Raw genomic sequence first — 288,358 nt, forward strand, 5'->3', positions numbered from 1 at the left:
ATCTAGTTCACCTTTCTTTTGTCCATTTTTGCATTGCCTTGAGAAGAGAAACAAAAGCCAAACAAACTATACTTTTCCATAAATACAGAATTAAGGATAAAAAAATTTAAATTCACTAGAATATGGAATAACTTCATTAGTTCCTTTGCTTTGGGAAATACACCAGTAAAGGGCTTGTCCAACGCAGAACACCAAAAGCCAAAACATCTAAGAGAGACAGTTATCTTGAACCCAAATATTAACTTGCATAATTCTGCAAACACATGCTGAACTTTCCCTCTTGCTAATTACAACAGTAAGAGTAAGACTTCAAATAATTCAACTAAATATAAATATTTTCTAAGATCATGGAGACTGTAATACAGAAGCTATGCTTATACACTGGGAGATTTAGAGAAATTGTTCTCTGAAATTTATTTTCCATGTAATGATATGTAATGAACACTACAGACAGACATTTCTCAAGTTCAGCATATGTGAAACAACAAGGCAGGGAATCTGTTCCCTGAACACCAGCCCACAAAAGTACTTCTACCTTGTCAATTTGGCAGTTTGGTTTGCTTTTTCTTCCTCCCTCTTCCCCTGCCCATCAGATGTAGTCAGAGACAGTGGAGCTAGATCCACCTCAGACTTACTGTGGGACTGCTGGGAGGAAATTTCTTTAGCAGGGCACTCCTTGAAAGTGGAGAAAGATGTATTGCCAAGTGCTGTTCTATTCCCCTCTGAAACAATCCTAATATTTTCCCAGAGCATTCTGTTCTCAGGAAACCCCTGAGATGCCCTCATTCCTCATGAGAACCACCAAACAGTATGCTAAAAGCACTTAAGTTCTGCATGCCAGAGAGCAGGCAGTTCGGGATTTGGCCCTTGTCTTTACTGTACTGTTCATTCTCAGCAAGACTATGGGGCACAGAAGACTGACCTGCGGACCAGAAAAAAACTCGTGTAGTTACTCAGTTGTGTTAGGAAAGGGCTTGAATATGTTGTCGACAGGAGACAGCCAAATGGCTTTCTACTTTTGGGGTATGTCAGGCTCATCAAGGGGTTATGATTCATACTGAAGACAAAAGCAGGTCAGGAACCATAGCAGGTATCCTGGGGCAGCTTGACAAACCTGTTCACAAAACAAGAAGCTGTGAGACCATATCTGCAAGAAAGATGACACTACATCAGAGGGTTTATCACCTAAATCTTCAGTGATGGTCCAGGCTGACAACTCTAGCCCATCTGGGATTCCTTCAAATTTGAGAGGCAGCAGCTGAATCATTAACCTCCTCCCCAGTCACTGTCCCTGCAACATCAGGAAGAACAGAAAGGGGAAGAGGCAGGCACCCTTTGCTGGGCAGGGCATGAGTCCCGCAAGCAGCTTTCAGGACTTCTATATACGTCACGTTGACATAGATGTCATGTTGACATAGGAGAACAGGAGTCTTTAATCGCAGTTTCCTCTGCTGTATAGAGCACTGCCAGCTTGGCTTTGTGGCAACTATGGATGACATTTATAGTCACACTGGTAATTTCCTAATGAAAAATTGTCCATATAGGCATGCATATGTCCCCCCTGCCCTGATAGTTTGCTTCCCTCTGCCAAAGTAACACTGCACTTTGGGATTATGGAAAACACCTTTGCACAAATGGAAAAAAGCCACACCAATTGCAACCGGAAGGAATGCCATGTGTTTGCTCATGAGTAAAGACACAGTGAAGCAGCATTTGCAATGCCTCCTCTTCTTTTCAGCTCTGTTTTCACTAACATTTCCTGGTCATACTGGGACCTTAAGTCAGGGATATCTTTTCCCGTAGTCCTACAGTCAAGGGAAATGCCTGCCTGCGGTTCAGTCACACTGGCAAGCTCCTTGATCCAAAGGTGGGTCGTGCAGATCGTCAGAGTCCTTGTACCATTGACAGTTCAGCAGAAAAAAGGTTGAGCACTTTGTGTAGCTTCTAGCAGCTGCATGACTGGTGTTCAGTTGCTGTTTGGCGTGGCAGGGATGGCAATGTCCAGACAGCACCCTGTATAGGTTTACAGAAGGAAGGACCTCAAATGAAAGAAGGAGCAGGCCCTATGGAAGCAGATCATCTTCCTTACAGAAACGGTCCACCTCTACCAGTATGGTCACTGATGGGATGAAAATTTAAGTGTGGTGACTCATGGCAAAGATTCACAAAGAAGTCAAAGAGAAGGTGACAAGTTAAGAGATCAAGGCCATTGTGGAGGAGGTGTATGAGTTTCATGACCCTGCAGGTTAAGGCACATCAGGTTCAGTTTCCTAATCTGGTCTCATGGTAGCCTTCCTCTTGGGGTAGTCACCAACCAGATCCTTCAGGCCCTCAAGAGTCTAGAGATGGCTTTGCTACAAGATCCTATCCCCACACCAGCTGGGAAGGAGGCAGTGCCAGAGCATGACCTCCACAGCCCAAACTGAGTGAAGAACAGCTGTTTGGAAGCCACATAGGATGTAACACTTTATTAAATCCTTTTGAGAAGAAAGTTTCTGTTTTCCTTTTTCTATTCATTGGACACATAGACCTTTGTTTATTTTACTTGGCCAGTTTGGTTCCATCTCTCTTTAATTCTGCTGACTATAATACTATTTAATATGGTATTACATTCCTGACAGCACTTACTATCCACGTTTACCATGGTATTGCTATGCAAGCACCAAACATAGTAAAGTTTTCTTTTGTGACTAAGTTCTGCAGTAATATATTATATTATGGAGGATATAAGGATATTTGCTCTGCTTAGGCTTGCTCCTGCCCTAAGATTCAACTGGGCTGTCTGAAGCCAATAAGCAGCAACAGATAAAGTGCAGCAGGCAGGTATAATTTTGCTGGCATTGGACTACCAGCATCTAGTTTATCTTTTAGAGTCCTTCAACACAAAGTAAAGTGCTGGAATTAATGCTTCCTTTTGGGTCTAGAGGGAGCTGGCCATAAGCTTGCAGGTTGTCTGAATACCCCTGCTGTAGCAGGGAAACCTATACTGCAAGAAGTGTCTAGCTCATTAGATGATGATAGACCCCAGAGGGAAGAGAATGCCAGCTTCTTTGTCTCTGAAAAATTAAAAATTTCACAGAACTTGCCATCACAAGCCTATAAATGTGTCGGTTAGGTGGGGACAACATGGGAGAGAATGCAAATCCTGCTGATTCTACCACTGTGAATTTTAACAATGACTGAAAGTTGCTATGTTCTTGGGGATGCTGCCAATGCTGACCAAATGATAGGAGCTGTCCATGATGACCACACTATGTGGAAACTGGCTGGCCAGCTACAAGCATGACTGGGCAGTAGTGAAGGTCTACAAACATGGTCACCTGCTTTTCCACAGAGATAAATGATGAGAAGGGAGTACATTGGTGCTGAAGGGCAAGTAGTAACTAGAAATTTCAGATGGGAGCCTTCATATCTGTGAGTTCTTCCTCTCTGCCAGTCAGCTTGGGCTACAATGATACAGTCACATTCCTAGCTTTATAGAGACAAAATCTTTTCTGACTCTGAGGAGACCGCAGTGGACTCTAACCAAAGCCCAGACCAGGACCCAACTTTCTTCTCTTTAAGGAGTTATTTCCTCAGAAGATTCTTCCAGCTGCTTTAGCAGCAGTTTCTGCATGATGATCAAATCTGGGTAAGTGTTGACATGGTCCAACAGCATCAGGCCAGTTGCCATAGCCTGGCTGGCAAAACAGCAGTAGTGAGCAGTAGTATTTCCAAGGCAGATGGAAGGACCAGAAAGGACAAGACTCTGGAGCATTGCTCTTACATAACCTAGTGATGTATAATGTGCATGAGGCAGGTGGCTGGCAAGCCTAGACACAGAGAGGGCTGCCCTGTGTGGGCACCAAGACCATGGAATAACAGGTGAGCCAGCAGGATGTGAATGGTTCTCTTGAGACTTGTACAGAAGCAGATCAGCATTAGAGAAGTAACAGCTCCCTCAGTTCAGTGGTTCATGTTGTAGCACGCATTAAAAGTACAGTGTAGACCATATGCTTTATGTGTTGACTACAAGTTAACTGTTAGCCTCAGAGCGGACTGTTGTGTACAACCATATCTGTAGCTATCTGCAGTTAATGATACATCTCATCTCACACATATATTTTTTAGAGATTGCATCCTTTCTACTCAGATGAGGACCTTTCAGCCATAATAATTCATGCACCCTGACTGTGACCAGCAAGCAAAAGTATGTTGGAACAATACCCTGGACATTCCACTCTGGGAACAGATCACGTCAAACACTGTCTTCTCATGCATAACCCATGAAAATAATTGACAGAGATCAAGAACACGAATCTAATACTACACAGGGTGAGAAACTTTCAGCAGTTAGAGAAATGACATTTCCCGAGCCTCAGAGCTTACAGCCCAGAAACAACAGAACCAGTTCAAACTTTCTTCAGCACCCACCCCAAAATTTAATTTTTTCCCTAAAGCCAAGAAGCAGTGATGGAACCTGAAAAATGCTGACTAGATGAAAGTGAAACAAACTGAATTCAAGTATAAGGCTGGACAAATTTTGGAAAAACACATGTGAATTCGATCATAACACCCTTTCAGTCTGAACACTGAAGTTTCTCTGACCATTGCTTCATCAGCTATTTCTCAGAAACTAAATTGCTTGTCAGTGGCTTAAAAATTATCACGTAATCTAAACGTCCTTTTCACAGAAGATTAGTAAGTGAGACGTCAGTGACAGCTTTCACAGTGTCATCTTATCTCCTTAATACTATGGTAGATAAGGGGCTGAGGCAATCGCTTGAAATTCAGAAGGATTTCAAGAGGCCTGAGTCAGCCAGAACTGATTCTGGCCACTTACTGTGATGGCTGCTTGTCAGTAAGGTGGTAGGAATCACATCACTTTCAGCTGTTCCGCTTAGACAGACATTCAAAGATTTGTGTTTCACTTTAGCACCTTATTTAAAAATAAAACCAAAACAAAGCCTGATCTTAAGGTTTCCTTTTGAAGTGCAGAGAGAAACAAATTATTTATCTCAAAAATATGCTTTCAAATCGTGTGAATTTAGGTTATGAAGCAGCATTTCAGTGAAGTTTTTAGTATGTGTTTTAGGGAAGCTAATGCCTTTTTTTCTTTGGTTTTTTTTTTTGTTTGTTTGTTTGTTTCCCTACATACAACATTGAAGCTTTTCTAAAATTTGGAGAGTAATCAAAAATAATTTACTGCCATCACAAACTCATTAAATCTTAAATCTTGTAACTGAAAAGACCACATTTGCTTCACTGAATTATGATCATCACAGGTCAATGGGGATTTTCAAGAGAAACTAACTCTTCAGCATTTTAAACATGAGCTTAGCTAATTATTATACAAAGTTCATGGGATATATTTCCTCTGTTATCCACTTTTTCTTTCTTTTCTATTCTGTTTTTCCTAAACCCAAACATAACATGTCCATTTCTTTTTCTTCATGTTGGGAAAAATGCTCTAGGCAGACCATTAATACAGTCCCATAAGTTAAAAAAAATTTCTCTGTGAAAATGTTGGAAGCTGCATTGCTATCATGATTTTGTTTTTCATTGAACAATACTGCTTCAGACTGCACACAGTTGTGGTCTGCTTTGAACTCAGTAGTCTTATTTTCTTCTCCTAAGTTGTTGCTGAGCTTGTGACTGAATGTTTCAATGGAAAGGATCTGAGAAGATAAAAATGCATTCTGTTTTAATTTTTTTTAAAAAAATATCAGTTAAGGGAATATTATCTGCCTAAGATTCTAGATGAGATATTGTAGACGTAGTCAGAGTATCACAGATGCTACAATTTGCAGAATCTCTACATGACTCTTTAGGAGCTGGGATAGCTTCCTAGCACTTCCTCTCAAAGACAATTCAATTACTCACTGTCACTCATGGCTGATTCTTGATTCTAGTAAAGTCACTTGTAAAATATCCAATTCCCATTTTCAAGTGGAAGAAACATTTTTCTGCTAGATTTTAATAAAAAATAAGTTATTTAAAATTAATTATCAGAATTTCTTCTGTTTCTCTGAATAGCTGGACATTTAACTTGGGAGCAGACCTGCTCAGATATATTCGAGCATAACTAATGTATGGGGGAGGTGGGGGCCTCTTACATGTTCCCTGTTCCCCACCCCCCAGCATAGTCATCCATTAGAGCAGTGTCCTGCTGAGAAGCAGCAAAGGGCAAGATCAAGCAATTGCTTTTCACTGAACTATCTAACTGGCAAAAGAGTGTAAGGAGAAATGTCTATATATGTGGATTTGCAGAACAAGGTAAATCTCATACAAATAAAGTATTATTTATGCTACTTCAAGAGTTAAGGAACTTTGAATCATCTTGTGGCAGAGTCTTTTTCTCAACTGGCTATATTGAGAAGCACTTATTTCCATTTTTCCTCTACAAACCCTGTTGTAATAACGGGCCCATTCCTTTAAATGCTATAGGTGGTATGACATACACGAGCTCAAGTATGTCACGGCTTACATCCCAACACTGTTCTCTCCAGCTGGCTGTCCTAATATGCTTTGTCATGAAAAATGCAGCATTTTCATTCATTTTAGGCCAGTTATCATGTATCTAGCCAGATATCATGTATCATGCATCATGTATTATGTATAATATATCATGTATCATATATCATATATCATATATCATGTATCACATCAGTTTGTCTGTCTACAGAATAGGATCAACCCCATTCCAATTTCCAGAGGTCTGCTGGTGTACTTTCCTGCATATATTTGTTTTTATAACAGTGCAATAATGTTTTGTAACAAGGCAAAATTAAAGATTGCTTTGAGTAATTCTTGAAGGAAATGTTAAAAGGTCAAACCTAGCAACAGTTAGCCGAGTTAAACAATAAAGTGAAAGCTGCTCCCTGCATCCTTTACCTTGTCACATGCAGCTCCTGCTAGATTAACTGGGGGAGAAGTTTGTGTGTCCAAGTGCATTTGCTTCAAGAAACTTGCATGTTCCCTGAAAAAGTTCAAAAGTTATGAAACAAATATAAACAGACACACTGTTTCTGAATCCATGGTACTGATTATCCCGGGTGTAAACACTATCAAGACACCTATGAATTGCACATGTGCATTTGCACCTTTGGCTGCTGTTGGTAGTGGCAATAGGCAATAGGTAACAGACAAACAGGAGTTATGATGCTACAGTGTATGAATGCCTGCCGTGTCCCCTGAGTGAATGAAATTACCCCACCTCACCAGCCCCCAGCCCAACTGTTCTAGATTTATTTCCTTGAGTTTTTCATTTCCCTCTTTTACTCTTTAACTTACCTGGTTCTGTCACCATTCACTTTCAGCTGGTCCCCTTTCCTCTGTATCTTCATGGGAAGCCTGTTCATCACAGAAAAATAACTGAAAAGTAGACAACCAAAGCAAAGCAAACAACACAGCAAGTTCACTTGACTTACAGACACCAAAGCCAGATAAACACCAAGCCAGAGCATAGGCAGAGGGAGCTGCAGGGCCAAGAAAACCAAAACCAAGCTGGTGCTCTGCCTTGCCGCACTGGCAACAGTTAGTTCAGCTCAGCCATACTGTAACCCTGTTACAGCCCCATACAGTAGCGTGGCGTTGGGGCATCACTTCTCTGGGATCTTGGCACCAAAGAAAGCTCGTCTGGAAAGAAGCTGTAGCACTGCAAAGCTACAGTGCCTGCTAAGGGCACTGAATGTGGTTTTGTGTTGGAAAGAGGGTGGCTAAAAATCTTCTTCAAAAGACTTCTTGTTTTTCAGCAACATCTTTGTATTTTGGGTCTTCCTAGGGTTCTCGTGCATTGTGATATTAAAAAAGGTGAGAAGTTGGTCCATATTAGGTCATACAAGTCCTTTAACAAATTCTGCTAGGAGGTTCTGCCACTCCCATTGACATTAGTGTTCAAAGTCCTTAAATAAACAAACATGAATTTATGGGGTTTTGGTCAGTGTATTTCAAAAGGCTGTGATAGTATCCTCCACTAGCATGTTCCTGAAGAATTAATCATTTGACAAGTGGCATGAAAAACCCTGACAAAAGGAAATAAGAAATTATAACTTTGTCACGTAATGAAGGGGTTAAAACAGTAGAGCAGCACTATGAAAATGGTGGAAGAAAATAAATTTCAAACTACAAAGTGGATATGTATATAATATGTTTATAATGTATATAAATATATATTTATATTTATAATGTATCTAAAATGCATATTGTTATGATGTGTTGTAATCATTAATCCATAATTACCAGTTTGAGTCATATGATTCTTTAGTGTATTACTGGTGTAGATACATTATTTTCAAAAATGCACTAATGTATTTACTTTGCAGTAAAAACCAGTATTGTTTCCCTGTTTTCTAATATAAAAAAGTCTATTTTGCCATGGATCTTACTGGATATTTCCATTAGAAGAAGACTGATTAAAAATTTGGTTGACTTTGACATAACTTTGGTTGGTTTGTTTGTTGATTTTAGCAAAAAATGTATGGAGACCTGTATGCTGAATTGCAGGAGGAAGTGATGTTGCCCACAAACCACTTCTCGCCAACAAGGTGTTCAGAAGCATTTCCTCAGTGAGATGCCAAGCGGGTATTTTTTTCTCCATTCCTTATCCATAAATCCAGGGCTGCACTCAAACCAGTACTGTCAGCCTTTAGCCCACAGTAACACGGGCTGACCCCAACCTTCATGTCATTCCACATACCAGATTCTTCAGGTGGAGGATTCTGTCACTTTGGCTATAGTTGTCCCAGCAACAAAGCTGTTACACCACCAATTTCCAGTTGGTTTCTTCCCTACATGATAGTAATTAATATGTCTATAAAGCTGAATGACCATCTGTAGCCTACATTTTAAAATAAGTATTAATACAAGTACATACATTTATTCTTTGAGTTTGTATTATACTAAAATGCAGCCTACAGAAAACCACCTTTAAGCTAGTAAAATATAGTTGTAAAACACAAATAAATCTATAGAGCCTTCCAGGTCTAACATGATGATTCCAGGCCAGGCCAGCTAGGTCATAACATGCAAAGGTCTGAGTATTCAGGTGAGTTTATAGAATATAACAGAAATTTTTTACATATTGGAAGTGAAATGAGTGCTTTCAGGTTTTACTGGATGAGGCTGAAAGGTGACTCTACTACTTATGGATATAGGAAATAAACACACTGGTATTCTAGCCATCAGTGACTGGCCTTCTTCATGTGATGTTAGTCTAGAACTTTGTTGGCAGTTGCAGCAGATAGGTCAAAACCTATGTAGCCATGGTAGTTTAATTTTCCTGCCCCTACATCTTGGTTGAGTCAGAACAGTAGACTACAGAGTGTCATTTTTTGTGGTTACCCTCTCTGTACCTCTACTGTGGACAGAGGAATTCATCCCTGGGATTGTTAATACAGCAGTTTCCACAAGCATGAAAAGCAAATTAAAAATGTTAGTGAATTTTTAGAAGGTTGCGCTTACTGCAGCTTTCCCTGACAATCGCAGTAGGCATAACTTTTATCTAAATGCAAGTTCTCTTTAGAGCTCACTCACCCATTAATAATTTTACTAGCCCCAGGCAGGTCAAAAACTCTGACAGGCTGTTGAGCAACGGATTGCTACATGAACAGTCTCCTCTGAGCAATGTCTTACTTTTGCCAGCTATTGATGAATGTGAAGCAGAGGCTCACTTACGTCTGAAAGTCTTCTTGCTATCAACACTAGGACTTGAACTTGCCTGTAATGAATGACAAGATGTACCAGAGAAAAAGTATCTTTGGGCACTAAAAGGATAACCGTGCTTTCTTCGAACTTAACTGGCAGTAGCCAATGCCAAAATATGATAATGTATGCAGTTGAATCACATCAGCCGTAACTACAAAGGAAACATATTTCATGGTTGGTTAATTCTTAATTTATTCTGATAGCTCTGGCCTAAAATAGAGAGCAAAATATGCCACTGGTCAAGAGTCTTGTCAAGTCCACACTTTATGCGATTTATGCACCTTTATGGATGCTATTCAGTGAATTTTCAAACAGAAAATGTTATTTCCAACCCTTATTTCAGATCTGAGTGGACAGAGTGAAATGGAATGCTTAAATATTCCAAGAGAAGAATTTTCATCCAGTTGGTGGTGCCTCAGATTATGGTCATACCAGCCCTTGCTGCTCAGTAACAGCAGTGGAACTCAGAGAAAAGAGGGAAGAAACGGGCCAAAACAGAAGAAGGAGGCAGAATGGTCAAATCTGAGGATGATGTATATTCCACTCATGACCAGTACAGCTTCTGTCTCTTCTAACCAAAGTTAAAATGCACTCACATTTTTGGTAACCCTGTGTTATTTTCAGCCCATGTTTTATCTTTCACAAAACAAAGTAAGCTTGATCTGTTCTTTGCAGGCAAGAGAAGGAAATGTAGCAAGCTTCTACAGTTCTGGAGCAGAACACTCTTGCAGTGGCCTTTGTGTGGTTCAACAGGTCTCATTTGTTTCTACCCCTTGACAAGGCTAGTCCCCATTTGTGAAGAATTGCTGGAAAGTGTTCATCAACACAATTTTACAAGCCTCAAAGACTATGGCTCATCTGAAATAACGTCTTAGCAGCTCTGATCATTTGCACATTGGCATAAACACTGAAAACATTCTCTTTTTGCTCAGAATATGATAGTGAGTTGAAGATGGCTAGATACCTGTTCTTCATCTTTTGCACAGGTAAGCTGGGGAAACTGGCGCTGTGGTGTTCCTTTTTGCTCCAAGAGGTAACACATCTCTTGGACCGGGTAAAGCAAAAGACGGGACAAGGAATTTCAGGCCCAAGACTGAAAATTGCGTGTTACAAAAAATCTCCTCTTGTGCAAATCCCGGCATGCAGCAAAATCACGAATTACAGAAAAACAAGACACACAGGGCTTGAGATAAACAAAATCAGCGCCTCCGTTTCAGTAAGTGCGGCTTTTGTCTTTTATTGCACATGCTGCGCCAGGGAACAAAAAAAACCAACCCGGGGGAGGCGATCTCGGACAGAGCTGCCTTTGATGCTTCCGACGTTATCTTCGCGGAAAGGACGGGCAGAGCGAGGTGATCTCGGATGAGCCAGCAGCCGGCGGCCAAGCCACCTCCGGGCTGTGCCCCGGGTGCCCGGCGGGACCGAGCCGCCCCGAGGGCCGGGGTCCCCGCCGCGGCGGCCGGGGCCGGGGCGGGCGCGGCGCATCCCGCCGGCGGGGCAGCATGGCAGCTGCCGGGGGTGGGGCCAGCCGCCGGCCTGCCCGCTGCCCGGCGGGGGCGCGGTATCCGCTGCGATGAACGCTCCCCTCTCCCTACCTGCCTGCGCCGGAAAACGCGAGGAAAAATAAAACACAGATATAGTAATTATTTCACTTTATTTTATTTTTTAAAGCAGGGCTGGCAGGAGAAGCGAGGCGAGAGGCCAGGTGCGTTGGGCTGCCCCTCCGCCGGCGGCGGGAGGTGCCTGCGGAGCTCGGCCGGGCGCCGCCGCCATGGAGCACATCCGGATGCCCAAGGTGGGTCCCGCCGGGCGGGCGGCGGCGGCGGCGGGGAGAGGCCGCCAGGGGCCCCGGGCCGCGCAGCATCCCCGCTGCGGCGGCTGCTCCGGCCCGACGCGGGCCCCCGCCGCAGCCCTCGGGAGGGGCGGTGCGCAGCCGTCCTCTGCGAGCTGGGTAGCGGCTGCGGGGCTTTTCCCAGCCAGTTTGCTGTGAAATCTGCCCGCGCACGCCGGGAGGTGAGGCCGCTGGGTTGCCGTGGGGGCTGGGGATTTGTCGGGCATTTTATCTGCTCGTTATTCAGCCCCTCCTGTGAAGGCGGGGGCCGCTCGTGGGTTGCAGGTATCCAACATGAGAGGTGTGTTACTCGCTTTTTGGTTGCCTTTAGTTTACCCCAGTGTTTCAGACCTGGTGATGAATTTGTTCAGGGTTTGCCTGCCGACGCTTGGCCAATGTAATAATCCTTTCTAAGCATGAGGCCTGGATCTGTTAACAAAATTGCCATCTTGCTCTAAAAAAGAAGACTCAGTTTTGACACATAAAGAATTTACTCATACAAAATGAACCAAAGCAATATAAGTTGAGGTGGGATATCTTTTCGTATGTATTCATTTATTTATTAACCCAAACACCATGATTAAGAATTTACTCATGTTTGATTTGTGCCTGTTTGTTTATTTTCAGTATTTAGCATGTTGACATGAATTTGAGATCGGGGCCTCTTCTGACTTCTTGGGCCTTTAGGTGTTAAGCTGCAAATATATTACAAACCCAGGGCATTTATAACAACTGCCTTTCCTCTCACCTGGTTTCAAAATCTGTTACCTGCCTCTGTGGGAAGGAAGAATCTCAGAATTGTAAGAATGTATCCTACTGCAGGTAGGAAACTGTCAGTGAAACTTGCCTGAACAGATGCTTCTGACCATTAGCTGAAGAATGCTGAAAGCACAGAAAACAGTGAAAACAAATTTATAAGGGTAGAAAAAATCCTGAATATAAATGGTTGTAATTACTGTGAGTGGAAGGCTCATGCAAGTCCCTGTTGCAGGCAATGGAAACTTATCTGTTAGCTTTTCTATAAGCAAACCCTTAAAATATTGCTATGCATATGTAAAACCCATTTCTGTGTCTGACAGCTGTGAGAAGACACTGTTCTGATCACTGAAGATGCTGAAAATCTTACTCAGTGTGAGGTGATTCTGCAGTCTTGGTTCCAGACATTCCCTTACATTACAAATAATATAATAAAGCAGTTTAGAAGAAGATTTAAAGGTACAAATGATACAAAAATCCTTTAAAATTTCTTACATGAATGTAGAAAATCCAGGACATTCAACATGAGTCATTATTGAAATACTTCATCTCTCCAGTTACTCCTAGATACGCAGACAAGTCAGTGTATCTACAGTTACCTAACAGAATTGGTATCTTTGATTGGTTTGCTAAAAAAAACCCCAAAACCTGGCTTAAAATTAGCCACCAGTACAGTTTTGGTGGTTTTGGCGGGTTTTGTTTTTACTGAATTTGTTTTTTGTAATTTGGAGTTTAATGTTTAATGATGTCCAATGCCAGTAACGTTAAATCAAGTGAGGGAAAGCTATGTGAATATAGAGATAGTCTCACCGTATCGTGTGGTAGTCTCTGGTGTCACATTCCTGACTCCAGTTTTGTTCTGAGAGAAAATTGGCACTTTCCTTGATTTGCAAACCCAGCCAAATGGAAATTCAAGATAAATCCCATACTTAGAAAATTAATTAACTTAATGATATCTGAAATCTTTTCCTTCAAAAGGGAATAAAAAATGTCTGTATCACATGACATCCATTAGAACTTAGCAGTTGTTTTTTATTTCAATTTAAATAGAACTGTAGTGAGTGATGGTTCATAGGTATTAAAATAAATGTTATAAAACGTAACAGTCGCTAAAAAGACAGAAAGCAATTCCATACCAGTTGGACCAGTAGTTCATTCAGGTCCCTACTGTGTGTCTGAGGTGACGGAAGGAGAGCATATAAACCTGGCCACGTTCTGCAACCTCTGAGCATCCACAGTTGTATTAGGGTTCAGCCCTTCCTAGTTCAGTTCATGTCTGTTTATGAACCTCTCTCTATGAGTTTGCCAAAGCTCTTTCTAAACCTGCTGACACCGTCTGCCTCTACAGCCTGCATGGAATCAGGTTCCAGAAGATCATGGTTATACAAAAAAACAACAACTTTCTTCTATCTGTTAAGAAGTTCTTAATAGTTTCATGCAGTACTCCCTGCTTCTAGCTTCACAGGTTTGGTGAATAACAGTTCCATGTTCACCTTGTCCATGCCTTCACCGTAAGTCTTGATCACAATCCACCAGATTCTGATATTTTCAGAGAAAAGTCAACAATGATCCCAAGACCTCTTTCCTGTGTGGTAACTACCAGTTCTGAGTCTGTGGATGTGCAGATATGGTTTAGGTTGTTTTTCCTATAGGTACATTATGTCTGTGTTGAAGCTCTTCTGTTCACTTTTGCCCACACAATCTGTTTTGCAGGGCTCTTCTGGAGTTTTTGTGCAACAGATAAAGCATTTGGCTATCTAAGACAGCTTATGATCATCCAAACATTTGAAAATTTTACTTTATTCTTTTCTTCAGGTCGCTGAGAAAGCTGAATAAAACCAGTCCTAGCACTAGATTTTGTAGGACTTGACTGTTGATTCTTTTCCATCCTGACAAGAGACCATTAAGCCCTAGTCGTTGCTTCCTGTCCTTTAACCAGCTTTGTCTGTAAATGGACCTTTCCTACACTAACATGACAACTTAGTTTCTCTAATAACCTTCAATTATCAAAAGCTTATCAAAAATATGTTATGTTCTCTGGGTCACCTTTACCCACATGCTTCATGACAGTATCACAGGGCTTCAGCAGGATTTCCTGCTGCAAAAGCCATTCTGGTTCTCTCCCAACAGACTGTGTGTATCCATCTGCTTGATAATCCTGTTCTTTCACATGCTGTTGACATAACTACATAATTTTGCTAGTGACACCTTGCCTAGTCTTTCACCAAAAGGCCTGGTACTTTTACGTCTAGTTCTGAAGAAACAAACTGCTATTTCTCCTTACCAAGTAAAAGTAGCAAGCCAACAGCAGAAATAGAAACCAGATCTCTTGAGAGTTGTCTGTTAGACAAAACTGCTATTCTTCATTGTTCTTGAAATGGTATTCCTTAGACCATTTGGACCTTCCCTGGACCTTCTAGATAGATGAGTTCCTAACACACTATTTTATGTACTGAACGCTATTGTTGTATCGTTATAGTATAGATAGAATGCAGAGTGCATGCATGATGTGTGCTTATATGTGCATGCGTATGCAGTAATGGTATTTTCACAAAGTAAATGCTATCCTATGTATGAAGGCTGTAATCTGAGTACATTTAAGAGTTGCCAGCAGTCAATCATAGTTAAACAGAATTATATATAACTCCAATAATCTTTCAAAAATCAGTAAACCCACTCTGTGCTGTGAGTATGGATTGGGCAGCAAGATAGTTTAGAATAACTCTCAAAACCTGAAATCTGACAAAGTGCTCATAGCAGTCATAAAGATGAATAAGCAATACTTCCGCAGAGACTAGGAGCACATCTTGTTAACAGGTGTAGAGATATGTCTGGCCATGGACAGGCTGACACTTAAAGAGCTCTGAAGATATATTTACTTCACAGGGGCACTTCATGCACTGTTGTTGACCAGTTACTTTATTTACCACTGTCCCATATCATTTGTCTTTGTATATTGGCAGCAGACCTACTGAATGGCCTTCTTATAATAAAAAGTACATCAGATCTATCCCTGGTGTAACAGCTGTCTTCGGTGGAGTTAGCCCAGAAATTAATTTGGCTCCGTACCTCTTGTTAACGCAATAGTTGGAATGACTTGAGTTGCTTGAGTGCTTTCATTGTTGTGATGTTCTGGTAAGGCATTTCTTTTCAATGATCCCTTTCTTGGGCAGAATTTAAGATACACTGCCATTTCTCATGATAACGACAAAATCTTTCTACCAGATGTATTACTTTCCAAAACAAATTTCCAGCATGTGTAAATGAGTTGTTTCCTTTTGTTTTCAGTCTATTTTCCTTTCCATAGTTCTTGCTTTTCATTCAAAAAGTTTTATAGTATGTGTCAGTTTTCCACCAGGATACCTATATAATTAACATCCACTTTATAGATGACACATGTAAATGGCAAAGTATTTGTCCAGGTGCTCATCTAAGTCAATGGCAAAATAGAACCCAGCACGCCTGATCTTTACTCTCCATCTACATGTTCTGGGTTGCTGGATCACCGCTGTTTTTTAAGCTAAGCTGGCATTTCTACCATTGCTGCTGAGATAAGAGGCGATATTATAGTTAAGTTCTCCATATTTAGACTACAAATCCTTTGGGTTTGATTTAACTTCAGTGATGCAGAAAGGTGGCAGCAGTCCTGAGGCAGTATCAGGAGCCACCTGGGGATGTGGGCTGGTTGTTTCCCCTACAAGCCAGGGCATGGACTGCCACAGACACTTTGCTGTACTGGTCCTAGCACTTGGCTAAACTTTAGTTTGCTACTTAGGAAAGGTAGAGGAGATGAGACTGGCATGGCCCTTGCCTTTTCTTGGTGTTTTGGGTCAACAGTAGACACATTACTGCAACCTCTTAAGTGCCAAGCTGATTTTCTGCCTTTCAAGTGTTGCGTAAAGGTTGTTTCTGTTCCTTCCTCCAAGTATACACCTTAGTGCACCTTACAGCTCAGTTGGAGCTTTCTGATTCCATAACTGTTTTCTCACTTTACATCATGGTTAGGAAATGTTTAACCTATTCTGGGGTCAGTGACATTTAATGACTTCAAACATGTCCTTCTACTTGACTGCTTATACTCAAAATGATGCATTAAAACATCTTAAAACATCTACACTAATTCTGGACACTTTTGACTCTGATCTTGTGCATTGTAGATTTTTTCTTGTTAATAAATCGTCTTTATTTAGAATACAATTTAGTTTTATTTGGGTTCCATTTATTCCATCTCTGTGCTGTGGAACTTTGAGCAAAAATGATACATTTAATGCAAATGAGCTTTGTAATATACTATGCTGAAAAGTGTTCTGTGGTTTGCCATTCAAGACTGGAGGTGGATGAAATTAAAACAGGAACTGTAGACAATATCTAGATGATGTGGGACTGGATTTAAAATCTGAGTTTGGAATTTGCCCCTAAAATATATGCTTTGAATTAGAGTCATCAAGAGACATACTGATTAAAGTGAATTTAGATTTAAACAAAATCCCTTAACAGCCATTATTCTCAAAATATTTGGTCAGAAAATGGTCAAAAGGTCTTGCAAATCACAGTTATTATGCATTCATGACACCTGTTTAATTAAATTTAAACGCAAAGGTATTTTTCCCCCCTAAGCTACCTCAGAGAACTGTGGACTTTTAAACTTTAGCTGTATTTGACTGGACATCAGAACTACACCCTCATTACAGTATTGACCAGAAACTTGATCCAAACAACATTTACAACTCACTCATAGATTATATTTTCATAGCTAACCTGGCTGCCTGATGATCCAGCTGGGGATTGCCCATCTGAGCCTCAGTTTGCTCATCTTGTTTATCATTTAAGGCACTTAGTATGTCTCTTTAGGACTGGAGGAGATTCAGAGCTGACTTTGATTTGGGTGGGTTTCAAGGTAATTTTATTATTAATGAAATAAAGCTAACTCCCGCTCAAAAGAAAAAAATATTGATGTGTAATTTCAGTGAATCAAATAGCCAGAATTGCTCTTTGGGTCTTGGATTCCCTCCTCCCCCACATCATGGGTTTAGTTTGGCTCATTCCCACTGTATAAATGTGAATACTAGACTTTGTCTTGTTATATTGGAAGAGTTTGGCTGCTCTTTTATTCCCTGAGCAGTATTTCCTTTTTCTTGTTCATTGATTTGGATGCCTGATTTCTTTCTCACAGGCTTATCAGCTTGTAGAGCTACTATTTTCCTTCTTTTGGGGTGTTTCTGTTGGACTCCACCTTCCTTCCGTTCTTCAGCTCTTGTAGTTTTATTTTTCCTTACCAGGAACTTTTCAATTAAATAGTTTTAAATTGACATGTTCTTGTTTACCAGACCAAAATGATTCACAGAAGGCTATTGTTGTCATTGAAGTTCTGTGAAAGCATCAGCAGGGTTCTGATGAAAACTTGCCTGTTTTCCTGGCCGTCTACAAAGGAGATTACTGGGGGTCTGAGAACTGTCCTTCCTCCAAGTCAGCAGTGAAATTGGAGACTTGGAGATTTCTGACCTCCACAGTCCTAAGTCAGTTCTTCAATCTGGAGACTTAGCCATAGCTACCCAGAGCTCCCTCTTGGTTCCTGGGTCCACAGCCAATGTCCTGCAGCTCTCATAGCCCGCACTGAGCCAGCACATCTCAAAAGATCTGGGACACATGCATTTGGCTGTGGACTTGGGAGCTTTGGCTCACCCCATGAAACTAAGAACCTGGAAACTTAGGTAATTCAGGCTTGTTCACCCTTAGGACCCCAATATGGTCTCCATGTGTTAAGGCTCAAGCAAGTTGAAGCCCTTCCTCCCCCCACCCCCCAGAAAAAAAAAACAAAAACCAAACCCAACAACAACAAAACCCAAACCTCTCCCCTTTCTAGAGCTTGGAGTTGGAAGCCTCACTTCTGAGCTTCAGGGTGCTCAGTATTTTCGGGGTGCCAGCTCTCTGGGAGGGCTGTCAGTGAGATGGGAATCTATCAAAGTACAGGTTAAGAGATGAAATTTCAAATTGTGAAATGTTGCACCAAAGTTTTCAAAGTGAAGTGTTACTATTTTGAAACAGTCAAAAATTCTTCATTTAAAGTGAAAAACTTTGGAGGGCAAAATTTTTCATACTGAAACAGAATCATATCAATAGTTACTTCATTTTCTCTTAGTTGCACCTATCTGTTACTTCATTGGAATATGTGAATGTGAATAAATAAAATATTTCATGTATTGTGATTGCCCTGGAAATGCCTCCCACATAGATAGATTTTGGAATTAACATGCCAGGTTGAACCTCATCTTGCACCAACAGGGACATTCTGGAGGGGTAAGAAAAAACTAAGCCAGGGTGATCCAAGGCACTGGCTATTTCTACTTGCCCCACAAGCGTTAGATGTACATTGCTTAGGGCAAGGAGCTGAACCAACCTTGACAGATTCAGCGCAGGGACACACCACAGTCATGATGTCTTCTGTGCCCTTCTCTTTCCCTAATTTTATTTTGTATGCAAAATTTCTTTGTATTAAAAATGTGTTTGGCCCAACAGTGTTACTCTAGTGAAGCAGTAGACACCCCCTACATCCTTTTGGCAGAATTTCAAAATATCAGAAAATTATCACAATTTGCCCCCTTCTCTTTGAGCCTGGAATAGGTCGCACAGTAAAATCGCAACACGATCCATAAAAATCCTATTTTGTTAGAGTGGGTTGCAATTATTGTATTGGCAACATAATGAACTATTATCTAGATGATGGTATGCCACTGTGTATTTTCAAGTAGCTTGTTTGTGACAGAAGACTAGAACTAAAACCTTGGAGTGCAGTTTCCGTTTTCTGTTTATTTGGGTGAAGTTTGCATTGTTTGTTTTCTCCTGTTTGTTTTTTCCTTTTGGGCATCACTACTTACGGGATGAGATTTTTACTATTTAGTACTATCTAGCCACCATGGACATAGTCAAAGGAATTTCCCAGAACCCCATTAGACTAGATCCACAGTCTTCATTCACCATTTATTCTTCATGTGCATAAGCTTCTAACTTAGTTACCTAACTAATGTACTGAAACTTGGATAACATTAATGCCTTCTTAATTTTGTGTTATAGTAACCACTTTCATCTGTTTGCTACTCAGATCTGTTGTCTCAATTCTGTAATGTGAGTCATAGTTCTCATACTGATATATTAATGTACATTCTCTTGAAAAAACAGAAAATTGCTTTTGGTCCTCATCCATCTCTCTGTTCTTAATCCTTGGTCATCCCATTGGAAGTGTCATTTGAACCAAGTGAAGCTGTTAAAACATGTCATATATTTATCATCTCAAAACGCTATGCCTGTGTGGTAGTAAGCATCTGTAGGATAGCTGACCATTTAAACAATAGCTAATTCAATGTTTGCTGGTTCTATCTAATCTACAGTGAGCCCAGGAGCATAATGACCCTTCTGAGGTGAATGACTACCATGTAAGCACAAGATCTGTTTTAGTAGATCAAACTGGTGGTGCTTCTCATTTTGTAACCAAAACATCTGATTCAGAATACTAACAGGCAACGTAAAGGGAAGTGAAGGAAAGCGTGATCCATCTGGGGAGATGCTTCCAAATTCGTGACATAAAGCATGAACACTGATGGAGCCAATGGTCATAATCCAAAGGTCGTTTAAGGAAATGAAAGAACTCCTCTGGCCTCTGACTCAGGATTTAGTATTTTGTCTTTTATGGTTTTGATCCTATTTTCTTTATTTTATATATCCCTTAGCATTAGGGCCCTTCTATTTTGAATGCTTTTTAACTTTTGAAACTTGATTTTCATGCATATGCCTGTTTTCAATATATGCTTTACTTCTGTTTTGGTTGTAGTGGGTTTTCAAAATTATTTTTATTTGGGTTTGGTTTTGTTTTGTTTTAAATCAAGTTATCTTTCTCTGTGTACCTTGTTTTTCCCACATCATGTGAGTGGGAATGCACTTTTTCCCTTGTGAGATCTGTATACTGACTCATTGTATTAATTGGAAAGGTAATTTGTCTTTTAGACTTCTAGTCTTGTGTCTGTTCCTTTTAGAATTAGACTGCTCTGTTAAGTCCATAATAATATAAATATTTTCTTAATCCTGGAATTGGCAGGCCTCCTTTGGATCTTCTATCCCAGACTTTCATATTTTCAATAACGTGACCATCAATAAAGAGGCAGCTGGATAAAGACATAAAAGAAGCTTTAAAAACCATGGATCACTACATTAGTTTGCTGTCTTGGTATCCACATCTAAACCAGTAACTCTAAAACTTATTGCACTTTAAAAATGGTACTGAAAATCATTAAGACAGCATGTCTGCGGGCTACTCTTTGATTTCTGTTCATGCATAGTAGGAGGCTGGAGCTGGAGCGGAGGATTTGGGAAGCTTGGCTTTGGAGTGGTCAAGGCTGGAATCTCTAAGCCTGCTGTTAATGGACTATAGTGGGTGGTGTTTGATCTATCAGTGTCTGTAAGCTAAAGGAATAATCTATTTGCAACAAAAAACACACACTGACATCTCCTGTTGTGCAGGTGTACTAAACTGAGAAAGACAGATCTTTACCATGAGAAAAGGGAGTCCTACAAATCCATCTTTAATACAAATCTTCCGTGGCCTGCACAGCTGAAATGGCCTGGTACTGCTGCTCTAAAACAGTCTGCTGAATCTGGCATAATTTTGAACGTGCAGAAAAGCCTGTATTAAATGGAGGAATTTAAACATACATTTCTTTTCAGTGTCCCTCAGCTGCATGCAGAATTCTTTCCCCCTACTTCAGCTTACTGCTGTAAGCAATGCAATGATTTTCTGTATATTTTTTCAGAACTAAATCTAAACAATTTTGGCGAATGTAGTAACATTTACTGACTTGACAAAGCACTTTTTTGCCCCTAAATTAAAACTGTTAAATATGTTTTCTAGTGGAACGCAGAAAAAAATTGGAAATTCCTCAGCTGTTCTCCTTTTCTAGATAAATGAGATCTAATATAGATTGAAAGAGAAAACATTTTATGGATGACTTTGTGTTATGATGTTGACACCATATTGCAATGCTATACACACTTATAATAACTTACTGTTGACTGCACCTATTATACAACTACTACTTGGCTACATCTGATAATGTGGTACTGACCTCCCGCTTTTTATAGATCTTAGCAGACAATAGGGTTTTTTCAAGCCAAATTGTTAGGTAATTTGTTCACTGTCTTGCTAACATTAAGAGTAATTCCTCAATTTTTTTTTCAGCTCTTTTCCAGTATTCCCATTTCACTTTAGCCCTTTAGTAAATTAGACTTGCTTAGATTTTTCTTGAATATTTTCTACCATCTTGTCAGGTTTGCCCTGAGGAAACTTTTTACAATGCCACGCGTAAGGTGTCTTTAAATTTAATGATTTTGGTATTTTTGGCCTAGTTTGATTCTTTTGACATATGCAGCCATCCGACTTGGTGTTACAGATTGATTTTGCGTTATTTTACTGCACTTGGGAAATCTTTTTAGAGAAGAAAATACAAAAAAGTTACATGGACCTACTACAGTTTTCATGATTCTTATGAAACAGAATAGAAACCACATTAAATGGAAGCATCAACTGGCAATTCAGTTTTGCTTTATTCTTATTCCAAGATTATGCAAAAAGATCACATATTGTATATTTTGGGTAATGGGTACGACACTATACTATCTTTGTGTGAAAAAAATTGTCCTAGTATTTGTTCTTTTGCATGTTGTAGTTTTTCACCCTCAGGAATTATGCTAAACACATGGATAGCTGGGGTCAACCAGGGTGAAGAAAGCTCAAATATTCCACTTGGCTTCAAACCATACCAGCTGTGCTCCTTTTTTCTCATTAGGCTCAGGCTTTTGGCTTGCACAAGCTCTTCCTTTAGCTTTTGCATGCCTGCAGTGCTGAAGCTGGTCAGAATCCTGTCACTAATTCCCAGGGTTCAGTTTCTTCTTGCTTTTACTCACGTGTCTAACATCGCAAGGTGAGTAGGGAAGGTGGTTGAAATCCCCAGGTGGTCAAGGAGCCCAAGGGAAAACCAAGTCCTGGATGGACAAGGAGAAGACTTTCTAGGGCAAAGCATGTGCCAGGAGCCTAGTCCCGCTCCTTGGCTTTGGGTCAGCCTTTTCAGCAGCACAGACCATCATGAAAGCGGTCTTTCTTTACATTTGGAGAATGATTGAAACTCCGCTATGCAGTCAAATGTTAAGGTACTTGATCAGCTTTTATCTGGAACTTGCTGCAGTGGGCCTTTGTTGTAGAACAATGAATTTTAACTGCTGACCAACAGAGAAGCTCCTGAGACTGTAACCTGAGCTAGGACATTCCCTGCTTTTGCCTTTAATTAGCGGCTTTCTCCGGCCCAGGAGGGTTTTCTGGACTTTCTTCCTTTTTTTGTGATAAGGAATTAGAGGAATTGGTAACTGTTCCTCCTAAAGGCATGGGGAGCACTTGATGATACATGAGAGGAAAGCTGCTTTGTTCTTGGCTGCCCGATAGGTTTTTCCGCTGGTGTTCTCCTTCCGGATGCACAGCGATGATTGTGACGGGCAGCTCGGTGATTACCATGGCAGGACGTTCAAGCGTCTTCTACGTCAGGTCACCTAATACATGGGAAGCAAACACAGAGCCTGAAAACCTATGTAGTGTAAATAAAACTCTTTGAGATGTTTTTTCTGAATTCAGAATTTCATGTTATTTGAAAATCCTACAGTAGAGACCGTTTTGTGTCGGACAGCACCTCCCTGTTGTACACGCAGAGTGATGTGGAGAGGTGTGGGACTGAGTTTTGGCTTGAAGGCAGGGTTCTTCCCAGTCTGACCGATTCTCTCTCCTTTCCCTACTCGAGTCTGAGTCCATAGTCAGAACTGATCCTGCATTTATCTGAAAGAGCTTTCCCATGTGGAGTTATGGACAGCATGAAAAGCAGCAGTCACTTCTGCATTTTTTTATGATGTTGCCGTGTGTGGAGATAGTGAAACATCTTAAAAAATGAGAGCGAAGGTAGCATATTCAAGAAGCATTTAAAAATAGGCCATGCAGTCAGAGCTTGTTCGAGAAGTAATCTATACTAAAAATGAAAACAAATTAGGGTACATGGATATTTTTAGGAATAATATTTTAGCACGACAACTCTTCTGAACGCTTTCAGGGTCATATCTTTGCCATTCTTCCTTAGGTGGGAGTCCTGTTGAAACTGGTAGGAGTTGTGCCGGAATGAAGCTTTGACCCGTGCTTTTCCCTAATATGCCATTTTTTTCTTGAATGACCTCCTGGCAACCTTGTTCATAAGTCATTTGTCATGTTCATTCTCTGAGTAAGAAGTGCCTTCCATCTGTTCTTAATCTGCATTCCCTTTAACTTCTATTTTTGCTTCCTTTTTTCTGTCATCTGTGTTGCATTGAAAATAGAGTTTCTGTCCAACTTTATTTATCCCCATGTAAGGGGCTGTAATCATTGAAGTAAATCTCTTGGCAGTCTTTTCTTTAAGCCTAGACAACCACAGTCATCAGGCAAAAATAAATGATGGGGGCAACAGCTTCAAATAAATTATTGACGTTTATACTTAGATGCCACTCTCCAGACCAGCTTGGGTGATGCTTTCTTTTTTCGCTCCTTGAGCTCTGCCAGCTCTCAGCTTTACAGGCTGTTTTTGTTCTTTTTTTTATTCTTTACCTGATATTTTCTGATCCGGTCTCTCCCACTAGCTGTTCATTTTAGGCAAAGCACATATGCAGCATGCTTTTTCCTGACGTGTGTCAGTACATACATTATTTCTTAGGTTCTCCAGTAAAGTCTACAGTAGTTCTGGTGAAAAAATGGAGCATTTTTTGGAGAAAAAGTAGGAGACAAATTACTATGGCGTCTCTGATATTCAATTTATTTATTTATTTATTTATTTTGCTTTTAATGCTGATATCTCAGCATGCTTCTACTTTTTAGGTAGAAAACCTCAACTTCTTCCAAACCACTGTTACAATGTCTGTTCCTCTCTTGTGGAAATGAACATGCTGCCATTCCCTCTAGACCATTTAAAGACGGTGTTTGCCTTGGTTTTCTTTTCCTGACTGGGAGGGTGGAGAAGAGGAACAAGGCTCCTTCTCTGAATCCTTTGATCAGCTGAATGAAATCTTAGATTGTGGCTAGCTCTGTTTTACTTTTTTTTCCCCTCTCCTCCTGTCCATGGGTGTAATACACTGCTTTTTCAGAAAGTTTGAGTAACTGGAGACTAGGCAGAAGAAACATAGATGGATCTCAGATTAAAACCGTGTAAATACATGCAGAGAGTTTTTAGAACAAGCTTGTGAGAGCTTAGAGACCCTTACTGCTACTGAAGGCACTTCGTGCTACTTCCTCACTATAAACCAGAGCTGAGGATTCGAATTCAGGTAGAATTTAGATTTAAGCAATTCCCTTTCCCTTTGGAAATGATGGTAGATATGATAAGGTGGTTCATGGGGCAAGTTATTAGTAAATGCTATATTTTTCTCATACTACATTCACAGATTGACATATATAATGTGAGAACCAGGCAAGGTTAATCAATGAATCATGCTAAGAGATTCTCACTAATTTGAGCTCACTCTTACCGTACTCTTTGAGGCCAGCAGAAACAAGGGCTAGCTAAATATTCAGTCTGCTGCATCATCTCACAAACAGTACTTTTTCCTTGTTGAGCCTGCTAGGAGAGCTGGTTCTGAGTTGTGCTTATCCACACTGAAGTACTGAAAAACTGAGACGCTTTTGTTAGAATACAGAAAATGTATGATATTGTGGATGTTGTGCTGTGCCACACAAAAATTTGTCAGCTTAAAATATTCTATATTCTCAAATAAATAGAAGTTGCCTAGTGTTCCACTTAATCAGAGCGAAGAAACATTGACAACTGGACCAAATACTTGCGTGTTTCAGTACAGGTATTAGAAGTCTGAAAAAAAAATGTTGAAACTGAAGTTATTGATTATAAATGAGAATGTTGATGTAATAGGCATGTTAGAAACAGTGGAAGAAAAATAAACAATGACAGGCACATCAGTGACAAATTACATGAGAAAGACAGGTAAAGTCGTGCCTGTCAAAGAGCAGATTTTTTTTTTGTCTTGAAGTAAACAGAGTCAAATCTCATAGAGTAACTACATCACAAAAGCAAAGAGTCCCTACAGATTGAAATTACAAGATGAAATAGGAAAAGTAGAACCATAGCACCACAGGACTGCAGTACAGTATTAGGACTGTAGTACCGACTGTCCTTCCTAAATAGTTGCATTGCCTGTGACAACCTAAACAAGATCAAATGGGGCATGAAGACAGGAGATGCAGTAACAGTGCGAGACATCATTTAATAAATTGATACTGGGTAAATGCGCTCTGTGTGTGTGTGTGTGTGTGATTCTGAGTAAAACTTAAGGTTCTTTAAATAATTGCTTATACGGAGGCTATTTTTTTAATCTTGAAAAAAAAAAAAGGCAATTTTAAGTAATTAGAAAGAAATCTAGGACCTGGTTTTAGACAATGACAGAAAGACTTCATTCAAAACACAGCTAGAACCTCTGTGTGACAGTAACTAATGATGCAGTATTCTTGAAACAGCAAGAAAAGGGGAAAAACTCTCCCATGGCAATGTTTATCTTCAAAGAGCAAACTGCATAAAAACGTGAAAACTGTTTAAAAAGAAAAAGAGCCAAAATTCAGAATGTTTATAGGAGTCATCAAGATTGTTTAAATATGGGAGCTTACTGCAAATCAACTTCCAGAAAAAAGGCTTTAAAAGACCCCAAAAAAGGTTTGCATAGCTAAACAGAAGGGTAAAGGAGTAAGAGGATGTCTTTTATTAAAAAGACTTCTTTTATTAGAAGTAAAAGGACTTTCTTCAAGTTGAAGTTGTGCCTAAATGAGGAAAATAAAGCATAAACAAGTTAAATATATAAACACAATAAGGCAGGCCAAAAGAGATTTTGAAGAACAACTTGGCAAAAACTACTAGTAAAACCATTTTCAAGCTGGCTTTAAGTAGGTAAAATCCTGACAAAATCTACAGGATTAATAAACGATCCAAGTATGTAAGGTATTTAGAGATATGCCCATTCTGGCATATTTCTCTGTCAAGAATGTATCAGAAGATTTGTCAACAATAAAAGTGTTGTAAGAAAAGGTACCAGAAGAAACTGGCAGCAACGAGCAGTAAAAAATTACCAGGACCAGATGGTATCCATGCAAGTTAAAAGAACTAAAGTACAAAACTGTCAAGCCAGTAATGTTGGTGTAATGCTTAAAAGTTTCCTGATCTGAAAAAAATGGAGGTGATAAACATGACACCTAATCTGATAAATTTGTAGGAGCTACAATACTCTATAGGCCCCCTTCTAAGTCGTTAGATTTATGGATAAGTATGATAAAAAGGGGGAGAACTGGCATAGGTTCAATAGAGGAACCCAGAATCTCTACAGTTTCTTTGGAAAAGTAACTGAATGTATGGACAAGGGTGATTCATTTGATAGAAGCTGATTGGTCTTCCAAAACTCATTTGAGCATGTCCTTCATCAAAGGCTCTTGAAGAAGCTTAAGTATCATAGGATAAGACGTATAGGCCTCTCACTAATAACTAATTAAAAAATAAGAAACAAATAGTAAGAAAGTATTGTCCATTTTTGCCATGGAGGGAACTCGTCACTAGAGATCCAACAGATCTGTAAGAGCCCCTATGTTCAACTTCAAATGTTGTGAAAGATACAGGGAGGGGAGGAGATGCCAGAGGTGGTAAAGTTCACTGACCGTACCAACGTCTTTCAGGGTAGCAGAAATGAAAGATTGCTGCGGGGGCTTGCAGCAACGTCTCATGATACTGGTGAACAAAATTAATCGTTATTAAATATAAGATAATATACATAGAGGGTGGGTCTTAATTTATGTATGCAGACGTGACTTGGAGTTACAATTGCTAGTTCTAAAAACAAATAATTAAGTAATTATAAAACCCCCACTGTGCTCGGCAGGGGACAGAAAAGCAAGCAAGGTTTGAAAACTTAAAAACTGAATAGAGAACAAAACGGCAAACATTACCATTCTGTTATACAAAGCTATTGTACACCCAAATCTTGAATTCTGTTTGCGCTTTTGGCCTCTCTTCTCAGGGAACAGACCTCTCACAGGATAATCAGAAGCATGGAAGAGCTTGTCTGGAATAGCTTCCATAAAAGTCACAACTACATAAAGTTGTGACTCTTCAGTCTGGGAATGTGAGGATGGAAGGATCTGCAACAGCGTGTGCAGCACATAGAAAGCAAATGAGAAGCAACATTCTCTGTTTACTAAATTGTTCGCCAAATGCATGGTGCACCTGCCATAGGTGGCAGGTTCAAAACAAGCAAGAGGGAGGGATTTTTGTGTGCAATGCATAGCTGGAACGTGAAGTTCACTCACAGGGTGTTGTGGGTGCCAGTAGGTTACAAGGATTCAAAATGTTGTGTAACAAAACTCATGGAATTAAAATGCAGATAGGGATATGAAAAACTATGACCTCAGCTTAGGAAGCCCCTAGAGCTGCTGCTTTTTAGAACACATGGATAACATCCCGAGGGAGCACCAGCACACTCATGCCTGCTACTCTTTTTCCCTCAGCAGCTGCAGTTGCCTGCTCTGGGAGATGACCGGCCGGGCCAGGTGAATCTCTGATCTCACTCTGTGCAGCCGTTGTATTTCCTTTAATGAAATAGGATTTACCGTGCAGTTCTCATTGCAATTATTCCTGTTTAATTCAGATCCAACCGTTGTTTCATTTATAGCTTTGTACCAAAAAACCCCCACCAAACCCCACAACCCAAACAAGAGCTTTGTTCATTAGCATTATTCAGCCGTGGGTCTCTGAGGGATGAGTGGGGAAATGATGTGATTGGGAGGCCTGGAAATTCATCCCTCAGCCCCTGCCCCTCTGCGTAGGTTCTGCTTTGCTGGTGTCTGGTGGCCTGAGCTCCCTGGCGCGCGGTCCGTGCCTGTGCAGCAGAGTCCTTGCTGGCTGCATTGCCACCTGGGCACCTTTTTTTTTTGTCCAGACAAACCTCAATTTGATCTTACTTTTGTATCCTTCCTGCTCTTTTAAATCCCCTCTTTTGCTTACTACTGGATGCTGGCTGGGTTAATGCTGTGTTCCTTCCATCCCTCCTCCCCCCACAACGTGACCTCTGAAGTAGATGGTCCTGGGAAAAGACTTTTCCTTGCTTTCTAGCTGTTTTATTTTTGTTTAAAGCAGACAGACTATAACTGGCCTTGAGGGAGAAGACTTGGTTTTACTAACTGTTTGATTTTAAGCGTTTTGCTACCAAACTGGCTTATTTTGGTTTTAAGGATTTCTTTATTCCTATTTTTAAACTAGTGCAATATGTGTTTGGAATACACATTGTAAACATGTAATTCCTAGGTGCTGGCATCATTCTGTTTCTGGTGTTATTTCAGTGGAATTATTTCTGCAAAATTTTGAGAATACATGGCTGCATCCCATCTCTGAGGGTATTTTGGGAAGTTTCTGTCATTCTAATCTGGAATCTCTACACTATTAAAAGCAAATTGATTTTGTTGATCCTTTTTTTTTTTTCTTTGTATTTGTTGCACCCAATTCTAATTTTCAGGAAATTGGTGGGAAATTACACTGATTTCAATGCAAGAGTGGTAAGGTCTTTAACTTTGCTCTTCCCGTGCCTTCCCCCTAAGTCAGCTTCCATATTTCAAACACAAGGCTAGTCCCTTTTGATTGTAATGGGGGCATATCCCTTCAACAGTTATGAGCCCCAAGTTCTGAAAATAATTGGGTGTATAAAAGAAATCTTAAGTCTTGAGTGAAGAGTTGAAGAGAGGGTGTGGAGAAGATGAGCCACCATGTTTGTGGTGAGTTGACCTTGGCTGGACACCAGGTGCCCACCAAGCCACTCTATCACTCCCCTCCTTGGCAGAACAGGGAGGGAGGAAATAAGACGGAAAAACCCCAACTTGTGGGTCAAGATAAAGGCAGTTTAATGAAGCAATAGCAAAAGCTGCATGCGTGGAAGCAAAGGAAAAGATGTTATTCTCTACTTCCCATCAGCAGGTGATGTTCAGCCACCTCCTGGGAAGCAGGGCTTCGGTACATGTAGCGGTTGCTCCAGAAGACAAACGTTGTAAATAACAAATGCCCTCCCCTTCCTCTTCCTTTCTCTTAGCTTTTATGTCTGAGCAGATGTTATATGGCGTGGAATATCTGTTTGGTCACTTTGGGTCAGCTGTCCTGGCTGTGTCCCCTCCCACACCTGCTGAAGAAAGACACTCTACCACTATCACATTATTATTATTATTATTGTTGTTGTTGTTATTATCATCATCATCATTATCACTATTATCGTTTTTTTAATTTAGCTTCCTATGTATCACTGATAATTCTGGAATGGCTTGAATGGATGACGTGGAGCTAGAGTTTAGCTGAAGGCTGGGCCCTGCCTTGCTATCACAGGGTTTTGGTAAGGTGAGATAGGAGGAAAGAGGTCAAGTGAGAAATTATCTTTGGAAGTCTTTGCTAACGGATTTTTGGATACAGAGGTACCGCAAGAGGGGGGAAAATGAACACTAAGGTAGATCTGGAAATAGATCACATAATATAATTGCATTTTCTCATATAGTTATACTTTTCTGATAAGTCATTTCATATGGTACCGGAAAGAGCTTAACTTTGTAATGAACAAAATGTGGATGTTGAGAACTCACTATGGCAAGCTATGTCATAGCCTGATTATTTCTGTATCATTTCTTTGTATAGGTGGAAAATGTTCGGTTACTTGATCGTTTATCTTCAAGAAAAGCTGCACTGGGAACCTTGTATTTAACAGCTACCCATGTAATCTTTGTGGAGAATGGCTCTGAAACTCGTAAAGAAACCTGGGTATGATTTTTTTTTTTTTTCCAGTTAGCTGTAAGTGTGTGGCACTTCATTGATGGTAATTTGAAAATAACTTGCAAAACAGTTTAAACATTGTAAATTAGTTTGTGTGGATGCTTTTGGAACTTCAGAGTGTGTGAAATTCCAGCCTGGTAATTTTTGAAAATTGTCAGTGGATTCTGGATATCACAACACAGTAAGAGGAGTAGAAGGACCTTCACCATAAGAATACCAGATGTGAGTGATCGAGGAAGAGCTTCTGTAAACTACAGTATTGCTCCTATCATCCAGGAAGAACCGAGAATAAATGATTTGAATGTGAATTACTACCTTCGCTCACTGAGCTCTTGCCTCTCTCCCTGATCTTTTGTGCTGGATCAGTGATTTTGTTGGTTTAATTTTTTGATTTTTTTATAATGTAGTATTTTGAGTTCTCTGTTTTGATGGATTGATAACATATGGTGCATGTATATAGACAGGTACAGATAAAGCACCGGTGGCTTACCCTTTGAGAGTCTTTTATGTAGCTTAATTATGAATCCTTCGTCCATTTTTGTACTAATTATTAACTCCGTTCTCTTTTGGTCCCACTATTCCCTCCCGATTTTTATTGTAATGTTTCATCTCATCTGATGCCGTATTTAGAATTATATCAGGGCTACCATTCTGCCAGTGAGGAAGCCCAACATTTTAGCCTTATCTAACTGATGTTGGTTCATCTTTCCACTGTGCAGACAGCTGAAAAGAACTCTTTTCCTGACAGCCGCTAGCTTACACTAAAGCAAACAAACAAAAAGCTTTGGATAGCATGACCAGACTAATATTTGAGCAGCTGAAGCACTCCAGAAGCACTTCTTTGTCTGTAGGTGATGTACCAGGCACTGCTTGAGCCTGAAACTGGAGATAGGAGTAAAAACTTCAAGAGGAGGAGTGTGGGGATTTTCCCAAGCAGTAGCGGAAGCTACTGTGCCTGCCTTGGCATTCCATTATAAGTAATTATTTTTCTTCCTAAAGTTTTGAATCACTTGGCATAAATGTTTTCAATTCCCTTGCAGGTTCTTCACAGCCAAATTTCCTCTATTGAGAAGCAGGCCACCACTGCCACTGGTTGCCCATTACTGATCCGCTGCAAGAACTTCCAGGTTATCCAGCTGGTCATCCCTCAGGAACGAGACTGCCATGACATTTACATATCTCTGATACGTCTGGCACGACCAGGTATGGGAAGGAAACTGACACAAAAGTCAGTCCTCATCCTGAAGGGGGAAAACATAATGGAAGAAATGTAGCTGTGCATCTTTGTCCTTTGCAGAAAAGGCTTCATTAGAGATGTGTTACGAGACAAAAGGTCTCTGAGCAGAACATATTAGAATAATCATTTATGGAGCCATCAAGAAAGCACATTATAACAAGAAGTTCATTCCATGAAGTATGACATGAACTCTTGTTTAAAATAATACCCTAGGGTATCACGGGCCGTAAAATACATTAAAATGATACTTTATGTGTAACTGTTTACTGGATGCCTTGTGTAAGTGTGAACAAGCCTCTAAATGCAGGGAACTTTCACATTCCTGCTGTGACAAAAAGACTTATGATATGTCTAGCAGTCGTGTCATGATTTGAATTTTTCCTTTCTGTGCTGTCCATAAATTTCTTAAAATCAGTGAAAGGTTTTGCAGCAAGTAGTTGATTTATCCCACTGGACTGCCTGTGTTTCGGCCTGTTATTATCTACATTTTGAGTGTGCCCTTCTAGAATTTCTGAATTCCGATCAAGATCCTTTTGAAACCTTTTTTCTTTTCAATGAAAATCCAAATGTTGCATCAAAGTCCAAAACCCCATCCTCTGCATTGTAGCTGCTCTTCTAAGATCTAGCTGACAAGGCTTCTGGATTGTATATTTTAAATGATAACTGTAGAAATACAAAACCAACCTCTGTCCTTTACTGTTTCAACAGTTTGCGAAGAAAATGTCTACCACAGGCTGTACAAACCTGACAACGCTGGCTTTAATTTTTATCTTGCTAGGACTACACCAAATTTATCTACTGTGTAGAGGGGGAAAAAATTGCAGTGTCAGCCAGCACAGCTACTGAACTTCCTAAAGTACCTTCTATAATTAGGTTAGTAGTAATATGCAACTGCAGCAGTTCTAACTTGATATGCTAGGTTATACAAGATGAAAGTAATCAGATAAATTTAAAAACAATGAGACAAATCTAGTCAGTGGTTCTGCTGTGTACATCTGGATTAATTCCACGGACCACAGCTGCAAGTATGTGTTCGTGCATGCTGGAAGGAATGCAGTTGTGTAGTGCTGTTTCCCTGGAGCCAGGAGGAGGTGTGTGTGCTGCTCTGCACCAGAATAGGACCCTTCAATACAGGCACACAGAATGGCAAAGAGAAAAATAGCTGTGGACCCTGAATACACGTCCAGTGGCAGCCTGCAATGGTCAAGAAGGTTCAAATGAAGAAGATGCAATAAGAGCACCATGGAACTAGCTCTTTGGCTAGTTCAGCTGCACAGTAGTTTTCCTTCTCCAGCAAACTATCTGATCTTCATGCGAGGCAGGATAAAATCCTGCTTATTTAAAACTAGAAGGCTCTGATTGCAAGTTGAGCCAAATTACCCTGACAGTGCTCTGCCATGCCATTTTGTCTGGGCGCAAAGCTGTATTTTTTTTAGGTAATACAGTTACTCTAACATTAGAAGGTACTCTTTACTCTGTGAAGAGAAAATTCGACTCATTCAAGCTCTATTTTCCATTTTATGCCTGTTCTTTTCATTCATTCCACCATAGGGGAACCTGAGTGAAGCCCATGTTGTGTACTGGCTTAATATATTCTATGCTATCTGATGTCTTAGTTACACTAAAGGAGCAAATCTGTGTTTGATTTTATTCTTGCTAGCTGTTAATAGCATTTTAATAAGGTCAGGCTGTCACCTGAATTTGGCCTTTTTGTTTAATTAAGCCCCTTTGTGAAACAAGCTGACCGTAACAGTTATTACAAGTGTAATAGCAGGATTGCAGATGCTTATGTCAAAATAACGATGAAAGATTAGGGAAGGTCCAATAAGTACAGGCAAAGAGGTGATAACTGAACTTTAAGGCACTGACTATTAAGAGCTGAACATTTTTGTTACCACCTATAGATACCATCATGTAATAATGCTTGTAACGTTGAGGCAGACTTCAGTCATAAATAACCCAGATATATTCTAATAGGTGGATTTTTAAAGGCTTCCCATGTGCCTGTGAATAACAGGTTCACTTGGAAAGAAAATCCAGATGCAGAAAAACCAAGCAGTGGAAACAAAAGCTCAAATTGCTACCAAAAATAATTAATTAAAAAGAGGTCAGATTGGATTTAGGTATTAACGTTAAAACTTCATGTTAGCATGTGAGAAATAAACCAGAATGTTTGCCAAATCTGTGCCATGACAAAAGTTTGAAATCAGAGAATACAGAAGGGGTTTAAACTGTCAGATATTGTGCAAACCATTCTTTTCTTCCTCCTTACTCATGATTTAGTTGGCTTTCAGTACTTAGCTGAGAGAGTTAACATGTTTTCTTTCCTTGTGTTCGTACTCCTGTGTGTGTATACAATCAATTTAAAGAAGTTTAAAAAGCAAAATATAACTTAAATTAAACCTTTAGAAGGCATAATCAAAATAAAATCGGTGGGAGCCTTATTATTATTAATATTGTGGTTGGTTTTCTGGTTATTATTTTAATAGCTATAAAGTTCCTTACCCTAGTATTCTAAGACTCTGCTTGTTAGGTGTATATTATTAAAAAAGAAAGTGCAGTATTTAAATTTACTGACCTTTTTAATATTATATTGTGGAGCAAGTGTCTAAGACTCTGCTTGTTAGGTGTATATTATTAAAAAAGAAAGTGCAGTATTTAAATTTACTGACCTTTTTAATATTATATTGTGGAGCAAGTGTATCAATAGAGAACCATGAAATCAGAGAGGACTCAGCTTGTGATTTATTTCAGTTCTAAAGTTAAAAACCTGTTGGTCGGAAAGTTTTAAGGAACTTAGAGCAACAGGATGAAACATACCCTCAGAACATAACAATATAAGTATCAATGAGAACGTTAATTTCAAGCTATATGCTGAATAGTTATTCAAATCAGTGACAGTTGGCATGTAATGGCAATGTGTGTCTGACTACCATCGGTCACCAGGATTAAGACCCTCATTAGCATAAATACAGACATACTCCTTAAAAAGGTTAAAAATTCCAGCACCAGCAAAGCTTTTTATATGGTCCTTGACCAAGGGTGACAGGTAGCATAGCTACTTGAACAATTTCACCGTCTTGATAAAATGGTTGATGCAACATATGCTATTTCTATGCTATTACAACATCTATATCTTGAATGCCTTTGATAATAATGCAAGGACAGAATTTTGCAGTCCACAAAACTAAGATTTCACTTAATCTATTCGTAACTTCCTTATTTAGGGACAAAGACTTCTGAGTTAGTCCAATTTTTGGAAGACTGTGCTACATAGTCCATTGTTCAGATCTTCAGTCTTTGTCACAGGACAGATGTTAGGTTAATAAAGGGACTTCTAAGCTACTTCTGGCCAGCAAATTTTTTTGCAGAACAAGTGCTTACTCTGGCACTGACTTCAGTTTTCTTTGGATGAAACCATGTTATCACTGGCATTTTGTCTTTGGGCTCAGGGAGACTTTTGCAATTCATAGAGAAGAGGTGTATTTTAAGTAGCGCTACTTATAAGGCACATATATTGCAACATATACAAATAACAAAAGAGCATGTGAAGTATACTTTAAAATAGTTGTAGACCAGGATATGTGCTTTTACATAGCAAAGCATACTATTTTAAAAGAAACTGCATAAAGGGCAACGGCAAGTTCTGGTTTTGCAGTGTCATTTCAGGATGAGAAATCTGAAGTGGTTAACTGGTTTTGTTTGTTTGCTTTTTTTTTTTTTTTTTTTTTCAGTGAAATACGAAGAGCTGTATTGTTTCTCATTCAATCCAAAATTAGATAAAGAAGAACGAGAACAAGGCTGGAAGCTTATTGATCTCAATGAAGAATATAATCGGATGGGTATTCCAAACAACTATTGGCAGATTAGCGATGTAAACAGAGACTATGGAGTGAGTTGTTCTGATTTTTCTGTTAAAGAGGCTGTCTGTGAAGTAAATCAGCAGTGTGACTCCAGGCTACCACAGTGCTTAGATGCAGGGTTCCTTTGTGGTCAGTGCTGTACACATGTGTAGTAAGGTGCAGTTCTTCCACTCTTTCACATAAAAAGGCACATAGTGGGTGAAAGAGTGTGTCTTCGTTTAACACGCGTAGAAATGAAGCACAGAAAACATGCCCTCAGTGTTTTAAAAGTTACTGCTTGCCTGCCTGGGGAGAAGTTTTAATCATACTGAATGTTATGTTTCTGAATGAGCATTTTCCTGACTCGTAGGGTTATATAAAATTACTACAATTTTCAGAAAAAATTTACTTGAAATAGTGATCTTGGCAAATGTTTTTTCCTCACTGGTTATCCTCAAAATCCTTTTGAAGCCTCTGTGATTGACTGTTAAGTGTTTTTCACAGTCATCTGACATATCTTCCTAGCTGCGTGCTCTCCTGCTTAGTTCAGTCTCGTACAATTGAAGTCCCTAGAACGTTAATTAATTGTGAGAAATACTAACCAAAGTATTTTTAAAGGAAGTTTGTCCATGCACTCCGTTGGCTCTGTTGCTGGAGCATATCCATGTTAAGGCAGGCCTGTGAAGTTCTCAGAGAAGACTGAATGTGCTGTCAGGGTTTGTTTTCTTTTTGTTAAAACAAGTGGAAAAAATGTTTGACCTCTTTAAAGATAAATTGTAGGAAAAATGGCATCATGAATAAAACCCAGTTCACCACAGCAGCATCTGTAGCCACAAGCCCTTCCTTTTCTTTCTCTTTCATTACATATCTCTAACTCTCTCAGAACCTAATTTCTCCCCGAACATCCTTATACTTTTAGTCATCTCAGGAAGTCCAAGGGAGATACTGGATATTCTTTTGACCCCAGCCAGAACACCACGGGCTGTATCAGGAAAAGGAAATTAGACCAGGACCCTGTTTGTGGTCCCGCTTGTCTCCAGAGGAACTTCTGGGCCTTTTTGCAGGCTCCTTAGATTCCTTTCAGAAGTGGTAGGCATTGTCAGGGCTGCTTGCCTTTTGGCAACCTCATTTCATACGGATTAATTTCTTTTCTCCAAGCCCCTATCATGATCATCGGTTTTTTGTTACTAAATTTGCTAGAAAATTTGGGTCTATAATTCCCTCCCATTATAAGAGAGGGGTGTCTGAGCCCTTAACCCACTGCCATGCATCCTTACTTCCAAATTCTGCTACAGAGGAATCTGCAGTTGTACATACAACCTTGGTGTACGTAGCAGTGAATCTTTTCTGGTATGAATGTATGTTCTATCTGCCTGTTCTCAACACAGCATGAATTAGCATTTGGAAGTACAGCTCTTCAACCCTTCTGCTTCAGTTTTGCCATCTGTAAGTTAGAATTAATACTTTCCAGCTTCAAAAGACTGTTTTCAGAAATGTCAGTGATGTGTATATGATAATGATGGAATGTTCCCTGAGATTAGAGTTCCTTGGTATTTTGTTTTTGCTGTGGAGATGGCTAACATTACTTGTATTTTTAGGCCAAATAAGCAGAGTTTCCATTCACAGGTCTGCGACTCCTATCCAACAGAAGTGTACGTACCAAAGTCTGCAACTGCACACATCATAGTGGGGAGCTCTAAATTTCGGAGCCGAAGGCGTTTCCCAGCTCTTTCCTACTTCTGCAAAGATAACAATGTAAGTGTGAACTTGTAGCTTTGAAGTGGTTGCTTATTTTGGCCTTGCTTTCATAGTGCTTCTAGTAAGCTTTCACAAGAAAAAATCAGTGATTGTTTTATCAAATAAATAAAAGATTGTTAGTGTAGTCTGGTTAGCATGGCTTGTGCATATGGGCACACACTGGAATTACGGTTAGTTCATTAATAGACATTTAATGCAGTCATTTAAACTTAATTATCCAGCTTCATCATCCAGCTAACACAAAAAAGTGTGATCCCTGTGTCACAAGGAAGTGGATTTGTACAAAAGGTCCTGAAGCATGGGTGGCTGAATAGTGAAGGGCAGTAGCAGGCAGCTTAGCAGGCAACTGGGAGGAGAACAGAGCAGTTTAGGATCTGGTAGCCACAGCCTGAAAGCAAGGTGAGGAGGAGAAAAATTATACTTGCAGCAATTAGAGAATCAGGAGTAGCCTTTCAAGAGAAGATCTGTGACTAGACCCAAAAAGGATGGATGAAAGGGCAACCAAATTTTGGCTGAGCAGCATGTCATGGCTTTGTTGAAGAGGCTCTTGTCTGTAAGAGTGAGGAGTCCCACCTTCTGCTCTGTGACAGGTATTCTCAGGGCTAGGTGATGAACTGCCTCACTTATCTGTAACCGTTTGCAAATAACCTGTACCTAGACTATTTACATTTCTGTTTCTGGCAGCTGAGGTGAAGGAGACCCTTGCACTGAAGGATCCCATGGACTGGGTGTTTTTATGTTTGTGCCCCAGCCCCCTCGAACCTGCCTTAGCTCAGCTGTCAGTACCAGTTAGGAGAATGGTGCCCCTTTTGCACTCACAAAGGATCCGTGTGCCAAATATCTCCTCCTGTTTCAGTCCCAGACTGGCAAATGCATTGAAAGGTTTTCCCTAGTGCTGAGGGATGGCCAGGACTTCCCAAGAGACAGGGCTAGTGTGGGATTACAGGGTGTCTGCAGGGTTTGCCATGCAGGATGGGAGATATTCCCGTAGGATGTCACAAGCAGGAATCATAAGCTACAGTCTTCATGGAAATCTTATCTTTACAGTGGCCCCTGTCATAGGTTTAAGCTTCAGAAGGAAAGAATAAGACATTGTTTTGACTCCTTCTTTACCTTCTTATTTCATCAGAATCCTGCTTCCATAAAGTTCTATGAATTTGGCAACAAAACAGGAGGATAAGAAGATTTAAATAGTAAATACAGTCTCTGCATAAATCACTGTTACCTTTAATATTTCATTAGGGCCAGAATTTTCAAAGTTAATTACTTTGCATGATGGACGAAGTCCAAACATAAATATCTAGGATTCAAAACACTTGGACATTTCCAAATCTCAGTGAAGGAAAAGCTCTCATTTCCAAATCTCAGTGAAGGAAAAGCTCTCAGGGATCTGGTAGATTCCAATACACAGTGATCCAAATTGGATGAGTTTCATGGTTTCAGCCTGGATGTTTTCCCTGTTGCGGCTGGAATTCAGGTCAAGTTTCAGACCACCAGGGTCTGAAGTGTTGTGTTTACTCCTTCATGATCCTAGTTCAAAGGGCTAGGAAAAGGGTCAGGAATGTTGGAGGAACTACCGTCTTGTGAGTTTGGAGGTTGGCATGAGTTGCCAGCTAGTAGAGGGATGGGCAGGAGTGGAGTAAGGTTTGTGATGGTAGACATTGAACAGCTATGGTAACAGCAGGGTGGGAAGAGGTCTGCAGCATGCAGGGAAGATGGGTGCCACTCATCCAGTCTTTCATATCCAGAACTTTGCCATAGCTCTTTGGTACTGACAAATTCAATGACGATGTGACAGCTTACTCTGCGTCTTGCAGTATCTGTGTGAATATGATAATATAAAAGTCTGAAACTATCTGTTCAGTCTGGGCAATAGCAAAACATGACCTCATCTCTTATCCTACTCTTAAACATAGCCCAATAAATTTTATGGATGTAGCTCATCCTAAGCAATTTGTCTGGGTCAGCAGGATACCTTTTCATGGGTATCATGGGTAATGATTCCCACTTATAATACCTAACGATGACTAGGTCAGCTTATCTTCCTAGTTTTGCAGTACTGGCAGTGCAGCTGTTTCTTGAGCTGAGGCTAAACATGATCTTAACCCCAAGCCTAACTTGACAGACAAGCAATTGTCTCATACTGGTGCCAGCACATACCTTAGCCTTTTGGGCCCCCAAGATGATAGAATGTAAGGGGCTCCAGCCCATACTTCCCTGAATCCTAACCTTCATCCACAATCCTAACTTCAGCGTAATCTTGAGGTCTGTATCTGCCTTGTGACTGGTACACTACACATGAGACAGACATGTCTTCCTTCTGCTAAAGAGGAGGGTTGTGGACATATGAATACATACCTTTTGCTTCATGCAACAGAGGTGTAAGCATATATTAAATCACTGGAATGTGTGCTGATCAGCAGGCAAGACTCTAGATAACTAATAATCTGTTTGCAAAAACTTAATAATCGTATGAACAGTCTCTTACACAATTCATGGTTTCTGTATGTCCTGGTTTCAGCTGGGATAGAGTTAATTTTCTTCTTAGCAGCTGGTGCAGTGCTGTGGTTTGGATTTGGTGTGAGAACAATGTTGATGGCACATTGATGGGTTTGGTTGTTGCTGGGTGATGTTTATACTCAGTCAAGGACTGTTCAGTTTCTCAGGCCCTGCCAGCGAGAGGGCTGGGGGGCATGGGGAACTGGGAGGGGACACAGACAGGACAGCTGACCTGAACTAGCCAAAGAGGTGTTCCATACCATGGGACATCGTGCTCAGTATATAAACTGGGGGGACTGTCTGGGGCCTGGTGGATTGTTGCTCAGGGACTGGCTGGGCATCGGTCAGCGGGTGGTCAGCAGTTGTATCGTGCATCACTTGTTTTCTTTCCTCCCTTCCCTTTGGATTTCATTCCTCTCCCCCTCTCCCTCCTTTTCATTTTAACTGTTATTATTATTATTGTTCTTTCCTTTTTATTTTATTTCAACTATTGAATTGTTCTTATCTCAACCCTTGAGTTTTACGTTCCTTTCCGATTCCCCTCCCCGTCCCTCAGGGTGAGGGGGAGTGAGCGGGTGGCCGCGTGGCACTTCGTTACCGGCTGGGGTTAAACCACAACACTGTATTAAAGTTCCGTGTTTTACTGACGAACTACTGATAGCTCCAGGCCTTGGCTGAAAAAGAGCAGGTCCTTTCTCACAGTAGTAGGTGATGTGTAGGGCAGTCTGCACGGGTCACAACCTTCAGCAGGCAGATTTACTTCATGCTTATGTTCAGTGCTTAGAAAGTGCGTGTATTAGCCCCCTTGCCCTCTACAAATCTGGCTGCCCTCTGCCTAGCAGAAATAAAAACCTCCCTGCTCACCTATTTCATATGCTATTCCTTCTTTCCCAGTTTCACCTGGAGGTCTGATCCTGATGGGTCTGTAGTGAAACACTCTTGCTTTCTTCAACAGCACTGATTAATAAATGTACCCCAGGAGTCAGGCTGCCTGACCCACTTCCCATGCAGTAAGGTCTTTCTCCAAAGACAGTGCTAAAATGCTCCACTGTCAGTGATCCAGCTGCATGTTAGGCATTTTTATTTCTTGGACTCATGATTTCGGGCTGTTAAGTAAAGCATGCATTGGTGTAAGTTGGGTGTAATCAGTATCATAACTGGTAGGTGTGGATGGCAGTGCAAAAGGACCTGTTCTTTGTGTTGTATCAGTGTTTTTGTGATTACAGTGTTGTACTCACCACATCCTCTAGAGACGACCTTTCAGGTGTTATTCCACACTAGGGAAATACTATATTTAAAATATCTTTAAAGCTTGGATTCAAGACTAGACTTGGGCCAATGGGGTTGTATTGTTTTAATATTTCCTTGCCTTTTAAAAATAAGGTATTTACTAACATGTAATTCTTTTTACCACTCTGTCCTTCCCATGTAACTGTACACATATGAAAACATCTAATGAACTATTTTTGTAAATGCTTCTGGATGCTAAATAATTTCTGCTTAATAACTCTGCTGATGTTTTTCCTTTGTCCGTTTTCCTGCAGGCCTCCATATGCAGAAGCAGCCAGCCTTTGTCTGGCTTTAGCGCTCGATGCCTTGAGGATGAACAGATGCTCCAGGCCATTAGAAAAGCAAATCCAGGAGGTGATTTCATATATGTTGTTGACACTCGGCCCAAAGTAAGTACATTAAATTTCTTACACATAGCCAGACTGAGTTTGGGCTGAATACATTTGGGAAGGTGCGCAGTCTAAGTGACTGACCATACTTCTGGTCTTAGTTTCACCTGTGTAACTCCACAGGTAAATTAGGATTTATTAGGGGAGTCTTAACTAGGAGCCTTGCCCACATTTTTCTCTCTTCTAGAGTTGTTTCATTTACACTGACCTTTGATCTTTTTTGTTCTTAACAAAATGTAAAGATATAGCATAGTAAATAACTTGTAATAGTAACCGTTTCCACACACAGCAGAGCTATCACTAACTATATTACTAGCAAAAAATAATTCACATTATAAAACTGTATTTACAGTTGTTTTTAATGTTGCAAACATCTGCCTGCTTATACTAAAATTTTCCATGCAAGATTTCTCCTGCAAGTAGGAAAATCTCAACAACCTCTGCATAAGGCTAAGGAAGGACCATTTACTGAGGCTACAAGAATTGAGGAGATCTTCTCTGAATGTCTGCAGCACTTTTTTGTTTTTGAGAGAGACTCTGAAATATGGTAACTACTGATCTTAGATGCCATATCTATAATTAATATACATTATATTTTTATATACAAATTATATTAATATAATTTATATTTTTTATACAATACAATAAAAAATCCTTGGCAAAGATAAAAGCTTTAGAAAAATATAATGCTGTGCACAAACACAGAAACTCAGTAAGAATCTGGAAGAGAAGCTAAAAACCCCCTTGTGCCCAAACTGGCATGCTAGCAAACAGCTCAAGGTGATGAGGAATAGATGGGCTTCAGTGTCTGGAGGTGGGAGCAGAGATTTGTTCTTGCGCTATCAGTATCTTCCCTTGCTGAAGTTAAAGCACCTGAAGAAAAGAAACCAAAGGGGCAAATCTCCACAAAATCCCTAATAGATACAGGTTTGTTATAGCGTGGGAAAGAACAAAGGCCTGAGGAAAAGGAACAAGGAAGCTGTTTCAGTATCCTGACATCAGGAGGCAGAGGCTGAAAGGTCAATGTGGGTGAAGCTGAGAAACATGAGGGATGGAGTAAGGAAGGGCAAACCTGGCAGAGCTGGGGCAGAAACAAGGAACCTGTCTGCTTGGTGACCTTGGAGCTGGTGAGAAAGTGTTGGGCAGTCGCAGCTGTCATGGGAGGCAGTTGACAGAAAAGCGGGGCCTTGGCATGTCCCATCGCACTTTATAATTTGGTGACTTTGACCTTCAGTTCCTTCTTTTTTACTGGGAGGACAAGGATGTGTCATCGTCCTGAAGCAAGCAAATTGTGATGAGCACTAGGGAAGGACTGGTACCACTGTGTTGAGAACAGGCTTTAGATAAGAAGTGCAGACCTAGCTGCCTAAATAATGCTTGTTTAACAGTTTTCTGTGTGTAATAATAGTTACAGCATAATGTAGCATAATGTTTCCTGGCTGATGATACTGGTACTCTGCCCTAATTAAGGAGGTCACTTACTGATGGGATTTATTACAACTTACTGACTTGGCTGTTAATAATGTTTTACAAGGTGTTAACATGAAGGTCTCATCCTGTAAACTTTTCTGGTAAATGACTTTGAGACACCTCCTGTGTGCAATGAAAAAAGCTTGTACTTTAAGTGGAGAGAGTGAAATTGGCTTGTTCAGATGTGAATGTTGGCATATTTCCAGCAACGCTGACTTCTTCAGGAGCCAGTCAAGAGACACTGTTTTCGCTGGACTTTTCTAGAAAAAAAAGATTTTTATGTAAAGAAATGTGTATACACAGATTCCTACGTCTCTCTGAGCTGCAAGAACAGACTGATTTACTAAAGCTCCTGTGATCCCAGGTGCTAAATACAGCCTTGTTACAGTTTTGCACCTCTTAATGCATATATAAATCTAGAACATGTAGGAAGTGACAGGTATCAGTGCAAGCTCTTCCTGGCATTCCTCAGGGAACCTTTAACAAATGCAAATGTAAGATACCAAGCCTGATGCAAGGTTTCCCATTGCTCTAGGAGGCTAAAAAAGTAACTGCCTCTTCTCTCATCAGAACTGGTTCCTTGAGAATATTATGAATATTGATGGACCCTTCAATTCAGCATTCCAAAGTGTTCTTCCTATGCTGTCTTTTGTTGTGCTTGATAATTTTCAAAACAAAAGATCTGGCTGCAGAAGAAAGCTTTGTTTCCAGTTCATTTAAACATACCGGGATGACCATATGCAGAGTTTTACTTAGACTACTGCCTGTCTTAATTTTCTCCTTCCTCTATGTGTTTACAGAAGAAGCTGATATAAACTTACTGTTTATGAGTAAAACGAATTAGTTCTATAACTCTTTATAACAAGACGGGACTCGGTTATCCTCCATATTAAAGGAGATGCCAGGAAATCTGGCAAGTGAGGTCTTATCCCTGTAGAGGTTGTATCCTCATATTCACTGAGATTAAACGAGGACAGGCACAATTTAGAGTGCTTTACAACTGCTTTAAGAGCAACAGATGGAATTTTGGTAGGTGATGTGGAAAACATGTTAGTAAATGTTAGTGGCAGCTGCGAAGTTTGGCAACTGACAATATTTAGAATAAATGAGTGTCAGAAAGTCTTGCAAATTTAACCTGATATTTATTTACTTTTAAAGAGGGCTATTTCAGAAAGAAAGGATTTCTGTTATAAAATTGCTCTGCTGTAGAGACAGTTAACAACATTTCTTGTACTGATGACTAGGTCAGTTAGGGGCTAGATTTTTTTTTTTTTTTCATTTAGGGTTTCAGGGGGTTGTGGTGGCTTAAACTCAGGCATACAGATCTTTCTTTGTGAAGCTATATGCTGTTGCAGAGAGAGACTGCTTCATTTTGTTTATACCAGAACACAGACGTCCACTTCAAAAGAGAAATATCAGGATTCAACAGATAATTTATATCTTTCTAGCAAGTCCCACTGAGAACTCTGTCCTTAAAGGACATGCTCTTCACAGGCTGTATCTTTTTTTTTAATTGTTCATTGATAGTCAAAACATTAGCAGGCTGCTAGTTGATAGACAAGAATTCTTTTATGCCAGCATTTCTTCCTGAATAGCATACTACAAGTTAAAGGGAGTTTTCCACAGGAGTAAATGAAAAATGCTGGGTTTTTGCCTAGGTTCCTATCTTAGAGTATGGTTTCTTCTGTTTTATCATGAAATTCATGCAATGTTTCAATTCCTGATGGTGGTCCACAAATGTAACTGTGTTTTCCTATTGCCAAGTTCTCATCATGGGAATGGATGTGCTAGAAAGTGTGAATATGGGAAAAAATCTCCTATCTTCACGTATTACCTTGGACAGAATAACAGAACGGAAAAGTGGTCTCGCCTCTCTGTTTATGCATCTAAAATGAAGTTATATGGCATAAAGAGTTTTAGTCTTTAGCTGTTTCCTTTGAAAGTTAACACATTATGTTTGGTCTATGGAAACCTATCTTGACATATGACATAGACTTGTTCATCTCAGTTGGAGGTAGGTTGGCAGCAGACAGTCGGTGATGCTCACTCAATGGCAATGCGTTCAGCTCCAAATTAAAACTGAGAATCAGGAGTGTGTGTGTCTGGGGTGGAAGAGATCAGGAAGGGACACATTCTTGTGTATCTTATGGTACCACTAGATGAGTACTCAAGTATATTATTGTGAGTTTCAGAAGCAACCACAGAAGCAGCAAATAAGTAGCACTGCCTGCAATATTGGGAAATAAACTGGAAACAGTTACTTGCATAGCCTCTTGTTCCCTAGGCAATGCCTAAGACATAGTTTGTTTTGGTTTTTCATGAGCATTGGCTCTCACTGGGATGAAGATTAGTCACTTTTTTGTCCAATTGATGCCTCAGAAAGTCTCTACAAAAGCTTTGTTAGTGCCCTCCAGTCTGGATGTGCAATATCCATGGTTACTTAATTCTTATATCTTTCCTGCGCAGAAGCTGGTAAGTGTTTGGCGATACGGAGGTTCTGCCATGTGGGCCACTTTGTTCCTCCTGGAACCTTCATATTTCTTAGGAAGTTCAAAGGCTCCCCCAGCCTTACAGTGTGCATTTCATAGAAGAGCAGGGACTTCATGCAAAAAGACAATTTCTTTCTATTGGACAGTGAGATTTTGCTATAGGAAATTTAAAAACCCCAAACCTAGTAGTTAGGGTAATAAAGTAAAAATACTTAATTCACTTCTATCCACTCTATTTTTCAGCTCAGAAATCAACATTTGGCATAAGGGCCTTGACAGATAGTTTTCTTTTCCCCCAGAATCTCAAAAGGGGGGGAAATAAGCATTAAAAAATCCCATAATTTTATGCTTGGGACAACTGAAATAAAGAAGCATTTAGTGACTTTCCCATGCCAGTAAGCAAGTAACAGATTCAAAGAGAAAACTCCAGCTTCCAGCTGAATGTATTTTTTTCTGAAACACAGCAAAATATTTGATAGTGCTGCATTGCAGATGAAAAAATTTGTGGTAATTTTGTCAGTTTAAATCTTTCATGGTCTTACAGAACTAAAGCCAAGATACCATACACTTACGAAAAACTACTCCAACTCTCTCTTCATTATTCCAAGCTTCAAAGGAGTAAACTGTATTAACTTTTTGATTATTTGAGCAGTAAAACACAGTAACTTGGGCAACGTTACAGTGTACATATGCATGGCAGATAAGACACTGCCACCTCCTGGGTATACTCTGCTAGTAAGCATAATGCTGGTCAAAAATAAAATCAGCATAGCGTTTTAGAAACCAATTAAAACCTCTGCTCTTGCAGGGGAGCCCTATATAAGCTGTGTTTTTTGTGTCTAACCTCACTAACAAAGTTTCATTCGAAGTGTGTGAAATGGAGGTCAGAGCATCAGCAACCCAGTGCTCTGCAATAGGCTGTGAACAGATTTCCGATTCCTAACCTGCTGTGTTGATACTAAGATAAATGCTTCCTATTTGTGCCTGACTTAAATCACGCTGATGTATTGCAGTAGACCACAAGCTTTGTTTTGAGAAGAATCTGTTTGCTACTGGTTTTCGTCCACTTTTCCCCATTTTTTTCAGCTCAACGCAATAGCAAACAGAGCAGCAGGGAAAGGATATGAAAACGAAGACAACTACTCGAACATCAAGTTTCAGTTCATAGGCATTGAGAACATCCATGTCATGAGAAACAGTCTGCAGAAAATGCTTGAAGGTAATACTGTTTATTGAAAACTAGAGGAAAGATTCGATCCTTCTGTCGTACAAATCAGGATAACTGCTCTGAAATCAGCTGCAGTGAAAACAGCCAGGAAAAGAGATCTTTGCCTGTTGCAGCTGCCTGCAGCTGCCTGCTGGCTAATGGGGCTTGCGCAATGGAGCATCATCGCAACTAGAGATGATTTCCTAATTGTGCAAACACTTGTTTCATAGGTGAAACCCAGATATCATTTACTTTAATGACAAAATTCATTTGACTTCAATACATCTTACTGCTACTACATCTTCTATTGCAGTTTCCACTTCGATTGTTTAATGAAAAAAATTACTTACAGCTGGCTTTGATGCCAGGGAATTTTTTTTAAGCTCAGAAAATCTATGGTTTGATTCTTGTATGTGTTCAGTAAGGTAGTCATGCATTTTAGACTGTGAATTTTAATAGAAAGTTATTCATGCCCTGTACAGAGCACGTCGCATCAGGTCCATTTATTGAAACTCACAGTCAATATGTGTAACCGTTCAGCAGCTTCATAATCCCATGGAAATTAATTTCTTTATAGATACTTAGCAGTGTATAAACCAGCACATCTCTACTGCCATTTAATATTTGGAGCATAGTACTGTTTAGAGGCCTTCTGGGAGAAGGTTAAGGATAAATAAGCCATCCTTGACCCTCAAAAGCTTGTTGATTTTTAATAGGCAAATAGTAAATAGTGCTCACTCCACAGTGTCTCAGTGTTTTCTTCATGTATAGAATCACCACCTTCTGTCTTCATCTAGCTATTCCTGATTTGACGCTCTGCCCAAGCTCTTTTGTTCTTCATCTGTCTCCCATCAACTGTATGCAAATGTGAATTTTAGATTTAAGAAGGGCTTAAATTTTCCATGATGGGAGATCTGTGCTCTATTTTCCAATAAGAGCACTTTATGAAAACTAGAAGTAAAGTGTGATGCAGGTAAAACACTCCCTTCATGATGTATTTGTACTTAACTCCTTAGTCTAAGGGTCTCAGGAAGGAAAATAGAAGGAATTTTAGTTCACTGCAAAGAATTGTTTGGCTAGGAGAGAGGCTGAGTGAGTAAACCTGTCCCTTCATTTGTTCGGCTTCGGACCATCAAAGTTAAAATGTAAACAACCAGCCTGGGTGCATGGAACAGTGCTGTGTATTATTTTTGAGCCAGATTTCATGAGACAGGCCCATGGCCCAAACTGACATGTAACAAAGTGATTTCTAAAGCATTTAACACTTCAGGCTGCTTGGGAAGCGTGACTTAGCCATATGCTCAAAACATCTGCTTTTTCCATAGTTTTTGTATCTGCTTTGTTGAAATCCCGTATTTAGTGACCTGGCTGTTATGATTAGAAATTAGAGAAGTTAAATCTGTGATTTCAAGCACTTGAGGCTTTCAAGTACTTTTTCTTTTTTTAATCTTATGACTTTCAGTGTAAGAGCAGGCGTTTTCTCATGTAAGGTGCTGCATTGTTTTTCTATTTTTCCATTGGTATCAGTGTCCCTTCATCTGTTTCTTTGGTGGCCTTTAAATGGGTATTTATTACCTGATGTGCACATACAAAGGGGACCAGAACCAAAAAGGCTGTTAAGGATGTCGATAACATATTTAACATGGCTTTAATTTTTTATCAAGGAGTACTCAACCATATCTAGGTGAATAAGGTAAAGCATTGCGTTACATTACAAACATTACAAAATATGTCTGCTGCTCGTGATCTGTTGTGAGATGTTATAAGGTACATAACAACCTTTGGAAAGAAAAATGAGGCTGATGAAAACTGATTTTAATTTAATGTGTGTTGTGTTATTGCTTGAAAGCGTGCATCATGGAAAAGAGGACATCCAGACATAACAGGTTGGATGTGTTGCAGGAGTGCAAGGGCGATTTTATTTAACTTACTGGAATTAAGCAGAAGTGAAGTTTGGATAATCTTTTTCACATGAGAGACTGCAGATTATTTTCAATATATAATTGTCAATAACTTCCAGTGCTGAGGAAAGGTGAACAAAAAGTAACTATTCAGTTTTCCATTGGAAAATGCACTTATATTAGGAATGTGTTCTTTTCGATGATGTTTCTGCAGGGAAAAGCTGAAGAAATTAATTCATACTTATAATACTGTCAATAAGTTATTTGAGTAGGTAAAAAAAAATGGGTTTCAGCTTTTTTATTTTACAGTAATTCTAGCAATTTTATTTATTTTAAATTTAACATGTATTTACTCTTGTATAATATATTTTGGCAAAATATATCAGCATTATGAAGTGATTACATTTGTAGGATAGTGAGAATTTTCTCAGAATATGCAAAGAATGTTGAGATTTGACTGTACTCTGGAAGTAAAATGCATTTCAACATGCTGGAATTTCCTGCCAGGAAAAAAAAAATTGTTTTACTTTTCTCTCTGCTGCCTCATATTACTTTGGTGAAGTATTGGGGTTTGGGTTTTTGTTGGTTTTTGGTTTGGGTTTTTTTTTTTTTTTCATTTAAAGAGAGGTGTATATGAAGATCCTTGTGATATTTTTGATCCTGCACACAACCTCCTTGAAACAATTTTTAATATTAGAAGGAAATGTTGGACAAGGACTTTTCTCAGTAAAGATTCGAGGGCTGACTGAGGCTGCTGTTTGGCATTTGTGATGGGGTGAGCTTTGCCATACATCCAGGGCCAACCAAGACTTGACCCCCTTTCATTGTGCATTGAGATGACGACCCCAGGTGCTCCTGTCTGTATTTAAACAGCAAATACGAGCTTCTCCTCCTCTCATACCAGAAGCAGTAGGTGCTGATGTAAGAGCAGCCCTCTGATCCTTGGACTTCGGTGACGGATCATCCAGAAAGAGAGCATAAGGGTTGGGCCCACAGCATTTACTCCTTCCTCTACCTACGGCCATCCTGCCAGAAATAGGGAACCGGTACAGCATCCCCCTCTGGCACGTTTGCTGGTGGAAGAGGCAGTTTCCACCAGGTCTTGTTTGTTCCTCCCCTCCTGGGGAAGGGAGCACCACTGGATTGCTATGAGCTCTGCCCCAGGGCTCTTGATTTTCCTGTGCTCACCCAGCAGGTGCATCAGACCTTATTTCTCCAAGATTTTGGTACATTTTCTGCTGAGATGGAAATGCCTTTTCTCCTTAGAATAAGCCTCATGATTGAAGTAATAATTGAACTCAGTATTAAGGTCCAGATTGGTAGCCAAAATCATGTGAAATATACAGTGTATGCCTTTAGGACAGTCTGAACTTTGCTCAGTGAAGTAGTCAGTAAATATTGACTCTAATTTGGTAGTGGGAATGAGCGAAGCACTATTTCAGCCTTACCTTGGGCTTTGGTAAACAGAGACAGCAGCTTCATCTGCTAATTGGTCATGCTTCCATCTGCACAGGGGCATTAATCATGTGAAAAGCTGTTTGTTCTCAGTGCTGCTGCCTATGCATTTTTATAAATATCCTTCAAAAATTACTTTTAAAATAACCATCTGGAAGAGGCTCTATATACAAAGATTGCAAAATTTTGTATGGACGCGTTAGGCTATTATGCCTCCGAATTAAATGGAGTTAAGACAGTCAGATACGTTCAGATGCGGTATAAACTCTGATTTTGGTTTGTAAAATTAAATTCCTATTACACTGAAGGAAACTAAAGTTACACCACTGGTCATAAGGGCCATAATTAACTGAGTCTTTTAGAAGATTTCCACAGGACAAGACACCTACTAAGACATTGTTAATTCACAGATCATACATTAAGTCAGTAAAAACTGTGACATTTTTCACTGTATTCTTTGAAGGAGTTTCACTGGTTAGTATCTTTTTTACTTAAAAGATAGTATAATTCTACATAGATCAAAATATATGCATAGTCTATTTATGGGGTGAATTTAGTATCTCACTGTTGAAAACAGATTGCACCAAACGCTGTACTTTCTTTGCTGCTGAATTGAGGTATATGGTTTAGATTCTGATTGCCTTTTTTTCCCTCTGATGTCACAAACGCTGAAATAATAAAAAATAGACACTGGGGCACAAGAGGATAGAAACTTAATGTTGTAAAAACTGGGAAATTAATTTTTTTGTTTAGACATGGCACAGAGCTTGGAAAGTCTTCAGGAAAATATTTTCCTTGATGAACAATGGCTTTTCCTCACCATCAGAATACTTTCTGACTACTAGTGAAATTTTAGTAAGGTTTCATTCAGGGATGGAGAATTGTTGAGTGAATTGCTTTAACTCAAACACCATCATCGGCGGGGATGCTGAGGCTGGGGTTGGTGGGCCTGCTCTCACAGAGCGTCACCAGCGAACGCGGCTGGTGACGGGAGGCGGTGGCACCGTTCAGCGCCTGGCTGACAGCAGAAATCGTGTGCTTTCTGTTTCCAAGCCCTCGTTATCCTCTCAGGGGTTTGAAGACTTTGCTCCCAACACAATTTTGGAAAATCTGTGCTGCACAGAAGGATGTATTTGGTAAACTGATTGCAAAAGCCTTTGTAACAGCTTCTCTTTTTAACTTAAATCAACATGTTGGGTAAAATTTGACCCAGCCCCATTTCTTAAATCTATACTTTTTTTCAGTGGTAAAATTTGACTGTGAAGCAGCCATTCTTTTCAAAAGACAAATTTTTTATACAGGGGTTATCTGAAGAGATAACTCCTAGGTTCAACAGTCAGTGAAAGCTTAAGGGACTACAATTACTGTACGTTTCAGATGTAATTTATTTTACAGTTTGTGAGCTGAAATCACCTTCAATGAGTGACTTTCTGTGGGGCCTAGAAAATTCTGGCTGGCTGAAGCACATCAAAGCCATTATGGATGCTGGCATTTTCATTGCAAAGGTAAAGTGTGTAAAATGAGACCAAAACTTGGACTAACCAGATACAGAAAGTGAGGCCCAAATTCCATTTGTGGGTAACTTCTGCTATCTTCAGTTATGTTGTATCTGAAAAATCCCATCTTGCAATGCTTTCATACACGAGGAGAGATGATTCCTAGATGCTGTCATGTGGACATTTTGCTAATATGGTAAAAAAAAAAAGTTTGTTCTTTTCACCGAAGAATTCAAATGTACTAAAGCCTCTACTAGCCTGTATCTTGTTATACAAGATGTTTGATTGTCCCATCTTTACTCCCCAGCAGTGATTGTCACTGTTTCTTTCCCTATTTTCCCTGCCTCCTAAACTGGTTTCTGGACGTTTTCTTTGTTGAGGATTTCTGTTTGAGGACTACTTCTTTGCATGGTCGTTGTCATATAGGAATATTGCCTGCTGTGGTATCCCCTCTCAGTTATTCAGCGACCAGCAAAATTCACCCCCTAAACTAACTCCTGTGTATCACCACACCCAAACTCTCTAGAAGCTTCTACTCTTATATACTCAAAAACAGTTTCAGAAAACAGTTGTTGGCTTTGATGAGAAATTATTTCTCCTAATCCCACCCAGAGTAATGCAGGTATTTGTCATCTACCAACAGTAGTTTTGATTTTATTACCCCCTTCCTTGTGCTCTGCCTTTTACTATTTCAGTTTTTATTTTTGAGATTAGTATTACAATTTCTCCTAGACCATTTTATTCACATGACTGCTACGTATGACTATATGGATAAAACTTCATGGGTTTCCCTCTTCAGTAGCTGCTTCTCTTGCTTTGCTTCTTCCTGCTCAGCAGGCAACTGTAGTTTCTTACCAGAAAAGCAGCTGTAGGATGAATGCACATGTTATTATTTCTCCCAGCCCTACGAGCTTTAATTAGCTTATAGAAGTCAGGTCATTTACATTAGCTCTTGCCAACTTTTCCCCAGTGGCTAGTCTTAAAATACTGTCCAAAAAAATTTATCCTTTGTCCATGTGCTTGCTAGCCTTGTGCCTCCTTACACATGCATTTTGACCCGTTCTTATTTGTACAGTTCCCAGTTGTTGGTCTCCTGCCCACAGGGATTCTATTTTGGTAGAAATTACTTGTCTCTTGAGGTAAACAGATAATTTATTAATATTCCTTGTTCCCTATTAAGCCCAAACTTAACTTAAATGTTTGTTTTCCTAAGAAATATCTTTCCTAACCTATTTTATTTCTCTGCATTCTAAATCCAGTTCTCTTTAGAAATGACAAAGGCCAAAACCCTTAGAATTAAAAAAAAGCCCTCAAGTTCCAAAAATAATGCCACACCAGACTTTAGAGAACTTTGTATATCTCTTCTTTATGTGTTTATATATAAAATGGGAACCTTTCTCCCCAGTTATTTACATTAAAGATACTGTTATAATCTTGTTTATTAGATGTGGAAGTTTGCCACTGCCACAGGCTTCCCCACAAACCCTTACAAGTATGTCATCAGCGTGCAATGCAGCGTGCTGTAACAATATCCGTGCTACTGCTGGCATCAGAAGCAGGCATTGCTGTTACTGACACTACCATCAAGATGAGAAATTACAAGCCATATTGCAAGTATGGCTGTTCTGTTACTGCTATGTGAGTTAGAAGATTCACCGCATCTGAATCTGCTTTAGGTAGTTGTCTGCTCTGACAGATTGATGGGTGTTAATTGAAATGGATCCCACATGCTCCAGTAGCGGAGCATAAACAGGTGAGGCTGCAACCACCATATTGTATGGGATGGGATGAGATGAGATGAGATGAAATGAAATGAAATGAAGCCCTTTCAAAGGAGAGGAATACACTCAGCTTAATTCAAGAACTCTGTGGCAGAATCAAAAATGAACAAGGTTTCCCTGTTCCCAAATTAATATTCTCTATATTGCACTGTCTCACTGTCCCTCTCTTACCACTGCTTTTCTCCCTGCTTGTGAAATTTCTGACTTTTTCTGTATCCTTAGGCTGTGGCTGAGGAAGGTGTGAGTGTGCTTGTTCACTGCTCTGATGGCTGGGATAGAACAGCCCAGGTTTGCTCTGTAGCAAGCCTTCTTTTGGATCCGTATTACAGAACTGTGAAGGGATTCATGGTAAGCAGGTTCTTTTTCACAGAGTAAATAAAGTATTATGGCATTATTTAAGGTTAATATCTTTGGGTTTAATGGAAAAGAAATTTTCCTTCAATATACCTTTTTTTTTCCCCGGTCAGAAGGGGTTTTTTTCTATCCAAGTTACAGTCTCCCAGTTTCTGTATGAAATGTTATCAAAGATGGGGGTCAGTTGGGCACCCATTTTTTTTTTTTCCCTAACCTTGACCAAGAAACTTTCTTGCAGCCCAAGAAGCTTTCATGCAAGCAAGATTGTGTATTCCATTTTCAGGGTCAGTGAAGTTTTGAGTGTCAGTAGTGTGTGCTCCCTAGATATTAGATTGCGATGACCAGCTGTGTTGGAAAATCTGTTCCTTTCCCAAGCAAATCAGCATTAGTAAAGCATCTAGGAATGCTTATCTAGTTACTGGTCATGTGTTAAAGAGATGTTTGAGATGTTTTTAGGTTCTGTTTTGGAAAATGATGAATCAAGCTAATTGAAGATGTGCTGAAATAACAGCATCCTATCTGCATCCATGAAGAGTGCCACTTTCCCTTGAGCTGGTGGCAGTGCTAATCATTCATTATTTTTCTGCTTATTCTAATATTGCTTGCTTGCATCATTCCTGCTTGTCACTTTTCTGCTTATTCTGAGAATTAACTGGGATTCCAATACTGCTTGTTTACACTACTCTTCTGCCTGCTTCAACACGTGTCAGCTCTGCTCCACAGCGTTGAATGCAATATTCTCATTTTAGGTGTTGATTGAAAAAGACTGGGTTTCCTTTGGTCACAAATTTAACCACAGGTAAGGCAGTGCTACGGTTTTCCTATAGATGTTTTTATGTAGTTAGTATCTGCTGCCATTCCAGTATTATTTCCTTGTTGCTTTACAAGCGTATCAACAGAATGCCCTCAGGAAACCGCCATACCCTTTTCTCCTATTCTATAATTGAGCTGACGGGAAAAATCAAAGTGAAATATTTTTGTATCAGTTTTTTCTTATAATTCCACTCCAAGACTGGTGTTGGGAATCTTGAGTGCTGGTCTTGCAGTTGCTACGAGCATGGAGAGATCCATGTGAGAGAGAAGTAGCGTGTATGTGGCCTGCAAAATCGCTTTGGACTCCAACAGATCTTCCAGTAGTGCCAAGACTCCTCATGTAGGTCTCTGTTCAGTAAAGTCTGCAACTTCCAGGATGGTACTTAATCTTAGGCTTGTCTGTGAGTTATCTATTACATAAAATATGCCATTCCTATTTCACTCTGTTCTAAAAAAACCAGTAGAATATGTTCAGAAACATCAGGTAAAGCAAAGCAGAAAGGCGTCTATTTGGACAAGTTATTTTGTACATCCATTATATAAATGCTATAATATAATGAAAATCTTTGAAGACTTCATTTCTTTAAACATGGATAAATATCCACGCTTTCTTTCTTTGTTGTATTTCCTTCTAGTTTCTGTAAAAGTAAAAAAAAATCAGGTTTTGTATTTAATTACATCATATTGCTTGATTTGAATATAAATTTGTTCTAGTTTCAAAAAACACAACAAAACTTTCAGGAAACCTGTGCAGCTCCACACCACCTGTGAAATTCCATCAGGAATTACTACATTTAATATGATACTGTCAGATGTCTGTTATTATCAGTGGTGAAAGATATAATGCAATGTAATCACCACGGATAGCTGTGGTTTGCAGTTCCATATTGCTGTATTTTCTTTGATGCATACTCATAGTAGAATTAGAAGTTTCAATTTTAGGCGTTCCTGGGATTCCACTCTGTTGACATATATAGATAGATATATATATGCACATATATATGTACACACACACTAGACAAGCAGATTAATTCAAAAAGCTTTTTCCTGTTATGTAGACTTATAAAATATTTTTTACTTCTATGTGGTTTATATTTTCAGGCTCCTTTCTTCATTGTAAGTGGTTCCACAGGACATCTTTATAGACAGAAAGTTTGATGTTCACCTGAGTTATAGTAGCATGTAAACACTTCCCACTTTTTAAAAATTTCACGAAGAGCGGGCAGCTGAAAAAGTTTTCTGGTTATTCTGTTCCTCTCCTGCTCAGTTTTCTGGTTTGGGGAATGGTCTGCCATTAAGAAACTGTCAAAGATACATTTTTGCTATTAAGTCATTGCAGTCTTTCTTACGATAACTTCTGTTCCTGTGGTATAACTTAATAGCATTAACATATGGCTAAGCAGCAGCCAGATGTTAGTAGCTGTAAGGCAACAAGACACCAGTAAAAGGGGTTTTGTTGTTGTTTGTATTGGATAAATTCTGCCCTCATTCTACTTTATGAATCTTGCATCGTTTTTGTAAGTAAAAAATACTAGCGGTCGAGACTTTAGAAATTAATGCCTACGATATAACTTGCATGCTAAAAGCAAGGGGTTTGTTTTCATTAGTGTTAAATTCCTACAGGATTTCAGGTTATAACTGAATGTATCTTGTTTTGTTTCAGGTATGGCAATTTAGATGGAGATCCAAAGGAGATATCCCCTGTTATTGACCAGTTCATTGAGTGTGTTTGGCAATTAATGGAGCAGTTACCTTGTGCCTTTGAATTCAACGAGAGATTCCTCATCCACATACAGCATCATATCTATTCTTGCCAGTTTGGGAATTTCCTGTGTAACAGCCAAAAGGAGAGAAGAGAGCTGAAGTATGGAAGTCTTTTATTTAGTCGCATATTTATGTGTGGGATCTGTGGGTGGCGGTGTATTGAAGAGTCGAGGCATTTCCCAGTCTACACGTACGTGCCTTTTGTAAGGCGCAGGGTGCAGTGTAGGCTTCTTGGCTGTTGTCTTCTGGCCACACAGATTAATACCAAAAAAAGTTGATCCTCTGCAGTGTGGCTGTGCTGGGAGTGTAATCCACAGTGTGCATGACAGGGATTAGTGAAAACTGACAAGAGCATTAGTCCTTCAGCGCTGTGGCCCTGCTTTTATTGCAGCATTAACAGCATACGAGGCAAGCTGTCACTGTAGCTCTAATACTTACTCTAGGTAAGTTCTCAGTTTAGAGTCACTGCTGTTCTGTTTTAGCTTTGGATCTCACGCGAGGACACTGTAGCCCTGATCTCTGGGATGCTTTCTTACGAACAGCCTTTTTGTCTAGTAGCCCTCCCCAGGACTGAGTCAGCAAACTATCCCTCTGCTGTCTGGCCCCAAAGCAATTATGAATTAACCTACCTGCCCTCAGGCCCAAACGGAGACAATTAATGTAATTCCTGGCAGTGCTGATGTTCATGTCTGGTTCCTAGGGCCCTGGCTCTTCAGGTACATCACGGTACCCACCACTTTTCTGGTGCAAGCTGACCGTGTCGGCAGTAGTAACGGGAGGAAGGTGGGAGTTACTGCTTGCTGCTGACATTTGGTCCTTTTCACTGCTCAGATGCAGGGCAACCTCAGTGCCATAGTCCATTAAAAATCAAAACCTTCACAGGCCATCATATCTCAAGACCTAATTCCATGAGAAATTGCAGCTCGATGGTGTAGGAGTGCTTTCAGATGGAGGGATCCCCTTGGTGTAGAGATTGGTCTGAAAACCAGTTTTATGGAAGCGACCCTCCCCATCTCGCCAAGGAGCCTCCCCTCCACCTCCTCTCTCCAGCTGTTCTGGCGTTATGGGAAGTTGATTGGATTTTGCCTTTAAGTGACCAACAAAGGAATATGGGTCTGTGTTTTTCTACATTTATAACTTAAGGCTAATTCTGTTAAAGAATTACAAAACTGATTGTGAATGAGTAGTACAGAGCACTAGAATGTTGCGTCTAAGCTTTAGCTATACCTGAATTGTAGTAGAGAATTTATATTTCTATTATTTCCCCCCCCCCAGAATCCAAGAACGAACATATTCACTGTGGGCTCACTTGTGGAAGAACCGTGCCGATTACCTGAATCCTTTGTACAGATCAGACCACAGTCAAACCCAAGGGACCCTGCACCCACAGATGGCCCCATGCAACTTCTTGTACAAGTAGGTGGTATCACTTGCTACTGAGAATTGTAGGATGTGTTAGTACAGAACAGAATGTCTTTGTATTTAACTATTTCTCATTCCATGAAGTAGCTTACAGAGAATAAAATCAGTCTCAGATGTGTTTGTTCTTTGTGTGCTCATAGTCAGTCAACACCTCTGTGCCATTCCACAACAGCGTATTAGTCTGAAAAGAAGCTTAAGATTAAAGCTATATTGATAGTTGTGTGTCCTAATTTCATGGTTACTCATTTCTTCCACTGAGAAATGTCTCTTTCAGTTCTGTACACATCTGTGGTTTCTAAACGTAAAGTTGCTTCATCTTCCACTCCAAGATTTTGTGATATTCATTTGGATCATTTGGTGTAAAAAACAAGGGGCATGTCACGAAATCATATGGTTTCATTGCTAAAACAAGCGTTTAGTAAAAGCAAAAGCAGACTTTTCCCATGTTGTTATACCTCAAAGTATACACAGTGAATTTTACTTGGTAATTTTTTCAAAATGTTACAAAATACCGTGATTTTAGAAATGTTACTATTTTCATTCTGACTTGAGTAATTAATTGTGCCATTAATCTTAACAAACTTCAGGAGACCTTGAATAGAAACTCATGAAAACTGTGATGTAAGTAAAACTGATGAGTTTGTTTTCCAGTTGCAAGTAAAAGCACCTGTTAAAAAATCAATAAATATCCTGAATGACAGAAATAGAATCCTTTCACCTCTACTATTCCAGGTCACATTCACTTTAGAACAATTTAAAAACAGTCATTAATTGTAATCTTTAAGATAGTGGGATTTATAAAAGAAGTACTGATCCTCCATCGGATGAGTAATCCTGTTAATACTTGGGGGCACAAAGGTTTCCAAGCATGAGCTATCAAATTATAAACTTAAGAGGGAATGTGACTTAAATAGTATACTAATGGGGTAGGAATAATAAACCACCAAGGCGCATGTATGTGCTCTGAAAGTATCTGCCAGCTACTTGGCTGGACAGCTGCAGCTGGCAGCGGGTCTCTCTGTTACTTATCCTGTCTGGTCAACTCGTTACATACTCAGGGTCTGGCTGCGGCCATGTATTACCACAAAGATAGGAGACAGCAGGAGTGCTAGAGTAAGCTATGGACTTACAGTTTGAGTACTTTCCTCCTGAAAATGAAAAATCAACTCAGCTGTTTAACTAAAGGTTTGTCAAATAATTCCATAGAACAGGAAGACAACTTGCCAATGTATATGCTTTTCCCATAGGCCAGTTTAAAATGTCAGTTTAAATTTTAAGAGAACAGGACACCATACTGTTTTTTACTCCCAATTTTTAACTCTTTACAGGGGGGAAAACACCTGTTAACTAGCTGCATCTCACCCCCCAGCCCCAGACAAAAACACGCATGCAGAATTTCAAGGTTGATTTCATGGCAAGCTCAACAACAGCTGAGAACTGGGATTGCAAAAAGCTGTCTTTAACCTTGGCTGCTCTATAGGTACCGTTGCTCTAAAGCCCATAGCGTAGGACAAGAAAATAATACAGCAGAAGTTTGTGTTCAGTGGTGAACCACCCTCAGCCACATGATCTAAGTCAAAGGGGCATTCACCTTTCTTTCCATTGTGTATCAGAATTTGTTTAAGCTGTGTAAGTCTATAGAGTTGCACCTTCAGGACAGAATTACTGCAAATGAACCATAAAATCTTACCAAATATTCAATGAACTTACGTGTATGCACTCTAATGATAAATAATCCATGGATGGATCATTTAGGAAAATGTGTGTCTGAAGAGAAAATAAGTGTGTATTTCAGTCTCCTGAGGCCACCTCCCCAAATGAGAAAGCTGCTGACCTGCCTGTCAATTCCAGGTTCTGGAGCGGTATGTACAACCGCTTTGAAAAGGGGCTGCATCCTCGACAGTCAGTTACTGATTACCTGATGGCAGTGAAGGAAGAAACTCAGCAGCTGGAAGAAGAGCTGGGGATCTTACAAGAGGTAATAAACATTTGATCTCAAATGTCCCAGACTCAACTGATGGTAAATTGAAACCCAACTCTGTACTCTGTGGAGTCCCCTACACGCTACATTCTTTTCTGCCATGAGGATGTTCGGCCATCATCTTTGTTCTCACACAAATTAGTATGAACATTTTGCATTTTAGACACAACAGTGGGGTGGTTTCTTTTTTTCTTTAGAGATAAAATTTCTCCTCTGTCAGTGCACCAAGTACTGCTCCTGGAAGAAGTTTTATATCTGTCTGTAGCTCAGAGGGAACTGTGATGCTGTAATTTGGCATTAGTTTGTGACAAACTGTGCACTTCTCATACTCCATAAATGCAAACAGGCAGTTTTAAAGGCTGCTAACTGGGTTGGGCTCTGAACTCAGATTATTACTTCTTTTTTTTAAAAGGCAAAGACACATAGGAGGATTTCTGGGCCCTAAATGTATCCCTGTAATATATACACCGTTTTCTTTATTTCAGAGGTTGGCGAATCTTCAGAAATCACAATTAGACAATGATAAAGACAAGAGTAAGCAACAAGACCAAAGCAAACAGTTAGGGCTTTTTAATTCCAGCAACAGCTTAGCTAACACTCCGCAGGAGTATAGCAGCGACCTAAAATCATTCCCATCGCGGAGCCCTTCGCAAGGGGATGAAGAAGATTCAGCCCTGATTTTGACACAGGACAACCTGAAAAGCTCGGATCCTGACCTCTCGGCTAACAGTGATCAGGAGTCTGGCGTGGAGGACTTAAGTTGTAGGTCCCCAAGCGGGGGTGGCTGCTTGCCTAGTGAAGACAGTGGCAAGGATTCAGATGAGGCTGTGTTTCTGGCAGTCTGAAATACCTTCGCAACAGCAAGGATCCAGGTGAAGCCGAGTCCCTCACAGTCTGGAACAACATCTTTTCATGGGGTGAAGAATGGGAGCGGTATGTGGCCTAAAGAAATAACCCAAAGAAAGGGAACTACTGTGCAATTGTGTAAGTAAAGATCTAAGCAGAACAAGCCATTATTAGTTTTAGGGCATAATGCTAAAGGAAGGTAATAACTGCTGTTATATATAGTAGTCAAGCCAATGTAGTATTTGTTTTATCAGTGCTGTACATAATTATTCCTTTGTACATTTCCATAATTATTTATTGTACAAAATAATAGTTCTTCTCCAAAGACGTGAAATTCCAAAGTACTCTCTTATACACAGGGACGAGGTTGAAGATTCATTAGTGTTAGCCTTACTGGTGAATCAGTCAAAACTTACTTCTGTAGAGTTCTTTTGCCTTCAGACATATTGTGTATATTCCTCACCTATTTTTTTTTTTTTTGTGGGAAGTGTTACATTTTGAATTCCAACCATTATTTTGCATATTCTCCTACTAGAATCCTTTACAGCAAAGTAAAACTAACAAATGGACATGCTTTCTTAGGGGACAAATGAAGCTTTGATCCTGCAAAAATAGCCTTTAGTAAGCTGTTGCTGCTGCACATGAATGCATCCCGTGTGTACTCAACTCTCAACCTGTGCTGCAAGTTCAGTAGTTTCTGTGAGCAAAACTTCAAGGAACATAACGATACTCACAGCCTTTGTGATAAAGCATCCCTTACAATGAAAGGTGTGTTAGGCAGTATACTCTAGCCTCTTTTATGGTTTGTTCTCAAGTTTGATTGTTTGTAACTTACCCTTGTTCCAAACAGCCTACATAAGATATAAAGGTAAAATTTTAAAGTAAGAAACCCCCCAATTCTCCAGCCTATTTGATGCCTACTTAGAAATGTTTTATTTAAGTGTGACTGAGGTACATACACAGTAGAGAGAACAAGGAATCCAAAAATCACTTACAGAAATCACTTACAAAAGTGTCACTTTCAGAACGACAGAAAGGTTATGCCCATAAAGGAACTGTTCTAAACAATTATTTCTTCCAAATTTTACTGTTCAAAATAAACTAACTACAGTCAAGGGGTTTTTCTTTATCTTCACACAAGATTTCTCTTTTAGCATTTGCCAACCTGAACAGAGCATGGCAATGCTAACTTAAGAAGACTGATTCACCATAACAGAAAGGTTAATCTGGTTTGGTTTAAGAATTTTTGTATTTTTTTAAGAGTGGGAGTAATAGCTTTCATAATCATAGGTATGGAAGTAAACCGCTGAAAAATGTTTAAGATTTGGGATGTTTTGAAATTCACTAAAAAGGCTTCCATATTGGGATGTAATTATTCCAAGTGTTTGGTGGGGGTTTTTTTGTTTGTTTGTTTGTTTCTAATTAAAGCACACAGCTAAAAATATAATTCATATGGCTGCTCTTACCTGCTTGGAGACAATGTGGTATTGAATTCTAGTAAAGTAAAGCAGTAGTAATATAAGTTTAATTTGATTGCATTTCATACTAGTCCATCAAATATGGACTTACAGGCAGAACTAAATTATATAAATATACCTCAGTTCAGAAGTTCTAGATTTTATTATTCAGTCTGCTTTTATGGAATAGCTTTTCATTCTGTTCTATGAACTTGATGTTATTAAAAATGACTAGGTAAACTTCAGTATTATTAAAATCCCTCTTAAGGGAGCTGCTGCCTTTGAACAAAGAATTCAATACCTAACAACAAAATTTATCTTAGTATTATACTGGAAAGGTCAGATACTCAATTTGATGAATCACTGTAGCTTAGCTGAAATAAATACAGCTATAATTTATACTCTGTTGAGAATCTAGCCTTCTGTTTTTTAATCTTTATGAATTTTTAATAAACGAAGCCCCGATTTTAATCGTACTTTTAAAAATGTTTCGTATTTTGAACACAGCCTGTAAAATTTATCGTATTAAAGGAGATTTTAAATGGGTTTTCTCAAACTAAAGAAACATGCTGCAAAGTCAGCAACGAAAACAACCTCACAAATATTCTGCCTAAAAATGAGTTTGAAAATGGGCAATATTATTGCATATCTTCAAAATGTAAAATTCTGTATGATTGTATTATGTCCTTATTAGACATGTCCAGAAATAAATGCAGAACAGCAATATATGCAGATTCAAAGCACTGTCTTCATGTCGCTTATGCAACTCCTCGTAATTAGCTGTACAACTACAATATTAACATATTAACATTTTGTATTATGCCTTTACTTAGCAGCTCTCTGTGATGTGTCTTTCAGTCCTTGGAATTTAGCATTAGCTACTACTGTTTTCATTGTAATGTATGTATGTGTGCCATTATTAGCCTGCTGAGAAACACTTCCAAATAAACACTTGGGTCATTTAGTGTATGTTATTTCACACCAGTGAATGAAACAAAGGTTTGCTTTCCCAACTTTTGTAATACAGTTCATTTACTCCAGTGACTTTGTCACTGAGATCAAGGGATTTTTGTATCTTCCTTCCTTCAATACTTGAATCCTTTAGTTTAAGCTGTAGAGAAATCTAACTAAGAAAACTGTCAATTTAGTTAATTTTATTTTATTATTTTTTTGGGGGGGTTGTTTTTTTGTGTTTGGTTTTTTTAGGGAATGCAAAACAAGAAGCATGAGAAAACCACACTATAAACTACATTGATTTCTCATAGCCTTGTGGGGTCTCCCCTCTGCTGCAAATCCTTGCAAATTTGGCATAAGCTGACTGTAATTTGCAATAGGACACACAGGAACGTAACTGCTGGGAAGAAAGGACTAAAGAGCATTACAGATATCAATGGTGTCATTTTAGCCTCAATAGCTTCAGGCTGTTCTTTAGCATGAAAATGGGCATCTAAAGGACACTGATGGCAATGGGATAGAACAGTTGAAGTTTCCTCTACAAAAGGTCACCATCTAAAGAACATAAAAGCAGCTAGTAAAGCTTTCTTTCTAGGTAGCTCTATATAAGACATAGATGAAGCTGGTAAACTGGTAATGGATTCTGAAAAGATGAAAAATAAAGAAGTTGGAGGGCACAACCCAGACTGAAGAATATCATTAAAAGTAAGGAGAGAAAAAGAAAAAAGTAAGTAAAAGGAGAGAGGCAGGGAAGTAAAGTTCTTTGTGAACTTTAAAGTTTTTTAAGTAAAGTTTTTTAAGTAAGTAAAGAACTTTTAAGTTCTAAGTAAACTTCCTTAGCAGTAAGGCAGGGAACCACATTCTTTGAAGCCTGTGGCAAGCCAGAGCACCAGTTTGCATAGCATGCAAGACGTCTGATGATACAAGCTAGTAACAATTAAAATCCAGCAACAAGGAGGCAGCCTTTGCAATGAAGATAAGCATTTCATCACTGTTGACCAGCTAACTTGATGATTTTATGTGGACGCTGCCCTGATCTACACGCAGGAGTCCTCAAGTATATCACAAACACCACAGTCAAGGCAACAGGGTTGGGCTAAAGGTTGCATGGGCTGAAGGCTGAGTGTAGCCGTTAGGTTAGCTAGTCACCCTTACACGCTGTAGTGCAGAGACAGGGAAATGCCGCAGTGACTGAAAAATTGTCCAAGGACAGTGAAGTCACTGACAATTTATTTGGGAAGAGAGGAACGTGTAGTGGGATAAGTTAAAAGTAGGTAAACTTATCACATTACCAAAACTAGTGAAAAACCTGCCGAAGATCTCCGGCCAAGCATACAGCAGACCCCAATTTCAGAGAAGCCAGAAACGTGCCAGAGATTGGGGTGATGCGAAGGAAAGGTAAAATAAGCATTCAACTTTATTTATATTATTTATATTGCCAGTAAAGCACCTGGAGCCAGCAAATCAAATCACGTTAAATCTTAAAGTAACATTTAGTGGTCTTTCAATATAAATCATTCTGGCAAGATGCTAATGAACTCTTACAGGTCCACCAGAACTGTTGTGACTGAAATCAGGGAAGGACTCATTTTTAAGTCTGCTGGTTGCCATGGTTATTCAGATTAATTTATTCTGTTTCTGAAGACTAAAGAACACAATTCTTTATGTTAAGGTATTCCCTTATAATTGATACACAAACTTTCTTTATAGCTTATTACTACATATAAATTTGATCTCTACAGGCATCTGACCAAAACAAGGCATTTAGAAAAGCAGTAGCCAGAGATGAGTAAGAGTTTTCAAAGCCCATTTTGGTGGAGGTGGCTCCAAGAATTACTGCTTTTAGAAGAGTTAAACAGGAAAAGCTCAAATCACTACACACAAAGAGTAGAAGTTTGTCCTTGAGTAGCTTACTGCATCCATTTCCTACACAATTCTGTATCCTGCAATGACCAACTCTATCTTTAAGTTAGACAATTACAAGACATATTAAAAACCCCAAAGCCTTTATTTCTAAGTTTAACACATTACAGTATTTACTGTTCAGAATAATGTACACAGTAAGGTTGTGATAACGGACTTAACTTTTTTGCCAGCGTTTTGATTCAGTTTTACTTGAAGGTCTCTTTTTTTTTTTTTTTTTTTTTTTTTTTAAAGATTTATCTTAAGTCTTTGAAGGGAGCAGGACTAGGAACTTGGACAAAAAAACTAAAAGATTTCTAACGTCCACATCTGGTCAAGGTCCAAAGTGGCAAAACTGCAGGAGTATGTACAGAGCAAACAGAACTACAGTAGATCATTAGATACTGCTTAGAACTTTATTATAGTCTCTTGGCTTGTAGTAGTGGCTAGCATAGCTGTACGCGCCTGATAATCCCCATCTTTCAGAAAGGTTAGCATGCCATTACACTCTGAAATCCAGGAAACCTTTCTTCCGTAAGCCTCAGCAGAATGTACCATTAACACTAGTTGTATACAAGATCACCCCAAAACAAAACCTACTTGATTTCAGACTTACATTTTAAAATTTCTCTGGTCTGCAACAGCATCAGTTACACCTGTTACATGGAGAACTCAGTACTGGATTTAAGACTAAGGGAAGAAACGAGAGGCCTAAACTCAGCCACAGAAAATATTTAGCAGTAAGATCAGATATTAAAATTAGGCAAACCCCAGACTCAATTAGCAGTTACAATACAGAATGTACCCTCACCCCATCCCAAACTACTGCAACGCAAGAGACAACCCACCTCCTTACTTTTTAATTTCTCGCTCATTTATTTCACTTTTCTACTTGGCAGAACACCTCAGCCTAAGTACGACACAGTGCAAGGCTCTCGGGAAACCAGTCACTGTATGTGGCCTACCATTCCAGATTGCTTAAGAGTTCGCTTGACACATTTTAAAAGATTGTAGAATATGCATCTAGCAGCAGCTGCTGTTCTGTTACACTTCATAGGATATTGTTTATAAAGCTGGGTACACACCTACTCACCATGTTTCAGCAAAACAAGGCAAGGAATGCGCTTCACTTGCTAGAAGCCAACCCCCCCCTAAAACTTTGACAGAGCATTATCAGTGTTCTACTGAGTCTTCTGGTAAAAGCATGATGATTACCTATGAAGAAAAATGTTCCCATTGGCACAACCAGTGTAGGACTAAAAGAAAAACAAACAAACAAACCAACCAACCTCAAACCAGCAGCAGGTTGGCTTGTCCTTTAAAGGCCAGAAAACCGGCTGGCTGCTCCTGTGTGCGACAGGATAGCTGTAGCTAACCTAGCACGCCACTGAATACAGACTTCTGTGCTGCTTTTCTAGAGGATGGGTTTGTGACCGCAGAAGGGGCTAAAAAAATATGGGAAAAAAGTAATCTTATGAATGGGAACGATAGGAGAGAGAATAGAAAGGGAGAAAAGAGAAGACCTTAAACTTTCATATCCCTGAACAAGAAACACTGTACTAAGAACTTGCCCTGAATCGTGACATTTTATTCTAGACTGTCCTCCACTATCATCAGGACTGCAGGGAGAAGTTCTGTATTTGTAAACTTGCTCACAAAAGTGTAAGGAAAAGCTGAAGTGTTGAGAACTTGTACTGGTTTGGGAAGCAAATCTCCTGTAGGTGACCTGGCTGGAGAGTTCAGTCACAGTAGAGCACCATAATACACCACACAACATTCAACAGGAGGCAGCAGATGAGGACAGAAGTCTGTCATTTCATGCCATTATAGAATGTATAAAGATACTAGCCCAACTCAGGAAGAGCACCAGACGTTTGGTCACCTGTACCTTTCTCTCCTTACAGTGAAGAAACTGCAACAGAAAGCCAGCCCTGTAGAGAATTTGTATCTAGTCTTTAATAAAGACTGTTAGCTAGATACTCTGAGTAAGACCCAAACCAACTTGTACACTGCGCGCAAAGCCAGACGGAGTTTGCCAAGAAGGCAACACTGATGACTTAAATCTAACTTTCCTCCAGAGCTGCAGAAATCCCACTACTCAGAGACCCAAGTCCAGAACTGCTTGGAAACCTTAGGAATCTCATTTTTAATTAGGGCTTTAGTTAGCACATTAGCAAAAGTGCTATGTCAATATTCATGCAGTACTATGCACCGTCAGGAGAAACGTTTTTTGGAAGATAGTCTAAAATTATTGCTTAACCACGGCACATACAACCTGTTGATTTTTTCAGGCACCCAAGTATCTTCTTTGATGTGGACCACAGTTCTGTTTTCTTGGAACATCTAATCTCAGAACTTGGACCAGCTCTACAAAGAAAAATCCCATCAAGTACCAGTGAATAGTTTACTCACCCTGAAAGGCAGTAGCTTAAGACAGACAACCACAGTACTGTAGAGTATGATAAGGCTGAGAACTAAAGCCCCATTTGAAGATTCACTAGCCTGTGGAACAGACTTCTTGCACTTAAAAGTGATTTTCCCAGCTCCAAAATTTACTTGCTTTTCTCCAAGTCAGAAAAAATACCTTATTGCGTTTTGCTAGAAGAGCATCAAGTTTAGGGCTGACTGAAGATTAGTGATACAGAAAAGTGTTCGCTTGGATTGACGTGCTTTAGTTTAAGACTTGAATCCGTGATGTTCTGTGACCCTATCTAGGTAACACAGAGCCAGTGTCTTGGCTAAGAGGTTTATCTCCAGACTGCTTCCTGATCAGAAAGAAGCAGGATTCCTGATACATTACTTAATCAGTGCTTTATCTTATTTATGTCTCAGAACTGTACGACGACTTCTGTTCTTCTGGAACTTGACTATCTCCATGAAAACCTAATGCGCTGACAAGGTTAAGAGAAAGAATGAGTCTTTTTGCAACAGCAAGAGAGACCACACATGCATCTCTGTAGGGGCTGTATTTTTCTCCTATAGAATACTGCACTTGGTCCTATCCATTCTCACCAGATATACCCCCACCCTAAAAAAAGACAGCTCACCAGAAGAAAGGTTCAGTGATTAAAGGGCAGAATTAAGTCTCACTTCCAAATTTAATCACTGGCCTTAACATAACACACTATGCAACTCCAGCCAAATTAGTTTCTTTGCTGCTTAAAATTAGGAAAAAAATAACTGCTACTTCAAAGAACTTCAGAACTAGTTTTTGTAAAGTGCTTTTGAGTTCCTCACATGATGAACATACTCATATTGCATAAAACAGAAACTGTGAGGTGATCTGATTATTCTCCTATAAGCAAAAACAAATGTGAAAATGAAATTGTGAGATGAAAATTGTGTTTAATTATAGTAGGTACCAAGCCACTCCTGAAATCAAGCGCTTCAGTGCTACTGAGCAACATACCAAATCTACACAGAGATCATTTATTCTGTTTTGATTCCAATATAATTTGTTCTAACACATCCTTTGCTTAATCCAAATCTACTTATCCAAAACACAATACAGGCTATACTCAGTTCTGTAATATTACTTAAAAGTAAAAAACTTGTTCTTAAACGTTTTGGCTTCAAGAAAAGACAGCTTGTGAATCAAATCCACTAACAATCTCAAATTATGAACTTCTTCAGTTTCCAAAGCCCTATCACCACTTATCTCAAACTCTTCCACAGATCAAGCCAAATCTACGCTTAAAATTCAAAATACAAAAAAGATATGAATTATGTTTTTATAAAAATGTAAAAAGCTAGTCAAAATTACATGTTTAGATAATCAGTCTCTGAAGAATGGAGTATAGCAGCAGGAACTTAAATATAGTAGGAACTATCAACAATAAATACAAGAAATTAGTGCAAAGATTGCAATAGAAGGATTCTTGAGTACAATGAGAATATAAAGAGACATTCTAATTTGTACAAAAACCATCCCAACTCTGTATACAATCTCTTCTATAAATACAACCATATAAGATGAAATGCTTATTTGCAAATAATAGTTATTAAAAAGTGTGCTTTATTGGGTTTTTCACTTGTTCTCTTGGCAGGTGTAGTTTGCAGGAAGTCTGTAAAGACAAATTTCTATAATTAGATATTTTAATTTCTCCAGAAGTTAGTTCTATTTAAAACATAACAACAGATGCAGTACATACTTGATTTGCACAGAAAGCATTATTAGAACACTGAGCATTGCAACAAATTCATTTGCAGTTAGCAGTTTGTAGGTGTGTGACGATGAGGTGAATTATTTAAAAAACAGAAAGCTTAACGGCAAATATTAAAGCAGCAGTTTACCTATAGCGGAGCATGAAATTGGCTGTGCATTGCTATTGCCTGTTGAAGTTTTTCCTCTTTGGCTCTTCTACAGTGGCAGAGCTACAAAACAAGACATAGCAAGAGTGAATCCTGAAAGGCATATTTCTATAATGCATACTATGTTTTCTCTTTAATAATTTAGCTACCTTGCAGGCTCTTTAAAAAAAGAAAGCCCTGTGAACCCCCTCCCTTCCAAGCTTCAGGCCGAACAACGGTCTGTATTGGTAAGATAATTCCATTCACAATTGCTTACAAGAGAATAGTTTCCTATGTTATGAAATGCATTTATAGGCACCTCTAAAGAAAGGTATGCTACCCAGTAAATTGCTCTTGTCACAGCATGAGCAAGAACAGTGGGTTTTGAACCTCAGTTACTTATTTGGTGATAGCCATCAACAGAATAATTAGTTTAAGAAGTTTAATAAATTAAACATAAAGGTTGCTTAATATAATGTGTCATTCTATGTCAACTTACCAAATTTAAACTTGTCCATGTGGCTACCTTCCTTGTATCTCTATACAGGTTATAGAAGACAGTGGCACAAAAAAACCTACAACACATGACAAGGGTCTAATGCGGGAGACCTTTGCACTTCTGCCTTAAAAAATATGTGCCTTCACAACACAAATTATATTCTAAACAGACTGAAGCCACTTAGGGATATTTTCTTCTGTTGGAGCTTATTAAAGCACTGTTGTGTACCACAGAACTGCTCAAACTCTTAGGTCTTAAATTTATTCACTATGTGTTGTAGATCTCTCAGATTAGAATAATTTGTATATTACGTACTGTTCTCTTTTCCATGAAACTACTAAGGAAGTCATCTATTTCTGTTTTGCCTTCCAAGAAGTCTTCTGCAATAGTGTCAGATTCCTCTTCAGCTTCATGAGCAGCTACTTTAAGTCTGGCTTGCAAAGCACTTGGACTGCAACTCTATGAAAATAAAAACTCCTATGTAATATTAAACTGTCCATCAAAACCTACATTTCCGGTAAGAAAGATAAATGACTAAACATGAACTATGTGAAGAGCATTATTATTACATAAAAGCCTAAGTGACCAGATGGAAGCTTAATGTCCAAGAAACAGCACAGCTTGTTAAACTAGAAAGGATCCAATGTGAGAAAAGCATTGCTAGTTTAGGTCTTCATGCACAGTCATTCTAAAAGATGTATAAAGCTTTTCAACTTTTACCCTATACTGTCAGACAGCAGAGAGCTTGGAAATGTGACTTCTGAATAGAACTAGTGTTTCAAGTGACTTCAATACATAGGGTCTACTTTTGAAACTCAGTAGCGACCCTGAGAAGTATAAAAATGTAAAATAGCACTTACCGTTCAGCTTTTAAATACCCTTGAAATGACTGTGGAGAGGAAGACAGGAAAGGAAAAAGCACCTACTCAAGAAGTAGATGGCCTGCTAATCTAAACCAGTATACTCATTCTTCTGTTCCTCAAACCTTACTTGTGTTTATTGCATGTAATTTCATTATTTTTCCTCTAATATGTTTGGGCAGTTAATCAGAACATGATTCACGTCTTCAGTAGGAGTCTGTACAGAGCCAGAACTGCAAAATTAAGGTATTTATGGATTTTAGTTGCTCGGACTACCGTCCATCTACCCCATGAAAAATATTTTACTTAGGTACTATAAAACTGCAATCAGAAATTTCCTGTTAAATTAATCTTGTGCAAAATAAGGACTGTTTGCTTTAATAGAAGATGACTAAAATTCATCTACAGTACAAGTAAAAAGACTTGTCTGGAACTTTTAAGGGGAGATAACAAGAGATACCAGGTAGCGCACAGTGAACATCAATACATGAAGATACAGCACATATGTGGAAAAACAGCAGAAAAATCCATCTGCAACTCCTCAGCTCACAGTCTCCTAACAATCGTTAAATTCAACCAGCAAATCTAACTTAGACAAAAGAAAAGGTAATGTAGCAGTGGGGTAATATGTCCTGTTTTTAGGTGGCTTCTTACAGAAACAGAAAGTTTCTCAATGCCAACTACCTCCACCCACTTTAAAGCCAACTTACATCACACAGAAAGGAGGCAATAGGAGTCAGACTATTCTGATTTTCAAGTGAGGGATCATTTAATTCATTTAGATCACCTATGAAATCAGTCAGTTTGCTGTCACGTAACTTTCTGTTTGTTATTTTGCTACTTTGTGGACATTTTGATATTCAGGTACTATGCATGTTATATTTTGATGGACGGTTGTATTCTCAGGTGACAAATCTTGCAAATAAGGATGATTTCAGCACAGAAATTGTTTATGAGAAGTTACATCTTCTAAGACATATTCTGGTAAACAAGCTAAGAAATCATTCTCCTTCCCCAAATTGCTTTCTGAAGTTATGACTTTACCCTATTTGCTCTTTAGAATGTACAAAGTTTGACAGCACATATAACATGTTGCCCACAGTAAGCATACCCAGTGAATCACAGAATTTAAGTTTCTGAAGCAATCGTTTGAATCATTTTAATCTGGTACGGTTTTACAAACTCATTACGTTAAATGGTTATCATTACTTAAACAAACCTTCTTTAAAAAGCCTTCTATTCTTAAAACTGGTCTGACCCAGGATTGTACTTATGAACAGCTCTAAAAGCTCATCACACTCTTCCAACTTTGCTTGTATTGTAGCATTAAAGAAAAAACACCAAACCACAACCCAAAACCCCAGTTGTGCAACCATAACACTGTTTTGCTTTCCAACTGTTTGGTACTTCATTCCATTTCATTTCATACTTGATGTGAATCCATTTCATACAAAATTAAGGGCTTAACTAGAAGAATATTCTTTATGGTTAAAGACCCAAATCAAAACTTCAGTTTTATTGAAGTAGTCTTAAAGGATAATATGATATAGAGATCATACCTCACTAAGTTCATGCTGTCTCTGCATCTTTTTTTCAAAGGCTGCTTTCATCTGTGTCAGTTGCTCATACTGGAAGGAAGAAGAAAAAGAATGTTTTCCCCCTGAAAAAAACAGAATGTTACAGCTAGTATTTTTGAAAAAGATTTTATTGTCCACTTACTTTATCCAACACCATCTGTCTTTTTGCCTCGAGAGTAGGCTCCAGCAACAAGTTTTTTTCTGTAAAACAAAATCACTATTACTGCCTTTTTTTAGAGGATTCAATGTGCAGAACAGACACAGATGCTAATGTTTTAACATCTTACTTGCCAGCTCTTCAATGCTTTTCACTAACTCATTTCTATCAGTAATGACTTGCTTCAGTTGTGGTAAAGCTGCAAACTGTTCCAGTAGCACTTCTCCTTGCTCGTTCATACTGGTCAGCTGCGATATACTACATTCAAACAGAAAGAAAGCACATTTAAAGCTAACAGCAAATATTACGTGTAGAGTTACTAATTTCTGCCAAAAGTCAAAAGTTTGAGGCATTTATTGGGACTTACAGATATACAACATGACCAGAGCTTATTTTTCCCCTTTCTCCTGGACCGTGGGTTCTACTATCTGCAGCAGTGAGCTTTAATGTTAAAAAGTACCTCTCATTTCAAGCCTTACTTCCTATGAAGTGTTTTTTGATGCTACTGCAGTGGGTTGACCGTGGCCATTTACCAGATGTCCGCCCACCTGCTCTCTCAGTCTCCCTCCTCAACAGGATATAGAGGAAAAGCTTGTAGGTCAAGATAAAGACAGCGAGATCACTTACCAATTATACAACGACAGGCAAAACACACTCAGGTTGGGAAAAATTAATTATATTGCCATTATATTAAGATGATGAAAAAGAAAGACAAAAACTAAAACACCTCACCCCCTTTGACCCCAGGCTCAACTTCACTCTCATTCCCCATCAGTGCAGGGAGGAAGGGGAATTGCCGGTGTGGCCGTCCCCATCTGTAACGGTTTGTCTCTGCCGCTCCTGCCTCCTCGCTCTCTTCCCCTACTCCAGCACGGGTCCCTCTCCATCACAGGCTGCAGTTCCTGGCAGGACAGCCTGCTCTAGCGTGGGCTACAGGGAAACACCTGTTCTACTCTGGTCTTTTCCAAAACTTCCATGGGCTGCAGATGAGTATCTGCTCTGGCACTTGGATCACCTCCTTCCCCTTCTTCTCTGACCTTGTTGTTTGCAGGATTCTCACAATTTTCCACTCCCTCCCCTCAATCCTCACTGCCTCTGCAGGATTTGCTCTTCTTTAAATGTGTTTTCATAGGGGCACCACTCACTTCACCAACGGACTCAGCTGTCCTGCAGTGGGTCTGCTGCCAAGCTGGCTGTGCCTAGCACAGGGGCAGCCCCTAGCCCCTTCTCACAAAAGCCACCCATGCAGCACCCCCAACTACCAAAACCTTTGCCACCTAGACACAACAGAGCTATGCAGAACAGCTGCATTACCATTTGTGATTAACCACCACCAGAAGATTCATGGAATTTTAATCCAGTCGTCTTGAAAAAACCAGACTTGGTTTGAATGTTTTGTTAAAACAAATTACAGTTCCTCCCCAAACCCTTAGCTTTCTTCTACACAACAGAAATTACAGTTGATTTAGCTAAATGAAATAGGCTCTTAGGAAGGTGTCAAGGTAAACAAAAAATGCCCCAAAAAACAGAAGACCTTCTCAACAAAGGTCTTTTTCTTTTTTGAAAGGAGTTTTCAAGTGCTGAACTATGACAACACCATAAATATGTGAGATCAGAAAGCAACCAATTTCCTAAGATCCTTTCAGAATTAATAGCTAATCTGTATAATCTATTTAATCCCAGATAAATGATCCAGGAGGCTGTCTCATTAGACCTGAAAAAATTGCTGGGAACAGTAACTAATACAATTTTTTTTAATTGTGACAGGACATGCTTTTGATTAAAGTATTTGTGTAATATGTGTATGAAGTATTTAGATGTGGAAGTGATTTGCACTGGGACACCTGGCATGTTTACCACCTGGATATACCTGACCCAACCGCCCTGCACATGCTGAGCTGCTCACAAAGTCCTTGTGAATTAAGAGAATGCAATCTGTAAACCAGTCTCAAGTCCATTTCCTTGTCCCCTTTCCTCCTTCAAAAGGTATGCTTACCATATTAGCAGAAATTAAGTCACTGGAAGACAACAGAACACTAGTATGTTAGGAAATATAAAAATAAATGCTCTTTTACCTGGTGTTGAATCCTGAAGTATTGTTCCTGTTGAGAAAATCCTAAACAAGCAGCACAGTTGAATGCAGGGCTGGCTTACTTCCTAACTCTACAATTTTGGTTAAGTCGTAGTTCTCCTATTGATGTTATCTACAAAAACATTTCAGCGATGTATACAGACTTTTGACAAAAATCAGATACAGACCAGTGGTAATTGCCTTTTAATGACTACGGAATGTTTTGGCACCTTCTGAAAATTTACCTTAATTCTGAGAGTTCTGGAAATGTCTCAGGAACATCAGGCATCTTGTAAGTAAATCCATTCTGGCCAACCTAAACAGAAGTTTAGAAATGCTTAGTAGATTTTCAAAGAGCAATTTCGTGATATTTAACCTGATTAATCCAAAACTGGAGATGAGTATTTGCCAGCAACAAGAAAAGTAGGAAAAGCAGAAAGAATAGTAGCACTAGCCTCCAAAAAGATGTCTCAACTCAACCATGGCAACAAAATACTTGGGGATGTTTGAGGTGGCATGTCACAAAAGATGAGTCACTTTTGGAGGAAAATAACCTGTCTTGCTACGTCCTCCATTTGGTAACAGCTGAACGAGCCGTGAAACACATAGGAGGACTATAACTCAAGGAAGTGAGCACAGAGAAAGAGACTGACATTTTGATCTCTATCATGTGGTTTTAAAGTTATAATCCCATGGGAAAAAGTTTTCAGACAAGGAAAAGAAAGTCTGTCTTCACAGAATGTAGAAATTTTAAATTCTACAAAGCCACAAAAGCATCTTCCAAGATTAAGAAAGTTTTCGTTTCTAAAGAAAAGACTTTATAAAAACCAAACATTTAGCTGTAAAGTTTTTACAGAGGATATTCAAAAAAATCCTTCCAGAGTGCATCAGTGAAAGGGAATTTGTGAGTACACACATACAAGATCCATGAAGCAAAGCTATTTCAAGCATGAAAATGAGAAATAAATTCACATAAAGGCTTGAGACTGCACATCATTCTCACCTGATAGGTTCTGGGCAGGAAATGCCATATAGAGAAAAGAATCTCATTTTCTATGACTGAAGAAACAGTTACAGCTGCACTATGGGGGACTGCAGCTCCAAAAAAAAAGTATATTCGAAGATATTTACCATAACACGTTTCATTAAAGCTCAGAAAGACAAATCTGAGTTCAAGTTTGCCCTAAAAAACTTTTCATCAAAGCCAAAATAACAGGTTTTTTCCTAGCACCAGCAAAACAATGAAGTGCAGTCACTCTGAATGTTCCCTTGAGTTTTGCAGCAATGCCCTGTGTGCCATTATCCCCAGTGTCTGACAGCTTTAGCTTAAGCACCAAAACTCGGCATACAGACCTGAAGCACTGCTTCTGCTGTCGGAACAGGTAGCGGCAGATCAGGGATCAAGCCGTAAGAGGGAGCAGCAGGCTTGTCTGTAGTGTAGCTTGAAGAAACTGATTCAGCAACAGGCACGGCTGCCATTGTTCTGTTTGTTTCTTGAGGTGGGTATGGAGGAAGAAATGGAAACCCCTGAGGAGCGTAAGGAGGCATTCCAGCCGGTTTGTTGAAAAGGCTAAAAACAAATAAAAAACCACAACCATGAGCAACCAACTGCTTACACCACATCCTACCATTTGAATTATAATCACTACACCACATACATGACACAGGATTGAATTTTTAAACAACCATAAACTTTGCATTGTCTGTTTCCAGTTACTTCCAATGTAGTAAGTCTACTTTATGTCTTAAACTGCAACATAATACACAGCTTCATCAAACTATACTCTTATAGAGCAGCCAAATACACACTCACACTCTTAATTAAAACGAAAACTACTTCTCAAAAAATTATGAGAACTTAAATACAAAGTGTTTCCATGTAAAAGTCCTGAAAAATGCATCTGTGTCATACATTAGTTCTTATTTATGGTATAGCATTTAACAGCTTGGGCAACACACAATTACTTCTAAATAACACAAATTACTTCTTTTTTTACATTCACAACTGCAGCTGCATCTAAACCCAGTATCACTGTCAGCCATGAGAACCGTAATTCTACTGATAAAGCTGTAATGTCTCAGACCACTTTTGTGTATTTCATACAGTTCTTTAAATTGCACAATTTCTCTTGCGTAGTTGTGCAACAGAAGCTGTTAAGCCCGGGAGAATATGACCAGAGCATGAAGACACACAATGGCTCAGATCATGGTCTACAGCAAGTTCAAGATTTCATCTGATAACATATGCATTTATTCTTTTTCAAGAAAACAGAAGCACGAAGTTACATCAGCATGTTAATACAGTAACTCCAACGGAATCTAGTGTTTCTTCTCAAAGTAATCATGCCATCAAGCACGTACATGAAATGCTACAAGAGCAGGGAATCTACATCTCCCAATACATCCACTACATTATGTCTGTTCCTGCTCTCCTAATACTTGATTTCATCTCTTTTGAAAAAAAGTAAGTTAATACACATAGTTCCATTCATCGTGTTTATAGATACTTACTATGGAAATGATGTTGAACTAGAAGCCAGAACTGGAGGATTCTTCCAAAACTCGTCCAGTAAACTTTGAATAATTTTTCCAAGATCTGAGTGCATTGTAAACTGGTAAAAAAAAAAACAATGCGAAAGAAAAATTACACCTGGAATCCAATAGTTCCAAATGTGCTGAACTTGACTGTTTATTATATCCACAAGGCAGTGCTGGAAGCTATTTCAGAGACATATCAGCTAATGTAAACTGTGTATACATCAGCTCCAAATAAAACGATAAAACCCCATAGAACTGAACAGAAACTAAGAGACTTTTGTATATTCTATTACCAATCAAGAATTAATCAATTACATTTCCAATAAACAACCCAAACCCCCCACCTTACTGACCAAATTACATTTGTGAAAACAAAGGCGGAGGAGGGGAGAAATCAAGATTTGAGACAAAAAGCATTAATTGCACTCTGAAAAAATCATAACCTCACCCCACCCCACCAAACTACTACATCCTTGTTGGCAGAGAAAAGAGGAAGAAAAAAAAAAAGGAAGAACAGCACATTAAAATCCTGAGTATTAGAGCCAAAACCTTGACATCTTTCTAATAGATAGCATAGCATAGAAAGAACTACGCTATTTCTAATAGCATAGAAAGAACTAAATTACAAAACAGTCTTAAAGCATCCTTCTTCCTTATTTGGAATACACTGTACAGAAACAAGAACTGTGCTACTGGTACTAACAAGAAAAGTGATAGAAGCTTTCTAAGCCATCATAACTTAAAACAGTTTTAAATACATGGAATACTCAGTAGCAGAAGGAGATTAAATAGCAGTATACTGAACACTACTGGATTTTTGTTTTCAGACCATTCAAAATACAGTTTGAGAGGGATAAGGATCTGCACTAGTCTTTTTTTACCAGAAGTATTAGCAATACTGTAGTGTGACATGTATTAAAGTTGCTATTAACAGCAGACATATGTGAAACTACAGATTATACATACATTACTTATTAATGGACTGGTCACATACACTCCCTGCTTGTCCATTAAATGATGTCTCACAGGTGGGAAAACACTGATAACTGGTTTTTCCTGAGGAAACTGAGGTGGAAGCAAGCTGCAAATACAAGAATAATCATTACTACAGCTACATCCCATGCTGAAGTTTGCACAAGAAGGCTTCTTATGCAAAGAAAAAGTACTACTAATTACATAAAATTACTTTTCTGTGATAAGAGTTAAGGAGCAATGTCCCTGCCCATGGCAGGGGTGTTAGAACTACATGATCTTTAAGGTTCCTTCCAACCCAAACCGTTCTAGATTCTCTGAAATACAGTCAATGAAGCACACAAAAGGATTATTCAATTACAAAACTGGAAGTCAGACATATTAGAATACTGGGCTTCCATGGAACTGAAGAGAGCATTTACTACAATATTGTAGTATAACAATGAAGCAATTATGTACACAGACAAAGAAAAAGCTGTAGCATAACGAAACTATTTTCTAATACAAATGTTACTACTGCAATGACAATGCAGCATAATCTGCAAGAATATCAGGCAAGTTATCAAGCTAAAGTAACAAAAAACTTGTGACTGGAATACCATTAATATTCGCCAGAGAAAAAGCACCACCCAAAGTAAATTAATAGGAAATGTTACAGTAAATCACTTCTTACGATCCAGAAGCTTCACTGCGTTAAGAGCTAGGAGTTACAGCAGATTAGTAAATTACTAATTAAGGTTAGTTTCAGTTTTAGGGGGATTCAAAGTCATCAGAAACTCTCGAGTGTTTTTCTCCTACTTATTTTCAACTAAAACCACACAGGTATCTTAGGAGCTGAGCACAGCAAAATATAGTTTTGCTTTAAGCTGAGCATCTTCATCTTTTACAGAACTAGTTTCACCCGTATCACTACAACTATTAATGCAAATCCAGGTTACAGTTCCTGAAATTAATTATGAGATGGGAGCCACTTATGTTCTATTATTACTTATTTTTGAGAACAATTTTAATTTTCAAGATGTGCATTTCACTCTACTTACATGTTAATGTTAATTGTCAAGTTGTTTACAGTGAACGGCAGTCGATATTCCACATCTTTCTGAATTTCTGCAATGCTGTCAAAGAAGAAATTGTTAGCGTCCGATTCATGGTCAATGTAACAGCCCGAAGTCTGAAAAAGGGCATCACCTCAGACCTTCGTAGTTAGTTTAGTTTTGAAAAGCCTTGTGAGAAGAAAATTTATAAGCCTGGTTAATATGCCTCAGAATGCTACACTGAATATTGAGATTAAAACAAAAAAATAGTAGATTCAACTTTCAGACCGTATACATGATCCCAAGCAATAGAAATACAGTACGAGAAATTGTGCTACTTGCTGATCTGACAACAATCTCAACTTATATATCTCCACTTAAGTGGCTTAATTTAAGCCACCAGATCAGTGATTTTTTTTCATATACTGACTTTTTCTGATAAAACATTTACTTTGACAAGGCATTACACATGGTTCACAACTATTGTCCTGCAACACTGCCTACAGATCAGTACTTAGAACATACACCACACTAGGCCTTCTGCCTTAACAGATTAGCTTACTATTTAATAGTAGTTTTTTCCACATGCACCAAGTTCTATGCACTTGCACAGACATTTTCAAGAATAAATAATCTGGAGAAGAGCTACTTGAAAGAATGTAAAACTCTGTAATCCAGTGACACTCAAAACAAAGACCCCCCTGAAAAGCACCAAGTGAAGAAACATGTATCTTATGAAATCTGGTAAGATCAAATCCAAATTTGCTTCTCCTGGAACAAGATAGTTATTGAGAAAAATCTTATTAATGCAGCTGCATTAATAGGAAGTTGTTTTAATACTCAAAGCACTCTACAATTTGTACGCACAGCAAGACTGTTCTGAAAGATGGCATCCCAAAGAATGAAGAGGAGGAGAAGGAGGAGGAGGGGGAGGAGGAGACTTAGCTCTGAAGCAGAATTTCTGAACAATACAGACATACCTAAGCTGGGACTGGGAGAGAAAGGAGAACAGAAAATTAGCTTCATCTTACAATGCCTCAACCAAAACAAACTTAAAAAGCAGATCGATTCCCCTTCCATATATATTTCCTGCCTGTACCTGGTCAATAATATTCTCCTCCCTCACCTCTCTAAGGCCGCCTTATAAATGGAGGGAACAGAGCTCCAAAAGGCAATAATGGCAGCCTGGTGTTCCCAGAAAGCCTCTTTGCACCCAGCTTCAGAAATGCCCCTCCATACAATTACTTCTTCAAGAAACCCCAAACACGTTACCTGCAAATGTGTGTTAAGCGTAGTGCTAGTAGTATTCTGTACCCCTCCAAAGCATTATTTATGCACAGAATTTAAAACTGTGGTTTTCAGGATTTTGAGAATAAATGGAATAAGACACAAACGTAGCTATGCACCTTGCTTTCTGCAGCCTGACCTTACTCCTCTCACAGGCAACTCAGCATCTGCTCTTTCCCTGTGAAACGACTCGCTGTTTGAAGAAACTATCAGGTATCTTCAGCACAGGACCATTCAAATCGGAGTGCAGGGCTCTACTGTGATACACCACCCACTGAAATCACCACCTCCTCATTATTAACTGAAGGATTCTCCTGGAATCTCTCAAGCACATTCCTGCCCTGTAATCATCTGTTATGCATTTTAATAGCCTGCTACAAAATCCTTTAGAGAAGGGTATATAATTATGTTCCACTCATGTGCAAAACCTGTAGGAACTGGGGAGAGAACAAGGAGAGAGAAACAAGAAATCGAGAACCTCCAGAACTGTTCGAACTGTTCTAACCTCATTTAAGCAAAACCTTGAACCGATCAAGTTAGTCGTCCCTTCCCCAAGTGGGAATGGATACACTGGAAAAATCACACATTTTAACTTTGGCTAAAACAGCAGCAATCGCAAGAAAACAGTTTTTTCACAAAAACTTGGTATCAAGCTTCTAACCCATAACAGATCCTGAAAAGGAAGACTAGCTACATTAACAAAATTAAGATCACATATAACTGGGCTTTTATGACTTAAGACAACACAAAACAAACTTACCTAACTCAGGTAACACACCATGCTAAGAATTTTATTTTGAGCATTTCATGAGTAACAGCTGGCATACACATAAATGAATGACTAAATATACTTATCGGACAAAACAAACCCTAGAATGACAATTATTCAATCATTGCTTAGGAAACAACTGTATTGCAATGCTTAATGCATATTCTTATCCTATAGGTCTGTGTTGCTATGGAGTCCATAAGCAAGCACATGGGTCCCACCCCAAAAAACCTTTGCATTTCTGAAAACTTGCACAAATAGCCACACCTTTAAAAAAGCACCAGCATTTGAGGCGCTGTTACTCAGATTTATTCAGTAATAAGTTTCTCTTAAGAGAAGAGTACACTCTGCCAGAAGGTATTTCTTCCCTTGCCTAATTTTTGGGTGTTCTATACCTACTGTCAAGAAAGATCAGGTATGCTAGAAAACACAGCTGCAAAGTCACATTTGAGCAGCTACTGTCTCCCCAAGACTGCTCTCCATTCCTGGCTGCAGGGTCCATTCGCTCTCTGTCTGTGCTTGAACTGGCGCCTACACAAACAGTTAGTAACCCAGTTCAGCAAGCCGACTGACAAAAAACCAATCACCTTTTGTGAGGACTTAGCTTGAGGTGAGCTAAACTCCCTGTTAAAAAAAAAAAAAAAAAAAAAAAAAAAAAAAGAGAGAAATAAAAGGCCAAGTAAGGCCAGTACAGCAAAACTTTCTTAGTTAGGCTGCTGCATCTCCACAAAGACAGCTCCCTCAAAAAGTGAGCTGTGTTTCAAAACCATTTGTGAAACCGGCTCCAAACAGATTAAGCGAGCAACAATACTTGGCAGTAGTGCCATACTTACGTGCCCTGTGTGATAATTCAGAATATTAGGATATCTAGCCACCTGCAATTACTAACCTTGGAAATACAGTAAGTATCTCTTCCACTCCTAGTCTCAGTCTGACATACCAGAGAACATTCTCCTTCCTTTTTCTGGACCATTTTGAAGGCATCTACCATTCCACTACAACAGACATCCTAGACAGACATAAACATCACACCTCAACAGACCTCCTAGGAAGCACGATGAACGCTTACACGCTCACTGAAAATATACCTCGAAATACATGAAGGGTGGATCACCTTTTAAAATATGAACGCTTTTAAGAAGACTGAGAAGTAGGCAAAACTGGCCAGCATGCTGCCCAGCTGGGGCGTCTCGGGATAAAGGAAAGTGTTTTGCCGTAAAAAGCGTGGCTGTTGAACAGGCGTCAAAAACCCTCCGGTGAGCCTCTAAATCGCACCAGTTTCTGTGGAACAGTCAGGCACGAGCAAATTCGCACTGCACATGGAAAACCAGTTTGCAGAGCCGGCAGCGCTGCTGTGCCACTGCCGGCGAGAGCGCCGCGACACACGCCCCCCCCCCCCGCCCGGTTCATCCTTAGCCTTGGAAGAACCGCGCTCCTACCGCCAGCTCCCGCAAAGCGGGCGGTACCGCCGCACACGCGCTCCGCAGCTCTCTGCGGGCGTTAAACCCCATCAACTACCCACGCTGCCTTCCCGGAGCGGCGGCCGGCGCAGCCGAGCACGGCTCCGCCGCAGCCCCGCCGGTGAGGCCGGCCCGCCCCGCCCGCTTCCCAGCGCAGCACCCGCCCCGCCGGGCCCCTGGCCCCCGAAGCGCCGCGGGGCTCGGCCGGCCCCGGCCGCACCGGAGCGACTCCGCTTCCTGTTTACCCGGAGGCGCCGCCGCGGCCGATGGCCGGCGGGACCCAGCCGGGCCGCACCGGGAGGGGAAGGGGCGGCACCGCGCCCGGCAGTGCCTGCGGGGCACCGAGGCCCGGCGGCGCAGGGGGCGCCGGGCCCGGGTCGGGGCTCACAGGCCGCCGCCGAGTCCCGCCCTGTCCCCCCCGTCCGCGGCCGCGGCCACTCACGAGGCGTGGGCGCCGCGCAGGGACTCGATCTGCCGCTGCTTCTGCTGCTGCAGGCTGGTGCGGGCGGGCAGCGGCGCGGCGGGCGAGGAGGAGCCGCCGCCCTTAGCGAAGGGGAACAGCCAGTTCATCCTCGCCGCGGCGGCGCCCGGCGGGCGCGGGGGCACCGGCGGCACCGCGGCCCGGCCTCGCTCCGGTGCTGGCGCACGCGCGGCGGCGCCCCGCCCCGCCCCGCAGCCGAGGCAGCGGCGCCCCGCCCCCGGTGGCACGCGGGCAGCGTCAGCGCCGCGCGCCCGTGACCCGCGCCGTGGCGGGGCGGAGGAGAGGGGGCGGGGCGGAGGGAGGGCGCTGCGGCCGGTGATTGGCGCCCCCGCCGCCGGTCAGAGGTGAGGGGGGAAAGGCCGCGGCGCGGCGATGATGTAATGGCTTTGTGCGGCGGGGGCAGCGCTTCCTGCGTCTCGCGCGGCGACTGGCGGCTGTGGGGCGTCGGGGGCCGCCGCGGGGCCTCGCCAGACCCGCCGCGGCCCGGCCCGGCCCGGCCGACAGCGTGAGTGAGCGGGGGGCGGGGGTGGGCGGGGGGAGCGGCCCGAGAGCTGCCCGGTACCCCTCTCCCTTCGGCCTAGCCGTGACCCGCTCGGGCCCGAGGCAGCCCCGCGGAGGCCCTGCGGCCCGGCCGGCAGCCGCTACGGCCCGCGGGGGGATGGCTTGGCGGGCCGCGCGGCTGCCGGCGGGGGCGGGAGCGGAGCCTGTCCGCGCTGGGTCGGGGCCGGGGGGCGTGAGCCGGGCCGGCCTCGCCCCAGTTGCCCCCGTGGAGAGGCGCCGCCGTGCGGGGCGGGCTCCTCGGCGCCGCGGGCGCTCTTGAGGCCCCGTACGCGCAGGGAGGCGCCCGGGAGCCCAGGCGGGGCGCGGGTCCGAGGCGTTCGCGCTGCGGTTCGGGCCCTTGGCTCCCCTCGCCGGTTTGGTGCGGCCCGTAACGAGCTGGAAGAGCCCCTGTTGCCCGGGGAGGCGCACGCTTGGGCGGCCGTTTCTCGTCCGCAGTGCCCCCCAGCCTGGCGTGGCGCTAACAGTCGCTTTGCCGCTTCGTTTCATGTTGCGCGCAGCCGCGGGATCCGCAGGAACGTGCTGCTCTTCGAAGCCGGGGGGGAGTTAACGCTTGTGGGCTCAGGTATCGCTGTTGTCTGTTGAACTAGTGCGCCTTGCTGGTTTGCCTGGCTTTGTGCGAGAGATAAAGTTAGTAACAAAATCGTAGGGTTTTAGATCCTGATAGTAATCTGAGCTCCCCCAACTAAAGTTGACATCGTATCGGTGGTGATGTTGTGTTGCTTTTATGAAATTCTGAAGAGTAAAGCTCGATCCTGGTGTTTTAAGTATCGTTTAGGATTTATGAAGAATAAAAATTTACGCTTTGATACTTTCTTTGTGTCTTAGGTTAAAAATATAAAGTTCTCTTTATGAAACTGATCCTCGGTCAAGTGTAACTTTTGATGTATGGTCTCTAAAGCCCCCCACTATGCCAGCAGCTACCGTAGACCATAGCCAAAGAATCTGTGAAGTTTGGGCTTGTAACTTGGATGAAGAGATGAAGAAAATTCGCCAAGTTATACGGAAGTATAACTATGTAGCTATGGTAGGTGGGCACTTCATGTTTATCTGGCACGTTACTGGAAAAAAAGTGTTTACTTAATCTTATGTTAGTAAAACGAAGCTATAAACTTGTTCATCACTTTTCATTGAAAGAATAATGGATTCTTAATGTTGAACTAATGCTGTAGGAGCATGAGTAGCCTAATCGATTGCCTTTTTGAAAGCTAAATCTACACACAGTGCTCCTCAGCTATTAAACTGTTAGATGCTTAAAATATGTTTTATTAAAAATGGTCAAGGTAATTTTTTATTGAAGTTGAAGTTTTAATTCTGTTCTTACAGGATACAGAATTCCCAGGAGTAGTTGCAAGGCCTATTGGAGAATTCAGGAGCAATGCAGACTATCAGTACCAGTTACTACGCTGCAATGTAGACTTGCTAAAAATAATTCAGCTAGGACTGACATTTATGAACGAGCAAGGAGAATACCCTCCAGGAACTTCAACTTGGCAGTTTAATTTTAAATTTAATTTAACGTAAGTGTTAAATGTCTGTGCTGTTGAATGTATGTTTCTGGCTTACTGAAATGTATTACAAGTTGTGAAAGCTATAACAACTCTTTCTGTCTGATTGGAATACCATAGATTCTTTATGTGAGGAAAACTTTTGTCAGCTGAACATGTGTTTTCTTCCCTCACTTCTGTGTAGTCTCTTACTGTTGGTAATTTGGTAAAACGATGCGAAGCAATTTCAATAGAAGTTTTAAAAAGGCATTTATACTTAGCGCAAGATTTAGCTCTGTCTTCTCATATTTAATGTTTCAGAGCGCTTCTACCTTAACTTGGTTTAACTCTTACTAGTTGTTACAGAAGTCACTTGTTTCTTTGAATATTTTATAAATCGGAAATATCAACTTGTGAAGAAAAAAAAGTAAAGTTACTGAGTGTTACAAATGCTATCAGCAAGTTCCAAACTGTGCTCTGTTCTCTTTAAAATAACATTGTTCTTGTTAAAAGACTCACATCAAGTTCTAGATAATATTCTAGGTAAAATACTGCCAACCTTTTAATACTGCAGCAGCTTTTCTTGTGTTTTCAAACCAACTGATGCTATTAAGCTGCTTTATTTTAATTTTCTTCCATAATAGGTTGAAAGGGATTATTGATTCTGTAGCATAACTCCTGTGGAGACTTTTGTTCTGCATTGTGTTGGTTAATTGAAAATCAAAATTAATTAAAAGTTGATATTTCCCGTTTAAAAAAAGATTTTTGCTATCTGTGGGAATAGTATTGTGAACCTTATTTCACAATGTGGTTTTTATCAGTGATCAACTTAACTGTTCCAGCGGAATGAGACAGTTCTAATGTGGGGTGGAGTTCTAATCATATCTTTAGCAGGTAGTTGACGAGGTTAGTAGTATCTTGAATTTTTTGCCCAAAGTAAACATAATTGGTTTTCATAGGGCCTGCCTATCAGTGCAAACACTTCTCAAACCTAAATGTGTTGAAGGCTTTAGGTTTTTGGCAGTTGTGTTACAAGCTGATCACTGGACAGCTTGAGATACATGAGTTAAAACTGCAGTCTACAAAGGAGGTTTAGAGAACAGACCTTTTATTTTCTGCAGATAAAAAGACTTGTTTTCAAAGTAATCAGGGTTCTTAAAAGGAAAAAATCTGCTGCGCGCTCCCTTGATCTTTCTGCTTGTTGAAATAAGCATTCCTGTGGCTTGTCACAAATCAATTTTGTCTGAAGAATGTCATAGTCTTTTTAGTTTTGTTTGAAGCACCTCTTAAAAGGAAGTGCAAATTGGATATTTTGGTATCTCTAAACTTACCTGGCCATATAAATGCTGGGTAGACGTTATCTATTGTCTGTCTCGATAGAAGAATACACTAACTCTGCTAACTACAGAGAAGGAGGAGGAATGAATAAATTCCAGACTGTGATCTGGGAAGAAGAGCCTCTGTTATGTTTTATTTTCTGAGTGACCTTCAAAGGTCTACTTAATGTCAAGCAACTGAAAACAAAAGTCGTTTTCCATCTGTTTGTGCTAGATGCTGCATAGATAGGACAGCTCAGTAAGGCAAGATACAGGTAGTCGCCTAACTAACTTGGTACTAGTTCACTGGGGGCATTTTTTACAAAAAGGTAAACCAGGTAAGTGCTGCATGGAACATGAGGGTTTGCTTTTTTTCACGTGGGTGAAGAAATGACTTATTTTTGTCTGTTTCTAAACTTCCTTTTGGGAAGTGGCACTATGCCAAGTGTTCTGCTCCTAAAGCAAAACAGCTGTTGGCTGTTCCTAGAAGGTATTTTTTTTTGTGTGGTTCCAGCCAGATCTTGTTCAAGTGTGCTTCTTAAAGAGCATAAATATTTCTCTAAACTAACTATCCACCTGATTAGTGCAGAGCAACAAACTAGAATTAAAATTTTGTTTTGTAAAACAGGCATGTTTGTTTTGGATGAATTCTTTAATATGTTATGGAGATAGACAGGTGTTGGGAATCTAATTTCTTTAAAGCTGGAGACGGAATGAGCAGCTGTGTGGGAGGGAAGGCAAAAAATACAACACATCTTGAGAACATAGCTGTGTTCTGTTGAATGATGACTTGCTATTAGGAATAAGGAATATTAAGTTTATGACCGAATCTAATATTTGTTTGATATATTGGTTGTTTTGTCTATGTTATTTGTGTTTTGTTTTGGTTGTTTTTTTATTAGAACTGAAAGCTACACTGAAGAGACTTTGTGGAATAGTATGTTGTGAACAGTAATGCAAATAATCTTCTAAATAGACCCACTTTTGCATTTGTTTTTTCAGTTAACCATTCTGTGTATCTGTTATGATGCTATAGATAAAACCTTGGGGGGGGGGGGAAAGACCACCATCCATTTCATCACAGAATCCTTAAGACTTTTCAAAAATGTTAGTGGTAAAGGGAATAAATACAGGGATAAGAGGGGATCATACAAGGCATGGAGGAATTTTTTTCTATTCTGTTAAATTTCAGGTCCAAAACATGGCTATTAAAATTGAGGTTGGTTGTTTAGAAAGAAAACGTTAGGCTATCTGAATTTTAAGGATCGACTAAATGGAGCAGGTACTCAGTTTCCAGTTGCAGGGAGAAGGAAACTTTGATGAGCATGTGTCTAAACATTTACATTTGGTGTAGTTCAAGTAATGGATCTTATTAGCTGAAATAGCTGCATTCATATGTTCACTTTCCTCTGTGAATTTGTGAAAGGGAAATTCTAGGTAACTGGAAGAGTAGAAGGAACTAGATAATTATGAAGAGGGTGAGAATGGAGGTGCTGGGAATGGTGAAATGCTAGTTGGTTGGTTCTGCAGTTATCACAGAACAAAGTCAAATTGTTCCTGCTCTATCCTGGTGAAGTCTGTGGAATGAACAGCAAAAAAGAAATATCGCTAGGTTTGTAATCACTTGAGCTTTTTACTTTTCCTTTCTCTTTCTCTAGAGAAGATATGTATGCCCAGGACTCTATCGAACTGTTGACGACATCTGGTATTCAGTTTAAAAAGCATGAAGAAGAAGGAATTGAGACACAGTACTTTGCGGAACTGCTTATGACATCAGGAGTTGTACTGTGTGAAGGAGTCAAGTGGCTTTCCTTTCACAGGTAAATTCTGCATGTTAAGTATTTGTGTTTTCAATTTTGATTATTGAGTTCGAGAGCTTGGATTTCGCATATTGTGTTGAGTGGTATATCTTGGTTGGCAAGACTTAGAAAATATTTCTGCTGTAATACCTATAGCACCATTCTGTATCAGAAGTATAGGCCATGCAGGGTTATACTGGTGTTTTGTTTTTGGTGTTTATGCTGGAACCAGGGAACAGTAAACCAGAAAACCATGAAACTCCTAACCCAGCAGGTGGCACTGTAAGTTTTAGTATCACACGTGCAAGTAATAATAACAACGATAAAAGCAAACTATTCCTAAGTGATTCGTGAGCAAATATTGTTTGTCTCATGGGAGAGACTGCAGACTTATCAGTGAAGAGTTTTATAAAGCACTTTTAAATTTGTTTTTAATCTCCTGATAATCTGGACAGCTGAAAATTACTGTTTGGAAGGAGAGCTCTGATAAGCCTTAATTCTAGCTGCAGTAATTAATATATTTTACTATTTATTCCATCACAGGAACTCATCTTCCAAGTAGAAACAGAAATGCGAATGCTAATCTATCAAGTTGCAAAAGATCTTTGGGTGTTAGTAAGATCTAACACTTTAAAACTCAGGCAGTAGTCATTGTATAGTCAACTATATGCCAGAGGTATTTTGCACTTTTTGCAAGCAACAGTGTCTTTAAAGGCTTGTTGCTATGTAGTGACATCAAGTTGACATCTTAAATGCTGGCTGCCAAGCAAGTCAACAAAGGTAGTTGAATCTCTAGTTGAGACTAGCCGTTTCCTTACAGCCTTATTCCTATCATGCATGCTACATTGGTAGTAGGTGGTAATATGGAGATGACTAAATTAGAAAAAACACAAATTCTTCATCTTTAAGTATTAAATCTTGGAGGGGGGTTTGGAGGAGAGAAAGTCACATGGAATTAGAGAAATGTTTATGTTACTAACCAACTGAAAAATAAGGATTGCTTCAGCAAGGAATGTAAAATAGTAGTAGAAAGTGCATATAACAGCCTGTTGCAGAAGTCATCATTTTGACTTGCTCTGTAGAAAGTGTTAGACTACCTTCCCACAGGGAGGGGAGAAAAAAAGAAGAGACAGTTAAAAAAAAAAAAGAATCCTCTTTTGAGTATGCTTGTCACCTAATCTGCCTAGATCTTCCACTTGCAGCTGTTTCAACTCACAATATGACTCCAAAATAATCTTACTCTTGCTCTCTTGCTACTAGGGTAGCACCCTGGGGAAAAGTACTGGAACAAGAATGCCATGAACTGTGTCAAAAATAACTACAAAGGCTAAATTAGTGAATTAAGTTCCTTTCAACTTCTTAAACCCATTATTATAGGCTCTTACATGTGTATTTGTGATTTACACTTGACTACAGTAAAGTAACTTGGATGGTTCAGGAGAAGGGGCGCAGAGGCATGTTAGGTGTGTGACCGGTACATCAACAGACACTGCCACGTAGAAGCAGCTACAGCTACAAAGTGGTGGTTTTTGAATATTGCATGATAGCTTTAAGGGCCCAGGGTAAGCTATCCTAGCAAAAGAATACCTGAGCCATTTCTACACTAGAGATTCTTTTTAAAGCATAATTATATTGATTGTGCGTGATTCCCAACTAGTATGCTGGTTGAAGTGTAGTGTATACTATGTGCAATAATACCATTTTAGCTAGTGCAGCTTGTGGAGGGTTTTTGGGATGGCTTTATTAAAAGTCCAGTGTCGTCTGTATTAAAATGAGTTTCTGTTGTGTACTTGACTGAAAATGTCTTCAGAAATCCTCTGAAGACAGCTATTCCAGCAAGTGTTTGTCAAACATTGATTATCTGCAAGCCTGCTTCAAGTCAGAGAGTGTTTTAAAGGCTTTTGTGCTTGACAGAGCATGTTGTTACCATCTGCAGCACAAAACCCTGGGGTGGTGGGTTACGTTCTGAGGAAGCTAAGATGGCACAAAGCTATAAATGAGTTTGGGTCACATAAAATGTGCCACAAAGAACAGTAAACAGCTGTTTCTAAATGTGTCTTGGGCTGATTATGTTCTACCATTGGAAAGTTAAACAGGGGGAGAGCTCATTTGAAAATTTTTCATGTAGACTTTCCTTGCAATATTTCTTTGACTACTGGAAAAACTGTGCTTGATAGCAGCAATAGCACAGTCAGCAGCTATTTCCTTAAAATGCTTTAATCTCTACTAACCCTCAAAATTTATGAGTTTCTTAGGAAGTGGGCAGAGGGGAATTACTTCCTTCTCATTGTGAGGTTATGTTTTAGTTTCATTTCCCAGTCTTTGATTTCCTTGAACTCTTACATAGCTTGCTTCTAAGCTTTTAGGTTCTCAGATAATTTCATTTGTGCGCATTTCATCTCTGTGTTTGATGTAGCTCCCTTGGCATCCTGACCTATTGGCAAATCTGTGTGGACCTGCAGTTCTGCCAGGCATGAGCAAAGAAACATTTGCACTGTCACAGGTTGATGCAGTTGCCGTATATAACAATTTTTTTTGTGTGTGTTTAAAATGTATTTGAGTTGATGGAAGAGAAGGGAAAAGCCCAGGATTCCTGATTCTTGTCACAGTCAAGAGAGCTTCAGTGTTTTGGCAGTCTTAACGAATTATAAAACAGAACAGCTCAGATGCTGCTTTTGTGGCTGTTCAGTTGATTGGTCTGCTGAAGCTTTGAGTGTTCACCTGTGTGCAGCCTCCTCAGTCTACCTTTGGAGGCTCTGTGCAAACATGTCTCTTAACCCAGAGGGTTTTGGGAATCTGGAAAGTTCCAAGCTATTCTACTTCAATAATCATGTGTGTCTAACTGAATTCAGAAAAATTTGATCTGTTGGCTCATTTCTGTTAGCCAGTTATAAAATGAAGTAAAGCTTTCTCAGCTCTGTCAGGTTTTGATTTATGTCAGAGATGGTTGGTGCTTGAGTAGAAGTCATTGTTAATGGGCTATCTGAATTATTTCCGTATAGTAAGGGAAAGAAATACAGATATGTTTGATCTTTTCTATGGCCTTGTTGCCTACAGCGGTTCCTGTTCAGTAAAAAAAGAGTGAAACGTGGCTGTAAGGGTGTTTAAGTTGATGTATAGCTCCAGGGATTGTGGCAAGCTGCACTAAGTAACTTTAGGTGATCATAGTGGAAATGGTGAAAGCTTTTCAAGGAAAGGAAGCCTATGTGCTTCAGGGTGTAAACCAACTGCTAATTGCCTGTTCAAGGATCAGAAGAAAACTTCTTTAATGAGCAGGTAATTCCGTAATTGCTCGCTGGACTTTCTTACCCTTCTGTTAGCTTTCAGCAGTGGTCACTCAAAGATTTTTGAACTAGGTATGTATTAGTCTTGAATTGGGGTAACAGTTCTTATGTTTGTGTAAACTTGGATGACTGTAGCATACTACCCCTGAAAAGTATACTAAAAAGATTAAGCAAATGCCTTGATACTGCATTGTGATAGTAAAGTGTGGTTTGTGATGATTGTAGGGAGGAGCACAATGGAACTAAGTGTCAGCAGGTGGAACTTAAAGAATGTGAGACATCATTTGGCTGAGCTCACTAAAACTAACCCATGCTTGGGATCCAGGAACAGATACCTGACTGAATGCTGTCATGCAAGGGTAGTCATACCTGTTAAATCCACTGTTCCCTCTTTCTGCATGCAGACCCAGAATGAAAGAATCTGTTACAATCTCCAGGGGAGGGAGGGGGGAGATTATTCGTAGAAATTGCAAATTTGTGATAGCCTGCTCCCTCTCAATACAAATAGTAAATTAATCTTTTTGTGTGTGTGTTTGTTTTTTGGAAGAGGAGGGGAGTAAAAAACATAACTTTTTTAAGAAAAGGAGCACGAACACTGTTTCTTCAGTGTAAAGGTTTTAATATGGCTGTTACACTTGAGCCACAAGGATGACTGGTGTCAGGAACTCAGGGAGTTAATAAGCTCTCTAATCTCTAGAGGAGCATGTCATATGTCTCCTTAATCCTGAACAGTCTTTTTTGCTCATGTGGCACTTTTATTTTCTTTTTCTATAGAGGGCTTTATGCTGATACAGGCTTCCCTATCTCTTCCTCCCTCCCGGCCCAATAGGTGATCTAATAAAATTAACCTTCTGAACTACTGTTTTGCAAGTATACTACAGGTTTTTACTTTGTGAGACTCGGCTGAAATCCTTCTTTATCTTTGACTCCTTTGCTCCCTGGCCAGTGGCTGCTGCTGTGGAGATTGGAGTGCTGCCAGTACAGCTTCAAAGCACCAGATGCAGTGCAGAATTCATTTGACATGAAATTCCTGTTCAGAGCACTGGAAACCCCCATGGGAGAACTGCAATAGTTTGTACTTTTTGTATATTTTGCATTAATGGACTTCTAGCAAACCATTCATTCCCAGTATATTCAAGACTTCCTACCCTTTGTCTAGAAATTCTTAAGATAGAGATAACGCAGAGAATCCCATTGTATACAAAAGGTAGAAAAAACAATCCTCTTCACATTGAGTAGGCAAGCTAAAGCCTTGAGCTACATCAGAAGTCACCGTTCTTTGTGCGTGCTAAATATCCACGGTATCAGTAGTACAGGGCTCTTAACTGATTTGTGTTCTGTATTGCTGATCTCAGAGTTCTAGTTCATCGCAGTGATCTAGGTCAGTATTCACCACGTTGCTAAATTCTTGGGTTTAAGTATGATCCTCCTATAACCAAGAACAAACATGAAGTCTTAAACTGGGAATTCGGAGTCTGTGGTGACCACCAGTTCACTTGAATTCTCTCAGCTATATGCTAAACTTCAAGCAGCAAAACTGATGCAGCCTTCAGTAGAGGCAGCCACACTGCATGTCTCAATTTTTGTTAGTATGGGCATTTTTAAAATTCCATGTTAGCGAAGTCTAGGAACTGATTTGGTTCGATGCAGACCTAATAACCAAGAGAACATCAGTCCCCTGTCTATCTCTGTGCGTTTGTGCATGAGCAGTCCTGCAAGTACAAGGGATCAGAACCAGTCTGATTCACGATCAGATCGTGAATAATCTGTTGTGTAATTTCTGCCTTCCTAGGGAAAAAAGATAACTAGTTATCACTGCTTTTTGTTGGGGTGTTCAGTCCAGCTTAATATTTAGCATCTGTCTTTCCTGTGCTTTAAATCCTTTGTTTCCTCTCATAACCCTTTGTAAAAGTATATTTTCCCCTTTTACTGCCATACCTCATTCCTGTGTCCTCCTCCTTCCTCAGTCAAGCTATTGAGAAGGTCTTTCCAAACTCTTCTCTCCACCACGCACACACTCAGCTTCTTCTACCAAACTTGTAATGCTCTGTTATCTTGCTGCTTTCTGCTGACTTACGCATGCACACAAAATTTTTTCAATTTACTCTGTCCTTGCCTCCAAAAAGAGTAATCATTTACAAGCTATTAAAGGTTTCAGTTGTCTGACTGTGCTGATTTAACTGGGGAAGTTGAAAGACAGTCACCTTTTCTTAGCTGCTGAGGGTGAAACTTGCCTCCAGACATAAACATGGGTTTGCTCTGGAAACTCTTGAATCTTTCAGTTTTCAAAAACTGCAGAAGTCTCTGTCGTTGCTCAGTTTGTAGTGAGAAATTCTAGTCTGTGTCAAAGGAAACAGCTAGGAGTCTTTCTGTAAGTTTTTGTTACCAGATGAAGCCCCAGCAGCACTACCTTGTTTCAGGATTTAGAGAAACTCCTCTAGGCAGATCTGTTTGCTGTTTCACTTGGCCTCATTAAGACTAAATTAAAATGTTTTCTCTGGAATGTGCAATGGGGCCGTTTGCACTGAGGTTTAGTCTTTTGTGAGAGTCAGTCTTAATTGCATCAAAATTAAGCAAAATGGCCGGTTAATGTGTAATAAAGTCTTGTAGGAAGTGAGAAGGATGCTTCTAAGTTATGTGCTTATATTGTTTTTGATATTAATTTGCAGCGGATATGACTTCGGCTATCTAATCAAAATCCTGACAAACTCTAATTTACCTGAAGAAGAGCTGGACTTCTTTGAGATACTGCGATTGTTTTTCCCCGTCATTTACGATGTAAAATATCTCATGAAGAGCTGCAAAAATCTGAAGGTAGGTAATTTATTAATGGCTCAGAACAAATTTTGGGTTTGAAGACAGAGTACTTCGTGCTTAAAAATACTTAGGTTTTATATTTTTGTTTTCTGGTTTTGTTTTGGTAATACCTATTAACCACTGTCTGAAGCTTTGTATATTTAATATTAAAGGCTATTGATAGAAGGAGGCAGGAGCAATTTTTGTAACTTCTTACCCGTTAAAAATAACATGTTGATACTATATTTGCAGTGCCAGGTTTTTGCTGACAGATGATAAACCCATGTTTGGAATTAATCTTTCACTTCTTAAGCTATAAGAATTGATGGGTTTCATGTAATCTTATTTCCTCATTGTGCAGTCCACTAAAGGACTGCAGTCGCCTTGGCAAAGGTAATTGCAACGATGATGCTGTGGAAGTGTCTTGGGAAGAGGAATGGAGCGAAGAATGTTTCAGATGGCCCCGTAAGGAAAGATAAACAACAGCGTATGTTCAGGGACAACATGTGACTTCTAGGAGAAAAAAATGCAGTACTAGAAACCAATCTCTCGTGTCAGGCCAGCGGGGCTACTAATTGGCTTACTGTATCAGACATAAAATTTGGATGCTTTATTGGACTGGAGGAGGAATGGAAACTGGAACTTAAGGTTGTGAAGGGGAAGACAGCAAGTGAAAGAAAGATGCTGCAGGGATTGTTAACAGCTTTACTTGCCAAAGAACTTTTAACAGTCTGGACTGCTACTGGAATGAGGTGCATCGTTCATCAGAGGCAATTAATGACTTGCTGCTTTTATGGAAAGTAACTCAATTCTCTAGGCTTTCTTAATGAGAACGTGCAGGAAAAAGAGAACACTGACTGTAGTACAACCAAATCCGAACTAAGGCATCGCTTGTCACTGTGTCATGCTGAACTAGTGATCTGTGTGGGGTTTGTAGTCCTCTTTGGTTTTGAGATAAACTAATAGTGTATTACTTCTAAGTAGCAGCCTACTCGTGTGGGAAGTAAATTGTGTGGATCCTGTTGTTAATCAAATTAATGTTGAAAATTAAGACCTCCCTTCCAGTTAGTAAGAAAAATACACCTACCTGTGTTCATCTAGAGTTGTTATTGGTGTAATCAGCTGGGGAAATGGCTGAGTATTAGAGAACATGTTGTAGAAACAAGTTGTTGGGTTTTTTTGTACAGAGGCCAGAAGAAAAAATGAAATGTTCATAAACTTCAGAAGTCTTAAGGGAGGATTGGGGGGAACACCAAACAAAAAACACCTTCGCTTTCTTACTCTGAATGAAGCATCTGGTGTCTTAGTGATGGCAACACACTTAACAGGAACAGAAAGCATAATCCAACTTTAGCCATGTAGGAAAGGTGACAGAATGATGTTTTGTGTCAACATTCCAGAGTGACAGTCCCAGGGGGGTTGGGAAGGAGGAGATTGTAATTCCTGTCATTTCATTAAAACAGTTGTGTGTAGCCTGTATTGTTTAGGACACTAATGGTTTTTTTTTGGGGGGGAAAAAAAAAAAAAGCCTTCACAGGTCTTATTTCAACAAAGCTTAAGAATAAGCGTTTTGCTTTTTCAGAGCTGAAAAGGTCAGCTTTCCTGCAATAAATCTTGATCCTGTCACCTAACCTGCAGGCTGGTAATCAGCAGGGGAAGGGATGTGAATTGTCCTACCCCTCCATATTTACCAGCAAGGAAATGATGGTGGACTTGTACTGTACTGCGTAGCTGTCTGAAACAAATTGCTAAACGTTCAGTGTTGTGACTCTAAAAATGCATGCACTGTCTCCTAATGTGTGTCACTTTCAATCTCTATTAAATTGCAGTGAATTGAACTGCTGTGCAGTTGTCCTTTATTGACTTGTCTTAACTTTTCATATGGAAGTCACTGACCTGCTGTAGGTCCCCTACCTACTCCCTGCCCCCACAGACCCCAAAAAGAATTTTTGGCATTGAGAACAGAAATACCTTTCTGGATTGGGAAGCTGTTTGATGCTGTTATTGTGGAATTAGGTAGTCTGTGAATTTATAGTATGTTACTCTTTAACTTGCATGGGTGTGAATGTACTCTACTGGCATGCAGACTGGGAATCGACTTGAGATAGTAACGTAGTATAGGTTAAACTCTTGCTTTTTCTCTGAAAAGCTGCAAACTTTTTGATGGTAATGGCAACTCTAAGTAACGTAGACTTACAGACCTTGTTGGAAACTAGATTTTAATACGGGGGTTTGTACAGAACAATGAACTCTGTTACCAGTGCCATGAAGCAAGAGTTTGAACGGGTCTTGTGTTGACTGTGGTTATGTGATTGTGTAAATCATTCTGTGGCCTTTCCTTGAAAGACCGATGCTCTGAAAATTAGGAAATAGTCCTCTTCCTCCAAGAGTAAAATGTTCTATCTGGAGTGCAGAAGTCTTGTCTGAAAGAATTTCAATAGCCTACTAATTTTCAGAGGCAACCAAATTTTATTCCGTAGTTATTCCAGTTACAGACTAAGTTCCACACACAAGTGGTGTGTGATGTATTTACAAATAGATATGTACCATTAAAAGCACTATTTTCAGAGCATTTTTCTATAGGCTGCTGTTAATGTAAATTTTTAATTACTAAGTCTACATTCCAGAGCTTGCAGCTGCTGTGTAGATGCTACTGATTTTTATTCTTAAGTGCTTTTTCTTCAAAGTTATTTGAAGCTAGATGTTCTTTCAGCTAGCAGAACCTGATGGCACTGCTGCTTCATAGCTTGTGGAAGTAGATGGTTTAGGTGTAGGAAATGGTGCCTTGGAAGGGTGTGGGCCTAACTGCTGGTGCTAACCTCTAACAGCTCATTATTGAAGTTAGAAAGCAGAGAACGTACTTGTATCTGAGTTGCACCTTCCTGTGCTGCCCACCAACCTGCAGCACGTTTTGGACAATGTCAGTTAACTAACTTGAGCATGTTTGCAGTGTTGAAATGTTGTATCCAAGCTCATAAAGAAAACAAGCTAGCTTCAGTGCTTAACTATGTGGTGTATAGACTCACTCTTATTTTAAACTTCCGTAAACTATTGCTGCTGCTCAAGCTAGAATAAAACTAGCTTTACCAGTACGAGGTTTTCATGTTGGTTTGTTGACATTGCTTAGAAACATCATTGCTGAAGCTTCCCTCTTCTTAAACAAAAAAAAAACCTGGACCCAAACCTGTTGCCGTAAGATTCACAGGAATTTTAATAGCGTCTGATCTGATTTAGAGGGCAGACTTTACTTTTATTGTTCTGTAAGTTTTAACTTTGACTGTAACGCTTTTGCCTCTTACTGCTTTCCTTCCTGTACTTGAAACAGGTTAAGAGTACAAGGAAAGTTGAACTTGGATATTAGGCAGCCTGTCTTTCAAAGCATTGCCTCTGTGCAACATTTTCACGTTGCAAAGATCGTGGCAGCGCTAATGATTTTGTCTTTGGTTTTTTGATCTTCCTAGATCTTAAAGAATGTGCATGTGCTTTAGTCTTATTTCCAGTAGCTTTATGGCTTAATGATTGACAGAAAGAATTGATGTACAAAATTATGTACTTAGAGCATTAAAAGATTGCAGTTACAGTATAACATGTCTCTCCTGCAACTGATCTGTTACCTGTGTAAAACCAAATCAACTTCTGATGGGTTTGCTTCGTTACCGTTTGGGGAGCACTAAAAGAGGTGTATATAGTCGCTGCAGTTAAGGGGACATAAGCTTGTTGGGAGGAATATTTGCTTCGAAACTGGAGAAGTTTTACTTTTAAGAGCAGGTAGGTTTGCAGCTTTGGAGTGATGTCTACAGCTTCACAGCCTGTCCTTTTAAACGATGTATTAACATTCAAAGTAGGCAATGACTGTTTTAAACTGTTCCCTTTTTTTTTATGTGAGATGTTTATATACTCTTTAAGCAGTAGGTTTCATTATATGTATGACTACTAAATATACATCTCTAACAGAAAAGCTGGCTAGGCCATGGAATTTGCAGTATCTTGGAAAATAGTTGCAGGCGATGGATTCTCCCCCATGTTTTTATCCCTGTCCTCTTATGGCAGCTAATGAAACAAACTTTAAAGAGGGATAGAATGTCTTGTAGAGATGGAGTGGGCACTTTTTTCCTCTTTTGACTTAACCACTTGTTACAGAGCAGGTGTTTAGAAACCATTTTTGTGGACTCCCTGTAGTCTTCTAGATACTTTAAGATATTCTCAGTTTTTGTGAAGGGAAGTTGAAAATGCCTCAATTGTTGAAAGGTAAGTGGAAAGAAAAATGTCTGTTGCAAAGGAAACCTCGATACTAACACATGGAGGCAATATGGGTGCTTTGTTTCTAAGCACTCGAATCCTTCTGTTTGTAGAACAAGGTTTTTACCTTCTAAATTTTCATTCGAATAGAAGGAGCGCAGGAACACCATGTTTTCTTCAGTGTTGCCATTCTTTTCAGCATCTTGAAGAAATTGTTTTCTCTAAGTAATGACAACTGGTTACTGGAGAGGATGGAACATGAGAGAGTAGTGGTTCCGTTGGTCACAGATGTGGCTTTATTTAATCAATACTGATACAGAATTCTAATGCTTCTATTGATACTGAAAGTCTGATTATCCAGGTGTGTATTTATCTACTATGATGACTGTTTCAGCTACTGTGCAATTGTTATAATATACCTGAGGTTGTATGACTTGTGTAACGGATTTTTTCCCAAATATAGCTGTTCAGTTTTCTGATTTATTTTTTTTTCAGCAGTTAACAAGAACGTTTTCTTTTTCAGGGTGGATTACAAGAAGTGGCTGAGCAGTTAGAGCTGGAAAGGATAGGACCACAGCATCAGGCAGGATCTGATTCTTTACTCACAGGAATGGCCTTTTTCAAAATGAGAGAAGTAGGTGGATGTATTGGGTTTATCTCCATGATAGTAACGTGCTGTGATAGTCAGATGGAATTGCTGATTCCGATAAGTCTGCAATATTTTAGGGAGGTCTCTGAAAGGCTTCAGGGGTTCCACTTCTCTTGACAAAAATAAGACCACCTGTGCACTCCCCAGAGTAAGTGTGAACCAGCCCTGCTGATTCCCAGCTTAGCTGCTCTGAGTGAGTATTGCTTCCCGTTTCTAGACTGTGCCAGGCTGCAGGTATATTAAATACTGACTTTCAGGCTGCTGTGGAAGATGTCCATGCATTTGTTCCTTTACTATTGACTGAAGTATAATCTTTTAGAACCTCAGTTAATCTGTGCTTTGCTCAATTCAAGGTTTGCAGCAAGGGAAATCGGGTCTTGAAAGTTTCTTATTTCCTTGCTACTTGTCCGCATACAGCAGGAAGATATTCTCCTTTAGCAGAGCAAACAAATGTTGAACAGGCCTCTTCTGGAAAGCAGTTGCACTGGACAAATGCCAGTGCATCTGAACGTGGCATTCTGCCAGCATTCAGCGTCATTTACCATGTCAAAACAGATGGCAATAGCAAATGTCATCTTTTAATAAGGTTTAGTATTGTATGCTATGGTACCTACCTTCTGTATAAAGGAGAAAATGACCACAAGTTTCTGACAAATACTGGTGAGAGAACAGGTAAAAAATAAATGCTGTGACTGAAGCTGGTGTGCTCATCTTAACACGCTGTTCTGCCTCAGCTGGGACCCACAGTTACAAGCGGGCCATGGGCTGCAGATGCAATAGAGAGGACTGCGTTTCTGGTGCAGTCCAAGCCCAGCGTGGCTCGCTGCCATCTGCCTGGTATTGTTAATCTTTCACTCTTTAATTTGAAACAAAATCCAGAGCAAATAAAGGGGAAGGGGAAATGTGTGTATGATAAACATAACTAACTGGAAAGGCAGTATCTTAGGCTTGGAGAGGAAAAGGTTGAAACCTATGATTGTTTCTTTAATGAGGTGCCATTTGTGTTAGATGGCAGATTAGCTGCTTGAATTTGTTCACCAAAAGCTGTTATTGGGAAAAGTAGAAATCTGAGGGGGTTTTAGTGCAAAACACTTGTTTAAATAAGCCAACAGAGATAGATTAACGATGATGATTTTTTTCGGTACTTTCAGAGATTCTTTGCAAATACAGCATTTCTAAATAAGGGTACAGCAGTCAGCAGAGGAAATAGATTTAATGTGTATTTTTAAAGCCTCTTCAGTAGAGCTCATTGTTTAACAATAAGTTTGAGTGAAAAAGTTTCATTTCAATGCTTTTGGAAGTATAAAATGTTGTTACTACTTGCTGTGCTGGAGTTGCAACTTGCTGGGTATTGGAGGGCCAGCCAAAAAGTTACTGATTCCCCCCCCCCCCCTCAGAAATACTTAAATACTGATACTACTACAGTAGAGCTGTTGTTCTAGGGTTTTCCTACCTGTTTATTTCTTCGAGAACTGCTAGGGGCTTTAAAACTTTTGATTGAGGTCTCCAATTCCTGCAGTACAGAACCTTCCGTTCAGACCATGCTGCTAAGAGCAAAGCTTGAAGGAAGTTTTCAGCTTGTGTGGTATATGCAGTCCTCTGCATTTAGACTGTGTATTGCATTCACCCTGCTTCTGCATGATTCTGGTGATGACTCAGAATGTTAACCACTGGGATATCCAGGGTTGCTGTCAAGTTTTTAGGGTAAAAAATTTTTGCGTACATGTGTGTCTTCACACAATATCAGAATATTACGGGGTTTCATGTGTCTTCCACTGAAAGGTTCTGTTTGCAGTTAAGACTTGCGAGGTGTAAATGCAGTCTTAGTATGGCATTTACTTTAATTTTGCTGTTCCTTATTAAATAAAGTCACCCTCTGTGAGGAGCTAGCTGGAAATGCATCTTTCTGCATTTCTCTAAACTCTGTAATGGGTGTTGTGATCAAACATTGTCCCTGCCCCCAAACCTCTATAGTATACGTCAGGGCATACCTCCATTTAAAGACAGAGCATGACGAAAATCGCAGCGCTGAGGTGTAGGTAGGGTATGGGCACAGATGAGTGCCAAGCACATGCCTGTTGCAAGAAACTCCGCAGAAATCAGTTGGAGAAATATCTTTGTTGAACTTGCAGAAAAGTGATAACTGATAATACAAAATTACCAACACATTGCATTTGGCCATTTCATCAGGAAAGGTGCACAGGAGGGCTGATTGTATTCCTTGGCAGATTTACTTTAAAGAATCATGTCATGTAGCACATTTTGGTAATGTGTTGAGATTAAGTGCGTTACTGTGTTAATTATATTAACTTTTGCGCCTTGGGATTTGGTGTCTGATGTTAAAAAGAAAGTAACATTTTAAAGCTTTTCTATAGTTGTTTAAACTGAGCCTTTTCTTTGCCAATAATTTGTGTCTGTCTTAACTTTTTAGATGTTCTTTGAAGATCACATTGACGATGCCAAATATTGTGGCCACTTATATGGCCTTGGTTCGGGGTCATCTTATGTACAAAACGGCACAGGAAATGCATATGAAGAAGAAGCCAACAAACAGTCATGACATGAAATGAAAGGCCATCTTTTTGACCTCCACATGCTTGTATATAGGTTTTATCTCTGGTTGAACCCCTTGGACAATAAGGCTTTTTTTCCCCTTTTCTCAGCACACTTTCTTTTCTGCCTTTCTACATACTAAACCTGACTGTTCTTATCACAGATTTTGATCTTAATATTGATATGTAAAATTTTCTGGATTACGTTTTGGCCTCGTAACTAGCCCATTTGTAAAGAAGCATGTATAGAATCAGTGTGGCAGAGAGGAGAAAGTTAAATCATAATGAATAGTCTGGTAAACTTAACTATATTGATGATCTAGTTTTTGTCTCTTTCCCCTCCCGCCTCCAAATTAACTGGCACTGATTGTAACTAACTTCCACTTTCATGTCTGTTCCTTCCAGTATGCAGGCGTTTTAGCTATTCAAGATTGTGGACCATCAAATTTGCACTTTAGAGAGTGACTCTGACTCGGATCCTCTGTTTTATTTGAAGTTTTGTTTTGGTTTTTCTTTTGCCCTCAGCTAGAAAACAATCATCTGCCAAGTTAAACAGCTTCATGCTGTATTTCCTTGGTATCTCAACCCACAGACCACGACTTGCTGCACAACCTCCGTTTGTTGAAGCACAACAGACTACTGAAATCATAGTAACTACTGTTATTTTACTAGTGTTCAAGTCATCTTCAGACGCATCCTGCACATGTCAACTTCTGGTTGGCTTGCTGCTTTAAAACCGCTCTGTGATGGGGGAAAGAAGCTTGAAAAAACAGCTTTACACCCTTCAGGAAAAGAACAGCTATGACTTTAGCATTTTTGCCAATAAGCATCAAAGGGTATTGGAATAGTAGGAGTTTTGTAATGGCACACTTCCCTTGATTAACTTGCTAGCTTTTATTCTAGTAATGTACACCTCAGATGTTTTTTATGAAGTCATATTTATTATGTACTTGATTTCATGATTTTTGAAAGTAAGTTTAGTTGAAGATAAAACCCAAAGATCTGAAAAAATTACTATTTGATTGAATTAGAAGGACAATTAAATCATGGGGTTTTGTAGTTGCTACGAAGACAGATGTTACAGATATTTGTTGTAAAACAACAACATATAAATAACTTATAGCTAATAAAGTTACCTGAGGAGTGTAATGCTAGTTTATTTTTGAGTATATCTTAGCAATATATTTTAGATATATTGTTTTAAAGGACCCTAAAGTATGTTCTTAACTCTGCATAGCATGTGTACGGAGCAGTTGTGCAGGAAGGATTTTTGGTATTGAATAGCTAAAATACTAGCCTGAAATGATGGAATGTGCAACATTGTGTGCCTGTGTGTGCGTGCGTGTATGTGTGTGCGTGTTTGACATGGAAATCAATAGTAGACAAATCTCCCGAGTGTTCACCAAATTACTCTGTTCTACCTTGTACTTAACAACAAAAAATCAAACACCTTTTTTCATTGAGTTACAATGATGTAACCGGGTGGTCCTTTTTAAACAACAAATAATTTGCATAACAGAGGGTATTTGTTTTTAAAGCTTTTGTAAATAAAGGCCTAAGAAATGTTTTCTTACATAACAACAGACTGGTGGTTTTGTTGCAAAATTTTTCCAGGAATGTGTGTATTTAGCCAATTCAGTTCTGTATTCTGTTTTGTTTAGGCGTGGTAGTTCTCTTCCAGGTCCTTATAAAATGACTGAACTTGCTGCTCGCTGGCTGATTCCACTTCCAGAGCAGAATTCCGTACCTGTGTTTCCCATCACTTCATTCCTACTGACCTGAGTTGCAAGAGTGGTAACTATAATGTACAACTGAGGCATCCAAATCCCATTAGTAAATTGTTTTAATACCATTATCCATTAGATGATGGTGACTGGCTTTAGCTTTGGTTATCTTTGGCTTTGGTAACATTGGGACTACCTTAACTGGAAAACAGGATGGATTCTTTTTGTGGCTTATGTGGAAAACTTGCATACGCGTGGAATGAAGAACCCCTGAAGTTTCGATGCATTTGCTTTAAAGTTTAGTAGCTTTGCCTAAAACATACAGATGCAGCTGTCTGTGGGGAACTTTTGAAGGGAATGACTCTTCGAAGAACTTTGGGGTTTTGTTTTTAAGTAACTTTTTAGTTGTGGATGAAAGGAAGTGTTTAGAGGCTTCTAAATGTGTGCCTACACTAAGTTTTAGTTCAGAGTGGCATGTGCTTTTGAAGTGACTGCTGAGCATCCCATGTGCCGTGCTATGCTTCTCTGTGCTTCCAGTCATGAATATTTCAGAGCTTGGACTCCTTTGGGAGGAAGCTAAACCCAAAGATGCACAACAGGTGTGTGTCTCTTGTCCCCGCTGCTAATGAGCATGCAGTCTGCAGGATCAGGCTGAGTTTGCTTAAGCCCTAGCCTAAAATTCTCATGAGGCATTTGACTTTTATTCTACTCTTTAGTGTAATTCATGTGAGAAAAGATTTTCTCAAAAGCCACTGATCAGTGTGAAACTAAGATTATGCTTTATTCTGTGTGAGAGCTCTTAGTCTGATCAATGTAATCTGTTGAGAGTTGCTTACAGCTGGGGGGATATATGTGCATCATTCAGTTTCCGTGGCAAAATTAATTTAGTTTCCATTAGGGAGTGATTTAAATGGTAAACTGTAGAGATTATGAAAAAAGTAACTTCTTATGTGTAGGACTGTTACTTGTAAACTGCAGAGCCTGAAATCTGTTTCCAAAGTGGACAGCTTTAATTGCTTTTGCAAAAATAAATGTGCGTGCACAGTTCCAGCTGTCTAGATATGTACCTTTTTCTGTTCAGAGACAAGAATACTCTTTCCAGGCCTCTGCTCTTTCCAATCCATTTAAAATACATTGTTGTTTTGAGTAGGTTTGTCAGAAGAAAGGCAGTATCAAAACCTGTGATTTTTATTTTTTTTTTTTTAGTTATTTGTATTTTTGGCTTTTGGAGTCAGATGCGTAAGCATTTAATCCCTTTGCTCATTGAAATTAGGCAAGAAGGATCTTTTGAGATGGAAGAAAATAAGGCTGGAACATTCAGAGTATTTGAGGCTTTTCCCCGTATGAATTTGGGGATGACCTATAACCTCTGACATCCAAGAACTTTCTCTAACCAAATCTGACTGGTTGCTCCAAGCTCAAGAATGCTTAATTCCCTCACGCAGGAAATCAAACAGAAGTGGGAAGAAGGCTGCATTGATGAACAAGGAGCTTTTGACTAAAGTGAAACACAGGAAAAGTGTACGGAAGATGGAAGCACGGACAGATGACACTGTCACTGAAGGTTAAGAAAACCAGAGTCTACCTGGAGTTGAATCTGGTGAGGGAGCAATAAGAAAAGCTTCTACAGGGACACCAGGAGCAAGGAAAGATAAAATGTGAGACCACTGCTGAATGGCAGCAGGAGATGTAGTGACAAAGGACGTGAGAAAGGTCAAGGTCCTCAATGCCGCCTTTGCTTTAGTTTTTACTCTTAAGACTTGCCTTCTGGAATTCCAGGTCTGAGGACAGTCCGGAATAAGGAAGACTTATCCTTGGTAGCAGAGGTTCAGGTTAGGAACATACAAACAAATTGGGCATAAAGAACTTTGGAGGACCTGTTAAGGTGCACCCACCGGTGCTGAGGGAGCTGACTGCTGTCATCGCGAGGCTGCTCTCATTATCTTTGACTGGCCGTGGTGACAGGATAGTTTCCTGAGGAGTGGAAGATGTCACCCCTTCCTTCAAGAAGGGCAAGGAGAATGCGGGGTGCTGTAGGCCAGTCGACCTCACCTCGATCCCTGGGAAGGTGATAGAGCAGATAGCCGTTCTGTGTTTGGAAGCGGTTTCTAGGATTAAGAAGCTGGTTGGAAGCAGGCAGCCTGGATTTATGAAGGGGAAATAATTTCTGACTAGCTTGCTGTATTTTACCTTCCTTTTGAGCAGGTATATTGAACTAGATGGCCACAGGTCCCTTCCAGTGCTAACTCTTCCGTGACACTAGAGCACACTGAGTCTACACTTACGTAGCCTGCTCTGGATCCTTGTGTCTGAGGTGTAAGTGTGGGTGTTCTGCACCCCCAAGGTACGTGGGCTTATTGGTCACCCGGAGGACAGCCCACGCAATGAAGACTGGTTCCTTCATGTCGTGTAGCACGTACTGGAAGACGTAACGCATGCAGCCAGCCTGTTCTGTTTCAGGTCCATGCTTTGCCTCCTCATGTAGGCTTTTGCTTTTCAATGTTGTTTTTTGCTGAAAGAACAAGAGATGTGGTTGATTCCACTTTCAGGTAATGGGGCACGTCAAGTTCTTGAAGTAAAAGAGACGGTGTGCCTTGGGGAATCGGTTGCTGTTCCTTAATTTTTTTTCAGTTTAATGTTACTGTATCAAAGATAATTCCACTCGTAGTGCTTGAAATGTGGGAGCCTAAACAATTACAGAGAGCAAGCAGTGGGTCTGAGTAATGCCTTAAAAGGAGGGTTGGTTACGGTGGGAGAAGCTGGTTGATAACAAGAACGCTTAGCTGTACGTACATCTAGCTGAGAATTATTTCTGCTGGGTTAAAAGTTGTGTTTCTGCTAATTGCACGGCACTGGTGTATACTAATTCTTATGCTGGGTGAGTAACCTTAAACACCGCCCTAAGTAAGCGTGTACTTCAGAACCAAAGTTACAGAATCAAACCTCTCTTTTGAGGTGTCGTTGTCTCATAAACCCACATAGCAGATAATATAATTTTATAGTATTTTCATTTAATAGTTTCAAGTAACCTAGCTTATAAATATTGGCCCTTCGCAAGTCTTGCATTCAGTCATGCTGGCTGAATGTTTGTGAGTAAGAACTTTAACATACTTGTTCAGGTCTATGAAACTCTTGCATAACCCTTTTGCAGTCGCTTAGAAAAAATAGGCGATGGGCTAACTGAATCAGCTGGCAAAGTAAGTGTGTTAGTCCAGTACTCCCTGGTGAGGTGGTTTTAGATATTCCACATGAGGAAGGCTTAATGCTTCAGTACAAACGCACTTAGTTGAAGATAATTTATGTGGGATTTTGATTTAGAGAAGTGATACAGCATTATGCTGAAGAAATCACAACACAAACAACATGGCAATTGTGTATATATAGCTGAATCGCAATACGAACGTCATTCCCTTTACCGATCTCTGTGCCATGCTCACCATCAGTGTTGGATGGTCCCAGTTGCCAGGAAGGAACACACGGGGTGAAGCCAGCTCAAGCCCATTGCTCTCCTCGGAGCTGGTTTTACTGGATGTTCAGTTTTTCACTCTGTTGGGCTGGGCCACCTCCACGTACCCCCATGTTGGTGTGGCTGGCTCAGGAAGATGATACTTCCTGTTGATGATTTTGGGGAAGGCCAGCTACGTAACCAGTTGACCCACTCAACTGATACAGCTGTTTGTTTACTGCAAAGACTATCTCTGGTCCCCTTGGTGTTGAGATCAGTTTCTTTGGTGACAGCTGTGGTCACTGCCTAGGTTCTTTTCTGAGCTTCATGAGCACACCATCCTTGCCTGTATTTCTCGGAGCTGCCTTCCATTGAAGGGGTTCATTGACCAGTCACAGAATGGAAGTGGCTTCATAAGGCCAAATGTTGCTGGTTTTATTTATTTTAAATGTGCTACATACTAACAAATATGCCATTCAAAGATGGGGGGGGGGCGGGGGGGGAACCTTCAAACTTAAGCCCCTGCATCTTCACTTAAACTTCCCAATGGTGTATCCGTTTTTGTTTTGCTGATGTGTTTTTAGAGTTTTTTCCCCCATGTAATTTTTACTTGAGAACATGTGTTTGTGTCCTCTGTTTTAAACTCCCAATTGGGTTCTCAACCTTGAATTAACTAACAACTCACCTGAACTAGTTAAGTGCATTGAAAGGAAGAAGTGGATTCTGTAGCGAATCAGTTTGTAGAACTTCCCTGGGAGTTTAAGATTCACATTGTGTTAATGGATTTAGGATGGCAGGGGTTTATGCCAGTTTATTAACTTGTAATTATTCAAAGTAATGGATTTTTAAATAAAATTGGCTTCTTGAGGTTTTTATTAGACACCACCAACTCAGTGACAGCAAAGAAAGCCAAAAGCCTCCAATGGAGCTACTGGTATTTGTCTGACTACCACAAATTGTAGAGTTTGAACAAGATCTCCCAAACAAAACAACTCAATTTTTTTTTTTACAGGCATCAGTTGTCACAGCATACTTTCCTAGTCATACCATGACGTTCTCTTTCTGCTATATCTGAACTTGTGTACCTTTGTTAGTTTATAGGAGACTGTTTTGGTGTCTTCCTCCCTCTTGCCTGACTAGGTGTAGTAGAGAAATGAGGAGGATTCTCCTGGTTTTTTAGCAGTCTTGGGTTGGGAATGAGATGTGCTTATTGGTGCCAACTGTGAAGATCCAATTTCTGCAGAGGCTTGGATTGTCCTTTTTCTGCCAGCACAGATCAGGCTTCTCTCTTTTTTTTTTTTTTTTTTTTTCTTTTCTTTCTTTCCCCTTTCTTCCTGCCTCTGCTGAAGTGGGAGAATTGCCTTGCCTGAGCCTGCTCTTTCCTGCGTTCATGAGTCACTTGCCTCCATTACCTGTGTTGGAATAATGTTAGGGAAAGAGATGGAGGGAGGTGAGAGGAAGCCTTCCCTTCTCTGCATCAGATGGAAACTGGCAACAGCTGAACTTTTTGAGCTGCATTACAGAGATTATGCTTTATCTCTTACAGGGCAGCAAACTGGAGCTGTGGTTACAGTTGGCAGTATCTTTTATTTACCTTTCATCACGTAATAGCTGAGCTTTGCAGGTGCTCTGTTTTCCTTCGTTCTTGTCCCTCTGAGTCTATCCTGTAGTATCTTCAGTAGTGCTTTATGTGAAGGTTAATTGCTAGTGTGCTTATACCATCACTAAGCTACTGCTTTTCTCTAAACTACGGGTCAGTTTAATCTGGGATACAATAGAGAAAATACCTGGAAATAGGTTCCTGTCATTCAGGCTGTAACACTTGTTTGCATACAGTCTATTTTGTCTTTGCACCTCGGGCTCCTTCTTAGGTGAACTGAGAATCACCCTGTTTTCAGAAGAAAAAAAGGCAAATGACTTCATAAAATGGTGACTGTCAGGAAGTGTTGGGTCTGTTCCAGTTATGCCAATCAGTTAAACTGTGAGTGTGCAGGAGGTGGGAAAGGGGACGTGGCTCACAGCACACTATTCCAACTGCTGCAATCAAACTGTTGGGCCCATCTGCTTGAGAAGCTTACAGTGATCTAAGCTGAAGCATGTAATCATTGCCCCAAATACTGGAAACTACGCAGCCAGATTTCAGGATGACTGAGTTACTGTATTTCAGTGATGGGTGCCATTAGGAAAACTTGGAGAAATGAAGATATTACATCTCTGGAATAAACCTTGGGAGGGAAAAGAATAAAGAGGATGCGGATACCAATTGAAAAGTTCCACTTTGAAATGTACAGTCTGTGGAAGGGAAGGGGAAGAGAGAGATGAATGATGATCAAAAATTTAAAAACAGAACAAAGAAAAACTGCAAAGGGAAAGTAGGCAAGGCTTTCCTTGGTTATATCAGATGTCACCTGCTCAAAATTTCACCCCACAAGGCTGCTGCTTTTCCTGTCTTCCTACCCGGTCACAGATGAACGAGGGCTAGCTGGCTGCAAGGGAAATGGCAACAGACACCCCCACCCATACACTATAGCAGCATGTTCTTTTAGTCTTATTTTGGATGAGAATGTTTGCATATGGTTCAATACAAATATTTATGGAAGGGTTTTAAATAAAAAGTGGGAGAAACTTTGAGCATATCCTGCAGTTACACCTGAACTGGGACAAGTGAGAGGTGCTTTCACCTTTACAGCCCTGGTCCTGCATTTTAGAGGCCCCAGAGTAGACAGTTTCATTCCACTGGCACCAGGTTTGGATCCAGTGCTTTCCCAGGGGAGACTGTTAGTCAAGTGCCAGGAGGGGTAAGTCAGGCAGGTGAGAGGAGTCTGCTGGGGGAAGGATGGGAGAGCCCTCACAAAGCAAAGCTGCTGTGGGTGACAACCCTGGTAATGCACTTCCCTTCCTTGCACCTCAGTTCTATAAAGCGAGGTGGGCTTAAGAAGCCCCTATTTTTTGGGACAAAATTCCATCTTGATGGCCTTCAACAGTATCCAAAGGAGTACAGCTCTGCTCTGCCAGCATGAAGGCACGGAGCATTTCACCCATGAAAGACTGAGAAGGCTTCTGGTTCTCCCTTACCCCGTTTCACAGTGTGGGTGCTGTGTGAGGTGCTAGGGATCTAGCAACGGCACTGGGGAGGGAAAACTCACCCAGAAAAGTTGAAGGCAGCTGGTGAAGGGGTGAGAGGGCACACTCGGAGCAGCGATGCTGTTAATGAAGCCGTATTTGTGATCCTGTTCTGCTGTTCAGGCACGCCGCCAGTAAACTGAAAGCGGTGTGTCCAATGACTACTGTGTACATGAAATGCTGAACATGAAGCATTTATTTATGTGAGCAATACATTAACAAGTGGCAAAGTTATACACTAAATTTATGTAGAAATATATTCCTCCCCCATTCCAGAACACCAGTCAACTGAATCTGGGCAAGAACTCTCAGTCCAAATACTGTGTAACAGCTACAGCATACCACGCACTAAAACAAACTTGCTTCCTTGCAACCTTCCTGAACTCTTGCTTGAAGGCCCTGATTTTAAGTACATAGTTAAAAATAATTAGCAGTGTTTCATTAATTACCTGCCGCAGCTACAGGTTACTAAAGACCTTTCCATCTGCAGCTTGAAGTGGACAGTGTTTTTCTCTCAAGAATTAAAGTGCATAGTAGCAGCTGTGTCTATTTGCTCAGCGGGAGGAGCTTGCCAACATCTAGGTGTTCCATTTTCTTAATAAAAATAGTTCTCTGTGCAGACTCTACCACCAGTACATCAACTGACTTAGAACCACCACTTCTGGTGCAGACATGTATGGGACTTGTTCTAACCTACATATTAAGGAAGCTTCTTAGGCGTGTGAGGGGCTACGATTCATATGGCTGTTTACATATATACAAAATAAATTCAATTGTGTTGTCATTAGGGACTCGGGCCCGTCTGAGAGGTCTGTAGAATTTATCCAGCTTCCACTGAAGCTTGAAATGCAGTCATACTGCTGGACAATATCAGGGCTATTATTTTGTTTTTAGCAAAAAAGTAGATTAGTAACTGTACAATAGGTAAAAAGCAGTCTTTAAAAAAAATACAGAAATTACACAAAAGGCTGTAGTAAAGTGCCTAGCAAGAATATATATATAAAGAACAGGGGAATCAGTGTAAGCAGACAAACACTGCATCCTTCCTCCCCTTACCTCTTTGCAAATTCTCCTGCGTGCATTGTAACAGCGTCAATGCTCAATGACAATATGTCAAAAAGACCCATTTTCACTTTGCTATATAAAGTATTAGAGAGCTTAAAGCCAAGAACATAGTAATATCAGAAATTATACTTTGGAGCACGATTAGCTCACTTTTGTCCATGTTCTACACAGTCAGAACTGCAAGGAACCCTCAAAAGCCTGTCGACAGTGCTCTGCACAGAGGCATGGCTCGTGACCACCCAGAGCGCCGCTGCAGTTACAGCCCTCCGGCTCAGATCTGCTAACATTTACTTCAGAGCTACTGTCATTCCTCTTTCCCCTTCTCCCTTCGTCAGTGTGTTTCCCATGCCTCCGTCTTCTCCTAGAGGGACAGCCTCTGGCTGCATCGAAGCTGCAGATTATTTAGGGCTATTGTGCTTTCCAAGTGTGACTTCTGAGACATGGAGAAGCCAGGCATTTCTTGATCCTTTATCCCTGCCCTTTCCCTACGTTGATCCCTAGCCTTACCCAGAGCTCTCAGAGCCCTGGACACAGCCAGGGAGCCTGACATCTGTACTGGAGGGATCCATTTCCATTACAAGTTTTGCTGGGGAAGAAACCTGTACTTTTTCTTTACATAAAAACATGGAGCAAGTAACACTGAAGCTGAATTTCAACTTTTTACTCAGAATTTTCACATGCATGCTCCATGACAAACCACACTGACTAACTGCTTAAAAAACAAGACTCTACAGATGATAGAGAACCTGAAGTGTTAAAAAATATATTTTCCCTCTCCCCTGATTATCCCTTGACAAGTTAGCCTTTAAACAAACACTAATACCAGGTGTAGCTGACAGAACAATACTGAATAAATAGCTGCGAAAAACTTTTGGTTGCTAGATGTCTGCAGGCATCATGTAAACTGTATGCTACCTTCATGCTAGTTTAAAAAAGGTGTTCTATGTAAAGGGATCCACACTCTGGCACTTCTGGCAAGAAACACATGTTTTCAGGCTGGTAAAATTTTGAGTTGTTTTTTTTTTTAAAAAAAGTAAAATAAATACATTTTCCCTCACTAGGAAAAAAAGCCACATTTGTGCTCCAACAGCTATCACTTAAGTTGTAAACCCAGGAAAGACAAATTTTAAAGTTATCTGCCTGTAGAAGAGTTAATGGTGAGACTTTTGCTTTCTGAAATTGGTCACTTAGTCCTGCTGCCAGTTTTCTTAACAAACAATTGGCATCTTTACACTGCAAGCCAACCTGCTAAGTAACTCAGTTGATAGCAGAAGTACTTTTCTGCTCCAACTGAACTAAGCTTAGTCTGAGAGGTTTTCACTATTTTTTTTTTTGACTAGTCTCTATCTAGCCACCTAGAAAGCATAACAAAGTTCCTCCTAAAGTTGTTTCCAGAATAACAATTTGCATTTAAATGTAAACACTGATACCATAAATGTAGTGTATGCAAAAGGCACAAGACAATTAGATTTGGGTTGCTGAAAATTCCTTGACTTTTAAGGTTGGTAATGCTATTTATTATCTGGCCATTAAACTCTGATCCTAAGAAAGCTGCTACTTCCTAACTTAACTGGAGGGGGTTTCCTATGTGCAGCAGCTTGGCTTTTTGGTATTGCAATCAAACATCTGTTATCCTGTAAATGCAAATATCACAAGTTATAACAGTAAGTCTGCTTGATTTTACAGGATATTCATTAAGTTATGCAGTAAGAAAGGCAGTGTCTTAATAAGTGGAAAAAGAAATCTGAGACAACTACTGATTAATAAGAAACTAGGATTTTGAAAGACAGTGGCCCTCAGGAACATAGGTTGGTAAAAAGCCTTTTGGATCAAAGTTATGTGCCAACATTAATTTCCTGAATGTGTTAATGGCTCCAAATGAGACAAAAAAAATCCCCATTTCAGCACTTCCCTGTATAGATCCCATCAAAATCCCCAGCTCACCAGCTTCATTTATATATTCCCTATCTGAATGCAGGCTTTTTATCGCTCCACTTACCAGTGACCCACTGTAGCATTCAATTAACAAAGGAGATTTTTTCCCCTCCACAGCTTTTCAAACTATCGATAGTGCAGATTCTGAGGGAAAAATCGAGCTTTTGCAATGTTTTCCAAAAATGTTCCAAAAATAGTCAGACACTTCACTTGGGTGTTCTTATCTTCGAAAGTCACCTATCAAGCACTCCAAAGAAAATACAGTCCACTAAACCACTAAATTATTTCTGATCGACACTGGCGTTCTCCCAGTTCATAAAGCCAGTAGTGCAAAAATTTGATTTTAAAGTAAACTACTTACAGCAATTTGAATTATCAGGTGAATTTTCAAAACCAAGGCAAGAACATGGACTGATACATAAGAAGGTCACATCTTGTGCTGAATGCTGAAGTAAAACCAGCCATTGAATTTTTACAACTGTAAACTCAGACTCCGTTTCTTTGTTTTCATTTCCTAATACTCAGTCACCCTTCACCATTCAAAGTCAGTAACTTTAAGCTGAAACATTTTATATGGTTCAGAAATAGTATGTTTAGTTTCATGTTTCAAGCAGTGACATGGAGACAGCTAATCATCTGTCAGTTTGTTTTCTGAGCACATCCACACAGGAGCAGACAGGAGCAGCTGGCCAACAGGGCTGATATTTGGAAGAATCTGTCTTCCTCCAGCGACAGCTTTTTCTTGAACTGGAACAGAAAGTTCATCACAAAATAAGTTGTTAGAATTGAAGAACACTTGAAAATTAAGTTATTGTAATGAGTCTTATCAGCTCGAAGGGGAAAGTGAACAACAGCTGAATGAAGAGAAACACAGACTGTTCACAGTTAGGTTATTAATTCACCTCAGGATGACAGTGATTAAAAACCGACTACATAGCAAGCAGGCCACCAGTTTATAATATGAAGTGAGCTATTTTTACAGTGCTTCCAGGTACCAATATCATTAAAATTAATTCTCAATTACATTAATGTAAACCACATCTGGCAATCTCAGTAATTAGTCCCCTGATTAACTATAAAGGATCGCAGGTTACAGAATATTGAACATACCCTTAGCTGGGACAGAAATTCAAATTTCTAATACACTGGCAGGGGCTGTGGCCTGTGTTTTTCATGTCAAAGATTAAATTTGTTTGTTTTGTTGTTGTGACTTCAGCGTCTTTATTAAAGTATTCTATTCACTCCCTAGGAACAAATATAACTCAAATACTGACAATAAAGTAATGAAGTTAAATGCAAAGTAGTTTAAAAAAAAAAGTAAACCAGTTTTTATATAAGGGCTCTTATTCCAGCGACTGTATGTCAGATATATATAGATATAGATATAGATATGTATACATACAGTAATATAGGTTTTTTGTTACATCTCCAGAGTCTTTTAAGTGCCATATAGACAGAGCTAAGGGTACAACCAATCTCAAAGTTTCATTCGCTCGTCTCCTTAACTCTGTTCATTTGACTCCCACGTTTTCAACACTTTAACACTTCACACCATCAGCAAGTTTGTAGATGTACCTATATCTGGAACCATCTGTGTCTTCATCCACCACTTAGCACAAAGCCAGAAAGTAAGGCTCAAGAATTTTCTCTGATGAATCCAACTGAACTTTTGGGACCTTTTTGGTCCAAGCTACAGGCCACCTGTTAGTATCTGCACACCTACCATTTTCATGATCTGCCTTGACAGTGCAATACCATGCCTGATGGGTCTAGTAATGATCACTGCAGTTCTCTGATGGCTTTCCACGCCCCCTAATTCCTCCAGGAGTGATCGAGAGCAACCTGACAGCCATGACAGCATGTCCAGGAGGCAAGTCACACACAAATGAAGGACATCCACTTGAGACACTTTTTCAGGCTGACTGATAAGCGTGCTTCCAATAGCAAAGATGGAAATGACCTCGCTGGAGTAACTCCTCCAATGTTGTTGGAAAACAGTAAATTACTTGGTATGCTGAAACTCTTAGGGTTGGAGTAAAAGCTTTTATCCAGCTTTAAATATGAAATAATTGATTTCCATAAGCTTTGGAGGTGTTAGAAATCTTCAAATACTAAAGTGACTATGATGATCAATTGTGTTCATTGCCTGCAACGGAGTTAAGGTCTCCTCTTAGGTATGTTAACAGGATTTACTAGCTGCTTGTCAAACCTGCCTTCTATGAACTCTGTGCTGCAAAATATCAATGCAAGAAATCAAATCTCAGCTGGTTTTGACAATAGGTGACTAAATGCTCAGCAAGTCATATGGACACATTTTGTCTTCAGTAGGCAACACTTTGTGATTATTAAATAGGATGGAGCCGAGTACCTGGCATAGAAGAACAAGCTTCTAATAGCTTATATATTAGAATAAATCTTTTTTCTTTTTTCCTTCATCGTCTGGTAGACCTTTACCTGCTTTAGAAGGCTGAGTTATGACTGTTGTGTTAAGAACTAACATAATTTTCAGACTTTGCTTTAGAAATATTTGCTGGACAGCTTGAATAGTCACAAATTCATTATTGTAAGGAAAGGAATAATAGTAATATTTTTGAATATTACCTAAAAGCAATGGGTATAAAGGTCAAACTATCTTGCAAGCATGACACATCAAGAAACAGGAGGTTTAGTTTAAAACTATGAATTCATCTGCTACTACTCATGGTAAAAAGAATTAAATAATAAAAAAGAAAACAGACAGGAAGTGCTTTAGTAATTTTCTTTTGTGCATTCTTCAAGTGGTAAGAAATCATGGAATAACATATTAGGTACAGAGAATATTAACATACCTTTCCTTACATATTCACATATTTCTTTTAAGGGAAATTAGGTTTCATTTTCCATGGTTAATGCAGGATTGCTCATACCTGTAAAGACAAACAACGATATTTCCACAGGAAAAGGTTCATGCCTATTTCAGCAAATAATGCACCCTAATTTAATTGACAATCCATCTTAATTTCATTCCACTATTACCAAGTCTATTCCTATCCTGTGTTCATTACACAGCTTTTCACTGTCACAACAAGGTGTCATCATATCCTGGTATATGCAGTTTGTCACCAAAAGAACTATCAGACTCAGCCTAAAACGTAATCAGCGTCTACTGGTGTTAGTGTTCTCAGTATCTCTTGGTCAGGTTTAACTGGGAAGGGCACAGCAGCATGGTAACATGGAACTTCCTACAAACATGTGCTTAAAATAAGCTCCTATGAATTTTGGTTCATGAATGCAAGCCAAGTGACCTTGGTTGTTTTTATACTATATCCTCCAAAACTAGTTCATTACAAAAGTAATTATTGCAACATAAATCAATTCCTTACCAACTTTGCCCTTTTCAGCCTTCACACCAGTTTCTGACCAAGACGGTGTATCTGTAAGCAGGTGGCTCTGGGAATCACGCAATGGCTTTGCAGGGAACAGGTGGTTCTCACTGTAACGCCAATAAAAAGAACATCAGTAAACTACAGAAATTTTTCATTATCTTACCACACATTACAGTTTGTTGTACACAGCATTTTCCCTATCTTACCTTGCTTCTCTTCTGATGAATCACTACACTTTTATCATTACATACATCATTACACTGTAGTTGTCACAGATGCAAGCGCAATCTAAAAGCAACTCCCTAGCTCAGAACCAGAAAACATTCTGATTTTTTTTTGGACAGCTATTATATAGTAATACATGTACTTCAGTTTGAAACGCACTCTATCCATATTCTCTCCCATTACAACAAACCTGACATAATAAATAGTGGAGAGAACATCTCCAAAATCTCTTGCCTAATATAAGTTATGGATGACTGAAGTGAGATTTAAAACATCGATAAAAAGCTAGCTGAAACATCATGTAAATCTCTTATGAAAAAAAGACTGTCAGCATGAGCCCATTATGATTTCTTAGTCACATATTCAAGTCTACTATACTTATCACACGTCATCACATAAATGTGGCAAAGTTGTTACAATATGAAATATTAAACTACTATATTTATTTATTTAACGATATCTGCATACTTTTTACACTAAAAATATCATGTCCATAAAGAATAAGGATTAAGAAAATATGTCCTATCATCAGCAGAAACAACACACATGTATTTAACATGCAGCTTCCTGTGCTTTGGCACAAGTGCTGAGGCCTGGGATTCCCTCATGCAAAGCATCTTTCACCAGATATGACAAAGCCAGGCCTCCCCCAAAAGCCTTGCCAGGTGACACATGCATATCACAGACACACTGACTAACTGCCTCTGATGCAGAACAGAATGTTGCTGATACTGAATGTTAGGCAGGTGTGGAAAATTCAGGTCCTGGGATGCCACTAAACTGAGGCAAAGCACATGGGGGGGATGGGGTGTGTGTGTGCGTGTGCGCGTGTGTGTAAAACCCCCACCTTATTTCCATAACTTTAAATAGAAATCTGAGCATTAGCTGAATTACAGTCTAGCAGTTTAAAATCCGACAAATCTGACTTGTATTTATTAATAGTACACTCTTCGTTTGCTTACCACTTTTAAGTAGCTTACACATAGTTCTATTTATATGTGCACAGGAAAAACCAGAGTATCGACTATTTAAAATGAGTAACAGAGAGCAGATTACTTTTTGGATGTTGAATTAAGACCAACAGGTGTGGAAGCTTGCTCAGGATCCTGATTAACAAGGCAAGTTGGGAAGGAGCAGCCATCCCCTAGACTGAAAAATCCAGAATTAGTGTCATAATTAAAAAAAAAATAAATTCGAAGAACTTTTTTCTAAAGTGAATATTACTGTATTTCAAAAAACTAACACCCGCCCTCCCCCAAACCCTGCGGATCCTGATTGTTCAACAGTTTCAACAAATGAAGCATTAAAAACTGAGCATACCTTGAAAACACAGGTAGCAACCAGTATTTCTTCTCATCACCAAACACCTGCCTTAGGTTTTTGCTGAAGCCCAAGCTAAAGCCATTCTTGTCTGTTCTGTGACGAAATATGGGAGCTCTGAATACCTCTTAAAAGAAAAAAAAAAAAGATTAGAGCTCTTCGCAAGATGGCATGTTTAATTTTCACACTGATGTTTAGGCAATTGCACTGATGATACATACCATCATCCAAGAAAAAAGGCTGTACTGCCCAAATTACAGAATGCTAGTCTACTCATGAAAGCCAGTCAGTGCTCACAGTTACTGTGCGTGCAGAGGAGGTGCTAAGGCTGAGGAAGGATGGAAGCCTTCTTCAGCCTCCTCCCTAATCAAGGCAAGGAAAAGTGAGGAACTCAATTTTTGAGAAGGTTTGACATGTTGTATGAAGATTTCAGCATGTGACTATACCACAGTGTTCAAGAAAGAAAAATCTACACAAAGGGTTTACTACAGAAAGAGTCGTGGAAAAGAAGAAAAGCTTAACCTACTTTAGTAGTAGGACTAGCTTATAACACCCTGGGGTATGAAAACATTGTGTGTTTTTACAGCTGCATAAAGAAAGCACTTTACTCGTAGACCCAGATTATTCCCCATGGACGCCCAACCTAAATTTCCGGAGAAGAGAGCTAAATATAGCTTCAAGTGTTGCAAAGTGCCTGAAGCAGAAAACTCATTCACTTTCCACCAAGTGGCTGATTTAATTCCCTTAACTGGATATATATAGTAGGCAAACCATGTCCTGATGTCCTGATAGTACAGCTCACACAAACCATGCTGGAACCATGCAGAAACTGTCCTTCTGAACTGCTAGAAATTACCTTTAACATGTATTATGCTTTATTTAGAAGGTGTTTTAAAGAAGGGGGAAGGGAAAATAGCAATACCCTTTCAGATGCCCATGTTAGGCTGGGAAAACAGGTCCCAGGATGATTTAAGCAGTCCCACTTAAAGCTGTCATGGCTTCGTTACTAAACTACTGCATGTGCAATAGTTTAGAAGAAGAGAGGGTCAGGGGTGGGAAAGTAGTGCTGGAGGCACTGCCCTGATTGAGACACTGCATTAAGAGGACTCTGACCTGGGAGCTGAGAATGCCAAACAAGAAGCACTTGTGTGAGCATGCGTTAATGTGTCTAACACTTATTACAAAGTGTCCTCAATTATTTTTTTTTCCTGTTTATTCAGTTTCTGTTAACAAGCTGTGAATGGGAGGAAATGGAAGGAAGAGGCTAAGTTCATTAACAGCTCGGCCCCTTGGGGCAAGAGGAAAAGAGTCCAAATTTCCAGGGAGCAGCAGAACTAGGGAGTCAGTACTGGATATCGCCAGATCTGGGCACTTCTAACCAGGATCCAAGGAACCTATCTCTATAGGATTGCCTGCTTTTTCCATTACCCCCATACATATAATATACCTTTATTATTTACTTTTTGCTGTCAAACACAGAAGCATCAAATCTATTTACCTAATGTAGACTTATTCTTGCTGACAAGCCAACAGTGATAGCCAAAGAGAGAGGACAGACTGACAGAAAACATTGCTGCAGCAAAGAATAAAAACATGATGTGGAACTTGGCTTGAGTATCAGGAAGACCATTCTAAAAATAAAATGAAAAAAAATCATGCCATTAGAATTGGGGAAATAGCTGTTTAGTTTCATTATTAATAACCCTGTATTCAGCCATATCAAATCAGTGGAGACACAAATGTACTACACGGCAAGAGTCTGAATAAATGATTTACACACCTTCTATGTACCTACGGCCACGCAATTAGGTTGGTGATAGCATCTATTGATTAAGTATAAATACTGGCAATAAGAATCTGAAATTTGGATCTGGTTTGAAGTGTCTTTTAGTGAAGAATAATTTACCTTTAAAAAACTGCCTTGTTTAATTAGCCTTTTCAGAATATTCATAGCAAAAATACTGCAAATCTCAGAAGGTAATATCCTAATGTGTAAACCCAGATAATCATAATTAAAATACTAGAAAATTTCTCTGAAGCTTTTTCATAGCATAGCATTAAACAAAGTTAAAAAAACCTATCTATAATAAACATTCCCTTGTAAAATAATTGCATACTTGTTCTATGCAGCTTCAGAATAATGAAGAATTAAGTGAAATTTCATAAACCATGATAAATAAAAAAAATAGACAGCTATGGTTATTAGATAAAATTTTGTACCTCATATTAGGAGATACTACATTACAATGTATCAGGTTGTAGAATTCTTGCACTTTGGTAACTTCACACACTTAAAGACAGTATATAGATTAGGGTACTTACTGTCCAAAACTTGATAAAATACTGTAAATCTGTTGCAGCAATGAAAAGGCAATACAGTAGCGAATAAGCCAAGAAAAGAAGAAAAAATTTGTAATTGGAGAATCCTACACAGTTGTTCACCCTGATAACAAAAAAAAAAAAAAGAAAAGTAAAAATGGAATGTAATGGAAGTTATTTGCTTTGCTTTCACTCAATGTAAAATTAAACTTAGTTACTCTAAAAAAGTTAGTATCAGCATGTAAATCAATTTTTGCTTCCTATCTCTGGTGCCTCAAGCTACTGAAATGTATTTAGCTCCAACTCCCAAATTAGTAATTTTAGCCAAAACAAAAAAAACCCAACAAAACCACCAAACCACCACCACCACCACAAAAACTCAGAGAACCCAGAGAACTCTATCAGGTAATATCACTTTCAACAGCTTACTGAAATTCAGTTTTCACTTATGGTATGAAATCTGTTCCCAGTACATCAGATGTAACCAGATTGCAGTTACAGTTCCTTGTTTAGTTTGTAGGTAAGTTTAAGTATCCATGTTTTACCATTCAGCACACTGCATATAACTGGACAGGTACAAGCCAAGAATTTGAATCTCAACTGAATTTGGTGAAAATAAAAGCAGTCTTATTTAATCCACATAATCCTTCATTAAGCGTACTACATACTAAAACTTCTCAGTAAGATTTTGAAGAGTATTCATAGGAGATTCCTTAAAATACTTACATTTACACAAAATAATGAGAGAAATACTACTGCTGAATAAACAGAACATATTCCATATCAATGGCAACATGACAGCAAATAAAAGAGATTAGCAACATGCAAATACACATCCAAATGTTAAAATAATTGTCATTTTATCATTTCTACTTATGGGCTTCAGGTTCACTTGTTTCCAATTTTTTAAATATTTATACATGATAATGAGCAACTAGTATACACTGATCAGAAAGACGCGATTAAGGTATATTTAGTACCATAGCATCTTCCCATTAGAGACAATATATTACGTATTGTGAACTTCAGAGCTCTATTAAACATGTAATTATATTACATCCACCAAATTAAAAATACTGGAGAACCACCCACAGTTTATTGGTAAACAGCTTCCTCTTCCTTTTATTTGGTTGCATTAAGAAGCTAACCACAGTTATCACCACACGGCTAACTTTGACATAACTCTACATACGAATTAAAGAAAAATAATACTGTGAGCCCACAGCAGCCCTCCCAGCGCTGTGCTGGTGTTGGTAGCTGGAAAGGTGGTGATAACACACCGGTGGTTTGGCCGCTGCTGAGCAGCGCTCACACAGCATCAGGGCTGGCTCTCCAGCCTCCCCACCAACACCACCAGTAGGCTGGGGGTGGGCAAGACCTTGGGAGGGGACACAGCCAGGACAGCTGACCCAAAGTGACCAAAGGGATATTCCACACCATGTGACACCTGCCCAGATATAAAAGCTAAGAGAAAGGAGGAGGAAGGGGGGGCATTTGTTATTTATGAAGTTTGTCTTCCCGAGCAACCACTATGCGTACCGAAGCCCTGCTTCCCGGGAGGTGGCCTAACATCACCTGCTGATGGGAAGCAGAGAATAACATCTTTTGTTTTCCTTCACTTCCACACATGCAACTTTTGCTATTGCTTCATTAAACTGCCTTTATCTTGACCTGCAAGGGTTTTTTTCCATCTTGTTTTCTCCCCCCTGTTCTGCTGAGAAGGGGAGGGATAGAGCGGCTTGGGGGGCACCTGGCGTTCAGCCAAGGTCAATCCACCATATCCATATACCTTTAACTAACTGATAATTGCTGTCAGAAAGATCAGCTAATTAAGAGAAGACTACATCCATGAAAGCACTTGTATGTGAAAAATAATTCTCAAAAAATAATAATACGTGGTAAGTCTCAACTTCAGCTTCTAGAAGTACAGGAGAAGTTATTGCAACTATTCTCTTCTTTAGGGAGACAGTGATGGTAATGGCAGGATACATGGTAAAGTCTTACAATACCAAATAAACTTTCACTGTACACTACTGTTACCCATCATCAAGGTGAATAGAGGATTTGTTTTTACAAAACATGCTACCTTGGCTAAACACGACGTTTAGCATCAGCATTTAAAAATGCAGCAATAGCTAAGCATCTGTATTAACTACAGTTAAGAAGGACTCACAACAGGCTGTTCCAATTAAAATCCCCAGAAGATAAATTTCTAAGCTCATCATGATTCTTACTGGAAAGTACATTCACAACTTTCCACAGTGAAGTGTTCTTTTTCATTAAGTATGTCAAAGCAAGCAAAGCCATGATAAGCTGCAAGCAATTCAGATTCAAAGTTTCTATGATAACCCTATTTTCCTTTCATGGTATTTATTTTAGGACAGTTTTTACTTTATGACACTGTTTAGTATGAGAAGGATGAAGTGAAATGTTATTCTCCAAAGATGAAGCTTCTTGAATCAAAGACAGATTTCTTTCTCATTGTTCTTTCACACTACTGCATAGAGTACACATATTAAAATAAACTTTCATAAATTATTCTGCTCCCTTCAATTTTGAAAAAGCCCCAGACTGAGGAGTTGTTACTGGAAGAGAAGAGTTCATAGGTAATTGTAATTGCACTATTTGAACATACAGTATCAAATCATAAAACCCAAGAACGGTGGTTAGATTTGAAGTCTAACATTTCTGATGAAGAGTAAAATGGATAAATGTACTGAAAACTGACTAAATAATGGTGTGCTATTGCAGTGAAACATTCATACAGAAGAACAGTCCAGGTTAACAATATCGGTTACAGATAACATTTAAAACACTTAATTTTTAAGTAGAATAAGAAGAAATACCCTTTGTGTCTCAAGAGTTAGCTTACTGAAAATGCAGGCAAAGAAATAACTTGCAAGGCACTGAAGGTGTTGCAACTCAGTTAAAAAGCATCACAGAACTAAGGAGACGCTAAATTATTTTCAGATGACTCAAAAGACAAAGGAAAGATGTTTCAAATTATTCTTAAGGTGTTCCTAATGCACCTTGTTAGTATTAGAGTTGTTACACACAAATTATATTTTTGGTGATGTCTCAAGCCATCACATTCCTGTCTGCAGCTCCATCTATATTATAGTATGAGTAGCAGCAGCACTAGCATAGAAATCACTAATGCTTTTATTTCTGCATCACTTAAACATTTTAGTGTAGTTAGATGGCCGTTAGCAATAAGTATTTCCATTTATCACAGCGCTTCCATTAGCACAGGCGCATAGCCAATACAAATCCTCCTAAAAAGCAGAAGATAGCTGACCTGGGGCTAGGACATGACTACCAGCTTACTGTCTCTGCCTTCCCAATGTTTCACCTTACCTTCCTTAGCTTATTTTTACCCGTCCTCTCTCCAGAAATGCTTCTCCTAGCAGAATGTTAAAATAGTGTAATTCCCATTAATGTCTGCCTGCTCTCCCTAAGCATTATACATTTTTTTTCCCACCAAACTTGCTCCAACCAAAAAATCCCAACACGAAAAGCAGACGTGGACCTAATGATGTGGGGTTTTTTGTGTGTGTGTGTGCGCTGAAAACCACCTATTGTACAATTTTCACCCTTGCTTTTGTTGGCAAAAGAGCCATATGATATTTCCCAAAGAACCTCTGAACATGAGTCTTTATTAAAGGAAACTATAAAGTTTGATCAGCATCTCTGCAGTATTTCAAAACTCTCTTGTCACTTCCTCATAGGTATTTTTTCAGGGTGAGCAAGGAACTGTGGACATCCACTCAAATTAGGAAAAATAAACCCGGATAATACCTCTTTTTTTTTTTCATGCATTTCTGTTACTTGGAGTACAAAAGGATCAGTTCTCCATCAAGAAGCATTACATGCATTTCAAGTATCCTCTCAATTTCTATTTTTTCTTTTTGCACCCATTGCTTATAAGATTAAAAACAATGAGCAATGTAAAACCTCCCTCAACTGGGTATGTTTATGTTGTTTGGATACGAACAGTCTGCAAATACATAAAATAAGCAAATGCCACTGAGAGGAAAACTGGGTTTATTCTTCTAGAAGTCTATGCCCTAGTGAAATACCACTTCACTGTCCCTTTACACAACACTGAAGTGCTCTGTTTATGATTTGTTATTTGATGCAAAGGTTTTTTATTCTGAAATTGAAGTTTACTTCATGGGTATTTTCATGTAGTATCCTAAGGCTGGACAACCCAAAAACTCCTAAACAGACCATAAAGCTTGTAAGAAGTGTGTATAATAATGAATAATAAAAGTAATATTAAAACCTTTCACTGATATTTTATCAGGAATAGCCTGACAGCTATTTTTCTTGTAGCTTTCTACAAGATGGTTATAAGAGAGCCGAAAAAAGGGAACAGGTGTTTTTCTTCTAAAAAATTTGTTCTGCATTCAACAATTCAACAGTTTTTTTTCTGTTTTGGGGTTGGGGGGAGGGGGGGAAGTTGGGATGTGTGTGGGTTTTGGCTTTTTTAAGAAGCACACAACGAATACTAAGCATCATCAACTTTCACATGCCAATATCCCTACAGCAAAAAAATATGTAGGAAGGAACTCTGCCCTATATTGTTAAATATTTAATTTCAATTGTATCTGCCATGCAGCTGCCAAATAAAGGAAGATTCTTAAATCATATTGCATTATGTAAGAGGCTTTAGTCAGAACCAAGCAAAACAGGAGGAGCTCAGCAGCCTTTCCTCCTCACAGGACAGAGTCTCCTCTGCCCAGAAATTTGATTTAAGAAGGTGAAACCAGCTGCTTAGAACCATCTACTATTCAGTTTGACCAACACAGGAGATTATTCTTTTCTGATCAGTTTCATGTGGTGAAGAACTGCCATCTGCCACTTAGTCCTCTGAACTGGGGACCTTACTAAACAATTGACTTTAATTATTTCTGTGAGATACCTGCCAAACTGACATAAAATGTCACTATCAGAGTGGTGAGGCACAGGAACAGGTTTCCCAGAGCAGCTGTGGATGCCCCATCCCTGGCAGTGTTCCAGGCCAGGCTGGATGGGGCTTTGAGCAGCCTGGTCTAGGGGAAGGTGTCCGTGCCCATGGCAGGGGGGTTGGAATGAGATGATCTTTAAGGTCCCTTCCAACCCAAACCATTCTATGATTCTTTAAAAATTTATCACATATCCTGTCTACCCACAATGTCCAAGGGCTGCTGAGAATAGACAGGTAAACAAAACCACTGCGCAGGCTGACATAGCAGCAACATGAGGGAGGCTAGGAGGGAAAGGGGAGAAAAAAATGAAAGAAAACAAAGAACCCATAAAACCAAAAGAGCTAACCTGCTGTTTCCAGCAAGCTCACTCAAACTACCCTGGGAGCTTCAGTAAGGGGGACAAAGCACAGCCCTTCCCTTGGGCTTTTAACATAGGACAGCATTTCATCATTCAATGCAACTAAGCCACAGTAATACTCAATTTCCATGAAGAAGAGATGCAATTCTTAAAAGAAGCTTTTTTATTGACCAGAAGTCTACCTCATCCTAAGTGTAAAAACAAGGAGTTATCTAACTCAAAGGTCTAAGAAAAATTATATATGAACTTCTTTCCACATCTCAATGCTAGGAAAAGAGGACATACAGTAAATAACTCGAGTGGTCCTGCCAGACCAGTACTTTCACATAATCTTCCAGCTTCACTTATCTAACTCTAGGAATAGAGAAACATCACCTTCATAACAGGCTCATCAAGAGTTCATTTTACCAAATCAGAAAGTAGAGAGAAGAAAGCCAATAGTACACTCACCAAGGGCAATGATGATCCATTTTCAAAATGCATCTTAAAAACACCCCAACAGAATTCCAATCATTACAAAAGGGGAAAAAAAAAAAAAAAGTCAGAAGCACAATTACGTGTCAGATTTAAATTATTCACATACAGATTAAGAATTACCCATATGTACTATTGGTTACCTAACCTATTTAACAACGTTGTCTATGTAAATTCACATAATACAATTTCCCTAAAGTAAACTGTAGGTAACCCAAAATCAAACATATTTGTTCTGTCAAGAACTTAGTGATTTAAGAAAACACAATCTATGACTTCAGCTTTAGGATTTGGTCCTCATTCTGTATAGGTTTTTCAACTATTGTTTATCCTCTGACATAGCCTTAGAAATTGGACTATTTCAATTATTATATACTTAGTGATATAACTAACTATGTTTGCAAGTACATGGTTTGCTTTTATAGAAATACATACAGATGCACATAAAGTTTTTAAGAACTTACCTGATTTGTAAAATGCCCAAATATTTTTGCAATTAATGACTCTCCGTTAATAAAACATGCACAAGAAAATCAGATATAATTGAAGCAAGGGAATATTAACAAGGTAATGACAAAATTAGGGTATTCTGCAAAATATATTAACTAATGGCATCCTGCAAATTTCACTCACATCTCATAGGATAACAGAGGTCACCCTTTTTCTCCACCCTCTTCAGACACAAGAATGTTCCTATCTTACATTGCAACCACCATCCCATACAACAAAACCAAGATCCTCTTTCTGCCTTAACTCAGTTACTCTTTCAGTGGCTCTGCTGTCTTCCTGCCTCACAATCATGTTGGAAGGTTTGATCAGCTGAAGTGTATGTGGTACAGCATGAAAGCTAAGAATAAATCAGCCTTTGAGGACGCCTATTCTCTTAATGTTTGAAATCTAAATCACTGAGGGCAAGAGCAGAGAAACATACAGACATCCAAGCTAGCTGGAGAAAGGTCAGAGAGAACAGCTGAAAGAAAAATGAAATTAGAAAGCAATTACACTTCTGGGGAATATGAATGTGGACTTCCTTTTGTGTTAGACAAACAAAAACTTTATTTTACAGCTTCAGTTAGAAATGGGGGATGCTTGATTGTTTCTTTCTTTGAACAAAAATAACCTGCAAGTTATCCAATGAAAAATAGGATATGAAGTTTATTACCTCAGATAAGATGTAAGTGACACCATGATTAGATTGAGATGGGTAGTGATCTTTATTCAGATTCTAACAAAAGAAGCACATTTTTGTTTATCAGCTATTTTTTATTATATTCTTAAGGAAATTCTTTACTAATATTCATAATTTTTAACCATTATAAAGAATGTATAAGACCATGTAATCCATGCTGGCATCAAGAAAGCCATCAAATGAATTAGAGTAAGCTACAGACTTCCTTACAAATAAGTAAATAAAAACTAAATCTGAAAAAATTCTAAGGAAAAAAACCCCACTTATCTGCCAAAACATTAAACCTGAAAAACCTATGCATAAAAAAATAAAAGCTTCTGTGTCAAGACAAAAATTCATTAAACAGAAAATCACTTATTTAAAATATTTTCTTACTTGTCGCATACAGAACAGTGATGGCAACGATCTGGTTTTACAAGATGGCATCTGTCACAGTATCTGATTGCTAAAGAAAAAAGTTCCAAGATTAGATCTCAATGTACAGTTACACATTTTGATTCCTGAAGTGTGCACAAAAGCAAATACCAGCAGCTCAGCCCAGCAGTACCCCCAGGAATGCATTTCAGCATGATCAGAAGTAGTTGCAAATATCGAAGCATTCTTAAAGTACTTGCAATGCTGAATCTAGCAGAGTGAACCCCAAAAGCTCAGTTTTTGCAATCTCTGCTAATTATGCTAATCAGGGTTTTTTCTTCCAAACCCCTCAGCTCTGCAGAACAACCAGTGAACCAACAAAACTCACAAAACCCTCACTAGACTGGAAAACCTTTAAAGACTGTTCAACAATATAGCTATTTTAAGCTATTATTCTAACAGATTTAATCTACTATATAAGATTATCTCTTGGATTTGCTTAGCTAGCCAGCATTCACAAATTTACAATATCAGTAGGTTAAGATTAACTCTTCGTTTGGAAGAATTTTTGGTCTTGCAACTGAACAACCAGCAAGTAAACCGATAAGTTTCTTACTGTGATCTATCTACTGATACCTGACATGCAGAGAGTGATTAATTTAATTTTTTTAACATATATAAGAAGAAATCTATGCAGTTAAACACTGCTAAGGCCTCTGCTGTAGTTTGTTAGTACTACAAGCTATCTGTTCGTGTCAGTTTACAAACATTTAGCAAGGCATTGTCACTGCATTTTGAAATCTTAAATTGTATGCAGCAATTTACTTTCCAACAATTTTTCAACTGAGTAAATGTAGCTGCATAAAACTACATTAAAGTTAAGTTCTTGGGTCACTTTGTTATTTTATGAAGTATAAAAAGCAATTCTTCCCTACAATCCAAACCCTTGAATTTTTTTATTTTATTAGTTTAGGTAGCACATCAAGACCCTGCCTTTGATGGTCCCCTGAACACCTATTTACCTCCAGACATTGTCCGTGTATAGATAGGAAGATCCTTGGCTGCCCGTCTTAAGACTTCTTGCTGGGATTCACCTCTAGGCTCTCTCTCTAGGGACTCCTTGTCTGAGTATGATAGATGAAACTGGAATAATTTTAAAAATCAAAGATATGTTAGCAAATCTCAAGTTAAATTAAGTAGCTATGGAGATGTAAAGAGACATAAATATTCATTATATAAAGATGGATTATTAGCATCTACAAGGTATTACAGCAAATAACCTGTGTTCCTAATACCACTAATTTGTTTATGGCAACCGAAGACAAAATTAAGATTATTTCTGATTTGGTATTGATGCAATGCTGAATGCTTCCAGAAGTAGTAAGTGACACTGTTTAAGAAGAGGATCAAGAGCTTACCATTACTTTGAAAGGTCAGTTGATTTAATTCTGTAATACTAAATATTAGCTAGTGAATATAAGTGAGGTATGTCAGTCTTTAACTGAAATAAAATACACTACTAGTAATAGCAGAAAAGATAGTTTTATTTCTCTTCTGGTGTCTGTCATCCTCCCTTTTATTCTTTGCCACTGGAGAGTTGCTGTTCTCTTCATGCAGGTCTTAGCGTGTGTTTTTACTTCAGAGATGGCTGAGAGAAGGAAGAGATGGGTGTCCTGTTTGACAGAATAACCACGACTTAACATCTTCCTGAATAAAAGGACAATTTCTGTCACTGCCCAAAATGGCAACAACAAACATTGCTCTAGTAAGAGCTGAGAGGGTAAAAATTACTGAAAGAGATGCACGGTATAAATGAAGTAGTCCAAATTTCTTATACTCTGAAAGTCCTCTGCAACACAGCAACATAGTCAGCTTTGTCACTGTGGCTTCTAGAAACAGGCAGATACAGAAGTCTTTGGTATCTCCATCAGAGAAACAGGATACCAAATCACCTCTGAAAAGAACTTTGTATTTGGCAGGAAGAGTGCCTGTCTCTGACCTGTACTTGAAACAGAAGCCCTCTCTGTGTAGCATTTATGTCTACAGAAAGGCTAGTTATTACAATAATATTATTTTTTTTCCTAAATGAAAGTGATGCATGTAAAACTAAGAAGAAACATACAGTTAGGAGCCTATTCTCACCTCCATAGAGGAGGCACCAGTCTACCTTTCTGACAAAGTTCACAATCTTGCAGCAGAAGCTGGAGGTTCACTGTTTACTGTGAGTTTCTCAGGTCACCTTTCACTTTTTCCCCAGAAAACACACTCTTGCCAACATCTGAATTGATTTACATTAGGATACATAGGATTTCTCACTGCAGAAACTTAGTTCAGAATACTTTTTTTCCTTAATGTTTCCTGTTTGATGTACACAGAGCTATTGCTCCATCATTTTGATTTGGTTCTCAGAGTAGTCCTAAGTCTACAAAACCTTCCTGCCTGGGAAACCCATCTTCTCTCCCACCTTCATGCAATGCCTGTATATAGCTGGTACACACAGGTATAGAAAGGCACACACTAAAGTGAAGTCCCTCAAAGTCTTTTAAAGATAAACTGCAGCCAGAACTTTAGTGCTTTTCATACGTGTAAAAAGTTGAAATAAGAGAAAAAAAAAATATACAGGCTATGTGGTTTTTACCAGCTGCAGTATTCATGAAAACAAAATGCAGAATATTTATCTGGTTTTCAGTCTTCAAACCAGTATTTGCTATAGTTGGTAAGTCAGTTCAGTTAAGCTGAAAATACATCCTTTTACATTTAGAGACTTCATTCTAGAACTGAAAGCCAAGCAGTAACTTAACATTACAAAATACCCTAATTAAATTTTAAAAATACTGCTTTAGTAGATTAGGAAAAAGACATGGAACAACAAAGATGTCACTTACTGCCAGCAACATTGTGTAAATTCAAAGAACACAGAAACACTACACATTGCTTTCTATTACCCAACTTAAATACTTTTAATATCCCATTTGAAGTTCCTCAGTAGCATTGTATGATGGCTTTGGAATCCCACTATAATTACTAAGGATTTGTCAAAATGTTTTGGGAGTCTTTTATTGGCATCAGCCCCGTGATTTGAAAACCCTTCCAATTATCTTTTTATTGTGCTCCTCTCTTCCTCTAGCTGTATTAAAGACTGCAGTGTGAAATTCAAGGAAGCTGCCAATTACTTTGAATTATTTACTTGTTTCCACAATTACATATCTTATTAGTGAATGAAAACTATTCAGAAAAGAACCTGTGCACAACAGACAGTAGAAATCACAAGCTATTTATTTTGTGTTGACATGGTAGTTACGTGAGCTAGAGTTATGAGTCCATGTCAAAATAAGTATTGGCTTTGTGGATATTTCAAACTTCAGAGCAGCCGTAGCATGATTCATTTTGACATCAGAGGTTGTGTAAATTTGCACCTACTGAGGATTGTGGGGTTTCTGTACAAAGACAGGATGGAAGAGGCCAAGAAGTTATGCTGGTTGTACCAAGCTGCATGGGGAGGATTTTCATCAAGGCTACTGACCGTTTTCTTTTTCTTTTTTTTTTTTTAATATTAGAAAGAACGTGAAATTAAAATTAAAAATAAACAATACTGTACTAAAAGCAATTATCTTGAGGCTACATCATGTTGAACTTGGTTTTGTACCTTAATATTCTCCAAAGCAACTGGATCCTTCTTTAACACTTCTGTACAAGCTGGACTTAAGACTTGGGGTATACATTTACTCAGATCTCTTTTCCATGCAGCTGTACTATACTAGGTCTCGTCGTGCTTAGCCATTTGTGGCTTCCCAGCATCAGCTTACCTGTTGTATGCTCATACCACAACCCCCAAGTTCCTTCATACCAAAACAGATGAGGAAGCTTTCATTCAGAGGACAATAGACAGATGCTGACAGGCAATATAAGTCTTAAACGCACAGAAATACATTTTTTCCCCCACACAAAAGTACTATATTCCCATGCAAAGATTTAAGCTGCTAGTTCAAGTAACTCATATTTTCAAGTGGAGAGGTTTTTTCTTCTTAATATCATGAATATTATCTAATTTTAAAATGATATTAAAAAACCTTTAAAACTTTGAGAAGGTGTAATTTTTTTTTGTCTTGGTCATTACACTGTTCGCAATCTGACTTACTTCTACTAAGAAGCTGTAACTACCATCTGTATTTTTCTACACAGCGTAAAACTACATGAGATCAGAGTCTAAGTTACTCAAATACTACAAAATCCGGCATTTGATTAGTCTATTTCAGAAACAAAATTTAAGTTTATCTTACTTCTTTTGAAGGATTCATTGGTAGCGTAAAGATTGTTTTCCAATATGACCAGACGAACAGCATGAAAAATATGTGGTAAGCAACCAGGCACACAACTAAAATCAAAAAGGAACAGAATTAATACAAACAGACCAGTGATATTATAGTACTTACAAATGGATGCTGTACATATCACAAATAGTTACTCCAACAGATGTAAGATACAGAGGCTCTGCAAAAGCTTTGCAACAAAAATACTGCACTGCAACTTTACATGAGACAAATACAGACTGTGTGGGGAAACTCATGATACAGGCTACATGTATTACAAAAGTTTGAAGGGAATGGTTAATAGCCTATTAGAGTCCCATAATCATTTAGCAAGCACTCTCCCTTTATGCATTTGTTAAATACTACTTAACTGATGCATCTCTGCTTTTTAGCTTTATAAGCCATGTAGGGAGACTGCTAGCCATGCAAAAACCCCCAAACAAACAAAAAACCCACCAACACCTCCACACACACCCCGACCCACCCCCACCTGAAAGAAGTATAGCTACCTAAAGAAATACTAGAGCAAGGGGAGCCTTTGAGTGGATATGCATACAACACCTAAGCAGTAACCATAACCAGTTAATTTGTTTTGCTGGATGCTTAAGAGGGAGGACAGTAAGTAGGGTGGTTTTTAAAAACCTGCAGGTTCTTTACATTCGAATGTTCATTCACCACTTTATATTCTTCACAGCCACTGATTTATTCTTAGATTTTTTTAAAATAGATGCCAATCAACATTTACCATGATGAGTAGTTTTACTAGAATATAGAAGGTAACATTAACTTTTCCAAACAGCCTGCCACGGATGGGTAGGTGTTTCCATTGAAAACCTCTTACTGTACTAAGCAATTCACTCCAGTAAATAGTGAATCCAAAACTCATATCCCCTGATTAACTTGCTCTAACGCACAAGGAAGAGTATTTCCTTGGATTTTTCTTCCTCAGTCAGGGAAGCAGCAAATAAAGGACAGCTAGGAAAGCAACAGTGAAAAATATTTCCCTGCTATACAGATGAACTCAGATCACAGACAATTCAAGATTATAAGGAAGCTACATGGCCAAATAGTCTTTATATAACTTAATTTGCAGGGTAGTCAAAGAAATCATAAAGGGAAACGTGTACTTTCACTACACAATCTGATATACTGCCCTCATATTGTTAGCCCATGTTTTTATATATGTAATGCTATGCAGTGCTAGAGAATTTTCCATAGCACATGCATGATGGTGTGTATAAATACAGGAACAGTAGCTCAGCATGTTCTTATTTTTGGTAATTTTGCCTCAAAAGTAACGCTGAATAAATGCTCCTGGTGTTGAAGTTTGTTTACTCAAAAAAGCAGCAACACAGTAAATATTTATTCTTAGTCACTAGGCAGTTAAAAAATTAATAAACAAAAGCTAACGAAATCTGAGGAGCAACACTGTACAAATCTTTTGGGATGACAGGGGAAAAAAGCCATATGCCATGTCTATAAACTGAAAAAATCTCATCAGTATAAGTAATAGAACTGGTCTCCACATCAAGCACAATACACTAAATGACCATGTTGTTATTGCAAGCGTCTGGCAGGAACAGTCTACATTTTAATGAGAATATTTCTGTCAACTCTAAAAAAAGCTGATTTACTCAAACTCAAAAATCGGTACTTTTAAAACAACAGTATATTCATGGCATAAAGTGAGGGCAAGCTAGGGCAAGTTACACCAGTTCTGTACACTACGCATTTACTAATCTGCATCTATATTTTATTGTTGTAAGAATAATGGTAACTGAGATTGACAAGAAAATTCCTTTTTCATACATTAAAATAAAAAGACTACTGGAGGAAGAATTCTAGCCTAAAGACATTATTCCATGTTTCCCCATTAAAGTCTGCACACAACTTAAGCTCTTCTTGCTTGCTCTTGCATCTGTCTTCCAACCTGGCGCAGGTCCCAACTGGTCACTTCTCCCAGGTTACCTACAAACCAGTTTCCCTGCACCACAATGGAAACCCTAGGTTCCCTAGCTGCTCCGCTGGGTCTGTGGGTGTTGAGAATCCAACATATGAACCTCAGTTCCCTTAAGACAGATAAATAAGAGCTATCCGCAGCTCCTTAGGCAGAAATCCAGTTTTATACTTTTTCTGGAAAAAAAAACCAGCCCCACCAAGCAACCAATCAACCAACCAACCAACCACTGTATCCCTTGCTTGAAGGCAACCCATTTACAAATAGCTAGCGTAGCTAGAGCTGTCTGGAAGTTTGCAGCAACCTGTAGTAGGGCTGAGCCCCATTTGCTCAGTTTTCATCCCTGAAAACACTTAGGGCAGAAGTACAGCCAGGGTAAAATTCTCCTGACTGGCTGAAGCTCACCAACGTTTGAGCAGCTAAAAATAAGGAAATTTACAGTTCCTCAATGCATTTTGCTGATCTCCCACACACACTACGGAGCAGCAAGAAACTAGAATTATTTCTAAGCCTGCAGGTGATGAAGTTTGCAGATAAACTTATGCACTCATAAGGGGGAAGAGACCACTGAACTGAAAAAAGTTTTTCAAGCAAGTATTTCTTAATTGGGAACTACTTTTTCTAAGTGAGGGAGTTGTAAATGACTTAATAAAACCTGATGGAATTACACAAGTATAAAAAAGCATAGTTTGCCTCCTAACCCCCAACCCCTTCCCTCCAAAAGCTCCACAGCCTCACACTTCACATTTCCATGTTGTGCTGTAGTATTAAAATATTATCTGCAAAAGCAATCTAAACATGCTACAGTCTTGGGGTAGAAGCTCTCATAACAGCTAATCAGGTAGTTTTATTATTTTTGAAAAGGTTAGGTATCTGAAGGATTCTTCTGTTTCTTCAAAGATGCTGGTTAAAAAGAAACTGCAGAAAAAATTCACCTCCCAGTTAAGTTTGTGCAGAGTGCAACATGCACCTTGCTCACCTTTAGAAGTCCTGGTTTTACAAGAGTTTTCCTTGTTATGAAGAAAAATTTTTAAAACCAGAATATAAGGATTATTTTAATTGACAGTTCAGAAAGCCAGTAAGAAGAGTACAAAGTTCTAATTTTTCTCATCTTTATTTGGAATGGTGAAAGCAATATTCAGGAACAGCAGGATAATAAAAGGAGCTGAGGAACACAAAATATACACTTATTTAAAACAGGTTAGGTCTGTTTCTCAGTTCTACCAGTAAGCTACTATATTGCCCTGATATATAAATCCCACTTATAAACAGCTAATAAAAATCTTACCTTTTTCTCCAATATTTGCCATTGTCACTGAAAAATGAGAAAAAAGGAAAGCATAAAAATGATGTTTAAATAGCAAATGACATAACTGAATATCTTGAACTTTTGTTTTTCAACCAAAGACAGAAAGCCACACCATCAAGCTTTTATGCTGTGTACATTCATCACAAAAATAGGTAGACAATACCAATTGCTTACAAGGTATTTTAGCTCCCATTCCCAGGCTTGGTTCCTGAGAACTAGCACCTTCATCTATCTAATGCTGCCCAAGCTTAGCCCCAAGAAAAGCCACCTCTGAAGAACAGTAACTTCTTTAACTGAGGTTGTACAGGTTTTACTGTTCATTCCGTTCTTGAGGTGGAGGTGTCAGACTCCAGAACTGGTTTTGACAGCAGTACTTTTTGATACTTTAGATTGCTAAGGCATAAAAATTGAAAGTAGACAAAAGCTGCATTTCCTTTAAGAAACTGCCTACAGATTACAGGATTCAGGGATAGTAAGAGAGTAAGAAAGATGCAAATATGTCAGACATGGAGTACACTGGTATCATGTATCAGTCACTGCATTTATGAAAAATAATACATCTTTTTCTTACACCTATATTCCACTCTTGGTTACATTATTTAAAAAAAACTAACCACCCCACAACAGATATCTCTGAAAGATCAGAAACTCCGAAGTGATCAAAACCTCATGGTGCTCTTCCCTTTCCACCCAAACCACTCCACCACACATTTATCCATCCCAATTAAGAGGCCTAAAAACCGTAATATACTGGCACCTACAGCTGTGAGCGAGAGGAGAGTACCTATATGGATCTCTCATCCACTCTTGCTTTCCTAATAAAAATGGCTGCACAAGGCTGGTCTTCAAACAGCGGCCACAAGGCAACTCCTACTGAAAGGCCAAGCAGCCACGCCATCCTACTTTGATGTATTAAACTTAGGCCTTGTTGATAGAGTGAAAGTCACTAATGAGATCCAGCACAGTCCCAGAATGTACTGTGGGGCCAGCGCTGCTCAACACCTTAACTAATGCTCTGGAAGAGCAAACACTCATCAAGTTTATAGGTGACACCACCCAGAGGACACCAGCTGAAATGCTTGTGTGCAGGACTGCCATCCAGATGGACCCAGACAGGCTGGAGGAGTGGGCCAGCAGGACCCTTACAAAATTCAGCGAGGGCAAAGGCCAAATCCTGCACCTGTAAAGAAACAACCCCCTGCAACGATACAGCCTGGGGACTGCTGGGTGGAGCAGCTCCGTGGAAGAGGACGTGGGGGTGCTGGTGGGCAGCACCTGGGCAGCTGAGAGGGCCACCAGCCTCCTGGGCTGCATTAGCAAAGGTACAGCCTGGGAAGGGAAGGGCTTATCCCCCTCGACGCAGCATTCATTAGACCACAACCAGAACATCGTGGGGCTTTGGGCCCCCCAGTACAACATAAGTCCTGGGGAAAGCAACCAAGCTGGTAGGGACCAGATCACTCATCCTCTAAGCAGAGGCTGCATGGCCAGGGCTTGTTCAGCCCGCATAAGACATAACTTTGGGAGGACCTAACAGGACCTCCAGGGAGGCATCAAGGAGGTCGAGACAGTTGGGTTCTTCATAATGGGACAGGGTGGAAGGACAAGAGCCAGCATGTATAAGTTGAAACAAGAGGATCAGATTTGATACAAGGGAACACTTTTCCACCATGAGAACAGTCCACCAGTGGAGCAAGCTGCCCAGCCATGTTGTACAGGCTCCATCTCTGGAGCTTTTCAAGCCACAGCCAGACAAAACCCTGAACAGCCTGGCCTGACCTCACATCTAACCCTGCTTTGATTAGGAGGTGGGACTAGATGAGCTAAGGTCCTCTCAAATACAAATGAATTATTCCACAACTATAATCCTAAAATAGGTCTAGTAAAATGGAGATCTGACTATAGCTCTAGCAAAAAGAGCATCTACCTTACCTGAGGGAAGATGGTAAATAACTGTGTTTAGAAAGATCTTTACAAAAACCAGAAAGACGCCACAGAAGTTGCATAAACCACTGTAAAGAAAACTCTATTCTGCCCTCAGTTTTCTAGTTCAGCTAAGAGAAATCTTTAGAACTCGGTAAGCTGAATATCCATCTAGACAACTGCAGGAGAGAAGCTGATGGAACATGTATATACATTTGACTCGGAGAAGCAGAAATGCTGCAGTACAATAATGCACAAGAACTGTAAAATTGTAGGTAAACAGTCATTCACCAGAAAAAAAAAGAAGACATCTTGAGAGCTGATATGTAATCTAAAAGTGCTGGAGCTCTCAGATTAGGACAAACTAGCCACTACTCAAAATTCTGATTTTCTTCCTCCTTGTATGGTCAGCAAGGTGTGCAGAAATTTTGCCAGTCTTCTTGGAGTAACTGCTCTCTGCTAATTACAAACCCATAGCCAAGCATACACTGCAGAATCACCAATTTCAAACTAAAATCTACCTAACCAACCTTTCACAACATTTTGGGGTATTTTTCTCTCCAAACATGGGAATGGCATAGAACATTGCTGTGAAAGCAGCTGTCATATTTCTTCCCCCTTAACGCTGGATAAAATTTCTTAATTAACGTGCTTGAGACTTTTAACTTTTCCACATGTCTGTAAGTGGACCAACACAACTAATAAATCCATGATTTAATAACTTCTAACTGACTGCAAGCCTACAGCTTTTCAAATCTTCTGTTCACCTCTGAGACAAATGCACTCTCTGGCATCTGCACCTGCATGGTGGACTGTCTTTTCAGCTTTTGCGGCGTCTAGCTTGGAAGCAAAGTGCTCCTGACAGTCAGGAGCTGCAGACCATGAAGGCTAAAACGCAAATGCCCAAAGATGTCCAGTTAATCCCAGCAGAGTGAGAACTAGGGTTTTTTGATACATCTTGTTGTCATTTTAATCTCTTTTACCACCTGAATATAACTTAGAGTTATTTCATAAGCTCCTGAGTTGCAACTGCTGTAAGACACCGAAATAGAAGAGGCGAGGCTGAACAGAGATGTCAAGTATCTTCGATCTTATCATCTTTTTTTCTCCACATTTACTGCAGCTGGTGTTTACAAGGAGACTGGCTGCGCTGGTGACACAGGGGAACATCCAAGATATCCAACAACCTGCAGCTTTTCACAAAGTGAAGTACTACTCCTCCTGCTTGTGCCTTTTTAAATCACCTTTGATGAAGGCTCCATGAAGGAGGTATAATGTGTGGGAAACTATTGGACAGACATCTGCAATAACACAGGACCAGGGAGGAAATAAAGGGGTTTTTTTGGTTCATTTCGTTTGGTTTTGTTTTCTGTTTGTTTCTTTGTTTTTTCACAATGGTAGCAGAATTGACCAGCAGAAAACAAAATACGAAAAAGCAAACAAACAAAAAACCTCTTATAAATCATACTATCTCTTAAATTTCTCTTAAAAATTAAACTTTCTCTATTTATAGAATGACCATGATACAAAGACATTTTAGGATAACCACCAGATGCTTATAATTCTAAAATCACACTATTTAAGTGCATGGAAAATAACTTTCTAACATAAAAAAAAAACCCCTCCTTTAATTTTGGATTTGATCAAAGAAACGTTTCCCCACTTTCTGAACAGCACGTGATGTATTTATTTAAAACAAATTTTACATTTTTCAGTAGATTCAGTGATACAGCTTAGCTATATTATTCAATAGTATTTGATGATATAGTCTACTGTGAATCATTTATACCAGTCTTTCCTGGCAGTTTTCTCATTTCTCTTCCAAGGGGTTATATTCACTGCTGGTAGTGCACAGAAAAGTAGGTCAGACTGTGCATCCTGTCATTAATAAATATCAGCTTACACGCTGCAAATTCACTTACTGGTAGTCCAATAGCATACAAATAATAAGGGTAAAAAGCATTTATGTCTATAATGACTAAAATAAACACCAAGGACACACCAATCCCAACTGTTAAGCAATTTCTATGATCAGGGAGAAAACAAGGTAAAACTGATTGAGAGAGGAATGGAATGATACTCCCATACATTTAGAGATGGAGATAATTATAAAACCATGACCTGTCTTCAAGAAATCATTAAAAAGTTACAGTTCTGTTTGCCTGAGCTACTGCAGGGACCAATTTCATTAAGAATCAGCCTTCCACTGCTAAAGCATCAGGATGCCATTTACAGTTATAGCCACTAGCAGACTATCACATAATTAGAGCCTCTCTGTTTCATCACACAGCTTGCAGACGGTGCTCATCAGAACCAGGGATCAGGCTGGGACATATGCGGGACTTCAGCCAATGTAGGTGCCAATTTCCTGAGCCAGAAACATCATTCCCTGCTTGCCCTGAGCTGCAGGCAGCCAGAATCAGGAACAGCACATTCAGTAGTCAATGCTGCTAAACTGCCTGCCCTTGCAAAAAACAACAGTGACTGAGGACAGAAAGTTGTGTTACAAAAGACAGGAAAAAATCCAGGATGGAAAGGACACCCAGAGAAGCTTGGGGGATTCATCCCACACTTGCTGGTAGTCTTCCTCACTGGGAGACAACCAATGCAGCACTAGGAATGCTGCCTTGGCAAGCAAAGAGGCACCACAATATCTCAAAACGGCCTGCTACCACTCCATCACCAAATCAGTTTGCCAAGAGAAGCTACATTGCTAGGCACCTTGCACTGGGTCAGACCTTAATTCAGTGACAGAAATGGATTTCCCACTTCTTTAACTATGGCTAATTTTCTCTAGAAATCTTTATTCTCACTCACCCATGGAAAAAATTAAGTAGGCATCTGTCTCCATGTAGCTACAGACGTGGTAAGACACATTGCTACCAAAACCCCCCAAAGATTCTGGAAGATAAAAATCCATGTAAAGAATTTGCATTCGTTTTCTAATATTAAATTTTGCTTGACTTTTAAACTCAAAATCAAAGTTCCTGAACAGTAAATGTAATGGTTAGATTGGGGGGGGGGGGGGGGGGGGCAGGAGGGGGAATAAATAAAAAAATAAAAAAAAAAAAGAGAAAAAAGACTAGAGAAACGGTTGTTTTTAAAAGCAGCTTTGATGGAAGTGAATATAAAAATTCTTGCTTCCATATTTTATGCATATTTTTTAAATACTTAAAACTTTGGAATGGGAACATAAGATACATCTGATTCAGAGACTCTGCAGCCACATCCATAAATAGCTGTTTCTCTCAAACTTTTACACAGTTTAATATCTTGGACCTGATTCACAAAACTAAGAGTGTATTTTATCTTTATAGCATATCTGAAGCTCTAAGCCACTGATCTATAGATGCCATTTAACTCAGCTCTCTACACATACAAATGTTTTATAGTTATAAGTGTTCTATTGTTGTCTGCAGTATCAGTGCTTGCAATAAACACCACCAAGACTTTGCCACCAGTGCTTCGCTTCAGAACAAAAGTAACAGGAGTATTTCTTGGAGATTTAAGGTTGGCGTAAGTAGTCATCAATAACCCATACATTTGGATTTGACAATATTTGTGAATGTTTCAGTAAATTCATTTTAACCCTGTGCCCATCAAACTACGTTACTGCCCACCTACTGAGCAGCAAGCTGCTATTTGGTACCTTTCAAGTTAAGCACACAAACCCACTCCTTTTGATTTGACTATGACTAAGAATTGAATAGTTCTTCTTTACAAACTTCCCATTTACTTTGTAAGTCACAAGGACTAACTGCAGAGCAAAGACTACTTCTAGAGAAGCTGTATAACCAGATCCTTTTTAGCAGACAGAGTACACCCTGACAAGAACATCTATTCTAGTCACTATGTATCAAGCAGTGTTTAAATCTTTAACTGAAAACACAATCATATATAGTAAGTAATTGTATCTTCCTAACAGACCTTATGTTTTCAACTTAAAGCCATGGTTTAAATTTCAAGGCACAAAACCTATAGGTAGTACACTTGGCACTACACAGAGAGATAATCAGTCATACTTAACACAGGCTTCAATTCAATTTCAGAAGTGGAGAATGGCAGCCGCCTCTGAAAGTCTGAGAAAGAAATCAAATGAAATTTGGGAAACGCACAGGAGTACTGCTGGCTCAAATTCAGAAGCCAATTTTACTTCAGCAGTCAGTTTTGAAACTTTTCATAAAGTAACCAGGGATCTCAGAAAAGGAAAAAATGTAGGGTTTGCAAAATACTGTATAAAAATACAAATTTGCTTTGACCAAAGTCCATTGCTGCCTTAGCAGCCAATTTACAGACAGGGTATTTAACTGGTATTTGACAACAGCCAACTGCAATATTATATTTGGCTATAGAAATATAAGTACATTGTAAAAAACGTAGGTGATTACAAGACATGATCAGCAAGTACCATAAATCCTTTGATCCATTTGGAGAACATACTGAGCAAAGAGCTCAAATCCAAAATCCAGCTGACCTAGTCTTGGGCCTCATCTTTTTTTATTTTTTTCTCCCTCTCTTTTTTTTTCCTCTATCAGCTTCTATCTTCATATTTTCTCCCATTTCTGATCCTCTGATGATACTGTGCCATGCCTACAGGGCATGCATTAATTCTGCCTCTACACTGTGATGAATTAAGCAGCTTTTTATCCTGCTTTAATTCCATTCCACTGATGTTACACAGACTCAAAAACTCAATTCAGCATTAATCAATCTGATCCTCCAGCAAAAATCTTCCATGACTATTAACATCTTTAGCAGCTGGATGTCATTCCATGTTTTTCTGTTCCATAATGAAGGTAGCTGTGGACAGATCCTCAAAAACAAATATGTGGTTTATAAGCTCTCCAGACTTGTCGCCCTCTTCAACTGTGCTGAAGTCACTAACTCTTTCCCAAATCAGGCACATCACTCACCAGGTGGCAATGGTTCCTCCCTTTCCCTCCACTGAAGTAGTTCAGAAAATGCTTATTGCTCGTTTCTATGTTCCACAGGAAATTTATTTTCCTTCTTCAAAATTATTAACTCAAGCTATATTTTCAGACAGGATTCCCTGAGCAAAACCTTAGAATTAAAATCAGTGACATGTAATTATGGATCAAAACTGAACATATACAACTAATTCCTATTTATTGGATAACCCTATCATCAGCCCAGTTGGTATGTTCACTAAAAACATCTGTCACAGCACTGTCAAATTTTCACGCTTTCCTTCTTACATGCAATTCCAAATCACAAACTGGCAGGAAAATAAAACAAACGGAACAAACCCCCCAAAAGGATCTCAACATCCAAGTTCATCAAGAACAGTTCTGACAAACAACTGTCAGAAACTGCAAATTACTACTGATTCTGCCTTTCCCAAAGCATGGAGTGGGTAGCTACTCCAAGTCCATTACAGTTCTACTAACCGGAGTTAGAGACACCCAAGAAGGAAGACGTAAGAATAATTATTTTCTTTGCATATAGTTTACTGAATTAAATTTATATTTTCTGAGTACAGACATGTGGATGCCAAAGGAAAGAATTCCATTTGCACTTCAGGTTACTGTTGTTCCGTATATCCTAGGTCAAAATTTGAATAGCTTCAGCTGTCAAAGTTCAATGTACTCACTGTACATTGCCTGTATTTCCTCATCTTTTTTAGAGGAAGAACAATAAATCTGTAACCCTCAGGTTTTCATAAACACATTAAAGATTAACACTTAAAGGCCCATTAATTTTAAACACAGAGGAAGTTATTTGGGTGAAAAAGGCAATTACTACTGCCAGACAGGGGTTGTGAGATGACAGTACCATCAAAATCAAGATAATGGAACTAAACTAGAGAGAAGCAATTTGTAGTCAGGTGTTTTAAAACCAATTCATTTACACATTTAACTCCAGTATTCTACAACCAGCAGGAAGAAAACTGCTTGCTAGTGTTCAATAACTTTCTCTTTTTCCTTAAAAGGTTAAAGCAGCACAAGCACTTAACCGAATCCACTAATAAGAGACAGAACTCTAGACATAGTAACACTACAGTTAAAGTCTGTGAATTCCTTTTTCTGTTTCTAAAACCTTTTTGTTTCTAGAATGCTGCTCAGTATTGTAACTACTCGGCTTTAGGGAAGAAAGGAAACATCTTAGTACTTTTTCTTTCCTTCTAAAAAAAGATACAATGTCTCTCCTACAACACTCAGTTGAAATTGCAGAAAATATTCAAAATACTACATTTGAAACACTTTCTCATTACTAAAAGCTCAAATAGACCACCTGCGTTATAACTCTGTGGAGTCCCACTGCACAATGGTTAACGCTGTTTCCTGTACGTTGTCGTTAGCATCAATGGTAGTAGATGCAGTAAAATAAGCAGCTATATACGTCCTCTTTAGCAGGCAGTGCTGCAGGAATAAAAGATGCACTGAGCAGACAGGCTGGCTTCAAAGCACTGAAATGCTTACAGTCTATTCCTGCCGTTGGCTTTCGTTCTCAGAGTTGTTAGCTATTCCTTCTGTTGTTTACACTAAATATTCATTAGTAAGACAAGACGTAATTTTATTTTATCTTAATATGCCAAAACCAAGGGAAAACATCCAGATATAAATAAAAGATGGAATTAGTGGAATTTGCGGACAACTGCTAAGCTGAATTCAGAAACTGGTGAGCCAGGCAGAATGGGGAAGGGGGGTGGGATGAAACAAACAAACAGAGAAACAAACCAAAAAATCACCTATGTCCACAGAAAGGAATTAACTAAAAGATGTTTTAGCAGAGCCCCAAGATTCCTTCTTCCTCCCCTCCCATTACAGGCCTTTTGCTTTGAGCGGTTCTCAAGGAATTACAGCACCACAGTTTATACTTTGAAGCCAGTTTCAAGCATGCCATTTCCTTAAGAGGTACTCACTCAAGCATGCTATTTCCTTAAGAGGTACTCACTTTCAGGTAAGCTAAAACTCAGAATTCTGTTATACAGAATTACACAGAAGAAATAATACAGTAGATCATTCAAACAGTAGTGCCCAAATCAAGCCTATTGTACTGTGTAAGCATCACAGCGCCGTGTACGTTAGGACAGATGTTAACTATAGGGTCACTTTGACCCGAAACATCCTTGCCCTCCTCATGTCAGCTCACAGCTCCCCTTTCCAGGCTTGCTTTGTCAGTTTTTCCCACCACCTTCCGGACAACTCACTTGCTTGTGCTGGAAGTAGACACTTTAGTCCTCTTCTCATGAAGGCACAGCAACTCAAGACCCAGCTTCTAGTTGAAAAGCAGCATTTAAAACTAACAGATCTGATTGCTGTTAGTGAAAAGAAGACATAAAAAGCCAACCTCCAATATAGAAACCACATCAAGTCTTCACAGCTCCCTCCAAAACAGAGGTGTTAGGCCTGGCAATCATTTTTTGCTTAATGTCTCAACTGCTCAGCCAAGCATCTGTGAGACAGAAATTTGATCACAGCCTTCTGTTAAAAAAACCCAACAAACAGTAGTCCAAAATTAGGTACCAGACTGCTGAGATTTTCGACACGAATAGCTGAAGTCTGGCCAAGTTATATTGGCATATAAATGCACTCAGCTTGACTTGGGTATTTTCCCCTCACCGCTGTTCCTCAAACAGATGCTAAATGACCAGTAGCCACAATGAACCTCACCTACAGTAGAAGGGAAAGGGGAGACAACAGCTAACTCGTATTCCTTTGTGCCATTATTATAATACTGTTCATGAAACATCAGTACGCTGTGCATCAGCCTCTAAAATTCAAAGATTAAATTGTTTTTCTACCAGCTATATACCGCAACTGAACCTAAAATTAATTCCAGCGAGCCTAGTGAGCTGGTCATTTAATAACTCCTTCTGGCTCAACAGCTCAAGTTCACAGAAATACTCAGATCACAACCCATCTCCAGCACGTGATTCATTATTTGCCCGACACCGAGGACCCGCCAAGGTGCACAGTCAGGATGACTTCTGAATGAACGGCAGGCCGCGGATGCCAAGGAAGGACCACAAAGTTCTGGCAGCCGGGCATTTTCCAGAGGACTGAAGAGCGGCACGGGGAGAGACGAGGATTTCGTGTTACCTGTTCTGGCTTCCACATCAGCTGGCAGAGCACCCTGCGTGTGTGTATGTACATACGTGTATGCGTGTGTGCCGTCACCCAGGGGAGGAAAGCCAAGGGGCGGCTAACTTCGCTCACGCCGACCTGCACCGGGAGCCCCTGCCCGGGATGGGATGGGATGGGATGGGACGGCGCACGCGCCGCACACGCCGCGGAGGAAAACTCCCGCGCGAGAGCCCCCGTGCGCGCGGCTGCCTCCTCGCGTGGGGCTGGGGACCACGCGCGGCCGAGCGGCGGAGGGACAAGGCGGTGAGGAGGCCCAGCGTGACCCCGGCCACCTGCGGCCGACTGGGACGCGGGTCCCTCCACCAGCCTCCAGCCCAGCCCAGCCTCGGCCGGCAGCGTGAGGCGGCGCAGCCGCGGACCCCGGCCCCGGCCCCAGCCCGGCCCGCGGGCGTGGCGGCCCCGGGCCAGCGAACAACAGTAACCGCCGCCCCGCGGCCGCGTCCCGGCAGGAGCCCGGCTGCGCTCCGCCAGCAGGTGCAGGGGCGGCGGCGGCGCCCACCCCCGTCCCGCCGGAGCCCGCCGCGCCCCCCGCCCGCCGCGGCGGCACTCACGCAGGCAGAGCTGGGTGACATAAGCGTAGTAGGACCAGCAGAGGATGCTGGAGATGAAGAGCACCGGCACCCAGTAGAGCAGCCGCTGGCAGCGCCGCCGCACGCCGCCCCAGTCGCCCGCCGCCCCGGCTGGCGGCGGCGCCGCCGCCATCTTCCCGCACCGCATCCCGGCCGCTCGCTCCGGGTGCCCGGGCTCCGGCCGCGCACCCCGCCGGAGCCCGCCCCGGTCCCTCCCTCCCGCGCTGACAGGGCTCTCCGGCAGGGCCGCTCCTCCCACCGCCCGCCCGCCGCTCCCCCCGGGCAGGGCAGGGCAGGGCAGGGGTAGGCCGGGGGGAAGGGCCGCCCGAGCGGCCGCAGCGTCCCCTCGAGGTGGGGCCGCGGGGCAGGGGCGCTCCGGCAGCCTGCGCGGCCGTGAGAGGGGCCGCGCTCGCCCCCGCCGTGGCGGGGCTGAGGGGCCTGAGGAGCCGCCGCCGAGGGGCAGCGCCGCCCGCCACGGAGCGCCCCGAGGCACGTGCGGCAGCGCCGGTGTGTGGCGGGGCGGGAGCCGCCCGGTTCCTTCCCTCCGGCACGGGGCGGCGGCACCCAGCCGCCCCGGGAAAGGCCTCGGCACACTTGGCTAAGATAAGTGCTGCCCCGCCTGCAAACACTGCTTCAGAGCGACGGCGTAAGGCACCGAGAGCGCTGCGGGCCGCGGTGGCCGGGCCTGCGCCCCGCGGGTGTCGGGCCAAGGGACAGCGGCGTGGGGCTGTGCTGACTCACTCTTCCCCGAAAAGGCATTATGTTGCGGTAATGAAACGTTTGTGAAATGTAGTAAACCCAGAGCACGTTGCAGGATGTACACCAAAATTGTTGCTCAATTATCCTTCCAGAATTAGAAATGCCGAGCGCGGCCGCAGCATTGCTGCAATCTGCTCATCTCTGGGAGCAACAGCAGCGTGGCAGGTAGGACGGAGCTGGCTGATTAAAATGTGTTTGGACTTTGAAAAAAGGCTTGTGTAGTATCTCACATGGGAGACTACGCATGGAGCAAAGTAATCACAACCTGGAAGGCGTACGACTGCTGTTGGTTAAGAAACAAGCTGTGAGAGAGGAGAAAAAAACCCCAACAACCCAACAAACCGGAAAATATGACTAAAACGGTAGTAGGTGTGCTGCCAGGTTCCACAGTATGAAGCGGAGTTGCTAGCATGTTTATTGAAGAGAGGGAAAAAGAAGTTGACCATATGGCTGCAGCATTTTTCTGTAACACAGAATCATGCGCCCCTCATTATTGTAAGTTTAGGCTGAGGAACTTCCGTTAGGCACGGTGAACCGGGTGAATGAGCAATAGAGAGTGATGTATTGAGAGGAATATTACATAGCCCATGGCAGTAAATCATCTTCGCCTATGCAAGAAAATATATCACCGTGAATGGCTCAGTGAAACATCTCTGCAACGTATAGCTATTATAGAAGAGAAACAAATGAAATATGCCATAGAAAGATTGGACTGTAATAGCTTAAGATTCTGCATAATGGGGAATTACATATTATACGTTAAAAAGGTGGAGATACTGTGAATGGTGCTTTAAAAAAGAGATCTGATATTCCTGCATACTGTATTTCATAAAACAAGAGGAAAGGACCAAACCCAACATGACATAGACAATAAAAGCACTTTATTTTACCTTAATTAATTATGCAAGTCACTGCTAAGGCCAACATTTTAATAGAGCATTTAAAGGTTATTCAAAACAGACTTTAAAAGTATAAGGAACAAGATTACTGCTGCCTGAATGCATACCCTGTGCTTTACTGGCAAAAGTGAAAAGAAGGCAATTGAGTTCATTTGATGGCTTTTCTCACTTATTTGGAAACAGCTGACAGTGACTTCTCTCAGATACAAAGGATAACGCATCTAACTTGTTGTGTGTTTCCAGGGATACGTGGCTGTACCATGAGAAGTTAGCAGCTGGATGCTGTACATATAAGGATGTAGGTTTTGCATCGCACCTGGGGGCTATGAAAATCTTTCTCCTATAAACCATTTTAAAATGCTGTATGTGATATGGGGCTTATTAACGACTACACATGCCAGGTAAACATAGTAGAAGTTAGAGAAAACTCTTTAGTATAGTAATTAATTATTTGAAATAATAGCTATTATACAAATTATGTATATAGAGAGGTGGCAGTTTGCCAGAGAGGTGAGAATAAAAAAAAATCGTGTGTTACTAAGACCTCAAATTATATCATAAAATTTCTGGTCAGAGGCTTTTTATTACCCCTTCATGGAAATGAGCTCGTGTAGTCCAGCTTTCTAACTTTCCCATGACCGCTACCACCTTCTTCTCACTGCTAAGATGTCACAATAATCAGAATTTTCTTATTTAGTATGCTAATAATTACATTAATGATAATTACAGCATACTGTTTACCAGAGTCCCCAAATCATTGTCATTCTGGTTCAAAATTAGCCTGTTTAGTGAAATAAACAGCCAAACCTCACTTTAATTTAGTTGGGACAGAAGAGCCTGCCTTGACTGATGCTCCCAATTACCTTGGAGCACCCCTTGGTCAGAGAGCTCTAAAGAATCCCTCTGTCCTCTTGAGCTTGTGGCTTTTCCCCATGGACATGGGCTCTCTAGCTCGCCTTCGTGCCCACAGTTCTTTGCTATTCCCTCCACGACTCTTATCACTGTCCAGATGGGTCATGAGAGACCCTTTCCTTCTGTGCCTTTCTTCCTCTCTCTGTGGTACGACCTGCAGAAATTTTACGTAACAGCAAAAAAACCTCAAGAGCAAGCATATTCAAAGGATCATCGCATTATGGCAGAAATAAATTCTGGGATGATCTAAACCATTCATGGACAGATTTCCCAAATGACTGTACGGGGGCAGCCTCTCTCAACAATGAGAGAGGTTATCTGGGGCAGAGTTTATTGATGTTTGTATGAAATGTTCACAAGAAAAAGAGGAAACAAAGGTTATTTACAGGCTTTTCTTGTCAGAAGCTGGGCTAAAGGTAGCTGGGGTTTGAGGAGGAGGCTTGAGTGTTTGGCAGATCAAAACAAAATGTTCTTGTCATAAGCAGAACCACTCAGCTTTTCCCCTCAGACAAGGTATATGCAAGGTGTTGCTGGTGGATTTTATTTTTTAAGTGTCTTTCCTGGAATCCATATGGGTACTTCTAACATTACCATGTCTGACTATTTTCTGTCTCAGGTTCTGTGACCTAGGTAGCGAAAAGGGATGTTACAAGAAGGGGCTGCCACCTGCAGCTCTGGGGCCAGGCATCCTCTTGCCAGGCAGCTGGAGCCCAGCCTGGGACCTGGTGTCTCCATCCCAGGCTGTTGGATGTGGCTGCTGCTTTCCTGCTCAACCAGTGCCAACTTGAACAGCACCTACATACAGGACTCACTCAAGTACCAACAGCCAAGTCCCTTTCTCCCCTTCAGCTGTCAGGGCGGAGGTACACTAGTGAAACCACGCACACACCCCCTCCTCTCTGTGCTCACAAGTACACATGCAGTTGCACATCCCCGAGTATAGGCACAGCCTCCTTGGCTGTCTGACACCTCTGCCTGAATCCCCGGCCCTCTTACCTGCTCAGTGGTCCTGTACTCACCAGCTGGTCCAGCTTGGTGCTCCCTGCATTTTGATAAGGTCTTTGTCCAGCTGATCTGGCTGAAACAAGCATCCTGCTGCTCCACATACCCTTATTGATCAGTCTGGCTGACCAGGGCTGTTCCCTGTTGTTGTCTCTCTGAGCATTGTTTGCTTGGATTTGTGCCTCTGCATGTTTGGCTTCCTCCCTTCTCCTCATCATTCCACTTGACAAGGTTCTTGATCAGATGCTGGTTAAAGCAGGTGCTCTCTCCTTCCACATGTGCTGACAGTTAGATTCCAGCTGGGTTCAGATACAGAAGTGGAGAGTGGAAATAGCGCCTCTTTCTGAAGGAAAGCATCTCGGTACCCTAGCATGCAGTCCTAATTAAAAACTCCCCCTGTGCAAGTCCAGGGGGCTCTGCTTTGTTGAACTACCTTTAAATTGTAGTTCTAATTGCTGACATCAAAAGTTCTTTGCTACTTATAGTCAGATGCTGCTGCATTTCCACAGTGCTCACTGTATACGGGTAGCAGTTAAGAGCATTTTGGTGCATTTAAGAAGTAAGGAACTAATAGGAAATCTGATGTTAGTAAACAGTAGTAGAAGGTTCACACACGTCTAATGAAGTTACACAGATTTCTTGAATGTATTTTCTTAAGATGTGACAAACAGTTCCTGATAATCAACCTCATAAAATAACAGTTGCAAAATGGAAGGAAATTTAAAGTGAGGATGTTTAACATATGGCAGAGAAAAACTGTCTGTTACCTATAATCTAGCACAGTGAGTCTCTTTGGAGCTCAGTTTTGTACCAGTTTGAAAGGTCATAAAATTTCAAAACAATAAGAATAAAAAAGTAAAATGAGTCACAAAAGAAACAAAAGAAAAGCAATTATGAAAATAGCAGTGTTCTCCTTAATGTGCAGCGAACTGAATACCACAGTACTGCAGTTAAGACAGCATTTGTCAAGGAATTACTTTAGCATTCATCTAGCCTCTTGCGGATTTAATATCCAAGGCTGGCCAGAAATGTTCACGTTTACTGTCCATTCATAGGTTATGATCAGTAACTGGAAATACTCTATGTGTATCTAGCTCATTACACTTCAGCTATAAAATTACTCTGAGCTCATAAGGCTACCGTTACGGCAACTGACTGTGGAAAAGTAAGTCTTTGTGTTGTTACATCATTTTAAGATGTCTTGGATTTACTGTACTAGAGTAGTTTGAAAATTATAAAGCATGATTCATTTTATACTATCATAATAACCTTCTGATCATTTTAAGCACAGTATTTCTTTCATTATCTGGACTATTAAAAAAATCCCAAAGTACGTATATGCAGAATACAGTGAATGATAAATAAACACAAATGAAAAATGGTCTTAATTTAAGAAGTATTTTTCAGACTAGGCACTTGGAACTTACAGATTCTGAACATCTCCTCCTCTGCGCAGGCAATCTGATATGGTGGAATACTTTCTCCCCCACCACATCCCGCAAATTCAGTGGAGCGGCAAGAGGAGGAGGGACAGTACACCAGGAGTATAAATAGTTGCTCTCTCACACAAGGGCAATACACAGACCAGCAGCTAGAAACAAGCATACATGTAGACACAGACAAACAGGCATACGGCGCTAATTAGGTGAACCAGTGGCTCTAGAGGGATGCTCCCTGACCTTCACAGTGACCACACCGCTTGCTTCTCTCCAGAATGTTTGGATGTTGGACCACACTTACCACACACAGAAAAAGAAAACTCTCTGCAACAACTCTGGCGTGATACCACTTAGAAAATAGATGTTGCATCCCAGCTGGAGTCAAGTACCATCTGTGTATAGTTTGTGGCTCCCAGCTACATGAAAACGAGCAGCTTAGTACCATCTCCAGTCCCAGTCTAGCTGGCAGATGTATTTTAATTGAAGGGCTGGCCCAGCCATACTCATCCTTTTGCTCTCCCTTCACCCTAACTACTTAATTATTTGCAACTGTTTGCATACCCAAACCTAACTGTTGTTGTATGCTTGTTTTTGGTTTGTTTTTTTTTTGTTTTTACTTTTCCACAGTATGGAAATTTGCCTGGTTCTCCACAGGAGAGGCTCATTTAGCTCCTCTTCAAGTAACAATGTCCTGCCTGGAACTTCCTGGTTGCTACCCCTGGATTGATACAGTACTGTATTTATCAGTCTGCCTTCAGGGAAGCTGTTTAAAGTCCTATTTGGGCTCATTATCCACCCACTTTATTGTCACTTTCAGCAGTAACTTTTTCATTGTGTTGTTTTTTCCCCAGATATATTAATCTTAAGAGTTTTAATTCCACTGCTGCTTCCCCTTTTGTCACTTAAGGTGGGAAACATGGGAAATCAAACCAGTACTAGTTCTGGTGCAATGGAGATCTGTACAGTGCCCCAAGGCATGCCTCTGCTTAGGCAAAAAATCATGATCCCTGGAGCAGAAAGCCCCTAAAGAGCTGTATGTAAGAAACCTTATCTCGCCTGGTGATGTCCCATGCTCTGTGCATCAATCCTGGGCTTTCTGCCCTTTGGTGCCGAAGTTATGTGGCTTAATGGTTGACTCCAAAAGCAGGCATCTAAATGTAAAACCCTCAGTCCAACAACCTGGGTGGTTTTTTAGATCATGTAAACCCTCTTTTACAGCTAATGCCTTGAAATGCCTTAACAGAGCTGAGCCGCTCAGTGCCTTGGTCATACATCTAGGTTTGGCCATTGTCCAGGGATGATCTACCTGCCCATGTTCATGCTTTCTATTGCTGGGGATCCTCAGAGTGTGTCTTTGTGCACAAAGTGCAGCAGCAGCCACAGTTCATTTCTTTCCACTTTCCATGGAAGTGTTTTAATTGCCAATCTGTAAGCCAGTCCTGGAAATTTGTCCACTCTCATTATGAAAGGATACAGAAAAGGATGCAAGATTCACAGTACCAGAGAAAGACGATGTATTTCCACCCCTTCTCATGCGCTGTCCACAGCACTTTTGTAATGGGGAGCTGTTTTCATTGAATCACATCTGTACTACGTGTGTGAGGTTTTTGGCTGTGTTCCTGTCTAACTGAGCCGTCTCACCCCCCTTCACAGACATGCTACTGGCCATGAAAGAAAGCACGTGAGAATGCACAGCTCCCAGGAGCAACGGCTTACGATGTCCTGGTTAACTTGCTAGTTTGCCAATTTAAAACAGTTTGTGGCATTTCTGGATCTCATGCAATTCTCTGCATGCATTTTTTTTGGACAGCCTAGGTGATTAACTTCAGACTTCATATTTTATTGCAGAGATTTGAATATAATTAAAGCTTATTTTTATAGCACTACGCTCATTTGAATCTAGATTGCAGCTTCTGCATCAGGGTTAGAGCGAGTTAAAGTTCATTGTTTTAAACCAGAACATACAACCTTAGGCAAATAACCTAAATGCACTTAACAGTAAAACTACTTATTGAAAAAAACATGGCATACAGGTATGGCTGCTTAAAAAGGAGAAGGATTATAAATGTATTGTCAGAAGAAAAGTGTAAATGAAGTTACTTGCAGTGGATAGCTATGAATCAGGAACTGGAAAAGTTCCTTTTCAATGATATTGATTTAATTTAATTTCATTTATGTTTAAATTATAGAGGACATATAAATAGGTAACTCAGCTCTGTGTACTTCTAAAAAAAACCCTAAGGAGTAATGGTTTATTTGATTATACTGAATAAACAGAAACATATTACTAAAATTAAAATACATTTAATATGTTGCTGTTTCTATGAACGTGCATATATATCAAAATTAGGTATTTTATACTAATATTTTCAAGCAGGTACTAACATTTTTATGGAACACTCCTAGCTAATAATAATGTTCCTCTGTGGGAGGAATTTGTAAGTCAAACTAGTAGTAAAAATTAACATTACCCATTCAAGATTAAAGCACACCCTTATGTATTTAATTGTGTGTGTAGGAAAAAGAATGTAATATATCCAAGGGCACCATCTGCTGACAGTTTCAGGGTGCCAAATGCTTTCATGGATTTTCAGATACACGGAAAAATACTGTACGTTCAGACCTCACATATATTTAAAAATATTCGTATTATTTTGGCTTGGTTTTAAGGGGAGTCCAAACTTGGTATTGCTACAAATTTAGGTTCAGATTGATTTTTTAATAGTGAGCTTGTGGTCTGATTCTTTTCCTTCTGCAAATATTAGTCTGGTGTTCTTTAGCTAGAAACTGTCTTGAAAGTGGCCTCAGTGGGACAAGAGAGCAAGACACATTGTTACATAAAGGATATTATGCAATGTCTAATCAAAGTGATTAAATATATAATTCCTCTATAATTTTTTTTCCCATTTTATTTCAATGCATCCTTATTCTGATATTTAGGTGGAAGAGATCAAGTAACTATAGAAACCAGGCAGCATAACCATCAATATGTTGCAAGTCACTGTTAAATAGCATTCTTTTTTCTTCAGGCTGGTACATTTCCATGTCATACAACACAAGAATCTGCAGTGGAAGTAATTTATATTGACTTACTGCCAAAATGTGTAAGGAGGGAAATTGCCACTGTGATCTTAAAAATCAGAAGAAGATTAGCAGGGAGCCGCTTGCAGTACAGGATATTCTCCCAGGAACTAGTAATTCATCAGAGATCACACAAAAGTTCGTTAGTATCACGAAGTTACCCAAAGCTGTAGGTTTAATAGTTACCATTTTATCACAATTTACAGCTGGTCTGGGCATCAGTGGGCAGTTCCTAAGCATCCTCTGAGTATCTTCTTACATTATTAGAGTTTTGTTAACTTACAGAAGAGAACAAGAGACTATTTTTAAAAAATCCTTCATTTATGCAACTTTTTCACAAAATTTAGGTGCAGCCCACACACTTTTTTTTTGTTACCAAGAATCTGGCAGATTTTGAATACGGTTTTATTGAGCACAGTAACTGCTGCCTATCCGAGGGGTGCCTCTATAGCAGATGGCATGCCCCATTACCCTGCCTTGTTTTCACCTGTCTGTCCTTGCACTTCTAGCTCTTTTATGCAGAATTCTGTGGCAGAAAAGCAAAGCTATCTATAGAAATGACCAAAAGAAGCAAACGAGTCTATTTTTTTGTGATGGTGAGATGCTCTAATTCAAAGCACTTGTACATTCATGTTATGCAAAAAAAGATTTTTATATGAAAAAAAAGAATGAGTGACATACACTGCAAAGAAAACTAGTTTCAACTGCATTTATTTTGAAATAACAATATTATATGCATATATTCATATTTATATTAAATAACTTATTATTAAACATGAGAAAATACTTTTAAAAACTAATCTGACACTTTCACATTCTATTTTATATTAAGTGACTACAGTTATGAAATACATAGAAAAATGATAAAATTGTCTCAAGCCAGCCATAAAAGCAAAGTGCACTATTGCCTAGGGCAGGGGAGGAGCAAAATGATGATGGTACTGCTTCCTCCCAGGACAGGATCACCGTGAGTGGGCAGTAGCGAATGAAGAGGAAGGACAGGAACCCCTTCAGTAGTTCCCTAGCTTTTCTTCCCTTTTTTTGACCTCCATCACTGAAGTAGCAAACTGAGTTTTGCATATGCTGACAAGAAGCAGTGAGACAATTCTGCGTACCAAGACGATACATTAAATACAATTGATTCCCTAAATGATCACACAGGGATTGCAGCTTACCCATGTTCTGTTGTGTCAATTCAAGAACCTTTATCCCAATTTATTTGACTTTTCTTGTTGTAAGTCGTTTAAGGACATCAAGGTGGAAATTTCCTAAGTATTTATCATGAAGTATTAAACGAAGTAGCATCCTTCAAAAACTTTCTGAACTGGCTTTTTCTCAGATAAAAGCCACACATTTTTTCTAAAATTCCCAGTGTGGAATTTCTTAAAAAAGAGCTTCCTTCACGTTTTGTTTTCATTTGTTAGCAGAGATGAATCTCATTATAGATCAAGCATTTCTAAACTTAGGTGTACTTAGATACTATACATCTTTTCTACTCACATGTGAAAGAAGATGGTATTTGAGCATCATGTGCACTAAATACAATTTTGAAAAGTTTGCTTTCATGTATTTAGAGTAATAAAGATTTAAAGCTATTATTTTAGTTCCATTTTAATTGTCTGACTCCACCAAATATTTGCCTTTCAGATAGCGATTTATTGACATTAGCGTGTGTGTGTGTGTATTCAGCTATAAATATTTCAAGGCACAGCTTGTTCCTAAATAGATACAGACTTACTTAATGCCCAGTGAACCTTTCCAAGAAGGATACAAGAAGTATGTGTTCATGTTTGTTTGGGTTTAATTCATACCACCTAACAACAATCTTGCAACCGAGTAAGGAAAAACACTGCTACTGAACAGCAAAGAAAAAAATTAGAGGATATGGAAAATTAATGTAACAGTGTCCTTACCACTGTTGCAGTGACTCTGCATGGCATGAAAGGGCATAGGGGCTACCGATTGCCTGTAGTCTCTGAAACCTTTGCAACGCCTAACTTATGTCCAATACTTGATGTGTAATATTCAAATAATATTACTTAGTGAGTGTTGCTTTATACTGCTGCATGCATTTGTGTTTTGTTTTGCTTTTTTGTTTGACACAAACACGTTATTTAACTATTTTTCAGATACTACATTCCAGAGTAAAAAATTAGGCAACTATAATTTCTACTCAGTGCCACTTCATATAAAAGGGCACTGTTCACAAGAAACACATGAAGTTTTATTCTACCAGAAACATATCAGTGAATTTATATGCATGGTGATAAAATTTATAATAAATATTACAAAGTGTGTTTTACTTAAAATGAATTCAAACAATTTGACTTTCCTTTGACATACTGCTTGTAAGACATCTTAAAATCTGTGCTATTCTCTTCAAAGAAAAATTAATAAACATAATAGTAAGACTTGGGAGAATCTGAACTTTATAGTCCATACAGTACCTTTCCTAGGTAAATACCTATCATTCACATTATAACCTTAACAGCTTTATTCTTTTTAAAACAATGTTTCTAAGAGTTTAATTTGTCCATTGAACTTGTATATAATTGTTAAGCTACTTAGTGTATTCTCATTCCCAATTTAGCACAAACTTTTATTAGTGCTCTTCTGAAAGCAAATTCACAGTTCTATTGATGATGCAGGCAGTTTCTCTTAATTGCCAAAATGTTTGCCTACTTAATAAGTGTAAACCTAATTTTTGTTTTGCTTTAAATGACAAACATCTCGAAATAGTAAAAAATAATATTCAAAATGTATTCTTAAAAAAACCCGCTTTTGCCAATCAGGTGATAATTAGTTTGTCATTTAAATAAAATACATACTGAAAAGCAGCTGTAAGAGTTGATGTTCACTACACTAAGTGGAAAAGAAGTCCCGTGTTTTCTATTGCAGATGGAAGATACACAATTCACCTGGTTTAGTTTGTTCTTCATTAAGAATTCATAGGGATAAACAGTTCCCTCCAGTGCAGATAATCCTTCTTCCTTCATCTCAGTGTATCTCGTCTCCGGAATTGCTTCCATAGATCTCTGAGATGTTCACTGGTTACAGTCATCACACAAGAATAATATTCCTTCCAACCATACTTCGGAGTCTCCTGTTAAAAGTGAAAAACATACACAATTGGAAAAAATACATCATTCACTAAATTCCTTAAAACTACTTTAAATTTTACTCAGATTCATACACACTAGGTGTATGTTTTAGTATTAAAATCATGAAAGATCAAGTACTTCTATAGCTCAGAAATACTTTTGTAAAATGAAGGTTATAAATCCATACACAGGTTAAGTGCGCAAAATGTATTTCACCTCATAGCACACAATTAGCATTCAACAAATAGCTTATTTATATTAAAAGCTGCAAGAAAGGATTTTATCTTTTTTTCAGGTATGTCCTGCTCTCTCTAGTTTTGTTTTTTGCCCCTTTGAGTTGACACTGTACTAAAAAGTTCACCTAAAACATGAAATAAAAAGCATAGAAATATTGATGTTCATGAAACTGAGGCTTTGGCAAAAGCCAAACTCAATAAGGGCAGATGATATGAAAGCTTCTTTATACCAGGTTACCTTAATTCTAAACTGCACTGTAGTTCAGTGATGTTAGGAAGTGCCCCTTGAACGGAGAGGAATACTAACCACGGGCTGGCCTGGGAGATTCACTAGATTCATACTGGGAGATTCATTATCTGTAGTTACCACTGGATCTCATTATTTCTTCCACTGTTCCTAACTTCACAAGCCTATTTTGATAGTAAGTATAGAAAGATGGAGAGAGACTAAGTATTAGAGCAGCTGGGGCAAGAAGCTAAGGGAGGAACTGGAATTATAATTTCTATAGGTAAATCAGAAGCATTTAGAAGTAATTTTAATTTCTAAGATGGATTACAACTGAAGCCCAGTACCTGGAGGCAAGCAGTTACAGTGTCAAGGCGTTGTGGTTTAACCTGGCAGGCAGCTAAAGACCACGCAGCTGACTGCTCCCCCTCCCCCCCGCCCCCAGTGGGATGGGGGAGAGGATCAGGGAAGGAAAAAAAAGTAAAATTTGGGAGTTGAGATAAAAAGAGTTTAATAGGACAGAGAAAGAAGGGATAACGATAACAATAATAGCAATAACAAGAAAAGAATTAAAATATACAAAAGAAGTGATGCCGACCGATGCTCAACCAGTTCCTGAGGAACAGCCCACGGCCAGCTTTCCCCCTAATTTATATACTGAGCATGGCGCCTTATGGTATGGAATATCCCTTTGACAGCTGGGGTCAGCTGTCCCGACTGTGCCCCCTCCCAGCTCCTTGTGCCCCCCCAGCCTGCTCGCTGCTGGGCTGGGGCGACGGGCAGAGAAGCCCTTGAGACTGTGTGAGCACTGCTCAGTGACAACTAAAAACATCAGTGTCTTACCAACATTAATCTCAATCTAAATCAAATCCACAAGACTATACCAGCTACTAGGAAGAAAATGAACTCTATCCCAGCTGAAACCAGGACACAGGGTGAGAAATTGCCTGACAGCTTGTTTCGGTTGAATCGAGTGAGGATGTTAAAATACTGCAACACTGCAGTACATTAAACCCAACCATTAGTGAAGCCTACATCCATTTATTCTTATCACTCATCTTGTATAATTAAAAAGCACAGAATCTTATAGAGAGGTTGTAAATACTCAGAAAACAATCTAATCCACACCAGTATATAATCCACACTTTAAATGAAGTACTAGAAACAATACTTACATGAATGCATAATTTGAGATTTATAGTCAATCTTACGAAAAAAACGCATTACTTGCAAAATGCATTGCATTATTTAGCTAAAGCACATTCAGTTGATTAACCAGTGCTTTAAGATATGCATTTCTTTTTTATGAAACATGTTGAGAGAAATGTTCATGAAAATCATTAAAAGAAAAACTGAAGTATATTAACTGTTCATCCACTTATTTCCAATGTATGCATTGTTGTATCTATTCTCAGTGTACCAAATCCATAGAAAGAACATTGTGTCCACAACTCCGCAATGCTTTCACATTTCACTGGAACATTTTCCTCTCACTGTATCCAGGCATGTTTTTAAGGTTCTAGACAGGTTTAGGATCAAAAGTCTGGGTTCTGTAATTTCCAATTATTTTTGTGAGTCACTAAGGCATACCTGTCACACACTCCACACTTTATCTGCTTTAGAGAGGTACGCAACAGTCTTTTCAATTAGTCAGCAACAGCCTCTGCTTTTTTTTTTCAAAGCTATCTCTTATGATAGATGGATTCAACTGCTGTGAACTAAAGCTCACAGTATGGAAATTAAAAGCTTTCAAAATTATACTACATGACAAATTTACTCTCTCACATGGATGAATGAATGAAATATTTACAGAAGACAGCAACGTATTGCTGGAACATGGTTGGAAATGAGGTTCAGAATCTATGCCTGAGTCTTTCACGTCTTTCTCAAAATGAAATTTCCTTCCTCAATCAGTCCCAAGATACTGGTTTTAACTATTAACTATTACTTCCTAAAAACCTTTAATCAGAAATTTAGAAAACCCACAAACCTCAGAACACCTAGAAAACAGTTCTTTTAATGCAAAAATCGTATGATTTTCAAGAAATTACTGGGACATCCAACTTAAATCTCTAGATGTACATTTGTGACATAATAATTACATTCAACACTTTAGAAGTCAACAAAATCAGAATCATAGCTTAATTGTCTAACTCCTGTGCACACAAATAGTTTAGCAACCAGTACTTTCAGATGGACTCGAACCCCTCCTGAATTGGTCTCTAGGATCCCTTTTCAGAAATTAATTCTGAAAAGGCTTTGTTAGACATTTCCTAGATAACCCTTCCACAAGGCTTTCGAAGCAGCGTTAGCTCTGCGAGGCGGCTCTCGAACGTGTGCTCTTTTCTCTTCTCCCTGCAGTGTGCGCAAAGCAGTACCTGCTGCTGCCGGGACGGGCTGTGTGCCCTGCAGCTCCGGAGAGCCCTGCTGAAAGCCAAGCTCTCCAAGAACACTGCCAGCTGTTTGGACCACACACAGCTTGTACAGTTGTTCCCCAAGGACAGATTTTCGTTATTTATTATAAGGCTATAGTAAATTTCTTTAGTGCAATTTAGAGACAGATAACGTACAGCACGACGTGCTGTTTATCCCTTTTCAGGCCGCAGATTCAAAGTACGGTATAACCTGCGGTACGTATGCCAAGTATCTTAATCTCTTTCATCAGAGTTCTAAGTTCACCACAGAAAGCGTATCAAAGCACAATGATCTGTACATTCATATTTGGAACAAATAAAACCAATAGTAATTGTACTGCACCTAACTTTGGGATGTAGTTGCAGCAGATTTTTGCATTTCACGTACATTTCTGTGTTTCTTTGTACATCAGACTGAAATTTCACTACCCAACTGAAGTTGTTCAATTTCAGTTATCCAATTATTCAATTTTTATTATCTTTTCAATTTATAAACTAAGTGGAAAATAGTTCTTTTTAGAATTATATAAATCCACTTTTACTCCTCTCTGTATGGCAAAGACATAACTATTTCTGTTCTCCTCCACAGTAACTAACTCCAAATCACTTCACATGTATTTTGGCTAAAGTTTCCATTTCCATTAACCGACACTTGCAACAAACTTTAATAGAAGTTTACAACAAATCTGAAGAAATAATGTAAATAATTTTTTTGCACAAAAAGGAACTCTGAATAGCTAACAAAGGGATATGTCACTGTAATTCATGCCAAAGAAACAAGAGGCAGTTGCTCAGGTGAAGAGCAGCAGCTGACTAATGTGTTTGCAGGGAAAAGGGGAATTTTATATATATATCTATATGAGGCTTACACTGTATTTATTCTTCAGTGCACCGGAAACAGTTGACACAGACCTACACAAGCAAGTTTAGGTACAAGAAGCATTTCTGAAGTATTCAGGAGCTTCACGTGGAACGAAGAGCAGCGTAAATAACCAGCAACCTCTACGCTATGTCAGTGAGGCTGCCTGTAGCCAAGTCTACGCACTGAGGACTAACCTGGTTTCTCTGCCTCCCAGCACATGGTGTACACATACTTGAATTTAATTTAAATTTTAATTTTTTTTTCATTAGAAAGACTTTATTCAGAGTGAACAAAATCTTATTTTTTTTCCCAGTTTACACCATCTCAATATATGAATTAATTAATTTACTGCCTGAATTCAGATCTCTGCCAAGGTGTCGATGTGTGTCAACTTGATGGTTTTACCACAGTCTCTCTTTCTGCCACCAAGCTAATTTTATTAGGCTTGATAATTAGATATTGGATTCTTTTGTGTCACTGCATTTTGTTTCACTTGATCACCTACCCTGCACTGAAATTATTAGGGAAGCATCATGACTGTGTAGCATTTTGCCAGTTTTCTGGAAGAGCTGTTCCATATCTTGAAAAGTTTACGGTTTAAACAATATTTGATACGCAACCACAAAGTAGGTTGTGGCAGAATTGGTGGGGACAAAAAGACAAAGTACTGCTAAAAATGATTTTTAAAAAGACACAGGAAAAAAAAGAAAGGAAGCTTTAAGACGCAGAAGTTTCAAAGAGGTGAAGTTACATAAAATTGATCTAAAGCCGTGATTTTCCTCTTATGTGACTGGTGAGTTAGATTACTAAAATGTTGTTTAACTATTTCATTAACCATTAACACTTTCCACTAATCAAGTGGAGAAACCAGGTGCTTTGTTAAGATCAAATTACCTGTTCTGTTCCTCACACATTAGTATAATACTTCAGGATTTGGATTATACTTATAAAGTATAATTAAAAAAAAGTTAAGAGTTAATCAAAATAATAAATAAATAATCCTATGGCTGCTAAATGTTATATGTATGAGAAAATCATATGCAGATCAAACAGAACTCTTGTCTTCTTTCAGGGAGGACAAATTGGCTGCATAAGCCTGGACATGCCCTAAGCCATCTTTACTGCTAAATTTCAAAGAACCAGCCTGTTCAACAGATGTGACACTTCACTGAAAAAACATGGTCTGAAAAGTTCCAAAGAACACAGTTTGTGATACTTGACATGTTGTGCCACAGGAACAGGTCAATTGTTTAGATATATTCCCTCTCCCTTACTGGTCTTGCACAGGGGTCTACAAAAGAAAAACATCAGTCAGGATGAAGAGCTGGTGGGCTGCCACCCCTGGGGAAGGCACCCCACCTCTCTTCCTTACAGCCTTAGATTTCACACTGTTGCTGGAAGGCAGCCATCACTCCAGATAAACAGGATCCAAGTTTCTTCACTTTGCTTTCCTGCCAGGCTCTTTCAGAATTAGGGAAGAAAGATTAAAACCAGAGGCCCAGCATGCTCAGTGGCATACAAGTGCTCAAAGAAGCATATGATAGGAAAGAGGATTCAGAAGGTCAGAGGGCAATATGATAATGTAGGGAGGCATTGAGTTATTCAACAAAAAAAATCTCAGCTTCATATTGTGCCTCAGAATTAAAAACAGTGGGGGAATGACAGTCAACCCTCCTGGCTCAGGAGCACGAGATGTGCTGGCTGCCCCATGGAGTCCTCATACCAGACCACTGGCCATGGGGACTTGTTTGTCATGGTGTATATTTCTTTGTTCCTCCCCTCTGCAAAGTAATACACCTGGGACCTACATTAGCCATTAACAGCCTTTGTGGCAACCGCTATATAAATATAAACAGGAAAAAAGTGCTGGCACCAAAACCTCAAATCGCAAGCTCTTGCCCTACGTAAGAACAGAAACATCTACGAATGCATTTCTGCTGTGTCCACCGTGTGACAAACAGTTCCACAATACGGCTACAGAATACGCACACCCCAGTTTTTACACTGAAACCCACAGTACGATCTAATTGTAAGAATGAATATTCATGTAGTGGATACACAGCAACAGCCATGGTAGCATCGGCAACAGTGCCAATTTTTGAAAATTGCTGGTATAGCATTAATCAAGCAAAAAATGTGTTATTTTTTTCAAAACTGTAACTGTATAAATCAAAGTAGAATCAAGTTACGAACAGCATCTCAGGAAGAAAAATCTGCCTCTAGAGTCTTCATTGGCAAGTATTTACTAGCTATAGGTACCTGAGAAATTATCTGAAAAGTGGTCACAGGACAGACAGAAAACAGCAACAGAAACCATGAAAGAGAACTTTTCCTTGTTTCAAACACAGCACAAAATTGCAGCTGGCGTACAAAACAGTGACAGTGTGAGTCAGCCATTGCCAACTCCAGAATAAAATTCTACTGCTTGTCAAAGTCACAACATGACACTTCGAGCTACTATGTTGCTCACAGTCAGGTAACCTATTGCTGAATCTTTGGAACGGGAAGCAAAGCAGCGACAATTTAACATTCAGCCATTCCTGTAAGCATGCCAGCACACTCAGACTGGGCAGCTAACACATACCGTCATTTATCTGCTATAGAGCTCCTTCCTCACGCAGGATTTGAAAGTAGTATACCTCTGTATAGGTTTGTAGCCCTGTGGAGCAGAAGATGGAGAAGTGCGCAGATGCAGACGACATGTGAAGGCAGCCAGAAGTACGCATAAGACAACAGTACCATGAAATTACAAAAAAATGGCTTTAAGTGACGAATAGCTAGAAGATACAGTATAGTGTGTACTAGGTAAAATGTTTATCATTTAGTCATTAAGTTCCAAATATTTCAGTTTAAAAATGGAATTTATATAGGAAAGAGAATGTTCTTTTATATATATATATATATATTTTTTAAAAAAAAGGAAATAACTATTTTAAACCAAACAGCAAGCAATAATAAAGCTTTTCATGTCTGCACATTTTAGTAAGTTCATGGTAATACTCTGACTGACCACTTGATGGCAGCTTAATATACTAGTTGGTTTCAAATTATTAAAACCAAAAAAGGTTTCAGATTATAATACCATGTTCCAGAAGGAGACACATTCCATTTGACAAACTCTTTAGGAAATTTACTTTTCCAAAACCATATCTAAAATAAAAGTTAAAAATGAGTATTTTTATTACATTCCTCTAAGGGGTAGTACCTGCCCTACCTCAAGTTTCTGATTTTATAGCTAAGCTTTTAAATAGGACAGAGCTGGTAGGTACTGACCGACCTTTCAGAACTCCAGTTTCACTGCAATTGTGTAATTCTTTGCTCTTAAATATGCTTGCTTTAGTCAGATTATATAACTACAAAATTCCCTTTTCTAAAATATACGGTCCTAGTACCAAGCTCTGTGATGCCCTAAAGATTCTTCTGGGCAAACATTTTAGTAAAACAACTTTTAAAAAAGCAGAATTACTAAGTATACAATGTTAATTTTAAAATCACACTTCAAATCATAGGCCTATTCTAAACTGTTATTTTTAGATGTTTTTAGAGTGATAATCAAGAGACTACATTTGATTTGGGCAGACATTAATTGTAGGATACTTAGCATTAAAATCAGGCATTTACACTTTATAAATAGGTTGAAATTTCTCACGGCAAAAATTTCCATATTGCTACAAAATACTGCATATAACGTTCTTTTATCTGTATAATGGAACTGACCAAATATTAATATGGATTCAAAACAGTAATTAACAAAGAAAAGATTAGTGATTTGTTAGTTTTGATTTAGCACAAGACAACATTTGAGCCTTCCACATTGTAGCAGGAAGAAGGTAAATTTTTACTTATTTCAGCCACACCAAATACTGTGTAACTTTTAAAGTACAAACATTAGAAAGCAACGAATGACACTTTCTGCCAATTTGTTCTGGGCAAAAAGTTCTTACGTGTTTTCTTGTGGTAATGTAATTGTCTTGGAATACTATTGATTAGTGAAGGGAATGCATTTTTCTGAATAATCTAAGAAGTCTGCATGTAGGCATGTCTGAATGTAACTGACTTACAGGATCAAATCATGACCATCTCCTATGCAATCCAGGAGACAGATCTAATTAAAACTAGATGTATCGTTTGTTAAGGATGGTGCTATTCTTCTAAACATCCACGGCTATTCTCTATGGTTCTGTTACAGTCCACTGGCATATTTTATAGGGGCCTAGGCGAAAGAAACATACATGCCTAAGACTGAATAGCGGTGGATGATATAGATTCTTAAGGATTATATGAGATTTCTGTCATGCATTTTGTGAAATAGAAACATGTAATACATTTACAGGAATTACTTAGTAAGCAGACTGTTTTCTGGTTAAATTAACATACACTGCACACTTACAATTAGTAAACAATTAAAACATATAGCTGAACATCTTGAAACAGTTATGAAACAATCAAAATTCCCACACCATAATAAAAGGAACTGAGGACCAACAAGGAAATAAGTTGTTACAAATGCAGTGGTTGTTATCCACATTTTATGTTGGATCGTAATACTACAAAAATAACAAGTAAACTATTAGACTCAACACCACTTAGTAGAAAGTTCTAAAATCATATATAGGAAGCTAACTAAAAATGACTAAAATTACATTACAGAAATAACATACTGAAATGTGAATTTAGGAACCATAATACACTTTAAGATTTATGTCTAAGTGATTAGGTCGTCAGTAAGAACACTATTTTACATTTAGTTAAATATGTTAACACCTGATGTATGAACAAAAAAATGTGTCTTTTATTGATTATACTCTTCATTAAAACTTTTTCTGCTATTACAGAATTCCCCTGTACTACACAGAACCTGAAGAGGGCAGCAAGGCCTATACATTCACCTAAAAGGCAAAGGGTGATTTACAAGCTTGTTCCCTATGAAAATTTTCTGCAAGTAATTTCCTGCCCTCTACCTTACTGTAATTTAATATATTAGATACAGGGTTAAATTATCAAAAGCAGCTTTGAACTAGAACATAGCATTGTTCAGCACCACTTCACTAATTCTTTATTTGAAAATTAAAGCTATCTTCTGCTGCAACTCTTTTCAACAGTCCTTATCAATACTTGGTATTTTAAATAAGTTTTAGAAGAGCCAGTGGCTGACCCTTAACTAAACTGTCCGAGTTTGAGAGAGACAAACTCTCTTTTCCCTGCAAACAACCCGGACATAATTGCTACCCTTGTTAAAATTCTTAACGCCAAATCTATCAGTCACACAATACAGAAGAAATGACAGTATACAGAGGATTTCTCATCTCCATTTTGGTTTGTGTATTACAAAGGTACATTATGCCCTCTATGTATTAATTTCTAATTAAAAAATCAAGAATTTGAGAAGCAATTTATCTTACAGACTGCTTCAAGATTTCTGTAAAACATATTTCTTTAAACATATGCACTGATGGTTTGCAACCTACTCATGCTATAGGTGCTGAAGTAAGTAGTGGTAAGTAATAAAGTCAACTAAGATAACTATAAAAATTAGAATCCTTACCCTAAACCCTCGATTGAGTCTGTCTTTCATAATGCCGATAAATTCTTTATAACTCAACTGGTCATCTCTGTCAACATCAAAAATCTTGAACACTGTGTTCACCAGATGTGGTGAAAGCTTCACACCTGTGGCTACATACACAGCACGTTTGAATTCATCTGCATAAAAAGACATCAGAAGAAAAAATAAAATATATAAATTTCATCCTACTTTGTAGACAACATATTATGAAATACAAGTCGACTTTTAACTTCAGTTTTCACATTTAAACACTAAATAAGAAAATGTGAAAATTAGGACTGTTTCACAGTTCTAAACCAAGTAGTTCTCAACTGATATAAAATGATACTGCTTAATTGCTGTCAACTCTTTTACACAACACAACAGTCCATATACTACACTACAATAACAAAATTAGAAAATCATATTATAATTAAAATTGTTATATATATACTGATGGACTCAATTGACACATAACAGAACCTAAGAAACAGAGCGCAGAGAAGCCAGCATACCGCTTCGGCAAGGCTACGTAAGGAAGCACTAGGCTGGTGTTACTGTGTCAGACCCATGATGGTGCTCCTTGAGGAGAGCACAGAAGTCTGACCGCTTCACATATTGTTCACCTTGCAGCCCCCAAGCAAGTAAACTGTTGTATTAAGGATTTTAGGCAGTACACACCTACCTAGTTCTTTCAGTACCCACTTATTGATTTGTTAAAAACAATCTGTCTAATCCCTCTTTGGACCTTCAGACACCGTTTCCTTCTTGCAGCCTTTGTAGCAGGCCAGATTCTATATGCCCACTGTGTAAATAAATGCTTTTGTTTGCTTTAAACTGATCTCTTATTGGTGTCATCTAGTGCCTCTTGACTCTTGTATGGTAGGATCTGGTGATCAACTATTCTGCATTCAGCTTATTCACGTCTTACATGACTTTGTAAAGCTTTATTGTATCTCTGACAGTATGACCAAGCCTTCTCCTCTCAAAGCTGGAGCCCTAGGCTTTTTAGCATTTTACCTGAGGCACTAAAACTCCAAACTAGAATTACAAAATATTTTGTATTTTTGTCAACCGTTCTCTATCTTTATCAACAGATTTTTATAATAATATAAATACTTACCTTGACCTATGGAACGACTTGCAAAATTATACATTTGCATTGCAATTGTGAAGTCTTCTAGGTTGTTCAAGAATTGGAAAAATGATCTAAACTCATCAAACGTGATACCCTAAAAAACAGAAGAATACACACCGTAAGAATTATCAGCAGTGATGACAACTGAATAAATACACCTTGCAGTTACATATGTCTACTTCAATTAAGAATAGATACTGCACACATTGAAAAAATACAGATTTGTACTGAAAGTCAATAAAGTAAAGAACTGGGAGTCTCCTGAGGAATGCAAGATGTCTTCCCTCTTTGCCACTGCAATGGATAGCAATTCTTACCCAAAAAGCAGTCAAAAATATTGTTCCATTGCTTAAGGCAATCTTTAGGAATTCCAGGATTATTATGATACAGCAGTTAATATTGAGAGTAAGAGTCTAGGTTTGCATGAATATTGGAGCATGCTTACTATTGAAAACCTGCAAACCACTATTATATATATGTGAGTACGTGCACTCACATAAATACATTGAATGAATTCATAAATATAAGTTATGACCTAACTTAAGTCCTCTACTTTAAGATGAAGTTTTTACATATCCAGATTTAGATACCTGTCTCTTCAGCTGATACTCCACGTATCAGGTATTGCAAGGTTTGTCCTGCTTTTTAAAAAAATCCTTTTGCATTTTAACCAGACTTCAGGGAATCTTGTGAGAAATTTTCTCTGAAAATGCTGTTGTTAAAATGCCTTATTTTTTCTTCTTCCTTTAAAGATACTTACTTGTTCTGCTTTTCTCTCATCTTAGCTACAAATTCAAAGACCTGATAACTACCTCTAAATCAATTTTGAAAGAGACCTTAAACAGAGACTTTGAATTAAGCCAGGACCACTGCCTGTATCTCATTCTCCACGGTCTGTCAGCCATTCTGAACATGGGATGGCACTCTTTCGTCAAACCTTGATCTCCCTGGCCTCCCTTAACTATCATTCGTGGCTATTCTTGTGTCTGTTTTTATCCTTTTGTCCTATTGAATTATGTCTCTCTGAAAACAAACCTGAAGATAACAGAAAGGCCTGCGAGCCTTTCTGTTCAAACTGAAGTCTTGACCTATGTCTCTCCTCCAAGATATACACAGTCATCACAGTATGGCGGAATATACCGTAGGTTTGTGGCAGAGCAGAAAATGGCAGAGGTTGGGCACAAACCCATATAAGACAGCAAGCAGTGTGGTAAATGTGGAGAGCAATATAATATTGTTAAAATAAAAGATTTTAATGGGCCTCCAGACACTTGAGGTGTAAACCACTGCTTATGTGGTCCTATCTAAGCTCTAGCTGAGATTTTTAAACAGTTTGATTGGAGAGCTTGACATATCTCCACCATGAATTGCTTTTCTCAACAAGCATATTTATTCTCTGTTTCACCCTTTGCAATTGGGAGGAAACTCTCATAGACACCAGCCAAACCACCGCCCTATGACATCTAATATGACATCAAACTTTAAGTCCAAGTTCTGTTTCTTGCACTGTTTAGACTGAAAACTCTCTGGGGTTTTTGTAATATATTTGTGAAATACCAAGATCAGTGAAACTTCAGTCCCCTGGTGAGGACTCTCAGTACTATGGCAAAACAGCAATAACAGAAAACGGCCATCAAAGTCTTGAGCTGCCATTTTTCAGTTCACAATAATCTTTACAAATCCTTAATTTGCACCAATTTGTCTGTGAAGTTTCTGAATGTGAGAGATACTGTAAGAGGTCAGGCTACTGCAAAAATCCTGGCTCCTTCCATGTAACTAGGCAGGAGATGACCAGTCTAGATGGAATGTAGCCCTTGTGTAGGAAAGGCTGAGAACTGCTGGTCTACAAACAAGCCTTTGTGCTTCTGTGTTTCTACTTGTGATGAAAACTGCTGCCACAAGTTTACACTGGAGATGAAGCAGGGAAATAAAGGAGCCACACCTGCAGTCCATGGCTAAACTGTACAAATTCCAAAACATTTTAGCAATGAAAAAGATCTCTGGCTTTATTTTAGACTTCTACAGCTTCTGCTGAAATCATCTGTAACCATTTCCTCTCAAGGAAAGCCAGCAAAGGACACAAAAGAGGCAGAAGGGCAGACAAAATGACACTCAAAGAGAGTTGGGCATACAGCATTCTACTGTCCCTCTCCTTTCCTAGGACCATATTCTGTTCAACTGGTAATTGTAAAAACATTTATCAATTTGCCATATGTTTTGCATTTTGACATAGGAAATTATCTATGTGTAGATAACCCAGAATTTTCCTACTGGAAACTATTTCTTTTCTATGTAAAAGGAAGCCAACTTTTATTTATTTGGACAGATTATATTTTACTACAGCAAATAAAACTGTTACATTAATGCACCAACGCTGTTAGAATGCGTAGACTTTCTTTAGGAGCTGCTATTTGTAGTAATTCAATGTGCCAGCTTAAGTGAATCACTGCTTGGCATCTAGTTAGTAAAGGGAGGAAAACATCCTGTGAGCAGGCAGCCTGCCAGCTGAACATTTTAACATGACTTCAGTACACCAAATGATCATCGTGTTGCTTTAGAGGCTTCTACATACAGCGCCAAAAAAGATTAACATTTTCAACTGCAAAAGTAGCTGCCTATTACTTGACAGGCTAGACTAAATTTTCTTCTAAATGGAATCCTCTGATTCGTATTAGTATTGCAGCATACCACTGTAATAATGAGTAGGTTTTGAATTATAATGTTATTACAAGTGTAACAAAGTGCAAACATATGAACACCACCTCCATGGCAATAAAGAGGCAAAATCCCATTCTCAAAAGCCTGGGGCCAGCACAAGAGACGTCACAGGGGTTTACTTTTTCCACTGACAGCACATTTACCAAGCCAGTGATACGGAGCTACGGAAAATGGCAATGTCTTGTTTTACTTAATGGAGGTATAGCATATGACATACAGCTATATGGCACTGGTCAAGTGCCAGGATAGTCCCAGAACACACCATAAGCAAACCAGTAACTGAGACTGCCTTCTATGTGGAAGTTTGCTTTAGCTGGTGGTCCCACCAGAGACCAAGAACTACTGTGAAAGACCTTGTATCCGAACAGTGGCATTGGAAGCCTTAAGAGAGGAACTTCAAAGAATACTTCTTTGGGTTTAAAAGAAAGTCTGTATTTATATTTACTTAATTGACTTCATTTTTGCCATTCAAAGAAGTATTTCTCTATACCTACAACTGTCATTACTTTTCAGTTACCCAAGTTATACTTGTGTCGTCGTTACACAAGCCTCAAAGTTTGTTGGTTTTTTTTCTTTTTCAGATTTACCCCTAAACAAAAAACATCTGGGAACCATGCCAAAAGGGCTTTATACCACTTCTGTTGCACTGTCTTGGCTTTGAATATTGAAAGCTGCATATGCCTTTTAGAGTAGTTAGAACTGAGCGCCTCAGTGGCTCACCTGGGAACTCAGAAGGGGTCACTGCACAGGAACCCTGATCCCAGTTATTACCACTTTATCTTACACCTAAACTGGTGCAAAAGAGACAGCCCTGATTTCCCTTTCTACTCCACAGCTATGTTTATCTCTCAGTGGACCTAAATGCTGTACAACCATGGGAAGAATCAAATAATCCAGATATTTTAAGAGAAAACTGTTGATTTTCGGAATGTGCTTCTATCGGGTCAGCTGATTTCTCTTACTTTGTAGAAATGACAATGTAATTTCTCAAATAAAAAACCAACACAAAAACAAACAACAAAACAAAAAAAACCCTGTCCAAACCAATCTATTACTTTTCTTCAAAACTCTGCTGCCAATGCTATTAAAATAAATAGCTATTGAAAAAGTTACGATTTCCAGGACAGATTAATCTGATCTCGTTCTGTAAACACAAACAGGAGTATATCCAAAACATCCCTTTCAACATTATCCTATTGATTTCCAATGATGCATAGTTGCCACTACATTTCTCTCAGATACACTTCTGACAACTCATTTGTTGTGAAACAAATGGACTATCTACCTCATGACGTTTACTGTTTTTATTATCTTTTCTATCTCTTCAGCCATTAATAATATACTGTATACAAGTGATCCGTTCTTAAGACTATAAAACGACTCTGTAAGAGGTGTCAAGGTTATTTCTGAGGACGAGCTATTCCAGCGGCAGTGCAAAAGAGAAGAAAAATAGTTCTTTTAATGCTTCATTGTTAGAAAACTGTTCTTTATCAAGTCTTACAGTTTATGCAGTTTAAATTGAAATGTCATATAATACAAAGCTTTGTCACCTAAACTTCAAAAATACCACTAGCTACATCCTATGGAACCTAAGTCCACGCTATTTACTCTTCTACCTCTATTCAGTAAGTAATCTGAAAAATGTGAGAGACACAGCTTATGATCCGAATAAAATCCTGGTGGTAGTTAATTCAGTGACAGAATCTCATTCAGTCCAACAAGGCTATGTTCTCATCTTGATGACACCGGGACTGGATGCTGCGGCCCACTGCTGTTCTAGCTAAACAATTACCTTTTCTTCAGGAATCCTGCAGCGCATGTTTTCCAGGTAACTTGATGTATTTTCCACATTTGTATACCTCAAAAGAATATGGGCAAAGTCTTCCTCACTGATGGTGTTCATCCCATTAGAGTAGGAAAGAAATTCTATCTCTAGAACCTCAGTTTGTAGGTTATCCATAAATCTAAAACACAAACATAAATATGAATAAATAATAATACCTTGTATTTCTACTATTCGTGTCCTTAAAAGAGTCGTAGAATATGAAGCCGAACAGCATTATGCAAGTTAGTTCCCTCTTCATAGCACTGACGGCAATTTTGGTAAATCTCTTATCTATGTTGACACATTTTCTAACAATACATCAATCTTAACTCAAAGATGAAGTGTTTTATTAAGGATTAGAATGACTTAATACTTACATTTCTGATTTACTTCTAGTGTGTGTTTGCTTAATTTTCTTCTTCAGTGGGTCCCTGATATTTATTTATGTCAAAAATTCCGCCATGGTACTAAATTAATTCCCAAAATTTACTCCCCATATAGCTACTTACAGATTGCAATCAAACCTTACCTTTCTCTTCTTAACAAGCTAAGTATGACGAAGTCTTGCAGCCTTTCTATCTAAACTATTTTTTTTTTTTGTAATACTTCACTATTCTTGTGATTTTTCTATAAACTCTTCCCAACTTAGCAACATATTTAGTATCTTCTGGACACCAAAATTGGTTAAGAGCTATATATAAAGTATATATAAAACCAGCTACATATAAAAAGGAAATATAACTTCCCTGATTCTGCTTGATGTTCTAGTTATACAACCAAGGATGAAATAAGCTCTCCAGTCATAGTACTGCACCGGGAGCTCATGTTCATCTGACTGACAATCACAACCTGTGACATTTCCCTGTTACAGGTTCTCAAGAGTCCCCATCCTGTAGACATTGCCTGCAACACTCCCTCCTGATATATAACTTGACTTCTAAGAACTATGAGGAGCTCAAATCAAAGGGATGTCTAGGCAAATGTGTAAGTGCAAGGTAAATGTACAACCGCATTTCCCTCACCAGTCCATAGTTTAATGATCTTTTGAGCTGGTGAAGTAGTGAATAAAACTTGATGGATCCCTCTTTCATTAAACATCTGCTAGGTTTTGATCTCTTTAGCATTCACATCTTACAGCAATAGCTGTACATTTTAACTAGATGCCTTTTGAAAAAGTACCTTCTTTTCTGGTTCTTGTTTTGAACTCACATCATGATTTCACTTGATGAGATAGTTTATATATAATGTGAAATACTGAACACTTTTCATGACATACATAATTTTAAGGCAAAGTATTTTGCAAACATCCATTTTATTAGAATGCGTAGTTAAGTGGTAATTATAAAGACAATATGTATTGGGAGTATTTACTGAGGAAACAATAACCAAATACCATCTCTTTCAGTTACACAAAAACATACAGTTTTATGGCTCTGTTTTTATGGCACTCTCCCTATATTTTTGAATTCTGTTTTAACTGGAGTAATGATTAAGCCAATGGCTTCCACTGTGTTTTCACTTTTTCCCAAAGAAGCTTGTTCTAGGGTGCCTACATGGTATCTTCAGAAAAATTGTTACATTTAAAGATGTCCCCAAGAGCAGAGATGCACACACAAATTTTTTTTTAAAACACTGACAAACAGGGGAAACAATAAAAATAATTCAAAACCAAGAAGAAATTCCTACATACCAGTAAGAACAGGGTTGGGGTATAACCACTCCACCCCAAGCCAACTACGCACACAAGTGCTATCAAAAGTTGCCAATGCAGCAGCTTTAGTACAGGACTTTTTCTTGCTGGTCCACTTACTGTTTTATTTTGTTCTTTGCATATATAACACACACAAAGGGAACATAAACTATTATACATGCCCGCATAAACTATGCGTATAGTAATACAATACACATTAAGTGGAACAAGCATGCAAGTATTTTTTACAAGGAATTAAATAAAATTGAGACTCACCTATAAAAATCTTCAAAGTTCAGTTCAGCTTTTCCTCTCTTGCCGAAAAAGTGTACAAGCAGTGTAGTATCTGACAGTGAACTTGACATATCATCAGTACGCTTAAATATTAGAATAAAAGAAATTAAAGGCCATGACTGGATCAGTTACAGAACTATAATCTGAGAATGCCTATCCTCACAATAGACCTTTCTATTAGAAGAGTTCGTTTTATGTTTGCAGTCTTAAGAAAAACTTCAGCATTAAAATCCTTTAAATTAATATAGTCATGCAATTTTCACACAAAATGGCATTAGGTTGTTAATTGCATTTAGTAGAAAACACTTACAACAACAATATAAAGGAAGCTGCAATGAAGGGGGGGGAAGCATGAAAAATAAAACCAGAAACTCTTGAGAAAAAGAAGTTCTAGTCATTTCTGAAAACCATAAAAATAACTCCATTCAGACAAAATCTCCTTTCCCTTCTAATGTGCAACTACAAAGAAACTAAGGGACATTACTTCATATACTTTTATTTTATATTTCAAAATTATTAATATGGGATTGTATTCCAAAACTACTCACATCAGTCAGGTGTACTTTATATGATTCTTTTCTATAAGCAGCAGATGTCTACAGTTTAAATTTTATTGCCCAAATATATGTAAAATAACAGAATTGAAAAAATGTTGAAATCACGAAGTAATATTTTGAGTCATTCTCTCAAGAACGTTCCTTATCCACCAGGTCTGTGGTCTCTGCATCAAACAAGAATCTCTGAACATGTACTAATTCTCTTTCCTCAAAAAATAGTGACTTTGAAGGCACAGAATTAGAGTAGTAATACCAACTAATTTTGAGCATATGTAATAGCAAGAGTTGTAAATAGGAAGATATGCATATAAACAGAAGTAACTACCACCTGATTGTGCAACACTGTACTTTTTTACTACATTTTCATTATCCATAAGTGTCACGTATGTGCATTGATTTAAGCTCTTTTACAAAGAGTCTCTTGATATACTGAAAAGCTAGAAAAATAATTCAGTAATATAAGGCTCCTAAGCAAGCCATAGTATTCCACCATGGCAATGTCCTTCTGGCATTAACATGCATCTGCCAACATTTGAAATTGAAAAAGTAACACATTTAGTCTCCCTGCTGCACATGCCTAGGGAGAACCTTCTGTCTGTGCTCTCATTTTTCTTGCAAAGACAAGATCCTACCAAAAGCAAAGAGTGGGAGCCAGTAGGTTTTGCTCTGCCTATGCAAGCTACCACCCATCAGCAACACCATATTTTTGTGGAAGTGTGCCTGCCAACTCTACTGTGAAATGTACAGAACAGAATATACAGTACGGCAACCTAGTAAGTATATGGGAGATGTAGTAGTACTAATTTATCACCATAACGATAGTTTACAAACCTACGGGATTTACTCTAAGTATAGGAAACAGTTTATACAGATCTATAAAGATCTGCATATACAAACCTGCAAGCTGCACTCAAAGAGTCCTTCAGGTCTGACTTGATTTCATAACTGAAGAGGCTATAAATTTGTAACAGATGGAGAAACTCTAAATGAAGAAACTAGGAAGACATTTTGAACACTATGCAGCAGTTCAATGTCATGTACCATGAAAAACCATTTCACAGCTACATTCTCTGCAATATACTCTATTAATTTCAAATGTACACACTGATTTGTAAAAAATGTAAAATGCAATATCCATTAAAAGTATTTCTGTATCAACAACAAGGAAAAAATGAGGCAGTAAAAATACTGATCCTTTCAACATCCAAGAACTAAAGAAATGAGAGAGACTTTTCTGTACTTCAGTATAATCAGTTCAGGATTCTCAAGATTGTATTACGTGTGCTCTAGCTTCCTCTTTATTCTCATATTCTTCTCCAGGGAGAAATAAGATGACATAGTGTATATATAGGTAGAGAGATATTTCATGTCCTTCAATTAAGACAGCACTGCTCTTCAAGTGAGCAAACTAATTCAGAAAAGTAATCACTATTTGTCTTTTAATATTGTTACCCTCCACTACAGAACACAATATACTGAAATGCAGATACCCTGATTTCTTATGTCTTTTAAGCAATTAAATCCCTAAGCACATTCAAACAATTTCCCTCAAGTACACTGAAAAGATATCAAATGTTAAATTACAGCCTTTCATCTTGCAAAAACATTTCAAAACCTTAGACTTAGGTTGCATTCACCCATATCTAAAGAACCATTTAAAAAAAATACAATCTGTAAGTCTTTTCACAATTCCCATTTGGTCAGCCTCACTAAATGAAACAAACCCAAACAAAAACCTCACCCCAGAAACTCAACCAGTATGCTTCTCGGCAGAACCGCAGGCAACTGAAAACTATTCCTGTGCTCCTTCTGCATTGATAGCATTAAAGACATTCTCTCTCTTAAGGGGTAAGGATAAAAATAAAAGCCTTAATAATTTAAAACTATTATTTACTGTTCATAATAAAGTGAATTTCGTATTTTAGATCAGTGAAAATGAAATGATCACACCTATTTACATATATAAAAATGTAAGCCTCTATTTTGATCTAATATATTCTGCAGTCATTTACATGAGAATAAAACCCTGCCTTATTTATCTTTACACTAACTCTTAACACAAATACAGGCTTGCTGCATAATGGCAACATCTTTTCCTCTCAATTTCCTAACCTGAAGAGAAGTAAATCTATTTTTTTAATGTATTTTCTGCAAAATTAATTTCTAGCTTTTGATTAAAGAGGGTTGACTAAAAGGAAGTTATACTCAAGAACAATGGTCCACTTGAAGGAACATATTCTGAGAATAAAGTATGCATATAATGCGCTGAATTAAAAAGAACTTTCTTAGTGCAAGTCCCTGATTTTTCAATATTTATAGTAATAAATCTACTCATTTCCAGTTTCACTTAGTAATTTAAGAATAAACCCACAAACTGAATTCAGCGATAACTGGCATATTCCAACAGGATGGTGTAGTTGCTAAATGAGAAATAGCAGAAACAGCACTGTAAGCTGTCCTAGAAAGAAACTGGATGTGGTGAGTAACTTCTTTTCCCCCCAAAGAGACCTTGTAAGTTGATCCCCACAATAACAAACTTTATTTACTCTCCTTTTCAGTTTACACACGGCTTTCTCAAAAGGCTATGAAAAAACACAGACTTTAGTGTCACCTAGCTTTATGCCACTTTCTTAGTACAGATGGCTATATTATTATTCAGATGTGAGAGTACCTGGGAGAGATAAGAATATGGATGAAAGCCAGCTGGATCAAACTTAACCCAAGCATGATAATGATGATTATGGTGAGAAGTGAGAAATTGTCAGTGGAGCAAATGCAGGACATGATCTTTCTTCGTAAAATTATTTACAAGTGATCAAAGAGACTTCTTATGCATTTTACAGACAATTTAAATCAATGCTTATTACAGCTGCTGTTAAACCTCCACTACATTGTAGTTACAGATACTAGTCTGAGGTATCAGATGTAAATTAAGACAGTTAATTCAGAAAACTCAGTGCCCCAAGCTCCTTAAACAGTCAATGAGAAGAGCAGCCCTGTCTCCCCTTTACGTCTCCCTTAGATGACTAGACAGGAACACTGATGTCCTGGGTTTTAAAATCTGGTGGCATAAATAAGGACTGATAACTGGACTAGTAGTTTAGGAGCTCATCACTTTAAAAGCAAGGGAACAAAGGTTGGATATACTGCTTTATTGCAAGATCACTACAAATGTATTATTTCTGTGAATATTGCTACAAAACTCAATTCTATAACACTACATTTTGTTTTGTTCAAAGGCAAATGAACTCGAGCTGAGAGGTACAGAGAAGGCCTATTTGATACCTGGGTTCTATCTTAAGAGAAAAATCAAAGACCTTGTTGTGTTCAGCCTATGAAAATTAAAACTGATAAACTGGGCTATGACTGCATTTATAAACACAACCGTAAGAAGATTAACACTAAAGAAGAAAAAGCCCTATGAAAATTAAGGGACAACAGACTGATATAAAGGGACTATGAGTAAATGTAGCCTGGAAATTAGAAAAAGCCCATCCAAGTCCTCAGGTTATTCAATAGCTTCTGCAGAACAACAGCAGGGACAAAACACTAATTACTTTTAATATGGAGCACACATTGCTTATGAAGCAAAGAAAAAGACTGTTTTACCCCAGAGGTCGGTTTCAGTTCCTTGTTCTTTTTTCATTATGATCCTGCTTATGAAACATGGGACTTGAGACCACAGTCAGTGGGGAGTTGCTGTATGTCCTTTAATGCCACAACCAGCAGAGCAATCACCCTCATTGTATGGGGCACAGAAAAGCCTCGATGATCTAGTTTTCTGACCCTCTTAAATGATCAATAAAAATAAATGTCTTAATAATCTGAAAGCAGATCATGAAACAAGAATCTTATCGGACTTTAAAGCACTATGGAAATTAATTTCACAGCTCAGTGATATTACTACTTCTCCATAATGATCATGTAATATCAAAAAAGGTTGATCAATGTTTTGGTTACTTTAAAATTCCTGATTTAATTCAAGAATTAAAACAATCTCTGCATGACACTGGTTTTGTGAAGATAAGCTCTGATAACATACATAAAAAGCACATTAAGGACCTAAAGCTTAAAGGGCTGCAACTCTCACTCAACTTGTCATACCACTCGACCAAGCTTAAATTACAAAGGTTTCCTGAATTACTTCTCTAACTGTGAAATATTGTCACTACTAGCATTAGAAAAATGTTTCTTATGGTAAGGAGTGAAGAGGACTTGATCTTCCAACTCTTTCAAAATACAACTTTGCTTTTACTTGGAAATGACAACTTTCAATTATCACATTGCACAGAACCAAATCCATTTCATCTGAGAACTTTAAGGTTTAAAAAAAAAATAGTTAAAAGAGAAGAAACAAAGTGCATAAAACAGGAAAATAATCAGAACATAAATAAATAAAATAGCAGTCTGTTTATGGACCAGAGACAGAGGTTGTCTTATACCTCCGCAAGGTCCGAAAAGAGTGCTTGGCTTGTGCTACGTCTCAAAGTATCCCAATAGCTTCTGGGGACAAGGTCCTCTCCTTCTGTTTTAAGAACCTGCAGAAGTTTCAAGAAGCACAATTGTTTGAAAACCAAAAAACAATAAAACAACCACTACAGACTTTAAAATCTTTTTCAACTGGTCTTCAAAAGCATGCCTTGATTCTTCTGCTTCTACACAGAGAAATTTCTACCCAGCTACATGACACTTTGTACATGAAGGTAACACTGGACTATTACAGATACTTGCTTATCACTCATAACTTGGCTGTGCCAAAAGTATCACCAGACTCCACTCTCCCAAACAAAATAGAGAAAATGTAAACTGAAAATATTAAAAGTATATGTGAAAATGTCCATCTAAACTCAGTATATTGCTGTTGTTTTTTCTAACAATTCTGTTGCAAAAAATATTAAATACTTATGAAATTTGTTTTCCCATTGGTCAAAATAGATATCACCATACAACTAGTTATATAAAATTAATTTCATGCAATAATCAGGATGATATCCTTGCACTAATGCAGAAATGCAAAAACCCAAGCCTAATTAAGTCCAGCTTCAACTGTAATATACTTATCAAGGAAATGCTATGCACACCAGATGATCAAACTTACCTTGTTTAGATAGAAAATATGTGTTTAATCTGTCCAAGGAAAATATGCTTACCTTTTTGCTCTGAAATGTTTCATTTTTTGAAGCCTAAAAAATTTTCCTTTTTAAAACAGGTCTTCCCTTATCTTGCAATTAGTCTTGGAAGAGCTACACAATACTCCCCCACCCCCCCACCCCCCGCCAAAGAATCTTGGGGAGGTGACGCTAAAGACAGCAGAAGGCTATTTTAACTTGGGTAGGGTTATTGCAACTGAATGGATTTTCCCCTTTCTCTCCACAAGTTAATCTAAACTACAGCTACTTTCACAGCTCCCCTCCCATGTCCATCTGGGCAGGCAAGACAAAAAAATGAGTTTAATCTCCTAACTAGAAATTAAACCCATTTTTTTAACTCAGCACATATTGTTCTCTCAGAAGATTTACACTGCAATGTGTAAAATCACAGTTATCATAAAGAAGACTGTTCAGAGTTGAAGGTTTACTGTCTCTACGTATTTTACATTATGTCAACATATTGTATGTACTGCTTCTAGAAGTTCTGTTACATACTTCCTCACTAACTAATTCAACTCAGCTCTTTCTGTAAATTGCCATCACAGAAACATGATAAAACTACCAGGAATTATACCCACGCTTAATGTGTATTATACTTTTGTCTCGCTTTTGAAAAATTCTGGTTTTATCTTTCTGTTCCTATGTCGTGGCCACTGTACTCCATACCATCCTAAATTGCTAAACTTAAACTTGTTTACTTGAGTGTGTACAGGATTAGGTCCTTAGCAGTTTCTCTCTTAGACTTATTTATCCCATTGAAGTTTACTGGGTCATGTGAATAAACACTACCTCATTCTTTTATGCATAAAATTCCGCAATTATCTATTTTAAGTAGTCACTGAATTTGTTCTCTTACTGGAGATGTACTTTAGTCAATGAAATTAGTACTTCTGGGCGTGCACATTTCACTTTCCTTACATGCATCTCCCTATAACTATCATGTTCTGGTTGGCATTTGGCTAGTGAACGCACTCATGCAACACATGCTGAAGTAGCCTTAATACACAAATGCACTATGCACCAGAACATGATTTGAAAGAATTAACCTATGCAAACAAAAATGCAAAAATATTTAACCTATTTAAAACATCACTGTATGCACTCTATGGCTTACAGACCTTGACACTTCTCAAAAAATTAGAGCTGTTCTGAAGGATGAAGTGAGGAGAGGGGTCCTCAGCACTTCAGATCACCCCAGACATTTTAGGGTTCCATCTCCTTGGTCTTGAGTATTTTCAACTCCCCAGGACATCAGGAGAAACTGAAAAGGCTGCTACACTTCTTGTTTCAGTAGGAGAAATAGAATTCCCAATTTTCCTGGGGTGGGGGATTTGCTGGATACTGTGAATTCCTAAACACCTGAGTCTCCTTTGCATGGAGATCTCCACTCAGGCAGCAGGAGGGCAGAAAAGGATGGTGCACACCTGGGCATCATTTTGACAAAAAGTCTGGATGCGGCTAGTCTAGAAGGTGAATTATTTACTTAAGCTGAGAACTACTGCATGAGTAGGAAAGCCTAACTGGTTTGGTTTCACTGTAAAACAGGAGGTAGCAGAGGAATATGGCAACCACTGTACAGCACCTTTCACTGCAGCAAAGCCTTACCTAAAATCCATTTAATCTTAAGGGCTCACACCTCCTACTACATGATTCTCACAACATTGCAGCACCTACATTGTATCACTGCACCTTTTCATTCAACAGAATTCCTTCCTGCATATTGCCCAAATTGTGGGTGCTAACTTCACAGGAAACAAACCTGTGCGTTCCCGTGAACGACTATATAAAGAAACAGACTTTACAACTGGAAACTCACTAGTCACTAATTCTCATAGGTTCCCTCCCCTCACTTTGAATATCACGATTATCATACCAAAACAAGTTTAATTCTTCTACTTTAACAGAAAATCATCTTTTATTACCACAGTTTTACTTCTGCTGTGTCCCAAAAATTAATCAGGCCATGACGAAAACATAAAAAAAATGCAGAAGACCTCTCCCCTTGCTGATTCTCTCTTCCGATCCCTCAAAATGATTGAAAATAACTTTGCTGTCACCTACATAATACAGGGACTATTTTCTGTAAAATCCTATTCTGGGTCATTGCTGAAAGTTCTTACTTGTTCTGTAAGTGAAGCACCAAAATATAAAAGCTCTCTTCTGGTTTCTTTTTTTTGGGGTAGGGGGAAACAAAGAGGTGAAGGATTCCTTTCACTATTGCTTCACATTATACACAAGGAGACAAGACAGACCTGGATCAAATGACTCATGCAGGTTGACTTAATTTACGTACATTAATTAAAAACAAGTCCGTAATTTTTTAAGATACATTTTGTCCTTTCCCTTAAAAATACTGTTTCCTTCATTTTATATAAATACAGCAATCTTTCCTCCTGGTAGGAATTCATGGCAACAAGCATGCACAATCTTTTATGCAAGTAAAAGATCCATCACATTTTTACTGAAGCAGAATTTACTTGATGAAAAAGATAAATATAGTAAATTTTCTTATAAAATATTGTTTCACCTCACTGGTTAAGACTGCATAAATTGAAAATAATTAGAGTACATACACTGTTAGTAGAAGTATGATATCCATAAAGTTGAAGACGCTGACATACAGCAAGAACAGGCCAAGCCAAGTATCACATGTCAGAGTGAAGTCAAAAGAGGGGGGGAAAAAGAAGACAACAGAATAAGTTACAATAAGCAAAGCTTTATTTTATATATTATTAGATTTTCTCATTTGCCTGGTTTTAAAAAGACAGTGAAGAAAAAATGGTTTATCTTCAAATCTCATTCTTCATATTTTCAAAAGAGAAGTACAGAGTTGCAGAGATTACTCTGAGGAGAAATGTTCCATTTTGCAATCTTTACTTTTTCCAAAAGCTCCTCCTTTGGGTGTAAGTTCCCTTTGTTCAGAATAGACAGGGTGTGAGAGGTTCAACAATTGACCTACAGTTTTGAAGAGTTGAGAAGGACAGGTCTCCGGGTGGGAAGAAAAGATCCCTTTTTATGTTTAGGGAAGGTTTAAAAAGTATTAATTCTTGAAATTCAAACTTCCTATGGTTTCAGGGATAAAGATCTGAGATCAAGCACGTATGGTCCCAAAAGGATAATGGGCACTATGAGAAGCTTTGCAAATGTGTCAAAAAAAAAAAAAAAAAAGAGGAATTTTTGCTGTAAATACACAAATCACAAACAAACATATTTTTTTCCGTTGTGGGCTTGACAGGGACTTGTCCCTGATTTTTAGTTGTCCAACAGTAAAATAAGTTTCTGCTACTGCTGCCATCCTCCAGACAAACCATCACAGACTTGTCTAATTCTGACTTACCTTTCTTATACACATCAGAAATGCAAATTTAACAGTATATGAGCATTCAATATTCCCCAAAAATCTATTTAGAGAATATAAACAATACAAACATTTTGCATTGATCATAAGCAGTATTTAATAAAAAAATTAAATCTGAACATAAAATTGAAGTCAACTTCTAACATTTCATCAGTTATTTTAAAACTACTATGTTAATAACAAGCATCAGGATCAGTATGTCTACATAAACAGCTTCAGTTAGTTATGAGGGCAGGATTATAGTTTGGTCTTGCCACTGAGATCTCTCACTCTTATAGACAATAATACTGGGTCATTACTATTCACTTTTTCCTAAATTTATAGCCTCCAAATGTTAATGTCATAATATGCAATACAGTATTCAAACGCTAATTTTTTCCTTTCTATAGACCACTTGACTATTTTTTTTTCAATAACTGCAGTTTAGGCTAAATATTGATTTTTTCTATATATAAAGTTACGAATATTTTGAATATTTTTTAATGATATGGATTTACTGTTTGAAGAAAACATTGAAAGTGAAATATATACACACACAATTTTGTCCTACATCGAAGAGGACAACCCAACTACCAGCTGCAACTATTCCGATTTTACTTACCAGCAGTGCACGTTTTTCTTCATCTCCTTTCCTTTCTCTCTTCTCATTTTTTTTCCTGAAAATCTCTTGTAGCTAAAAAACAAACCATTTTATTCTTACTTAGTTTTCAAGCTATTTCATATGCATAACAATCCTTCATCATGAGAAACACTGAAAACTATTAAAATTTAGTTTTTAATTAAATTATCAGTGTTTCAATGATGCTTTATTGCTCATATTCATGCCTGCATGTTCACTCTGTGACCTTAACCATCGCACAGAAAAGAAAAAGGAAATATATCTTCCACAAAGTAAGGTTAATAATCCTAATTGGGAGCACAATAGTAAGAACATCATTGTGTAGCTTTACATTTTAGCCAATCCAGCCTATACAAAAAGAGGGAGTTCCAGCATTTTTCACCACCTCTAGGCACATCATTTCTTGTAGGGTACTAATTAGTACCTGTGTGGCTATGTAGTCAGCTGGATCAATCTTTTTCATATTGTTAGTTTCCAACTAGATCAGGTCTTACTCCTGCTGGTACAAGGGAGGGGTGGAAACACCTGGTGGGGGTGAAACATTCCCCTTCATCAGCAACAAACTACTACTCCAGAGTAATTTATCAAGTGCCCCTTTCTTTTTTCAAGTCTGTTCAAAGAATACCTCCAGGTCTCGTAAAACTTCTCTACATTAAGAGCTTAAAACATGACTTCTGAGAAAACCTCAAATATGAGACCTAAAACATACAGATTCTTGAGCATATTTATTTTTTGAAATTATACAAACTCTTCAGAGTAAGGAGTGGTCTGGACTTATCTTTCTTTGTAAGTATCTGTTTTATCTAGATATTTTTATTTATAGTAATACTTATTAATATTCCAAACCATTAGAGAAAAGTGTGTGTTTACTCTTCATAGTATTAACTATGGTGCCACCTGTATCTCTGCCAGTGGACTTCAGCTTTTCAAAAACTGCATGTGAAAAAATGTACTGCCACTTGCAGCATTTGCTAATCTCAAAGTAGGCTGCAAAAAAGAACAAACACCCTGGCTGACAAATCTGTCCTATCTAGAATACAGTATTTTCAGGACCAAACATCATGGCAGACAGACACAATTGTGGCAGTGGTTTCAAAGACCTGATTTTACCTACCAGAAGTCTGTAGATACTGTAGGTACCCACAGATAAAAACCTGATACTCTAATGATACATACAGAACTCCCTGGGATTGGAATGTGAAAGGTAAAGTAAGTGTGATAAATTTTGCAAGCAAATTTTCCAAATTTAATTTCAGGGAAGGCAGATGACTAAGACAAAGGGATCAGGCCAGCTCTGCTGCAGGGGTATGACAACACTGAAGCAAATGAATACACTGTTTAGTGATTAAATAGCAAATGCATTTATAAATAACATTTTATGAATTTTCAAAATTTACTGTTGTGTTCTAGAATTGCCTATACGGCAAATACAGACCAGAATATTGTGTGTCATTGTATCTATTTTTGAGTACGGGATCAATTTACAGACCTTGGTATGTTTTTTCTAATTCTTTGCAAACCTACAGGCACAAATTACTGTAACCTATGCCGACAAGGAAAAAGTCATGATAAGACATTTAGGTGGATGGTCTAGAGTACTACACAGTTTGCAATTCAAAACTGTGGAAAGAAAAAAGGTAAATGAAGTAAAAAAAAAAAAAACAAACTTGTGAAAAGTGAAGTGACAAGCCATCAACTAGGAGAGAAGAGTGGCAGTAACTGAAAAACCAAAAAAACAAACAAACAAACAAACACCAAACCAGTAAAAAGCAATGCATCCTTGGATGTATTTCCCCTGCCACAGAGGCAAAGGGAGTAAGATTCTGTTGCACTCATCATTAGAGCACTTGCTAAACTTATGGAAATGGATCTTTTGTTCAGAAGGAGTGCTATAGGATACCGGGGAGTAGAAAAGTGAATACAAAAAGGATTTAGGAGTACTTTCATAGGAGCACTGTTTGAAACAGGATAATGAGATTGACTGCTGAAAGCAGGAAAAACAAGATCTCCTGTAACAAGGCAACACAATCCTTCTGTTCCCTGACCTCACCCCTATGACATAAGCAAAGAGGAAAGCGCAAACACCATAGAATTAGGTTACAAAAACACTAAACCTGTTACCAGAAAAATTAAGTATTTTTTGACTCTTCACTACCCCTACTTCTCTCTACAAGAATCACATAACATGTGATCCCTACACCAATCTCTTCAAACTCTCTTTATTTGCAAAACTGAGTATTATTAACAATACTTCAAGTATTATGACAGCTGACTGTAATAAGTGGAGAAGTATTTTGCAAATGCTGGATATTGTTCAAATGGCAACACTTACAATCTCCTGCTTCCAGGCACACAGGAGATGATGCGTACCCAAGCAAGGTCACTACAGATGCCAAATGTATGTTCTGGGCCTGGGTCTGTCACAGCTGCAGCATCACTGAATGAAATTTTATTTTCATATTTAGTTTTATTTACACAGATATTATCAATTTACCTATCTATCTATTTTAGTCTTTCTCAGTTCAGATCTACCATTCCAACTTAGGGGATTTGATCTAATTTTTAAAGGTTCACTGACACAGTAATCAAGCAGTTAGGGTCAGGTTTAATCTATACAAATTTGTTAAATAAAATAGGTGGAGAACAGTATAGCTAGTGTTTGCAAATTCTCCTTTCTTTCTTCTATCCATCAAATCTGGTAACAGAAGAAGAATAAGAAGGAGAAATTTTTATCAGGGGCCATGACAGAGAACAAATAAAAAGTAGGATGTTATAAAAAAACCAAATAAAAAGAGGAATATAAAAGCATAGTTAGAAAGAAAGATGCAATATCCATAGTTGAATATTGTCTTTGCTTCCTGCCTTATATACTTATTTGATTTCATCTGCAGCATCAGTTTTTGAAAGACAAAACCTCCTGCTTCAATTTCCTCACACTTAGCTGTTGTAATGGAAGCCTTTTTTTTTTTTTTTTTTTTTCTAAAGTTGTCAGTCCACCACATTCCATTTTATTGACTCATAAAAGACTTTTTTTTTCCTTTTTTTTTCTTTTTCCTCTAGTTTTCCTTTGGCCAATTAATCCAATCTTTGCTGGCTTTTTCCCCCAACTGTAGAACATAGTTATTAGGAATTAGCAAATATAAGGATCTGTACATTTAGTATTAGAACACAAAAAAAATGATCAGCATGCCACAATTTGCAAGTGGTTACAGTTTCCAAAATAAATGAGACCTGTTCTGCTTCAGCTATGCCACCAGAAAACAAGACCTCTGATCTCATTTCATTGAAAAGGAGACTTGAGGGAAGTTCACTGTGTTGAGGACAGTTTCCTTCACATTTCAGTTTTATTTAGGTTAGCACAGCTTACCTAAATCAAGGCTTATAACTTGATTTGAAAACCATTAAGAAACAGCACACAGGAAATTAGGGTGTCTTTGTTTTAAATAAATTCTGGTCTGACATTTAAATCAGTGTCTGTTCCATGTGTCTGTTCATATGTATGTTTGATTCCTTATATTTTGCTCCATCTTCTTCTTCAGTAAGGCAGTGGGCTTTTTCTCATGTATTTACTGTATTTATTTATAAACTCAACAACACAAAGGACATATGAAGATAAAAATTGATGTCTCCTGCAAATACCTTTTTTTACAAACATCTGATTCAATTCTTATAATTTTTATTCAATTAGTCACCTGTACTTGTTCAGTAGAAAATAAAGATCTTGTGCTGTCTTCAGAAAGCTTATCTAAACCAACAAACCACAAAATTTTAAATGTTCATTTCTAAAGATGCATCAAAACCTGTTTGCCATAACTGTGTGTTTCAGTGTAATCCCAGACATCTGCTGCATATGGACATCACTAATTCAAAAAATTCTTGATTTATACTGTATACTGCAGTTTGTTAATATAAAGCCATGTAGTCACTGTAAAATCAGAAGCCCTAATGTTGAGTGAGTGTCCTGTTTTTTGCTGGGATAAAACTAGTTTTCTTCTCAGTAGCTGGTACAGTGCTGTGTTTTGGATTTAGTATGAGAATAATGTTGATAACACACTGATGTTTTAGTTGTGACTAAGTAGTGCTTACTTTAAGTCAAGGACTTTTCAACTTTCCCATGCTCTGCCAGCGAGCAGGTGCACAAAAAGCTGGGAGGGAGCAGAGCCAGGACAGCTGACCCGAACTAGCCAAAGGGATATTCCATACGCTAGAACATCATGCTCAGTATATAAACTGGGAGGGTTGGCCAGGGGCCACTGATCACGGCTGGGGGACTGGCTGAGCAGCTGGAAAAGATTCTTTTGCAAGTCCCTCCATCATTATGGTAATTAAATAATTCTGCTGACCATTGATACAGCAATATTACTTTAATAGCCTAATTATCTTTGAATGCAGTAGCAACTAAAGAGATCCAGAATAAAAATTGGAATTAAGCTTCAAAAATCATAATATACGACACACCTACACATTGTAATAAGAAATTACTATTTACCATTTACATTACACGAAATTTACTATTTACACTAAATAAAGGAAATAAACAACTGCACTCAATGAAGAATAGCTTATGTTCTCATGATTATTGAAATCATCATGAGTCTCAATCAAGAAAAAAAGATTAATTTCCAAGATTACATCACAATGTTCAAAGACTGAAAATTATACGTACCACTAAGAACTCCTTTTTGTCCACCATCTCATTGCCATCAGTGTCAAACATGTTGAAAGCAATTCTAAAACCTGCATGTGGCTCTGCCAAAAAGAAGCTCATTCAATTATTTATTTCCTTGGAAAGAAAGCAAATATAAATGTCTAAAAAGTTATTCAGTGTCTATTTATAAAAGGCATATCCGCAAGTAATTTAAATTGGCATGTTTGTATACATAGTAAATGCAAATCATAACATCAGTAAAACAGTATTACCCATGTTACGAAAACAGAAGGCATGCTCACAAATTCATAGATCAGGGGAAATAAGACAGTAGAAATAGAATATAAAATAACCAAGAAAAATATCTCACAGTAATGGCTGGTTGGGTAGTTAAGTGTGTTAGTTCATAACTAGAGTCCACGTTATGTTAAAAAATACAAATTTGTAGAAAATTTTCTATGAAAAGACTGTTTGAAAAGACACTTAAAAGTTTTGCAAAAAATGTACAGGATGCAACTTCTGGTCAAAACAAATCATGTGTTCAAAGAGACCCAGAATTTTCTTGTTTAGATGCTTAGAATCTTTGACGTTTGAGATCAGGTTAGAACTTCAAATTATTTCTGAAACGTGGGGACTTCGAAGGTCACTGTAAGTGAAGCCTTTAGGAAACATTTTGGTGATACTCAGTGATTTGCAATATGGATGAATTATGGCCAAAAGTTAGTCAAGATAACAAAGAAATGATGGAAAAGTATCCATTGATCCAGCAGTTAGGGACTGTAAGAGTTCACAGTCAAGCTCCTCCTCTGACTAAGAATCCAGATCATGTCTCAAAAAAACCCTCATGAATCCAACAGAAATGTTTTAATTACATACAAATTAAAGACAAGCAAAACACTTCACTCCTTCCCAAAAAACACCTCTTAAAATAACAAAACAAAGTCTGTATCAGGCTTAGTTTAAGTTATTCTACTTTGTTTTTATGGGTGGTAGAAGAATAAGTATTCAATTTTGTTAGTGTTTTCTAACATAATTAAACATTTACTTTAGTCTGACAGATTTTATATTCTGTATTTTATCATTGTCTCATTGGTGTCACGCATTATGCACTAACTGGTGAAACAAACCAGTAACAATGTCTATCTTTCTCTTCTCTGTATTCAGCGTCCTCCATGAACTTCAGTAAATTCAACTAGAAATTTTGTAGGAATTTCAAAGAAAAAAATAAATTTAAGCTCTTAACTAGGTTTTAGCTAATGTGCATGGCTCAACTTTCTCAACAGTCAGTAAAAGGCGTTCTAGATAATAAAGCACTTAAAACATAACACAAGATTCCAGTAGGGGAGTGGGACAGAAGAGGCTCAAATTGCCATAAGAGATGCATGACACATTTTTTTCCCCTGGGATACGCAGGAGAGAGGGAAAAAAAAAAAAGAAAAAGAAAACAAAGAGTATTGTAATCTACAGTAACACATTGAGATTAGAAACTTGTAAGGACGTTTTGGGTTTTTTTCTCCAAAAATACTTACTTGTTAAAATACATAAGAGGAATAAATATTCTGTGTAAGATATCACACCTGAAGACAAAAAAAAAGTTATGCCATATTAGTTGCACCTTGTCTTCACATCTGAAACTTGAAAACATTAAATCTATGTATAAGAAGGAGAATACTTGTACATGTGCATATGTACATTCATACTTGTGTACATGTGACTATTCAATCTGGTCAAGTAATTATTTGTCTAAAATATTGATCTATAGGGTGAGGAATTTTTTTTTTGGGGGGGGGTTGAGTATTTTAGGGGAGGAATACATTAAACATGGCAGATAACTACAATCAGCGGAGAATGGCTCATTAAAAGCTGGCTAAATTCTTAAAAACTAATATAATTTTTTTTTTTTTTAAAAACCCAACCAATAATTCATGACAACACTCTGTTAACAGTACGAGACCATTTACCCTAAGAACATTAATAGTGCTCCCTCCTGAAAGGTACCATTTGAATACAGTTCTTGACTTGTAGTATGTGCATTGTAAGCGCATGTCCTATATTAATTGAAAACTTGTCCTCATGTTACTTATGAAAACAGATCTGGGCTTTTGAGTTGTTTTTATATGCACATTTTCATAACCTTCACCTGAAATTTATATTACAACCCCTACTAAATAAATGTGTAAATTTTGTTAAATATTTTTAAATCCTGTTAGAGACATTTGTGCTGTCTGTTCTTCTACATTCAGAAGATCTGTAAGGAATATATTCTAAGATTGCCAATTTTGGTTAGATGGCAAAAGGCGATCACATTCACAGAAGTGTCAACTGGCACTTCCTTTTCTCTTCAGAAGTGATCTTGGCAAAGTTTAAATTAGAACTGAAGTCAATATCCAAATAATATATCTGGTACGATAAGCTGCACTTCTGCTTTTCTAGCCCTGGGGTGAACAGGCAACCTTGCAGAACGCCCACAGCACCAATGGAAAGAAGCATCTTACGGTTCAGTAAGAACCGAAACAGTGACTTGCCGCTCTCCCAAAAGCCCTTAGCTCTAATGATCTTTGAGGCTGAACTAGCAAAACCGGTTCCTGATTTCTAGCAAGTTGATTTTGTCTGTCCTCCAAAACCTAAAGTGTTAAGTCTGTCCACAATATTAGACTATTTCAAGAGAGTAAAGAAAAAGTATTTAGATGCCTGAGAGTAAAGATGTCTATCAGCTGGGATTTTCAAAAGTTGCTGGCTGTCTCCTTGATTTCAGTCCAAGTCAGGTGCAAAAGTTTTTAGAAAAACAGCTCATCTTTGGATATTTAAATATCTTTTAAAACCTGACTTAACTGAATATGTGACAAACTATGTAAACAGTAATCTGATTTTTTTTTCACTGAAAAACCTGCAAACTCAAAACATCATTATTCATGTGGATTTTACAATTATTGAACACATTTAACATCAACACTTCCAACACTGCCAAAGCAAGAAACTTTGGCATTTTCAACTAGTATTTACAGCACAAAAAGTTCTAAATTAATTCTATTCTGAAATAATACTCAGGAGGGACCTTCTGTCCTTGTGAACAGCTGAGAGATAAAACTCCCAGCTATATTTCTCTTGGATCTGTCCAAATGCCTCCCCAAACCTTCGATCATACAAATTTCCTTCCTAAAAGCCAACTGTCCTGAAAGAGGAGCACCTTCAAGAGAATCAGGTCTCCTATCATTAAACACAACAGAAAAAAATAACCAGCCACAGAGATCTCCACAGATATCACAGAGACTGGAATGTAAAGGCAATACAAAAGAAACAATGTTAACTAAATTGTCTTTGGAACCAAATGACATACTATAAAGAATCACTAAAACCTTCAACCTTTACCAGATGAAACGCTGCCTTCCCAACTTCCATTCCATTCATGGGGGAAAAAGAGGTATTTTTCCATCTTTTGATTCAAGAGCAAATTTAAATCTTCAGAACCTAGATTTTACTACTGCAAGTACATCTAGTTAGGAAGGCTACTAAGAATTTTTAATACCACCTATTCTTTTCCTCAATTTACACATAGCTCTACACTGAAGATTAGCAAAGATTAAATGCAGGCATTTAAGTAACACATGCTCTACGCTTTATCTTCTTGACTTCATACAGCAGCTTGCAGAAATTTTGTTTTCAAAGGCCTGCTTGAATCTGTTTGGACAAGCAGCTATCAAGAAATCAGATACCTCAAAGGTTCTTATTCAGTGATGTAAAATGTTCTTTAATAGCCAGTCAATAAATGTAAATATGTATTTTTGTTTGTTTGATGACACCTTCTTTGTTGTAAAATGGAGGAAGAAAGTGTGGTTGTCAAGTAGTCCATCACTGCGATGAAGACAGCAATATAAAAGGCCTTGAAAATGGTCTCTCCTTTTGTTTGTACTGGTATATTGTAGCTGCAGACAGTTCTGGTTGATTGCTCTGAGTGTTATGGGAGAGAGGCTCCGAAAAGAGGACTGAATGGAAAGAAAAGCTTACCTCAAGACCAGAAAGAAGAGAGGGAGGTCACCCAAGGGTAAAACATAAAAATAAAACTTAAGGACAACTGGCATAAATCTATGCGGCTCATCCGATTTAAATAAATCTACAGCAAAATAAACAGACGTAGCCTTTAGCTATTTGCTTCACATTAAAATATGCATGTTTTAAAGAAAATGAGTCAATTAATAATAATAAAAAAGCTACTAGATTAGAATTAGGGACACCTGAATTCTATTCCCATTCCTTTTACTGGCTTACTGAATGATCTTATCAGCTTTAACATCCATCATGTTTTCTCATATTGCCTATAAAATGGGATAACAGAACGCACTTTCTAGTAAAGCATGTTGAAAATCTATGTAAGTGCTAAAGTCTATTACTAATTTTACCAGCTTATTATACCAGTTTTGAGTCCTCTTAATTCTATCAACTTCCGTAGAGTTTACTGGCAGAAAACTGGAGTAAGATACTGTTGAATCAAGACTGTACATGTTGCAGACATTTTCTTACAGACTTAATAAGCAACATCCAGGTTATTTTTTTTAAACCAATAATATATTGATTTAACAGATTCTGAAGCTGAATTTTTATATAATTTATCTTTCAAAAGTCAGCTGTTCTGACTATATATAGAGCAGCCTAGAGCAAAGATATACAAGGAAATAGAGTGCAAAGATGTGCCAGTTTCTGCCCCCATGCGCTGCAGATTTGAGCCCAGGACCCTCCTCTGACAGTAGATGCATACTTACTCCTTTAATAAATTTGAGATGCCTTTGAATTTGATTCATCAATTACATGCACATGTTTGCTTGGAATTTTGTCGCTGGCATGCTTATTTTAAACATTCATAAAATGTCTTTATTTTATACCAAATTCTTGTGGCTGCTTTTAAACATATTTAAAATGCTCCATCACAACTTTGCCACTCTGAATATAAGCAAAGGAATATGTGGACTTGTTATCATAAATAATATAGCTTTAAAATGTCTATATACAAGCCATCATAGGTGGGTTTTTTCTGCGTTTTTTGTTTTTGAACTAATAGAACTTATTAAGGGGGGGGGAAATAAGAAAAAGGAGACCAGGAGTGGCTCTTGGCTCTTCCTTTACCAATAGTGTGAGTTTTACAAGCCTCATCTGCAGAACTTAAAGATATATATATCTAGATATATGTAGCGTTTCTGAAACCATCTCTTTGTGTTGTCAAGAAAAGGCTTATTCAGTGATCTAAGATACAATTACTGTCTTTAAAAATAATCACATCATCGAACGTATTAAAAAAGAGATAGTGTTTTTATTAGAATATTCTATCTGTGGGCTATAGAGCTTTCTTCATTACAACAAACTGAACCTGAAACTTTCAAACATCAGTTTAACAAACTCTTAAGATACCAATTCACTTAAAAAGGCTAGCTCTAAGACGGCATGATTAAACACTGCAGAGACTAAAGGGAACTTTTCATGCTGCAAAATGTAAAAAGCAACAGACGCTTTTTATCTTTTTGAAGATGTGACTAAGATTAAAGTACAACACCACTTTAGCCACAACAGGTTAATATAAGCGATAATTCAGTTTGGGAAAATAAATTTTTATCCCTCACCTTTCTCATTAAGGTTACGGAAAAGTTTGGATGATCCTTTCCAAACTGGTGGCGTCTCCATAAGGATCTGATTCAGTTCCTAGAATATAAGATTAAAAAAGATAAAAGTATATATTTAAATATATAATGAAGCAGTTAACAGATTAAATGCTAGCATATCAATATAAAACACAAGGAACTGCATACTAATCTACCAGCTAATTTAACTTCAGTTTGCAACAATGACTTTGGAAGTACTCAAGCACATATATAAATTTTGTACACATAATTATTCCAAAAATTTCTCATCTGCATGAATGCTAAGTGTTTGCAGAGTCAGAGAGACATGTGTAACGTATTTGTTGCTGAAATTATTCACCACTGCTCATACTCGCTGAAGCCAAGGATAAGTCACCCTGGATTTCAGCAAGGTTTTCATACAAGCTCCAAGCAACTGTTCTTTGAAATCTCTCAGTCTGAACTAAGGCAAACTTCACCCACGAATATGAATGTACTTCACTTAAAATACAGGGATACAGACACAGTTCTTTTGCAGTTGTACAAATGTAAAAAAAAAAAAAAAAAAAAATAGAGGTAAGAGGCACTTAAACATCACAAAAGGTAGACAGTGGCATTAAGTATTCCAGGCAGCTTTAGATACACCTGTAGGCACTAAAGAAACTCAGATACAGGCTGAGGAAGGAACTGACAAAAGCTTGAAAAAGTCAGTAAATCCAACATAACAGGCACAGCTGGTCAAGTATCTTTGAGATTCTGGATTCAGCTGAGTCTTAAGTGACAAAACAAAAGAAATTGAAGTCTGTCTTTTTTTTTTTTTTTTTTTTTACTAAAGATTAAAAAATTCTCTGATTTCTCCCGTGACTTAAGTTTACATCATGAAAGAAAGTTAACTATGGTTACAAGACAGTACAGGAACTATTGCCCACCTGCTTTGAAAGGGATCGCCACTTTTTAGCACCTGCAACAAAAGACAAAGTCATGAATTTAGTTATGTCAGTGTGGTGTCACAAAAATTTGACTGCATCTATACTGTGTTTTCTAGCCAAAGAAGAGGCATTTTCCCAACTTCATCAGGATAATCTTCAACCTGGTTCCAAAAAAATTCTCTTTATGTTATTAAAAAACCAATTAGCTTAATACATACCTAAACTCCTAACTTTAAAGAACCAATTGAGATGTACAGCTTTTAATCCAGCTCAGCTTCAGTGAGAGCAAAGACCTTCTTCCTCCAAAACACACCATTAAAACATTACACAGGAAACAGAGGGCATTCATGTTAACCTGTGGTTCAATATTCTGAAATGATTATTTCATAGCAGTAGCATTACAATGCAGATTGTAGGGAGACCTGGATTCTGACCCTTGCTTCAGGGACTACTAACACCTTTTTAAAGCAAATACAGAAAAAAAATACTTGAAACTACACTGGGTGCTAAGACTCCCTTCAGCCATTCCCAACAACTCAAGATACATGCTTCCTTTTACAGCCGCTGTCAGGCTCACTTTTTTGTAAGTAGTTTTAACAGAGCAGCTGCAGAGGGCCTCCAGTTCAGAACTGGAAATGCTTGCTAACACTAAAAACTGATGAGCAAGGCTGAGCAGATGCTTTCTTCCTAACGCTTTACATGGCAGGCTCCAGGAGCAGAGAAAGATACTCTCATTCGACAACAGTTGTGTGCAACCATCCAAGAATTCAAAACCTGAGGTCCACTGCCACCCTCACAAGACAAACATTTGTACAGATTCACTATTAAGATAAAGCACTGTGAACATCAGAATTCACAAAGGTACAAAAAGTGGCACAGTATGTGGTCGCATCCCTAACTTTTTGGTTGGTAAAGGCTCCTTTTTATAGAGCAAAACACTCTGTGGTATTAGAAATCCCTTCCTCATTATGAAATCCATGCTCCATTAAATAATCGTCATGATACAGATGCTACTCACTATGGTCTTTCATTAGTTCATGTTAGAAACTCACTGAAATTTTACTTTTACATCTTGGTAAAGGTCAGCACCAAGACTGTCCACAAATCCCACTCCAAGTATGGTGGAGTTCTATCGAGCAACATCATTACATGAGATAACACATTTTCATATACTTCTCAGTTTAATTTTTTAATGTCAGTTAAAGTATTGTCTCAAAATACTAAATGAACCCCCCGCCCAACAACCTCATTTACTATACAAATTCATATATGTTTATGCCTATAATAAGAAACTTGGGGAATAAGTATTTCTAACTTTCCAATCAGGTAATTTTCCAGTCTCATCATTATATATAAGTTTTCCTTCTAGACAAGCAATTGAAGATTTATGCGTTTATACATACTTCTTACAGCTCAGTATTAGGCTAAAATTACTGCAGTTAGAGCTAAAGGGAACAACATCTATTTCCTCTTCTCTTAATTTGCTTTATAAATACATAAAAATATATTCAGGTATAAACTTATCAAGCATGACTGTTAAAAATATTGTACTTCTCCAAATGGAAGCCTGCAACATATGGAAAGCAGCAACAAGTTAATTATAGCATTTATTTTATATTTTTTATAATAACTGCCTGGAGTCAAAAGTTATATTTTATAGAAGAAAATATACTCCTACAGTATTAGTTAGTGTTTAATCAAAAAAAGGAAGTGAACACCCTCTTGACTTTTGTAGGGTTTACAAGATTTCCAAAGTAAATCAATCACAATAGACGCATTCACTCCATCACAAATCTCATTCAGGTCTAGTAGTATTAGCTTTTCTATAAAGCAGACATAAAGAGCTACTATTATTACCCTTCAAAGGGCATTTCTGCTTTTTACAAAACTCAAGACCTTTCTAATCTTCATCCATAAAAAAATACAGGTGTACGTTCTGGAGGTTTTTTTCTGCAAAAAAACAGATGCTCTAGTATGTCAGCCTGGATGGACCCAATTATTTACAACTTGCAACTTATTTACAAAATGATTCAAAAATACAAAATAAGATGTTTAGAATGTATCATTTCATTCAGAAAAATATCTTCCTTAAACTTACTACCTTCAACAGAGCAAACCAGAAAATTAAGACTTGCCTAAACAGGCAAAGCAGTACTTAGACAAAGCTGAAGTACAAAGGTTAAAATTAATATAGTCAGGGATCAGAAGCTGGAAGCGGTAATCTGCAGGTCAGCCACTTCACCTATTACTTCCTACTTGTCAGCCTTCTGTCCAAACGTCCCAGACAATATGACTTTCAATATAATAACATCATCCACTTCTACTTCAGTTACAGCCTCTTAAAATAGTTATCTGAGTCATGCAATCTCTGATACTAGTCTATAAAACTAAAGGACATCCAGGTTAGTTTTGCTTTCAGTCTCAGAGATGAACTGGATGCATGGGAAAGATTTTGATACAGACAAGGTTTGCTGAACTGAACTCAGAAGTATGCCTCACTATTAAACCCCAGATCACTTCTCCTTCGGCATATGAACAGAATGTCCTTGTGAGCTTAGCGCTTTTTGGTTTGGACTTGTTTTTAAAATTTGAATACTCGCTGTGAGAGAGAAGGAAGCATACATTTCATTAGCACGGAAAAGTCTTAATAGCAAACCACATATACACTGTCCACAAACCAGTCAAACTGTCATAAAATGGAGTTAAAACAAAATGTTTAAGTCATGTCCAGCATGTGGCACGAATGCTTCACGGTGAAACCAAATTCCACAGTAACAAAAAAAGGAAGACCTGGAGATCTAGGCAGAGGAAGTAGCTATAAAGTGCTGATGTGTATTTGTATTAACTTCTGTGATAAGAAATCTGCTTCCTTTCTTTTTAACTGCAGAGCAAAAAGAGAATGAAGATTTGCTTTCTGGTAACAGTTTCAAAGTTTCGCAAGTTTTCACCATCTAAGCTCTATCTTCTGCCTTCACTGTTACAACAAGATTGTATCTTTACTCAAAAGTTATAGAAGTTTTGATCACTGATATGCCATGGCTGAATTCTTTCCTCTTGTTTCATTACTGCTAAGAGAACAAAGGGGAAAAATCCAACATCTGCACAGAGCTTTAAGCTCTTCTCTGACTGTTCTGGCTGCTTTTGACTATTCTCTATACTAGCTTTGTGGGGTAGGCTTTAGGAAAAAAGACCTAAGGTGAGTTATTATACACATCACACCTGAGCAAAGATACTCACTTTCTCCAAAAGTTGTGCACTACTACAAATGCACTGCAAGCCTGAGGGCCAGGAAATCAAACCAGATCAGAAATGGATCACCTTACTATTTAGTCGCCCTTTGATACTTAAAGCAAAAATTTTACAGTAAGAGAACTAAAGTTGATAGTTTATTTTTCATTAATTTAATTAACACATAGTGCTAACTCTGGCAACTTTTAAGTGTAGAAAGTGTATCCCCTGGGGGACTGAAACTCTTACTCAAAGCAAGTTATTTAGAAAGCCGTGGTATGGTTATAAAATCTCTGTAGGGCAAAAAAACCCCAACATGATAGCAAATGACAATTTAAGATGGCAAAAACTGCAAAAAAATCTTATCCTAAATTATTTAGAGAACTCGTATCTTGCCTGCCAGCTTACACACAAACTATACAGAGGAGGAGGAGGAGGCAAGAGTTTTACAATACTGGCCTGCTTAGAAAGAAACCGTAACTGTAACTGTCGATGCAAATGGTACAAATGAACTCCTTCTCTTTCATGCCTGTTGAGCTGTCTGTGACCTCTAAGACAAGAACATTTAAATAATTACTAGTATGCAGATATTTACAATCTAATAACAATCAGGATACTGATTGTATGCACTTGGATACCATTAAAAATAAAATTCTGGAAGATGCAGTACGTTTTTACCACAATCAGAAACAGAAGGTAGTTATCAAAAGCAAATGGAAAACCAACATACACCACTGTTTTCCCTAGCGATTTTATCAATATAAAACTTCTGCTTACGTTTGGGTTCATCACTTGTGACAGCCTGAATGAAGTCATATGGAGTCATATATAGCTGTCCTTCAAACTCTAAACTGGCAAACCTACGAAACCGTTGCTCCCGAGGAGTTGCATAAAGGTGTAAATCTTCAAGGTCTGATCTGTTTTCTGTAACCTTCAAAGACAGAAGGAAACAATTTTAACGTATGAAAAAAGTTTTGGTTTACAATTGTCACTGCCATCCACCATAAATAAACTGTAAATGTAAAGGTGATAATTTGTGAAGTCAAATGCATCCAAATATTTTTGTGTGGTAAGACTGAAACTACAATCAGGATTTAATTTCATTTTCAGTCTTCTACAGTTTTAGCAATAAATCTTCATGCACTGAAATTGTTGACACTACCTAAGCTCAGGGAAAAAAAAAAAAAGTGGAACTCTAGGCTCTTGAACCACAGAAAAAGGGGCAGCTAACTCAAGGAAGTCCATGTAACTTCAGCAGTCAGGCTTTAAACAACTCTCCTAAAATTATTTCAGTTGTCTGACATTTCCAGAAGAGAATGGAATAACACTTTTCTTAATACTGCTTCTTAGTGTAGAACATAGCTGTTGACAGTAATAGGCAAAACACCTCTATAATATACTCCAGCGTAAATCCTCTATGTATACTGCTATTTCAAGTATGCAATGCAATTAAAGCTACCATACCTGGGGGAACACAAGAAAAGAAGAGCATAATTATTCTTCCAGAGCTACAGAACTACTACATGGCATTAAGTTCACACATCATGAGAGTTTATAGATGTCAGGATAATTCCTGGTATAATTACTATCCACCAGATTTACATGTAAACTCAGTAGTAGAAAACTGTGTTCTAAATTACTACATCTTTGTGTTACACTGTCAAACCTTCTAACAGAAAACATGCTACCACTATCTGAAAACATTTTAGCCTTTAATGAGGAAAGCTCCTCTGTGGAATCAGTACCTCGAAGAAAGTGTAAGTATCTTGAATTTTTTTCGGAGATGAAAAAAACAAACCCAAACTGTTTCATAAAAGGAAGATCAATGATATAGCTAACTTCTCCCAGTATGTTAAATTAGGAATGCAGCATCTTATCAATGAAATATCCCAAGCTGCCATGGTCCTCGCTATTCTTGTCATTTCATACAATATCCCTAAAATTCTTCAGGTGTCAAACTAAGAAAATGCATGTTTAACTAATGTTTATGTTTTCTTTTAACAACTAAGAAAACAAAAACTTTTTTTTTTTCAGAGGGGCAACTAAACACAGAGTTGTGAGGTGTCTGCAGTTGCTGTCAGCTAAGAGGTAACAGTCCTCAACTACAAATGGAAATTGGTTTTCCAAAACCATTCTAAAAATAGGTTTCAGATTTCAGCAATCAGAAGCAAAGGCACATTTATATTGGGAAGTCAAAATTTTATGGCCTCAGTTGTAACTAGGAGATTAAATTATGCTTGTAAAATAGACACACCAAAACCCAATGTGTCTAGAAGAGGTCAAACACTTTCTATTTGGAAAAAACAAAAAAAACCGTATGTATAATCACAGTGTAACAGAAGACTTGCAGTTTCTTGATTTTATGCATTTGGTGTTAGTACTTCAATGGTTTAGCTAGGATGCTTTAACCAGCTTTCTAGAAGGAAAGACTGTGTAGTTCTCTTTCTGGATGGTCTCTAGTCTTTTTGAAATTATTGTTTCTATGAGTCTGTGAGAGAAAATGTTTTATTGCAGTGGAAAAAACTGACATAGAAAATAAGAGTAACAGAAATATTTATACGATCATTTCATTATCAGTAGACCGCTTTATATACAAGCATTCTGCACCTCTACCCGAGAAGCAGCTTTAAACCTAATCTTTGTGTTTTTAATCATTTTCAAATGATTATCAAATTAAATATGGGGAGAAAAAAATAAAATCTAACAGTCAGACCTACAAACTCACCTTAAAATGACAGAAAAAAGCTGAATTCTCTTCTGACATACTCACATGCAAGCCAAAATATTTCTGTCCTATCTCACGATTTAAGTATTGTGGTCCTTCTAATCCTTCAGCAGTCCAGTGGCATTCAAGCTATGCCTTCACGTGAGATTTACACAACTCAATTGTTTTGATAGAGCTTGTAGCTACATAACTGATTATCCCTGTATCTGAAGTTTAATAATCTATCGTATATTTGATACATATGTTATTTTATCACTATTACAAACGTGCTTTTGAATATATGCAGGTTGTAAGCATAAGTAATACAGCAGTATTTCTGCAAAGTCAATTTTCAGAAAAGAAACTGCTTCAAGGCCATATTACATATGCAGTATGTATAATTGATAGTAGTCAGTCATAATCAATCATACCTAATCAGGAAAATCTGTGGATAATGTATCACTCCAGAAATATCATTGTAGTTTTGACCACTGTTAGTATTTGCAAAGCATGTTGAGATTCTTTGCTCTCTCAAGAAATTCATAGTATCTGGGGTACTACTGCTTAATGCTTTGCTTGAGACACTTGGAAAAGCATTTGCTAAATTCTCAGACACATATTTCAACATTATCTTAAGTACTCTATGCTACTATAAGCATAAAATATACTGCAAATATGGACTTCTCAATACATGCTTAAACTTAACTCATGTCAGTACTCAGGTCTGCAAAACCTTAATTTCTGCCTCATTTTAGCTTCTCTCTCATTATATAGCAATGCCAGCACTTCAAGCTGTGGCTCAAAGTCATTGTAACCTGGCATGAATGCAGCCTGCCACCAAAAAGAGCAGTACCTCCCTAACTCTCCATACCCTGCATGCACTTGCTCTGGCACTTTCATTTCTCCAAACATCAAACTGGATCAGGGAGCTGGTCTGACTGAGAACTTCTGTTTTGGTTATTTTTTTACCCAGATAAAAGCCTGATCTACAAAGAACAGTTATTTGTTTCAAAACCTAGGCCACCTGAATGTGCAGCTTTGCAGCAGAAAAGAAAATGTCACCTGTTCCAACAGCAAGCTCCATCTACCTCAAGTTAAAGTGAAGCGGAAATGCAAACTTAAGCATAATTTTATTCCAAGAAATAAAAATACCACTTCATTTTGAACTTTGTTGTTTTATTTGAAAGAATCAAAATAAGTTGCTTCTGCTATTGATCCAACACGGTTTCAAACAAATGTACACAGAGCTTAACATGCATTAAATTACTGGTCCATTCACTGAATGTCCAAATAAAAGCAAGGTTTGGCTGCAGAAGACTGCAGGCACACACCTTAGCAAAGTGACAAGTAACACCATCTCTGGGAATATTTTTTTTTTCCCAAATGTCCTGTTCAGAGCTTTTCTTCTTCTATTACTGCTAATCAATTTATGTAACATACAACAACTTTTAAGTCTCTTGCATAAAAGCTGCAATTATTAGGAACTAATCAATATGCTGATTAAAAGCCAAGCCAGTCTGAAGTATGACATCAATTCACACCTCTTCAGGCATTCATTTAAGAGATTTGTCTCCACACAATGATGAAACGTCTCCTGTTTTCCCCAGCATCAGCAGATCATAATCCAGAGAGGCAAGTATGAGAACCTTAGTGATGCCAATTGCTCTCAAGTGATTTATTTCATATTTATGCCCAGGTTAGGCAATCTTATTGTAGCAGCATCAGTATCAAATCCAATGGACACATAGACAAGGCACAGAAAGTAGACGTTGAGTACCTCAGGGAAGGTACTGTTGGTGAAGGAGTGAACAGGATTCAGTAAGATTCCAATTTCTATTTGAAGTTTCAAGAGCTTATCCAGACTAAATCTCTCTGTAATTATCAACAATCTTCAAAAACTTTCATGAAAGTACATCTCTTTGACAAACAAAAGAGGGGAGATTTTTTTATGCTTCTGTTTACTAATCCTCTTGGCAACCCTGCCTACTAATTACTATGATGTTGTAACATGTTATGGTTCTCTGCCTTTTAAAAACTGGACACGGACATTTCCTTCAAGCAGAATGTCACAATTCTCCCAATGACAGTATTATCTTAATTTTAGGTGTAGCAGGTTAGCTCTGGTTTACCTACACATGTATACCAACCTACTTTGTTATTAGAATTTCTAGGGGAAAAAAAAGAGCCCCACAGCTGAAATCAACAATCTAGCTGGTAGCCAGAACTTCCATCCTTCCAACCTCATGAAGTAAATAAAAAGAGGCAAGACTGAAGCCCATCACCACTCATGAACAATGCTTTATCTTTTCCCTATTCTCAAAAAAATCTACATGTTAATAGTTCTAATTAAACAGCTCATGGTTATCATCCTTCTGCTCTTCCTCCCTCAAACTCTGGTACCTTGTTGCTATGCCTTTACCTTCCACCCCGTGTCTTCCTGTGTCATACCCTTGTAAAAGGCCTGCAGCAGGAGCACAGCAGCTTTCTGGGGCGCTGCTACGCGCGGTCTTGGCTTTCATCTGCCTTTTGCAAAATGAAGAACAGAGACTCGGTGGCTCTTATAAGCTAAGTTGAAATCAGCTGAAGAGAAAAAATTATCCTGACGTACTTTCTTGCTGTTCCCCAACACAGAAATATATATACACATGCCTAATTCTCACAGAGGAGAGACATTCTCACAGGGGAGACATTTCAAAGCAGTTTCTAAAATGAATTAAATGTATTCAGCATTGACATGCAAACCGTCACCAGGCAAAGGAAACACAGGGAAATATTTCCCATAAGAATGTCCATTTTAACATCAGCTTATAAAAAAAGGTAAGTAAAAATTAAATTGAAGACCAAATATTAACTTGGCAGGGGACTTCTCTGAATGCAGAGTATCACTCTTCAGTTCTGTGTGCTTCCTTTGTAAATCTATGCTACGCATATTCCAAATGGCCTAAAATATCTGGAAAAGGCCTCAAAATTTTCAAATTTACTATGCAAATGAAAATATGATGATAATTCTCTCTCACTCACATATTTCAAGGACTTAAGATAATTCCTGTTTTCTAGAAGTACTGTATTTAGAGGGGGCCATCTAAAGCAACAGTAATACCACAAAGTGTCTCATACAGCAGCAGTCCTTTAGATGAAGGTCTTTGTTAAGGACACTCAACATTTTTAGGTCAACTCTGACAGCATTCCTTGCAGAACCTCCTTTAAAGTGATACCCCTCTGTATTTTCTCCCTCTACTCACAGCAAAAACTTGAGTGAAGAAATCCTAGGCTTTTTATTAAGCAAAATTAGCGTCCAAAACGCATTCCCATTTTGGGTTCATCTCTCATGCACTGCATCTACCAATGGACACAAGTCAAAATGCCCTGTAAACCTTGTGCTCTCACCAAAAGTTTCTCTAAATAGTACTTGAACTTCCTTGAAGCATGGGCTCATCTCCATTTCTGGTCCCATGTTTGTCTTACTGGCTCTCCTACCTCAGAGATATGGTCTGTCTGAATTTTGTATAGCATGAATCAACCTGTATGGCCTCCCAGTGAAATCCATGCAGTAACTCTACGTTGCCACAAGATGGTCTAACACAAGACAGAAGCTCAGAGTGACATCAAAATACTAAAATTTTGCAGTAGTTATGACTCCAAACTATCTGAAAATATCAACGATTGGTAATGATATATCCCAGGTTCAGTGGAACTGCAGAAGATTAAACTTGTCATCATTACGCTTTCTATCAAAAAACACAAAAGAAATGTACTTTGCCAAGTGTTAAGTCTCATACTACGTTGTCAGCAATTCAGAAGTTTTATTCTGTGGCAAAAGATCTAGTTTTCCCATGGAGACAAGCTTAAATGCCAGATACAAGATTCTTCACTTGAAAATTAGAAAAACTGATGCCTACAAGCTCCTGAAGCTCTGCAGAAGCAATCTGCAAGTATCCATTATCAACACCCAGAACAATACTCCCAACTCCCAGATTCTGGGAGTATCTACCAATAGTGTAAAATATTTCACAAAGCAAATAGGTAAAATATATACATGCTGTGGATGCATGTATGAGGCAAAAAGCTTCAACAATATCACACAAAAACCCCACAACTCTGCTGTGTTCCAAGTCAAATCAGTGTTCTCTTGCTTTTTCCAACTTAGATAAAGGTGAGACTATTTTAACTAAAGAAACCAACATTTACTACCAAAAGTGCCTTTTGCTCACAGTCAAAAGTATGTTCTGTTACAGTAGTTTAATCTTTAACTAATTTATTTCAAGTGAGTGAGTTTCTTTGAATTTTTGCTTGCAAGGTAATCTGTCTTCCATCAATGAGAATCTGTGCAAATTATTAAAATAAAAAGGTTTTCAAAGCAACACTGTTCCTTACTTCCTTCATTTATATTTGACTTCAGGCTTATTTAATATGCTCCCATGTAGATAAAAGTAGCACAATTTTGTTTTCATGCTGGGTGGCCAAAAGGTTAAACGTCAAGTTCCCAGTGTGGGAAAATCCCAAAGTAGACAAAACTGTTTTGATGCTTACTGAAGTTATATTTCTAGCAGACTACTTAGATGTAGTACAGCCAACAATTCTGTTAGTTGATCCTGCTTCACTAAGATAAGGATACTATTATAGTAAAACATTTACAAGCATAGGAAGCTGGAATGTGTTTAAAATGCTGTAAAAAGGGTCCTGTTCAATTCTGTTACAGGAAATCCTTGGGGTAACAACGTTTATCCGTAAGCACAGCTTTTCCAGAAATCTTCCAGAATAAGTATAATGCTAAAATATTCTCCAACAGTCGTTCTTACATTAGTTTCATGCAGAAGTTACTTAACTTCTAGCAGTTCTTCAAGAAGCTTTAGTCAGTGCATATATCCTGCTATACATATCCATATGCTTCACTGCATGCAAGACTGAAACACACTAGTAGCTGGACCTGTCTGTCCCAAACATGTATCATCCTTTTTTAACATCTTGAGGAACACAGAACTAATGCCAAAAGGTAAACCCTCCTTTTTCTTCAGCTGGCTGGTAAGCAGCGTCCTCAGGATGATAACAGTGAGGAACTTCAGATGTCATCAGCCAAAGAGCAATCCATCTTCCTACATTTGGAATTGACCTATGACATGAAATGCACAACGCTTGTGAAAAAAAGGTTAGTTGCAAGTGGTTCTTGTAAAAATAATGCTTTATGTGTCTCTTGGAATGGCATTCCTCTTTGAGCAGGCAGGAGAATCTCCTCCCTAGGGGAGTTTGCCATACTTTTTGGAGTTAAAAGTCTTGATTTTCATTTCACAGAGATGGAAATACATGATGTAATCCACTTAGAAATGTGCTGCTACAAATAAACTTGACCTTTTGAGTATTTTCACAAAGAGGGAGTTTGACAGTACCGCTGAGGTACTAGGAAAAAAATCTCTGGAAACATTCGAAGCATACAGCTTCCTTCTCCTGAAAATGACTGTGCCTTCAAAAAAACATGATAAAGTACATATTCTGTGTCTGTCTCTCCCTGACCCCCTTTTAATTCAAAATTCACCTCTAAAGGAAGTGATCCTCAGAGTATTTCATAAAAATAAAGCGACCCAGTGCTCACTACCTTTATACAATGACAATAGGATTAGAGAAGAGATCACTTTGGAGTGCAAAGAGGCATCATTAGTATTTCCAAGATCATTTTAATATGCTTTACAAATGACACTGGAATTTTGGAAGGAACATGGAAGCAAGGAACTAGAGGACAAGTATTAATTCCTCTGAGGAATTCTGACAGTGGATTATGTTTTTCTAAAACTGTTATATTTTGCTGCAAAAATACGATACACAGATGTTCCGGCAAGGTAAATTCTCCACAATCAGTATGTTGGAGCACAACTCTTCTTGGGTCAATACTGCTCTCAGCTGTCAGTACAGAGAATCTGTATCAAAATAACAGTGCTTTCAAACAGTTTGCTGCTCTGCATAAGCATCTCCTAGACTTTAAAGGAGCTGCTAGAAGAGTGCTCCCAGTCTTCACCAAAACCTTCAGACAAAAACTCAGCAGCTCTGAGTGCAGAATTTTACTTTGGTTCTGAAATGTTATGTGGCAGCAACGCTAGTCAGGACTGGGATCATTCTCAGAAAGCCTCTGGGAAAAGGGAATCCTGTAGGGAGCTTAGTTTCCTGCTGCTTCTGTAACAAATCTTACTCTCTATGAGAACACCTCCAATGATATGCTTGCTCAAGCACACATTTTTTAGTACTGACCACGTGAGATCTATCTGTTCAGAAAGTTTGCCACACCACTGACCTCATGTTGGTGACACATATCATAGCTTGACTTTTAACAAAGCACTTCTTAGTCACCTGTACATAAATTCATGAATTTGCTGCTCATCAGGTTTCACACTGTAGGAGTTTCACAGAACAGGGAGAAACACCTGCAGACCACTCTGACACTTGTTTCTCAGAGACTCATAGGTTTTTTTTCTGTTACTCTCAATGATGTACCTCATTTCTTAACTGGCCAAGAATGGGAAAGTGTACCCTCAACATATGTGCGATCATCAGTGTTAGTCCTGGAATCTAAAACTTATTTATTCTATAAATACTAGAGCATCAGTAAATACCAGATGACAGCAGTAGGACAAAGCAACTAATTACCAAGGTGTATATGATAAACCTAGTCTCAGAGCATTCCATCACCACTGCCAAGCATTATTTGGACTCAGTGATAGAATCTGAAGAAAAGTAACCTGTAGGGGTACTAACTGGAACCAGCACAACTCTCAAGATACTTTCACAGGTCATATGAACATTATCTGGAAGCAGGTGACCTGCAAGAAGAAAGTTGTTCTGCGAAAGTCAAGATGTAAGCTGGGTTAAACTCCCTGCCCACCCGCCTCCCGGTTTTTGTTTGGTTTTTTTTTTTTAATTTGTTTTTTTTTGTTTGTTTGGTTGTTTTTTTTTAGTGTTTAGGTGGATCAGAAAAGCTATTCTGTTGTCTGCTGGAGCTGCCTGGATGAAACAAGGCCATTCCACTTATTACACTTTTATGAAAATTCATCTCAAGAAATAAGCAAGACATAGGAATTCAAGACTAGATATGTCTGCTGGTTTTGGCTGGGATAGTTAACTTTCTTCACAGTAGCTGGTATGGTGCCAAGTTATGGATTTGTGACAAAACCAGTGTTGATAATTCAGGGATGTTTTCGTTACTGCTGAGCAGTGTTTACACAGTGTCAAGGCCTTTTCTGCTCCTTGCACCACCCCACAGCAAGCAGGCTGGGGCTGTGCAAGAAACTGGGAGGGAAAACAGCCGAGACATCTGGCTCCAGCTGGCCAGAGATATCCCATACCATATGGCATCATGCTCAGCAATAAAAGCTCTGGGGAAGAAAGAAAAAGCTGGTGGGGGACGGGACATTCAGAGTTAAGGTGTTTGTCTTCCAAAGTCACTGTTATGCATGCTGGAGCCCTGCTTTCCTGGAGATGGCTGAACACCTGCCTGCCCATGGGAAGAAGTGAATTAATTCCTTGTTTTGCTTTGCTTGTGTGCGCGGCTTTTGCTTCACCTATTAAACCTGTCTTTATCTCAACCCATGAGTTTTCTCACTTTTGCCCTTCCACTTCTCCCCCCCATCTCCCTCTGGAGGTTAAGTGAGCGGCGGTGTGGGGCTGTGTGGTGGTTGCTGGCCAGGGTTAAACCCCAACAATAAGGATGAGACAGGCACAGCTATATTGAATAGTCTTGAACACTGACTATCTGAATACTTTGCCGTGTGATACTGTTTTCAGTTAAAAACTTACTACACATTAACCATTAAAAATTTAAATCTCCATTGTCCATTAATGTTTCAGGATGGATTTTTTAATGGAACCAAAAACTATGGGAGAAGATACATTTTGTTTTGCCCACATTAGAACATCGTAAAAAGAATCTCCAGCAATTCCACATTTTAAAGGAAAATATTTCAGGTTTTGCAAGGGCTGGTCGCTTCAGTGACAGGACTGGGTTTTTTTAGTGGTTGTTCTGTTAAGAAGTAAGTTAGGAGCCTATAGAAACCCTCACCCAGAAATATTCATTTTGTTAGCTAGGTCCTCCTGCAAAATTTCAACCTGCAAAATTTCAACTTGGTCATTTCTGGTCAGAGCCCCAGGGGTGATGCAAGAAACATTCAGTATAACTGCTTCTACCAGCTGCTGTAGATCTCTAGAGCAAGACACAGAGTGCAGAGACACCACACCACCTGCTCCTTGCTTCTGATGATCCAAGTAAATAGCATCAGGGAAAAGTGTCCTGCTGAAGGCAAGATTAAGGAAGAAGCACGCAAATGGAACTATTAGGATGAAGTAGAAAAGTTTGGATTGGATGGAAGGAAAAAAAAAAAAAAAAGATGTTGCATGATTTGCCTTGATAGAATGAAAAGCAGACTGAGACTGGATATGAAATGGGGAGCTAGGGAAATAGGAAAGCAGGGGAAAGACAAACCTAGAAAGCCCCAGAAAACAGTGTCAGACTCTGTGAATCAAGAATAAAGGAGAAACATCTCTGGCTACTTCTTGACCTTCCAAAAGCAGCTGGAGAGGGTCCCAAGATACTTGAGCCTCATCATTCTTTGCTGGTCAGTACATGACAGAATCATAAAAACCTCCTAGCAAAACATGCATCACATTTCCATCAAATTCATCTATACAGAAACTGCAGGTTACCATTCTCCAGCCACTACTCTAAACACTCTGCAGCAGATCAAGAGCTCCAGCCTTGATGCTAGTAACACTGACACTTAAATGACTTTTCATGAAAGACTTTTTTACTTCAAATGTTATTACGTTTTTTAAACTGTTAAACACTACTAAGGTTGCAAGCTCAGCACTTAAAATTGAGAATTGAGTTATTGTCACTCAGGCAAAATCAATTCAGCCTTCTAATAAAGGATGTTACAACACAATACCATTGCCGAATACCATTAATACCATTCAATGCAATTTGAAAACAGCATTTGCATTCTTTTTTTCCCCTAGAAGACACCTCTGGAGGTGTTTCAGAAACCTGTAATGAAAGAGTTCGTGGTCACCACAAGTCTAGAGGGTGATCATAAATGAAGTACCAATCACCGATGGAGTTCATGGTCAAACTACTATGGTAGCTCAGCCGCTAGATCCGGCATTAAACTATGGTCTTTCCCCATTGCCACACAAGCCTTTCTGCAGCATGACAGTCAATAATAAAAAAAGCACAGGATCCCACCACCTCAGACCAAAAATTCCAGTTATTCGACCTGCATTTTGGGGGGTACTTCAACTGAAAAGGTATTTTTTTCAGGAATGCTAAGCACTCAGATCTGCTATTTGGAAATATACTATTTATATAATATAAAAATATATATTTCATAGTATATATACACTATGAAAATATTTGAAAATAATTATTAATAATAATTAATTTTTCAAACTTTCTGCTATGCAAATGGGAAACTGAATTAATTACAGCCCTTTTCCACATTGTAGCATGGTGTTTGTCTTTAAAAAACTGCCAGTATATACATAGAAGATACATTTTATAAGTTTTTTATTTTACATTGATTCAAATATAACCTTAATTCTGACTTCACAACCCCAATGCTTTTATAGCAACGTGTGTGAAAATCGATTAATTACACGTCACACTAAAATTCTTGACTTTTCAAAGGTGCAGCAACCACATTTCCCTCAAAGGAAGAGTGAAGACTGGCTAAGTAAAACAATGCAAAGTTCTGTCAAATCAAAACAGTATGAAAAGCTGAAAGAGGTCCTCTGTGCCATAGTACCACACGCAAGACAACAAGTACATGAATAATGAAAAATACCTGGCTCAACTTCCTTTCATAAAGGATGCTGCCCACAGAATCTGCCTTTTGGCTCACAACCCTGGGCAAAAGGGCTAACAACATCCACACTTAAGCCCAAGGACTCCACTGTAAAAATGCAGAACCTCTTCCCAAACAGATTGTAAGACCAATTTGATGTATAGAAAGCAGGACATTTGCACCACCGATTTCCAGTCTTAGCAGATGCCATACTGACAAGGCACCTAATCACTGCTCTTGACGTTTTTAAAAATACCTAATTTTTTAATGAAAAAACATCTATCACTACCATACGTTATATCAGGCACAGTGCAGGACTGTCTCCCCATCAAAGGAAACTTCATTTTCCAGGTTCATGTCAACTGTTTTTTGTTACCCATGGCTAGTCAACCAACGTTATCGCTGACCCTGTCCAACTGAAGCATTACTTACTTGCACCAAGTGCTATCATTTCTTATGAAGCTCTGCATAAACCTTTCACTCCACAGAAAATTTTGTATTAAAAAGGTAATTGCCCTAAATATGAAAAAGATGAACACAGGTTTTGCACTATCAGCTGTGGTTCCATTTGCAAAATATTATTTTCTATTAAAGAAAAAGAAGGGCTTGACCAGGACAGCTCCAGAGGCCACCAGCAGCGCAGCGCCACACGCAGGGTGCACATCCCGAGGCGCAGCGCCAGTGCTGCCGCCGGCCACCACGCTGCAGCGACAGCTCTGGGCTCCCGACGGAGGCCGGGTTACAGCCCCTGCCTCTGCCCTCATCCGCCGCGGGCCCTGCCCGGCCGCCAGCCTCGCCTCCCGGCCCGGGGCCGGCTCCACGCAGGGTCACCTCTGCGACACTGCCCGAGCAGCGGCTCCGCCGCCGCCTCGCACGGACGTTTCCACAGCGAAAGGGCGGGAAGCGACGTTCCCCCATGCCCGCCGGCTGCGGCCGGTGCCCCAGGCAGCTGACGGCGCCCGGCGCGGCCCCGGCACCCCGAGCGGCCCCGCCGGGCGCGGCACGGAGCGAGGCCGCGGCGAGGGGCCGAGGCCGCCGGGCCGCCAGGCGGGAGGGGCGCGGCGCGCACACACCTACCGTCTCCTTGGCAGCGGCCGCCACGGGGATGGAGAGCAGCGCCCGGGCCCCGCCCGGCTCGGCGGCTGCCGGCTCCCGGGAGGCCTCCCGCCGCCGCTCGGACAGCCGGTACCCCACGTACCCGGCGAGAGCCCCCCCCGCCGCCCAGCCCAGCTCCCGCCGCCACCGCCTCAGCCCCGCCGCCCCGGCCCCGCCGCCGGCCCAGAGCCGCCGCGCCGGCTGCGCAGCGGGCGCGGGGCCCAAGCGGCGGCGCCACCGCAGCAGGGCGCGCAGGGCGGCCATGACCGCCGCTCCGCCCCAGCGACCGGCGGACGGAGCCCCCGGCGCGCCGGCAGAAGCCTCGCGAGAAGCGGGGAAGGGGTGGGGAAGCCCGAGGCCCCCCGCAGTCCCCGCCCCGCGCCACCTGCCCCGCCGCGCCGCTCCGCAGCCCGGCCCGCCGCACCGCGCCGCACCGCGCCTCCCGGCTGCGGGCACCGGCTGCGGGCACCGGCTCCCGCCGTGGTTGCGCCGAGCGGCGCCCCCGGCGCTCGGGGCAGGCGGCAGCAGGCCGCGGGCCGTTTCCAGCCTGCGCGGGCCGCAGCCGGGTTAGCGGGGGTGCGAGGTGCTTAGCCCGAGCCTGGAGAACGGGCGGGGGTGGGGGCGGCAGGAGCCGAAGTGCCGGGGGGGGCGATGTGTGGAAACCGCCGCGAGTGCGGCCGCAGCTTGTGCGTGGCCTGGCTGCAGCTGGGCGTGCAGGCCGGGTGCTGCCTGTGGTCAGAACGGGCACCGGGGCCTGACCCAGCTCCCCGCGGCCTCACCCCCGGGAGCGTGCCCGCACGGCCTGGCAGTGTTGCTTGGCAGAAACCTGGAATCACTGGCTTCAGCAAAGCAAGAGCTTCCAGCCGTACCTCATTTGCCTGGTATCCCTGAAGGCTGGAGTGGCTGTGGCATCAAGATTGTTCAGTGGTTTACTGCCAAGGCTTTATTAAAAGCATCCAGTGATGCTAGTTATCTTTGTTACAATGAGAATTGCTGTGACTCCGTTGTCCTGTAAAACCTAGTAATGTCCCAGCCTGTTTCCAAAGCCTTGGAAACTCCTGGTGCGTGCCCGATACACAGCTGGAACTAAATGCCTGAGGACTGTTTCAGTTAAAAGGAAATTAAACAGCAATGCCTGGAATACTAACATTTGGCATATTAAATCCTCGGTTTTAAAATGCATTGGAAGCTGGCTAATAGTCTGGCAAGTTTTTCCATAATTTTTTGGACTGTACTGTAAAGTGTCCTTTGGTGTACCTGTGGGTGGCAGTTATCCTCACAATAAACAGTTTTTAGAAACTAAATGTGAAACAGGGAGCTAAACGACATACCAACAGAGAGTAATGCTGTAGCCTGGAAACTTCTGGCTTCTCCAGGCCCATCTGGCCTCTCTCTCCAATACCTCTCCCTGTGCCTCAGGTTCTCAGAAATGGGGCATTCTCCTGGTCCCTATTTCAAGGTTATTTTCTGTTCATTTCAAAGTGACACCAGACTACGGTATCTCCTACCCTTTCATACTCTTTGTGTTATGAGGTCTTCTCATCAGGAAATGAGACACTTGCCATGTCAGCAGCCTCTCATAAATATTCTCGGCTGCAGGCAGCCTCCCTAGCAATAACCAAGCACTAGTTAAAGATGAGCACATTCGTTTTGTCCCTGCCTGATGCTGATGGGTGATAGGCCTTGTCATGCATTTCACGTTAGGATGTTCTCCATGGTACAACCTGTGTCGCCGCCTACGCCACCTATGTTACCTTGAAACTTCATAAACTGCATGCAATTTCAAGTCACAGCAAACTTTATGGCACTTTTTGCACTGGTCAAGTGCAGCCTCAGTCTTTGTCTTTTCTACATAAATATGTTATTCCAAAGTTTCAGCCAGTTTTACTTCCCCTTGCCTACTCCCCCCCCCAAAAAAAAATCTTTGATTTTTTTTATATTATTATGAACAAGATTTCAGAAAATACACAAACTACAGCTCGTTTCAATAAGTTCAAGACACTCTCATGCATTTTCCATTTCTAAGAAACATTGCAGTGGTTATGATACTGTATCAAGGCAGAATTGTGGCCATGTTTGTCAATATGATGGATCATGCAACTGTAAGCATGGCTGAGGCTGAATTACCTCAGAGCTATGTCTGGAAAGGCAGGTATCTGGGGTGGATGGTAGTTACTGCATTTTTGTCAGTGTTTTAGAATACCATACGCCAATTCACCCCTTAAGTAATTCCCTTGACTTCATTATTCCCATTTGTTAAAAACTAACACTTTTTTTTGTTGATTTTTTAATGTCTCCTGCTTTATGTTTCCCAAGAAAAAGTCTTTGTGTCCAAATCTGGGCTACATTTCTGTACTAAATTATAAAAGGCCGATGTAAAGGCCAATATTTAGGTGTCAAGACGGTAATAGTTTCAGGTGCTTAGCATGACTGAAACTCAAGTATTTCTCCTGCAGTTACATGACTAAGCATCCAGTCTGGAAAACTTCGTAGAATGTGGGTCTTGGATCTTTTCAGTTCTAGCTGCCTCATTAGGAGACACCATTCACCAATACAATTAACTTTTAAAAATGTCCAGTTTTTCCATTTGACTGGAAAAGAAACCACTTGTGGTCAATGTAGTGTCCCAAAATAAACCTGTTTGCTGGATGACTCATCAATCACCTAAACTGTAGACATGAACCATGAGTTATCTCCCTGTTCACATTGTTTCCCTGAAATCAGTTAGCTGCATTTTAATGACTTTTCAATAACACCTTTAGGTTAATCTTTTTTTCACTTCAAAACATCCAATACACATCTGTAACTACTTATACCTGGGTATGTTAGTCAGAACTTCCCTGGTGAGGTGTTTGCTTAGGAACAAGAGCAGTTTATTTGTGCAGCAAGTCAAAACCCTTAAGCTTTCTGCACATCTTATGTGCACAGATTCAGAAACCATGTAATTAAAATAAATCAAGGTGGTTTAAATCCAATGATTCACTTACAGACTAATATAAAAGCTGCCAAATGAGGCATTTGAATGTTGATAAAAGTGGAAAAGATACATTCTCACTGGATGTAACTGGATGTGAATGTGTGCTTGCTACCTAACTTCTCTGTCCCGTTCTGCTTTTACAGGAGTTATCCATGCATGTCCACAAAAACACGGACAATAAAATCATGGATCTTAAAAAGCCCTATGAATTTCTGTCATCCTTTAAAGAAACAAAACAAAAAATGAAGGTGCAAGAAATGTAGAACTTCTTTTTCATAGGAAAAACATTGTTTTCATGATTATTATTACCCTCATCTGACTTTTTGTAAACAGGTAGATATATTTATATATACATGTATGTATACATGCATACATACCTGTAACTGTATCAGTTCAGAAGCAGCTCTGAGTGCATTTAAAGTCCGTATGTATTACATTTAAAGGGCTTTAGACAATCAGATTATGACCCGATTTGTACATAGAACCTTGAAAATGATTCTGTCCTTTTCTTCCTAGTAAATCCTGCACAAGAATACACCTTACTTCACTCAGATGTACCGTGCTTTGAAAGGTTCTCACTGTAACTTCTGCATGTTCTGCTCATCTTGTTGAAACCGTATTTTCTTGCTCAAATCTAGGAAGAATCTGGAACTGACCATGATACACAGTTATCTCCAGCTGGACATATTCCTTTATGCTCAGTTTCTGTTCCACCCGTGTCAGCTTTCTCATGTATTCATGAACTCCCTCTTCATTCTCCTAGCCAATATTTTATTATATCATTAAAAATTTTATGGCTGGCACAGCACAGTTGCAAGTGAGTTCTAAAATTTAGAAAGGTGCAATAAATTGCAGGACATAAAGTTTCACATAAATGAACAGCTTTTTTTTATTTAACCAACCTGATAGGTATATAGATCGATCTCTCTGTCTGTGTATACACATATATACCTATACATATATATATACACACACACACACACAATTTATCAACGATTTCAGCCCGCTGCTTTCTCTACTCCCTTGGTAGCCACCAGGTTTTGCCTATGATAATATGATATTCTTAGGAAATATACAGCAATTATACTGTCTATAAAAGCCCTGACTCCTTGCTATGGAAGTAAAAATTCTACCACATATGTATTTGTTCAACGACACTGAAAGTGCAGTGTCTAGGAAGTATACATAGAGTGGATTAGATTGCACTGTATACTTTAAGTTGAATTATGTACTCTTGTAAAAAAACTCTTCAAAATTATTTAACTTCCCATGGCATAGTCTCAGAAAGTGAAAAAAAAAAAATCTTTAGTGTTATCTTTTCCTGTCACATGACTAGTGCAAACACCAAAAAAAATCTTATCTTTTTGTTTCTTTTTTGGTACTTTATAAAACAGCACAACCGGTTTAGTGCCCAGACATTAAAGACTCCACTCGGAAAAGATCTATGTTATATATTCCACTCTACTTTAAATGTTTCCATTATATAACAGGAAAGATTTAGCCGTAAGTGTCTTCCAGTGTGTGATGGCTGAGGATTTTTATTTTAAAAAAACCCATGCTTCTCCACTGGAGACAGTGGTGCCATCTAACCAGAACAGCCCTCTACTCTTTGTAGGACTCAGAGAGTACTGCTCAGACCCAGCAATGCTATCTGTACTGGAGCACCGTTAGGCTTAGGAAAATACACCTCCTCCATTTAGCTGCACCATCCCAGTGCATGTCCTGCAACTTAGCAGCTGTGATGAACAGCTTGATCTTGACCTGCCAGTCTTGTCAATAAAAATACTTGATGCGTGTTTCAAACATTTCAGGTACATTTGAGTAATCGGTGTGCAGGCTACTCGAGAAATAGGTGCCATATAGATTATTCAACTTTGATCTATTTCTTTGATTTAGCGTTGCAATTAAGTAGGTTCGGTTCAAAGAGAAAGCTCATTGGTTGATGTTTTACACTGATGTGATAATGTTTACACAGATGTGCTTTGAAATCTTGATTATGGTGGATTTTTGGGTCCCACCACATGACAGGCTCCTGTTATCTGAAAGGTAAAATAATATAACGATCTGTAACTGCCTTCAGAGCAGGTCTGCCTGTGCTCTCCTCAGGTGATTTATCTGATCATTGTATTTAGCACTAGTTTTTTCATTTTTAAATCCCTCCACAGTAAATCACTTGCTTTAAAGCAGCCTTTTTGTAATTCAGGTGCACACAGGGGCAGTACTTAGGACTGCAATGATGAAAAGGTGTAGCATTACCTGCTTTAAAGCACCTGCCAATTAATTAGCCCTATACTCTCCATGGCAAATAAAGCTAAGCAGTCAAATCCATTTGATCTCTCAGATTTAGACTGTGACTGAAAAGACGATGGAGCAAGACGGGAGAACTAATCTTTCATGATTCTCTGCAACTTTTTTGTTTAAATGAAACTTTAAACCACCAAGTGATTCTCCTGAACTTTTGAAAGAATTAACTATGAAAGATCCCTGCATTTTATACTCCAATACTGTGTTTTAATGCTGGCGAGGTACTGCATTGCCCATCTTGAAGGCTAAGATGGGTTGTGTCTTTTGAGCCCTAAAATCCATTGGCTGTTACAGAACAAGCAGTAAAGAAGGGAAAAGTCAGGCTCTTGGCTCCACGTGCCATTGTTTTGTCGGTGCTGATAATGAACACGTGTTCCACCAGCACACTTGGATGCATGAGCTGTTCCACTTTGGGGATGAAAAAAACACATATGCTCATCTGGAACAGAACGGCAAAGTCCTAAATGGATTCAAAACAGTGTAGAAAGACAAATGAGATCTTTTGGTAGGGGATTTTATTGCTAATTTGCAATGTTCACAGACCTTGGTTAAGGGCCCATTGCAAAACCGCAGAGAAGATGGATTAGATGAGCCATCTCTCAACCTTTCTTTCTTCTTCTCGGTGGGTTTTGAAAATATTTATCCCAAACCAGGAGCCTGCCCTTTATGTTTTTAAGACATCGTGTGGATACCCAAATGCTATAGATCGGTTTGATGTCACATTAATGATAAATTAAAAGAGAAGGAGACTTTGCAGAGGGGAAAACACCTCCCTGACTATGCCAATTTCTGTAGAAATCCCCCTCCTTGTAGCTGAGGTGATAAAAGGGAAGGGTAATGCATGTACATTTTATTAGCGTTTTAGAAACAGGGAGTAAAACTGTCAGATCTTTGGGTTTTTTTCTTTCATGTCTGTCTGGGCAGGTCTAACCCTCAGGTAACGCCCTTTCTCCCTCTCGCCTCCTGCCTCTCCTTGCACCTGTCCACGTAATGCCGCGGCAGCTCCCGCCCGGGCCCCGCTCCCGCCCCCACCCCGGCCCCGCCCCTCCCCGCCCCGCGCGGGGCTGCCCCGCCCCCCGCGCCCCTGGGTGACTGGCTGCGCGCGGCGGGGGCAGGGGGCGCGCCGGCAGCTCCCCCCACCCCCCCCAGTCATCCCAGATCAGAGGAAGGTGCGAGGAGAGGGGGAGCCGGTTTACAATTTCAAACGCAGCCTCCCCGCAGAGGGCTTCATTAGCATATGTCAGCGGGACCGCCGTGTATATATGTACACGCGCGGGGCGTATAACCACCACCCCGCCGCCTGGCTCGCACTAGCTCGGCTCGGCTCAGCACGGCTCGGCTCGGCCCTGCCGGCTCCCCATGCTTGGGGCCCCGCCGCGCACCCCCACATGCCCGCCGGGAGAGGCCGGCAGCCGCTCTCCGCCGCCGCGCCCTAGCCCGCTCGCCCCGCGCCCCCATGGCTCCGCTGGCCGAGGTGGGGGGCTTCCTGGGCGGCCTGGACGGCCTGGGGCAGCCGGTGGGCGCCCACTTCCTGCTGCCGCCCGCCGGGGAGCGCCCGGCGCTGCTCGGGGACCGCCGGGCCCCGGCGGAGCGGGCGGCCCGCGGCGGCGGGGCGGCGGCGGCGGCGGCGGACCTGGCGCACTTGCAGGGCATCCTGCGGCGGCGGCAGCTGTACTGCCGCACCGGCTTCCACCTGCAGATCCTGCCCGACGGCACGGTGCGCGGCACCCGCCAGGACCACAGCCTCTTCGGTAGGCGGCGGCGCGCGACCGCGTGCGGGAGTGGCGGGGCTCCCCGCGCGCGCGTACCGGGCGGCGCGCGGCCCCGGTCGCGGGTGGGGCGGGGCGGTGCGGGGCTGCCGGCGCAGGTGGCCGCGCTCGCAGTGCCGGCGGCGTCACCCCGCGGGGGCCGCCGCGGGGCGAGGTGCGGGCCGGGGGTGCGCCGGGCTGGGCTGGGGGCGGCGGCTGCCAGCGGTGCGTGTCACCCGCCGGTTCAGCGCGGAGGGGCGCGCGGCAGAGCGGTGCGTGCCGTGTGCGCTGTCCGAGCTGGCAGTTCTTGAGTCTTTGCAGGGGAATACGAACGGTGGGCTCGGGCGTGCTGACCCTTGGGTCGCGCTGGCCCCCGCTCCCTTCTGCCGGACGGAAAGCTGAAGCATTAGGCCCCTCTTCAAGAGTCTAAAATTCCGTTTTTCTCAAACAGTTAAAATGCTTCCCAGCCAAGTTTCTCTGCCGGCAAACCAAAAGGAGGTGAAGACCACCCCAAAGTGTAAATGTTTCCTGTGACACAGGAGTAAATCCTAAATAGTAGTTGTAGGAGCTGGATGTCTGAACAAACCTGCCCTTGTCAACTACATATGTCTTCTTGTGTGTGGTGTGTTGGTTTAGCACTGTAAAAAGGCGGTTAAGGAGTTTCCTATCATCCTCCCCATAGCCAAAACAATCTGCCGGAATGGCTCTTAATTGCTTTTATAACACATGGATGTTTTCAGAAGTAAAGCAGCAGTAGTCAGACAGTTCTTCTCAGGGCGAAGATTTCCTACAGGGTGTAAACATGAAATAAATCTGCTTTAAAAGAAGGAAAAGTTAGCCTCAGATCAAACATTAACCGGGCTTTTTAGAAATGTTCTTCCTTTATTCTACCACTATTCTCGGCAGGTTTGTCTGATGTGGTTGCTTTGTGGGTTGAATCACCTGCTTATTATGGTTTTGAAAAAGGGTGGCTTTGAAAATGATACCAGAAAGACAAAATACCTCCACCTCCTTTTATGGGACTTTGTGCTTTAGGAACTGGAAAACTAGGATGATTTACATGCAATAGGGTTTTTAATGTGTACTCTTTGTAAAGATTTTTTTTTTCTTTTTTTGCTGCTTGGTAATAATAAATAAGAAACCTGCCAAAGCTCGATTAAAACTCAAAATATTTTAAATTATTGTAGAGCCCAGACAGTCCATCTGTTTGAGAGTGAAAAATGGTCCTGAATAAAAAAAAAAGAGTAATCATAAATATAGCAAAAAGACAAAAAGTCATAATCAAAATCAAACACACTATTTAAAAGCACTTGCCTTAGATTCAGGTTTGTGTTTTTTTTTTTAACATGTTGTGGTTTTTCTGCTGCTCAGCAAAATCCTGCATATGATTCTAGAACAACTTCTTTTTGAGGCTTTGTTTATATTGTTAACAACTTCCAAAAAGCCAGTTCACACGTTCCCTTTCTTTCATGTTTTATATGTACTGTAATCTATGCATATCAATTGGTTAAATATGTTGGTATATCCTTGCCAAATTCAGGCTTCAATTAGTGCCTCATCTCCTGAATACTTTATATTATTAATATATATTACATTTTTGGGGGGCAAATGTAATATAAATAGTGCTATAATCCGAACATTAGCAAATAAACAGTATATTTCGTGCACATAAAAAGCCTGCATTGAAGATAGCAAGTTGTGTCAAGAGGTGTGGGCCCATATGCTAGATAAGATGTCTGGCAAATACTTTTTTTTCCCCCCCTCCCCTCCCGTGGGTAGGTTCTGTTATATAAAATTCCCATCTGTACTTTGATTTCCATTCAAATGATATAATAATGGATGTGTTTTTTTAAAGATAATGCTATAGAGAAGGTAAAGTGTGTTTTCAGGTAGTTCATACTTATCTTCCTATGTTTGAGTAGGCAGTTTAGCAAATAGTGTATAGTCATTATAGATTCCAGCTGCATAGTACTGAAGGCTTTAGCCTCAGCTCTGAAGAAAATTCTTTCATATTCAGCATTATAAAAAAGTTTCTTAAATGGGGTAGGATTCCCCTTCCTAATGAGGTTTCTCAGACTGCTTTGCTGTGAATGTTATATACTTTTCCATATAGTATTTGACATTGCAGAGAAACAAGGCCTTATTTATTATAATATGTAAATTTTTTACTTGTTTTCAACTGTGTTTTGGATACTATGTATTGTATGTTTACAAACTGAATTAAAGCAATTATTTTTTTCCCCCTTAGGTATCCTTGAATTCATCAGTGTGGCGGTGGGACTGGTCAGTATTAGAGGTGTGGACAGTGGCCTTTACCTTGGAATGAATGAGAAGGGAGAACTCTATGGCTCTGTAAGTACTACTCTCATGTCAGGTCACACATGTTGAGGTTTTGATTCACTTCTTAGTGCTATGCAAACCCCTCAAGTAGCTAGCTGAGGTCACCTTAGCTTTCAAAACACTAACTACTTTTCCTGTTGAAGTGTATATCTGTAAAGTATATAGCAGTATAGCCTTTGATACTGAAGATTAATGGGAAAAGTTTCTCTCTGAAGAGAACTGAAAAGAAATATTCCTCCTAAATTATGATGAAAATTGCTAAATTAAACCAGTTATTCAAACAACATTTAAGTTGCCTGCTATCTAATTTTCTTTTTATCAATACTGAAATGTATCATAGTGCATACTCTAGCATTAAAAACTTTGAATGCAACTGAAAAACGTTAAAAGGATAGTTATGGAACAAATAAACAACAATTAATATAGTACTCTGGCTTTATGTATAGCCTAATGCTCCTTTACAGATCGGCAAGTGGTACTTCCAGGTACCAGCTTCTTACCATACAAACATTCTTTCAAATGCTGGGAAAAAAGAGGGTAATACCATATGTCATGGTTAGGTACCACTGTTACTTGAAAAACCTGAATGGTGCAAGAGTGCTGGAAGTATCTGTAAATCCCGACTGGAATATTTTGAGTTTAAGAATGAAAATAAGATTGTACTCATTACATTTGATCTGTATCTGGTGAAAAACTTCAACTGTAAAATATGACACTAAAAATGTAATCTTTGATTTTTCCAATACTATCGGAGTTATAACAGTCTTAGACTGTTCTTTCAAGTCTTAAAACATCTTGAGATAAAATATTCTCTCTCCAGTTCCTTTGGTTGTGGTTAGTCCTGTTTGAAATATTTACAAAGAAGTGATGAACGCCACAAAGAAGACATGGAGATGTCTTTGTGGGCTGTTACATCGCACCTGAGTCCCTCTACCAAATCTCACTTCTAGAATGTCAGATACCCCAAGACAGAACTCTACGTAATACAGTTTCTGTAGGTCAAGTGAATTTTGGTTAAACCATAAATAATGCATTTCTAGAGAAAGTTACCTAATTTGTCTTTAAATCCAAAATTATATATGTACAGGTCTAATTTAAAAAAAAACACCAAGTAGGATTGCAAACTTGGTGTCAGGTCTTGGTTTGATTTGTTGACGTTAAATGAACAGTAAGGCCACAAAAAGCCTAAAACATCTTGTTTATTTTAATCATATTTTTAAAGTGTGTGTTCAGATATCTAGCAACAGCTGAAGTTATTTTTCTTTCTGTAGGAGAAACTGACTTCTGAATGCATCTTCAGGGAACAATTTGAGGAAAACTGGTACAACACTTACTCATCCAATGTGTACAAACATGGAGATTCGGGGCGGCGATACTTCGTAGCACTTAACAAAGATGGTACTCCCAGAGATGGGGCAAGGTCCAAAAGACACCAGAAATTTACACATTTCTTGCCCAGGCCTGTGGATCCTGAAAGAGTTCCAGAACTGTACAAAGATGTGTTAGGATACAGCTGAGGAAGGAGGCAACTTGTGAAAAAAACTCACATTGGAGCTGTTGCCCCTGCTTTCATGGCAATATCAGCATGCAGAACCTGCAGAGATCTAGGATGGTGGTTTGGAAGAAGGTGCTTTGTGGTAGGCAAGCCTCTTGTTTTGTGACCTTTGGATTTAGGAGACAAAGCCTTAAAGCTGAAAGTGGACCAGCCTCCTTCAAACTTGCTGAACTGTTTGGTAGCCAGTAACCAAAGGGAAGTTGGAGTGTGACTTTAACAGACTCCTGGCAATTTTGTCTGGATTAGCTATGGTCCATAAATTAGCAAAGAGCTACCTGCGTTATGTGGATGAGACAACATCTGGAAGAAATAGAAACAAATGGACTGTAAAAATAGTAAGAAATCCTGAGAACTGTGTATGAAGTTTTAGTGGCTCCACTTCAGTGATGGACCTCAGATGTTGATGCATCGTAGTCAGAGCTGGAACTTGTCTTCAGGATGGACCTATTTATACGTCTCCAGATAGCATATATTTATTTTATATATTTATTTATTGAAGAGTTTATTTTTTACTGGGATATGAAGAGAATACAAGCCCCTAACCCCAATGAGAAATCATTTACAGTGCCAATATTTGCTCTCAGTAGTGTTATGATAAAGAAATGACATTATGTTGCAATGGATCCAAAACCTGAACATTCATGTTTCATTGTTTATCAGTTACAGATAAGGCTATATCTTATGCACATACCATTGCCTTGTGACTATCCTTATTTTGGAAAGAATGTTTGATTTCTTTTTTTTGACCTATGAGAGTGCCTTACAGATCTGTATTGAATTCAAATGCACATTTAAAAAGGGAATTAAAAATTATTTCACTTTGAGTTTACTGTCATTTTTAAATTGAATCTTTTAGCACATTGTGTAATATTTCAAACCTGCAACAATTGTGAGGAGTGTATTGCAGTTACCTTGAAAGAAAAGGTAGTATTAGCTCTTGAAATCTTGATTCAAATCACAACATGCCTGATGTTTTGTGGTGTGTTTTTTTTTTTTTTTTTTTTGCCAAATGGTTCCTACTGTCTCTACTAACATACAAATGACTATTCTCTGTATTACTTTAAATTTTCATGTAGGATTCTCATCACTGTAAAAATATTGACAGGGAATAGAATTAAAATATCTTCTAAAGGGAAACGGTATCAGTAAGGTGTTTCTGATGCTGTGGAATGAAAAGCTTCTGAGTGAAGGTTGTTTCTCCACTGAGCACAGAGGAGCCAAAGGAGACTACTTTATCTTAATTCCTCCTTTAGGGGATTATACCAGCATAAGTGTTTCTGTGCAGACTCTCAGGACAAAGATGAACTATGTCTCTATGTCAGTTACAGCTATACAACAACTAATTGACTTTACACTAATTTAGTTGAGGACTGTCGGTTATGAAGCACAAACTCATCTGCATATTGACTAATGGGGAAGTCTTTGGTGTCTCTAAGAATACTAAGGGTTAAGGACAGACCTATATGAATTAGACCTAAACCTGCTGAAGCTTGCTCTCAGATGGTGGCCACCTCCATGGAAAGGTCAGTCCAGGAGAACGACTGCAGGAAAGGCAGTCTAGGAGAGGGCAGCAATATTTATGCTGTACCAGAGGTGGTCTCATGTTTTGGGTGCCAATGGGCTTTAGCTCAAGATAACTACTTTGAATTTACTTTTATGGAAACACACATGATTCAAATACTGCATGTGCATCATTTATATCAATAAAGGTATTAACAACAAGCATTTTCCGGTATATAATGCGCTTGCTAGAGCCATGGCTGTGATGGACTGTGAACAAAATAATTTTACTTTCTGCTGAATAGAAATTGAATACAGGCACACAAAATGGTGTTCCAGTGCTTTTGTGCTAGGAATATGTAACTGACTAAGGTTAAAGGCTTTATTAAAATTTTCTGGAAAGCAGGCAGTGGAAGATCTACAATGCCCTGAATACAGTTTAGTAAAATAATGTTGTAATGCGCTTCAACTTAACATAAAATAATGATTTTTGTGGGTGACACTGAGTCCCATTAGTAATAGATCAATAACTGAAGACAAAAATGTATGTTTTAACAGAAAATTTTTTTCCTCTGCATGTTAAAAAGTAATTTATTCCACATTGGTTGTGTAAATAACCAGTGACTGCTGCTCAGGACATTAATTCCCATGCACTTCTGGCACACTCAGTGTTTAAATCATACCAATAAGAGCTCTCTCTCTTTGGATTAGCAGTTTACTGTTAATCCAGCTACCTCAGAAGTACTTTGAAGATGGCAAGGGCTGTAATCATCCTTGTACGTCTTTTTCCACAGATATGCTACAGTCCAGAATGGTAACTAAGGATAGCTTTAAGTGGTGAAAAATCAGCTGAAACTTCTGGATCCAAACACCTAGCCAACATATAGATGAAGAAGAGTGATATATGCTTGTCATTTTCTTGCCCCATTCCCATTTTAGATACGTGCCAATAGTCCTTGAACAAAGTGTAATGGTGCAGGTACCAGTGGTGATGAACGACTGTAAAAAAACCCCAGAGCATTGAAAAGCTGTCACAGCCTCCTTTTTTAGTTCTGGAATATTGCCCCTGAAGAAAGATACTGCGTTTTCCTATCTTATTTTGCATGCAGCATTTATTTGTTCTTTGTTACATTCTATCCGTCATGGTCTTCAGATAATGTTAATGTTTTCCTAGTTTGAAAATGGCAGATGCAAAAGCAAAAGCAACACCTCAAAACAGCTGTTTTCTTATGGCATTAGACTAACAGCTTTAGTTGTCAGTGGCTGGGGTTTTTTTTGTGTGATTTTCATTCCTGCCTTAGAAAGCTCAACTGGACAGACAGGGAGAGACTGGTTCTCTTTAACCAGTAGAATTAATGATCTAGTTTACTACCTGTTACATTTTGCATAACCCTATCAATCCGAAAGCCGTGGGCTGCTCTAACATCGTGAAGAGGGTAATCTGAAGGAGGCGACACTTGTTCAAGGTTCAGAGGAAATCTCTGAAGGCAGAGAAAACCTCACATCTTGAAATAAATCCCTGCATGACTGGCTGCCCCGTTTATGCCTTTATTTCTGGGAAGGAGAACCATTCAAGGTAGTTATGTGGTTTGTATAGCAGGTGCAGCTCCGCTTTCTGCTTCTCACTGATTCTCCTAGTAGCTCTAACACTTGGCCCTTTGATCTCAGAGCTGGCTGGAAACTGAGTGCTCCATGCCAGTTCTGTACTTCTTCACATACTTTGTTTTCTGCTGCTCTCTTTTCCAAGTTGTGTCAGAAATAATATACTAGCCATACAGGAGATTTTCTGAAATCCAGGAGTAACCTTGACTTCTGAGCACATATGGAGTGAAATTGTTATTTTATTAATCTTTGTGCTCTTGGTCAGAATGCAAAGGTAGAATTTTTAAGAGTCTTCTGTGGAAGTCTTCCAGCTGTAATAGTTGCAGGATATAGGAGAAACCAAGTGCCTCTGAAAATGAATATTTTTTTATTAAACAAGCTGATATAATCAGAAGAAAGTGGACAGCTAGTCCAAAAGGCACAGTCCTTAAATTGGCGTGAACTGTTTGTGTTTCCGTGGAGCAGTTTTGTCCCGTCTATATGTTCCTGTTTTCTGTCCCAAGTTTATTGATGTTATCTTTGATCAGATGTTATCTGATGATGCTCAGGTGTGACAGCCAGCTTCACTGCTTCTATCTGAAAGTTCAGATCCCTGCTATGGCCATGCACTCTGCTAGCAAGCCACGGTGCGCAGAATTCACTTTCTGATGTGTGAGAGTCATTTAACAAGTAGATTTTCCTATTAGCTTTCATTTCCAGCTGTTTTAATTCCTTGATGTGCTTTGTTAACTCTTTTTTGTCATAGCCATCCGATCTTACTTCAGTAACTTTGTGAAGTTTTACTTAAACGTATGTCTTTACCAGCAGCTATGGGTGTGGTTATTGTTTTGGTTTTTTTTCCTTCAGTATATGTAATCACACTAGTACCACTGTACGATGGCTCTAGTTATACTACTGCAAACAATGAGGTTTGCCTTATTCCTTTCCTGTACAGCAAAGAACTAGACAGAGGTAAGGAAGTTTTATACACCATGAATGCATCTTCCCTATTGCCTTAATGCACTGGACCAAGCCTGTGTCATAAATAAATACTGAGAACACTGTGGTAAGTTTCTCTGGTTTGGCTCATCTTCCTCCATACTGCGTGGAGATGCTATCAGGAAGTAGGCCTTTTGGAAATCTCTGCATTTGCTCCTTTTGCTTTTCATGTGATAAAACCCGACTTCACTGCTGTTAATTTCTCTGCAATTATTTGGATGCTCAAGTTACATGAACATGACAATGGCAATTCTCCTCTGTGTCATTCCTTGCATGAGGCAGAAAAGAGAAGTAAACATTTCGCAACACTGAACATGACAGTGGCATTCTACGCTTCCTGGATATCTGCATCAACCTGCACTTTTTCAGACATTTATCTTAAAATAATTTCCTTTGCAGTAGTATATTCAGCTGTTGTGGTAAAATCATTGCTGTCAGTGTACTTGGTGCCAGTGTACATCTGGATGTACATGTGCTCATCTTAGTGCAAGGCAATAAATATCTTGCTAGAGAGAAGGAGAACATTCTGAAGTTGTCGTGTACCATCAAAATGTTAATCAGGAAAGTCTGGTTTATGGCATTAGTTTTAATTAAGGTTTTGATACAAAGTTTTGCAGCACTTTTGACAATGCTGTACGGGTTCTTCACAGTCAGGGATTTGTGAGCAGAAAACCAGAGAGGTGTAAAAGCTTCTCAGGTGGAACATACTTAACCATGACATCTTTGCAAGTAAGTTGTGCGCAAATAGGAAGAAAAAAACAATCAAACAGGGAAGAGGTCAAAGAGTTACTTCTGTTGCCAGTTGGAGAGAGATTAAGTTTCAAACAGAAATTGCTTGGCAGCTTGTCAAAATAACTGTTTCATCTGCAACATGATCAGATGCTAGAACCATTTTGGAAGTTAAAGAAAAAGAGAAAATACTGAATTAAAGCAGTGGTGACAGTAGCTCTCCATTTTGAACATACCCGAAAAGCTATTCATATTGTTCTTATAGCAAATCTCTAGTAAATGCAATTCATAGGGAAAGGAGTAAGAATGTTAGAAAGGCAGTTTTTTGAAAGTGAGCTTAATAAAAGTCTTAGTGTGGTGAAGTCCTGGTTTATATATTTTGTCTAATTATGGGAAAATTGAATCATGCTTTATTCACACTTAAAATATCACAAACCACATAATAATACTTTGATGGATATCTTCAAGTCATGAGTGTTACTTGATTTATGAATAGAGCCCATGTTAAGTCACATTTGTCTCCCAAATGTCATCCTTATATATACATATCTAAACTAGCATATATTTATGAAAGATGCTTTTCAAATTAGTTACAAGTGTTTCCTTTGTTCCTGGCAATAAGAGTCTCAGTGGCTGACAGTTTCAGGAAACATGTTTGTCTCTTTATTATTCATGAAAGATCTTCCATCCATCTCTAATTCCAGTGGCTATAAGGTGTCATAGACATGAACACAGGTCTCAAGGCGGGTAGATTTGCCTGGGGGTGGTTTCATCTGTACATGGCTGAGATATCAGAAGGTGGTGATAGGCAATTATGCTTACACCTAAGAGTTTTTAGCAGCTCACCCTTACTGTGCTGAAGCTTCTGGGTAGGAGCATGAAGTAATATTAACTACCCAGTCATTAAGATAATGCTAATTCTATGTCTTCTATTTTGTTGCAGCCAGAAAATACAATTTCCTTTACTAGTAGAGGTATTGGTGGAAGCCAGTTGGCTGGAGGTTGGCATGAGCATGATGGAGGTGAAATGATAGGAAGGGGGATATTCTCAGGACTATTTGCAAACTCTGAGATGATTTTCACAATTAGTATAGAGCCTACTGATCAGGTGGGTTATCAGGTTTTGAACTCCAGTCAGAAACTATTTTTCCTTTCAGCTGGATGAAGATTGTGTCTTCACTGCCTAGATTTAGCAGCATTTTGGCTATCTGCTCTTTCTTTTCTGAAAAGAAGCACAATCCAAAGACAGCGTGAAAAGTCAGAACTGCAATTTGCTGTTTGCTTTGTCTTTTCCTCTAGCTATTCAACTTTGGGACTATCTATTAAAATTTTTATATCTCAATTTTACCACCCATAAGGGGACAATATCTCTAATTAATCATTAAGCTGAACAAATGCAGAAAAGTCTTAAAGCACATGCAACTGCAAATTAGTCAAAAGATTTAACCTGCTGCAGAATGGGACTGTTAAAATGGTCTATACCTTTGGTAACTTTTAGCACAAAGATATGGATGAATGCTTGTAGCCTACTGTGTTCTAGATATGATTTGGAGCATCTAGATATGATATAGATGTTTTGTTTTTTAAAATGTCAGATGGTAGTTTTTCCTGTTCAGGATCCTTGTCATGGTTCTACAACACTACGTTGTGTTGCTGGCCCTCCAGTCAAACTTTCAGAACTGTAGATAAGAGGCATCTTTTTTTTTTTTTTTACAAAAACACTTTAGCTACCCTCTATAATTTAGTGTAGGGATCTGGATACTTGTGTTTGGTTTTTTTTCTTATTGATCTTTTTCCAGCTAATCCACAAGAATCCCTACTCTTGCTATGGTCTTACTCATCTCAGATTAAAGAAGACAGTAGATTTTTGATGTGAGAAGATTGCTTTGTCCAAATTTTCCTTAGTGAGCTAGAATGCAGTACTTAACTGTCACCAAATGGTCAGCAAATGCTCTTAATTCTATGCTGGACTAGAAACTAGAAACTGCTGAACACTAAAACCTAAACCCTGTGTGACATAGTACTTGTCACTCACACTTTCTCTTTTAAGTCATGGTGCCATGGGTATCTATTCCAAAATTTTAGAATCTCCTGAGGTGAGTTTTTAGCTTTGTGATTGCTGGACTCTGTAAGATGCAGTATGAAATTGTCTCACGTGACTAGAAATGTCTCATGGCTGTATTCAAGTAACATTGCAAGCACCACATTGCATGTAATTTATTACTAAAAATTGGGTACAAGATACCCTCATTTGTGTAGAGGTTGTGGTTTTGTGGCTTATAACCTCAGTTAACTCCTCAAGTTTACTGTAATGAGAAGGTAAATTCTTTTATCTTGGAATGTGTCTGCTAATCTTAACTATGTAAAGTGTTCTCCATTCTGATGATGGTGCTAGAAAAAAAACCTGCATTAAGGAACACGCAGATGTTTCTGTAGGTTTTCTTTGTGGCATATACATCTTGAAAAGCTCAATTTGTCTAATTCTAGGTTATTATCAGAGGTTGCCTTAAGCCATTCTATCTGCTCTGTTGACAAATTTCATATGGTGAATCTGTATTTTCTTAATACTCTTACTTCCTCTCACCTCCTTTAGGTCACTCTTTAGGATGCATTTCTTATCCCTGAGCATCTCTGAGAACAGATCACTTGCAGCTCCTCAGTGCTTCTTCAAAGACTGTCACAAGAGAGCAAAAATAAGGTACATCTCATAACCAGGTATTGCACAAGGTTTTTTGATATTTTGTTCCTGTTGCTTGGGGAGTTAGACTGTGTGTTCAGGGTCAAAAAACAAACCTACCTTGCTGTGTAGTGTACTACCCCTTGCTATCTTTACATATTTAGGCAGCCCATTGGCAGTGTTTTAAATGAAAAGGTGACAGATGATGAATAGCACTCTCATATGTTTTGATATTAAAAAAAGAAGTACTATTGTTTCAAAACAGCAAAACTCTTTTATCTCATGAAGAAACTTCAATAGTTCTGTGAAAGATTTGGTTGCTTAAAAAGTTGGTGAGTGTGCCCATATGTTTTCATATGATTCTTTTATGATGCTGGCCAGCAATGATGAAATTAGCATGTTTTGATCTGTATACAAGTTGTTCATAAAGAACTTGAAAGGAGTAGTTAGGAAAATCCAAGTGCTGAAACATTTAAGATATACTTTCTGGTCTCACTTTTGTGTGATTGTCAGCCAGGGACTATCATGATCAAGGTAGCTTGCCAATTGCCTGCCATAGATATAATATTTATTGCTGCAGTGGGGATTTCCTATCAGAGATCTGAAGACAGACTTTTATACATTGTTTCTCCTAGGTAACCTATTCAAATCAGCAGAAGAGATCTGATAGTAAAGGAGAAATTATCAAAAGACATATATTTTTGATCTTTGGGTTTATTTGAACGTCTTTTTTTGTTCACATTTCCCTTCACATAGCTGAAAAGAAGAGAAGTAAATTGGCTGGTGTTCTGCTTTTCTATATAAAATTCATAACTGTGTAATGATATTAAAATTAAGGTATTTTGCTACTGAATTATGAGGTGTAACATTTATTTTTCATGCTACCAGAAAGTAGATACAAACAGTTTAGCAGGAAGTTAATCTCTTTTAAGTCTGTTGAAAATATACGGGAATACTCAGCTAATCAAATCATAATTGGCTAGCATTTCTGCTTCTCTTTTCCTAAGACAGGATTAGACAGTGATCCAAAGCACTGAGAATGGCAGGATGGCGTTAACATATTATGAACCATTCCCAGTCCCATGTCCCTGACTCTGTGCAAACTATGCTCTCCATGCAGTTGATTCCCTTCAAAAGTTGATGTCAGTCTATTCTTTTATTATTCATAGCCAGGCTCCTATCTTCCCTTCACAAGCCACATTCAGCTTCATGAGGAAATCAAGTCTTCCTAATTACCTGCACATTTTTACAAACTATAGCCTGAACTCCTTGATCAACCAGTATCTCCTGCTGCATTGGAGAAAGCTGAGCTTCTCTGATGAAGGCTATGCCACAGATGCTTGTATTGTTTAGTGTTTGCTGTCAGAAGCAACTCTGGATTTTGAACAGCTGCCCCTCCTCTTACAAAGAGGCATCTCTTACCGCTCCCAAAGAAAGCATTGCCTTGCCTCCTGAGACATGCCAAATCCCTCACCCAGCATGGCTACCTTAGCCTGCAGCACTAGCACACGTGTGTTTCTGTGCGAAGAGGTGCAGCTGAGACTAATGAAGGAGCAAAACTAGGAAGCGTAGATAAGTGCCTTAGTGCAAGCAGTGCACTGAGGGATGTGAGTAGCAGCAAAAGAGTATGCACAGGGAGGGGAGGCAAGAGCTGTCTGAGATCAAACTGCTTTGCTCACATTTAGCCCTTGGTTATATAGCTGGGAAGCAGGATCAGAAACTGTCTGGTCTGATGCAAATCTCCTTGGCTGTCTTTCCTTAAAAGGCAGATGAACTTTTTCCTTTTAAAAACATTCAGCAGAATAACACATCACTTTCCATTTACTCTGAACTATGGCAACTGAAGACTCTTGTGGTACAGGTTTTTATGTCCCTGCATTCTGTATTTTATTTACTAGCCAGATAGTCAAGCAAGGATGATTACTGGCAAACATAGTGGTGTTTTTCTCACACTCTAGAAACTGCATAGGGAGCATGAATTTATTTGATAGCAAATGCTGATCAAACTACGGTTTTATGGTAACACATTTTTTATCACCAATGACTGATACAAAAATCTAAAGACTTTGGACTGCCTATTCTGTCCTGGTCTGACACATTCACTCGTACATGAAACATGCCATTAGAGTTAAGTGCTCATATTCACCTCTGTAGTTTTTCATGACTACAATTTACGCTTAAAATTTCCTAAATTCTTTTGATGGCTCTGCAGCACATTAATGTTTTTCTAGTATTTTTTTAAAAAAATCATGTTCCAAGAAATATTTTTTTTTCATTTGAAACATTAATATATTAGTAAACATGAAAGTAAGAATATTATGTTTCAAATCTGACCTAATATCTGATTGTGTCCAATGAGAAGAGAAATTTTGCCAGAAGGTATTTCAACACGAAGGCATGACGGGACATGTACTGCAGAGCCATTAGTGCATGCTTCAGCTTCACTGGGAACTCCAGCCATGTATGATGCATCTTAACGAACTCAAGACCGATGATCTCCAATATCTTTTTGCTATAATAATAACAATCATCATCATCATCATCATCATCATCATCATCATCATGATGGATTTAATTTTTAAAGACCTCAGTTTAAAAGTTACATTTCTGCTTGCTAGGTTAAAGCTGTCATGGAAAAACCCCCACAGTTCCTATCTAGCCATTTAGATGGGAAAACAGGAAAAGATTGGAAAATAATATTATTTTCATATATTATCATTAAGATAACTGCTTTCTTCTTTTGCCTGTGTTCTTTCCTTCTGTTTTTAGTAGACTTGTGTCATCTCATCACATTATGTGCAGTCTTCTTGCTTCCAAGGGACCAATGACAATTTCAATTTGTTGCTTTCCTATTTCCCAGAACTGAGTAACTTGCTGATAAAGTGAAGCAGGAAATTAAATTAAGAGAATCTTATATTCCTAATGAAGTTTGAAAAGTAGGGGGCAAATAATCATGCTGTTTTAAATATAGCAAGAACAAAGACAGGGCACCAAAGAGACATTTTTATCACAGCACAAATTTGTGGCCAAATCTGTGATATGCTTGTAATGGTGTACAGCACTGGGAATTTAAAAAAAAAAAAAAAAAAAAGAGGAAAACATGTTAATTTTACACAGATGGGAATATCCAATCAGTTTGATAGGCTGCAAAAGTAGCAGCTAGCCTGGAGTAGGGATTTGCAACACACCCGTTGTAATTCTGTACCCTTGGAACTCCACCTTTCACAGAAATGCTTTCCTAGCCTTCAGGGTAAATGCCAGTAAAGGACATGGCATTTTGATAGCATGCCTTTCCATCAGAATAGGTGGGATTTTAAAGAACCAGAGATTCTTAAAACGCTTGTCACATCAAGCGTTATTTGGAATATAGGAATCCCTCAAGGAATACCATGAGACAAAAGCAGTCCACTTTACACACTGCCTGTGACTTCTGCATATTGAAGGGTAGTACAACACTGAGGGGGGTGCTGTCTCTTATCAAGGACCTGCAGTACTAGTTCTGTAACCTTAAAAAGTACAATCAAAAGAAACAGTAACTTTGTTGGCAGCATGTATATTGTGTAGGGGAAGAGATGTAAACCCCATTTTAAAACTGGGAATTATGTTTTCCCAGTGAAAGTTCTACTGCTATAAGAACAGCTGACAATAAAGAAATGCTGAAGAAGAACTAGAGTAGTTCTTGACTGTCATTTTCTTCCAGCAAGACTGAAACCCTGTTGACTCACAAAAAGTATAGATCTACACAGATGGAATGACTCAAAATGCTGAAAATACTTTGTCCTAATATCCCATCTACTGGCCAATGCCAGATGTGAGGGGCAGAGGACAGGACCAGGGTAAGCATAGTGATATTTCCCCAGCACAATTGTATCATCCTCCAAGTCCTTGCAACTCCTGAAGCAAGGGATTTCCTGAAGCAGATGCAAGGCCTTTGCATTTAAATGTTTCTGTTTACATGCTCTTTGTTTTCCACTAGTTTGTCTAAACCTCTCTGAGCTCATGTAAACTTTTAACACCTAAAACTGCCTGTGTCAATGAGTTCCACAGGATAATTACACAGCGAGGAAACATTTCTCTCTATTCTCTCCTTCCCTCTCTCTCTCTCTCTCTCTCTCTGTATCCTGTCTCATATTGAACACCCTTATTACCAGTTTCTAACTTCTTTTTGTCACTGATGATGAAACTGTCTACTAATTTCAAGATATATTATGGGTATGCAGTATTATGAAGGTGTTTTTTGTTTTGTGTTCTAAGAAGGAATTAATGTAAAATAAACCCTATCATTTTCCTTAGTGTTTTTTTTCTGGACTGCTCCTGAGAACAGAGCTGGGTTCTATTTTCAAAGAAGTATCTGTTCTAACACTAGGATCTTTCTTCTGAGTCTTAATTGCTAGTTCAGCATTCACTGCTGTGTAAGATAGCCTTTTCCATGTGCTTTTTTCAGATTGAATTTCATATATCATTTCAATTATCTGGCCACTAGGTAAAAAAAGTACACTTCTGCACCTCTTTGCAAATGGCTTTTATATTTAATAACAGTTTTCCTTGCAAAAGAATGTTACTCTGTTGACTATAATGGAAGGCTGGCTTTCATCATATCAGGATAATACTTTTTTTCATGAATTCAAAATAAACCAATGTGTTCAAGGGAAGCTGTCTGGATCTTCTTCAGTGCTATGGATTGTCATGTATGAAGTTTTCAAGGTCCAAGGAATGCATCCTAGCACGCTGGAAATAAGTTATACATAATAAGATTTAGTCTAGGGCAGAGGTCTTATACTTTTTACTAGTGTGAGGACTATTAAGTGACTGAATTTCAAGACAAGATTCTTCTTCAGAACCAGCAAGTTACCACTGGCCAGTCCTGCAAACCTGTTCCAGGACTGACTGCACTGGTAAACTTAAAAATGTAAATACAGAAGAATATGAAGCTTAATTAGATATTTTGAACTCTTTAATGTCATCTTCTTTAGTCTTAGTACCTTAATGAAGAAATTCTTTTTTCTGTTTTAATACTTCTTCCTCCTTGATAGATAAGATATATCAAGGGAGGAAAGGAGTACAAAGGAATTAGGAAAGAAAAATAAATTTTCCTAAAAAGTAAGACAGCAAGTCTTTGCACTGTGGAGCAACACAAACCAGATTTTAGTGTAGGAAATGGGCAGCACAGACATCTATGATACAAGAGGAATAATTCCCTAATGGTATTTGGCATTGTAAAGGCTCATTCTACTGGGGACAAGATATTGAAGTAGTTCCAAACTTTTATCTGGCACTGACTTGATTCTCAGCTGGCCTAAGAATCAAAAAGATATAAAGATTGTTTAAAACTGTCATTCCTCTCAACACATTGATTTCTGCAACACAAATTTCTTGAGTAGACCCTAGGAGTTAAAGGTGACAGTAAATAATATTTATTAAAAGTTAAAACTTTTTTGCAAGAATAATATCTTGATTCAGTTATCAACATGTAGCATTTAATTTTAAGACACATTTCCTGATGTCAGATTTGAACGTTCCAAAATGTAAAAGTAAATATGTCTTTAGGAAAAGATTAGATTTATCACCTAACATAAAATCAACTGCTTTTTTGTGAATATGAAATACATATGTGTAAAAGTATGTAACATTTGTTTTGAATGTTACACTGCCATCTAATGAGATAACTGTAAATTACATGAAAACATTTCATGGTTTTGTCATGTGTTTTTGGAAGTAGATGGTATAATACAGGATACAACTTCAATATTAATAGCATTTATAACAATAAGAAAATATGACCTTAATTAATTGAATTATACTGATAATATAATTGACTGACACTATGAGAAGCAGTTGGAAAAAAGCTCATCTTAGAGATGATATTTAAATAAAACTGCAAACTAAATGAATACAGTGAATAAAGTTTTCTCTGAAGAGACATGAAGAAAAAATAAGCAAAATTTCATTTCACATGTCACAGTAGGTTTTTTCCTGGATGTCAGACAATCTTGAACACAGTGTTTGCAGTGGCAACTAGTGCACATAAGGACCTAAATGAGTTTTGGGGATGAAGGTATAGAGCGTAGAGGCACCTGGGCTCTGTTTGCTGATATGCAGTGTAGTTCTTGAACGAACTTGATGAGTCACTGAGGGAAAATCCTGCCCTACATCTGTCTGCATAAAAGTACTCAGACACAGCAGCACTACTATGTGGATGCTGAGGCAGAATGAGGGGATCCCCTAAGGGCTTGTACTGCTTCATTTTCAGGGATGTTGGAGGCCAGCTGGGATTCAGCGCTGTTTGGATTTCCCCTGGTGATTATGGGGATCTTACAGATCTCCTCAGTGGCTTGGTAGAAGCTCTGGGTGTAGGGCTCGGTGTCTCAGCAAGGAAAGACAATGCACAAGTCTGCTCTGCACTGTGCTATGGACTTACTCTGGATGTGTGCTTGGCATGGGCTACTTTTCAGGTCTATCACAAGTAGCAGAAGGTCTGAGCACAGGTATTTTGTGTAGTCACACAAGTGGCAAGTGGGCTTTCAGTCTGAGTTTTATTTCATTGTTATGTATTTAAGTGAAACCTCCCCCCTACTCTCACACCACTTCCTACTATGGCAATGCTAATCTGAAGTAATCCTGTTGTCATGTTTGTGTAACAAACTCCATTGTGAAGAATACCTACAGATACTAAAATATTCCACTAAAGACAAACAAACAATATTATTGAGATGTGTACTAATTAACAGGGGTTTTTACTGCAGAGTATAACCATTAATATTTTATAGTCTCAGTTGATATTATCTAACATGGCTAAATGCTAGTTGGCTATGTCATAATAACAAAGGCTGATTTTTCACCAGTGTTGTTGGGATCATCCTGCAACTGAAACGTGACACAAACAAAAAGGGAAAAGGCACATACAGTAACAAGTAGTATAGTCTCACCAATCACCAAGTCTGAGATCTGGCTTTTCAGTGAATGAGAGCATCTTGTTGATTTCATGGAAGATGAAGATCTTCACACAGGGAAGATCAAAGGGCTGCATTAAATTTCAATACATAACTTTATGGGACAGATGGAATCCACTCAGGGAGACCCATGACACTCAGGGCCAGATTATCAAAAGTTTCAGACACTAAAACCTATTAGTGTGTTCAAACCTTTATTCCAGCACTGTCAGCACTTTTTAGCTCTGTTTAAAGCATCAATCTAAAATTTAACTACTGCAAAAGTTCAAATGGAGGTTAAAAGAATGAGCTAAAGGAAGTGTTAAGTCAAAAGAAATTTTGTTTTGTCTTTTCTTTGTTTCCACACAGATATTGTCAAACTTTTGTATGTAATTTTGTTTTGCAAGTGGAAATGTATGTTCTTGTGAAGCATACCAAAACTTGAAACATCTTTGGTTGGGTAATAAACATTAAAGTTGCACATGTCCTTGCCTCTGAGATCTTGGAGCATGAAAAATACTTTTTGCTTTATCACTGTTGAAAACATTTCAGGAGTTTCTATCAGATAAGCCAAATACACTCAGGAAGAAAGGAGGCTTGATTTTACCATCTTAATAGCAGTCTCCCCACATTTCTTAAACTCCCACGTTTGCCCATGTTTTACTTGATAATAGTTTGACTTCTAGAGCTTTGGTAAACTTGTCCCTTTTGGGGGGACGCTAACTAGGATTCCTGCTTTGAGTCCCGATATGCCAGACTCTTTGCTCTGGAGTTACCCTTGAGTGGGTTTTCACTCTGAACATTTATTTCCTTGACCACACTGGCAGATCGTACAAGTAGATGGTTATGCTCGGCTACCCTTTCAAAGGAGTGAGATCTTGTATTGTAGTTCCTCGAAGTGATGCAGCCTAAGAGGACTCTTTTCCTGATCCTCAACATCGTGCATGCTGCTTTTGTGGAGAAGAGACACAAAGTTGAAGTTGGCTAAGAATGATTTTGCAAAGAGTCTAAAATTCTTCCCTGTTTTAATGTAGCTAGCACAAGTATATGCAAATCTAGATCATGTGATAACAACCACATGGGTGTCCAGCCTCAGGTTCCTCTAATTTTGAACACTCCTAAAGCCCTATTTAGAGATCCTAATGAAACTAGTCATCCTCTGCACCTCATTCATATGGCTTATATCCTGGAACAGTCAGCCTTTCTCAAATTTCTATTAAGGAACCCTCTGTATTTAGGACTTCCTGTGAATTGCTTCCTGAGCCATATCAAGTGATGACAATTGATCATCAAGCTATTCATTGCTTAATTTATTCCTCTCTGGGGTCTGGACTTGCAAAATAGGTTACCTTAAATGATAGCCAGCTCCTCATCTAACTGAAGTGTCATATGAATGAATAAAAGTTTAAGAGCTCTTGCTAAGTAGTTCTGTAGATTATTTTTTTTTTTATATGGAGGCAAAAATGAAAAAATTGCAAATAAGCCTCACATTCAAACTAAGCAGAGTTCCTAGTATTGGATGGGATCATCTATTTTTAAACATGAACAATTTGTGCTAATTGTTCCAACAAATTCACAGGTTCTGCTGCTGCTTCGTAGATATGCTCATACACTGGTGTAACTGAGATGTGGGGAAAATACGTAGTGTGCACAACTGTGCTAAATCAAGTCCACCATTTTCCACCTCAACCCTGCTTTCTGCTGTAAGAAGCAGAACTGTCACCCATATACAATATCTCATGTTATTCCAGTATAAAATTATGGCATTTGAATTTATTTAGAACTTTCCAAGCAACAATGGAAGACACTCTGTGTTTTCTATATGGAATGGTGAAGGAAGGAGAAAGCAACATCAACTTAAAATTATGTATTAACTTCCAGTTGCAAAAGTTTTTGCAGTTAGGTAAAAAAATACTTTTATTTACAATGGCAATTAGCCTGTACAGATTATGTTAAAAGTGACTGAGGACCTAATAATGTGACCTTCATTTTTAGTATTAATTACGACAGAAGAAAAACTGTCAAATATTATTATTTTTGAAGGACTGAAGAATGGTAGAGTATACTCACTGCTGTTACAGGAGCCCCTGTTCATGCATTTGTGACATTACCAGAAGCGCTCCGCACTTCAACACGAATACTCAGTGCTTATGAACAGCAAAAGCAGAGCCAGTAGACACCTGGGCTCAGCTTCGGCTGGATGGCCTTTAATCATATCGCTACAGCCTCTGAAAAGCAGGGAGAAAGATTACAACACTCATGTTTTTTTAGCAGCATATGCCTGATCAGATACAACAATATGATGGCACAAACATTTTGATAGGCACAGAAAACAGTTCCCCACAGCCTGTATAGTTTTTTTTCCATAATGTTGTAGCCGTAAATAATCCTTTCTAGTATTATTAAAAATCTGTCACGCTAAATAGCCTTTTAATACAAATAATACAATAATTTGGTAGTTTTTGACAAGGCAGAATGGAATCTCTATTTTAAAACTGTGCTTTAACATCCTTTGATTGCATCATTTTATTAGAATTCTCTCCTATTTTAAGTAAGGAATTTGAGAAAGAAGAGGAAAGGGTTAAAAACTGCACTATCAAGCAGGTGTGTTGGTTAGCAAAAGATTTAGCTTACTTCTTGGCCCTCACGCAGTGCAGGTGTTGAACATCAGCATTTTCATCCTGTTTGATATCTAGGCTTTTGTGTTTGTCATCTGGGGACTTTTACACTAAATCTGTAGGAAAACCCCCCTTGCTTTGTTGTTTTGGCTGAATAGGATAAAACAGAATTTATTTCTTATTGGTCTTACGTTTAAAAAGACTAGTACAGCTATGTCTGTCAGTCTAAAGAGGTGGAGGGTTTTTTTAACTTGATAGTTCATATCACTGTAGATCTTCCCCTACAAAAGAACAGCCACTAAGAGCTGACAATTAATAAAGTGTACAATTACTGATAAATAGCCAGAAAAATGTGGCAAAAAAAATGTATGCATTTAATGTCTATGGAACTTACAAATTTTACGTGTAAAATTGGCTGAAAAATCTGATAGTCATCCTGGCAAAATGGAGAACATTTCTGCTTTACAATAAAAATTAATTTTTAATTACATTAAGTATGTGGTATTAAAGAATAAATAGTGAAAAATATAAAAAACTCATGTAACTTTAAAACCTTTACATATGCAAAAGACATTTTATATATAAATATGCAGATTTAAATGACCTTGTTCCTTTAGACCAGCAGAAGTTGCATACCTTCAATGGAAATAGAATATGCACAGTGATTTCTTTTTCCCGTCTAAACAACACTTAAGATATACAAAAGCCTACTGCTGCCTCTTTCTGTAATCTTCTGTAAAGTCATGAACAACATATAATGAGAGCCACCTGAATATTTACAAAACTTATGTAGCTACTGTTAAAGTCCCTTCCTATTAGGAGTGTGAAACTAATTTTGAACAGCTGGTCTCTCATATGGTCGTTGTTCACAACTTTATTTTGTATGGACAACATACAGGGTGGAAACTTAAAGTAAGTTTAAGATATGTTTTTTTCCCTCAGGGATTGCCTGAAATTGCTTGAACTAGTTTGATAATTAGAATTGTTGGGAAAAAAAATAATAGAATCCCTTTCCATTTGTTTGCAAATCCATTTCTATGAAAATTTTATTTGTATTGCAGTTACTGGCTTGGTGGTGGAAAGGGTTTTCAGGAGAGCATCCTAGTATTTCTGGGTGACATAGCAGTATGAAAAGTGAGGAACTGGTTCACTTTGTCTCAGGCATTTCAAGTAAAGCTGTCGTTCTGCCTCTCTGATAACTATGGAATCCTCTTTTTCCAAGTGATTTCTAGATAGGTGGTTAACTTTGACCTTAGATATACACCAGCAATTTTTGAAAGTGTTAAGCAGTAATTACACTGTCCTATATTTTATCAGCAAGAAGAGAATAGTGATATTTTGCTGCCAGGTATTCTGTTCTTAAGCACGCAGGTACATTCCCCTTCTTGAATACTCAAGTAATGCTTGTAATAATATAGTGCAAGGTTTTGGAACTATTCCACACAACTGGTTTGTCTTTTTTTTTTTTTTTTTTAATTCATCAAATGCTGTTTCAAATGCATTCAAAGGTAATGCTCCAAAAGTACTGCTATGTTTGAAAATAATAGACCAGAAATTTGTCACATCACTGTTTTTAAGTTGTTACTGCAAAACACAGGAAGATATTCTTATGCAAGGTCATGTTCTATAATTTCCTCTGAGCCGAACTGAAAACTACGTTATATATCTTACTGGAAATCTATAAAGCAATGCATTTGCTACTTGAAAAGACTTCTATGGTCTTGACAAACCTTCACACCAAAAGTTATTATGTGTATGGAAGATTTTATCAGCTGTGTCATAAGCTCAAAGCACTTAGAGGGGTTAAACTTGACTTTCTGTCATTTTGTTGTGACATTTACTGCATTATCTCATCGTGCCAATTCTTGACTTGCACGTAGAAAGAGAGGGGATCTTATTTATGATTCATTTCCCTGTTTAAATCTTTTTAGCAGTTACTGTAATTCTATGTTTTCATAACACACTTCACAGCTTAAATCAAGATGCATTTTATCATCAGGTCAATGACACTAAAAGGATCACTCTTTAAAACAGAGAAATTCTCTTGATACATCAGAGCGTGCCTAGAACCCATCCAGATGTCACTGGTACTTCATTATTCATTTTGGTAATGCTAACCAGCTGCCAGTTTAATGTCTGCCATTGGAGTCCATTTGGGAATCCTCCCTTTCCTGAGATAATCAGGCAAGTTTAACAATTGTTCTATATTAGCAAACTGTTTTATTGCCCTGTGAAACCTAAACTGAAAGTTGCACATGTTGTGCTTTGAATCACTTTCATGTCTGAACATGACTGATACAGAATGACTTCATTAACTTTCAGTAAAGTGCGTTAGAAAAAATGTAAGACTGAGCTCAGGTGCCAAAAGGGGAGTACTGTTTTACCTTATCATTAGAATAGCCCTGATTTCTGTGTCGATAGACATCAGTATTTCTATTTCTATTACACTATTAGTTAAGTATTTTCAAGATTATTTTGGCCAAAAAAATTCTAAAAATATTATGTTACATACTCTTGATCATAAATATTTAAGAATATTTTCTAAATAGCTGAAGCTGAGAAACAACAAAGAAAGACATTCCAGATTTAAAGACTGGAGAAAATTCAGTATTTAAAAAAATAGGAAATTCAGCGTTGGAAAAAAGCACAAAGTAAAACTTGTATAGTTGCTAAAGTGGTCTGAGGGCTTCTAATACAAACCACAGCTTATCCATATAGGAAAACAATAAATAAATCTATTGAAATACAACAATAATTGTCTTTAAACATTATTTCTTCAAACAGAAATATTATCAAATGTGTACTTTCATAAAAAGCAAATATCAACGATTAGGAAATGTTCCACTTAGGAAGGGTCTCAGAGGTATTCGAATGCATGGTTATCATACCCTAATTCTCAGATTCTACTTTCCTCCTTTCAAGTTCCCCCAGCAACATCCTGAAATCAGTCATAAGGTCTAAACCAACATACAAATTCATCTCACTAGTGATGAGGGGGAAAAAAAGCAAAGTAATGCTTTTAGTTACTGTGCCTAAAAATGAAGGTGGCTGCTGCAGTTTGTTCTCAGGATGTCAGTAAAACATACGTCTTTTCAAAAACAAGGACTGTAATACTGTTTATACAAGTGCTCAAGATGATGCATAAACCAGCTGTGAGTATCTGCAGATGAGACCCTCTCACCATCTACCCATCCCTTCTGCCCTAAAAACCTTTGCAAACACATTTTGTACATCGCCACATCTTAAATTTCTTGTGTGATCTGGTAGATTGTAATCTAGCATGAGGATTTTTATATGAAATCTGAGGTGGATTAATCTGTTTTTGGTAAGTATTGTATTGAAGCTAAGCTAATACAGGGGCAGTCAATGTGGCCAAGTGTTTTTCCACATTATAGATTGCCTAAAGTAAGATCAATTGAGAACATAAAATTCAAGCAAAAGCAATTTCTGTTTAACAGAGCTAACAGTGAGAATATATGGTAAAAACTGTTTGCCTTTATACATGTGTAGATTTGCTTCAGACTACATTTTTAAAATGGGAAACGTAAGTTTTCTGGCTTTGCAAAACAGTCACTATTCTTTTTCTAACATCTGCCATGATGCTATACAAATCACTAAGATAGTATTATTTATGGCTCCAGGTCATACAAAATGAATTAATTAATTAAAAAAAAGGAAAGAAATGGAGAAGTAGAGGAAAGCTTCACAGTAACTAAAGGATTAATTAAGAGAAAATAACAAACAGGATTTGTTTAAAAATTCCCCCAAACAAATTATTTTGTTCCAGCTGGCTAAAGGAAAATATAACTAATTTTCCCAAAGCCAAGGACAAGCTACTAGGGCAGAGAATAAATTTTCTGCCTTCCTGACAAAGTACTGGTCTCATGGTCATTGGTATAAAATCTGTAACCTAATAGATTATCTGACTAAACCAAGTTTTACTTGCTTCAGGTATAGAAAAATCATTCAGTTTTGTCAAATTGGCCAGAACATACAATATGGTTGGCTTTATGTACTTAACATTGCTGCAACATAACAAATATCTGATTTGGCTTACAGTTAGAAACACACAGGCATGTAATACCTGGTCCACCAGAAAGTTTCTCAGGAGAAATATACCCATTTGCACTTTTGAAGGAATTAGCCTGAGAAAACAAACTTAAATGTTTCAGCCTTCTGTGTCACAAGGTAGCAACGTTTCTGATTCAGTTGATGGAGTCCTAAACCTGGACTCGTATTTGCATTGAACTCAACAGTTAAAACAGCTGCTAGTCTGTCTGAATCAACAGGTGCTTCAGCAAGGAAGGAAGCTAAATGGCTTATATTTAGGATGGAGTGTTCATCCCTGGTGTATAGAAGTAGTAGTGCGTCCATCAGTCATGCTTCTGAAAAAAGAAAGCTAGTCAAGGTGATGAGAATTTTAGTTTTAGACTAGTTTTAGACTTCATTAGAGAATACATATTATCTTTTTTCTTATTTTCAACATGACTAAAGCTTAAATTTGTATTCAGAAGGAATCCAGTTTTGGTTAATTATGAAGAATATAATGCAATAATGTTTTAATTAAGTTTTTGCACAGCGAGGTGCAACATGTAAGTTTTCTTGACATCAGCCAAATAACTGTGGTTGGATTTTCAGCATCTGTTTATATTATATCTGTCTTGGCCCAATGCCAGTAATCAAGTGATGCAGACAGATTGGAAAAAAAGTTTACTCCAGACTTCCCTGTGTACATTCTGATATTCATGATAAAGATGACACTGGCGAAGTATTTCAAAGCCAAGAAAAGCTCAGAAAGTTTCTTTGGATTCCATTGAACTGAGAAGATCAAAGAGGAAATGGTAAGAAAACACGGAGGGTAGTGAGGAACTGAGAATTTCAGCTATCTAAGAATGCTGGTGAGCAGCAGGTTTCCCAGTGACTTAGAGTCTGCTGTGTTTTGCAATTCCTTCATCAAACATCATGGAGAAGAGAGACACATGCAACGTGTGGTTACAATACAAATGAAGCAGTGACAGCTGACCAGCTACATGAGTGTTCTGAACTCATTTATTTGGTGGAATAATATTCCTTTGTCTTTTTAACTGCAGAACAAAACAGTTTTTCCTTACAATGATAATACTAATTTTAATATTTTTAAAAAATTATTTCCATTTTCTATTCCTATGCAAAACTCATGAATGCTTCTCTATTCTAACGACATTTGAAATAGTAGGTCTCAAATTTTACAAGTCAGAAAAGAAGGACAGACAGGAATGAATATTTCCCGCTCAGCCTTATTTGATCCTCTTGTTCATATGTGTAATGATATAAACTTTAATTACACAATCACATACAGTTTTTCTCCCAGGAGACCTCTGGCTTATAGAGTGAATAATAGTTATCCAACATTTCTCTTTATCCTGTTCTCTATGTGGTTTAGCCTCAGGCCTTATTTCTGTTACATCATCCAAAATCTTGACAGACTGCAGAATTATTAATTTATTTTCCTGGGAATTTCTCTGGTTCTTTTATCACACCAGCTAATTGCTTCATGGTTGCTCCTAACCCTATCTTTATTATCCCTTTGAAAGTGTATTATCAGTGTCTCATTTTTTTGCAGCCATAGAAAGCAAATGCAGAGATTAAGGCCAAATTTACTATGCCCGGTTTTTGGGTACCAAAGCTGAGACATGAAGAGTGATTTTCTTAAATTCCTCAGCTTTTGAAAGCCATTTGTACACAATTGCAGTGCACACTAACTTTATTTGCAGTCTCTCACAAGATTAGACAACTCATTGAGATGTCTTATTGGGTATCTAACTGCATCATGTAAAACTTGAGTGGATTCAGCTTCATCAATGCTCTTTCTTTTCCTGAAATCCAACCTCTTTTAGTTCACATTTTCTAATACTTTCTAAAAGAAACTATTTTTTCTCTTGTTCTTCCTCAGTATGTGTCTTTCCCAGCACAGTGGCTTCTGTGCATCTTTCTGAACTCCATTTATTTGTGTTTTCTATAGTCCCTGTATTTCCCTAAGTCTGCAGCTCCTTCCTTTATTTTCTCTTTCTGCAAATACTTGCATACTTGCAGCCTGCCTCTCCATGCTTGTCACTCTTCTGCATTTGAGATAGGTAGTTTCCTCTTCTCTTGCACTGTGTGGGAGCCATCTGAAAGGTACTTGAGGGCAGGAGAAACTGACGTTTTGCTTTCAGCTCCAGGGTCCTGTGTCACATAATTTAGTAATTAGCTGGAGCAATTGTAAAAAAGTCCTATTTCATCTTTGCATCTTTGGGCAATAGTATGCTCAGTACAGATGGGATCATGGAAACCTTGACTGACCATGTGCAAACAGAAGTCTTTGAAATAATACAACTGCTATGAAGTGATTTTTTCAGAGACAGCAGATAGTACATCTCACATCAGGGCCACTGCCTAGACAATTTTTAGATTTCTGGTCTTGAAAATACAAGCATGGAGCTTCTCAGTGCAAGAATTTTTAAGAGTGATAAGTGCCAAAATTTCATTCTCAGAAAAGCCTGTGCTGATGTGACTGAAATCTTCCTCAAACAGTTCATCCTGAGAAAGACAAATGGAAGTCTGACAAGAGATACAAAGTAGCTTCAAATCCATACCTAACGGTGAGCAATACCTCAAATGACAGTTTTATGATGCTAGTAGACTATAAAAATATTTTTTTTTTCTATTACTAAGTCCTGATCATAGTAAGCAATACATTTTAACCAGTTATAGAGCTTTGCAGTCAAAGAATTCAAGAAACTTTTAGTATAAAGTAAAAAATGTTTCTAAGGCTAAATTTCACTGAAATGCTTTATTCACTTCGTAGTACAGTTATCTCAAACAAGCAATAGATTCATTGTTATTATCAATACAATTAACTTTTAATTTTCTCATCCTGTTATTCTGATCATTATAAATCCTTTTCTTCTGTCTGGCTTTGGCATTCAAAATCAAATTTGCCATCATAATGGCCTTTTCTCCTCCTTGCTATTGCTTTTGACTCTGGTGTTGTCTTTTTCTTTCCTTCCCCTCCTGACTCTTTCTAGATCTTGGAAAATTGCTTAGTACTTTCCACTAGTAAAAGTGATTTTAATTTAATTAATATCTAGGATTAGGTAGAAGTGATAAGTACTAGAAGTACAGAAGATAAGTACAGAAACTGAACTTCCAGAAATCTGTCAATTAATAGACATATAGATATTCTGATGAGCAGAAACCAAACAAAATCGAAGGATTTGCCTAATCATTTTACTAGTAATATCAAGTAGCTTTAAAAATTTGAATTTCTGATGTTTGGCCACTTTTGACCTTCCCTCAATATACAGTTGTATTATTATATACTGATCACAGGGTTATAAGAAATAGCTATATAATAGTTCGCAAATCAGACTTTCTCTGAAAGTATTTATTCACGGCAATTTAAAGTGTTAAGAGCATAATGCTTTATATTTTGGAGTAATAGGTGCACATTTGCAAGGTACAAATCTTCCTGGTTTTGTTTTCACAAAAGGATTTCACATTCAACATAAAAAAAAATAATATTTAGTTGAAGATAATCTTCCAGCAAGAAATGAACTAGCTGAAAATGCATCAAAATATAGATACTTGGAAAGAAATTGAGAACAACATGATAACAAATGCATTGTTTTGAGGTGATAAGATTTTTTTGTATTCCAGGGGAATGATAAAACCAAATTGTATTAGACGCAAGGAATAAACACTGCTCATTAACAGGCATTGTTTGAAGCGTTTTGATATCGTCAGTTAACTTTTGACACAGGTAGAGAAGTATGCATAGATAAGAGTGGAAGTAACACTTCCAAACAAGTAGAGGCACAAAGGAATTTGAGATGATATCCCTAATGAAACCCAGAGCTGCAGCACTGTGAGAAAATTAAAGCTTGGGCCAAGAATCAAAGAAAAGCTCAAAATGCTTCAGAAGGCTTTTTATAGTCTAAGATCAAGGAGGTTTCAGCTTTTAGTGTGCAAAGGGCTAATAATGATCTGCTAATCTATGTGCAGCATTTATATTGTTTTTGTTGTCATTTCTAATAGTCTATCAAAGCCTCCAAGTAAGGGTTGGCATGTTGGAAATCAGATGTGGCTATGGCTCCAGTGTATATAACCACATTGGCTTATAGGACGGTCAGGAGGATGTGGAATGCTTTTAGGACTGTCTAAAGGTTAAAGACTTTAAATGCTGCTACTCACATTCTGGGAACAGAGAGTAGACAGAGAGCAGAACAGAAGCACCTGGAGTGTATTTGCCTTACAATGAAACTCCAACAAGCAGCTAAATAGATCCCAGATCTATAGAATTTGCTTTTGACTTTGTCCTAAACTTTTAAATAAACTTCCAAAATAACCAAGATGGCAGAATTCAAGGAACTTTGAAATTGACTTTGAAATACAATGTTTTTAATTGTGCGTATCTGAATAATGAGTTATAATAAAAGTTTCTGTTATATCTTTTAAGTCTTTTCATCTATTTCAGTCCAATAGGTACCCTTTATGTCCTCAAATAAGCAAATTTCTCTAAAGTAGGTTGAAGTTTTGACCCAAATGAAACCGATAGTTTTCTGTTTATTTCCGTGGTACAGGACTCGGCCTCCAGTTTTAAGATTTTATAGTAATCCTCAAAGCTAAGCAAACAACTTGCAATCAATAATCAGTTTCTGGTTATAAATTTCCTACAGCTAGATACTAAACATATTCAATGTACTGACAATTATAAACCACGTTGATTTCTTTACCAAATACTTGAAATTATGTAACAACTGATTTCCCAAAACAATCAGATATTTACCTTACACTGTAACACACACGTATGCACACACACATACAGTATCTGTGAGTTATCCGATATGTATATACGAGAAGTAATTTCTGTAGCTAGAATTTATGCTACTAATATCAGCCCCAGTTCTGCAATTCCGCAACATACTTTTGTTTCCTTACAGAGGTACGACAGTTTTCAAGAGTGTAAGCCATCCCTCTGCAGTCCTTGTAAAAAACAGAAATTGCTTATTTAACTTTTAATTATAATATTTATCATGTATGCACAGCTAAAAGCATCTGGTGAATGAGCACAGAAACTATCACATTACTATAAACACAGAATCAGTTGTGAATTTCAAAGCTCATAATCATACTTTCAAACTTGTTTTCCAAGGATGAACTGTGCAGTTATTATGAGTTCAAATGATGCTAAGTTCCCAAATAATCACCTTATGCTATTGTTATCACCTTAATTTACATTACCGGTGTTATCATGAAGCTCAGCGATGAATTTTCTGAAGAATCTCTACTGGTAGAGTGTAAGCACTCAAATATCTGAAGGAAAATGTAGAGGAAAAAACTTAGGAGAAGGGGGAAACACACAGTCATTGGGATGGTGAATCTGTGGGACCAATATAGTAAATTTTCAGTGGTAGTTTTTCAGCCCACATAGAGTAAGCATCCATGTTCTTGTATTGTCTGTTCTGAAGGCAGAGGCCTAAGTTATTTAACTTTCTGCTGTTAATTCTAACTGGTGGTTTTTGTGGTTGATCACTTCAGATTAGTCTTGGCAGCTGTTTTGTTATACATGCAAAAAACCCCTTGGGATTTCTTTGTGGCACTTCAATGAGATTTATATATCCACATAAAATGATAACATCAAAAAATTAAAATATTGTCCAATTTGCTTGTCGGCCTGCTTTGCTACATAAATGACTACAAACATAATATAGGTATGCATTTGTGGGTAAATACGATTGAGTGTATTGGAAAAACCTAATATCTTTCAAACAGAAAAATCATTTTGCAGAGCAAATTTGACACTGGGATAGAGGTGTAAAAAAATCTATGAATTTTCATGAAAACAGGTTACCAAGCAGAAGAGGGAGAGGCTACATTAATTCCCCTCCTACAGAAAAAAAAAAAAAGTGTGATCTATACTGTTCATAGACATTAAAGAAATCACATTGGAAGGGAGAAGGAGATGCAGAGTTGGCAAGGGGGGGAGAGAGGTAGGAAGAGAATGAGAAAGTGAAAGAGGCTGTGAACACCTTGCTTTCTTGAGAATTTGTGACTTATGATATATTAACTTATTGGACAAAAAAAAATCTGTTTGGGAGGAGTAACCTTGTCTGAGGACTGGATACTCTACTGTTTAAAAGGGTGTGAATATTTTTTTTTCAGACCACGAATTTATATATGCTTTTTCCACATGGCTTCTTGGCTTTCTTGTAATTGTTGAGCTCACATTTATGTTAATTCAGTTTAAATGTCAATCAGTCATGAAACACAAATTCACTGGAAACATTCACACAGATATATGAATTTCTAATACCTTTCACACTTGTCAAATCATTCCATCTTAACCTGGCTTGTTAATTATTTACTTTCAGACATTACAGCCATATTTAGAGACAGACTGTAGAACTGACCAGTTGAAATGTAGCCTCTGTTTAGGTCTATTGGAGATTACCACTGACTTCAAAGCGGAAATTCACCCATAATGTTCACATTCATGTTCTGGAATGTTATGTTTACTGGATGTAAATACAACATGTATCGATACTGATGTTCTGTTCAAATCGTGAATGGTACGGTGTGTTCTGTTAGCCCAAGAATTCTTATCCAAGCAAGGCCATGTAAGCTGCTGCTGCTGAACCATTAGAAGAAAGACTAAGCCCAAAACTTTTATACCACAAAAATGAAACCATATAAAGTATGGTATTTTTTGTAATCAAAGTAATAGTTTGTTTTATTAGGCAAGCTACTTTCTATATTTTGTTTCTGTAGACCACACATGTAGCAAAGCACCTAAATAATTTCATGTTTTGTGATACATCAGGTTGGCATGGTGAAAGTTCGCATTTTCAATTTGTTAATTAAACTGCTATCTAAGAATTTTATAAATACTGATATGATTTGGGTAGTGTGATACAGAGACTCTGTAGTGTGGTAATAAACTGGGACCAATTTCTTATTAGCTTGATGAAGCAATGGGATACTGGTAGATAACCACCTTTCAGAAAACGGAATCTGTTAAAACATGGACTATGCTTACGTCCCAGCTGGAAACAGGACCAGAAGCACAGATACAAAAGGAATAAAATTTCCCACAAGAGAGAGAGGAAAAGCATGCTGTCATTGCTGACTTGAGAACAAATGAACATAAAGTGATATTGCCTAAAGAGTATTTGAAATTGTCTAGTGTCTCCCATTTCCTAGGGTCTGCAGAAATTTGGGGAAAGACAGCAAGATTTAAAGATTTGATTGTCCTAAAATGTGTTTTTAAGGCACTAAAAAAAAGGTGATAGCACATGGTGGGAAATACGGTAAATTTCATCACATAAATAATGAGTCAAGGTAAGGGCAAGAAAGACATGAGTCATGGTCACTTCAGTGATGTTCTATTCCTTTTGAAGCAGTAAAAAAGGTCCCCTAAATCCCTTTGAATCCTAGAAAAGGAGAATCTCAGACTTGATTTATAACCAAAATTTAAACCTGCTGTATATATGTACAAAACATCTCATGTATTAGGATAATCAATTATCCTAATAATCACAGCGCTGAAGAAAATGAGAGAAGAAAGTGCTACCCTGTCATGTTCTATTAGTATAAGCAAGAATATGTTCTCAGTTTGCTACAGAAAAGGCAAGTCCTTCATTTGGTACTGTGTTAGTTCGTTATTTCTTGGCTAAGGACAAGGTCAACTAATTGTCCTACTTTTTGTCACCCAGCTTGTTTTTGGTGCAAAAGGAATTAATTTCAAAAGTACATATTAGGCAATAGTCTTGCATACAGCAATCCTTCATAGACCTACGAATATAAAAGAATGAGAAGTCTTCATCACATGCTGAAAGTGTGTGCCACATGAGTAGGAAATGCCACTTTTTACTTAATAGTAAATTAATTATTTAATTTGAAGGATGAGTTGTGTACAGGGCCTTGAAACATGTTTTCTACCTAAAACTTTTCCATTGAAATAGATGAATTGGTAAGCCCCATAATTGAAATAACTTCTTGCCCTCTCTAGAGAGGGTGATTCCTACAGGTCAGAACAGGGGTTACGGGTAGGTCAGCTGAGATAGCCATTACTGCAGCTATCTGCACAGTGTTCAGGCTTTAAGTAAACCAGAGATGTTATAATGTGGAACTGCTGGTTCTTGGTCGTGCTTCCTAAGGTCATTAAGACAGCTTATTAAGCCAGAAATCATTGACAAAAAACATCAGACCCTGTCTCTAAGCAGACGTTGTATCAGTTTAAGTAAAACTGGTTTTGATACTTTTCTAGTTATAGTATAACAAACCTGTTTAGACACCAGTACCATTCAGAGACAGCATTTAATTGCTTTCTTGACCCAGTCACTGTTCTTTTGTGTATCTATCATATTTGACTTGATATTTTCATTAGCATACTATATCCAGGCCAGTGATGCTTTCCAGGTATGAAATTAATTCAATAAAAGCACAAATATTTACATCATGATGAGAATAAATGGCCACTAAAACCAGAATATGATTGGTTGACTAGAGCTTCTATATATGTTGTATAGTCTAGTGTGAATGCTCTTGAAAACCAAAGTTAATACTTTCTTTTCATGTATTTTAAAAAGTCAAAATGTATTCATTCAGTGAATTTTTTTGGTGTAACCTCTTTTAGTAAAATTGTTTGCATATAGTGCTATAAAGGGAATTGAAAATTGGAGAAAATGGTAGATGTTTTGTTTTCAGGCTTAGCTGTGAACAACAGGCAATGAAATTATTTATTATATGTAACAGCTATAGTTGTGAGTTGTCTTCTACTAGAACTTAATATGTTGTAAATTCCAAAAACTTAGTACTTTTTTTAATGTGAAAAGTGTTTAAACCTTAACTTCAGATGAGATAGATACACTACCTGCTTTCCGAATTTCATGAAAGAAAATACCAGTATGCTCCCAGCTAGGAGCTGCATATAATCTAAACAGTGTCTAACCTGGACATTTGGGGAATTGTAGCTCCAGTATAAACGGCAGCATGCCTCACTGTGTAAGTGAGGATTCAACCTGGAAGACGAATGTGAATCTGTATGTTAATTCTGAAATTTAGCTTACCTCAGTGCTCAATACTTTCCAACCCAGACCGACGTATGCTCCAGTTATCATGTATTTTGGCTAGCAAAGACTCTCTGCTGATTTCCAAAGCTGGCTTTTCTATTTTGATGAGTTATCAGAACTCTATTTTATACAGCAACTCTCAGCTTCAGTTGGCTTGAGTTGATTGCATATTTATTATACATCACAGGAACTGCTGTCAAGAAAATACAAGAAAATAGCAACCGTCAAGAATCAATAATACTGCCAGGACCCTTGAAACACCCCCTTTGGTTCCCAGCTATTTTAAGGTTAAGCTGCAGAACTGCTTGTATCTTTTTTAGGGAACCTACCATTCCTTGATGGCGGAATGGCTTTCTGGTTATTAGTTGCCCTCTTTTTCCTTAATCAGATAAACTGGCCTGAAACACAGCCCTTTTCTTTTCACAGTGTCTCTATTTTCTACTCTCAAGGGCTTCTTTGCAACACGGCCATTTTTGATGTAAAAGAATAGAAACTTTGGCTGATTTGTTTTCCTTTACAACCATTCACAGAACAGACCCAAGGGGAAAGGAGGTAGAATATCTACAAATATGTAACAATCACAAAAAAACCCCAATCTCATTCAAAAGTGTGTGAATAAAAACATGAAAGGTGTCTTGGTTAATTTCTATTATTTCTACCTTTATCTCAGAAGTCACAGGAAATGATTCAGGAAAGCCACAATTTTATGCTTAGGAAAAGCTACTGTACACTTGCTTGTCAAAATGTCATGTCTTTCCCCCTTCCCTCCCCTCTTCCCATTCCTCAGCTTGCCAATTACATCCTTGAAACTTGAGTGAAATTTTCTTGCTTAGGAGAACTAACATCTCTGCTGAAGAAGGTAGAAACAAATTTTTTAATTACAAGGTTAATAGAAATGTGATTCTTGGGAAACTACTGGGATGAATTATCCTCAGTAAAGCCATTTATTAATCAGATTATGATACATGTTCTGCTCTAGAGAAATACCTCACTTCTGGTTGTATGAGTTGAATAATTGTACTATAGTTAGAAATTGTGATTGTGAATTCTCCTTCATTAACACTACCGTGACTTCACTGATACACACATATCATATTTCATTTCTATTTCATGAGATCACTTTTCCAGAAATTGTCTCTTGTAGTCAAATGAGTATTTTCTATGAACATAGAAAGAATTGAAAGGAGACATCCTGAGGAGTATGTATATTAGGCAGTACAAAATTAAGAACTCTGGTTTTAAAGGATCTCTCAAAAGAGGTAATAATGCCTAGTTAAAGTAACTTTGTCAGGCTTCTTGGATTTCACTCCACTTAAGAAAACAGACCAAAACAGACTTACTCGAAGCATAAACATTTCTACCTTACATTTATCTGGAGTAATTCACCAGCTCTAACTGGACTGTCCCAGAACAATATCTGGTTTTGTGCTACAGTATTACAAGTACACAACTATAATATTACAACGGAAAAGTCATAAAATTACTCCATTACGATTTTGTAAGTCTATGTTTCCTTCTCATGGATTACATTATGATTGTTCTTTGGTGTGATCAGTCAAATATGTGTGGGAGGATGAATGTACATACTTACATAACACTTTCCAGAGCCATACAGGGAACTCCATCGGTAAGCTCTGGTTAGTCTCTGTTATGTGAATCTGAATGTCACTAAAAGAGAATTTCAGCAAGGATATTTTATCTGTTCAGTTATGACCCAGCTTTGCTCCAGCTGGATCAGTGATTATATTAGAATTATCAGTCCTTTGTTATATTCATGGATAAATACAAAAATCAGACATTGACATTTCCTAGGATAGAAGGATAGTTCTGACTATATAAACAATGAATGTTGATTTGATTTGAAAAAGCTCTAACTCAACAGGGAAGCTGAGAAATGGGAATGCTAGTATGTGGGCAAAAAGTCACTGCACCTGTGAAAATGTATTTTAGCATAAAACATCACAGAAATATCCTCTCTCTCAAGATCTGGTACATAGTATGTGTGGGCTAAGAGTAATGTATTCCTCAGGATCTTTCAATAGAAGTCCAGTATACCATATTTTTTTTTTTTAAATTGTTATTAATTTCACCAAACAATAAAAAACCCCCAAAAACCTGTTCTTAATGATTGCCATCACTAATAACTGAACAAAAACCTGCAGCCATTATTAGCCCTCAGAAAGGTGTATCTTATATTGCTTGAGTATTTGTTACTACAGGTTTTAAACTGTTGTTTTTACACCATGAGGAACTGTGAAGTTAATTAAGAAGAATAAGTTACATCTGTCAGAGGGCTTATATTTTCCACCTAGAGTTTCAATGGAAAAAATAGAGGGTTACACTTCTGCCTCCCTGCTCCCCTAAAGTGGAAACAATTCATGTTAAAAGGTGTATGTTAGTACTGTTAGGTCTGAATTAGCAAAGTGCTCGGCATGCCTGTATTGAATTACTGGAACGGAAGAGTATGCAGGGGTCTCATTTGAGTATCCAAACACCTAGTCACATAGAATGAGAACACTTGAAAGATATATATGTTCCTTAATGTACGTGATTCATTTCCTTGCTCTGTAAAACTAGGTTATTCTGTTGCTCAGGCTCTGAAGGTATTATATAATGAAGATCTGAAACATCAGGAAAAATTTTGAGGTTCTCAGCTAGGATTTGCTCTACATTTGCAGATTAGTATTAAATAAATTATTTGGAAAGCCACTATAGTATTACTTTAAAAATTTAAGAACCAGTAATATATTCACAAGAGTAGTATAAATTTTATGGATGTACTTTGGTGGGGTTGCTCCGATAGATCATTTTTCTGAAGTTAAAAAAGGCGCCAAAACCCCAGGCTTTAGTTAAATTTATCTCTAGCATAATTCCCCTGAAATTAGTGGTTTGTTTATAGATTTAGGGCCAGATTCCACGTTGATGCAAACCCTGTACAAATCTTTTGAAGTCACTGGGACTGTTTGGATGCAAGTTCGCTCGAAGCTTGAACTATATGTAGTTTTGTGCATAGGATTATCAGTGGTGACAGATACTGCTTATGAATTGTGAAAATGCTACACCTGGAGGACATACAGAGAATTGCAGAACGTTTTTATGATGGGTAACTGACAACTGCTGAAAAATTTCTAAGCAACTTCTAGAACTTCTGTTGAATTAATATCTTTGTAATAATTGAGGTCTTAATTGATATACTGTTTAACCTATTTCTTTAATAAAAACTATTCGTTGGAGCCATGAAACTATTATCCAAGAGAAAAAGAACCTTTGAGTAAACTGCTCAGTCTCTGGTAAAAGGAAACTGGGTTGAATATACAGTACAAGATAAGAGACAGTACAAATGATGCTTGCTTGAAGGGAGACAAAGTATAGTTCCGGTTTATTGTTCTGTTAAATGCAGTGTTTCCTAAGTTTACAGACTTCACACTTTTTTTAAAACTGAGTGGCATGCCACGGATTTAATGACACTTGCTGTCCTTTAGAAACTATTGAATAAAATGAAGTATCTTTGACATCCCTTCAATATCAATTTTCCTAACGTAAATAACAGGCATAGAAGGATGTAATTGGATGATATCACACTGTAAAATTGGGAAAAAAAAAAAAAAATCATGCCTGTATAAATATTCATATCTGTGCAAATGAAGCACTAAGTTAGTTCTCTCACTAGAATGAAAATTCCTTGAAAGATGCCTTTGTGTAGGTCTGGGCAGGTGGATCTCTCCTATAAATTAATAGAAATATGTATGATTAGCAGAGTAAAAAGTCCATGTTAAGTTGAGAAGTTCTTGTTATACGGTAACAACTGACTTCAATAGGTGGGAGGAGGTCCTGGCGGCATGGCGCCCAGGGGAGGTTCAGCACCGGCTCCCCGCAGTCTGGCTGTAGGGGCAGCTTCCACGTTGAGGACCCTGTGCCGATGTGCATGTGTCCGGCGGCCTGGGCTCTTCTGCTTCTCTTCTGAGGATTTTATCCTATGATTTGCAATTTTGTACTGTGGAAATTTCCTCCGCCTTTTAGATTTGGTGAATAAAACACATCTCCAAGCTCTCTGTTATGTCAGGGCCCTGTCTGTAGCTCCCCACAGCCCAGCCCTGCCCAGCCGTGGGCCCTGCCCAGTCAGGCCCACCTGCAGGCCTGCAGCGCGGCCTGGCCGAGGCCCGTCCCCACCCGAGGTGCCTGAGGCCCGTCCCCACCAGAGATGCCCGGTTCCCCAGGGCTGGGGCTACCCCTGCTGCCCTGCTCCAGCCTGGGGCAGCAGGATGGCCTGTCTGCCAGCCCCTGCCCAGCTGGCCAGGTAACACAAGTGTCCCCAGTTCCGTGTCCCTAGTGCTGGCAGCACTTGTAACATGGCCGGCTCCAGCTCCTCGGCACCCTAAAGCAAGGGAGCTGCACACAGCTATGGAGCTCCTGGCCTTTCTTCTGCAGTACTGGCACTGGGGTGGCCTCCAGCTTCCAGTGGCTGCCTCGGCAGCTGGGCAAGGGCAGGGACCGCGCTCACGGCACGCACAGTTAAAGCCTTAGCCTGCAAACCAGTTTCTAATTTGCAATTATTAGAGAGAGACTATGATCATTTAAGTGTGTGAAAATTATATGTAAATACCAGTAGAATAACAGAGCAGCGCGAAACATTTTGGTCTCACAGGAAATTAATATAAAGCTTGTGACTTGGTTCACGACGTACAAATGGCATTCCTTTTGAATGGGAATAAGTTGCTACCTGTCTTTTGCTAGGTTGTACAAGCCCTAGTCATCTCCTTGTGAACTGAAAGATCAGCCCAGCAAATGGAATCATCCCAATTCACATTTGCCTTTTTCTACGAAAGCTCCCACTGATTTTGGTAAGTCAAATACGGAGGCATTTTTTTTTTAAATCACATGTACAAATTTGGAAACCAAAGGAAATGAAGGGGAAGATAAATGTTGCACATAAAAATCAGTACTTTGAACAGAACTAGGCGCAGAACATCAGCAAAATGTCCATGAGGTTTAGGAACAGGGAAAATGAAGAATCTTTGCATGAGAATTAGATGTCAGTTCCGAATGTGGACAATCATCTTCAGAGCCTCTTGTATGTTTATGTTCATGAATGTTTCTCTGGGATAGAAAAACAGAGTTGTAATGTGAAATCTGTAGAAATACCATTAGCTGATAAAAGCAAAGGCAAATTTTCTTTTTATTGGAGCATTGCCTACTTTTTCTTTGTACTTTCAATCATATCCCAACATCCATTGCCAAAGCATGAAGGCTCAGGCTCATAAGGGTAGAAGCATTATCTTTCACTGCCTTTTATGCAGCATCCTCATCAGAGGCCAGAAAAAGTTAACTGAATTGTGCCCAGTTATGAATAGTGCTTGTGAAGTAATATTTTTGTAGCTACTCCCATGAAGCTGTCTTCATCCTAAATGCTACTTTATAAACCTCAACCTGTGAACTGAAACTGATGGCGACCAGAATGATCAGCATACATGCTGTATGGTAGGCAATAATCAATACAAAAGTAGCATCATATGGGCTGTTGTGAAGAAAATTAACTTAATCCTACCCAGACAGAGTACACCCTTCAGCCAAGCCTCATGAGAAAATTCAATCATAGAAGCACTTAATTTTCTACAAAAATGTTGTCTTGCATAATTACAAACCTGCTAAAGAACCACTAAACACTTCTCAGATGCATGTTCTTTGGAAAGAGAAGAAAGATAATTGTATTATTCATTGATCTCTGGAGAATGATTTCAAATGCATGGCTGCTTTTGTATTTGTAACGTGGGAATTGAGAATGAAAGGTGGAATTTGAAGTAAGAGGCCATTTCTGCATAATCAGGTACTCTTGTATCTAGAGTAATCACAAATTATGCATCAGACAGTAATTTTAGTTTATATTTGAGTTTAGTGACAGAACTATTGATTCAAATGAAGGTTAATCTCTGAGACGCTAGAAGAAGAATTGTCTTATTCTAAATCTGAAGTATTTGGTAATTTGTGAACCAGAGACTTCTCCAGGTAAATTTCCGTACATATTCATGGGTGTGGTGAGGAAATTTTATCTGCACAAGTTATTCTATAAGTATCCACTGTTTTATATTCTTGTTAAGTAGCAGTTAATGTTCACTTTAAGAGAAGAAAGTGGATTAGATAGTTCCTCTGCTTTGATCTAGTGTGGTCATATCTTTTAAAAGCAGAAATGTAGAGAAACATCTTCAGATCAATTGGAGGTGACACTGCTATCTCTTTTCTGCCCTGTATGAATCTGTTACTATTTATTGTTGTTCAATGAGCTGTGCAAACTTGAAGAAGGTTAATGGAAGAGTGAGAAAACATTAAAGCACACTGACACTACAAAATGAAACATGATGCAAAGATTGCCTGGTAAGCAGAAATATACTGCAGAAACCTGGCTAAAAATACTTATACATGTGGCAATAGTATGTGTAAAAATATCACCAAAAACCAGAGAGAGTAAGAAAACCTCCTACAGATTGGGGGGAAATTTGGTTTCCAATGGCAATAATACAGTAGATTGTAAACTAGTCTTAAAGTAAATAAATACACTCTTTAATGCTACCTTGCATCTGCAAACGTATTGTATCAAAAATGGAGTAAGAGATCTTAAGCTGAAAAATCCTCCAATCAGTATAATGGGTTACTCTAGCTGGTTCCTCTGGTAGATTTCCTTGAGCTTAGAAAAATAAAGCAAAACTTCTTCCTTTATATTATTACTATAGTAATAGAAGTGATGCTTTCTATTTGAGTGTTTGTAAGTGAAGGCTATTTTTACGTGAAGTGAAGGCCTAACATATTCTTTATGGCAAGTGTTAACATAGTAGAGGTATGCTATCTGTTTGGCTACCTTTGACCTACACCAGTTTGACCTTTAACTCTCCAAGTACTTCTCTGAAATAACCCCCTCCAGCAGGGGATGGGTATGCACAGTTACCGGGGATGTTATTGTGAAGGCAAATAGAGCCCAAAGAAACTACAGGATTTTAGAGAGCTTCCACATGACAGAGCCTCACAGACATCAAAGAAGAATGGTTAGCCAGTTAGAAAATACAGCAGCTTAAGCTAAAGCCCTGGCTGTGCGAGACTGTTGAGGTGTGCAAAATCTACCTGCCAACATTTGAAATGGAGGCAAATTACAAGTTGATAGGGTTACAGAAAAACTTGTTAACTTCAAAACCTCTCCACTGACAATTGTAAATCTTCAATAGATTTACATGTATTTCTTTTCAAAGGAAGGCAGCCTGAAAGGTGGTCTGAAATTCTAAAGCTTAGTGAAATGACAAGCATTTCAGTAGTATTTCTCTTTTTTGTAAGCTGCTTCTCACAGGAAAGTGATTGCTTATGGAAGTCGAAGAAGCAAATAAGGTGAATGATTAGTCCAGAAGACTGTATGTGATTTAAAAGCCTCGTTTATTAGTAAAATGATTAAAAGAAACTCAGTGGTCAGCATATGTTGTGTCCTCTCTGTATTGAGTATGAGAATGTAACTTTTCCCATGAAGACTTTCCCCTGTCATTCAAGGTATAGAGATTGATGCACACAGCTCTGAATGTTCCTGAGCCTTTTAGCCTAGAAGGCCAAAATGTGTCACCTGAAGGCTGCAAAATATCGAATGATCATGTGGCCATGTCAGAGATGAGTGGAACATACTTTTGCCCAGGTGTCTAACCAGAAAATGTTCAAATTACAGATTTAGCACAAATGATCAGAGATAAAGCTAGAAAGCATCGTCCAGACAAAAATAGCCAGAAGCCAACCTTTCTCTCCTTTCTACTTCTTTCTTGGGCTGAAATGTGACATTTTTGTTCTGCAAACTGAAGTCATACAAATATTTTTCTTTTCTGATCTTTTTATAACCGAAAGCTTCAAAGGATGTAAGAATAGTCTAATGGAAGTGACATTCCTGCAGAGCATACATAATCCCGATCCATTGTCCCTATTTTCTCTGGTTTTAACTTGATAGACAAAAATCACAAATATTGCAGGCTACAGTTGTGTCTCCAAGGGGATTATTTGTAGAATTATATTCCTACTGTGGCAGATTTTCTAACTTCTACAGAAATCAGGGTTTATGGTTCTTAATAAACATAAATAAGTATCTTTAAAATATATTTTTCTTCACTAAAGAGAAAAATAGTTGGAAAAAATGTGCTTTGATTGTAAAAATAGGCATATTTTCTAGTGGAAATTAATATTATGAAGTACCTAGCCTTGACTTTTAAGTGTTTGATAATCATCTTGTCAAATGTCATTGAATGCCAGGTTACACTATAAGGATGATTCACAAAAAGATGTTATTAGGAGAAGTACTTGGAAAGCACAAAAGATGTGAATTAAAAATCATGGAGAATAGAGGTAACAGTAAGGTTATTAAAATATTGACTGTCTAAATACTATATTGAGATGACTGATAACATAAGCAGTTTCAGAATATGTAAAATCTCCATCACATTAAATTGAGTTTCAGTGTGAAGGGTGAAGCAAAAAAATCACAGACCATAATGGAAATGTGTTTAGGTGGTATGTGTAATGAAGCAAATTTTATGGCTGACTTTCTGCCCGATTCCCAGCATAATGCATGTTATAAGGAAAATCCATTTAATCTGTTTCATTTCTTGTTATCTATTTGCTTTTTAAAAGAAATACAAATCTGTCATGCAGTGGCCTAGACTGTCACAGGAATAACTTTTCCAGTGTATTTGACTACTGAAGAGAAATAGCTAAATGTTTGCACAGACATCAGAATGCTTTAATTGCTACTGAATGTCAGAATTAGGAGGACTTGCAGCAATGAGTGGACAAGAATAAATTTCTGTGGGAAATCAGTAAGCCTAAGAAGTATGCTGCTAAAATCAGAAAATTAGTCTAGTACATGCCCTAATTCTGGTCCTTTTGCTAAAGGGTATTCTTGAAGAGCACTAATTGTCCTTGGAAAACTGCCTTTCAACAATGATTTAGTGGCAAATATATGCAGATGCTTGCAAAAGGACTAATTCAAGTACGGATTTGCTCTGTTATACATTTCTCACCTCATTCCTGTCGTACCTGATTTCATATTAAAACCTGATATTTATGTCTGCCTGAACAAAGTTAGTCACTTCTTGGTAATTCAAGCATTTACAGAACAAGAGCTAAAGTATTTTGGGGCTACTTATGCAAACAGCAGTTTCTCTGATTGCAATTTAAATTTAAAGCAATGTCTCAATACACCACACCCCCCCCCCCCCCCATTTTAATGAAAATAACTAAGAACTAATGTACAGCACTGGAAAATAATTTCTGCATATCAAGAGATAAAAAACAAGCTGGAAAAGTTGTTTGGAAATATGTCTTTTTTACAAGTTGGAAGTGTTGAATCTCTTTTGGAGAATTCAATTGTTGAAAGACAAGAGTAATGCAAAATATTAATGAAAAATAAAAAGATATCCACTCTCAGTCTCAGTAATAATAAACAGTGTAATTTCCTGAACCTTACATCAACTACTTTACTGTGTGTATTGAGCACTCATTAAATTTATTGGAGTAATTAATGGATTTGATGAACAGAACTTTCTTTCAATCATCACAGTCAACAGTGCCTTACTTATTCATATATGTTACAAGCAACCTAGGAAATCACAAGAGCAATTCTTGTAAATATCACTGATTGAAGTACAAGCAGTTTTAAAAACATTTTGTTATATTGTCTTACTATTTATTCTGAAATTCATTATCCAAGCAAGTATAGGAAGATAAAGGTTTTATTTGCATTTCTTTGCAGACTGAGAGTATAAGTTAATTGTAATGGTAACTTTTCACTAAAGACATCCTGAAGAATCCCCAAATGTCAATTTATTATCTGCTGATCTTCCAAACAGAATATTTCTATCTTTTCCTTATTGCTAGCTACATGTTTCCACTTCACTCTACAGCAGTTTCAATGCTGAAGTTTGCTGTCTGTATTAATACCAATAAATTTATTGGAGTTATATGTTCATAGGACGAATTAGTTCAGTTCGGTGATCTGACAGAAAACCAAGCTTTTTCATTTGTTTAGTTTTCTCTCAGATCAGTTGGTTGAGCTGAGACATCCTGAAGCCACACAGTCATTAACACAAAGGAATGGGCTAGAGCACACAAGTGGAGGCAGACATGAGGAGCAGAGGTGCTCCTTTTGGTGGCCAGTAGATTTAATTTCAGTGAGTCTGAAACTGCACCCTGTGACAGCCAAAATTAGAAGAAAAAAGATTACTTCTCTCACACCTCATATCACAGACTTGATTTGTTCAGGAGTCTTTTATGCATAGATGTAAGATTTCTGTTGCTAATCAGCAGAAGACAAATTTATCTGTCTACAACTTATTCACTAGACTTGTGAAAAAAATATATTTGAGAGGTGACAGTCTAACTAGTCTGTTTTTCACCTTGCAGATATACAACAGTCAAGTACAAAGAGGAAAGACACTTTTTCCATTAGGAGCTGTTTCATCCATTCAGATGGCGGATTACAAAAGAAACACTATCAGGTAGGATTACAGAAAAGCCAGTGCTTACTGAAAGTTTCCTCCTAAATTCTATTAGAAGTTGATTGGCTTTTTGCAGAGCTGGAAGAGAATTTTTCTTCCACATACCGTTCCCATGTGTGACTGTGGCTGATCTTGCAAGCTCTGTATTTCCAGTATTTTAATAAACCTTACTGAACTTATGATCTGAAATATGTAATGTGGGAAATAATTAGAAGGATTAATTAATGTTATAATTATATGAGTTAAAAGATAAATCCACTACTTGATATAGCAAAGCTTCTGATCACCTGTAGGCCAGACATCAAAAGTGAGGAAATCCAACAACATGCAGTTTGCAACCTGGGGCAAAACAACAGCAGCCAAGGAAAAAAAAAAAAAAAGCTATAGTTTGCATGGGTAATCGGTTTTTGGGAAAAGGACAAGAAGAGGACAAAGAGTTATCCTGCAAGCAAAAACCTTGTACCTGTAACTACATAACAGTAGGGTAATAAGAATATTCTTCACTGAGACTGTATGCTATTGGAATGTACCACAGTGGACTCCTTAGCAGGGTCAGAGTAACTACTGCCTTTCTAAGCATTTTTATCAATATAGCAGAAGCAAGAACTGTGGAAGTTTTATGAGTTGTATCTATATTTGCTGGTAAACACAGTTAATTATCATAAATTCAGAGAGCATCTTTCAAAGGTGCATTCACAGTTACCACATTTTATAGCCTCTCTAGCTTGTCAGGATGAACATACATCAAATACTAAATGCTGCTAGCAGTAAGCTCTAGGCTTAATTACCTAATGACCTATACCTACCCTTCTGTTTTTCATGTGATTGAGGTCAAGATGAGTACACTGCTGTTCTGAACTGACAGCTTTACACACCATGCATGGTACTATCTTCTGCTACAAAATGGGCAAAGCAGTGATGAGCAGGACCTTATGATCAGCCTGCAGCTAAGCAATGCATGTAATAGCCTTTAAGAACACCTCACAAAATTCTCCCAATAAAGGGCTCAATATTATATTCAGAACATATTCACTAAACATGATATATTTCACCTTGCTTAGTATTTAGGAGCCCAAATGATAGCTTATATTTAAACAGAACTTGTATCGCAAATGCTTTGTGTGCTATGCACTTTAATTCAAAGCATACACACCTGCATGGGTGGAGTTCAATAGGGTGTAAATGAGATAAAGATCTTTAAGCCATTCTCATACCATGAGCTGGTCCTAACTTATGTGGCTTCTGGCAAGATGGCATTGGCCTGAACAATTCCAGAACATCTGTAGTGCTTTATACTGGGTGTACTTCTCGTTTGTGCATATTGTGTTCCTTCAGCTTCCATTCCTGCAGCGTGAAGGTTGTCCCTAGGCTTTTGAGAGCTGTGTTTTGGGTTGGCACAGCAAACCCATAGCGATGCTTGTGCTATGAGGCTTATGATCAGGCAGGGCTTTGAGGTGGGTATGCATAGATAATTTGCTTTGTAATGAGTTCTTGATTTTAAAAGTCTCTGAGTTTTCTTTTGAGGAGGCAATTTTTATTAAAAGGAGAACAAGAATAACTGATTCTTTCGGTAGAAAGGGACAACCAGAAGGTGGCTAATCTTTAACTCTCCTCTTGTTAATGATTTTTTTGATAGGTGATGGGTTTTTGCTTCAGCCATGTCTGTGGCTTTTCAGTTTTGTCAAACACTGTGCAAACCTTTTTCTGCCCAGCAAGTACCTTTGATCTAGTAAGGCCTATCTGTTGTTTGCTTCTCTCACACTATGTTTCTATTGACAAGCAGCAAAGCAGAATGTAAACAGAACTGGAAAGAAAAACAATTGATTCTGAGGACCCAGAACCTATGCTGTTTATGTTTTGGAGGTTGTACTTCAGACTAGCTCTAGTCTGGCTCCCTGGTCTGCATGCCAATTAGTGGCTGGAGCACCTTGACCCAGGTTTATAATGGCATTAACAAGATGCACATCTCCTGGTTTAGTTTCACCTAAAGGGATCCATTTTGTGTGGTCTGAGACTACGCTGTGGTGCAAATCAAAGTATGTTAACTGAGGAATATTGGGTGATTTGTACTGAAAGTGCATTCCCAATCCAAGCAAAAATGCTAATGCAGACTCAGTTTTTTGCGTGAGCTACAGGTTCTCGCCTCCTTTATCTAAATTATTTATTCACCTACTGTACCTATGATATTTTCTCTCCTGTGAGAATGAAGAAAGTTGTTCCTCACAGTAGAGAAAGCTCTGTCTCTTTTTAGAGGGTTCTGCCCAACTTGTGAAATCTTGCAGAGAGCTGAACATATATCTGAGAATACAAAACAAAAATCGGAGAATGTGTTTCACAGGAATTGATTGGCCTTTGTAATTATTTTTGTTTTTATGAACTTAATGTGAGTTAGAGGTGATGAAGCAGGCCCTTTCTGTAACGGGATAGATTGAAGAAAGTGTATGAAATAGGCAAAAATAATTCTGAAGAGCTTTCCTCTAACAATTCAGGGGGATCAAGCCAAGGGAAACTCACAGGGTGGGGATTTCTCATTAACAACCAGAATGAATAAAAGCAGCTCAATAGTGTTTTAGAAATGTCTGGAAATAACCTGGATATTGTTGCTGAAATAAAGTGTGGGGATAGCTCAAGCAAACTAAAGCCATTCAGTTTACTGTTATAGCTATGTTTCTAAAAAGACTAGATTTGGCTTAGACACCTAATTCCATTTAAAAATGTTTTGAAATCTTTATCACGTATCTCAAGATCTTAAATACAGAGTTGCAATTTTTCTTAGCCTGTGCAAGGAAAGTTTCATTCAGTAAAATATCTTCCATAAAAAACCCCAAACCCTTAAAGTCAGTCTGGAGAGAAGCTCATTGTATTGCCTTATACGTTTTGTTCTGGGCACCTGAGCAGGGAACAATGCACCACTTTTCAGTGGAACAAAAGATTCCTTCATTGCCCAAATGCTGGGAAAGATGACAGCTGCAAAATTGGAGCCTCAGAGGACAGGTAGCTTGCATGAGTCCTAGTAGGAAATGGACTATTCATGCAGACTTTAATGTCTAACCCTATCTGCTTCAAACTGAAGTAAGATTAGCCTCCTTTAAAAACATGTGCATGTTTAGTGGTAATCCTAGATGATTATGGTTGTGAGAGATCAGATGCAAAATAGAGAAAGCAGTGTGTCATACGTTGATGTATGTGACAAAACTTTTCAGGTTTTAATATTAAAAATAGAAATCATGATTCTCTTTGTATATGAATTTGTGCTTTTTTGCCTCAAACTATCTCAAGCAAATTCTGTTAAACAAGATATTAACGGCATGTCAGCACATTTTAATTCCTTAGTTCTAGACCTTATATAATTTAAAAATGAGACTTAGGATGAATGTTGTTAATTGTCTGATGTTTTCATTTACACTCTCATGTTAAATGGAAGCCATAAGTATTTTATTTCTTTTTGTCAGAAATATATTACTAGGGCATAACTTTATTTCAGGCTTCCTGACGCTTGTAGTGGAAGAAGGTGACATAAAGGATGATGAATGATGACTAGGCACTAAATTGCAATACTAGGAATGTTCAAAGGTGGGGACCTGACTTTTGCACCTGCCATTTGCCACAGATGTAGGCAGGTTTGCCATTGTTTTGCTCTCCCTATGTTCATGAGTCATGCAAAATTTATGGAAACTATGATTATGCAAAAAAAATGAAGTTATTTCTGCTCAGTTATATAATTTTTTTCTAGGAGTTTTTTATTGTAAATTCAAGCTGAAGTTTGAACCTGTAGGAAGGCCTTTTAGGAAAATGTGTAACAACTGATTATGGCAGATTCTGTAAGTTCTTCACAATTTCTGTTAAGGCAGTGGTTTTATGCTAGATTTACACTGATTTAAATATGAATAGGATGTGCCTTCTCATTAAAAACTTTTTCTCTCACTGGCTAAACCCAAAGAGATTTAGAAATTGGATGAATATATTCATATTCCCTTTTTCACGTTTTCTAAGGTGTGCATGTAGAGATGCTGTGATAGGTGACTATAATATTCACAATATCTTTGCCAAACAGTTTGAGAAAAGAAGTTGAGCTGAACTGTTACACTCACCTTCTCAGTCCTACCTATTGGTTTTGGCACGTTTTTATACACGCTGTTTAACTTTAGACTACAATTGTTGCAAAGGGAGTTGTTTTCATGTGTATAAAACAGGTGGGACATGGAAGAGCTATCAGTTTTGCAGCTGTCATCGTGGAGCTGGGCTTCCTGTGTATGAGCAGTGTTGCAACACCTTATGAAAGGGGATTAAACCGGAGGCGGAGGAGGGAATGGACAGAGGAGAAGAAATATTTCAACGGCCCCAAAGGCAGACAAAAGTAATTTTCATGAATTACATCAGTGTTCTTCAAATTCAAAACATCTAAACCCATGTTGTCCCCACCTACTCTGTGTTGTAATTTCTGATGGTACAATGATGATGATATTTACCACAAAACTATGTGATTCTCTTAGTTTCCTTCAACAATCCTTCGTGTGTCATTTCTTCTTCAGTTACAACAGTCCCATATTGTCAATTCCTTAGAATAGGGATTGTCATTAGTTCTTTTTTTTTTCTCTTTTTATCTTTTCCCTGGTGAGAGATCTAGTACATATTTGAATGCAAAAAATAATTGTATTAATCATAAAATGTCCTGTTGCATGCTATGCAAAAGACTCTAGGTAGTGAAGAACTTGTATTGAATGATGAACCTTTAAATTTAGTGATGATTCTAACATATAATATTTCTGAATACTTATATGTATTTGTTTACATTCCCTTATGAAACTTGCCTGTCTCTGCTGCCTATGGGAAATACCCTTGAATTACAATATATATATATATATATATCTATCTCACCATCCGTCTGAATGACAATATGTCTAGAATTCAAAACATTATTACCCGGAAATGGCCAGAGGAGCCACAGCAACAATGGCAGATAGTCAGGAACAGACTACCTGTTCTTGCAGGTGCCTCCTGTGAGTCACAGTATACACTGTGTGTTACCAGACCTTTGTACTACCTCTGAAGCTGAAATTCTTCAGTTCATACAATGAATTTTTAAGTCTGGTGTCTCAGAGATTCTGTTTATTCCCTTTTTTGTTGCATATGGGCTAAACTGGGAATTTTTTAATTCTTAAAGACAATGCATGCTATTAATTGTAAGTCCATAATACTCTGTTCTTAATTATGACTTTTCTAGTATTGTTTTTATACTTCTTCTGGCAGGCACCTGACAAAATAGTAAAGGCAATCTCATTTTCAAGGAAATTGTGAAGTAGATTGTTAAGATTTATGCAATTTAAGACTGAGTTAGAACGGGTGATAATGGATGAAGAGAAGGAACACTATGATAGTAGGAAACATCAGCTTGGACTCACTATTTTTTTTTTGGTGGGGTTAATTAGAGTTGTAATGAAGTAAAATAAATGTGAAAAAAATAATGTGGAATAGAAGGAAACAGAGTAGGGCAAGAGAAGATGAATAGGTGTGAAGTTCAAGAAACTGTTAAAGAGAGAGACTAAACAGTGAGTAGAAGTGCAGTCCAAACTGCAGATAGTCCTCTGACTATTATGTAGTCCCAGTTGAGCTGTCCCTGTTCATGCTGCTACTCTTTTAAATAGCCTGATTCTCAACGGTCTGACGTGATTTTTGTTTATTTTTACTGTGTGCTGTTTCCTCAGTTATGAGTGACAGAGGAGTTTTATCTGCAGACACGTCAGCTTAAAAGGGGCGAGGTGTTGACAGGCTGCTCTTTGTGTGTGGTCCTCTTACTCTGGTGTTCAGTTGGCTATTTGATCTGGCAGGGCATGGTGCAGGAGTTGTCCGTTTTCTAGGCTGTGAAGGGGGTTGACATGTTCCCAAGGTAGACCTGGACCTAAAGTCTGTTGTTTATTGGTAGGCCTGTAGGAAGGATGTGGGAATAGCTTTGAATGGTCACTGAGTTAATGCATTTAGGAAATACTTGAAAGTTGTGTCTATGGTTTTTATTCCATATGTTCATCAAAACTCATTCAGTAAAAATGGGGGAAGGAGTGAAAGCTAACAGAAAGACCACAAGACTTATTTCTTCTAAATGTATTTCTGTAGCAGCTTTACTCTGTGGTTCAGTGGTTCTTCAGACTTCAACCTTTGTTCATTCACAAACTGCCTCATCAGAAGCTGTAAATCTTGCCCTGAGCATAAAACTATCAGTGTCATCTGCCTGTAAACTCAGACAAGAAATGCAGTGTGGTCTAGTGAGAAAGAGAAGAACGTACTTCCATAAAACCTAATGTTTCATAGAACTGGTCTATAACTGGTCACTCTTTTTTTGGTAAGTATAAAACTGGTAACTTCTTTATGAAAAAGGGTACCATAACATACCTATGAGAAAACAGAAGTATTTTATGTAAGGAGGAGTCTGAAGCAAATAAGGCTTTTTTAGCTAGTTTCAGAAATTCCTTAATTCTACTTTAAATCTTATACCACTGCTCACCACTGACGTTTCATGTGCAGGGACAAAAAGGACAAGAAACTCATTAATACTTCTCTTGTGATCTGTGTTTGTAACCTAAATGTATCTTCTGGGAGGGTGTAAAACAGGGGTCCTCAAACTTTTTAACCAGGGGGCCGGCGCGCAGATGAAGTGGCAGGCAGTCATCTGCGGCTGCTTGGTTCCCCCTCCCCCCCACCCGCCCAGCCCCTCAACCCCCAGTGGGGGGGTTCTGTAGATACCGGGGGCTGGATTGAGGACCCTGGGGGGCCATATCCCGCCTGCAGGCTTTAGTTTGAGGACTCCTGGTATAGAGGAATGAAGGCAGTGGGTTGATTATCATTGATAACATGCAGCTGTGGCCTTGCCTCAGAGGCAGTGGGTTGATTGACATGGATGATGTGCAGGTGTAGCTTGTTCCTGCTAAGTGGTTAAATAGCCCTGAGGATGGGGGGGTGGGGGTGTGTGTGTAGTGTGGTCTGACCTCTGGAGGAAGAAGAAGCAAGAGAGGAGGGAACGCATGCCTTGGGTGAAGTGACATGAGGAGAAGGCAGCAGAGGGATTGTATGAAGAGTATGCTGGTATGAGATGGTAAAAGACCTTGTTGCAGTTTGCTAGTTTGGAGAGTGCTGCGACAAGTGTTCCTCTGAAACATCCACTACAGTGTAGTGTAGGCTACACTCTTAAACCAGTAGTATTGTTTCATGTGGATTTGAACAATTTCATCCTCTGAATTGCTGAAAGTTAATGGGTTAAGTTTAATGGCTTAGAAAGAGAAACCCGATGAGATCTCATAGGGACAATTCTTGACTGCTATGAAGTCAATACTTTTTTTTTTACTCGTGGAGTTCAGTGCCCCTTCAAAATGTAGTATTGTAGGACTCTAAATCTGATAAGGAGACTAGGCTTTAAGTGAGGTGCTTCCTTTTCACTTGTTTTTGACTTTGTAGAAAGTATTACCCATATTATGGAAAGTCTAGTAGTCCAGGAAATTTATTATCTAACAGTCTAGGGAAGTCACTCCTTGCCTTGAGAACAGAAGTGATAGCAACTGAAAGCTACTGCCCCACCCTGTGAGTCAGTGGTTTTATCACCGTGGGTAGTACCCCTTTGCAGAGGCTCCTCCTTGAGCCTTGCTGTCTCAGGAGAAGGATCTCTTATCCCTTCAGGAACTCTGGTGGGCCGAAGCAGGAGTACCTGTCAGGGCAGGGTTTGAGTCAGTTGCTTAGGGAATTGTGATCATCCTATATTTTCAGATTTGCACAGTATCTGTTCTGTGGTTGACATATGGTCTCAGTCATGATAAATCTAACCTAGTTTGTAGCCAAAGTCCATCAATTTTTTTCTATGTTACAAGCTTCTTAAAAAAATTACTTCTTTACATTAGCCCTTTCAAGACAGGAATAAACAGTCTACTGAGAAAGCATGACTTTCTTGTAACCTTTCTAAGAGAAAGAATGAACCTTTCTCTTTCAGTCATAGATTCTTCTGCATTTCAATAACATGTAATTACATTACGGAGAAAAGAGGAACACTGGTCCTGCATTATGTCCAATTTCACACTTAAGTACGTGATCATCATTACATAAAGCTTTTCTGTTGTGGCTTATACAATCAGGAATGTAAGGCTTACACAGAGTATATCATGTACATTGTACTACTTCCTGACAGTCTAAAATATCACAGAGTGCAATAGTAGTGCTTCTCTCAGAATGACTGCTGACTTTCTTTTGTCAAACCCATGAAGATAAATCACATAAGCTTCTTAAAGTTGGAATAATAATCTTTGGTGATTAAAACAGCTGATGAAAGCTTTACAAGTTGGCTTGTTGCCATGTACTGATTTCCTGTCATGCCAGGTAATGTTGTTTGGCCAGTTACTGGCAAAGTTTCCTTCTCAAGACTGCTTTTGTTGATTCTTTGAAATAAGAATTCTCAACACTTCAAATTTAAGGAGCATATTAGATATTTCAGTCCCTCCTTAGCTGTTAATAGTTCCCTGCAATGTTAAATTTAGTTTCTGAGTGAACAAAATGCCTATTTGTTGCAACATTCTTAAATACAAGGTAATTCTAAGATTTTAAACGAGAACTTTGCAGTAAACCTGCATTTTTGCGATACTGTTCATTGTCTATGATGAAGCCCAAAGCATTATTATTTCTACAGCACTATTTTCAAACTTACATCTTGTAAGACAAAGAACAGAAATTAGTATTGATATTAATGTTGCAGAGTTACCATTGGTGAGTAGTAAGAAAAAGCAGACACATTTCTTGTGGATGGATTTAGTTCTATGATTGAACTATAACTACATATCATAACAAATCTGGATAATTTACATCAATTTCAGAAAAATAGGGGAAGACAGATTTTAAAGTGAAGCATGAAAAATAACATCTTTGCAGTAGCCCTTGTACTGCGTAATTTGATTTTTGTTTATTTTACCTTATGCTCCTTCTTCTAAATTGTCAGTATTAAAATAATTGTATTTGACAAAAAATTATTTGTAACAGTTGTAAGGCTTTGAAACGTTAGGAAAAAAAAACCTGTGGGTGATTTCCTAATATGTAGGATTTTTAAATAAAATAATTAAACCTAGAATTATGTTAAAATAATACTCAGTTAATAGTTATTGTATTCAGGCCGCCTCTCTTGCAAGGAGTGTTAACAATATTGAGCTTATAAGGTATCAGTTTCAGGATGGTATCTTTAGATTACTACAGATAGGTTTCAGAGTTATCATATTAGATGAATGGAGCAATTCACACCTTTCCAAATTTTTTCATACTCTTTGCCAACTCCAGTGAATGTGCATCTGTCTTCACCATGCTCATGTTTAATATTTTCTTTTTACTAGTCAAGGCAGATTTTGTAGGTGCAGAATTGCAAAATATTTGCTTTGAAGGCCTTAGTTTCCAAATTTCCTAATGTGACTGGTTTTCTGATGCTAGACTAAGTTCTTCAATTTTTTCCTACTACTTTGTGTCCAGATTTAGCTTTTCCAAAGTAATTTTCCTATTTTAGAACACTTTTGTGCCAGAATGCCCCTATTATACTGTATTATACTATAGAAGTATTTATCTACTTGCATTCATGTTTTTTTCTGCCTTTTCTGAACCTTTAAATTCTCGTATTCTCTTGGAATTGATCAAAACTTAATACATTTTTTTGTCCAGTGGCTTTTCTGTGTTTTAATTTCTCTGTCTATCTACATATGTACGTTGAAAGCTTCAGTTCTGTGAATTAGACTTCTGCAAGAGCATTTCCTGTACTTGCACAGATTAGTTTATAATTACTCTATCATATACAATATTTGAAAATCAAAATTTACCTGAATGCATGTGAACATAAGAATGCAAAAAAAATTATCAACAGGGAAATGAATGATAAGCAGATTTTACAGTAGATGTGTTTCTGAAAGACTTCATTTTGTTTGCAGGATTCCCTGGGGTAGTAACGACTAAATCAGGACCAAATGGTGTTACTGCTCACATAGAGGAATTATTAGGAAGCTATAAATAAAAGCACTTTCCTTCAGCCTGAGATATAGTCATCCATTTTTAGATTTCCCCATCATGTCAGTAGAATTAATAGATTACAGGTGGATATGTTTCTGTTTTTAAGAACTACTGCAAAACACCTGAGGGAGAAAGCAGTAATATTTTTCTGTTGGCAACTCCTGAAATGAAATTTAATGTAGGTATGGCAATACAAGCCACTGAAAGGAGCTCTATTCTTCAATATTTGGACTTCATCTCTAAGATGTATGAGGCTCAACTTTTGTGGATTGGAAGCTAGAATTAAATTAATTTCATTTTAGAGAAAGAGAATTCAGTATTCAATATAACACTCACTCTGTAATATAATGCACTACTCATCATAGTATGACTCCATTCTAGCACAAAACCAGAGATTTTGCTTCTTATTTTTCTTCAACAGACAGGCCTTCCAGGTTATATTTGGAGTTCTTCTGAGATGAAAATATTTACCGATTGACTGAATAAATATGTATTATTCCTCAACTGAGCCACAATTCCTCAAGTGTGGTGGCAAAATTATACTCCCCTGCAGTGTAATTGTACTGGTGCTCTTGTTTCACATTACTGAGTGCTACAGTGATAAAGAATTATTCTAAGGTATAATAAATACACTATCTATCTGCCTTAATATATTTTTAATGATATTTGCACACTTGTAGGAAGTGTGACATCAGAGAAAGAGGTTTGACTCAGATGATCTTGAGTTTCAGACAATTTTATTTTGTTTGCACATGTAGCAGCTGCTTTCTGGGCCAGATTCTTTCTTGTTCTGGACTTTGTTATAATTTGTACTGAAGCAAAGGGAATGATAATGTTAAAAAATCCTGAATAATGCTGACACTTGCAAATTTAACTAGCATCTATTGAAAATTTGAACCCTTCAGGCTTGTACCTGTTACGTTGTGCTCTTTATTGACCAAGTAATCCAAGATGCTATCATAGTAACATAGATAATTATCTCCTACATGAAAAGACAAAGGCAGCAGAGTATCGGAGACTTTGGCTTTTCCACCTGCAAAACCTAACCAATAATAATTCCCCTCTTAGAGGGTAATAGCCCTTAAAGGGTAATCCAAGCATTAGTCTAAATGTTGAGTTGGGCTGTTTCATGGAGGGCAAGAGTTGGTACCTCACCTTCTTATTGTGTGGAAGCAAAACGGAGAGGTTAGTAGGCGATCTACCTCTGTGTTTAAAACCAACAGCAATGACAGTATGCATTAAGGACAGGAGAATGAGGTCTGTTGTCATGAAATAAGATATTGGAAGAAGAAATACAGCTAACGTATCTGACAAAACTAGGATGATGTGTATTAATGAAGTCAAGTGGATTTTTTTCTTTCGGAATCTTTAGATGCCTGATACCTTCTTGATTTGTTTGTATATATTTCAAATATTAGCATAAAATTTTTGGAATCTTCCTTGGAACAAAGAATTCAGATTGCACTTTTAAGGAAATCCCTTGTTAATTGTTAATAGCTGTGATCCAAGTAAGATTTTAATTATTGTTCCTAAATATGTTTTGATAAGAAATAGGACATGGGTGTAAAAAGATAGGATGCAACTTAATTTTAGAGGTCAGCACTTAAGGTAGACTTAACCTTGGTGTTAAAATCCTACACATATATCTATATCTTGAGATATGGTTTCAGCTAGCACATTTCAGGCTGCCATTTAAGTACTTCGGTTCTTCCTACTTTAAGCTGCACATGCCTGCCACCACCTACTTGAAGTCAGAGGATGTCTGAGACCTAATTTTTTTGTTATTGCTGTTGAAAGGTTAATTTTCAGATGAATCGGAGAGGTGACCTGACACATACTGCCTATTGTTATCTACTGTCACAAGGACAGCAGCAGGAATATGCATCTATGGGCATTACAGAGGGCACTCTATACCTTCTGGTCACAGACTGAAAGGTGACTGCAAAAGCTGAATAGGAAGTAATAGCAGAAGTATTTACATGACTTCGATAAATACACTAATTTATTTAAAATAAATTCTTATTCATTAAGCATCAGGTTTCAAATAAGGGATATCCATTAAACCAAAGGTGACTGCCCATCCTGTGTTTTAATTCTCAGACATGCAGAGTCAGTTTAACAGGAACTTGTAGGCTAGAACTTGCTTAGTTCAAGACAGAGCTTGGAGGCCAGGTGCTTATTTTTAAGTTCAAGATACTAATTCAGCACATCTTTGAGTGTTCAAATTTACATTCAGAGCTTTGGTCACTGGTGCAGTTTGACTTTCAAGGGCATGAGAAAGTAATAGCCAATCTGACATTTAGCTACAAATGTTAATGGCAATGCCAGAAATACTAATTTGAGTCTGAAAAGTTTTAACAGGGCCTTGTTTACTTGAACTCTTTTGAGTTGCTTGTTTTACCCCACACTTCACCACCACTTATTACCTAACCGTAATCCACGACACACCCTTTAAAATACATCATTTACCAGAAGCAAATCTGTTTTACAGCAGTCATCTTTAAAATAATTTAGGAAAAGACTATAGGCTGCAATTATTCAACTTTATTACGCTACCAGTTTCAGCATTTTAGCTTTAACTGTCTGCCAGACTATACAAAGAGAAGTGTTATGGCATGACAAGAAAAAAGAGAATACACTGAGAATTTGGAAAAAAGACCCAAACCCCTTTCCCTCTGGACACAACAAATATTGTCTGTGCTAAAAGTTGTGATTAGCAATTTTGGCAGTCTTCAATGCTTGACAATATGTGGCATGGAACATATTGGATAGAAGAGACTTAGCTGATAAAATGCAAATCTATGATTTATATAGTACAACTTCCTTAAGAAACGCTGAGTTGTTAATGAGTAAATAAAGACCTACCTGTGTTTTCTGTGGTCCTCTACTGCAAACAATCAGTAAATACTTTCATAATATGCATAATTAAAAAAATGCATTACATCAGTAATATAGCATTATCTATTTCTCAATCTGTTTTGGTTAAGTATTTTATTACTAGACATTGCATCACAATAAGTGACACTGAATGATAAGAATAATCTGATATGGCAGAAAATAAAGTTATAAAGTGAAATCAAGTCAGCAAAAGCAGGCAGCTAAGACAAAATTATAGAATAGAATCACAGAATGTTTTTTTGGATTGGAAGGGACCTTAAAGATCACCTAGTTCCAACCCCGCTGCCATGGGCAGGGACACTTTCCACTAGACCAGGTTGCTCAAAGTCCCATCCAGCCTGGCCTTGAACACTTCCAGGGATGGGGCACCCACAGTTGCTCTGGGTAACCTGTTCCTGTGCTTCACCACCCTCACAGGAATGAAGTTCTTGCTAATATCTAATCTAAATGTATTTTCTTCCAGCTCAAAACCATTCCCTCTTGTCCTGTCACTGCCTGCCCTTGTAAAAAATCCCTCTCCAGCTTTCTTGTAGGCCCCATTGAGGTACTGGAAGGCCTTCTCTTCTCCAGCGTGAAAAACCCCAACTCTCTCAGCTTGCCTTCATGGAAGAGGTGCTCCAGCCCTTTGATCATCTTCATGGCTCTCCTCTGGACTTGCTCCAACAGAAGCATGTCCTTTTTCTGTTGGGGAACCCAAAGCTGAACGCAGTGCTCCAGGTGGGGGTCTCAACAAAGTGGAGTACAGGGAGAGAATAACCTCCCTCGGCCTGCTGGCCATGCTTCCTTTGATGCAGCCCAGGATTTGGTTGGCTTTCTGGGCTGCAAGTGCACATTGCTGGTTGTGTTTGCTTCTCATCCATCAATAACCCTCAAGTCTTTCTCCTCAGGGCTGCACTCCACTCATCCATTCTCCAACCAGCCTGTATTTGTGCCCGGGATTGTCTCAACCCACATGCAGGACCTTGTGCTTGGCCTTGTTGAGCTTCATAAGGTTTGCACAGACCCACCTCTCAAGCCTGTCAAGGTCCCTCTGGATGGCATCACTTCCCTCCAGGACATTGACCACACCACTTGGCTTGGTGTTGTTGGCAAATTTGCTGAGGGTGTGTGCAGTTCCACTGTCCATGTCACTGACAAAGATATTGAACAGCGCTGGTCCCCATAGGGACCCTTGAGGAATGCCACTTGTCACAGAGTCTCCAATTGGACATTAAGTCATTGACCACAATTCTTTGAATGTGACTACCTAGCCAATTCCTTATGCACTGAGTCATCCACCCATCAAATCTGTCTCTCCTGTTTAGAGACAAGGATGTTGTGTGGGACAGTATCGAAAACTTTGTACAAGTCCACCTAAATGGTGTCAGTTGCTTTTTCCCTCATCTGTCAAGGCTGTAACCCTGTCATACAAGGCCACCAAATTTTTCAGGCAGAACTTGCCCTTAGTGAAGCCATGTTGGCTGTCACCAATCACTTCCTTATTTTCCATGTGACTATGGAAAACTATTTCCTTAGCATGGGGACCTGCTCCATGATCTTGTCAGGCACAGAGGTAAGACTGACTGGCCTGTAGTTCCCCGGGTCTTCCTTATTTCCCTTCTTAAAAATAGGGATTATGTTTCCATGATTGCCACAACTTCTCAAATACGATGGGTATAAGTGGCTTAACCACTTGATCTGCCAGTTCCCTCAGGACTTATGGATGCATTTCATCAAGTCCCATCAACCTGTGCGCCTTCATGTTCCTTAGATGGTCTCCAACCTGATCTTCTCCTACCATGGGTGATTCTTCATTCTCCCAGTCCCTGCCTTTGTCTTTGGTGACATGGGCGGTGTGGCTGGAGCACTTTTCAGGGAAGACTGAGTAAAAAATTTAGTGAGCACCTCGGCGTTCTACAGGCCCTGGGTAACCAGGTCTCCCATTTCCTTCTGGAGAGGGCCCATGTTTTCCCTAGTCTTCCTTTTATCACCGACATACCTATAGAAGTTCTTGTTGCCCTTGATGTTCCTGGCCAGATGGAATTCTATTAGGGCTTTAGATTTCCTAATGTGATCCCTGGCTGCTCAGACAGTTTCTCTGTATTCTTCCCAGGCTATCTGTCCTTGCTTTCACCCCCTGTAGGCTTCCTGTTTGTGTCTGAGTTTGTCCAGCAGCTCCTTGTTCATCCATGCAGGCCTCCTGGTGTTTTTGTCTGACTTCCTCTTTGTTGGGACATATTGCTCCTGAGCTTGCAGGAGGTGATCCTTGAATATTAACCAGCTTTCTTGGGCCCCTTTTCCCTCCAGGGTTTTATCCCATGGTACTCTACCAAGCAGATCCCTGAAGAGACCAAAGTTAGTTCTCCTGAAGTCCAGGGTAATGATGTTTGTCTTCCTCACTGTCCTAAAGATCCTGAACTCCGCTATTTCATGGGCACTGCAGCAAAGGTTGCCCTTGAGCTTCACATTCCCTATGAGCCCCTCCTTGTTGGTGAGGTCCAGCATAGCACCTCTCCTCACTGGTTCCCCTATCACTTGGAGAAGGAAGTTCCTGTCAATGCATTCCAAGAACCTCCTGCATTGCTTGTGCCCACTGTTGGTGCCCCTCTAACAGCTATTGGGGTGGCTGTAATCCCCCATGAGGACTGGGGCTTGTGAATGTGAGGCTGCTCCTGTCTGTCTATAGAGGGTCTCATTCGCTTGGTCTTCCTGGTCAGGTGGCCTTTGACAGGCCCATACTACAATGTCACCTGTCCCTGCCCTGCCTTTAAACCCAACCCATAAGCTTTTGGTCAGTTCCTTATCTGTCCCCAAGCAAAGCTTCATGCACTCCAGCTGGTCATTGATGTAGAGGGTGACACCTCCTCCTCATCTCCACTGCCTGTCCTTCCTAAAGAACCTGTATCCTCCCACCACAACACTCCATCTTAGGAGCCATTCCACCACATCTCCGTGATGCCAATAAGATCACAGCCCTGAAGGCATGTGCCCATCTCTTAATTCCTCTTGTTTATTCCCCATGCTACGTGTGTTTGCATAGAGGCATTTAAGTTGGGCCCCCAGTGAGGCTGACCTACTGGTGGAGTGGCTGGATTTCCTTTGTGCTGCTCTTCAGGTGCTCTTCTGCTGACCTATGATCCCTCTCCAGGCTCTGGGCATTCTTGCTGGCACTGGCATCAGACTAGTAGGAATGGGGTGGTTTGAGGTTCTCCTCCCCAGACAACTTTAGTTTAAAGCCTGACTCAGCAGCTTGGCAAGCTTATGACCGACCTATCTTCCCCATCTTTGTCAGACGGAGCCCATCAACCCCCAGTAGACCAGGTTTCTCAAAGTAAGTCCTATGATCTCCTATGGTATAGGTAGCTGAACTCTTTGCTGTGGCACCAGTCCCAAAGGTGACTTACATTAAGTCATCGTTAAGATGACTTAATACTTGAGGGTATGAGGAATAGGGAGCAGGCTTGTGCACAATAATGAAGCAAGGAAGAAGAAGCTAAGAAGTTGAGCTGCCAGGTAAGTTTGAACTGGAAAGGTGGTCAGGGATTTAATCACCACTAGAATGTTAGTTGAAAAAATTGGTTTTAAGAACTGGGAGAAATGTAAATCTGCCCAGGATGACTAACACAGCTATTTTCAGTGAGCGTGTAGCGTTCAAAAATGGATTGGCAGTTATCAGGGTTTCATTATTAGAGTGCTGTCTAGCGATACAAACCTTTAAGAACAGATAATCTCTAACTTGAATCTTTTACTCTACACAAAATGTCTGTGGACTAAGAGCAGTTACAGGTGTCTGGAATAGATTCATAAGATCATTTATAAGGTTCTTCATCAGTTCTTTTGTATTCCACATATGATCTCTTCAAAGATGCGTTTGAACTTAAACCTTACTATTTTTATACATAAAAATTTAAGACCACTCAATATGGAGAAATGTTTTGGAGCTGGCTTTGCTCTGTTTTCATATAAGCTGCACGGTAAGCCTATACTTTTCTTTATCCTGCTCTCTAAGTACATTAAATAAGAGTTTTGCCAGGCATTAGTGAACCTACTGTGCTGCCAATTCAATAAATCAAAATTCAGCTAGAATTTATAGCATAATTAAACTGCTTTATTTCATAGACCAGATGGAAAGGAACACCTATGATTATGTTTAGCTTCTATTTTAGGCCTCTTATGAGTCTTAAATGTGTGCCCTAAGATACCATAACACGTAGATACCATATTTTGTTTCTCCTCCTTATGCCTTTGCACCTGGGTTATGCTCTTCATGTGACTTTCTTCTGGGTCTAGGCAGTGACACAGAGGACACATGGCAAAGCCACAAGGAATCAGTTGTTGCTGCTGATCTCTGTTCTCTGGTAGATGTGTTCGCATTTGCAGGAAAACACAGAGCTGTTGCAGGAGGTGAAGGAAAGGGAGAGGGATCTATGTTTATATACTTGTAAGTTATTTACTTGCCCTCCATCCTGAACAGTGACAAAAATAATTTGTTTGGGAATCACTACCCTTCTTTTCTGATCCTTATGTGTCCCTCTAAAACAAGCTGTTGTGTACCAGGCATCTAATGATGAAACAAAGTTTTTGAGTTAAAAATGCAAACTTAGCCAACTCTTAATCTGAATATCTAGCCACCTGACCTTCTGAAATCAACAAAGCATTTCTGCTTCCCACAACATGGTACCAGTGAGTCTCTGTCCTTTCTTTTTGTTCCTTTTCTTTTTTTCCTCTGTCCTGTATGGCTTCTCATAAACAGATTCTACTTACCTGGTTTCAAGGGGGAATTTATTGATAAAGATTAGCACTCAGTAGGTGGGACTCCCATGTGTCTAGAAAGGGGTTTTGTGTGGTTATTTTTCCATGCAATTTTTGAAAGTCCATTTTATTCTAGTCAATTTGATCTGACAAAATTATGTTGCCTTTTCTCTTATGCTGAGACTTTAACATAAACAGGGGATGCAACATCTGGGAATTGAATGCTTCCATAGTTATCTTGAAGATATGACAGAATATTTCCCTATTTGCTACAAGAAACATGAAAAATTGTAATCTGAAGGCCTTTTTTTGTGTGTGGAAGTAACTAAATGAAGTGTGCTATTGGGCCATGGTTCTTCGTGAGCACTGTGGAGAAAACAGCATCCAGTATTGTCTCCTGATCAGTGTTCTCAGTTGAAACTCCAAGAGACCTTATGTTATTTGTCCTATTAATTTTTCCAAATCCTACCGGTTCAAAGTTGCCTTTTTTTGAACCGAAATCCCAGGACCAGAAATCAGAAAAATCTGGTTTCCAATGTCCACTGTATAGCACCCAGGGAATTATTATTGAGACCAACCCTGTGGAGAAGGACTTGGGACGACTGGTGGAGGAAAAGCTGGATATGAGCCAGCAATGTACACTCATACACTCGCAGCCCAGAAAGCAAACTGTATCCTGGGCTGCTTCAAAAGAAGTGTGTCCAGCAGGTAGAGGGAGGCAATTCATCCCCTCTACCCTGGTGAGATCCCACCTGGAGTACTGCATTCAGCTCTGGGTCCCCCACATAAGAAGGGCATGCTCCTGTTGGAGTGAGTCCAGAGGAGGGCCACAAAGATGAGCAGAGGGCTGGCACTCCTTCCATGAAGACAGGCTGGGAGAGATGGGGCTGTTCAGCCTGGAGAAGAGAAGGCTGTGGGGAGACCTTATTGTGGCCTTTCGGTACTTAGAAGGAGGCTTATAAAAAGATGTGGACAGACTTCTTGGTAGGGCCTGTAGTGATAGCACCAAGGGGTAATGGTTTAAAACTAAAAGAGGGTAGGTTTAGGTTAAGTATTAGGAAGACATTTTTTACAGTGAGGGTGGTGAAACACTGGAACAGGTTGCCTAGAGAGGTGGTTGATGCCTCACCCCTGGAAACATTTAGGGTCAAGTTGGATGGGGCTCTGAGCAACCTGATGCAGTTGAAGATTTCACTGCTCATTGGAGAGGGGTTGGATTAGATGACCTTTAAAGTTCCCTTCCAACCCAAACTATTCTATGATTTGACCTGTGATTGCTTCAGATATTACAGGTAAGCTAAGCTTAATTCGGTGAAGCTCTCTGACATTTTATTTAGTTACAAATTCGAATGTTGTAAAAATTGATAATAGAGCAGTTCTGCCTTGATATTTTGCAATGGAAACACCAGCTAGAAATGACAGACTAAGAAGAGTTATGTATAAATACAGTTATGATTTACACTAGTAAAACAGAATTCAGATGTCACAGGGGATTTTGTTTGGGCGGTATGTAACCTCTCCTGACTTGATATCTCTCTTAGTCTGATTCTGCAAGTGATAAAAATCTCTTGCTTCCTGAAGCAATGAAGTTCTCTAATCTGGCACTTTACCCATCTACTCTCAGCCATTGTCCCTACTCTTCTATAGGGGCAGTACATTCCTTTGAGCAGGGTTTATCTCTTCCTGTTTTTGTTTTGATTTTTTCTTTTTAATCTACTTTTGTATTGTTGCTACTATAAAGGTTTCTAGGAACTCACAGATGTGATGGTAATTCAGAATAAGTAAGAACACATTGCACATACATTCTTCCCACACAAAGTTACTGATACTTTGTCAATAGAGTGTAAGTATTCAATTGTCCACATATATTATTTTTTTTTTAAGTCACACCTTTTTTGAAGATTAATACTCTGCTAGAAGAAAAAAGCTGATCACAATCTCAGAAAGCTTGCCATGTCAGATGTTGGCATTGCAGAGAAATGAAAGAATTCAGGTTGCATTCTTCACTCTATCAAAGTGTATGAGTCTGGCTTTTAGATGCCGACTGTGCAAGAGGCCTCTGTGAGTCATAATGATTTTTATCGTTTCCTTTTAACTTTCTGTCTGTCAGTGCTGACTTACAGTATCTGTTCACATGCTCTGGATCTTGTTTGCTAACACGCTATGAGGCTGAATACAATGCACCTGCCCTTTTGGCTTCAGAAGCCACATTAAAACAGGAAAGCAGATGAAAAAGATCTTACAGTGACTTACTAATATTTATATCTGAATCGTATTAAATCATAGTAGATGACTTTTTTTGAGAGTTCTTATTATCCAGTATTATTTGAATGACAAAGGGGGAGGAGACTGCACTGGACTATATGTGTAGGGTCTCTCCTGTGTGGTGGTTTGGCAGTTCTGCGGTCCTTTTTCCTTTGTCGGTCTCATCAAGATTTGCTATTTTCTTTTAAAGTAAACTTAACATGTCCATCACCTATCAGTGTTTGATTTCCACCTGTGAAATCTTTTGGCCTTCTATGAAGCATTAAACATTAGTGCAGGCAGTGCTCTAGTTGGCATCATTGATGGTTTTGGGGGACAGGCCTTACCTGCGCTGCCCAGCGCCAACCTGAACCTGTGGACCCATGGGCCTGGGGCTCCAGGTGAGCATGGGCCTCGGCTCTTGCGTAAGCAGAGCTGTGGGCAGACCTGTATCTTGTCCTGCTCCTGCTGGTCCCAACTGGATTTTCTAGGCTGACCCTCAGACCTGACTTGTCACCTTGCCTGTATTTGCTAATTACCACCCCTGCCCTGCTCAGGTCCCAGGACTGTGCCCCAGCAGTGAGGGCACTGCCCTGCTTTCTTCTGGGGCCACCTTGGTGACCTAATCTTTTGGAACAACCCAATTCTTTCTGTCTAGCATGGCATACAATAATGTAGCTAATAATTATGTCTTAATAATCCAGAAGGATATATAACAAAAAATAAGTATTGTAGAAACACTCCCCTATCTCTCAAATGTTGGACATTGGCTAATGTTTTCTAAATGATACAAAAAAGACCTTAAAGCTGTGATTATTTAAGTATTTGAGTCATGACTTTATGAATAATTTATGATCTTTTTCCAGCATACAAGCCCTCAATTAGAAGCCTGTATGCTTCAAAACTTGTGTATTTCTGCTGTTTTGCCTGGGCCAGCAGGAGTGTGTATAGGTTCTCTTACTTGCTTCAAGCTGTAAGTGGCACAGAGGAAGCCAGAATTGCCTACAGTTTCCTGCTGAAGAACTGACCTGTTGGTAGTGGGAAATATAAACTGGCTGCTTACACCAGTTACCTTTCCCTACATATTTAAAAGGTACTGCAGTATAAAATATGAGACCCCAGTCTTGATTCTGTCCCTTTGCATCATGATGAAGCCCTTGCTCCTTGGGACACGTGACAAGTGGTAACTGAAGCAAAAACCAGACTGCTAAAGTATTTTAATAGGGGCAACAATCATTTGGGTAGACAGGGACAGAATTAGTTAAAACCTCTCTTCTATCTGATAATACTTGGAGTAAGTAATTGCTTTGACTTCTAAGTCAGATTTCATGCTGATTTCATTGTTCTAGACTTGGTTATATTTAAAAATTCATATGCTTTCTTCCCGTGTTTGGTGGATGGATCAAAGTAGGATTTGCTCAGCAGCTTCTTACTGGACCTTATGGCAGTAAGGAGATTGCAGAATTTTTCATGTTGGCACAGCAAGTTCAGCACATTAGTTGCAAATGGATTTGAAATTACAGGCTTTCCACCTACAGAGGAAATCTTTTAGTATACAGGACCTGCTGAAGTAGTGGATGTGAAATGGATCCTTCCTGTTGCACAATTCCTTCAGAAAGAAACAGTTAAATGTTTCTGCTGCATAGGCTCTGAGGCTCCTGAAAGAGAGTATCTCACAGTGTTTCTATCTGTATCCAACATGGGGAATTGAGGCCAGCCATCCAATCTTTCCATCATCACTACCATCACTCACATTCTGAGATGAAACAAAACTAGAACAACGAAGAAGTAGTATAAAAGACTTGAACTGCATGTGAGACTTATGTCAAAAATGTTTCAGTCCTCAGGTAATTTGCTCAGTTCTGGCTCCTTTCGTATTTACTTCAAAGCTTCAGTGAAAATGAAAGGATAGAAAATGGCATTTAGGTTTGCAGATAGCTGTAGTCACATTCTTGTGACTTGATCTTGCCTTGTTGAAGGGTGTCTTCCCCTTAAAGGTCAGGAGCTGTCTACACATCTTGAGGAAATGTCTTACATCAGGGCTAGTCAAGGATACAACAAACCTAGTAAGTTGTGGGATTTATATCTATTTTCCTATGATATACTGCACTGCAAATCAATATAAAGCCATAAATTAAATTGGTTTTCCTAGAAGCAGAATCTGCTCTTATTGGAAAATAATTTATTTGATCAAATAAAAGTCCATGCACAGATTTAAAATCAATGGAAAAAAAAATATAATTTTCAGGATGCATCAAATAAAGCTTCATGTTTCTTATGTGTCAGTAATGTCAGTTTGCACAGGCAATCTTTTTCTAACACACTGTAGCCCTGTTCTAAGCCTGTAATTAATTTTAAAAAGAGTGATTGAGTTGCAGTATTCTGAAATGAGATCATAAATGTGAAATGCAGAAAAAGACAATCCAAAATCTAGGTCTCCTACTGTCAGTGTGGGGTAATTCTTACGGGGACCTCTACCTTGTTCAGTACAGAGCAGACATCTTTGTTTCACGTCCTCAGTCTCATTTTTCATTTGTCTCCATTTCATAGTCAGCAAGAATGGGATACTTAGCTGATTCAATGCTACTTTGTTGTGTATAAGCTGGCTTATTTAGCTCTCTTGTATAGCTTTCTGGTACTGCCTGTAGTAGCTGAATGGTAACAAGCATGTGTTGTGGACAACCAAAATGATTTCTCTGGTCTTGTAAGTTGGCAAAGTGTGGATGAATTTTCATTGATATGACTGAAAAGATTTGCATGACTTAAGAGGATGTTCCATACAATTTTATAGTGTTTGTGACAAAGTCCGGGGGTGATAGAATATCTGAACAAAATGTCACATGTGTGGGAAACATACTTTTAACCATGAAGACAGACATGTAAATGTCTTAATATATACATGTGTGTGTGGAGAGAGAGAGAAAGAAAACATTTTTATATTATCATGATTGGATGGCTTTAACTGATGTAGATGAAACTTTAGAAAAGTACCCATCCTGAGGCAGGCACAGGTGGCATTTGCTCAAAGGTTTTAACGGACTTAAGATGGCAAATGTTATTTAATCTTTACTACATGTCACTTTGTCATAAATTGTTTGGGGAATGTCAAAGCATTGAGTGGTGTAAGGCAATGCCTAACATTCTGAAAACTCAATTTTAGCTTAAAAGCTCACTTTATACTCAAGAATGGCTACCCACACTTTATAGCTTAGTTTGAAAGGACAGTTGAGAAAAGTTGAAATATTGCATAAAACATCAGCAATACTTCACCTGATTTATCAGATTAATAAATGGTTAGTAATCTTACCTTAATCAGTAACTTGAGATGTAAGGTGAGGAACATGGAATGTCTTTAGCGTACAGTTTGCATTGTACTTGGTACTGGGAGTGCTTATTGAGGGTTTGACCTCTGGGAGTTTTGGTCAAAATGTTATATGCCTTTCCAATTAATAATGTTGTTCATATCTTTCGCTAGGAGAAATAAGGATGCAGATGGAAGTTTCTTTCTCTCACTGTCGTCTGTCATAGATTTGTGAAGGGACTTTCACACTTCCCTTTCAGCCCTGGCAATAACAGTTTCAGGGATGAATAATCTCACTCCTCCTTGACTCTTCCTATAGTGTTAAACGAAAATACTTTGTAGAAAATTAGTGGTTTTGTTGTGCGCTTATATCAAGTGGCAGATGGTGTACATGCTTCGTGATTTTCATGCTTCACTACAGCACAAAAGTAAATTACTCCATGTCATCTCTGAGTTGAAAGAATATTCTGACAGAGTAGAGAAAGCAGGGCTCCCGTTTTTGGGCAGAGTCCTCAGAAACTAGGAGGTTGTATGGCATGGGACATCACACCTTCATTGAACCAAAATAAAGTTTGGGACAAAATGTCTGATGATTATGGGGAAAGTCATTATGTTGTTGTTGGTGTTAGCTCCAAAGTTTCCCACCCTAGCCAGGACACATTCCTAGTGTCAGTGAATCCTTGTATTAGGAGTAGTTAAACTGTTCCTTTTTGCTCTTGGAATGGGCAAAATCTGAGTATTGATTTTATTCTGTCTATAGTTGTATCTAGTGGAGCCTTTCTCTGTGACTCTTAACCTGTTTTTATTCTACAACAGTTTAGGCACTTAACCGAGTCCTAGAAGTCTGCCTGTCCTGGGCTCTCTTTTGCTATTCCATCATTAGAGAAAGGCAATGAAATCTGCACCACCACCCCTTCACACACCCCCCACCCCCCAATGTCTCTTGAAATCCTGTTTTAATCAACTAATCAACTGGACATCTCTTATGGGCTTCTATGAAAACAGAATCGGGACCACTATAAAGCTAGATTACCATTTTTTGAGAAAGAGGAATTGCTGAAATGTTTTGTATTTCATGCTGAAAAATCAAATGCAGAGACTTCAGTTCTGCAAACATCTAGTCTCTCCTTAACACGAGAGTACACATATGCATCTATATGGAGATTTTTCTTTTAGAATTTAACAGTTCTTGCTAACTTTGCCACAGTAATATTTTATTTAAGAAACAATCTAAATGCCCCTTCTCATCAAGATAAATAGTTGAGTGATGTGAGCTGCAGGGCTGCTTGTCCAGGGAATCACTCAGTTAGCATTTGTACGACAACCTGCATCCTTTGTATCCATCACTTTGAACTGAACGCGAAATGAAACTGTCTCACCCTTGGACCGAGGTAGACAGTTTTTTCTCTTTTACCATCCCTAAGACAAATTAGGAATGTAGGAAACCTTTCACTCGGAACAAAACGATGATTATAGCAGGTAACAGGACCTCACATTAATCAGTGCTTTCAAAGAAAAGGCTTCGACCTGTGCCCTTTGTCTAGCCTACTGGTAGGTACGTTTTTTTCCCAGTTTCTTTCAGTGTCAGGGCATTCTCTTTCTGTGTAATACATTCTCTTGGAAAATGTTTCTCTTTTCAGGCAGTCCTTTTGCATTGATCAAAACCCCTCCAAAAAGCCACTGCAGAAATCTGAACTTATAATGATGTTCTTTTATATTTTCTTACAATGAACAATGGCGCTCTCAATACTAATGGCAACAGTACATAGATAGAGGCAACAGTGCAAAGAGTTGGGGGGAAATAGCCATTATTTGCAAGACTTGCTGTTTCATGTCCTGAAAAAAAAAAAATCCTGTCTTCTGCAGCCAAATCTTTACTACCTCTTGTTGAAAACATTCAAGGCCTTTGCAAACCAATGCTGAGATGAGGAAAGATAAGAGTGGATTAACATTTTTCTTTTTTTCGGAAGAAAACATTAGTGACAATTAGATGGCAAACGATCTTAGTTCTCTATCCCTCCTGATAAAAAAAGAAAGGGAAAACATTCTGCTTGATCTCCTTTTTTTGCTTTGCTGGCCTTGACCTTTAAATCAATTATCCCCCAAACATCAGGCTTGAGAGTAAATGAATGGAACTGAAGGTAGGTGCGCTGTATAAAAGACTCCCTCTACTGACCGAAATACAGATTGCCAGATGAAATGCAGAGTGAGTATATCACTGCTTTGTCAGTCTGGTCATATTTTTGCCATCTTTAAAGTTTGTGGGTTTTAAAATTAATTAAAAATCTAAGGAATCCAGAAAGTGAAGGAAAAGGTATTAGGAAAATGATGCAATGCCGTCCTTTATCAAACATTTAGAAACAAAACTGCTAATAAGCTTACCTGTTTTACTTAGCGTTCATGAATGCTAGACTGTCTGATGCTTAGCTCCAGTTGAATTCAGTTGATACTCGGCAAGAAACAGACTTCAGTTTCATAGTGAAAAGAACGTTTTACTAGGAAGACAAAGAAGCATTACATGTGATTTTGTTGGGGAGTAAATGGGTGCAACTACTTAGAAAGTACAACC

General features: G+C 38.9%; 6 protein-coding genes and 1 long non-coding RNA gene across 21 annotated transcripts; 3 read left to right on the plus strand and 4 right to left on the minus strand.

Moving 5' to 3' along the window:
- Positions 1-6,873: 6,873 nt before the first annotated feature.
- LOC119145635 lies at positions 6,874-10,725 on the minus strand. Its single transcript, XR_005103467.1, has 3 exons — positions 10,649-10,725; positions 7,273-7,332; positions 6,874-6,958 (listed from the first exon to the last, which is right to left on the minus strand). It is a non-coding gene; the product is annotated as an uncharacterized LOC119145635 (long non-coding RNA).
- Positions 10,726-11,288: 563 nt separating this feature from the next.
- MTMR7 (myotubularin related protein 7) lies at positions 11,289-64,701 on the plus strand. 5 transcript variants are annotated; one of them, XM_037382233.1, is made up of 14 exons: positions 11,292-11,479; positions 30,034-30,156; positions 31,209-31,371; positions 35,140-35,297; positions 36,874-37,002; positions 41,049-41,183; positions 46,229-46,361; positions 51,101-51,210; positions 53,205-53,330; positions 54,086-54,135; positions 55,813-56,013; positions 57,189-57,329; positions 59,187-59,313; positions 59,802-64,701. In XM_037382233.1, the coding sequence occupies exons 1-14, from the start codon at positions 11,456-11,458 to the stop codon at positions 60,159-60,161; spliced, it is 1,980 nt and encodes a 659-aa protein (XP_037238130.1). In that variant the 5' UTR covers positions 11,292-11,455; the 3' UTR covers positions 60,162-64,701. The 5 variants fall into 5 exon arrangements, with proteins under 5 accessions (XP_037238143.1, XP_037238151.1, XP_037238130.1 ...); XM_037382264.1 differs by lacking the exon at positions 11,292-11,479 and adding an exon at positions 11,559-11,697 and having other exon boundaries at positions 59,802-60,161; XM_037382246.1 differs by lacking the exon at positions 55,813-56,013 and having other exon boundaries at positions 11,289-11,479.
- Positions 60,150-82,642, minus strand: VPS37A (VPS37A subunit of ESCRT-I). 3 transcript variants are annotated; one of them, XM_037382286.1, is made up of 12 exons: positions 82,432-82,640; positions 78,480-78,554; positions 77,434-77,548; positions 76,441-76,541; positions 75,283-75,499; positions 74,175-74,245; positions 71,989-72,116; positions 71,844-71,902; positions 71,684-71,752; positions 69,580-69,723; positions 68,769-68,849; positions 60,150-60,258 (listed from the first exon to the last, which is right to left on the minus strand). In XM_037382286.1, the coding sequence occupies exons 1-11, from the start codon at positions 82,557-82,559 to the stop codon at positions 68,769-68,771; spliced, it is 1,188 nt and encodes a 395-aa protein (XP_037238183.1). In that variant the 5' UTR covers positions 82,560-82,640; the 3' UTR covers positions 60,150-60,258. The 3 variants fall into 3 exon arrangements, with proteins under 3 accessions (XP_037238183.1, XP_037238175.1, XP_037238192.1); XM_037382278.1 differs by lacking the exon at positions 60,150-60,258 and adding an exon at positions 67,801-68,539; XM_037382295.1 differs by lacking the exons at positions 60,150-60,258; positions 68,769-68,849; positions 69,580-69,723 and adding an exon at positions 69,732-70,357 and having other exon boundaries at positions 82,432-82,642.
- A 157-nt stretch (positions 82,643-82,799) lies between these two features.
- On the plus strand, positions 82,800-102,731 carry CNOT7 (CCR4-NOT transcription complex subunit 7). 3 transcript variants are annotated; one of them, XM_037382337.1, is made up of 7 exons: positions 82,800-82,814; positions 83,857-84,055; positions 84,355-84,548; positions 87,490-87,651; positions 93,584-93,728; positions 98,473-98,583; positions 101,030-102,731. In XM_037382337.1, exons 2-7 carry the CDS (start codon positions 83,939-83,941, stop codon positions 101,156-101,158), a joined length of 858 nt encoding a protein of 285 aa, XP_037238234.1. In that variant the 5' UTR covers positions 82,800-82,814; positions 83,857-83,938; the 3' UTR covers positions 101,159-102,731. The 3 variants fall into 3 exon arrangements, with proteins under 3 accessions (XP_037238234.1, XP_037238228.1, XP_037238239.1); XM_037382331.1 differs by lacking the exon at positions 82,800-82,814 and adding an exon at positions 82,846-82,975; XM_037382342.1 differs by lacking the exon at positions 82,800-82,814 and adding an exon at positions 83,579-83,593.
- Positions 102,732-109,620: 6,889 nt separating this feature from the next.
- On the minus strand, positions 109,621-145,392 carry ZDHHC2 (zinc finger DHHC-type palmitoyltransferase 2). 2 transcript variants are annotated; one of them, XM_037382314.1, is made up of 13 exons: positions 145,175-145,392; positions 134,572-134,598; positions 131,297-131,391; positions 128,039-128,159; positions 127,038-127,107; positions 125,450-125,482; positions 119,675-119,795; positions 118,851-118,983; positions 117,353-117,479; positions 117,089-117,181; positions 115,805-115,914; positions 115,271-115,348; positions 109,621-113,189 (listed from the first exon to the last, which is right to left on the minus strand). In XM_037382314.1, exons 1-12 carry the CDS (start codon positions 145,338-145,340, stop codon positions 115,308-115,310), a joined length of 1,137 nt encoding a protein of 378 aa, XP_037238211.1. In that variant the 5' UTR covers positions 145,341-145,392; the 3' UTR covers positions 109,621-113,189; positions 115,271-115,307. The 2 variants fall into 2 exon arrangements, with proteins under 2 accessions (XP_037238211.1, XP_037238216.1); XM_037382319.1 differs by lacking the exon at positions 125,450-125,482.
- A 9,307-nt stretch (positions 145,393-154,699) lies between these two features.
- MICU3 (mitochondrial calcium uptake family member 3) lies at positions 154,700-211,354 on the minus strand. 6 transcript variants are annotated; one of them, XM_037382372.1, is made up of 15 exons: positions 211,028-211,354; positions 198,206-198,359; positions 194,201-194,232; positions 193,275-193,353; positions 189,195-189,242; positions 187,684-187,766; positions 183,000-183,071; positions 181,614-181,652; positions 178,333-178,428; positions 173,316-173,416; positions 171,317-171,488; positions 166,792-166,900; positions 165,669-165,826; positions 162,708-162,782; positions 154,700-156,387 (listed from the first exon to the last, which is right to left on the minus strand). In XM_037382372.1, exons 1-14 carry the CDS (start codon positions 211,307-211,309, stop codon positions 162,714-162,716), a joined length of 1,494 nt encoding a protein of 497 aa, XP_037238269.1. In that variant the 5' UTR covers positions 211,310-211,354; the 3' UTR covers positions 154,700-156,387; positions 162,708-162,713. The 6 variants fall into 6 exon arrangements, with proteins under 6 accessions (XP_037238269.1, XP_037238274.1, XP_037238252.1 ...); XM_037382377.1 differs by lacking the exon at positions 181,614-181,652; XM_037382355.1 differs by lacking the exon at positions 162,708-162,782.
- A 6,209-nt stretch (positions 211,355-217,563) lies between these two features.
- Positions 217,564-222,082, plus strand: FGF20 (fibroblast growth factor 20). Its single transcript, XM_037401330.1, is given in 3 exon segments — positions 217,564-218,077; positions 220,323-220,426; positions 221,686-222,082. Coding segments are annotated over 3 exon segments (864 nt in total). The 3' UTR covers positions 221,932-222,082.
- Positions 222,083-288,358: the final 66,276 nt, after the last annotated feature.

The sequence above is a fragment of the Falco rusticolus genome, chromosome 1 (genome assembly GCF_015220075.1).
Source record: "Falco rusticolus isolate bFalRus1 chromosome 1, bFalRus1.pri, whole genome shotgun sequence".
In the NCBI taxonomy this organism is placed as follows: domain Eukaryota; kingdom Metazoa; phylum Chordata; class Aves; order Falconiformes; family Falconidae; genus Falco; species Falco rusticolus.

Excerpts from the sequence above, each read along its gene's own strand:
- MICU3 (XM_037382355.1), bottom strand. The coding sequence starts at position 211,309 with ATGGCCGCCCTGCGCGCCCTGCTGCGGTGGCGCCGCCGCTTGGGCCCC. Across the intron at positions 193,354-194,200 it reads GGCGATCCCTTTCAAAGCAG|GAACTGAATCAGATCCTTAT; the intron begins GTGGGCAATAGT and ends CTTATATTCTAG. Across the intron at positions 171,489-173,315 it reads AACTTTGAAGATTTTTATAG|ATTTATGGATAACCTACAAA; the intron begins GTGAGTCTCAAT and ends TTTGTGTTTTAG.
- CNOT7 (XM_037382337.1), top strand. The coding sequence starts at position 83,939 with ATGCCAGCAGCTACCGTAGACCATAGCCAAAGAATCTGTGAAGTTTGG. Across the intron at positions 84,056-84,354 it reads AGTATAACTATGTAGCTATG|GATACAGAATTCCCAGGAGT; the intron begins GTAGGTGGGCAC and ends CTGTTCTTACAG. Across the intron at positions 84,549-87,489 it reads AATTTTAAATTTAATTTAAC|AGAAGATATGTATGCCCAGG; the intron begins GTAAGTGTTAAA and ends CTCTTTCTCTAG.
- ZDHHC2 (XM_037382314.1), bottom strand. The coding sequence starts at position 145,340 with ATGCGGTGCGGGAAGATGGCGGCGGCGCCGCCGCCAGCCGGGGCGGCG. Across the intron at positions 134,599-145,174 it reads TGTCACCCAGCTCTGCCTGC|TGACAATGGCAAATATTGGA; the intron begins GTGAGTGCCGCC and ends CTCATTTTTCAG. Across the intron at positions 127,108-128,038 it reads TACACGGACAATGTCTGGAG|CAATCAGATACTGTGACAGA; the intron begins GTAAATAGGTGT and ends TTTTTTCTTTAG.
- MTMR7 (XM_037382233.1), top strand. The coding sequence starts at position 11,456 with ATGGAGCACATCCGGATGCCCAAG. Across the intron at positions 54,136-55,812 it reads GGTCACAAATTTAACCACAG|GTATGGCAATTTAGATGGAG; the intron begins GTAAGGCAGTGC and ends GTTTTGTTTCAG. Across the intron at positions 59,314-59,801 it reads AGCTGGGGATCTTACAAGAG|AGGTTGGCGAATCTTCAGAA; the intron begins GTAATAAACATT and ends TCTTTATTTCAG.
- VPS37A (XM_037382286.1), bottom strand. The coding sequence starts at position 82,559 with ATGAACTGGCTGTTCCCCTTCGCTAAGGGCGGCGGCTCCTCCTCGCCC. Across the intron at positions 78,555-82,431 it reads CTGCGCGGCGCCCACGCCTC|CATTGCAGAAATTCAGAAAG; the intron begins GTGAGTGGCCGC and ends CTTCTTTGACAG. Across the intron at positions 72,117-74,174 it reads CCAGAACTCTCAGAATTAAG|TATATCGCAGCTGACCAGTA; the intron begins GTAAATTTTCAG and ends GTTTGAATGTAG.